At 40.2% G+C, this 268,183-nt stretch overlaps 1 protein-coding gene across 2 annotated transcripts; it reads left to right on the top strand.

Annotated features, from left to right (window-relative positions):
* Positions 1 to 44,451: 44,451 nt before the first annotated feature.
* Positions 44,452 to 248,553, top strand: dcc (DCC netrin 1 receptor). Of its 2 annotated transcripts, none has more exons than XM_046375461.1 (29): positions 44,452 to 45,322; positions 105,391 to 105,750; positions 114,268 to 114,555; positions 119,084 to 119,234; positions 119,402 to 119,538; positions 134,955 to 135,109; positions 136,289 to 136,409; positions 158,337 to 158,496; positions 164,157 to 164,311; positions 164,942 to 165,090; positions 165,795 to 165,933; positions 169,040 to 169,089; positions 182,212 to 182,353; positions 183,423 to 183,533; positions 185,681 to 185,875; positions 187,445 to 187,540; positions 194,056 to 194,294; positions 196,165 to 196,303; positions 201,543 to 201,650; positions 202,388 to 202,582; positions 202,719 to 202,751; positions 207,073 to 207,138; positions 213,840 to 214,002; positions 214,611 to 214,834; positions 215,405 to 215,521; positions 224,202 to 224,351; positions 228,204 to 228,512; positions 238,336 to 238,484; positions 246,586 to 248,553. In XM_046375461.1, exons 1-29 carry the CDS (start codon positions 45,199 to 45,201, stop codon positions 246,673 to 246,675), a joined length of 4,515 nt encoding a protein of 1,504 aa, XP_046231417.1. In that variant the 5' UTR covers positions 44,452 to 45,198; the 3' UTR covers positions 246,676 to 248,553. The 2 variants fall into 2 exon arrangements, with proteins under 2 accessions (XP_046231417.1, XP_046231416.1); XM_046375460.1 differs by having other exon boundaries at positions 44,454 to 45,322; positions 194,122 to 194,294.
* The last annotated feature ends 19,630 nt before the right edge of the window (positions 248,554 to 268,183 follow it).

Raw genomic sequence — 268,183 nt, 5'->3', positions numbered from 1 at the left:
TACTGTATATTATAGCTTTCAGACAAATCTCGCTCCAGTAACTGGCATGACCTCAGTGCTGAAGTGAATAACATTTGCAAATTGGAAATCAGTTACTGCTGGCATATGATTACCAACTATGCCTGCCTCATATTTGAACCCTGTGCCTGGTTACTAAAAGCTTGCCTTATCTTACCTTTCTTGCCTTTCTAGCATTGACGTTTGCCTGTGCAATGCAGTGATACAAGGCATCAGACAACAACCAACACAAGCCCATTTGTACCAACACGGAAACACATTCATACCAGTTAAACTAGTGTTCATCCATCCATCCATTTTCTATACTGCTTATCCATCAGGGTCGCGGGGGAGCTGGAGCCTATCCCAGCTGACTACGGGTGAGAGGCGGGGTTCACCCTGGACTGGTCGCCAGTCAATCGCAGGGCCAACACACAAAGACAAACAACCACACACTCACACCTAGGGGCAATTTAGAGTAGCCAATTAACCTAATGTGCATGTTTTTGGTATTGTGGGAGGAAGCCGGAGTACCCGGAGAAAACCCAAGCAGGCACAGGGAGAACATGCAAACTCCACATAGAAGGGCCCAGACCTTCAGCCCAGACCGGGATCCGAACCTGGAAACCTCTTGCTATGAGGCAACAGTGCTAACCACTGCACCACCGTGCCGCCTTGACAGAAACAAATAAATGAAATGTTGCAGGCATGCAGTATGTAACAATAACGGGACAGAATTAAGCTATGACAGAGTAAATTAAACAGAATGAATGAATCAAATGCCACCATTGTGTCACTTATGTCACCATATAATTAACTGACCATGTTGTATTCAGACACAATAAAACCAAATCTGCAGTACGAGTTATCAGGATAATATCCAGGTACAAACATCAAAATAAAACACCAATAGCTATTTCTATGGTATTTAGCCATTACTATAGTCAAGTATTTAAAAAAAATAATTGACACAAAAATGGGATACTGCCTCGATATTATTGCAGCTGACCTTGATAAACGATGAAGATGATGATGAGGTCGTTTTTGCTATAGTTTTCAAAGACAGGTGGCAATAAATTGAATCAAATCAAACTGCTGACATTCTTGCCATTGGACCCTGGTGGTGCGTACGATCTCGAAGTGACAGAAATCTTTGTAGCCAACCCTTGCTAGCTACAGATCTTGCCTACAACACTAAGTAAAGAGTTGATCTCCAACAATTTATTGTTTCTTATTTTCAAATGATTCTTAGTTACGTTTGTTGAACATTGAGCAAATTGAGTCCCAGTACTTGTTTGTTCTTGGGTCTGTGCGCCTCATACTTTTCTCTCCTGAATCTTCCTCAACATACTCATTCTTCAAAACTCATTTTGAAATCAAACCTCCAGCTGAGTGCCATGCTGCTCAAGTTTGCTCTCCACTGATTTTTGATAAATTCGGTCACTTGCACTGGGTGGGACCCCATTATTATTCAAATGTGGCTATTAGGATCTGTTGGCACTTGTATTGTACTTTAGAAGAGTAATACAGACTAACAAGTGTTGAAAATACCACACCATACCACCCTTGTCTCTTTTTTTTCCAGGCCTGTAATTGAAGGTCAGCCTTCATTTGCTTGTGTCAACCTCTTCCCCAGACATTAGAAGAGGCTTAATCGACTACCGTTTTTTTTGTTTGAGCAATCAGGTAATAAATCAAAGATACATCACCGTATATTCAAACCTAAAGAGATTAGATTTTTATCCCAACATAAAAGGACACCTCAGACTTCATACAGAGATCCAAAAGTTAAAATAATGACTCCAGTATTCTGCAGGGACGCACACTGACCTCCCTCTCGGTGTCACTGATTGGTTAGAGTAAAAAGGATGAAGAGGGAGAGAGAGAGCGAGACAAGACAGAAATGATGTCTGGGATGATGAGTTTTGTTCCACAAGGCTGAGCTGAAAAAAGCGAAAGACCAGTTCAACTCTAAAAGCTCAGCCTTGTGGAACAAAGTGTGTGTGTAAGAGAGAGAGAGTAGTCAATACCAGCTCTTCATTAGAAACTTTCTTGAGTCCCCTCTGTTGCTCTGTTACATTTAATACAATCTATTGTTAATACTCAGATTTGAAATATGAGGGAGCTACGGTGTGCTCGACACCCCTGAAGGAAATACAAGCTCCCCAGGAAGGCTCATCGGAGAAATACTGTTTCCACCCATTTTTTTCCTTTTGTTCTCCTTTGTTCCTGTATATTTGGGCTCTTTAAATAAATATTCGGCTGACAGTCAAGCACTTAACAGCACGCAGGTTTTTCTCGCACAGAACAATTTCAGACAATTTGTGTCTTGTAAACTGCCTATTCCTGCTTTGGTCATCCATGTGTAGGGATGCACTAAAAGCATTTTAGCACCTTAAGCTGAATGCTACAATGGGTGCCACCAAGTGACATTTTATAAACAGTGTCTTAGTTATATCTTGTATATTGATAGATTTTTGCATTGTACACATATGATGTGCACACCAGCATATCACCTCATATATCACCTCAGTTCAACCACCAAAATATTCTGGTACAATAGGTCACCAAGTATAATTTTCTAGTTATTATACTGCAGCAATTTAACAAAACAACAACAACAAAAATACTAAATCATTCAATATGCACTTTTGCCCATAAAAATAATCCTTTGCCCTCACCTCCAACCCTGGGGCCCATCTAAAAGTTTGGAAACTTTTTCTGCACTGCATGCAACTTGAAGCTCACAGTAAAACAACAAGGTTCTTTTTTTTTTTTAAAGAACAAAAGAACCCATGCTGTTTATAGCTGAAGATGAATCCTCTGAAGAGGGAGAGATGAGAGCAGGGAGGCCAAGAGGTCGCTGAAAGACAGTGATGAAGAAGAAGGAAGAGAGAAGGAATTAGAAGGACAGACAAACCTGCATTAAAAGAAGATGAAGAAGCTGAAGAGTTAGAGAAGAAGAGAAAGAACAACAAATGGAAGGAATGTCTGAGGGGGGGAAAAACACAGACAAGGGAAGACAGAGGGAAGGAATGATAAAAGATAAAAGAGGAGCAGGGTGAGAGAGAGGGGGAGGTGGGGGTCGTGAAGGAGGAGAGGAGGGCAGGTTGTTAATTTCAGGGCTGGTATCTCAGAGGCAGCAGAACCTCCAGGGTCACCAGGCTGCCTCTAGGACTTTCATACAGAAATAAACAGCCTGACCCGAGGACACACACTGATGGAGGTACGGATGGGGGTAGCAGCAGCTTAAGCTGTTGTCTTCAACCAATTAAATCCTCTTCTTTAGCCAGAGCTTAATACAACATTTTCATTTATAACCAACAACTGTTCCATGATATGACATTACAAATACAGACTAAAAATAGTTCTTTAATGTGGACCATTTTTGTGGAGAAGGGTGTTTTAGTGTTGTGGTGCTGGGCGGCTGTGGCTCAGGAGGTCGAGCGGGTCGTCCGCTTATCAGAAGGTTGGTGGTTTGATCCCTGGCTCCTCCGGTCTGCATGTCAAAGTGTCCTTGAGCGAGACGCTGAACTGTGAATTGTTGAATTGTTGTGCCATCGATGTGCGAATGGTTAGAGCAATGATTTCTGATGGCTAGCATCAGTGTGTGAATGGGGGAATGCGGCAGTAGTGTTAAAACACTTTGAGTGGTCAGTACAGCTAAAAAAGTGCGATGTAAGTACAGTCCATTTACCATTTTAGTACAGAGATGTCATGTAACTAAACCTAATGTAGCAAAGTAACTTAAAATAACATAAAAACACAACAAAAGAAAGTAATTTATTGTAATGTAACATAGGTAACATTTAACAACATACACTTTACAGACAAAACACTGGGATGAGGTGGCTTTTCGGGGGTTGGCCTGGGCCTGTTCCTTCCAATAAAATACTAATGCTTCAGCATACCAAGACATTTTGGACAATATGATGCTAGAAACCAGAAAGCCTTCCCATAGGAGTGGAAGCTGTTATAGCTGCAAAGCTGTCTATGTATTTTGAATGTGATGTCATTAATTACCCTGTTGGTGTACTGGTCAGGTGTGCCAATAATTTTTGTCTATATGGTGTAAGTAACATTCTAACATAAAGTAGCATGATGCAAAGTCATGCTATGTAACCTAAGAGGACGTAACGTGATGATAGCACATGGCATGGCATACTGTTAATGAGATAAAGATATGGGATGTTTCCTGTGTAGGAGTTTTCTTACTTGTACCACCAACAGAAGTTAAAATCTGAATCAGGTGCTCCTGCAAATGTCATGTTATTATTAACCTTTACTTGGTTCAACTTAGCAGATGTTATGAGCTTTGAGAGAATAAAGACAAACCTGCAGGCAATAGACAAAGCCTGGAGGAATTTTTCTAAAAACACCTCAGCCCTCAAACCTAAAATACCAAGAAAAACAACATCAAAACCAGAAACACATAAAACAACTACTGGAAGCAACCAAAACATGGAGGGAGGAGTATAACAGCAGGGTGAAGGGCTGCTCTTTAATGGTACAATCGAAAGTAATTACCATGTTGTTAGCATCAGTGTGAGCAAACAGATCATTTCTGACTTTTTTTTTTGTTGTTGTGTATTGCAAGGGGTGCCTTAGAGGAAATCTTTAAAAAAGCCTTTATGAATAACAATTTTTATGTATTTTAAATTATTCAGATGACATAAATTTGCAAGAAAATTAAATATTCCTGTTAAAAATCGAAGCAGTGTCTTTGCTGCTTTAGTGCAATCACCTGAGACTAGTCTGGCTCAATGTGAAAGTGCTGTTGAAGTGTGAAAACAACTCATCCACAATTGATTTGATGTTGTCTGAGAATCCTCCATCCAAAACTGTGATTGACTTTTTTCATAACGGAGTCATCAAATGCTCAATGCATTATTTTGTTTTCCCATTTTTTTGTTTGAATTTATGAATTTGTTTTGAAATTCGTCCTCAAATTGGCACTTGGAATTGAAGCAAAGTCAAACCCAGAAAAAAAATGTTGTTTTCCTTTTATTGTTATATCTATACTGTTATCTATATAGTATTACTGGTACTGTTATTATTCCTATACCCCATGCTGTTACAGTCATGTTGCAGTAATTACAGTATATATTATAATTTGTTATGGTAAGTTTACCTTGCTCCTAACGTCATGGTGATGATTGTTTGCTGTCTCTGGTGTGGACTTGTGTTCGTCTGCACTGGAGTCACAGTGCTCTTCAGACTGTTGCCATCCACCACAGTAAAGGAAAATAAACATCATACTCAAAGGCAACTTTAGATTATTGTTAGAGGTGCTCAAGCGCACCAATTTTTCCATCTCAATACAAGTAAACATAATGAGAATTATTATTCATAACTTTATTATTTATGCCACTGAAAGAAACAAGATAATTTACTTCTGTCATTTATCTTACTTTTGTGTACTTGTTTTGTTTCGTACACACACACACACACACACAATTTATATGTTCCTGTTCTCATTATATTATTGATACTTTTTTTGATTGTTATGGTTGCCTTTTGGTTGACAGCATAAAGAGGAAACAGGGGGAAAAAAGGAGAAAAGGAAAGAAGGAAAAAAAACTGAAAATAAAAAAAAAATAGTGAGAGTAGAATTTTTACATGCATGAGAGCTGAGTCCCCCTGAGGGTCTAATCTTAGAGCCGCCCCTGGTTATATGCCTTTTCCCTGAGTAGTCCGTCCTCCTCAGATAGACATGTGAATATTACTGCTGAAGCTAACAATATTTTCTTCTCTGACTTTTACTCTGATTTTTCTACTTCGGAAGTAAAACCCTTTCATCATCTTTTTGTTTTGTTTTTGATTGGTTAATAAGTTGGAGGCATACACTGCAGACTTAATAACTCCACTCCAGAAAGGTGTGCTTACAAATAGCAACTGACAATTGCTGCATATTATGTCTTTAAAATCAGATGCCTGACCTTCACTTTCTGCTCTTCATTCTGCAGCTTTACTTTATCAGTCTCTTTATTCTGTTTGAACATTATGTCAAAAGTTGTGTTTCTGTTTGATCAGAGGAAATCAAAGGTTCCAGGAGATGAAAGTCCAACACTGAGTAGAAAAGTTCAAATTCCAACATTAGGAGGACATAGGATTTAGTGATATCTGGCGGTGAGGTTCCAGATTGCAACAAACTGAATTTTCCTCATCTCACCTTTTCCTCGAGTGGCCACTAATACACCACAAGAAAAGTGAAAAGATCTCCAGAGCCTGCCGTAGAAGAAGATATAAAAGACTCCTAAGATAATAAAAACACAACAATTCTTAGTTTTAAGTGATTTGTACATCAAATGAAAAAATAATTATGAATAATATATTCCCTTTCTGCCCCTGAGTCCTACATACTGAACCTGGGAATTTTTATGCACGTCATATCATCATTTAAATGTTAAATCAATTGAGATCACCAGTGAAGCAGCACTATGTCAATATCTGAAGCTAATGTCACATGTCACATTTTCATTATCTATTAGTATCTGTGTAGGAAAAGAAATGGATACCAGTCTATTTGAATGCTTATTATAATGGAGTGTTTATTTGCACCTGGATGAGAACAGTCAATCAGAAGATATTTGACTGTTTACACCTGGCTCTCTTACACCCTCTGCTTTGCAAAATGTGTTGCTTTTTTCTTTTTCCTGAGAATGATGCATCTAGTCCCACCCTGCTGTGCTGTGACTGGCTTATAGATTGTGACTGAAAGCTACACTGTACAGACAAAAGTATCGAGACACCTCTTTATGGGGCTGTTTTTCAGAGGTTCAAAGGTTGGGCTTTTCTATTTCAGCACGACTGTGTCCCAGTGCATGATTGCGTCCCAAATTCAAAGTCCATAAAGACATGGTTGGACGGGTTTGGTGTGGAAGAACTTGACGGACCCGCCCCGAGTCCCGACCTCAACTCCATCGAATACCTTTGGGATGAACTGAAGTGGAGATAGCGAGCCAGGCCTTTTTGTCCAACATCAGTGCCTGACCTCACAAATGCTCTCCTGCAAACTGAAAATCTCAAGTCCTGTGGTTAAAAAGAATGCAGCAATCCTCTACAACAGTACTACTATGAACAATATGTTTGTGGATGTTAGCAAACAGCTGCCTATACTGCCTGACAATCTTTATAACGTACAGCACTAGTTTGTGAAATATGTCACTCTGTGTGTGTGTGTGTACAGGTGTGTATATGCGCCTCTATGTCCCTGTTGTAATCCGTGGCATCATCTGTTTAACCTGTGAGGCTTCAACTGCTGAGGGCAGTGACCCAACACGCAATCTGTAATAAGTCACTTCCTGTCTACAAAACATCTTCCACCGCTCCAGTACTTAGAAATACACACACACACACACATACACCATCACCACCACAGTTGTGACTGTGAATAGCAATTCCAAGGGCAGCTGCACAGGTGAGTCTTTGAGCTGACTGCATGTAAGATAAATTTTTATTAATGACTGTTTCATTCCTGACATTGAAATACACGTCGTCTCCTGAATGAAACACTAAGTGTCTGAACTGGTAGATACCACAGGGAAGGAAGTACTTGCTTTTCAGTGAACTGAGCCCTTGCAAAAATAATCTTTTAAGTATTATTTGAGAATTATTGTAATAATAATGTGTAGTAGAGGTTCTTTTTAAAGGGAGTCCCACTTCTGATTGCTTAGAAAGAGGGTCACCTTTCCAAATAAATGAGGAAAAACACATAATATGACTCATAAAAGGAGAAAAAAATAAACTGTGCTGTGACGGGGGAGCTTTCACCACATCCGCATTCAACACACTGTGCTTTTACCTCAGCATCACTGCCTGCCATTATGAATCCAAATAGAATGTATTCAGAGTCATATTTCCTCACCAGTCTCTTTGGAGCTTTTGCAGGCGCAGGGTTGTCTCTCACATCATTTTTTTCATTTTAATAACTGACACATTTCGTGTCACTGCATCTGAAGGAAGGCTAGCTACCTAATGGTGACAAATAACATTTGTCTCTACCTGATGATGTGTTATGATTGGTGTGGTGATATGTGATATGATATTTGTGAACTCTTGAACATTTAGAAATTAAAGTAACAAATTTTTTGCACGTTATCAAAAAAAAAAAAATGTTCATTGTAATCTAATCATTTTGCATTACCACTGCCTTTTGACCCACCTGGTGGACTCATTGCCACCTGAGATGTGTCATTTGCAAGCTTCTGAGACTTGAAGGACTGATGACTGGTACGGCTGTTTGTGTACATGGAGAAGAGAGGAAGGGAAAGGAGGCCTTGAGGGGAAATAGTACTGATCCAGTAGTGGGAGACATGTTACCCCCATGCTACCTCCTGTCAGACAGGAAGTCTGTGATCCATCTGCAGGTGGAATAGGGCACATTGAGCTGAGAGAGCTTGTTGTGCAGCAGAGTCAGGATGATGGTGTTAAAGGCGGAGCCAGTAGCATCAGATTTATCTTCATTAAACTTCAGGGTGAAGTTGAGACAGTCAGCATTTGAACACATGGAGCTTACCTTACAGGACCAGCTATACTATGTGTGTGTGTGCATGTGTGTGTGTGTGTGTGTGTGTGTACTGGTGAAAATCAATCAAGTAAACAACAGAGTGGCACCTCACTCATCCACTTCCTCTCTCTCTCTCTCTCCTCCCCTTTTTCTTTCTGTCTGTCTCATGCTCGGACACCCTGACTGCACCCTATTAGTGTGACTGACACTGACAGACAGAGAGAGAGAAACTGTGTGTGTGTGTGTGTGTGTCGTTCTTGCTGACAAGCCCACCTGCTGTGAGTCTCTGACTTTCACAGACAGAACTCATGTATAACACGAGTTACACTTCAGAAAATCCTCGATTCTGATTGGCTGCCAGGTGTTCTCATACACCACACCAAATCTCTACTTGTTAACTTCATATCTGTATGTCTGAACATCTTGAAATGCACACAGAAAACATTAAGCTCAGAATGCTATGGCATCATCCAGATTACTTCTGTTATTCTATATTTTCCTGCCATCAGGAAAAATTTCATAAAAAGTCCAAACCCTAAAATGTGTCTCTCAGTACTCTGTGACATCCCCACCCCCCTGTGGCTTTCAGCTTTAGCCCCACTGGATCCTCGTGAATATGTAAATTACTTATGGAAAAACTGTTTCATTTTTGAAATAAGCTCTATAATTTCTGAAAATGATACATCCATCCATTTTCTATACCGTTTATCCATCAGGGTCGTGGGACACACACACGCACACACACAAAGACAGACAGTCACACACACTCACACCAAGGGGCAATGTAAAGTAGCCAATTAACCTAATGTGCATGTTTTTGGGACTGTGGGAGGCAGCCTGAACACCCAGAGAAAACCCACGCAGGCACAGGGAGAACATGTGAGGCGACAGTGCTAACCACAGCACCACCGTGCTGCCCTAAAACCATACATTCACTGTCAAAATTAATTTTGACCTCCAGTGGTTTAACTGCTGCACTGATGTAGAAATGTATTCCACAGTCTGTCAGAACACTGTGTGTGGTGAACCTTTTCTTCTCAAATAAGAGAAACAATGCATAGAAACTCATCACTCGGGAAATTAAATGCTATTGATGTATAGTGGAGACCTGTCCTATCAGAGATGAGGATGTACATTACCTAATCAGTGACTCTTCTTCCTCTGTCTTCCTCTTCTTCCTCATTCCTGCCACCCACCCTCTGCGTTTTGCCTTTTTCCTCTCACTACATCACATCCCCTCCCTCCCAGTCCTCCCAGTAGGAGGTGAACCAGTGTTAACTACCTCTATCATAATTGCCATTCTTGACAATTCTAAAGATAATTAAAAGTCGCTTATAGCAGGGAAACATCATTCCTCCGGGCATACAGTCTGAGTGTATGTGTGTGTGTGTGCGTGTTAATCTGGTAAAAGTTAGAAATGCAATTACAGACAGCATGCGTGTGAGATTCAAGCTAACAGAGGTCAGAACAGCTGCTATGGAAGCATTAAAGCAATGTGCAGCGATTTAACAACACAAACACACACAAAAACCACACAACCGCAAACAGTTTGGATTTTATGTCACTTGAGGTCTTAAGATATATGGTACCAAAAGTGTTTCTGTTTCCACTGTAGTCTGTTTGAAGTTTGAGTAATGATCACATCTGAGCCGACTTTGGTTCCATTGGGTAAACAGTCTGTGTGGAGCACCAAAGAGAACGAACACATTGGCCATACTGCAATGTTGGAGCTATGGTCTGATGATATATGGATATATTCAATGAAACTTTTTTGTATTTATCTGTATACGCAGATATCTGCTTATAGAGTTTAGTCAAAATGTCTCAAATCACAGCTGTATCAGATGGTTGATGGTTTGATCCACAGCTCCTCTGGTTCGCATGTCAAAGTGCCCTCGAGCAAGACACGGAACCCTAATAGCCCCTGCTGCTGTGCCATTGGTGTGTGAATGTGCGCGCAAATGTTTTGATCATCGTCTAAATCATATCCTCTCTGATGGATAGCAACCTCTGCCATCAGTATGTGAACGTATGTGAGAATGTGACAGAAGTGTAAAAGCGCTTTGAGCGGTCAGAATGTTTAGAAAAGTGCTGTGTAACTACAGTCCATTTATCATTTATCATTACTCTAGCTTCTCAAGTTCTTAATTAGACTGTAAACTATAACCAACACACAGAAGTGGAAATCTTGGTTGAATATCTGTTATCTGGGTACCTACTGGCTACACTGTGAACACTGGCTGTTGCCACCAGAGGCTAAATCAATGTCAGACGATAGCTGATGGGTTCCACGTTCCAAGATTGCCTCCAGCCCAATACGGTGAAGATGAATTTAGTTAAATCTGCTCACAGTGTAGAAAAACAGCATCTAAGAAAAATCCCCAGCATATTTGAAATATATTCAAAACTGTTGACTTGGTACCTTCCTGACAGCACCATTAGTTGAAATTTTTGGGTGTATGTAATTGGGGTGAACTGACCATTTAATCGCTGTAAATACTGAGAAGCTGAACCAGAGGGCACTCTCCCTATAATTTTAATGTCTTAAAGTGCATAATGCATACTCATGAATATTTAAAGTCTTTCTACTTTATATCTGTGAACGTTCCGAGGAAGCATATTCACGCTCTACTCAAACTGCTATAATTGTGAGGACCCTCATTAACATAACCATGACCTAACCTGTACTTTAACGTAAACCTAAATTTAGGTATACGCAGGATTTGTCTGTTGCAGTTTGTAAACAAATTAGAAAATTAATTAGACAGTCCCAGAACTGAGCTTTGGCTCAGTGTTTTTGAATAATATTAATAATAAAAAATTCTAAACTTGAATGATTCAACTTTTATTGACATTTTGACATTGACAAAAAAAATATGTTATCTTTACATACATACTGGACCTCACACCCTGTACACTGTTTGGCTGGAGGTTACATACCACTGGCCAAAGCCCAGAACATTCCAAACAAAGATGTACAGTATGTATTGTTTTTCATCCATACATTTGTGCCTTTTTCAAGGAAGAAGAACACAATAGATTAAAAAAGAAAGAAAAAAGCATGGCAAGAATGAAGGGAAAGGGAAAAAAGGAAGATAATACACAAAGACTGATAGAAATGCTGATTTTTCTATAAATTCTATAAAATTTTACTTCTCTATTGATATAAGCAGGGATTTTTCTTTCTCTCCTCCATCTCCCCTTCCTTCTCTTATCCATCCTTGTTTCCTCCCGTCTTCCCTGTCCCCATCCCTTCTTCATTTCTCATTTCTCCCTCCCCGTATACTCTTCTCCCCTCAATCTATCTTTCTGACCACTCATCCATTCTCTCACTCCATCCCTCCCCCACTCTGTCTGAAGGGAAGAGTCTTCTCGGATCTTTCATATGAAATTCTCATTTTCATTTTCACATGTTTATTTCTTCCTGCAGAGGACTCTTACAGTAACAAACATTGTAGGAAAGAATATCAATAAATACACATATTTAATGCTTATGTTTACCCATATAATAGTGAGAATAAAGAGATAAAGAGATAAAGATAAACAGTTAATAAGTCAGTAAGTGAACTGCCTGAGAAACCAAATGGTTGCAGCACATTTTCCGTCTCTAACTTTTTAGTCTAATAATAGCTCATTAAGTCACATTAACCCATATTTTTGAAATCATGTCTTCATTCTTTTTCTCTTTACAAAACTGTTAAGATCCTTCATATGTTATGGCTGCAGGAGCACAGGAGGTCCAGCCTTGGGAAGAAGCTAAGTTAGTAACATACATTAACAGGACATGAATGTGTACAGAGGGCGTGGGAGAGGAACAGAAAGAAGTCCAGTGTATCATGGGAAGCCTATAGCAGCATAACTGGAGAACCAGCCTAAATAGAAAATATCAAAATGGAAAGTTTTAAGTTCACTCTTGAAAGTAGAGAGGGTTTCTGCTATTGGAACCAAAATCAGAAGATGGATTGAATGGAGTGAACTTGATAACTAAAGGCTTTTGCTCCTCAAGCGCTTGGAGTGTAGAGTTCTAGTTGGGTAACAGAGTACTAGGAGCTCTTTAATCTATCAGTGGTGTCTGACCATTAAGGACTGTGTATGAGAGGAGAAGAATTTTGCAGGGAGCCATGGTAGATAAGCCAGTATGGGAGAAATATGATCTCTTATTTTAGTTCTTGTCTGTACACATGCAGCAGCATTCTGAATTAGCAGGAGAGTCTTCTAGACTTATGGGGCAGCCTTGTTACTTCCAGCCCAGAAGCCTGTCTCCTGAAATGCATAAGTTAGTGATCATGAATAGTCTTGAATTCACGTGAATACAACATTTTATATCGCAATCCAGTCATACAGCCCTTCTTCTTACAGGTAAATTGTACACAGTAGTTTGGTCCCAAATATAATACTCAAATATGGGGATAAATGTCCTGATGATGGCACTGTTTTGTTTTTCCATTAGGAAACATGAAGACAACAGAAATCAAGGTATTTTCCTTGGATAATGGCAAGTTTTTAAGTGCCTGATGAGGCCTTCAGCACAAGAGGAAGAGAGCTGAAAATGCTGAAACATTGTTGCTGCTGACAGAAGAATTTTCACTGAGGGTATAAATGTTGTTTGTGCAGGCATCGTCACTTTTGATAGAAACACCGATGATAGACATGATACTCCAACCACTGCTTGTAGTCGACTTTAACATCGTTTTGACAGAAACACTGTTTTCATAGAAAAACTGTCACTATTGATAGAAACAGTGCTGTTGTTGGTAGACACATTGCTGCTGTTGCTCTTTGGCACTATAAAGTACAAATCTAAATTATTTCAGAAAGGTTTCTCCAATCTACTTTTGTTCTCATTTAAGAATTTAGTTTTTTTTAGGATTTTATCTTCAGATGTCCCAACAGCATCGTCTGCCTTTCAATGACTCCCGGCTGCTTATATTGTGGGGGAAACAATATCTGTGTCTGTGTGTGCAGACTGCAGATTGATCACCCCTGTCATAGCAGGATTGCTGCAGAGTGCTGAACACAGGCTGCTAATTGATAGAGCTCCTCTGGGCCTCGTTCACTCTGACAGCACAGAGAGGAGACAGAAAAACTCTCCAGGTTCAGAAGAACGGAGGAAAACCCAGTGAAAACTACTTTGCGTGGGCAGATTATATGTTATCACCATGGGTACCATTATCATCACAGTCATCAAATACACTTCAGGTAAATGTTGCTGATGCAGAAAGAGTCCCTTCACTGTGCGTAAAAATGCCATTAATGTTAACAGAAATGTCATTCCATGGCTACAAATGCCCCTCAGTGTGACTGAAAACATCATCAGTATTAAAACACTGCTGTTGAAAGGCATGACGGAATTGTATGACTATGCTAAGCAATACCGCTACTGTAGTACCACTTAAATCACTTGACCGAAGTACTTGAGGTTGTTCGACTTGTATCTCCATGGCAACCGACATTAACAGAAACAATATTTAATATAATCACTGCAGCTAGAATTGTAAACACTAAAACAATTTTCAAAACAAAATTGGTTGCTGATAGAGACACTGTTGCAGCAGGCTGAACCCTTTCGCAGTTAAGACAAGAGTTCTAACTATTGGTAAAAACATTATTGCTGTTGATTGAAACATTGCTGTCTTTGGTATAAATGTTATTGCTATTGACAGGCCACTATTACTGGTAGCATCATTATTACTGTTGGCAGAGATGTTGCAGTTTGCAAGATTATATTTGCTACTGGTGTAAATTCTCTTTGAAAACAATCATTCCGAGTAAATAATGTTATTGTTGCCAACAGAAACATCTTTACTTACATTAAGTACTCCGGACATGTGATGAAACCTAACAGCGACGTCATAGCATTTGACCAATCAGCAGAGTTGGGTCATTCTTCCGTTTTCCTGGAAATGAAAAAAATCGTGCCTCGATCTTTTCCACCGCTTCTGGTGATAGCTTCCAAAATAACCACGGTAAGTTGACGAAACTCACATATTTTATGGTTGAATAGTTAGGCTACGTGACGATGTAAGTGTTGTTTGCGTAGGACTTAGTAAAATGAGTGAAATTGTGCAATGAAAAATGTGGACGCCATATTACATCATACATCTTGAATCGACTGTGGTTGTGCCAGCCCACCCTGCCATCAGCGATGATGACGAGGAGGAAGATGACGATATGCTGTACCCAGACTTTGCCAAAGTTGACCTGGATAATGAAGCCCTGCCAGAGTACCAGTGCTCGTCACCCGACTACACTGAAGGCCCCTTTGACTACTTTATGAGGTACTTAAGCCCTGAACTCATTAAGCATATCACCAATCAGCCAAACTTGTATGCAGCTCAAGAAGGCACACAAAGAAGCTCACAAATGTCTGGGTGATCTACAAGCGGGACTGCAAGGCCCTTGGTGAGAATGGCCTGTCTCTCCAACACTTCAGGATCGAGGTGTTCAAGGGTGCCAGTGGCCAGAGGGGAGCCTCTTCCTCCCAAAGAAGCTCATCATCATCTGCCGAAAGCCTGAGCAACGTTGCTGACATCCCAACACCTCAGCCACAACCCAAGTGATGCTGTGCGGTTTTACCAGTCTTCCATGCCGCTGTACACACCACCCAGCAGACCTGCAAATACTGCAGCTGGAAAGGGAACATTTTGCATTCAAATGTGGCCTGCAGGGTCTGCAAGGTCCACCTCTGCATGAACGCAGAGTGCAACTGCTTTATTGCATACCATGATGCAAAGGCCTGATGTTATCGTTACTGTCGTATTTGTTACCATGAAGGAAAGGACTAATGTTGTGGTTATTGTTACTGGACACCATCAAGGAAAGGTCTAATGTTATTATTATTGTTATTGTTGTTGGGTACCATGAAAGAAAGGCCTAATGTTATTGTTAATGTTATTGTTGTTTATATTTTGATATGTATTTATTTTTTTTACGTCTAACGGGCAAGGAACCATATATGGTCAATTCATTCAAATTGATTTTCTACATGAAATTTTTTTTTTTTTTTTCAGGTCATGTTATTTGCTCCAACAACACTCTGGGGTTGAAATTTTGAATTTACAAATATTTCAATAAGTGCTCTTTAAAGGGTTATCATAGCCATTCATCTCAAATCCAACTGACTTCCAGCATCCTTGTATGCCCTCCAACTTAGGGAATATTTCATTTGGAAGAATCCATATATAGAATAAATTCAGGTCTGTGTAAGTACTGAAACAACTTGTACTGAAGTGTGTTAATTTAGTGTGGGGGGTTTTAACTCCCCTGTGCCCTCCCTCTTCCATGTCCCTCTCTCACAGTCAATACTTCACATCTCTTTTAGTCTGTTCAATATTTGATGAGCCGATGATTTGACAGATGCTGATGAAGCGAAGCGCCCGCTTTCCCTCTTCCCCTCTCCTTTGTTATCCTCCTCCCTCCACACTTCCTGACTGTGGGCCAATGCGGTCGTTCGACTTGTATCTCCATGGCAACTGTCATTAACAAGCTCTATGTCAGCCGAACTGGGATACAAGATGACACCTCAGCTGTAAACCAGACCGATCTTTAGAATTATGCTTCTGTTCTTACTGTGATCTTATATAATTGTACACAGAAACACCATTTACAGAAGGACTTAAATTACAGGAAATTCATACTCCAGGACAATTCAGTTTTATGTCATCAAATGTCTTGGGTCGAGTTCATCCCCAGTTGTTCATGGAACATGCTCATGCTTTGGAGGAACAATATTTGTTTGCAACGTATTTGTTTGCAGCTAATGAACGTGAGCATGTAGCCTAATGAAGGCTCTCAGTCAGAAACACAGCCTCGGAATGCTTAGCAAATTCAACCCGAGGCATCTGGGCACTGGCATGGGATTGCTGTTAATAATCGTGCTAACAACATGAACTCTGCTTTCAACATGGACAAAATGGATGAGTAATCACCTTAGACATTCATTATCAGATCTATTATTATAGATTTATTTTAGAAAATCTCCAAAAAGATGATCAAATTCAAGACTGGATTTCAAAGCTTCTCAAGGGGATTCAATTGCACTGAAGCTCGATTTCACTGATGGCGGATGACACGGTCGGGTGCTAGCAGGTGACTGGTGGGAATGATTCAGGGCTGGGGGATGGATGGGTGGGAGGTGGTTATACTGAAAGCTAATTTTGGATAAGCTTATCAAAAAAAATGATGCAAATTAGCACATTTTTTAATATGTGTGAACTAAACTTTGAGCTAGCTCTTGTGAAACTTGTGAAACACATGAATCTGCTCAGTTTGTTTCAAAATGAAGAATCCAAATGCAGACACAGACACAAGGTTTAAAAGGAACATGGAAATTTTAATGAAGCTACTGAAAAGGAAACAGAAGCAGGCAAACTCAAAGAGACTGGAAATCTAGGAATAAAACAGACCAATCAAACGGAAAAATCAAAATTCAAAAAGTCAGAAAAGAGTCCAAAAGACAAGACACAGGTGAGAGCAATCAGGGTAGGTCAAACAGTCACAGTTGGAGGGAAAACAGGAAATCAGACAGGAAATCTAAAGGTAAAAAGGACACCACAGGAGAAAAATACACAATAAACCCACATGAAAAGGAAATATATGAACATATATCCAAATATATGCAGAATATATGTTGCATGTATGCCATATTTAGAGTCGTATATGTGCATGTATGTGGATATATAGGAAATATATGTGTCATATAATTATATATCCACATATATGCCACAGTCAGGTCTTATATACAGCTCATATGGTAGGTTATTGGGCTTATGTGGTAGGTTATTGGGCTTATACCGGGACCAGGGAAACTAATTTCGTTCCACCTCATGTTTCTACATGTGTGAAATGACTCCTGTGTGAAAAGCTCCTTGAATCCTTGAGTCATATATGTCTGACTTTTTGCATATATGCCAAACATAATACGTATATTTCACTTTATTTGCAAATGATGTAATGTGCATATATGTTCAAACAAAATGTATTTATGATTGTACTTATTTTAATTCAATACAGATTGAGCTTTGCTGAAGAAAATTCAATGTATAAGACAATAGATTGTTTTATTGTATGTCATCTATCATCAACTCGATCCATATTGCGGCGACCGGCGAACTACAGACTCATAAATCCGAACCGGCTAGGGCTCCAAAGTGTGATGTGATGGAGTGGGAAAACCGCAATGCATTGTGGGCTTTGTGGGCAACTGAAAAGTTTGTTTATGTAATCAAACAACCTAATGTCTGTATCTTATTCAGTCCCCTGAAAATGGAAACTTAGTCTTCCAGCTTATCAGACTGGATGGATAGATGTACATGTACAGAGCAGCACTGTTGTTGCATCATGCTGTTTACAGCTTTTTCACTATACAGTTCCACATGGAAAGAAAATATATATGCACACATATATTTACATATACATGTGTAGCATATATGTAAATATATGTGTGCATATATGGATATATGTACATATAGTTGAAAGACACATATGTAGGGGGCCAATTTCGAATATGTGCATATATGTTGGAGAATATATATGGCACAGATAAAAAAACATATATGTTCATGTACTTTCTTTATGTGTGGGAAGCAGGAAACTAACCAAATTAAACTCATAATCCTCACAGAGTCTGGATTAACCCAGAGCGGTCTGGTTTACCCTCAGTGGAATCTAGTTAACCCATCTTCTTAAACCAACCAGAGACAAGTTTACTCCTACTTGAGTCTTGAGTCCTCAACTTCAATAATCTGTATGCCTACTGAACTGGCGTTAAGTCCAATAATGTCTGATTCAACACCAGATGTAACCCTGGTAAGGCTTAGAGTCTGATTTAATGTCAACGGTGTCTGCTTCATTCCCAGCAGAGTTTGCTTTAACCTGAGTGGAGTCCAGTTTAATCGTACTATTGCCTCCATCAGTCTTCTCAATTCCATCAGAATCTCAATTTAAGTCTAATTTTAACCACTGCAATCTCGCATTTTATCCCTACAAGAGCCTAACTTAACCCTATAGACTACTTAATTCCACTAAATTCTGGTTTAACCCCAGTGTAGTCTGCTTTTAATCATACATTTGGAAAGGTTTGGAGTATTATGTAGATTGAATATAGATGGAATATGTCTTTATTCAGATGGAAAAGGAGTCTTTAAGAAATCTGAAAATAGCTTCAGAACAGCAGTAAATATAGTCAGTGACCTTTGGCTTTTTGAAAGATGAAGAATTTGTGACTCATACAAGCAAAACTTTAACTTGAATATAATGAAAATACAGAGGAGGCACAAACTGGACACTGCCACATGTGCTTCCTTTAAAAATAACTGAAATTAGATATTAGGTACTATGTTTAGTCATGTATGAATAAAAATAAAAGCACAAACTGAAATTAGATGTTTTCCCCTTCCGATGAGGGAAATTGCATGTTTGGTTCGGTGTCTTATTACAGGTTGTGGAGGTAATTTTCTGCAGGATCCATACAGTAAATGTCAGAGCTGGTCTCTGTATTGAGTGAACGAGGTAATGAGCCTCTGGCCTTCTAATCGATGAGCTCCTTAACAGGTTTGATGGTCAAACAGTCCTGCGGCATCGTAGTCTGTGCCATGTTGTCCAGGTCCTGAGAGGCTCCACCTTCTGTCTGCTCCTCCTTGACAGCCCCCCCAACCCAACCCCCCACTCGACCTTTGCCAAAACCCTAATGAATCCTTTCTCTCTTCTGCTGTGTTCTGTCTACTGTAGCAGAAATGACACTAATGAACCTCTGTGGATGATGGTCATCTGTCTGTTCAATGGACAAATTGTCAGAACACACATGGTCTCCAGTGGATGAATTCTAATGATTTTAGTCAGTCCCTGAACTTTACACTAATGGTATGGTAAATTTCCACTGTAGAAAGAAGTTGCTTTTTGGCTGTATGGATTTTTTTCCCCGTACAATCCACATCATATCACAGATATCCGTATATAAATGGATAGAGGAAAGTGTCAGTCTTCCAGGGATGTAAAAACCATGTTGACTGGATGTTCTTCTGGCAACAACGTTGTAGTAAAGCTGAAGAAACCCCTCCAGTAGTTTTTCCGTTTTCTTTCGGATGAAAAGATTTTGAGATTTTAAGCAGGTTTATGGATGTTTATCTGTGACGGACATTAGAGAGAGACGACTGTGACTCTAAAGAGTCTAAATTACCTTGACACCAGCAGTGTGTATGTATGTGATGTGTGTGTGTTCGTAGCTGACTGAGTTGTGACTCTGAAAATGTGTGAAAATCTTGATGCAGCAGTTGGGTTCAGTTCAGAGCTTCCACACTCAACAGCTGCAGAGCTACTTGGTTCAAAAATATCTGTCTCTTTAGTTAACAAATGCTCCGCTGTGTTCAACAGTTATCCATTAACTTTGTTGTGCTCTTCAGGTGCTGTTCAGATGTCATACAATGGATTTATGAGGCTTGTGAGGCTTGCTCATGTTTTAGCTAATTGCTAATGTGGACATTGCTAACACAGTGATGTTCAGCAGGTATAATGTTGCCATGTTAACCATCTTTATTACTGTGTTAGCATGCTAATATTATTTAACACTATTAGCCCCAGACTTTTAAAAAGGGCTGATGGGAATGTCATTGGTTTTGCAGATATTAGGTTTTAACTATGGACCAACTGAAAGTTTGACCTTAAGATTCGTCCAATTTCATGACAGGCCATAAGCATTTGAGCCCTGAGGCTGATCCACATGATAACTATGCAGTTAAACAAAAACTAATGCTAAGGTTCAAAATATGTTTTCATGGTGTGTTTCAGTCTGTTGTTCAGTCTGTTGTGTCTGCTCTTTTAACATTTGCCACCTGAATTGTCCTGGCTGCCTTTTACAGAGCTGAACACAGTACATCATAAACAACACATGACAATAAACAACGCAATAAGCAGCGGATTTAATAAGTGACCCTAACTCCATATTTTTTTGACATTTTACGTGTACCAGCCTTTTCAAGTTCATGACATAATTGGGAGGATTATCCTGGTGACGAATTCAACACAGTAACATAAATACAGCAAACAAAGTGAAGCTTTTCTGCAGCAGCATACTTTCAGACATGTTTATTGGTTTGGTTTCACTGCAGCCTCTCTCGAGACAAATGATATTGTACATAATCATAACAACAAAGCAGAACACAGAAAAATGTGAATGAAAATGAAAATGAAATGAAAAATTCTAAATTAACCGATTAAAACTGAGACTCTCGCAAAAAAGAGAAGAAAAAAAAAGAAAGCACCTTTTTTCACCTGTGATGATGCTACCAGTGATCACAGATGTTTTGACATCTGTCCCAGTCAAAAGTGATCCATACCGATTAACGTACAGAAAGAAAATTACCAGATGATGCTATTTGCTGATCCAGTGGGTAACTGATGACGTGTTAGCTGTCAGTAATGAAGTTTCCATCACAGATGTTTGCCTAAGTTTTTAACTGGGAGGTCACAAGCTCGTTCTGTTACCTTCAGTAACTGTCATACAACATCAATAAATATATATTTTTAATTTTTACATGGAATGTATAGGTAATATTAACTTAAACACACATATTAACACAAACACTAACACAGAAGGACCCAGGAAAGAGACACAGGGCCTCTGGGTGTATTTTGTAATTGGATTGCATTGGAATGTTGGATCCTTTGGGTCCTGTGCATTGAGGGTGGGGCCTCCAAGTGGGATGTCTTTGGTCTGCAATGTTTAGGTGGGTGGTGTGTGACAGAGAAGATCCACGTGTTGCCGGGGGATTCTGCTTCCCACAGTGAACAGGAAGCAAAAATCACTCGTAGTCATTAATGAACAAGCAGGAGTTTGGTACACAGGAGAGCAGTCAGAACAGGCAAACACATTCATAGCACAAGCAAAGCCCAACAAACCAGGAAGTCAAAACAGAAGATTTCTGGAACATGTGACGCTGAAGGATATACATAGATGAATTTCCCTCGGGATCAATACAGTATCTATCTATCTGTCTGTCTATCTATCTATCTATCTATCTATCTATCTGTCTATCTATATATCTGTCTATCTATCTATCTACCTGTGAACTGGAAAACCAACACAAGGAGAGCACAGGCACTTGGAGATAAATGAATACAGGTGAATCATGGTGTAGCAAACAACCAAGGAAAGGAAACACGGAACATACTGAACAGACTCAATGTGAGATGTGTCAAACCGTTTTTTTGGTTGCTGTTGCTTGAGATGATGTTATTTACTTTAAATTGTTCAAATTGTGCTGAGTTTACCTGTTCTTGTCCGTACGACAGTTGCAAACAATTAAAAACTGCGGCTGTCAAAACTGATTGTGTCATCATATTCGTTTAATTCGCATATTCATTCACTGAAGCGGTTTGCTCTTGTCTATGTTCACCAGTTAGTCTCCAACCGAGCAGTTATTGTACAGTGGTTTTATCCGAGCTTTTTCTTTGAAAATAATTGCTTGCTGCTGCTAAAAATGATATTATGAGTGTGAACCAAAACAGCAAAGTCATGAAAGTTACCATAAAGCAAAGATCAGAGGAGGACTGACCTTTGTCATATTTACACATAATCACTGATCCACTGTGATAATAAATCCATTGATTAAAGCTATTTTAAAGAAACTGTCTGAAATGTTGACTTTTATTCAGTTTTAGATGAGCTCTCTGTATTCAGTCATTCATTTGAGTGCCTGTGCGCTGATGCTGCTAACACTCTAACCCTCAGCACGTATGCAGTAACCAAAGCAGCCTGCTTTTATTGCTGGACCAGCAGACTGAATCTGAGCGGAAATACAGTCCTGGTCCCTTTAAAGTGCCATGCTGAAACAGAGCGTTACTGATTGTCATGATTATGGCTTTCGGAGTCAAACGAAGCAGCAGACATCGCATTGAACAGGTCTCTGTAGTGAAGCAGAAGAATTCATTAGGCGAAGACACTCAGACCTGGAGGCCAAATGATTGTGACAGTCCTAAGACTGATATGCTGCCTTTTCACCTCCAGATAGACAGTCATGTACACACATCCATGATCCATCCTGTGGATATTTGGAGAATTTGTTCATTTGCAAGCATAACACCGTCTTCAAATGTCAGTACTTGAAACACAAAGATGATTTTGTGTTTATTCATATTCAGTCATAGCTTTGCTCTCTCTTTAGTCTGTGCTGCTGTATTGTTCTTATGTTATCTGGAAATGTTCACTCTGGAGCGCTTGGTAAACAGTATGAAAAACCTGGTTTAATACTATTGAGTGCATTGCATTTTATCTCATCTGATGTCATCAGTTTGGTTTCACTGAGTAATGAATCATTTTGGGCTGCAGTTAATGATCATTTACATCATTGATCCATCTGCAGGTCTTTTACTTGATTCACTGCTAGGTCTATCAGATTGTGTGTTTCGTGTGACCAGTAACATACAATAGAGAAGTTAAAAACAAAAACAAAAACAAAAACAGCAGAACTGAGGTTTTTGAGAAACTGATCTTTACAGCTGTGATATAATTTGGACAGACAGCAACAGAAATACATCAGAAATTGTCATCTCATTTCAATTGTAATTTTATATTTAATCTATTCGTATTGTATTTTATATGCTTCTAATTATATTTATTTTTTAGTTTATGTATCAGTAACTATTTTCTCCTTGTACTATAATAAAGGATCTTAACCACCCATTCTCACCTCATCTCATCTCATCTTACCGGATCTGATCTTATTCACCTTGTTTGTTTTTTTATCTCCACTTATTGACTCATTTTCTCTTCCTCTTGTTTGTTATCTCACCTTTTCTTCTGCCTTATCTTACACATTCTCACTTCGCCTCATCTCACTTCATACTACATTTCCTCATCCGTTCGATTTCATCTCATTTAAAGTCCAGTTTTGCATGGCCTTGTCTTCCACCTACGCAGTGTGTTTTGGAAGTGTGAGTGTGTGTGTATCTCTGTAAGTAACAGTAGGTCCTGTGTCATAAATAACACAAATCAAGGAGCCCTGTTGCCTGAGACAGATTTGTCTTGACAGAGAGGGATGACAGAGTAGTTGCGTAAGCTGACACACACAGATTTATCCATGATGAGAGCAGGAAATGATGTGAGACAAAAATCAACAGAAACACTATTCACAAAGAGAGAGAGAGGTGTGATCACCGGAGGCTCCACAAAGCCAGGTTTGTGTACAAATCAATGCTTTAAATCAAACAAACACACACCCACACACACATTTTCTTTTAGCACTGGTTCAGCATGATTTAAGAAAATGTAAAGACACACTATTTGGCAAATGGCAGCAGCAGTGAATGAACAGCAGAGTATTGACTGTGTTTTATTGCACAATATTGAATGTTATGGTACATTCTGCTTGAGTGAGAGAGAAAGGGAGGGAGGGAGCGAGGGACACGTTACAACAGAGCTTCTGGGCTAGAAATACACTGATTGATTCTTTAGGAATAAAAACTGCTGCAAGATTCCACATCGATGCACACGCACACACAAACACACACATTAGAGTTTTGCATGGACCTAAACTCAAACTTGGCTAAACCTGATCTGCGTAAACCCGACCGGTTCTGCTAAATCTGAGGCCTGAGACCAGAATTTATCATTACTGAGTGCTAGATCACAAAACAATTGGATAATGCTTTATAGTAAGGTCCTTGTTATAAGAGTTACTAAAGATGGGAAAAGTCCTTAAGATACTTGATAAGATACTTATCAACATTATCATGTGTTAATGAGACCCTTAATGATGGCGTCATAAACACTTTTATCGTTAAATTTTAAGCCATTTAAAAGCACTTTTAAGAAACTTCTGAACAATTTATAGACTTATTGGTTTTGCTTTATTAAGGTTGATGCATACTTTACTTTTCATTTATTAGCAGTAACTTTGTGTTATTAACACAGTTTATTATTAATGTGAGAATTTTGTTTTTATTGAAGTTAATAAATAGCATAATTTAGAATGCATCTATTAACAGTTGTCTTTTGCCTTTTTGCCCAAACCCAAATCTCAACATTAAAGTTTTACCCAGTGACATGGTCCAAAAAAGACATGAAACCTACTCTGCTGTGTAGTAGAACTCTGAGGATGATGACTGATGGCAAAGCTGATGAAAAGTTTAAAGTGGGAGTGACATGGAGTCTGCTTGATGTCAGTTGAAAACATTTGTACATTTATGTTTAGGCCAAGACTTTATGACTTACTCCATTTCATAAACATGGACATCATAGAAAGCTAAAGGACAGAAGCTATGCAAAATAAATGTGCATAGCTGGTACTGGTTTGTGGCACAGAAACTGAAGTGCAAAAAAAAAAAAATCTGGCAGTACAAAGTCTTTTCACTTGTTAGAACTCATCTAGGAGTGCGTGGGAGTAACCAGACTGGTTGCATACTTCCATCACTCAAATGAAATCATTGGAGGACCAAATGAAATCCATCCATTTTCTATACCGCTTATCTGTCAGGGTCGCGGGGGAGCTGGAGCCTATCCCAGCTGACTACGGGCGAGAGGCGGGGTTCACCCTGGACTGGTCGCCAGTCAATCACAGGGCCGACACACAAAGACAGACAACCACACACTCTCACACCTAGGAGCAATGTAGAGTAGCCAATTAACCTAATGTGCATGTTTTTGGTATTGTGGGAGGAAGCCGGAGTACCCGGAGAAAACCTACGCAGGCACAGGGAGAACATGCAAACTCCACATAGAAGGGCCCAGACCGGGAGTCGAACCTGGAACCCTCTTGCTATGAGGTGAGAGTGCTAACAACTGCACCATGCCGCCCCCAAATGAAATCATATTTGCTAAACATACCCTTCATAAAAATCAGTTACTGATGCATGAGCTCTTGAATGGACTTGTATCTGAATCGCCCCCTGATATAAAGTGCTGCAGGATTTATGTAGGTTCCCTTAAATTTCCCACAAACAAGAAGGTGTGCATATGCCAATTTACTATGAGGTATTGTTTTTTTATTGTAAACATTATTATTTTGATATTGATTAATATTACCGTCACTGATAGTACTTTACTTTACAGGCTGCAGTTGCTGTACTTTGATTTTGGCCATCAGCAGGCCTGTACATGCAAATGAATCACACTGTGTCCATCCCCAGTCTGTTTTGACAGGGAACATGATTTAATGCAGGACCAGCAGCTCAGCTGTGCCTATGTGGATGCCCTGCTGTGGCTACTGCCACCTGAGGGGATGCATAGCTGGGGGTACCACATTACAATATAGATGACTGTGTACTGGGTAGTTCATAGCTTGTAATTCATTCTTGTGTTGTGGGCCTTTTAAGTACCCAGGACCACTGCTTACAGCAGTGTGAGTTTGAATAATGTTGCTACCATATTTGTCACGCATGGTGGCTATCCCTGGCTACACCTGCATCAGCCATTCTGTTGCCATCATCACCCCGTGTCATGGAGCAGCATTAGGGGATACAGAGCAGGTTCAATTAGCATGCCAGGACCTGCTCAGTAATTCAGCAGGCATTTGGCAGAAAGATGTCTCACTGGGGGTCCCTTCTGTTCATTTTGAATGAAAACTGGCTTGGTATCACCGCATCCATGCCTCTCCTTCCATGGTGAGTCATCAAGATACCAGTGCACCCCAGGGAAAGGCCAGAAGGAGGCTGTGTTCTGCAGTGGGCACAATCACCAATGTGAGCTCCTAAATGTTGAATCTATTGTTAGCATTCAAAAACTACACGTCACATTAATCCTGACCGTTGGCACGGTTTCAAAGCCTCATGGGAGGTGCTGTGGGTTGTTTGAGACAACATCCTAACTGTCAGTCAGGGAGATTATCCTTTAGCTGTTTGTGGATTAAAAAAAATAAATAATTAGGGTGAAAAACTCCAGACACTAATACAAACACTCCAGAGGTTACATTTGTGTACAGATACATACACACTGAGTGGGTAATTGGCCACATGTTGAAGACAAACTGGTACTGAACGCAGCCTGGGCTGCAGAGCTAAATATGGATCTGATGACAAGAAACAATATGAAAACTTCATCTGAGTGTTTAATATGAACTCCTTCCCACAAGGTCAAAATAAGACCTGACTCTTATCAGACGTACAACACGTAAGCTGGACCCACAAAGCAAAGATATACATTAATTTGACAGCTGAACATGAAATATTGAATTTACCCTGGAAAACTGAAAAAATGTTTCACAAACTGATCAAAGGCTTGGAGGATTCTGTTGCAGTGGATATGTGGGCTGCTTCTAGCTCAGGTTGGATGGCAACAGATAATTAAAATGCAGCAACATAGATGGGTATTACAGGAGATAGCACATCTGGGCTGCTGTACACTGACTACTTCTTCTGTCACTGTCATGTGTCCGACATGTGCCGCCTCCCATCCTCAAGAGTAGCGGAGAGAAGAAGAAGACAGTGTTAGGGAATGTGGCTGTAAGCAACAAGCATTTGAAATCTCAGAACAGGCCAAAATGCGATGGACAGTTTATAGTTTGTTTTAGTTGATTCAGTGATCTAAAGAATCAAGATGAGATTTGACAAAATCTGAGTGAGACAAGACAAGTTAAATTCAGAAGATACTGGATATTTTAAGGCTACGTCCAAATTCATTCTGATATGCAGCATTGGTGGTTTTGTGACAACATGAGAAGAGATGAGTAAGGCATGATGAGTAAGCCATGATGAGCCGTATGGCCTGAGGGACAAGTGTCCTCCTCAACCTGTCGTTGAGCATGACAGAGACAGCAGCCTGTTGCTCAATGTACTCCTGTGCCTATTTATTGTGCTGAGATGAGGATGATGGACATTGTTCATCATAGATATCACTTTGTTCAAGAGTCCTCTGCCACAGATGTTAGGGACTCCAGCTTTGCCCCCACTACAGAGCCAGCCTTCCTTACTATCTTGTCCAGCCGCAAGGCGTCCTTCCTTCTTCTTAATGCTGCTTCCCCAGCACACCACAGCATAGAAGAGGACGCTGGCTATGACAGTCTGGTAGAACATCTGCTTCCGGTAGATGCTACAGGACCTCAGCCTCCTCAGGAAATACAGTCAGGTTAGCTGACCAATTCACTTTGTGATCTAGTTGCAATCTCAAGCACTTGTAGGTCTGGGCCTCAGGAAGTCCACCACCATCTACTTGGTGTTGGGGGTGTTGATGTGTAGGTGGTTAGACCTACACCATGCCACAAAGTCCTTCACCAGGTTCCTGTACTCCTCCACCAGGTTCCTGTACTCCTCATCCTGTCCATCCCTGACACATGCCACAGCTGAAGCGTCCCCTGAAAATGTCTGCATCTGATATGACTCTGAGTTGTATTTGAAGTCCGGGGTGTACAGGGTGAACTGGACAGGGGAGAGCATGGTCCCCTGTGGTGCTGTCATGCTGCTGACTATAGTTCCAGAGGTGCAGTCCTTCAGCCTGATGTACTGAAGTCTCCTGGTGAGACAGTCCGTAATCCATGACATGAGGTGGTCAGCTTGTCTCTTAGCAGCAGGGGCTGGATGATGTTGAGGGCACTGGAGAAATCAAAAAAATATGATGATCCTCACAGCAGTCTTTCCCCTGTCCAGATGGTAGATCATGGTGTCCTCCAACCCCAACCTTCTCCTGGTATGCAAACTACAGCGGGTTGAATGCATGGTGGACCTGGTATCAGAGGATATTTTGTACTTAATGAGTTCTTATAAACACAGTTGATCGTTTTGATTTGCCATAATTTCAGCTTTAGGCCTCCTCCAGGTTTGGTCATGACAAGCTGATCACATTCTGATTGCCATCTGTTCTGTGTGCATTTGCTCCTGCATTAACATGGTCGTATCTGGTGGCATGTTAATACCAGATATGTGGTCAAAGTCAGAACGGGTATTCTCTGCTAAATATCTTTCCTATTTGATCCAGAGAAAAACTAAAAGTGTAATTGCATTTGTTGTTGGAGAGATGCCCTACAGTAGATTAATGTTTCTTTTTAACAAGGCCGTGAACATCACAGGACAGATCGTATGTGATTGGTAGGAAAGTGAAAGTGTGCCATAAAATGGATTTCAGCTGTCAGTGAGGCTGAGTTATTCAGGATATTTCTCCTTAGAGGGACTCATTGAAATTCAATGGGTACATTAGTTATCTGACTGTGAGCCCGGTGGCGAAGCAGTGTGACGCTGCTGCTGTTTTCCATTTATTTTTATCTGACTAGAAACAAGTTTTGTTTTTATAAAATTTATTTCTTTATCGACAGTTTGCAGCACTGAACATAACAACTGCAGCACAAGAACAGCACAAAGACAATGAGTGTCTAGCAATAAGAGACAGAGCAAGCACCTCATAACCCAGCTGATTTTACATGAAAACACCCGTGTCTCAGTCCAGACTGGCCGTCAGTGGGATGTGACCTCTGAAGTCCCCAGCCACAAAACAAATCCACACTGACAATGAACCGCAGCTCTTAGCACTTTGTGACAATCCGCCACATTAATGAGGGCATTCATGTTTCCTGCGAAATGCTCAGTGCACAGCACACACCCACTCACACCCTCATCGACTGCCTTAAAGATAACTCAGTTTGTCACAACTTGAGTCTTATTTCTATAGTTTTGTCCATTCACTGGGATCTGAGATCTGGATGACATCAGTGAAACAAAGTCAAACAATCACACAACTTGGAAACAAACTCCCAGGTTAGCCAAACTTGATATAGTGTGAGTACAATGTTACTATTACTGATAACAATAAGTTGCAGGTTATAGAGCAGAATTCTTCTTTTAGACTGAATTAAGGTTCTCTTTACTTGTGTGGGCGAACCACCAAGCCTCAGAGGTTTTAAAACATGACATTAGTTTTTATCCTGCACACACAAGACTCCACAGCGAACTGATCAGAGAGCTCAACACTGCGTGATGTGGGTAACACGCAAAAATCAATAATCCTGTTTGCCAGATACTTCGGGTCTTGTTTGCATATTGATTTTATTCAACTTTTATTCAAGCACTTCTGTTAGCTAAAAAAGCAAATTTCAGATTTATGATCTAAAGTGTTTATTATAGGGACAAACATTATAGACTATAACCAAATTCTTCACTCCAGCTCTCTTTACTTAACATTTGTATTTTGTGTTTTTGTTCTTTATATTTTTACTTCATTTAACTTATAGAGTTTTTGCATATTTTTTATATTTTTCATTATTATTGCTTTTTTTTGTTCTTCTTATAAGTTGAGGGTTTATTTGATGGGGTATTCGGTGTTACACAGGCAACTTGACAGTGGACAGTATTAATAATATTGACCTAACTTGACTGATTTGACAAAATGTGACTCTCACTTCAATTGTGCTTGTTTTCACTTGTTGAATGTAACCAGTATTCCAATATTCGCTCCTGTTAGCCCCTTTTTAAGCCTCCACCGTTGGTGGCTGTTTTGCTGCTAACTCTCCCCTACGTTCACCAGCTAGTTCCTGTATCAGTCTGCTGTCTTTTTGCTGACAGCAGCTGCCTTCTGCTGCCGGGCATGAATTCAGCCACTGTTGACATAAAAATACTAATTCAGAGCTTTCAGTCCTGGCTGATTTGGTGCCACCTGCTCATTGATTATGAATTCCTGGAACTCCATCAGTGACAATTAAAACTATTACACAGAGAAGTTATAAAACTCAATAGCTCAATCTCAAAATGTTCAAAAATGAGATTTGATATAATGAAAACCTTGTCTCTTTTAGATATCGTTTCTTTCCCATCTCTCTCTCTCACTCCATCACTCCACGTCATTCTCCTCTATGTTCTCTCTGCCTCATGACCACATGCAGCCCGGGGCTCTCCATTAAATCTTCATATTAGTGAGACGTCGTGCTGTCGTCGCTGTAATGACTGCAGGAACGAGGCGTATCTCTTCATTTGCTTTCAGGTCGATTTTCCACGCTTTACATCCCTCATTTTCCCATCTATATGTTCCTCTTAGGATTTATTACCTCCTATCTGCAGCTCTACTGTATCCGTGACGCAGCCAGAGGCTCATCTGAACTGTAAAAGCTGTCGCTATGAGAGCTAATCTGCCCGCATGTAAAGGCTTAATCCACATTGATCTGCAGATGAACCAAGATCAGAGGAGATTAGATAAGGCCTGTTCACCAAACGCACCCCTCCACCCGACTTTCTTCTCAACATCCTGCTCTGACACTGAGGATGAAGGCGAACACGAGTGTGGTCCTGCTGACTGAGTTTTGTCTCCAGCAACATGAGGAACTGCTGGAGAAAATAATAAACTGCCGCTGTTTCATTTCAAGTACTGTAGAGTCATTTGACATGGGAGTGAATGCCAGCTGTAGCCTTTTGGACAAAAGCCAAATGTTAGTCTATCAGTAGTACAGGAATTGCGGTAATTATGTGCTATATTTTATATTAAAGCTTTGGTGGTTTTATAATGTTAACAGTTTAGTTTGGAAACACGAGAAATGTCTCAAAGAAAAGTTTCTCCTTTCAAACCGATGCTTCAGCTATTAGATAAACCGTCCTGATCAATAATAAACCATTTCCTCTTTGTGAATGTAACTACAGAAATCCTGCTGCTCTTCACTTAAATAATACAACAAATGTCAGATGTTCGCCTTTTGAACACATCGGGCCTGCTGAGTACTGCTCTGTGTGTACCAGCACTACATCAGCAGCAGGAAACGCTGCAGGTGGAGCCCGACTGAGCAGATCTGTCCGTCATTCGAATATATCCTCTTAACAGTAACGTGTTATTAACCTGTGCAATGGGCGGTCATTCTTCTTCTTGAGAACAATATGTGCAACAAAATTGTCTCAACTGATAGGCTCAATTAAAGGTCTTTTAACTTCTTCTTCTGAAAGTGTGTCATTATGTGACAGAAGTGTTGAATTTCAGCCTCATCATACCACATGGATGTATAGAGAATGTGGGGTAGATTGCGATTCCATTATATTATTATTATTATTGTTGCAACCGTATTTTTCTAAACAATAGTCACTTATGTGAAGGAGTGAAATTAAAGGTGGAGGCCATCATAAAGAAATGTAATAACTGTATTTTCAGAGAGAATCTGGAACTTTTTGAATGAGTTGTTATGGAGCCCAGCAGCTGTCATGGAGAAACAAAAACTAATTTATGTGGAATGAATTGCAAAGTTTTGCTCCGTAATTATATAAAACGTAATACCAAAACACAGCTGCTGGCCTGCGGCACTCGCAGTGTTCCTTCCTGACTGACCAGAGAAGCAACACCAACGTGTAAATGCAGATCACTGACGCTTTTAGAGTTTTGATCTTTTGTGCAGATATGCGTACATACTATAGATCAGGGGTGCCGCTTTTTTGGCTTGTGAGCTATTTTCAAAATGGTCAAGTCAAAATGATCTACCTACAATAAAAATGCTAAACATATATTTGGTGCACCTTGCATAAATGCATGGTAGATTGGCAAATCAGACAAACGCATTTCGAATATGACATTGTGAAAAAAAAAGTCCTCGTCCTGTGTGTTAGAAAAGATGGGATTTCAGACTGGCTGCACTGTATGTCAATCAAATGGCAAATGCCTTAGTGAGGATGGATGATTGGCTAACAGCTATTTTTTATTTTGTTTTAATGCTATGCGATCTACTCACATAACCTATGCGGTCGACTTATTGGGCACCACTGCTATAGATTTTGCAGTGTGAGCAACATTCTATTTTTTGCCTAACGTGTTAAAATAAGCTTTGTGAATCCATGAGGACAAATTATTCACTTGAAAGCACAAATTAAGTAATTCATGCACATTCTTTTGTTTTCATCCGTGACACCTACCGAGCCTCAGTGTCCTCCTGACACTCCTGTAAAAGAGATTTTTGTGTGTTTTACTGTGATCTACTGTAATTGCAGTCTGTGTAAGTGCACACATTCAGGTTTTGTGTGTGTGTGTCTGTGTGTTTGTGTGTGTGCATCAGTGGCAGTGTAAAGGGCAGAGCACTGAGATGAAGGAGAGGATCTTCCATTATAGATCTGACCTGAGGGGTCAAACACAGACACACTCACACACACAGACACACACACACACACACACACACACACACACACACTGAGCAGAAGGAAAGCTGACCATTAGTTTCCTCTTCATCATTCCACTTGCTGACTACAACTGTCTCCTTCTGATTTATCTCCTCCTACTGTGTGTCTGTCTCTGTCTATTTGTCTGCCAGCTTATGCCAAAATTGCTTAACTGGTGACAAATAGCAACACCAGTACAAGTGCTCCTAAGTGACTACATCTGAGATATAACTTACTGTCATGAATAAACGAACACATCTAATGATTAATGTATATTTACAATATCAGATATTCTCTTGGAAAGGAGAGACTACTGACGTGACACCGGCTCCAACAGACAATATGGCAGCACATTAAACTACACCACTAATGGCTAATGACCCACTGTAAGCTTTGTCTGCACTAGCTTCTATTTGCATTCAGCTCATATATGAGCATGTTTTCTTTTTTGCTTCACGGCCTGCACTTTGGTAACTTCAGAGCATCACATCAAAATGTGTTAATAGCCCAACCTAAGGTGGCTAAGAGAGCTCAACGCACTCCAGCTTAAGAAAACAATTTAAGGAAACATCTTCATCAATCTGACAGCACGTGCACAGCATTGAGGAAAAGCTGCGAATACACACAGCGCATGACAGAAACATGCTGCGAATACATAAAATGACAACAGTGTTTCCAGAAGACATTGTGCTGAACACAGCTTGGATACTTGTTGCTATAGTTTGTGACTCAAGTCAATATCAATTTTCTTTTCCTAAGATGGTGAAGGACTGACCTTCCCTACTGTGCCTCTGATTGGCTAATACTTGATGCCTTTGTTGGTTGGGTTACTTAGGTTTAGGCAGTGATTAATTAGGGCTATGGCAACAATATCAGTGTAAGCCATATCATCTATGTCAGGGTGGGCCATTCCTTAGCCATCCTGAGAAATAAAGAGTTGCATTGCGTGCAGGAGTCACTTTTTGCTGAGTACAGGGGAGTGGTGAACAGATTTGAGGAGTGGTGTGTACAAAACCAACTGAAACTCAACTTCACAAAGTCAAAGGGGCTGGTGGTGGACACACACACACACACACACACAATCCAATCAGCATTATGGGCACTCAATTAGACATTGTGGACAGCTACAAGTACCTGGGCATCGACATAGACAGTAAGCTAGACTGGTCCAAAAACACTGACGCTCGGTGTAAGAAAGGCCAGAGCTGCCTGTACTTTGTCAGGAGAGTTTAAATGTCTGCAGAACAATGCTGCTGATGTTTTATGGTGGTAGCCAGTGTAATCTTCTACACCATAGTGTGCCGGGGTAGCAGGATGAAGAAAGTCGGCGCCAACAACAAGCTCATCAGGAAAGCCAGCTCTGTCCTGGAAGTGGAAGTGGAGTCTTTTCAGGAGGTGTCGCAGACGAGAACACGGAGAAAACTTCTCAGTATTATGAACAAGTTGCAGTTCATCCCTTGCACACCACACGGACGTCATACAGAATTTTCTTTAGCTGTAGTGTGGCGAGCTCTCTGAGTGTAGATTTTGGGTGTTGTGGAGTGAATAATGAGAAAATGCCCCCCCCCCAGCCGGCTGATGTGTCCTTGAGCAAGGCAGTGGCAGCCCACTGCTCCTGTGTGTTTAATTTGCTGGGTGTTGCATGTGTGTTCAACTAAGGATGGGTTAAATGCAGAGGAAAAATTCAGTGTGTGTATGTATATATATACAATATATACAGCCAATAAAGCTGATTCTTAATTCTCTTAATTCTTAATTCTCTTGGCCACCATAGTTAGTTCATCATCTTACTTTCATTATTTGGAAATTATTTGTAGTTTTTATAGTGTGACCATGTTGTTTACATATCAACTTGTTATCATTTCAATACTTTATTCATGGTTTTGATTATGTATCTTGTCACATACCAATTAACAGCCCACCTGTTGAGACAGGTGAAAACCAGTTTCAATGATACTGGTTATCACCAGTGTTAGGTTTAGTAAAGTAAGAGTGGCTTTAGGACAACAAGTAGCAGCGTGGAGTTTGCTGCCTCAGACAAATAATGAAATCACAAACACATCATTTTTACCCAATGCTGTGCTAACATCTGCCTTTTTTCTTTTTTTTCCTGTGGTAAGCCACTGCAGTGAATGTTGCTTCCTCCCAAATAAGTTTCATTAAACACAAAAGCATGAGGATGTGTGTATGTAGCTTTAATGTTGCTAAGCTAGCATTCAATTAGTTTAAAATGTGCACATCAAGCAAATCTTTCTCAAGGAAACTCTCTGTCATTTTACATAGTAAAATGTAGTTAGTTCTCATCAACATTTAGTTATTTGATGCTATTAAAGGCGAGTGAGAGGTCATGGATGGAGCTCAATATAACTGCACTGTTGCCTGATCACTGCTGCACAAACTTTGGCTCCAAATGACATCATCAGTGCAAGACAGCAGCACTTGTATCTCTGATATTTGTGCTTCATTTTTGTACAGTGGCAGGAAGTGGACAAATGTCGGCTGTCTTCACATATGTCAGTGACTTTAACGAACAGGACCTTATGACAACTGGTGTAACGTGCTTTGAATGATATAATCATAATTCCAACGTCTCCAATGTCATACATACGCGCTTCTACTTTATTTAAAACAAACACTTGGCTCTTTCCCGTTCCAACATGACAGCACCCCTGAGTGCAAAGAGTGGATGCTGCGTTCAACTATCACAATTGACTATAAAATTTGAGTGTTCACATATTTTTGGTCATGGGGCAAATAAGCGAATTGCTTTTTAATTAACACATAATTATTAGCTAGTTAATAGGTATATCAGTACCCTCTTGCTGCCTTCTTAGGGGTCTAATTTATGTTCTCTTTCCACTTCTTCTTTTTCTTCTGTGTGTGTGTGTGTGTGTGTGTGTGTGTGTGTGTGTGTGTGTGTGTGTGTGTGTGTGTGTGTGTGAGGCTGTTTCCCAGTCTTTCCACGTGCGTCTCGTCCGAAGCAGCCGGCTGTTCGATGAGAACATTCAGCTAAATGTCTGATCGATAGGTGCTGGCAGCGTTCTCTGCCGCTGCCGCCAGAATACTGAGGAGGAGAGGGTGGGGGTGGTGGGGGTGAACAGACACAGTCACTGCGTGTTAGGAGCTATGTACTACTCCTACTCTGTTTAGGTGTGTCCTCTAGATGGTGTATGTTCCATATACTAACTCAGCCTACATGTATATAAGCCTATGCAAGATCTCTATCATGGTTACTTGAGGAAACCTCACCTTCACCATGTTTATTGTCTTTATAATGTTTTATTTTGTGTCCCAGACAGCAGTGATATAAGAGACATCTTTTTTATATATTAACAGTCATCATTCCTGGTTTGTGCTTTATTCATATTCAGTTCTCTGTGAGCATGTTTTACGAACATGGATGTAGATATAAAACAAGAAGTCCTCATCTCGTCTGCGTCTGCACAAACTGTTCTGCTCTTAATGACAGCTAGGAACCACCTGCAAAGTTTCCACTGATGGAACTTTGTTCCTCTTCTCTCCCCCGTCGAATCAGATGTTTCAGTGTCTTCCCTGTTGTTTTTTCACAGCCGATAAGAAAAAAAAAAAAGGTTTCATCATCTTAACCAACAGACAAAACCTGGCAACCTGCTGTTGCAATACCACAAAAACAAATATATTTTTTGAAGACATTTTCACCTTAAACATGCTGTATATGGATTTTCCTCAGCAAAAGTATTTTTTGTGTGGGCCAGACTGGAAAAAAATTAAAACATTTCATTTCTTTTCTTTTCTTTGCCACACTTAATCAAATCTACATAAAACCAATAAATGCTCTTTTATAAAAGCTGTCCCTTCACTTGACATAACATAAAGACAAGTCAGAGGTCCATCCTGTTAAGTGGGTAATCAAATCTTGGGTGTTTGTCCTCTGTCTCATGGCCTCACCATCTCCTCCTGCTCCAGATGAGTAACTCAGCTCACATACATGTAGTACAAAGTACACCATTTTTTTTTTTTAAATGTTCATATGATACAAATAATCCAAATTCATGCTGTATGTTAAACAAGATGTCCATGATGCACTCAAACAACAAAGTTTGACTTGGGAGGTTCTTTGTTCAGTGGCCAGCAGTCCAAAACGCTCTGTTCCTCCTTTGCCCCATCATTCCTGTACCTCTCACATTCCTGCTCTGTGTACCGCTCTATCCCCTTCCTCCATCCCTGGCTGAGCAGCATTGATTAAAGCCTCCATGGTCTCCTCTCTCTGTGTTTGCCGTCTCTCTGCTGCTCTTTGTTTTGCAGATACAATCCGACTTCCAGCCGACAGACACAAACAGCAGCTTGTTCAGTCCATTTAGCTGCTGTTTGGACTGCGGCTACATTACAATCTTATCAGGGGAGTCGCTGGCACACCACCGCTGCTAATAAACTGATAACACCTCAGAGTTATTGATTCTGGCCTCAAATCGACCAACTTTATCCCACAGTATGGCAAACACTGATAATTGGTACCCCAAACTGGTTTCAGCTTAATAATGTTTTATATGTTTAAACACATAAATTATAAACCCTGTAAACTTCACATTCCTGCCTATCATTACCTAAACCATCTGTCACTCTTTTTCATTAGACTTCTTTCTTCCCTGTAGCCTTTGTTTCAGTTCATTTCTATGAAAAATTAGCTTGAAGAAAGATTATAATTACAGTCAGTGTTTCAACAATTTATTTATTTATTTTTAAAGTTTCATTTTCATCATGTGATTAAGGGCAAAATTTGTTTTTGAAGAATTTGTTTGATATTTGCATGAATCTGGATGTCCCAATCAATTCACAGTAATATGAAGGAGGACTTAATAACGCTAGTTACCATGAACAACATGCTGACAAAATTACTATACAAAGTGTTCTCATAAGGGTATTTATCCCTTCTCTAATAAGATCTTGTTTTTATGATAAAAAGTAAACGTCACATCAGTCATCTCCATTTAAGAATAGAAAACCGTAATGATTCTACCTGATATAATGTACATACACATTTCCTCCACTATTAGATGCTTTGAAAGATACTGATGTCATCAATTAATATATTGATGACTGATACAGAGTTCTTTACTTATAATTACAAGATACAGATGACTTAATTATTAGATGCTAAAATCCAGAGTACAAATGTACTTTTGGTGAATTCTGTGGGCTGAAACTCCATATTTGGCAGCTAGGTTTTATTTTCTATTATCTTGTCAGTGCAATAGTTTTCAGCAAATAAATTTCTGTTCTCCTATGAAATGTCATTAAATGCATAGGTGTTGATCAGAATGTCGAGAACCCACAGATGAAGCCAATCAAAAGTGGTGTAGCCTGTTATGATTTGTACCCTAATGGTGTCGCATTCTGTTCAAGTACAACAAAGTGATTTTGTGACAGTCATCACTGATGGAACAAATATAAACTGGCACCTATGATCTGCATCTTTAGGGTGACTTTTCTGAACCATTTTTTACATCTGATGATTTGCGAAGTCATTAAATTGAGTCATTAAATTGTCCCAAACACTAAACTGACTAAAATAATTTGTTCATTATCTGAAATGTAAGCAAACTAAATGAACACCTTATTCTTTAAAATTAAAATGTAATAAATTCCTCAATTACATCATGATTTAAAAAGTTCACAGCATGAAGCACTTTTCTTCTTACATTTCTCCAGTGTCTATATAGATGAAATAATAAGTTAATTAAAATAACTCCTTGTGTGCTAACACTGTGATTTTGTGCTGTGTGTGCTGAGTGAGGATAAACCAGATTCAATTAATTATCCTCCATTAAGGAACTCATAATATATTTGCAGCTCATTTTAGACTGTGATGATGAGTTTGTGTAAAAAGTGTAAAATGAACTGAATTAACAGCATGGACTATTTTATAGTGTGGATAAAGACATAATTACTTACAGACAGTGAACACATCCTGAGCTGTGATCAGGGTACAGTCCTTAAATGGGAACTGATTTGCAATCATTCAGTGTAAGATTGATCACCCAGACCATACCTGCAGTCGAACAGAGTCACACTTGGTAAGACTGAGATAATAAGCATATTTTACAAAATGTCAAACAGTTCATTTAAATCTCCTTATATGACACAGAGATTTGATGGTAACTGACTGCATTTTCATACACTGGTGTACTGTTCTAAAACATTCCAACTTTCACTGTGCCGAAACTTCCAAAAACCTGCGGTAAAGATGCTCTATGTATATGTGAACCAAAACTATGGAATTCTCTACTTCGATATCTGAGAACTGAGAACAAATATGCATCTATACTGACAGAGACATTGTTTCAGCCTGGCTTTAAACCAGAACAGTGGGCCATGTTCAGTGTCTCCATCGCTGGAGTGACTGCTCGGACTTACTGGGGTATCACACTGTTCTTGCCTCCCTGGGAAAGCTCATGCCAGGGTGCTGGAAAGGAAGCTCAGACTGATAGCCTCAGATAAGTATGTCTGAACTCAGGTGCAGGAGAAGCAATGTGGATTTAGTCATGGGACAGTGGACCAGTTCCCCACTCTCAGTTGGCAGTTTGCCCATCACATGTTTTTTTTGAAGGTTTGAGAGAAGTTTATGATTGTGTCCTCAGAGAAGCCTTGTGGGGCTTTCTGAGGGGTATAGGGTTCCAGGGCCATTCCTATGGGTCCTTATGTAACCAAAGTGAGAGCTGTGTTCTTATTCCCAGCAGGAAGTCAAACACACTTTCAGTGACAACCTCAGTGGTACCTCAGAATTGATTCTCTGCTCTCTGCTCTGTTGGCTTCAACTGTTGTGGTGAGCAAGGGGCTGAGCTGGGACGCAAATCTTTCTTTTTTCCAGGCCGTGTATGTACCGCATACCTAACCTGTGGTCATGAGCTCTGGGTACTGACTGAAATGAGATCATGAATATAAGTGGCAGAAATAAATTTTTTTCTTGGGTGGCTGGTCTGACCCTTGGTGCTAAGGTACGGAACTCAGACCTCTGAATGGGACTCATAGTACAGCTGCTGTTGTCACTGCTAACTAAACAGTTCATTTTCATTTGTGTATGCATGTGACACTGAGATACACATACACAGAGACAAATTGTTTGTCAAAATGTTTGTCTTTATTTGCTGTTTACTGAGGTTGACATGTCTTCACAGTGTCACAAAAATCCAAAATGTGACCTTTGGTGTTTTGGGTCATTAGTTTCACTTGCTGTGGTACAACAAGTGACACTTTTGTCTTTAATTAGCTAAAGCCACATTCACTTAGCTCAGTCTTAGTATGCTCTTTTTCTTGTGATGAAGTCAATTTCATGTTTATTTGGCATTAATATTCACCGAATTTAATTCACAATAAAAATGTGCCTTAAAATTGACCAGAATGATTGTTTCATACATTCTGCTTCATATCTTTCCAGCTTTCAAGCACGTCCCAGCCTGTCACAACAAGCGTTAACAGGTGGTCGTACACTATGGAGGATGACATTACTGGTGTTTGTTCAAAGATCGTCTCTGGATTAAGATGCAATTGTCTTTGATTTCTCTGGTTGTGCGCTGATTCTTTGGTGATGACCTCTGACCTCTTTCCAGTGGATGATGTGAGTGCCTGATTTTATCTGTTTGTCAGTCCTCTTGTTTTCCTTGATATTTCACCAAAATAATGTTCTTCACAGCTGTCACATATAATGCCGTTATGATTATGATACCAATCAGTCTTTCTCTGAAGGTGTGCCTGTATTTAGCGTACGGAGATCTTAAGATGTGATTTATGGGTGCTGACCTTAGAGCTTCAACAATTTGGACAGACATTCCTGTGAACTCATTATCTTAATAATTACTCAAACACAAAAAGTAATTAAGACCTGCTGGTCAACAGCACTGATACGAAACCTATTTAACATATTTATGGTTTCAGAATTTTATTGACAGGTCAAGAATTCTACAAACAGTAATAGTTCCAGTATATAAGCACTCACTTAGGATTGAGGAGAAGAAACAGATTGACCAAAAATCCTGATATAATGGATGATTTTTCCACGAAACATATCCAGAATTCTTTCACCTAACAAATGAGGAATTTTAGATTTAAAGAAATAGTTGCCATCACCAGTAGTTGCACATGGAACTATTTTTATGTTTTGTTATAAGCAATGATTGAGCTCCTGGTTGACACAGCACCTGAAGTACCTTTGCTAAGCTAGCACACACCACGCAAGTCTGTCCCAGTAACACAGCGGAAAAGGGACCTCCAAAAAGTCACTAAGGTTAGTCACTGTAGTGTTATTACTGAACTTACTACTCATTACTGAAAAAGGTAATCACAAAAGTAATTACATTACTATGATGTTCTACTAAGGAACGTGTTACTGCCCAACACTGGTTACTAGTGTCCGTTCTTGCATTGGCGCAGGAATCTCATCATCATTTCTTGTATCCAGCTGGTCCCACTGCACCACCCCCCTCCTGCCTCTCTGTCCTCTTTCAGCAGAGAAGTAAACTGAGCAAACTCAGTCCACCGAAGAGGACAGTGAGATGTTTTGGAAGACGCTTAATCCCAGCCTTTACTCTTTTTTCTCTTTTTAAAACCTGATATCACAAGAAAGATTGGAAAGTGAAAGTGGAGTTAGAAGCTGATGGGGCCAAATGGAAGCAAACTGTTGACTGCTGTGTGTTTTTTCATGGGCGGGTGCTTTCTGAACAAGTCTGTTGACCTCTCATCTCTAGTGTTTATCTTTTCTTGTCCAGTCCAGCAGCACTGAGCTGTATCACTGACCACAAATCTAAATCTAAACTGAAGACAGTGTCTGTGTATCTCAGTGTGTTATCAGTCCGCCTACCACCACAGATCCTTACACTAAACACACACACACACACACAGACCAGCACCAACCTGGCTTTTAATTTCCCGTCTGACATTAATATCCGCTTGTAGACACACACACACACACACACACACACAGTCTTGTTTCCATCACTTTTGGGGACATTAGACTCACATTCTTAACCACCACCTAACCATAACAATAACCATTACTTACCTAATCCTAACCTTAACCAAACCCTAATCTCAACCTAAAGCAAGTCTTCACCCTAATATTAAATGATTTACATTGTTGGCACTTGCATTTGGTCCCCATAAGTACTCACAATGTGACTGTGTAAACTGATTTCTGGCCCCACAACTACACATACACACACACACACAGACACATTCTGGTATTTCATCGTCTTCTCCTGCTGTGTTGTGGGACCTGAGCTGCTGATCCTTGTGACAAAAGAAGAAAAGGCACAACTGTGGAAGAAAAAGGAAGGATAACTGATAAAACACAGGAAAAATTCCATGCATTCCATTAAATAAAAATATACCCAGTGCTTTGTGCTCCTACAAAAATTTGGAGACTGTGTTTACATCCACAGTTATGAGTGTGTAGACCTTCTCTGCTGGTAGGTGTGATCAGTTCACAGGGAGTTTTCATACACCTTCAGCTAACTCCTTCGGATATTCTGCATCCAGGGTGAAGGACTTCTTTCTTAAATATTTCAAGTCAGACATGATCAGCTTTTCTCTGAAGATGCAGACCTCCACCTCGGCCACCAGAAGAGGAGTGGGAGTGGAGTGGCAGCCTGATAAATACATGCTATCAGCTGTATTGTGTTCTAATTGGCTCCTATTGGAGGGTTTTCAATGTGAGAAAAAAGGGCTTTGGTTGACAGGGTCTCTCTTTTTCATTCACACATACACAAGCACATATATGCACACACACACACACACACACACACACACACACACACACACACACGCATCCATGCAGACACAGAAAGACAGAGCTGCAGTGTTTAGTCTACTGTGAGTTCACAGTCTGATAATCAGTAATTAGGTAAATGTATGTGTGTGTGTGTGTGTGTGTGTGTGCATGTGTATGAGGTTTTCTTATCAGCCAATCAGACTCACACTGAGAGCAAAAACACACACTGGTGATCCGTTGTGTTTCCACCTAAGGTTTGTTTCCCTTTGCGTAACGTGTCTGTCTGCGGCTGTGTGTGTGTGTGTGTGTGTGTGCAACAGTGTTTGCAGTCACAAATAAAGGGTGCTGAGGCTTCTTCTGCAACTTCTCGGAAAGTTTCTGAACTCAAGTGCATCTGTAGTCACTCTAACTCATGGTTGGGTTAGTCTCAGAAGTCATATTGGTGATATTGGCTGCTATGCTTCTTGGCTTTAATGCACTACAGTGGTTAAACTGTTGTCATGAACAATAATAGAGATGTCTACATATGATCTTCATAAACACCAGGAAACAAATCATAGACCAGAATTCTGGAAGTCCTTGAGGAGGCTTAAAGGGTCCTTGAGAAAACCTCAGATGTGAGCATATGCTGACGTTAGCATTTAAAGCACGAGTGCATGCAGTCTAAATACAGCACTGCAGAGCCACTAACATGACTGTGGGACTTGCTCCTGTTACTGCATCTTATTTTTTAATTTTATCCACATTTTTGTTAGTTAGTTAGTGTATTTTATCTTATTCCCCAGATAGGTCCACTGCAGAACCCCATGGCTTCCTGACCTCTCCTGTCGCATCTCTTTCACTACTGTTATCTATTTTTATGCTGTTTATGTAAACGTGTAATAAACCAGACTAAATGTTGACAGTTGAATGGCCTTAGTTTGCTCAGTTGTCAGTGAAATACGTTTAATCCTGCTCCTGTTCCCTGATTTCCTAGTGTTCTCCTATGTTCTCTGCTGCCTTGTGTTTGTTTCTCCCTGTTTGTGTGTGTTACCTGGGAGCTGGGCGTGGCCACCTGGTCCTTCCAGCCAACTTTCCTGTACACCTAAATCTCATGTGCTCAATCATCCTCCCTGCAGCATTTAAAGACTGGCTCATTCATCCATTCATCAAGCTGTTTGCTTGTTAGAAACTTTTTTTGATTTCTGTTCTGCTTCAGGTTCAGTTTTGTGTTGTCCTCTGTCCTCCGCGCTCAGCTCCAAGTTACCAGCACTCAGACCTCCATTCAGCCAAGGAGCCTTAAACCACCCATCAGTTTCCCTGCCTCGCCACGCGGGAAGATTCAGGAAGATGCTTTTTAAAGACTGTATTGTCCTGCAGTCTGGGTCAATATGGCCACAGCTACCTGCACACCTGTTCCCACTCATGAGCCCCACAGCATACAGGTCCACTTCCACCTGCTCTCTGCCTCATCATGGTGCTTTTGCCTGCCTACATACTTACATTCCCTTCTTTCAACCCCCTAAATATTTCTTGAACTTCTTTGCCTAACTCTTTCAATAAGTTTTCCTGTTTTTGTCTGCTTTCACATATTTTGTTTTTTTAATTTTTTTTTATCACAGAACACAGTCTGAAACTTTGGTCAGATGGGCAATCATGCTAAATCATAAAGCTGCTGATTTCTGCCAGGAAAAGGAATAAACACTAAGGCTTAGTAGACAGCTGCACAGGTAAATCGGTCCAATCAAGAAAAAACAAATTGAATTCCCAGTCATACAAACTCTGTGTGCAGGAATTCAACTTATTTTCTTCTGCCAGGAAATGACATGACAGAGATGATCCAGGTAACTCTACTCAGTGACTCAAAATTATGAGGTATGCTGTGCAACTCAAAATCTTTCTTTCTTTCTTTCTAAGACAAAATTCGGAAATAAGTAGAAGCGTTTGACATGCTGAGCCAAATGTTTCTAAATCTCTTTCTGGCAGAAATGGACTTCCATACAGATCAAAGTATATGCTATAATAATAATAATAAAAATGCATCACATTTTTGAAATGACCTCAGACATCTGCATATCCTTGTATAGAGCATTCCAATGAAATGTTCAATGTCCTTCGCTGTTAACTGAACTGCTAAAAGTTCCCGGTGTGACCAGAGAGGGCAGGAGAGTTCAGCTAATCTCTCCCCGTTGCTCCGTCTCCTCTGCTGGGACTTCAGTTTCTACTAGACCCCGTTCCCTTCAGCTCCGGCTCCGGGCTTTATCTCCATCCTCTTTAGATCAATGGCTTCGTACTCTGCCTTGGTCTCTCTACCTCCTCTCTCTCCCCAGCTGTCCAGACCTACAGAGAAAGAGAGAGAGAGAGAGAGAGAGAGAGTGGATTCGACCCTCTCCCTCCACACTCCTCCTCCTCCCCCTCCTCCTCCTCTTCCGACCCTCTCCACCCGTCCTCCCCGGCAGACGGAGCAGACCTCCGTGAAGGCAGCGTGGACCTTAACCCTCCTTCCATCTGTGTGAATGGGAATCAGCCGCACCGGGCCGGAGTGATGGAGACTCTGCCTTCATAGTTACTGGAACTTATTTCTCATTTCGAAAAGAAGGAAACTAATCGCGCGTGTGTCTGTTTTGGATTTTTCTTTTCTACTTTTCTTGTTGGGATCCAAGCCCGATCGCGAAGGGTTATTTTTCAGGAGAGGAGAGCTTGTTTTAGCCCCCCTTTTTTTTCCTCCTCCTCATCGTCATCCTCCTGACTCGTCACCCTTTGGGTGTTTTTTCTTCTCTTATTTTGATTCTTAATTGACAGTTGGATTCTGTTGAGGATTTTCAAAAAAAAAAAAGAAAAGAAAAGAAAAGAAAAGAAAAAAAATCATACAACTGCAGGATTTGTGGGTGTTTGCTCCTGTGGCTCCTCGGTCTCATTGGAACTGGAGCAGGGCAGCATGGAGCTGGTTTTGGTTGGATGTATTGGTGATGTTTGGGAGGTGCTGGTGCTGAGGAGGAGGACAGGAGGACTCTACCTGCTGCTGCTCTGCTGGCTTCTGGCTGCTCACCCCACAGCTCACGGTGAGTGAGAAAAAAAAAGAAAAATTAAAAAAAAAATGTGTGGATTTCTGCCTCCATCCCGCAGTGTGTGTGTGGGATCTGCCCCTGTGTGTGTGTGTGTGTGTGTGTGTGCGCGCGCGCGCGTGGTTGCCGCAGACCAAAGGAAAATTGACACATTTGTTGCGCGTCCTTGTTGGCTGCTGTTTGAACCCTGATCGTTACCGGGAGGACGGGGGTCTGGCTGGTTGAACCGGGTTTTTACTGGGCTTTACTGTGTGTGATCAGGCTGTGGGCTGCAGGGTTTGGCCAGCATCTGTTGGGTTTAAATGGATTTCACCGGGCTTCAGCAGGTTTCAGTGGCTCTGGTCATGTGTTAGACTGCTGCCTTGAGCAGGTTGTAGTCAATTTTTACTGGATTCTGCTTCCTTTTTTACTTAAATATCTCATATAGTAATGAATTCACTGTGGCCAATCAGGTTTAGGCTGTTGGTTTGACTGGATTTTACCAGGTTTTTACAGGATTCGATTTGGTTTTTGTAACTTTCATGGGGCTTTACTGGGTTTCACCTGATTTCTGCTTGCGTGGTTGTATTGGTTTTAAATGGATTTGACTGAGCTTTCAGCACTCTGATCATGGTGGTTTGAGCAGGTCTGAGTGATTGCAGGGGGCCGAATCATCTGCTCTTTCAGAATCTTTTGCTGCCTTAGGTTTGAGTTTTGGTGGATTTGACTGGTTTTTAACCAGATTTTGTCTTTACCAGGGTTTGATCACTTTTTACTGTGTTACACCTGTTTTGATCATATGGTAGGCTGCTGGTGTGAGTAGACTGTAGTGAATCTTACTAAGGGTTGCTTCCTTTTTACCTTCATCTTGTCTTAAAGCCACTGGTTTAGCAGGACCGATCAGGTTTAGGCTGCTGATTTCGGACAGATGGAGGGCTTTATTAACCTCAATGAAAAACTGCAGTGTTACCTTTCAGTCAAAGTGCATACAACAGAAAAAGAAAGAGAACAAAAAAATTACAAAATAACAACTACATAGAAAAAAGAGAAAACATTAAAGCTGTATCATAATCTTTATATGTACAGAATATGCACCATACAGTGATTCCCGGTATTACGTTATTGCAAATTGCAAATTTAGTGGTTTTATTGATATTGTGCTCAGATGTGATACAGCTACTCTTTTGTAAAATCCTCCCATTTCTGAATATTTGGACTGTCTGTGGTCTCTCTGTGTTAGAACACACAGTATTTAGTAATGAATGGCATCAGAAATCCTAACATGTGCCACCCGAATAGCTTACTGTGAACAGACATGGACATCTATCAGATACTGTGGTGATGTAATATCTTTCCACTGAGGGACCAGCTGACTGAGGAGATTTTTAACGATTCATTGGTTCAGTCCATTTTAAAGATCCCAAATCTTCATTTAAAAACCCCTTAATGTTTGTTGCTTGGCTTTATGATTTTGGTTACTGAACAAACAGATCTGAGAGCTGACTGGGCTGACTCTCTCTCTCTCTCTCTCTCTCTGTGAGTCTCTTGCTGTCAATAAATTATGTCCAAACACTTTAATTAAGCTAATTGGTGGTGGGAGAGCACATGCACACATGTGCACGCGTGTGTGCAGACTGTAGCTGCTGGATCAGCTGAGCAGTTCTCACTAAGTGTGTATGTGTGTGGTTCATATTTCTCCAGCAGCTCAATTGTAAAATACTCTGCTGAATATTTTACTCATACCAAGCATTTATCGGTCTGGATGCAACAGTACACACACGCACACGCACACACACTCCTCTTCCCCCCTCATTCAGAAAACCTTGATACACACTGATTCACAGAATATCTTTTACAGAAGCAGATGCTGCTTATTTTACAGGTGTGCTCAGGTTATCCTGTCTCCTTAAACTTGAGAGACAGAACTTTGCAGGGTAATTCACTGATGAGATCCTCAACTTTACCTGAATGAGTGAAATTTTGTCACAGAATCAGTTGATTCAAACTACTGAAATGAAATTAAACCAGTTTATTGTTGTAAGGGCGTAGTTAAATAAGAAAACTGCATATAATAATTGCATATTATCCTTATGATTCATACCATCAGCTGATATTAAGCTTTCTTGACAGTGCTGACTGATGAGGGAATGAGAGCTGGACAGTCTAAAGTGGAGGAAGCTATTATGGCTTGTGATCTACTGCCCACCTCCTTTTAACCCTGCTCTGTCAAAGTTTAAACTGCCCCACAAAATGACATGATGTAGATATGAGGCAGGAGCCCATGGTACAAATACATCGTGTAAATAAACCATAAGAACTTTTTGTCCTGTTTGTGACTGATAGTGTGCTAAGTAACTGTTACCATGGTGAAAAGCAGATATGACAGGAAACAGAATGGACAGAGTGATAAACATGAACTGAAGGCGCAAACATGATTATTATTAACCTCATGTTAGGATGATTTTCAAGATTAAACTGATTAGTGAAGCAAATGACGAAGGATCACTTCAAATCAGGAAGTGAATAAGTCTCATGCCCCTTGTTACTGAAATGAATGAAGGCTAAATTTCAGTGTAACCCCTTGAGAATAAGGGGCATCGAGAGGACAGCGTCTGACAGATGTGCAGAAAGATCTGGCTCCCTGTAGTTCCTCTTCCTGCCACCAGGATGTTTCAGCATCCGTCCAAATGAAGACAGATGGAGTGTGTGAGGAAGTGTAACACAGGTGAATATCTTTGTTTTTGTTTTAGACGTGTTATTATATTAATCCCGATTTCAATTTAACCTCCACGATTCATCATGAAACTGGACATGAGGCCAGTAAACCTGACAGAGCAGAGCTTCTTCTTCTGCATTGCCTTCACATTTAAACACATTTAAACACACTGTAGGAAACCAGCAACTTCTCTGTTCCTTCCTTTGACTTTATGTCTCGTGTAGTCCAGAGCATGATCAGTAAAATGTTAAGGGGTTTAATTAAGTCTAAATTAAATATTAACCTGAGCATGATTATTAATATCCACTTCAAATTTCACGATGCTCTGAGCAATAGAAGTTGAAATGCTTCACTCGCTAGGCACAGTGGTGCTTGGGGCTAAATGCTAACATCAGCATGCTAACATGCTCACAATGGCAACATTAGCACAAAGTATGCCTGAGACTGATGGGAATGTTAATTCATTTGCAGGTATTTGGTCTTTAACCAAATTAGCTACAGGACAAAATGAAATATGGACAATTTTTGAAGGAATAATCAAAGTTATGGAAGTCCTGAGGAAGACTTTTAGTTGTCAGAAAATCACAATGCCAACATTATTGCAGCATTAGAGGATAGTCAGGGGATCTCCAGAGTTCATCTCGTGGGGACCACGAATTCTTGTACAAAATTCCAGGGAAATCCAGCAAACAGTCAGTCCACCGGACTGGTGGACTGACTGGCCAAGATCCTGATATCTCTCATGGTGTGGTGAAAAACCAGTTTTAAAGCCACGAAAACACAGCGCTCCCCTGCTGCCGCTCATAGTTATGACACATTCTTGTTAGTGTTGTTGATGGCAGGGTTCATGGGGGCTCCTGTGTACAGAGGTCTCACACTACCTTTAAAGAACCAGAAGCTCTAATAAAAAATGTTTTTATAAGGTTTGTTTTTTCTGCAATGTGACGTTCGCAGTCTTCTTGATGTTTATCTGTTGTTTTTGTCCCTTAGTGCTTCTGTACTCATCACACGTATTCCCATCCATCCTCTCTCTCTCTCTCTCTCTCCCTCTCTTTCTCTGTGTGGTCAATTGAACAAGGCTGCAGAACTCTACGCTGTTAGTATTAAGACTAAGCAGATTTAACTTTTAGCTCTGTCGCTGTCCAGAGGAGGATTTGTTTTCACTGTTCACCATTCAGAGGTGAACACTTTTCCTGCCTGTATACTCTGCACTTGGTACACAGATGCCCCCCCCCACACACACACACTTTGTCTAGTCCATCTAATATGTTTTTTTTTTTAAATCTCATGTCATGTTGTTATATTTTCCTGACTAACATTTTTTTGTCACATGCATGCACGCGCACACACATGCATGCGCGCGCACACACAGTCTTGTTTCCATCAATTTTGGGGACATTGGACTTACATTCATTTCCTGGAGACTTACCATAACAATAAACATTACTTGCCTAATCCTAACCCTTAACTTAACCAAACCCTAACCTGCAGGTCCACAACAGCAGAGATGTTCTCTCTTTATTCATGATAATTTATTGATCAGCTGAGAAAGAGTCTGATGATCACCCACAGCTGATTGCTGCTGAAAATAATTCCTAATCTTTCTGCTGATATCAGGGTATTGATTATGAGATTGAAGATTTATGGAGTCCTGTAGTACAGAAGCGTTTTTCTTCTATCAGTCCCACAACAGGATCGATCAGTGTGACCACATATGTTCCAGTGCAGCAAGTGAAGGGTGACTGTCTCAGCTCTGTCGCATGATATTCTTAGGAATAAAATGAGGCACAAAAGAGAGTGCAAACAGAAATATTTAGTTTAAAAAATTAATATTTGAAAATATGAACAGCTCTTGATATAGCTTACAGAACAGAACCGAGTTTTGTTTTCCTTGTGATAATGAAATTACAAATATTCATGAACTTGAAATAGTAATACATTTTTGCATTCTTAAGATGAAGACATAAAAAGACAAGATTTTATGTCAGAACCATGACACACATTTCTTGAGATGAAGATCCATATTAATAAATTATCATCAGCTCACCTTCTCTGAACATCTGTTAGAATCCCAACTGCTTCACGTCTTGTTTTTTTCAGGGAGTTTCTGTCTCCTGAAGCAGAGCACAAAAGACAAACAGAATAGGAGGGATGATTGGTAGCAGATGATTCAAACCTCCTACAGTGACACAAGGTCGCTTGGATGATTCTTGTATATGTCTGGTTAATGTATCTCTGCTCTGCTTTTGGATAGTTAAGAGAAAGAGATGGATTAATTGAAAAAAAAAGGTCACTTCAATCTCTGCTTGATTAAGAGTCTTCAACCTTCAAGGTTTTCAGCCAGAGGCAGCAACAGAACGCTGCCAAACAACAACAAACAATGGATGCAAGAGGAGCTAAATTTAATCAAGAATCACATTAAAGCTAAAAGCTCAAAGCAGTAAAACACTTTCATTAATAAGCAAAGCTGAATAATAAAGTCAGAGCATCCATTAGAGACACAGTAGGCTTTTAACACCAAGGAGATGTTTATTTAAACTTCCATCCACCCACTCACCCATCTATGCATTAATTGTGTATGAAGAGAAAATACCTGCATATTTACTGTTAATGAGTTATCAAGTCATGATGAGACTCCTGCATGTTTCTCACTCATCAGCTTCCTCTCTCAAATATAATGGAACGAGATGGCACTTTGCATCAAAAAATACATTTGAAAAACTCAGCAGCAATGTCTTTTTCCAGAAACCATGACCTGGTTACTTAATAATAATCCATAGGAAAGGAAACATGTACCTCATGCCTGTGCTGTAACATCAGCTGGCTTAGTTTAGTTGTCTTCCATGACCAGATGCATGCTTTCGTTTGTGTAGAGATGTGAAGGTAGAGTCTATCTTCTTCTCTCTGATTCTCTTCTGTGTTGTTTACACACCTGTAAAGTGTCTTGAGATAACTGTGTTATGAATTGGCACTTTAAATAAAATTGAATTGAAATTGAATTGAATTATGGAACTGCTCTGGATCTGTGTTGGGACTTGTTGGTTTTGACTTCAGGCTTGACTTGAGATTTGTTGGTATTGGACTGGGACTTGTTTATCTTGATTTTTGATTTGACTTGGGACTTGCTGGTCTTGATTTCTGACTTGTTTCTCTTCACTTCAGGCTTGACTTGATTTGTTGGTCTTCCTTTCCAAATTATTGATTTTGATTTTGAACTTTTTGGTTTTGACTTGAAACTTGTTCATCTGACTTGGACTTGGAATAGATTTTTATTTTGGACTTGGACTTGTTGGCCTTGACTTGGCCATACAGTACCCACTGTGGAGCCCCGGACTCCACTGTGTGTTGAGCTGCATCTTTGGACTCTCAGTGTGTTCCTGTAACAGATGAAGTGTGTGTGACAGAGGTCTGGGAGGTTGATTGCTTGGCCAAATGAAAAAGACTCTTTGTGTGTAATCACAGTCAGCAGTGGTGGATGAGTGAAACAGGAGGGTTAGCTGCTGCTCGGCTCAGTTTAATTTAGTTTTTCATTCCTGCGGTTGACAGAAAGTCGTTTACAACTCTGAGATAATAATTCAAACAGGAACATGCTGAGGTTTCCTGTGTGTTAGTTCAGCAGAGCTTCATTGATCAGTCAGTGGTTGACCTGAAGCAAAACACAGTGCGAACGAAAAAGGACAGATATGATATATTTTGAAAATACTCAAATATATTTATCAAAAAAACAAAATCCCTCTTTCTTCCTTCGAAGTGCTGAAACATTTTTGTTGCCTGAAGGAAGAGTTATTATCCACACATATATTCATATTTCAGGTTTGAGTCTCTGACTACATATTCCATTTGTGGGTTTTTGAAAGGGAGCGTAGATGCTGTCTTTCCAACAGATGTACTTTGGTTTTGTACTTTGAAATTTTTCAGGTTAAGTGCTCCTTTGTGTTCACCTGTTGTGAGTTACAAAATGGAGGACTCCATATGCAGACTTCAGCACAGGGGAACAAGTGAAGAAATACACAGGACACAGGAGGGAGCGAACCAAACACAGACAAACTGACAAGATGCACAAGCAGGGCACAGGTAGTTCTAGACAAAAGGGAGCTGGACATGTGAAAACAATCTGGGTGGAGCAAGCAATCAGAAATGGAGGGAAAACAGACAAAGACAGGAAATGAAAACCTAAAACTGACACAAGGAGAGAAAAACTACAAAAACAGGAAACTAACCAACAGACAACTCAAACCATGACATCATCTGCTAATTGCTAACTTTCTCCACATGTCTTTGTGCTGAACAGGTAGTGTACCATGAGTTTAGCTTCTTCTTTGAAAACAGCTGCTTGCTATTGGTGAAAGCAAGCGATGAGACTGGAGCAATGAGGTACAGCACACGAAAAAGCTACACAAAGCTGGAGGGAACAGCAGAGTTAGGGTTCATCACTGCAAGTGATGTCTTTCATTCACATCCAAGTAGTTATTTATTCCCATGGAAATATCAAAATATTGAGTATTGCAACGAGAGGACTAAGAAGCCATGGAAAAAAAAACAAGAAAAAGGAGAATAAATCAAAATCAAACACTTTAACTCAGGCATCAAATATCAAACACTTAAACTGCAACTCAGAGCAACTGAAGAAAGAAACTGTAATTTTATGTGAACAGTTGGTATTGAGAATAAAAAAGTTCCCTTTCTCAGCATTGACAAATTGTGTTTTGAAATCAAGGAAGTAAGAAACGTTTTCCAAACTGAATTTGTTGCGTTTTTATCCTGAAAGCCTCGGTGTGTTTAATGAAGTCTCTGGATGTGTTTCTGTTGCTGCATTATTAACACGGCTAAAGTAAAAAAAACAGGCTTGTGAGTAATTTACAGAAAGATAATTTGACTCGACTCTGAACATTAGCGTTTCATTTACATCTTGTGCTCTCAGCTGTCTATATTTAACATCAGCTGCTCTGCTCTGACATTCATACATTATTCATGTTGGCAACCTGCATTACCTGCCTGAGGAGCACTACATCTCCCTCACCTTTAAATCCTCCTCATTAATACTCCTGCAGGCTTTTACATTAATTGGTTTTTACTTATTCAACTCCTGCTTGATGTTTTTTTTAAAAAAAAAATGTTGTGCTTTGTTGCTTTTTGTTGCAGTGCTTGATTTTTGCTTTAAATTTATTTATTTATTTATTTTTTCGTTTGAAATTGAAAGCTGATTAAAAAGTGAAGAACAAATGAAAAGGTTTTAATGCAGAGACCTGCAGTTTTCTGGCCTCGGGATGCAAACTGTGTGTGTACTTAACCACATGATAGACTCACACTGAACATCTACAGGACTTTGATGCTGCAGCTTTGGGCCACAGACTTGGCCACTCAGTTTCTAAATGCATCTTCTCTATTTCAGCCCTGCGTCCACATTAAGCTGGCATTTTTGTGATACATAAACTTAACACCTTTAAGTGCACCCAGTGGTGAGATTCGAGAACAATGACCTCACATGTTGGGTGTGTTGAACAGTTGTTTTCTGACCAGAATTAAGCAAGATAATTCTGGTTTTCTGTCATTTAGACATGTCTTTGGAGGGAGCTCTCTGTGAAAAGGCTGTGAAAACACAAGTGTGGAAGCCAGTGCTTGGTTTGAACTGTTACTTCCTGTTACTGTTATGGAGTAGTGCTTAAATCATTACTCAATTAGTAGATTAACTGATTGACCGTTTGGCTTGGGTGTAAGTTTCTGAACCCATAGTGCAGGGCACGACTTCACAGAGTCAAATAGAGTGATTTGAACAGTCTTTATTACAAAAGTGTTCAAAGAATGAATCTTTAACTTGATCTTTCCCATGATCTTTATGGCATCTCCATAAAGAGGTGATCCGAGTGCAAGAAGTCCAGGGAGGTTTCTTGGAACTGAGTGTGGAGGTCAGAGGGCAACGAGGTACTGAACCTGAAGCACACGGACAGGAAAAGGAAAATTACTTTCAGGCAAGAAGCAACAAGGAGAATCACAAAGCAGCGGCTGATCTTAAACGCAATACCACTGGATGGAACTGTACAATCGGACAACAAGTGAATGAATAGGCCAGGTTTAAATGCAGCAGGAAGAAGGTACAGTTGATTAGTAGTTCCAAAGTAACACACACACACACACACACACACACAAAGACAGGAAGAGAGATAAACAGGAACAAACACCAGTTTGTTCCACTGGGGGGAGAACATGGTAGAATACAAGAAAAACAGGGGACTGAGGCAGGATTCTGACATTGGCAGCTTTTTAAACACATAGCATATAGCTTTTGCCACTAGGGATGCCACTATGTTTTGTCCAATTGTATTACTTTTTTGTGTTTTTGCACTTTTTAAAATGAAATTTACACAAGCTGAATGATTAATGGTCAGGTGTCGTATTGTTGGTCCTGCAAAGGGAAACAGAACAGAAGTACTGTAGTCTGAACCAGTATCCACAGGCGGGAGGGCAGGGATCGTGGCCACGCAGATGTAGGATCCCAGCGCAGGGCTCCTGCAACTGGTTTTTAAACTATATCATTTCATTCTCCCGGAGTCTTGTTCGGCTGTAAACAGACAATCAAATTGCTGAGGTTGGGAGATGACAAACACAGTCGGCCATGTTTGGCTGGAATCCAGAAACATCCAGGACAGCGCGAGACACGATCACTTCCTGTGCTGTGCCACAACTCTTGCCGGATGAAATGAATTGCCTCGACTGCAGCAGCTTCCTCTCATAAATATTCATACAGTGAGGTATGGCGTCATGTGAGCCAGTGAGGCGGACTCCAGAAACTAGTGAACCCTGATCGCTCACCGAACACCCCTTTATCCCCCCCCACCAGCAGCAGCAGCAGCACGCCGCTCAGCACCGCAGCACAGCCGGCTGGATTTATGGCCACTTATAAAGATTAGTGATGCGTCCTGCATGCGGCACACACGCACACACACACACACACACTGAAAATGCAGTCTTACACACAGAACTGTTGTCAGATGAAAACCTTCTATCTCCATGATGTAAAGTCTTTGTTTTGATGATTTATTTTCTGAAGATGGAGATTTTTACCACTAAGCAGGAAGATAAAAGGTTTTCACCTGACAGCAGCGATTTATGTAAACACACACACACACATGGACTGAGAAAGAGAGAGAGAGAGAGAGAGATCCTTTCTCCCCTGTTGCAGGCCTCACTGAGTTGGATCTAGTTATTCATCTGTGGTTCTAATGGAGAACATGTGTCAGTGCTAAATGGTTAAACATGAGCAATACTGTGTGCTGATTGGACACTGAGAAACATGAGTGTGTTTCCAGGTCACAGGCAAAGTGTGACTATCACATCAATATGCTGAGGATGAAGGGTGGACATTCACTGTTTAAAATAAGTCACATGCAGAATTAGTTGGATGCTAGTTGAAAGCAAGAGAAAGAGAGGCGTGACTGAGAGAAACTAAGCTATAACTAGTTAAGAACATAAAAATGACATTCTGACTCTTGATGAGTCACCTGTTTGCTTAGCTGCTGCTCACTTTTGAGCCAAATTCAGCATCTGTACCCAACAGAACTTTTTTCTCACTTTGCAGTCTTTGTACTAGCAAAAATGTAATTTCACTTGCAAAGTGAAATTACAGTAATAGTCTGTCAGAAGAAGAAGAAGAAGAAGAAGAAACACCATCACAGGCCTGTATTTTGGTGTTGTCACTACCACAGTGCTTACATGTTTCATTATTAGCTTGCGGTTCACTTGCTGTCGGTTTCATGCTAACATGCTAACATTTCTGACAGAGTTTAAAATTTCACATGCTGTTTTAGCGTACTAAATAGCATGTTGGATTTCTTTCGGATGCAGTCAGTTAAAAAAAATGCCGAGCTGGTCCTTTCAGACAGTGAAAAAAAGGCTATTTACTTAAAGCTTCGTCACTCATCCGCAGGCTTCAGCCTTTTATGAAAGAGTGCCTTGCTAACAACAGGCACACTAGCATTATGTTGTGGGATATGTCTAGCTCTAGTGTGTGGTCCAGGCAGCTCAGTGTGTGAACGTGAGTGAGTGAGTGTGCGCGTGGCCGAAGCGCGCGGCGGAGAATGACCCGCGGAGAAATAGAGTAAGGTGCGTGTGTTGCGGTGGAGTGAAGAGACGGCGACCGGGGCAGGTAGAGAGCAAAAGTGCTACATGTAATCGTGCAGTCCGAAAATAAAGCCCATCTCTTCGGCAAAAACGGCCTGTTGATTGTGTGCCATCACCTTTAACGAGTGAGGAGTTAAGTTGAGGGGGTTCACCCCGAAGGAAAAGCCGCCTTCGGCCCAGGAGAAGACGAATCTCCCCTGCGTCCCCCGACCGCGGTCAGGAGACCGAAGCAGGAATGGTTAACAATTAGCTGCTTTGGCTCTCAGGCTATCTAACACACTGTTCAGCTTGGATATATTTTGTGTTTGACCAAGTGTGTGTTTCCTTATTGTCTGCGCTGAGTTTTGAAAAGTATTTGCGGGGTTAGTATGGTTTACCCCACACGGAAAGAAAACATATGAACGTATATCCAAATATATGCAGAATATATGTCGCATGTATGCCATATTTAGGGTCATAAATGTGCATGTATGTGGATATATATGAAATATATGCGGCATATATGACTTAAATATACCCACATATATGCCGCAGTCAGGTGCATATATGTCATAAATAATTCCTTGTATACAGCTCATATATGTCTGACTTTTTGCATATATGCCAAACATAATACGTATATCTCACTTTATTTGCAAATGATGTTATGTGCATATATGTTCGAACAAAATGTATTTATGATTGTACTTATTTTAATTCAATGCAGATTGAGCTTTGCTGAAGAAAATGTATAAGACAATAGCTTTTGATTGTTTTATTGCATGCAGCAGTTTTTAAAGTGGCCTCACACTCTGTCATCTATCATCATCATCATCATATTGCGGCGACGGGCGAACTGCCGACTCATAAAGCCGAACCGAGACACCCGGCTTAGAAAGCTATAGGGATGGAAAGTGTGACGTAGCAGAGTGGGGATACCGCAATGCATTGTGGGCTTTGTGGGCAACTGAAAAGTTTGTTTATGCCGGCTGCACGCGTGACGCTGCTCTTGTGTTCTGTTGTTTTGTTTAAACAAGTTAAAACATGGCGCAAACGTGCTGTGTCGTTAACCGCCACAGTCGTTCACATGATCGCTTCGCTAAAAACAAACGATGGGCGGAGATTTTTCTCATTTCCGACGTGGAAGCAAAGCCAAGGACCTCGGCTGATCCTGGTATCTCCAAGGACCTCGGTCTGATGTGGTCGCCTGCAGCGCCGTTTGTTACTGGAACTGAATGGTGGTGGAGGTAAATATAAGCACGTATGGGCTGGAGAAGCCTTTCTGATGTTTTAATTTAAGGCTCATATAAGATCAGGGCAGTGGCAAAGCAACTGGTTTTAGCTGTGGAGTCCCACATGGGAAGAAAATATATGAACATATATTTTTTCATGTATGTCACATATATTTTCCATCATATGTGCCCATATTTGAAATTTGCCCCTTATATATATGTCTTTCAACTGTACACATATATCCATATATGTAAATATATGTGTGCATATATAGATAAAAAATATATATGTGAATATATTTTCTTTCCGTGTGGGACCTCTTTCTCTCTATACTCTTAACTCACTCTTTTCACCCACTTGGTGATGCTGCTTCCATACATTAGTCACCTTTGTGCTTTGACAACTACTTAACCAAGAGGATAAATTGTGTTTTACTTGTGTACTAGCAGTCACTTTTTCAATTAAGACATCAGTGTACTTGAGAAACTAGATCTGTGGGTTAACGTTATAAAGCAGAGTTATGGCCCTTAGCTGAGGCTCTGAGCCCAGCAGTTTGTCTCTACTGTCGCCCTTCCCCAGAGAAATAAAGGTTAGGTGACGTCACTGTGTCATTCAGCTCGACCCTGTCAGTCTTCATCAGCCAGGGAGTGTCACAGAGGTCGCGACCTTTCAAGAACCGGTCCCTGTGCTTAAAACTAGAACAACGCCACTGACCTGGAAAAAACACTCCAATCTCACTTTGTTCCAACAGAACCAAACTTCAGAGAAATGTCACATTGGCTTAACCAGCTGCAGTCACACACACAGAGTAACAGAGGTGCAACTCCTGCGGACACATCAGTAGGTTTTCTGCATGTAATGTTCGGTCGTGATGTTAATTCGCCGCCTGCAGCGGCGACGTCAAACTGCATCAGCAGCAGGAGGCGACAGCGTGGCTGCGGGACAGCATGCTGCTGACATCACAGGATGATGTCAACAGCACAGCTGCAGTACGACACGCTGCTGACATCACAGAATGGCTAATTATTTTAACTGATTATATTATTATTCTGTCCGCTGTAGTTTCATATCAGATTTTTAATCAACCAATCAACTTTCTGTTTCCTGCAACAGGAGGTATAAAGTCTGTTACTGTGGAAATGCAGGAACCATAGTTTATTCTTGGCATTTGAAACAGCAGTTTGAGAATATCAAAATAATAATAATAAAAAATACAACACAAAACCATGTCTTATCCTCATGGTGCTTTCATCTACGTGTCATCAGCAGAATTTAAAAAGAAAGTGAATGTGGAAAGAAAAATAAAAGAAAATGTTATAAAACTGAAATTAAATTGCATTAAACAATGAAAATTATTATCGCAGTTATAGCATAAAAAGAATAACATAAACAATAACCAATAAAATAAGCAATACACGTGCAATGGAAATGTAAATTATACATACAGTATAATATATATGACAGTATACATCACATAAAAAAATTAATTCAGATGGCATTCATGCACTTCTGGGGGCACTGTTGCTGCTTCTGAAATGTTCTTTAGAGCGTCTTCATACCACACTTTGAAGCTTGTCAGTCAGTGTTTTAAAGACTTCAGTACAGACTGAAATGTCTCAACAATTGCTGGACAAATTACCATGAAATTCGGTAGACACATTCATGTCTGTGGCTCAGGAGGCAGAATGGATCGTCCACAAATCAGAAAGTCAATAGTTTGATCCCCAAGCAGTCTGCATGTTGAAGTGTCCTCAGGCAAGACACTGAACCCCAAATGGCACCATTAGTGTGTGGGGTGTGTGTGTGTGTGAATGGCTTATAGCACAGAAATATCATGGGGTGCCTTTAATACAAAGGGTTGGCTTTATCGACACATTGTATGACAGCCTCTGCCATCAGTGTCGGGGTCAGTGGGGGTTTAGACTAGAAACGCACTATATAAATGCAGTCCATTTACTCTATCAGGATGTCTTGTAATAATTTAACATTTTGTTGTCAGTAATGTCCTCCATGTCGCTCTGCTAGTAGCAGCTTGGCTTCTGCTCAGCCGCTCTTAGGCACTTCTGTCGCTCTGGATTTGATGCTGTTGTTGTGTGTTGCATTGCAAGCAATGTAAAATCCAGTTTGAGTGGCCAGAGTGTCCTGACTGAGACACATCTGTAGAAATCTGATTTGAATCACATTTCAAACTAACTCCAAATGTCATTTGGATGTGATTTGCAGAAATCACACTGAATGTGGTCTTTCTGTTTGTTCAGACTCTCTAAAATCAATCTGGACACAATCTTGATAAGCGAACAAACAGATTTGAGCCGACAGCCTGAACAAGGCCAAAGTCTAATCCCTTTGATTCAGATTTAGTTGTGTGATTTAAACACAGCTGTATTGCTGTTGTGCTCTGACAGCAGCTGGCAGCTTCTCTCCTCCTCCACCTCCTTAAGTTTTGGCTCTGAATCAGACATTTTAATCATCCGCACTGGTTTTGATTGCAGCTCCTATAGCTAGCTCAGAGCCTCCCTCTGCAACCCTCATTTATTTTCACCAAACTACCTTCAACTTTACAAGTCATTTAATTTTCCGCCCAGACTCCAAATCACATTTTATTCGGTTTGTCTGTCCCTTCAGGTAAGATAAAATAACCTGCCACCGAAGTTGAGAAACCTCCCTTGTTTTCTGTGAAAATCTATTCATCAAGCAGTCAAATTCCATTAAAGTAAGTAACACTAATATCAGTGCACAGTCTTATTTAAATATGTGCAACTGGCTGCCGGGAAATTCAAAGCAATCAAACCTCTGATAGTTTCACTATTTACATTTGTATTATATGGATTTTTGAACTCTTGTGTTTACATGAGTTTGCATTAAAATTAAAATTCTTTCAGTATTTAAATTAACAGGGCGCTAGGAGCATCCCTCTCTGCTCTGACTCACACACACACACACACACACACTGTCATCTCCGTCTGTAGTTTCCCTCTGACAGATTGGACAGATGATGGACTAGCGAGGTTTTCTCTGCGCAGACTCGGTGCCTGATGCATCGTCCTCCCAGCCTGACAGCTGACTGGCTGCAGTCCAGGCTTTGTTTTACCCAGCGACTTCTTTCATGTTTCTGTTTGTGAGACCTTCACAGCATGTGTGAAAGATGCTGCCAGGGCTGATATCTGCTTTCAAGTATTAATTACACATGACAAAATTAAGCGTCAGTTTATGTTGCTGCATTGGCTTTACTTTTTTTCTGTGATGTTTGGCGGTATGAATATTTCAGGATTCACCAAAATCCTCTGAGCTGCACAAACTTGTTGCAAATTGTTGTTTTCAACTTGATGAATAGCGTCTGCGCGAGCGTGTGTGTGTTTGGGAGATCATTTGATCATTAGCAGAGTGCACACGGTCAAATTGCTGTATCAGCCAAGTTTTTGGGCTCTTTAGGGACCCGAGTGGATATGACATAAAGTTAGAAAATGTTTGAACATCACAAAAATGTTTTTTACGCTTGACTGAGGTTGAAAAGCTGCTTGCAATGACAGAAACAAAATGTGACAAAGGTTAATGGAAACAACCTCAGCGAATCAGCGACGTACATGAACGTCACTGAACAAAATGACCGAGGACGCTGAAAGCATCAGATCTGTGTGCAGCCACGATGAGACTGTGACCTTCCTCACGTTACTACATGAAACAAACAGACATGTCATATGTCCACCGTGTTTTCTACATTATTTTTCACTGTTTGATGTTTTACATTTGATGATTTAATCACATCATCTTGATATGCACTCTGAATATTCCCAAAGCTATTTTCTTTTGCTGATTTTGTGGTAATTCTGTGACATTTTGCACATTTGGATGGCAACGGCATCCCTGATCTCTTATCAAAAACTCTGTGTCCTTGTAGTTTTAGTGCAACGAATTCAATAAATTTGTGCAAGGATACACACTTTAGGACAATCTCTTTTTCACGGTGCTGAACTCGTTTGTACCCCCTCAAAAAAAGTGACTGAAGCAGTTGCATGAAAAATAAATACAGGGAACTTAAAAGAGATGTTCAGATGTTACATCACTGAAGGTTAATCCACATCAGCTGGCTCCACACATCCATCATATGAGCAGATGCTCCACGGTGTGGGTGAAGGTTGCTGCATATTTAACCAGAAGAAATAATTGGTAGTGTTTCTCTTGAAATACTCCCACACGCTGATATGAAGATTAACCTCTGAACTGTGCTTCAGATCTACAGCCAGCAGAACGTAGGTCAACATTCTTTAATGATAGAAGAGGAAGAGCCTGTGTTTCAGCTTTTACATTTCTTGTCCTCATTCCTACAGTACGTATCCCCCACATGTACATTATATGTCCATTATTGTAAATGGAGTGCTTTAACTGTGATAATTTATTTAACAGTGCAGATCGCACACACAGACTGCTTCACTATGTTTAACTCCAGCAGACATTAATGACTCTGTAACATATATAGTACATTATAGTCAGATGAAAGAAGAGGTTTTATGCTAATTGTCTAGCGGAAAGTTACATGCACAGATGTCTTTTCAAATACAGTCAGACTCCTTGGCTGAAAAGCAGCATCAGCACTGGATTTCTGAAGAGTATTTTCAGATAAAACACAAAGTTGTTGTTGTGGGGGAGCTGTCTCCACCAAGCCTTACCGGTGTTTCCATGTCCGTGACCCTTGGACATGAGGGCGTGATTGGCCCCGTAGGCGCAGTGTCCACGGAGGTCCGAGAGAGGACAGGAGATGTCAGGGATATGGAACAAAAAGCTTAAGTTAGATAAAATCAGTTCTCCGCAGTTTGAGCGATGATGGATCCATTTATTTCAAACTCAACTCACTTTAATAAAAAACATTTTAGTATTAGCTAACTTAACAGCTGTCATTACATTAGCAGTGACTACGTGGTTACATTTGAGGAGGGACTTGACTCACCTTTTAAACTCTGAGAGGGCTGAAGAGGCTAGTTTTGAGAAGAAACTGTTTTTTTGCACCCAATTTGAGAGAAAAGAGATCAGAGGGGAATACATATAGGCTCAAATAAAGACCTGTGTGTGTGTGTGTGTGTGTGTGTGTGTGTGTGTGTGTGTGTGTGTGTGTGTGTGTGTGTGTGTGTGTGTGTGTGCGCGCGCGTGCGTGCTGAAAGGGCGTGCCCTCATCTCCATGACAATCAACACTCATCGCCCCATCTGTCCGGCACACACACACACACACACACACACACACTAAGTGACTTCATACCGTGCTGTTAGTCACACACAGTCAGGGGTTGTGGCAGATGTAGTGGCATAGAAGATGAGGATGGGGAGGTCATTGTTGGCGCACACACACACTCACACACACACACAGCAGATGGGCTCTTCTTAAAACAAAGAGTGCTGCTGCATTGTCTAATAAACTGGCTGTTCCTTTCAGAGAAGGTAGTCGAGTTTATTTCCACACATCTGAATGCAGATGTCTGAATGAAAATGAAATGTTGCTCAACATGGCAGCTCGACTTTTAATTTCGGTGGATCGTTTGAATGCAGAAGTAGAGGCAGACTCGTGCTGTCAGTCGGAAGAAACCCGCTCACATTTATCGAGGTAAAGTCTTTTGAGGAAAAACAGAACATCTTACATCAAAGTGCTCTAAAGGATGTCAGGATTTTTCTCTTTCTGGAAGCTTCCAGATTGACAGCAGGACTTGGGAAGCCTTTAAATGTTTCCTTCCAATCTGATGAAATAAATTACAGCAGGATTTAAAATCGGCCCACCTGATTTATAATCGACTGACTAGAGCGCACCTGTTCCCGCAATAGTCAGATACTGTGTGATTGATCTTTGTATTTAAATGTGTTTACTGTTGTCTTCCCTGGTTTAATCCTTTTATCATTTTGATTGTTGCAACTAATGATGATTGATATACTGAATAAGTCTGAATCGAAGCTGATGTTTTCCAGAATTAAAGCTGTGCAGCTGTCACAGAAAAGCAGTAGCCTCTAACGTTTTTCTCTCAGTAAAAACAATAGATTTCATTGGTGCAGGATCAGGGGAGTTGTTGTCTTGTTGTCATTGCTAAACAAGCTTCATTGCTGATGAAAATCTATTTTCTCATGTGACTCAGCCTGAAATGTCCTCACTTTTAGTCAAGCTACGTTTAGTCGCAGTCGCCAGTTTTCTTCTTGACTCCTTTCTCCTGGAAGCGACAGGCGACCAAATGAAAAAACATTGTTACCTCGAATGGGGATTTCTCTGGGTTTGAACATTGTTGGATACACTTGGGATAATGTAAATACACAACCCAACAAAATATATAACAAGGGCTTAGTCGTTTTTAGACACTTTATGTCTTTTAGTAAGTATTCAGAAGCTGAAGACTGAAACGTTGCGTGAGCTGCAAACAGAGAGCATGTCCTCCAAAAGCATACTCCACACACACGTGATGTGGATGTGAGTTTTCAGGTTGTTGTGTCTAAGGCTGTCAGGATACCAGGTACAGGCTGTACAGGAAACTTGCTGAACATAAAACAACACACTTAATGTTCATATCTGTGCCGCCTTGAGTTTAAAGTCAGATCAAATGCAGACATTGTGTCATTTTAAACATGTGGTTTTGAAAAAGCAGTGATACTTTGTGACTTCTGACAACCCAAGCTGAGACTGTCGCTCTGTGTTCCAACAGCAGCAAAGCATTAACTCTCTATGAATAATCCTGTATGAACAAAAGGTGAAATGAATTCTGCTGTCCTCAGAACGTCAGAGGGTTAACTTCTTTAATTCTGTGGCTAGTTTCTGTTATTTGGAGCTCATGATGAAGATTTTTTTTTCTACCACACAATAAAAGGGTGAAACACTGACCATGAAGTACTAGTGAAGAATTAAGGCTGTTAAGGCAGAATCACAAAATGCTCTCCTTGTATGAATACAATGAGATTAAAAGCACCGCAGCTCAGCAGTTAGATTCATTAACTAAGAAAACCGAAAAGTATTTGATTCTTCCTCTCCTGTCCACACTCTCAGCTTCATATCTCAGACAGGAATCACCTCAGGGGGAACTAAAAGACAGATTACACACAATGATCAGTCAGTTCTACACGTTTAACTTACTAATCTCCTTCATGTTATTGTTCTTGTCAGACGTAGACCTTTGTTCAAATGTTAATCCAGCAGTCATAACAACAAAATAACTTAGACAATCCTGTGTTTGACCGGACTCAGCTGACTGTGTGTGTTTAATTCCATGTGAGTCTGAAAGCTTCGTTGCTTTTGTTCAGCTCTCTCAGCTGTCGTCCTTTGGTTTAATCTTTCTCTCCTTTTATCTGTGTGTGTGTGTGTGTGTGTTTGTGTGTGTGTGTGTGAGTGTGTGTGGAGCCACACAAATACACTAGACATGAAAGTCAGAATGTTTTTTTTTTTTTTTTTTTTAAAAAGTGCAAATCATAAATCAAAAAAATACAGTTAATTAATAATGAAGCTAGTTGTTAATGAATACATCATTAATGGTGCAAAATAAGTAGGACAGTGGGGGAAGATAATCCCAAATGCACATCTTAACACTGATGGCGTGTGGGTTTACGAAGAAAACAAGAACACGTCTCAGACTTATGTTGCTTTTAGGGTCCAGCCTGTTCTCCTCAAAAAGCTTGAAAAAAATGTCTGTTGATGGAGTATCAAGTGTGGGAAAGTCCTCATATGGAAGAGGCTGGAGTTCTGAAGCCTAACCAAACTGTGTGTTTATTATTATTCTAATCATGACAATGAAGGTCATATGACAAAAGTCATAAAATGCAAATGACATTAATGATTTACGAAAAGCTTCCAATAATATAAACATCACTTTGTAGAGTCAGTAAGTGGTTGTCGCAGAGGCATAAAGTAAAACATTAACATTAAAGTGTCCACAGTGTTGATTGATTACCAATAGAGATTCAATGTTATACCTGCTCCCAGCACTCCATTTAAATGGATTTGCCCACACTTTCTTCTGTGTAACTGGTGCCACACCAGTGAGTGACCTTATGTCATTTATAATAATGTATATCTGTGGCAGTCTTCATCCTGAGCAGAGGCTCAGGGTGACTGAAACACACATGCAGCAGAGCTTTTAGACCCAAACTAAAGAACATTTAAATCACTGAACGACACTAAATCACAGCGAACCAGACCCCGGCTCTGATTTAGTAACTTTTATTGTATTCACAAGTAGACGTAATTTGTACATTTATGTAATATCGAAATGCATTAAAAAGTTCCTTTCACTGCAATGATAAATCTCATTAGTGTGTCAGTCAAATGAAGTCTTTCCTTTTTTCTCTCCGCTGTGAAGAAAAGTCCACACGGAGCGTCAGCCTGCAGCAGCTCTCTGTTCCCATGGCTTAACTGAACTTTTAATAAGTTTCAGTTCTGCTTCATTATATCTGAAAAGAACAGAGCAAACAGGCTGTTAACCAGCCTCTGTTTTACTTCACACACACCAGCTTCATCTCACACACACTCAAACACGTTCCTGTCTGAATTGTTCCCACAGAACAGAACACAGACTCATTAATGTAATAAATGTTGCTGTATCTCTTTTCATCCGCAGTGTCTAACGGGACCATATGCATATGAAAATGATTTAGCCTGGGTTCTACACACACACACACACACACACATCTGTACTCCTGAACACGTGATCCCCAGAACCTGGATCAAGGTGAAGAACAAAATGTCACTGGACTCAAACCTATCCTCAGATAGATAGCAGTACGGCAACACACAAACACAAAAACACACATACTCAGCAGAAGGAGGCAGTTGGACAATCTGTTCAGTCTATTCATAAAAGCTGTCACTCCCTCCAACACCACTGCTGTGTGTGTGTGTGTGTGTGTGTGTGTGTGTGTGTGTGTGTGTGTGTGTGTGTTTGAAGGATTAACTGTTGACTTGACTTTGTTTGAGAGTATATGTGTGTGTGTGTGTGTGTGTGTGAGGATGGAGGGATTAGTTTTACTAGACTCATGTGTATGCATGTGTGTGTGTGTGTGTTACAACAATAGGGGTGGGGTGGCAGCTCTCTAAAAATGTCCTTAAACCGTGTTGAACCTCCATAAGACTTTAATCTCATGTAAATTATAATTTAATTAGTGAATTTAAATCAGAAACCTTCTTGAATACTGTGTGTGTGTGTGGGTGTGTGTGTAGCTATAAATTGCTGACTTTACTGTGTGTGTGGGATTAATTTCTTATTCTGTGCATGAGCAGCATTATTATGAGTCACAGTCTGTGTGTGTGTGTGTGTGTGTGTTTGAGGAGCACCAGGGAAGGGGGGTTGGTGGGTTGGGGGTCTGGACTTATGAAACCCAGCAGGGCAGCAGGTTTCCTGGGCACTCTGAAGAGGCCAACCCCAAGAAGCCTCTGGAGGCTCTCTGACCATCTGCGCACCTTGTAAGAATATAATACATACAGTTTAGTTCTCTGCCGTATTATACAGTCTGTTCTTCTGTTCAGTCAATTAAAATTGGTTTGGCTTAATCGATTGCATCAGGATCTCTAGTACAGAGGAGGATGTAAACCAGAGGCTGTAGGAGAAGGGCTAGTTAGCGTGTGTGTGTGTGTGTGTGTGTGTGTGTGTGTGTGGGTGGTGGTGGTGGTGGTGGGGGGACAAAGCCCAGTCGGGCAGCATGCTCTGGTGAAGCTGAGGAGGCAGGTCTCTAAATTCTGCAAATTTCACTATCCTATACTATCAAAGAATGCAAATTGTACAGTTTTGTTCTGTTCAGTAAATCCAAATCAACTGCCCCATTTAAACAGTCTGTAGCACATGGTCTGAAGTGCATGACACAGCTGCATTTAGGTTGTGTCCAGTTCCACTTACACTGGCTGAAAGAAATGTAACTAAGCAGAGGGTCCTTTGTGTGTTTTGGTTTGTGTTGCTGGAGCTCAAGGGACAGCAGGAGCCCTCTGGATTCACAAAGCCCGGCAGGGAAGCAGGTTCCTGGTCACACTGACTGTGCTGACTCCCTGAACCCCGTGGATGTTCTCAGACCACCTGCACCAGGTGTCCACTGGCTGCACGTTAGTGAGAACACAAACCAAAACATAGCTCTGAGCTATAAACAGTTGTACTTGTATTTTATTGTCAGTATTGCTGCAAATGTATTGTACTATCTTTATCAAAACACATTTTACAAATTACTTAATTGATTTACTTAAGTGAAATATTAAACAGATGATTTGCACTTGTAATATTGTGTTTATTTTGCTCATGAGTAAAGTTTTTAATTGATATAAATATCCTTTTTTAGCGCTGATTGTGAACCACGCTGCGTTGGTTTAAATCCACTTTGTTGTGAAACTCTTTGAAGAAAATGACAGTTAGTGGTTTCCGTTTCTTTCGGGATAAGAATTTTTAAAGTATAATCACAGGCAATATTGCTTCACTAAGTACTTTTTCTTTAGGACAAAAACTCTCTGGAGGACAGAAAAGCGGTGAAATGGTGAATAAAAAAAGACTAGACCGCGTGTGTGTGCGTGTGTGTGTATGACCGAAGCCTCAGGCTACAACAGCTTGTTTGTTTCATACATTCTGTTGATTTAATAGTTGGTCCTGTAGAGAGACGGAGCGAGACGGGGGAAGGCAGAACAGGCATGTTTATTTATTTATATCTGTTCTATTTTACTGCCCTTTTCTATAGTGTGCTGTTGGTTTCACTTGTATTTTCACTCTGTGGGAGAACAAAAAACCTAAATGAAACTCAGAATCTCGAACCATCACAAAAGAGGTCGTAGTTTCTGCTTCTGTGCTTTTTCCATAGCTAAAATAGCTGCATTTCCTATTGAATTCTATTATAACTAACTGTATATGGATTAAAGCAGCCAATTACAGAAAAACTTTAAAGAATTTCAAATGATTTTCATTTCTGTTTGATTCAGTGCGAAGTTCAGATCAAAAATGTCACATAATGCAGGTTTAAGAGCAACACGCGCCCACATGCATGAGAATAGTCCATTTGAAGAAGCACTGATTGAATGTTGTGTGTGTGTGTGGGGGTGTGTGTGTGTGTGTGTATGTCAGGTGTTCAGCCTCTCCTTTGTTCTCTTAATCCTTTCACTCTCTCTCTCCAACAAAGGATTTTAATGAACTATGGTCTGAGCCATAGAAAAAGTGTGATGAAAACAGAAATTCTGGTCCAAACCAGTCGAACACTTGGAGTGTTCACTCAGCAGTTCAGACTGCAGGGCTCGTTACAGCCACAATGTGAAAGTGTTGGACAGAACACAGATATGACATACTGATGATTGTAGTCGAGCCGAAAAGGTCCTGCAGTTGGTCCCAAGAAATGTCAGAATCTCAAAGGTTCCCCCTCTGGGGCACAGCGATGGAATAAGGACATTTTATGACTGTTCATGAGTTGTTGAGGGTTGGATGGACTGGCATACGTTTGACAGTGGACAAAACTAAACTAAACTGTATATGTGGCTGTTGGAAATAACAGTAACTGGGAATATTTGTTACATAATTCTGATTTTTTTTTGCCCTGCTTGAGACAGTCATAATCATGATTCGGATTCAGATTCAGAAGGTTTTATTCATGTTCTAAGAAAGAAAAATAAGTTCCACATGAACAGTTTACAACCCCAAACCTTTGGGGTTTCCCAAAGAAGCAAGAGTGCTTATAGATAGGAGTCCCAGAGTCCTCATGTCCTCATAGCATATTGTAGTATTGTAGTTAGATGTAAAAAGCTCGGATGTCTGCAGTTATTGAAGGAAGGAGGCTGCCTCATTGTTAGTTTAGCTTAAATACAGCCTTTTCACTTTGGATTATAATTGTTGTTTTTGTTACTGACAGCTTTTACTTTTGCAAAATCCACTGCAGCTGTGTGAAAGGAAGGATTATTACTTGGAGAACTGGAGCGATAAGTAAAGCTTCCAATGAGTTGTCTGACTAGGTGGATTTGTGGGTAAGCTTCCGTCTTTGAGATGGATGCATGTTGGAATGGTAAGAAGTAGAAATTTGTGACAGTCAAGTGAGAACAGAAAAAGACTTTGATATTTGACTCAACATAATGTAGAGTGAAGAATCATTCTGCTACTGTTGCCAACAAATCTGAGGGTAATCTGAGTTCACTACGGTGCTTCACAGTAAGAAATAGCCTTCAGATTTCACATTTGACGTAAATACTTCATCATCAGAGGTTGTATGCTTTCATCCTCTACATTATAACAAGCTATGGAAAAGGTGTATCTGGAATGTGTCCTCCACACAGACTTCAGAAAGAAGCGTAAAGACAGCTGCTACTCATCTGTGGTGTCCGCAGCTGATTGAATTCATGCCTGTTTGGGAGTATGTTCAGGCCTGAATTCTTCTGTAAAGTTACCTTTCAGCATTACAAACGAGTAAAGATAATGCAAACCTCAAAGAGGATTTTTCTTTGACCTTCAGTTGCATTGAGTGAAATGCCGTTGTGGTTGTATTGTCTTGCGTATGTCTTGATGACAGAGAGGACGGACACAGTCAAAGTGGGTCAACGCAGCACCCAGCAAAGTGTTTTATGAGGCAGACGATGTGCGTCTCGTGACGTGTGTTTTATGGCCTATGTTTGAAACCCCAGCAAGGGGCTACATGTTGTACAAGGCGACGGTTAATGAAGCAGCTCAGCTTCGGAGGAAGAGGGTGTGTTTAGCTGAGCCTAGCACAAAGATTTGTCTAACTCGGTCTCATGTTAGCTTTAGCTGAACATTTTTTATACAGGATTAGTTGATCTTTCATCTTTTACTGTGTAGTTATATTATATTGAGACCAAAGAGAAGTGAGAATTCTTCTCAGAAATTAGCCTCATTTTGTTCTTCCTCACTTTACTGAAAAGTTGTTTCATCCTTCTTCTCATTCAGCTGCTTGCAGTCTGAGCTGAAATAGTCCGAATTTTCTAATCACATCCGACGATGAATAGACTTCATTTAACCTCTGAGACTCTGTGTCCAAGCGCTCTGATTAGAATTCAGACACAGTGGTGCGCTTAATTTATCACCTGGGACGGGCCGCAGATTTAAAGGTACGCAGGCTGGCACTCATTTATCCTGATTTAAGTTGAACAGACCTGCGGAGAGACAGAGAATCAGTATAGTTAACTTGGTAAAGCTCCTGGTAGAAAAAAGTCCCTGAAGTGTAAAGGTAAAAAGCAGCAGGACAGAATACATAAAGCTTCTCCTCAGCCTGCTGAAAGCTTTTATTTCTGTCCAAAGGAACAGTAGCAACAATGTTTCCACTGTTTCTGCTCAATAAAACGATAAAAAGCTTCAGCAAGGACAAAGCAGCAATGTTTAATCAGTCTAGTCCATACACACATTTCTAATTCTAACATCTGTGAGAATCAAAAAGAAAAAGGTGGAGAGAGTTTTGAACACAGAAAAGGACATAAAGAGGCTCTTTGTCTGCTTTTACTCTAATTTACTCTCTGCCTTTTAGCCTAGCTTTACTTCAAAACAACGTCACAATAAGCTAAAACATCAGTGTGTTAACATGCAATGACAATGCTAACATTCCGGCAAGCCATGAAGCAGTTATTGAGATATTTCAGTCTGGACCAAAGTGCTGGATCACCATTATTATTTACATTATTTTACAGACATCTCTTCTATAATGGAGCAGAATGGGCAAAATAGAATTTTGGACGATTGTGCTTCTTGTGTTAATTTCTATCCCTAAAGAGATGCAGATTTGAAGAAAATAAGCCTGTCAGCTCCTCTGAAGGACACTGAGCTGAAGTCACAGAGGAGATGCTAATATTTGTGCAGATGCTAATGGTGATTCTGCTGTCGACGCTAATGCTAATGTATGACATGAAAGTCAGAACGTCTCCTGGTGACACACACACACACACACACACACACACAGGTGTGCAACACAGACACAATGTGATTTAACTTATCTCTCAGACTCAAAGTGACAAGGAGGAACGTCCTAGAATGTAAATCTGTTCAGCAGTGGAAAACAAAAGAAGGAGGGGGAGGGGAGTTTTTTTTATGTAGTATGACTTTTTGTCCATTTCAAGGACAAGCAGAAAAATCTATCTATCTATCTATCTATCTATCTATCTATCTATCTATCTATCTATCTATCTATCTATCTATCTATCTATCTATCTATCTATCTATCTATCTATCTATCTATCTATCTATCTATCTATCTATCTATCATCTGATGTAGACTTTCATAGTTGTTTCTCTCCACATAGCAAAATCAGTCAATACATCCTTGCAAAGCCATTCATCCAAGTTTGCGTTTTGCACTGAAAATCAGAATATAGCATATTCTGAATAGAATATAGTACAGAAATATAAAATAGCACTTAGTCCATCACAATCCACACTATATGGACAAAAGTCTTAGGGCACCTGAGCATTACAACAAGGATTTTAATGACATTGCATTCTAAGTTCATAGACAGCTTTGCAGCTAAAACAGCTTCCACTATTCTGGGAAGGCTTTCCACAAGATTTTGAAGGGTTTCTGAGAGAACCTTTGCCCATTCATGCAGTAGAGCATTTGTGAGGTCAGACACTGATGTTGGACCAAAAGGCCTGGCTCACAGTCTCCGTTCCAGTTTATCCCAAAGGTGTTGCATTGCGTTGAGGTCAGGACTCTGTGTGGGCCAGTCAAGTTCTTCCACACCAAACTCATCCAACCATGTCTTTATGGACTTGGGCACAGTCATGCTGGAATAGAAAAGGACTTTCTTCAAACTGTTGCCACAAAGTTAGGAGCATAACATTGTCCAAAATGTCTTGGTATGCTGAAGCATTAAGATTTCCCTTCATTGGAACTAATAGGCTTAGCCAAACCCTGAAAAACAGACCCATCCCAATACTTTTGTCTATACAGTGTATGTCCTCTTACTTGTTTACTTGCACAAACCCTGCATCAATATGGTTGCAGGCCTTCTCCATGGCTTGAATGAGGAGTACCTTGACATAGGCCTTGAGACTTAAAAACAAAACAACAACCAAAATAAAAACCACATAGCAATGTGTCTCATCTGCATATTTCGATTTTCTGCTACACTGTTGTGTAGTATGTGGGCTTTGTTGTAAGGACCTAGGCTGGCATGGTGATGGAAGACCCCAGCGATGGTTCTCACTTTTTCTTTTGTCAGATCAAGCATAGTCTCATCTAAGAAGGTAAATTCATGTGGGATTGCACCAGCATCCATACACCTTCCTCTTCTTCCTCTTTCTGCAATGTTGCCTTTCATGTTTGTTAAAGACACATACTCATCTGTTGCTTTTTACGGTGTTTACGCCTGATTAGTGAATTTACAGCTCAGTGTCTGTACAGCTGACGGTTTGAGCAGTTGGTTCATAGAAGTGGAATTTTGAAAGGGGTGCAAAGTTGTGAAAGTCACAGATTTTAGAATTTTTCTTTTGGAGGCTTTATATGACAGTTTATTTCTGAGCTCTGGGGACAGCTTGCTTCAAAATGTCCATATTTAGTAGACATGTTTGTCCAATATGCAAGTGGTATCTTGGATTCTGTTTTTTCTTAACCTGATTTCCAACCTCCAATACCAAACTTTCTAGCTGGAGGTATTAGCAGGTGAAAATTGAGCTGACATTAGCGGTGTGTCACTCACAAGTGGCTCAGGTCAGATTTAGTTCCGTATTTTTTTTTCCAGATAAAAATATATTTCAGCCTGCACTCCTTCTGTTGGGAAACAGAAGATTCAAGCCGTTAAATGGAAAAGACCAGTCAACCAGGAGCAACCAGAGCATTGATATTCAGAACACACACACACACACGTCAACACACACGCGAATACGCACACTCACACACACACACACACTGGGTCTGTAGCTCATTCTTTCTCTCCACACATCAGTGGCAGCAACGAATGAAGATTGAATACCCAGAGAGAGAGAGAGAGAGAGAGAGAGAGTAAGTGGTGGAGAGGGAAGGTGATGAAATGGAGATAGGTAGTATATGTGTGTGTGTGTGTGTGTGTGCGTAGTTTTGTGAAATGTATTTCAGTCGTCAACTCAAAGCTCTGACTATAAAGCGCCCTCTGATTGGATAAAGTTCTAAATAAATAAATAAGCAAAAAGTGTGTCTGTAATCAGAGCTTCTCTTTCTTCCCTGTTGCTCTGCTTAATTATGCGTGTTTATGTAAATGCAGAGTGTTGATGAGATGGTAATGGATATCACAGATTGACTTTAATGGATTCTAGAGAGACGGAGAATTAAACCAGCCTGTCTATTAAAGGGCTCTGAGGTGAACAAACCCAACCCACCCACCCCCTTCTGCTCCTTCCTCTGGCGGCCATGTTGGAGGTGCAACTCTGGAAAAAGCTGATGGCTTTTGGATGTTTGTAATGTAGATTTCAATGAGATTGAAAGCTATTTCAGGGACTTGAGGCTCTAGTGGGATTTCAGGAGCTTTTGCAATGCTTTACAGAGACCTGAGAGATACTTTAGAGACATTTCATAGAGATTTAATAGCTATTTCCAGGTTTTTTAATAAACAATTCCATGCAACCGGGGCTCATTTAAATGAGAATTCAAGATGTTTCAGCGAGATTTCAGAATGTTTAAAGGAGATTTTTGGATGACTGTAGGATGCTTGAGGGAAATTTCATGATGTTTCGGGATTATTTCAGGATGACTGAGGGTGATTTCAGGATTCTTCACAATTTGTGAATATTTAGTTACAAGATATTTCAGGAATGTTTGAGAATTTTTGATTTGAGGGTGCTCATGAGAAATTTCAGTATATATTCAGTTTTAAGGAAAATGCAGCAGTTTTAAAGGATGGGAGATTTAGTGCATGGAGATATTGTTTGGTGGGATGGAAGATTTTGAGATTGATGATTGAGAATTCATGACACCCTAGAGAGTTTTAAGGAAGATATCCTGGAGTTTTTTGTTAGGGGGATTTCAAGTATATTTTCAGGTGTCAAGCTAAGTGAGTGACCTTCTGTGCAAACCCTGCCTGCAGTGGAAAATAATTAGGGACTTTGCACAGCCTATTTAAAGGACATAGTTACCATATCTGACAGACCTGGTATTGACCCTAGTGTTCAGGTTTCTTAATATTTGTTTGAAATTATAATTCCTTTTTTTCATATAAACATAGAACACCCTTGGGAGTATATATTGTGTGTAGGTGTATGTGTGGTGAGGTGTGAGTGGTCAGGCAGATTGACAGAGGAATTAGAGACTGTCTGCACACACAGAGGACAGGCTGATTACAATCAATAATCTATCAACCACTGCCTGACAAGATGTATTGATCAGAGAGAGAGAGAGAGAGAGAGAAAAGCATAAACACACACACACACACACACACACACACACACACACACATCTGAGTGGTGAGTTGTGAGTTGCCAGGCAGCAGCTGCTGTCTCAAAGTTAGGTAATAAGTTGACTTGTCAGTTTAAACAGTCTGCAGCTCAGGGCAAGTATCATTGATCTATCTTCTTTTAAAAATCTTTTTGGGCCTTCAAGAATTGTTCCATAAAAATGATTCTGAGTGAGTTAACAGCAACACAAGTGTAGTTCAGCTGCCGATAAAAACTTTACATTCTGCTCTGGAGCCTTAAAAGTGTGTGAGACTACTTATCTGTCTCTAATGTAACTGTTCTATCAAAAAAAGCTTCTCACGTCGTTACGATTTGGATACTGCGGCCAAATATAGCTAACATTTGAAAAGTTAATGGTGTTCTGGGTAGATGTTTTGACCTTTACTAAATGCATGGTACAGAGCTGTGTAAATTAATGAGTCTGAAGTAGTCTGTGGGGCTGATAGCGGGCTCCATGTATAAACATGACCTTCTAGTCAGCGGTGTTGTTGTATTGACGCATTTGGAAGTTGGTATTTTTGGAATACTTGGATGCTCAGTGTTTTGTTGTTAAAGGACCATTTCATAGTTTGCGTGAAATTTTGTTCTGTTTGTCCACCAGTGTTTTTCCTGCGTCTTGTCGAACAAAAACCAACAGAAAGAGCAGGCTGTGAAGAGGCGCATTCATCTTGGTATCTAGTAGGCTATCAAAACATTATCATGTTGACATATTAGGGAGAAACACAAAAAAACAAAGTAAATGTACGACCACCAGACACACACTCCCTGATCACACACACACAGAAGCATATGGTTGGTGTGTAATGTGTGTGTGTGAAGGTCATTAGTTCCTGTCTGCTCGCGGCAGGCTCTGAGCCTCATTGGCATGACTTCTGCCAGACTTGACCAAATTACACACAGCACCATAGCTACTGCCAACACACATAGCCCTGAGTGTGTGTGTGTGTGTGTGTGTGTGTGTCCTCGCTCACCATACGGTGTGTGATTCCACAATGGTGGAAAAACAATACTTATAATGAAAACAAAAAAACTGACAGTTTGTCTGTTTCCGCTAAAGAAATTCCTTGGTGCCTGAGTTCATTAAAGCTCAGAGGTGGATAGCCACAGTGACATGTCAATGTGTTTCTGTCTGCATGGGAAATCACAAACACTGAGAAAAACAAAAAGTAAAAATAATATAGTAACAGGTAATAAGAAAGCCTTTATTCAGCATAAAAGAGTTGCGCGTGCTATTTTTAATGAGATAAAAAAAAAAAAGATAACCCACAAGGACACAAATGTGAACTCCAAGACAACCAGTCCGACAAATGTTTCATGTTCTTTATTTTGGCGGGATGTCTCCTTCTGGAGCGGATCCAGCTCTTCCTGTGGAGTCTCAGTCCTCTTCCAAGACGCCCAGCCGGCCTCTCCATATGCTGACAGGACGCTCTGAGCCCGCTCGTTCTGCTGCAGTGCCAAAACCCCAAAACTCCAAGGTCAGGAGATGTCTCGTTAGGAAGGAGAGGCTTAACGAGAGGAGAGAGCCTTAACGAGTCCATGGAGCAGCAGCTTTCAACTCTGCCGAGCTCGTGTTGGAAAGACAATAATGACTGATCGCTCAGTTTCTGCCTTTATAAACGTAGCTGAACGTTCATGTCTACAACTTATAATAAATAATCTTACAAAACTTTTTTTAATTAGCACAAATCACAGATTAAGCATAACTACTACATCAAAGAATGAAAGAAATAATTAAGATGTATGATTCAGAGCATGAAATAAATAAATTAAGAAAAAACATTAAAAATAAGTCACCAACAAAGAAAAATAAATTAGCTTAATTAGCTGGAGTACAAAATATTCATTTCTAATTAATAAAATATATTAAAATAACAGTATCATGATAATGTGTAATGTGTATATAAATTTAGTACTTTATGTAAATAGTATGTAATATATTACATTCTCAGTGTTGTTAAAACCAGGCCCACAGAAATGGCAGGGCCACTAAAAAGGTGTGTTGACCTCCTGGCTGTCATTCATTACAGCCTGCCTGAGAGCAGCCTGAGAGCAGCTGACCTCACCAGGCCTACAGGGCAGCCCTGGTTAAATCTGTTCTCAGATCAGCTTGTTCAGTATTTAAGCACCAGCAGCTTTTATTATTATTCAGACATTTCACATTCAGACTCACTGAGCTTAGACTCTGCTGTTTGCTGCAGTTTCTGCACCACCTTCAGTTCCTACTTCTTCCCCCCTTTCTTCCTCTTCTTCATCCTCCCACTCCTCCTCCACATGGATGACAGTTTATCTTCCACCACATCACCCACATACAGTAGAAGACCTTCTCTCTCCTCTACCTCCTTATTTTTGAATCCTCCCCATCCTTCTCCCTTCTTCCTCTCCGCTTTTCTTTCTCTTCGCTCTTCTCCCCCATTCCTCTTCCTCCTCCTCATCATCGTCCAGAGACAGTGAAAGACATTATCTTCCTCCTTCTCCACTTACACATTTCTTCCTCCTTCCTCTCATTTTTTTTCCCTCTCTGCTCCTCTTCCTCTTCCTCCTCTCTCCTCCTCCTCCTCGGCCTTGCAGTGAAATAAAAGATTACAGGCAGACGAGTCATTATTTTCAGTGATGGCAGCCATACATCACTGAGAGTGCTCTGGAGAGAGAGAGAGGGAGAGAGAGAGAAGAGGAACGAGAGACATAGACAGTAAGAAAGAGCAGGAGAGAGAGAGAGAGGTGGGAGGATTGAGAATGAAACAGAGGATGAGCAGAGAGCCCCTCTCTGTTTTTTCCTCTTTCTCTTCATTCTCTGCTTTGTTCTTTCTCTGAACCAGTCTGTGAAATTAATGGCTGCTACACCGGCCATGGATGAGACTCGCAGTGTGAGCTGAAAATGTAAAAATAAAACAGAACTGAAAGAAGTCAGCAACAACGTGATTTATGAATTGATTATTGTGGTTAATTGATACAAAGAGGAACAGAGTGGAGATTTCAGTTTTGTACTGCAAAGCATTACTTATGGTTAGAGTTCAGCTTTAACTCTGGGTTCTCATCGCCATGGTAACTCATGCTGCACACCTAACCTGCCCCGGAGCAGCTTATGCTTGAGATGACAGATCAACGTGTATGAAAGCATCGCCTACTGACCAATTAATTCTCTGGAAAATGTTGGTATTGTTCGTGAAAGATTACAGAGCTCAGTGTGTGGATCATAAGAGGTGTACTCCTGTGTAGGAGGGCCCCCTCTTCACTGTCAAAGCCATTTGCCTTTGCGCTTTTGTATACCAATATCATCCCACGGCAGAGACTGAATGAACCACTAAACCCTTAAACTGGTTGGACTGATAAGATCTGAAAGTAAAAAAAAAAAGGCTCAACAGTTTCCTAAAAATGTAGTTTTTAGCCAACATTACTCAAACAGGAAGAACTACTGTATATGGGGACTATTTTCAGCAGTGGATTAATCCACATTAGGAGCTCTAGGCAGTATTTGTGGCAGCAGGATGGTGTGGACTGAGTCTAAATAAACTACATTGTGTGTACTCATGGTAATGAAGGACCATACCACGTAATGCAACAGTGTGGCTTCAATGTGGTTTTTAATAGTTTGGATCTGCATGAGGGATTTGTTAATTGTCAGAGAAACATGGAATATTAATGTTTCCCAAACTGCTGATATCTACAAAAGTCACATTTAGGATGCTGGTCTTTTACTTGTATATTTATATTGTTGTATTGCTACTTTTAGTTCAGTATAGGAACTTAACACATCTCTCAACGCTGAGACCATCATGTTGCTGCACCTTCTCTCTGCCTCTCAGTTTTCTTTTATAGCATTATTGTGATTATATTTGACATTTTCATGAGAGTCTGGGGAAAGAAGGAGGCGGTGGTGTCTTTATCTAAGAAGTAAGTCGAAGCAGCATGCAGGGAAACTAGTTTCACGGGGAGCAACAAATAAAAGAGGTTATCTTTAGGAGTTTTGCAATGAATCTTTTATTTTCCATCACATTTTTTTTCTTCTGGCACACCCACTAGACTACTCTGTTCAGTGCAGATTCATGGTTCTTATATCCAGATGTGTTCACGGGGGCTGTTTATGAAGAATTTGCTTTTCTTTCTTTGGTCTAATATAACATTCTCTTTGTCGTCCTAGTGTACTGCACTGAGGTTTTGTGCATTTATAATGGAAGATAAACAGCCGGGTTGGACTCTTGCAGTATCTGTTAAAGCGTTCCAGTTTAAGGACAAAGATATGGGAGGAGGGAATGGAAAGGAATACATAAAACCTGTGCACCTAATGCATCACTGCAGTGTGGCCACTGATGTCACAGATGAAACTGCGGCTGAAAACATCTAGGAAAATTTAAAATGTAAAACCTCTGACACTGTTATCGGACACGCACGCAAAAGGAAAGAGACTGGAATCACATTAGCAAACAGTGAGCGTGAGGGAGAGAAAACTGTGATAATGTCTTAATAATTCTGAGAGTGGTTTTCATTCTGGGAGTTTTGATCTAACTCATAGTCAGAGTTCAGATGTGTGAATTCACGTGTTGCACAAAGCTGTGCAGTCTTGAAATTTCTAAAGTCGAACTAATTTGACACGAGTTCTGGCTAAATTAAGACTTTTCTCAAATTAAAAAGTTTGGCACATACCTGCAGAAAATGTTTTTTTCTTCAAGGAGAACTCGCTGGCAGCGGTTCATTTGAGTACATTTTACTGGTGTAATTCAGTAATTCAAGTGTAACAAAGGAATAAGCTTCCAATAGGATAAGCCCTGAGACTTTTACCCAATGGATTTGCACTTGCTCCACAAATCAGTTACTAAGTCATAAATTGGGAGCCAGTTTTTGCTCTTTTGTTTGTTTTGGCGCCAGTCTTCAGAAGTGCCACTGGTTGCTGCTACTGCAACAGCCTGGAGGTAGAGTGGCTGAGAGCAAACTTAAGACCACAGACATATCTAAAATATCTTTGTAAAACAATGCAAAGACTTTAGTGACAAAAGTTAAAAGATACATTATAAAATTATTTTATATTTTTTCTTTTTTTTTTTTGCAACATTGCTGGATGAGTCAGATGTTAGCTGACACTGACTGACAGACAGATGTTATTAATCATAACTGAAGAGCGACAGGACACATCCTGGCTGTGTTTATAATGGTTACTCCCTAAAGCAGGAAGTTCTCTCCTGATTTAACATCTCACTGCTCTGGACATCCTGTCAATCCACATCTTCTTCTTCTTCCTAGCTTTTTAAAACCGAAATTAGCCAAAGATCTAACCGATTTTGGTCCAGTTTGAATGGTTACGGGCCTTACTCTTTGAGTTTCTGTGAGGTCGACGGTGTAATTTTGAGGAGTAAGAGGAGGGAAGAGGAAGAAGAGGAAGATGAAAAAAGGAAGAGAAGTAAGACAAATGGGAAATACAAAAGGATCCATCAGCAGAACTCCCCAGACTATAATTATAAGTTATTAAATTTAAAAAATTCTTTGAAAAGTCCTGGTCCTGGGACACTCTGCCTTGGATGTTTTTGATTTAGTTTTCCTGCTCTAACATGCCTTATTCAGTGAATGGTTCATTATCAGACTTCTGCAGAACTTGATGACGAGCTGATCATTTGAATCAGGGTTGTTGAAGAGGGAGACATCTAAAACATGCAGAGCACGAGATCCAAGGACGACTGTGATGACTGAGGCTTGTGTGTCAGTCTGAAGGCCGACTGCACCTCAAACAATGGATATTAATTCTCTGTCAGTCAGAGCTCATTCCTTTAGTCATTACAACCTGACAGTGCTGTTCTGAAGTGTTATTGGACACAAAGACAGGTAGAGTCAAACTGAGAGCTGATAAACCTCCTGCTGCTGTAAGCTTTTCTCTTGAGTTCATCAGAAACTCCCACAAGGGCTACTAAAAACATATTTAAGAAAATCAAAGTTGACAAGTAGACCAGGAGGAAGTGGCTCACATATTTAGACCTCAGCTGTTTTTGAAGAAGGCTCATGTCCGATCAGCGACGTGACAGTGATTTCTGTTGGCGTTATTATTCTGAGACGACCTCACAAGGGAACAGTGGATCCAGGCTCTACAAAGAGAAATAATAAATACCCCTCTGGACCTGCTGAGGGACCTTTGAGAACAATCGCACAGGTCTGGTTTTCATTTTGCACTTTGACTGCAGCGCTGCAGCTGCACCACACAGAGGGAATGTTCAGAGTCAGGTACGGGTGCATGACAGATGCACTGGGACAGGTTTAAGCGCAGAGTCAGGTCAGAAAGTTTCAAAGTTAAGGGAAGGAAGAGTGTCGGGCTTTGAAACCAATTTAAAATAATGGTCAAAACGTAATGACAACATCACACGATGCACAGGGGCACAAAAAGACAAGTTGATGTTGTTTAAGGAGTTGCTGTAAAACCATCGATACAATTTGTTGAGTGTCACAACAGCCACAGCGCAGAATTTGATCCTTTTATTTCAATAAACTGAACTGAAGTGAAGGCAGAAGAGCCATACGATTAAATCATTTTAACCTCATTCAAGTTAGAGAGCGAAATCAGAAATTAGCTTCTTGGTTGGCAAAGTCATACAACCAGTAATGCAACCACGAGTTAAAGCTACCGTTGAAGACACCAAGGTCTACTTTTTCATTAGTTTTATATTATCATTGGATCAAACTAGACATAGACAGATATGCCATTTTGGCTAATCTCTGCACACAAATAAGTTAGCTTTCTGAGCAGCCTCAATTGTTTTGTGGGCTCTTTCTGCTCAGATTTGGGCTTTTCAGGTTTCGTAGACGTAAACTTTGACTGGTGGCACTGGTTTTGGCATTGCAGCTACACACACACTTCAAAATCCAAAAACAACTATATTCTTCAGGTTGATTGTATGCTATTGTATGCTTTGTGGGTAATAATTTGTACCACCTGGTAAATAACTTCTAGGCACGACCGTGAAATAGCAGTATATCTACAGAAATGAGATAGCCTATTTTATTGCTAAGAAACTGACTTTCACACGAGGATGGTAATTACCCAGAATTCAGTATGGTATGTGCTGCATGCCTCCTCTCAGTAACAGAGAACAAACAACATCATAGAGTTGTTTACATGTTTGTCTGCTCCTCTGAATCACTGTGTCCTTGTCATGTTGTTCCAATAGCTATGGTTAGAAGTGAACGCTGTGTATGTGCGTGCGCGTGTGGCTATGTGTGTTTTCCCAGGGCTCAAAAACAGGAATGCATACACTAGTCGTGTTTTGGCAGTTCAATCTGTTTCTCTCTCTGAATCTCTGATGCCGCTGCTCTAAATGCATGTATGCTGGAAACATGTTTACAGTTTACATTTACCTTCCAGTGTGACCCAGTTTACATACAACTCAGTGTTAAGTGGATATATATCAACTGTCTGGACCGTGTCATCCATTAATTCCTGATTATGGGCAAGGTGTTCCACTCTGCTGTACAATCAGACATTCTGTTTCTCTTCATTATTTAGACCGTGTTTTCAGCTTAGTCATTTTCTTGATTGCAGGGTGTTTCTCTCTTGATATGATTATCACTGTGTTGTTGTTGTTGTGTGATATCACAGTTGTGCTCTTCCCCTTAGCTCCAAGTCTACATGTTGAGGCTGAGACCTCCATGTCAGTGTTGCTGTTGTGTTGTGTTCAGTGCTGAACTGTTGACTCAGTGACTGTGAGCTCAGCACTGACAGGTTGGTGGTGTTACCGTCCCATCTGTTTGGCCCTGAGGCCCCTCCGCTGTGCAGGTCACTTCTGCATTAATCTGACTAATTAGCCTAATGAGCCTGTTTCTTGGTGGGCCGACAAACGAGTGCGACCTGAACACGCAGGAACCAGACGGCTTCGCTTCGCAGGAACAGAAAACACAGATTTCCTGGCAGCTCCTGACCTACATTCAGCTCTATGACACACACACACATACTTTCACACACTCACACTGCTTTATTTACTGTGTAAGACAGCATGAACACACGCAGACAAACAGAACAAATGTGATGACAGGCAGACTTTTATGTCCAAATGAACACTGCAGTTAATATGATCCATCACACACACTGCAACAAAATAACAAGGCCTTAGAGCAGGAAATCAGGCCTGACTGTTCTCTCTGAGTAACGTACATTAAGATTTACTGTTAGAAATGTGAAGTAAAGCATTTTATCTGCTTACTTCACCCGGAAAAAAAAAAACACCCTGCCAGGAGTTCACAGCTGGAGGCCATGTAGGATTTAAAATATCACCCAGCTTATTCAGTAGGGGGCCTCTAAAATGACATGCTGAAAAATATTCTTTTTTTTACCTGGAGTACACCAGAAAGGATTCCAACTTTAACATAAATAAATAAGTGAATAAATAAAACAAACTAAAAATATAATAATATGTGTCTCTACAACACCACTGAGCTTTCATAATGACAATAAATCTAGATATTCAATTCAATTCAGTTTATTTATATAGTGCCAATTCACAACAAAAGTTATCTCATGACACTTTCCAATTAGATCAGGTCTAGACCAAACCCTTTAATTAAACTGTAATACAGAGAGCCCAACATTCCCCTTCAAGCACTTGGCGACAGTGGCGAGGAAAGACTGCCTTTTAGAAGGCAGAAACCTCGGCTCAATGTGGACGGCCAGCTGCCTTGACGGGTTATCCACATTTTCTTTGGAAAGTAAGAAAATATCTTCAGTAAGGCTGATGGTGCTGCCGATGTGGGACTTGATGTTGTGTTTTCCTTCTTTGAACAACCACCACTGCTGATGATCTGACATTACTCTGGCAGAAATGTTCACAGATGAGGTTTTATACACGTTACCTTTAGTTCCATTGGCCAACTTCCTTCTTCAACCTCTAGGTGTTTTATGAACCAGAGGAAGTTGTAGTTGTAGTTGTAAAAATAACCTCACTTTTTATTGTATCCCACCACAACCACCAGGAGTGATTGCAGTCCTGAGTACTCAGTTTTGAGAAGTTTTTTTTTGGCTCCTACTTCTAAATACTCACTATCCTAGCACAAGGGGAACTTGGTTTAGGTGTGTGTGTGACTGGATTTTTTTTTCTCCTCCTGCTCTGAACAGATGCCCTCACTAATTCACTGTCATTTAAGTCACATTATTTCAATTTGAACAGAACAGAAGTCCTTGTTCCAGAGGTCACATTCCTTCACCATTATTATCATCAGGAGTGTTATCATCAGTAGTTACACTGAGACGCCATTAGTACATTATTAACACAGCACTCTCAGGAGGTCTTTAACATCCTGTTCACTCACTGTAGACATTTAAATCAGCTGATTTCACATCCTGCCTGACCTCATTCCAATGGAAACAGCTCAATCACAGCCACCTGGTTAGCAGCTAGCGGCTAACAGCAGCAAACAACATGCAGTCCTATCAAATCTGACATTTCTCTATGGTTTTATTCTTATTCGTATTTTGTTCTGTGCTCAACAGTATGAATAGGGATCTTACAGATCTTGTGGTTTTCAGCAGTACAATTACATGCCCAAGCAGCTATATGGACCACAGTGTGTTAAATGCCTCCTTCAGGGCTGCTGAGCTCTTTTGTTACCAAACAGAGAATTTACTGTTTCCTCTTCCTGGTCTTCATTTGTAACCATGTTAATGCGCCACATGCTACTGCTTCATCCTGATTGGTTGTAAATGTCTGGCTGCTCTCAAATATTTCTTTATATATTGTATTGGCCCTTGAAATATTTCCTTTAAAGTAAATCCCATACTTGGAGCACATCCAGGTATCTTTTCCTGATGGTTAGTCATGGACTTTTAAAGCTTCTAATTATGATATTCTGTGATTGTGGTCATTCTTGGCAGCAAAACACATGGTTTGGTCCCTGGTCCAGTTCTGACACTGGGAGACACTTGATTAGTTTTGACTCATCATGAATTTCTTTCCTCTCTGGCAGCAAAACAAACCATCAGAAACTACTGTGGGTTGAACTTGACTAACAGAAGAAGAAAGAAAGAAAGTGACATATTTTGTCATTGGAGGGAACTCACTCCAACGAAATTTGTGCTCTGCATATAACCCACCCAAGTGACGTGCACACACACAACAAACCCGGGGCAGTGGGCGACCGCGTGCAGCGCCCGGGGAGCAGGGGGGGTTAGGTACCTTGCTCAAGGGTACCTCAGCCATGGACATGGGGAATCGAACCAGCGACCCACCGGAACATATGTATGACTGACTTATTCAAAAAGTTGTTTTATAAACAGATATGACATTCTTAAATTAATGCTAACAACCAGCAAGGCCAGTGTCTAGCAACCGACCTTGGGTAGCTAAGCTAGCACTACTGCTAGCAAGCTAAAGTGTGAGAGCCATTGTTGTAGATATATCTGATAGACTATTCTATATTCTAACTATGCATTGGATGATGCTTAATTTCACTGCAGATGCCCTAAAGTGACATCTGTTTGTGTTTTACACTTTCTAGTAGCGACAGAAACCATGACAGGAGGAATGAGTGGCTACATAGTGGCAAAGTAGGGAGGAAGTCAGGTTGGGTGTTGGGTGAACAAATCAACACAGCTGCTGTTTTCCTGTTTCCAATCAACAACCATCACTGGGGTCAATTGGTCCATATCCTCAACACTGTGGTTATTATTGTAACCATGACAACAAAGCTCTCCCAACCTTAGCAAAGTGATCACTTTAACCCAACCATGATGTTACCAAAACATAAATAAGTTGTTTATGTGCCGGAGCCTAAAGAAAATTTACAGCCTTGTCCCATCATAAATCCCATATCAGTAATCTGACACGGCTTGGGAAGGCACAGATAAGTGATGTCTGATGTTATCAGATCATGAACTTCTATGTATCGTTCCAGAGGACACGGACGGACAGCATGATTTGTCATTTAATTTGTAAACCTTGTTTGGTATATTTCATCCCGATTCATATTTGAAAATGGAGTTTGATTGTTTTTATTTTTATGAAAATGGATTATGTTTATTAGCATTGGCATTTGTACATAATACTTCCCAGTAGACATATGGAGCAGTATAAGTACGTGATGGTATAAGACAGTGGTTTTTGTAAAATACTAAAATCATAAACACATCTAATACTTCAAGTCAGTGTTGACTTTAATATTTAACTAAGCCCTAACCTTAACCAAGAAATGTGAGTGCCTAGCTGTAACCATAAAAAAAGTTTTCTCTTGCTTTACACAGCAGTAGAAGTTGTAAGGATGAGTATGAAATTTCTTTTGCTGCAACATATTTGATACAAATATGTAGAATGCAACTCATATTAGCAGACAGAGCTGGCTGAGAGCATTTGTCTGTTGTGTGTGTGTGTGTGTGTGTGTTCGCTCCCTGCTGCTTCACACAAATGAGTACACACACACACACACACACTTACTCCAGGGATGGAATAAAGCTTGAAGGACAATTTCTGTGTGTTTGTGTGTGCATGTGTGTGTAGAGATTGTGAGATAGTGAGGTCCTCACATTGCTGACAGCTACTACTCAGCCTACCCATAATCCCCTGCAGGACTGTGGCCGGCGTTGGCGTGTTGACCCCTGAACATATGCTGCAGGGTGCAAGTGCGAGTGTGTGTGTGTGTGTGTGCATTATTATATTAATATTCAGTTGGCTGAGGAAGAAACACACCAACGGAAACTGGCCTGAGTTAAACTGGACTAAATTTTCTGAAAGTGGTCCAAAGTAAACACGTGAAAAGTTTCACTGGTGCATTCAGCTGCACGACAGAAAAGGACAAAAAATAAAAAAAATAAAAAAAATAAATAAAAAGGACAAAAAAGAAGAGGACAAAAATTAAAACTGTAGAAATGATTATTTAGTCAAAATAAAGTGTGCAAAAATTGTTAATTTATGAAGATTATAAGAACATCACTCAAAAAATGAACAGAAGTAAGACGGGCAGAAAATAAAAAAGGAAAGTAACTGCAGAGGGGTGAGAGGGTGTAAGATAAAGAGACGAAAAGAGGGAAGGAAAGGCAGAAAGAAGGATAGGACAGAGCAAACGAAGGAAACAAGGAGAGGGGAGAAGGATGGGGGGAATATCTGCATCATTCCCCACGGCAACGCCCATCCTCCATCCTCATGCTCCACTGACTGTGATTGACAGGCACCGACACACACACACACACACACACACACACACACACACACACACACACTGGTGAGTAACATGTACAACTAAATATAAACCATACAAGCCTCTGGGTGTTTGTTGAGGGGGTCTGTTGATTATTTCTGTGCATGTGTGTTTGTTTATTTGTGTGTGTGTGTGTTGTACTGAGAAAGAATAATTTCAAATCTTCCTGCAGGTTTCCTTTTGTGAAGCATCCAGTCTTTACAGACACATACAGACAGATTTTAATGAGAGCAGATTCAAACATGAGTCTGGTAATACAGTTTTATTTTTTAAAAAGTCTGCATGTTTTCAGAAATGATTCAGATACAACCAGCAGTGGCAAAATTAATGAGATGTTCCTGCTCACAGCCAAGGACAGACTGTTACTCGTTTGCCACGTCGGCCAAGACTCATGGCAGAGCTGTAATGTGTGAAACATGGATTTGCTCTCTATATCCCATATAAAATAAATTAGCATCTACTGCACTTGCTTTTTTAGCTCCAAGTCAAATCTGTGGACCTTGAATCAGAGTCAAGTTAGCTGTGAGTCATTTAGCTCTCTTAATGCTGACCTTAAAAAAATGACTCATTATTGAAAAGTTATTCGCGTTATTTATTTTACTTTATCTTTCGAAGATGTTACCAGTGTTAGTTATTAAAACTAACACTGCAGCACAGCAGTTTTGAATTACATCCCACATCCCAACAGACTTAAGAAGGAAGGGTTAGCTACTTTATCATCAGCTGTGGAAAAATTCAGAATGTTGTTGAATGAGAGAAATAAAACGAGTTTGAACAACATCTGAAAGATGTCAGATGAAGTACGTCATCATGACTTATATGTAAATCACGTGTGAGATACAGACAATGACATATGCGCTATATTAAAGTGTATATATAGTTTACATATTTTATCATATATGAGGATCATGTATTTTGAGCCACTTGGCGGTTGCTTCTGGGCCAACTGTGGCCCATGGACCACCTGTTCAGTAGGCTGGATGGAAAGCCTATGAGGACAGCAGACTGTCCAGTAATCTATAGAAGGATGCAGATATCTTCACTGACATTCCTGTTACAATCCCATGGAACATTTATTTGTTTTAATACTGATTTTAATCAAGAATCACTGGACTGTTATGTCTTCTTTATTTATTTGCATTTTAAGCATTTTACTGTAGTTTCTGCATTTCCCTTAGTTTGCTAATATTAACTAAAAATATTTGTGCTGGCAGCAGAGAGACAAGAAAAAAAAAGAAAGAAGAAAAAGAGCCACAGTGGATTCATTACTCAGGACAAGGCTACTGAGCACTGACGCACTGACAGCCAGAGGATTCTGAGGTCAGGAAACTTTTGGAGTGCAGCTCATGCTGGTTATTGTGCACATCAAAATAAAACCAAGACTCTGCTGCTAATGCCATCGTTCCAACTGTTTAGCTGTAGTCTCTGCTGCCTAAAAAAACATCTACCATGACCCTGGCCATCATCACAGCGACCCTTTACCAGCAGCAGTCTGTGTGCTTTTGGGAAATAGTGGCTCATGACATCCTCAATGCAAAACAGCAGTGAAATAGTTGCCAAAGTGTAGTAATATGAAAGACACATTCACTGTGTCACCAACCATTTTTATTAACATGTCCAAAAAGGATTAAGCATTACTCTTATATAAAAAAGTAGTTCCTCCCTGCACACAGAGGAAGGTGGTTGCTTTGAAACATGCCGGCTTAGCCTGCTGCTGCCCTGTTAACTTAACTAGTCGAGGAGTTCAGCCTTATCACTGCAGTCAACCTGACCTCATGAGAAATTATCACTCAGTTCAATCAAAACACAGCGGGGCTGTGGCTCAGCACTGTCTGTGGTGCCTAACCAGGTGAGCGGCAGCTAAAAAAAGTCTCGTTTTTCACTCTCTTAATAAAATTCACTCGCACAATAAGACTAAGGCGGGTATATTACTTCAGGGAGTCTCACCATTTATTTAACAGGATTCAACAGAGGACAGCGTTGTGGAAAAATAAACACATTTAGTGTCCGGCACTGTGTAGAGCACACAGCATACTGCTGAGTGGGGCTATTGTCCATGGCTGGATTGGTTTTAGCGGGCAGGCTGTGAACATATTAGAGGACATGGTGGATCAGACCGGTTGATGTGTTTTGTGTCATTAATGTGTTTGGCTCCTCATTAGCAATGTTTGCTGCAGACACTACATTACCGCTCGTCTGTTTTTTGGGATGTGACCTCCTTGTTCCCCCCAGGTCAATACGCCGTTGACCTTTGACTTTAAATTGCACCCCTTTAATTTCCTTTTTACACACACACACATGCACACTCAGGCTTTGTTTCAGGGGTCACACTGTTGACCTGCAGCCGCCAGTCGCTCCTTGTTTTTTCCTTCCTTAATAAACAAGAACCGCACACACGCACACACGGAACACACAAAACCCAAACATTTAAGGCTATTGTGTGCGTGAGGAGGAGGAGGGTCTGAAGTCGATGACTGATGATGGTAAAGAAAGAGGCTCCCTCTGTCTGTTAACACCCATAAACTACCAATCTGTCAGACCTACACAGTGTGTGTGTGTGTGTGTGTGTGTGTGTGTGAGTGAGACATATTGGCTGGCCGCGGCTCCGTCTCGAGGGACAGCAGTTGGAAAGCCTGTGGCTTCTGTCTTGATTGGTCACGGATCTCTCTCGCTCTCTCACACACACACACACACACACACACACACTGAGGCGTGCTGGGTGTTGTGAAGGCGTTGCAGTGTCCTCGCAGCAGCAGATGTGTCTGAGCATTAATAAGTCTTTGGCATCTGTGAGAAACAACAAAAGCTCTCATTTACAGTCAAATAAACAATCTGATAAATAAAGAATAAACATGAAAAGCACATCATTGGACTGTGCTGAATCGCACAGACACTCACTGTGGCGGCTGTTTTGTCAAAACACACATGGATACAGCACACCAAAATGTGATGAAACGCTTATGGAGATTTGAAGAAATGACACATTCACAAAATGTTGATTCATTAAAATGCTAACAGTCGACTGAGCCATGTAAATTGCCCAGTGCACAATACTACAGACAGCAGTACCACTACTGAACTTCAGAGGTGCTCAGCAGCAGCACTGGAGGCCAGGATTTTCCATAATGCAGGCCACTCAATCTTTATTTGATCCTCCCTTCTTATGTTTCATTTGTTTAAGGTGGTAATTCAAGTTTTGGTTTCTCCTTCTGGATGAGAGATGAAGCGGTCACATTAAACTTCACAAATAAGTATTAAGTTTCATAAAGTGAACTGTTGCTCCAGGTCAGTCTTTCGTTTAAGTTTTTTAGTGTTACATTTTCTGTGGTGAATCAGTTAGTGGTTGGTTGGAGCCTATGTGTTCATCTTGACAGCTTGTGCATGAAATAAAATGAAAAATTCAATAAAAGACAATATATATATATGAGATCTGAATTTGCAGCCGAGGTCGGCTCTGGCCAGTAGTTTAAGTTACAAGCATTAAATATTGCACACACATACACACCCAGACTGTCAAGATCTGACAGAAAATGTGATAAGGTGTCAGTCAATAGAAATTCTCATCTGTCTGCACAACCCCCATCCTGTCTCTCTCTCTCTCTCTCTCTCTCACACACACACACACACACACACACAGACAGTATCAGCACAGTGTTTATACTTTCAGATCAGGAGGATGACAACGGAGGTTTCCCCTGAGAGATAGTTTGAAAGATGGTGGAAAGCAGCATTGATTCAGGCGAAAAAGCAAAGAAAAGAGAAAAGAGGAAAGAGGAGAGGAGGAGTCGAGGAGGAGATGAAGGAAATGTCGGGTCTTTGAGTATAGTGAATTTCACATGGTTGGATGTCTGTGCCATGCAATTTGAAATTGTCTGTACTATATATTCTCAAATGGTCTGGTCAGTACAGCTCAGCACCAGTTCCATCCGCCCAGAGACAGTGTCAAGTCACGCTCACCACCCTGCTGCTCTTAGGTTCCCTTTGAACAAAAACACTGTTTTTATTCGCTAATCTTCGCTTCTGTGCGACCTTATGAGTGAACAGAAGTTTTTTTTTTCAGAAGGTTAAAAGACTTTTACACCTATTTTATTTCTGTTTTCATTGCAATACATATAACTGTTTCATCGAAGATTTTTTTAAAATCTTTTACCACATTGTCATTTGAATATTTTTTGTGTGTATGGTACTACTGTAATCATTTGGATCATTTTTACTTTTTTATTTATTCTTTTTGGCTTCATTGCTGAAACTCGTCTCACCTATAAGAGAGATACACTCCTTGGCCCTGGAGAAGGAGGAACAGGGTCGAGATTAAAAACAGCTGTTTCTTTTCTTGGAAGATCACTGCCCACGGCACCTCCAGACAGTTCAGACACACCAGCCAGCCTCCTGGGAGGGAGGGGAAAGAGGTTGTGCATGGGAGCCATGTAAGCCCAGCTTGTTCTTCAGGCTGCTCCTGGCTAATGTCTGGTCCCAGGAAAATTAAATGAGCGAAATAAGACTCAGGTTGGCCAAGCAGCAGAAAATCAAACTGCTGTGCCCACATCTCCACAGAGACCCGTTTCCAGCACAACATGAGGATCAAGCTGCTGCACTTGTCAGCTTGAACTGTGTTCTGAACTAACAGTATTTGTGTTCACACACGTGAGAGGGATTGTGACCATTTATTCAGTAAGACATAAGTGAGTTTGTTTTTATTCCTGCCCATCTGACGAAGAGCCAATTGGGCTTAGAACGTCCAGTTTTGATCCTCTAAAACAGAAATTTTAAAGGGAGAAAACAGCATTTTTGCAAGTCACTGGGAAGCAGAAATTAAAATTAATTTATTTGTACTCAGTACCTGGAGATGAGCATGAGGTTTGGCCAGGTAGAAAGAGAGGGATTATGCCCTTGGAGCAGTCATAACGCATGTAATACAGAACAGGAGGACATTTCGTTGACTGTAGTTTAATGATGATCAAAATACGACGAACTGGAGGTGACTGGAATCTATGAAAAATTTCTTTTAAAGAAAAGAAACTGAGAGCATAATAGTGGTTTGTGTGGCAAGACTGTTGTCCAGATGGAATCAGTGCTGAAATGCACAAGATATTGAATTTATCAAAACAACAGGCAAACATGGAGGAACGGTTAGTTACAGCAAATTAATACAAGAGTAGGTCATAAACCAGGGAGAATTCTTGCTATAATATTTTTAGAGCAGGCCTTCAGGAATAAAGAAATGGTTCTCTTTACAGGCAAAGAAAGGCTGACAATTTCCACTTGCATATCTGACGTGTAGTTAAATACAGTCCATCAACCCTCCAAGGATTTATTTTCCCTCATGAATTCAATTGTGAAGTTCACCAAAACCTGGAGGCAGCTTTTTCACTTTCATCTGATGCCTGTAAACAAAAACAGAAAAAACTCACACTTCATCATTCACACAGAGTGGAGCTTTCACCTCTTTCTTTATTTGAACACAAAGAGCAGAAAACATGTTTAGTACAGACAGGTCAGGTACTCCCCAGCAGCTGTCTCCCACGCAAAAAGCAGTGATATGATTTACTGGTTGTTTCTGAGCAGCCAGTCAGACGAAAGGCCCACTGACAATTTGTAGAGTTTTAATCCAACACAGCTGTTAGTGAAGGGAACAAACCTGCACAGTTTATTTCTACAGCTGAGCTTTCTGCTGACCTCAGGCCTCACATGATTAAGACACACACGCACATGCACGCACACACATTTGTATGAACACAAATACATGTACACACAGGCTTAAAACTAAAACGCATTTTGGATGCATGAACACACACACTCTGTAGTCACTCTAGTTTTCTGTCTATGCTGCACAAGGCCCTGACCTCTTTAGCATCTAATCTACTTCCCATGAATAAACTGAACTGTGTGTTGGATGTTAATTGTGTCCATGTGTTGTTGTCGCGACGGTGATGGAACCATATTGTTAGATTAGGCTAGAAAATAGTATTGTAGTACTCAGAATCGGCCTTGGTCTCAAGACCAATCTGAAAACCACTTTTGAAGGTCTCATTGCAGAAACAACTGCATTTTCTTTCAGGACCGGTCAAGGCCATTGTCTCTTTGATTTGTTGGCATAATTATTGTTATTGAATGTGAAACTTCCACCTTCAAATGGTTGGAACCACACAAAGTTTTGTTCTCACTTTGAGAGGAAGCATAAAGAAATGTAAGCCCAAGCTAATGTTAGCAATCTTCTTCTGTACCAAACCTCTTGAAAAAACGTGACACCTCAGCCAAATTTAGCAAATACTGTTGCACAAACTACTTCACTGAGTTAACTGACTGATGGATGTACCTATTGCAGAGTTACCTTTGTGAGACATGGAGACAAAACTGATGCACCTGCTGTGTATGTACACAGATTTCACATACGTTTTGACATTGTAACTTGACTTGCACAGGTCTTAATCTTAACTCAGTTTCTCCCTGTTTTGTTCTTGGACTTGGACTTGACTTGGTCGCAATCCCTCAATGTCTTAGTCTTTATACACTGTGGCCTTGGTAGTGATGTGGTCTAACTGAAGGCAGCCATAACTACAGCACTGCTGTACAAAATACTAGCTTGGTTCCAGTCTCCCATTTGCTTAGAAATGAAAAAAAGGATGTCAGACTTCCTGGAACAGAAGAAACATTGACATATAAAATAATGCCGCAGCAATTATGTTTGTCCCAAAATGTATTTAGCGAAACAAATTGGAGGGACGTAAATTTATTTTGTAGGTGACACAATTAAGGTGTTTCAAATCCGCATAAGAGGTGAAATGCTTGTCAAATGATCAAATTATCTGTGCTGCAGGGACCCTGGAAGCCACAGTGGTGCTGGATAACATACATTCAAACCACACTGCTCGGTTTAAACAAGTAGCTGACTGACAGTTTTTGTTAATAGGTGGAGTGTAAAGTGCTTTATGGGCTTTTATTAAAGAGTGTAAAAACACTCAGCAGCAACGAGTTGTAAGCTATACTCTGCAAGTAGAGTTGCATATGTGTGTGTGTGTGTGTGTGTGTGTGTGTGTGTGAGAGAGAGAGAGACATAAATCATTTACATAAATCATTCATGAAAGAGAGCCAAACGACAAACACTCATTTCCATTTCACTGTGTGTGTGTGTGTGTGTGTGTGTGTGCGAGTGTGTCGTTGTGTAAATAAGGTCAAATCTCAACATTTTACATTTATTCTCATTAAAGCCAAACATTTCAGCGCATGCCAACAGTGCATTAGATGAAATCAATATGCAAACAAACACTTACAGCACTTACACATATGTAAATTCAGGCACACACACTCAGCCACACACATATTGCTGGTTAGAGGGAGATTTGGATTCCTGATCAATTTTATTGATGTCAGTTTGCCTTGTGATGCTGAAGGCTGACACTGTGAGGTAATCAGGGTTATAGCTCCAAATTGGGTGAGAGGGAACTTGAGAAAAAGAGGAGAGAGAGGCAGAAAGATAGATGTGAGGGAGAGCTGATCATAGCAAGGAATGAATGAGTGGAGGATGGGAGTCAGAGAGGTGAAAAAAGAAGCAAACAATGATAAGAGGGTATAAATAAAGCAGGGAGGGAAGGCAAAAAGACAGGAAGGACTCAAAGAAAGTATTGACAACAGAAGAGAATATTGGTGAAAAAATGAGGGAGAGAGGGAAGCGTAATGGACGAGAGAAAATCAAAAAATTTCTATGATAAATCTTTTTAAATATTACACTTCGGCGGCTGAATCATTTTTTGTCCTAAATGTTGGACCAGTCAGCTGATGGGTTGGTCATCATCAGGTCCTGCTGCTAACCATAGTACAAAAAAAAAAATAATAATGATGAATTAGATTAAAATGTTTAATAAATCCTAGAAACGCTTACAGCAGCAAAACACTGAGTGTGGAAATGATGCAACAATTACATGTCCTAATAAATGGTTTGTTGCAGATTTCAAATATGGACTGTAAGCTACTTACTTATACATAATTACACATCCAAACAACAAACAGTGTAAACAAAATGGTATTCAGCCTTACAAATGTGCACTACACTGTCACAAAATTGCACCATACTCTGTTTCAGTGGTGTCGCATGGGGCCATAGTGTTTGCTGATGTTTTTATTTTCTCTGGTTTTCTTAAGCCATTCAGGCAATTAGACTTTTCCTTCATATGAAGAAGTTGATATGAAGAAATGAGGTACAAATTCTAATTCTAATCTTGATTAACTCTTCCACCTCCATAGTCCTTGTCAATCTTCTAGCCTCAGACTTTCTAGTTCTACTAAAAATGTATGGTTACTAAAGACTTGTGGCCAAGGGCGGCATGGGTGCAGTGGTTAGCACTGTCTCCTCATAGCAAGAGGGTTCCAGGTTTGAATCTCGGTCTGGGCCCTTCTGTGTGGAGTTTGCACGTTCTCCCTGTGTACCGAGGCGTACTCCGACTTGTAGGTGTAGGTTACTCTACATTGCGTAGTCTACTACGTTGTCTGTCTTTGTGTCAGACCTGTGATTGACTGGCGACCAGTCGAGGGTGTACCCCGCCTCTCGCCTGTAGTCAGCTCGGATAGGCTCCAGTCCCCCCTCGACCCTGACGGACCCTGAATGAATAGTTGTAGGACATGTTACTAACTTTGGGCCTTCTAGACATTCTAGCACTAGCTTTTGTAGTATAGGTATAGTCCTTTTAGCTTGTCTAGCCCTCGTCATTGTTATAGCTGTAGGCCTTGTAGAAGAAGTCCTTTTAGGTGGTCTAACCCTAGACTTTGTCATATTCTAGATCTAAATCTTTCAGTTTGAACTCTAGATCTTGTAATTGTCATCACTTTAAGTTTTGTAGTTCTGGCTGTGGGCCTTCTAGGGGTTCTAGCTGGTAGTTGTTCTAGTTCTAAACCTGTTGATATTTAATTTGTTCTAATTATTCTGGAACAAGGCCTTGTTTTAGCGCTAGATCTTTCAATTTTGACTATAGGCCTTGTTGTTGATCTTTTAGTTGTTCTCACTCTAAGCCTTCTAGCTCAAGTTCTTTGTCCTTTAGTCAGCCCGGCTCTTCATCCTGTAGGCGATGATCTAGGCTTTTGCTCTAGCCCTCACCTATGTCAGTGTTCTAGCTTGAAGATTTTGTAGTCGTTGGAGCTCTTGGCCTTAGTCATTCAACTTCTAGGCCTTGTAGTCAGGCTACACTGACCTTGTCCAATTCTGGAAATTCTGGAGATTTGTGGCTGTGTTCAGTTGTGGCTGTGTTCAGTTGGAAGCAAATTGGTGAATCATCAGAATGAGCTGCACATTGCTGACCTTTCACCTCTGGAAATAGTTTCCAGCTGAGCTGCGTTCCAGTTGCATTTCTTCCTGCTCAGTTTTCTAAGCCAAACATCTCCTACAGAAACTCAACCTCAACACAAAATCTTTTAAAAGTGCCATACCTTTAGTAAATTGTGATACAAATAACTTACAATATACTTGAGATTACTGCTTTTGCTTAAGTTTGCAATTTCTTGCATTTAAAACATTAGTATATATATGATTTTTATTTCATCTTAAAACAAAAACATTTAAGTAAGAACAGTAAAATGAAGTAAGTGAGTAAATTAAAGGAAAACTGAAGATTGAAGGAGAAAGAAGGAATTAGTGACTTTAAAATAAAAATCCAGAACATCATTACTCCTCCTCCTCCATCACTGATATTTCTTTTCATCCTGATCTTTCCTTTTATCCGGCAGCTTTTAGCTGCTGTGTTTTATTTCTTGACTCTCAGGGTTTTCAGGAAGTGAATCTGTGATCAAAGACCAATGGAATTGCTCTGACACCATTTTCACATCACACTGCAGATTTTATCTGTGATATTATCCCTCTGTCAGCACACCAAATCTGTCTGTGAATACTAACATCTACTAATGTCTGTCTATGATCGCAATTGGTGCTTAATTTGTACATCACAAATTGTTGGAATGTGAAGTGTATATGAGAGCAGAGAGGTGACAAAGGGTCCCAGAGCAATTGATTTCTCAGCAGGTCTAACATATACAGTAAGACAAAAAACCTTGTCCTAATGCTTTTCCTCTCTGTTTAATGCATATGTCTGCGGCAGTTCGGGTCAGGGACTCAATTAAATCTGGCAAAGGCAGTCCAAAAAAAATTCTGAAGAGTATGGGAATGTATGAGGCACAGTTTCAGGTGTAAATCAGGTTATTTGGGAAAATTTGTGTTCACACTCTCTAATTGATATAGGAATGCTATTGACAGTAGTAATGACTGGATCGGGATCAGGAGTTCATCCAAATCTGCATGTATGCGTAATGATCCACCCACCACCCACTGCACCTCCACCAGTCCCTTCAGACTATATTGGCTTTTAAATTATGTCGAGCAGCACAAACTTTACATGTGATTTCTTTATTGTGTGTCTTATTGATGTATGCGGGCTGTATTTGATGATTAGAGAGGCAAGTTTCAATGACTTTAAATGTTTCCAAGTCCACAGTAATGTCACTGCATCAAAGATCTAATAGTAATAATAGTAATTGTAAACTTCACAGGATAGAGGAATCTTTCCAGAAGAAACAGAATTACTCTTTAAGCTTCTGACATAAATGATTTTTAGGTAGCTCTGACCAAGATCAAGATTTATCATGAGGATGGCCGCTTTAAATCAAACAATTTCCTTACATGCACATAGTGTCTCTAGGAGAACAAATCTGATAAGGGATGTGAAATTGCTTCAGAATTGTTCTGTAAATTCAAATATATAATTTAAATCCCACTCTTCAATGCAGAACCTCTCAAACTACGTCAGGTTGGATGGGGAGTGTTGGTGCATAGCCATTTTCAGATCTCTCCAGACATGCTCAATAGGGTTCAAGTGTGGGCTCTGGCTGGGCCACTCAACATTCACAGAGTTGTCCTGAAGCCACTCCTTTGTGATGTTGGCTGTATGCTTAAGGTCATTGTCCCTTTGGAAGATAAACCTTCACCCCAGTCTGAGGTCCAGTGCTCTCTGGAGCAGGTGGTCAGCAAAGGATGTCTCTGTACATTGCTGCAGTCATCTTTCCCTCAACCCTTACTGGTCTCCCAGTTCCTGCTGCCACAAAACATCCCCACAGCATGATGCTACCTCCACCATGCTTCACAGTAGGAATGGTATTAGCCAGGTGATGAGCAGTGCCTGGTTTCCTGCAGACATGACCTTCTACCCCGATCACTCAGTTTAGTTGATTTAGCCAGCTCTGGGAAGAGTCCTGGTGGTTCCAAACTTCTTCCACTTACGGATCATGGAGGCCACTGTGCTCTTTGGGACCTTTAATGTGGCAGAAATCTTTCTGTACCCTTCCCCAGATCTGTGCCTCCACACAATCCTGTCTCAATTGTCGTGTCTCAGAGTGTCATGGCAAAGGGTGTGAATACTTATGTAGGGAGAAATTTAATATGAGACTGTAACATAACAAAATGTGGAACTCTGTACTCTGTTTGCTACTGTGCCTTAAATCTAATCTATGTATGTAATGGCCATTACATTAATGTGGAACAGAACTAAGAAATCAGCCTTTTATTTTATATCTTACAAAAATAGGTGACCTAATTTTTGCAAACATTGTTACAAATCAGAGAATCATGAATTTATAACCTTGTTAATAATTGATCTGACAATTAATATTTAAAGTGATGGATGCAGTGGCAGTGGACACAATGTGGACTTTAGGTATCACTGCGCAGTGTGTGCGTGTTTGTGTGTTTATGTGTGTTTCAGTGACACGTGTGACAGCTATTCCCTTTTCGCTTTGGTTCAAAGCTACTTTAAAATTGTCATTCAGAAATTTCTGTGTGTGTGGGTGTGTGTGTATGACAGCTTCTCCCTCCTCGCCTCTTTGACAGTAAGCTACCTTGTTATTGTCATTCACTGATTATGTGTGTGTGTGTGTGTGTGTATGTCTATATAATTGGCCTGCTGTTGACTGGTAGGTAATTGTGTCTGACAGCAGTAAAGGTCTCTGTTAAAAACGTGCAGACAGAACGCTTATTGGGGTTCTAACCTGCAAACACATGCACACACAAGCGCACACTCAAACAGACCAACACACACACCCAGCGCGTATGATCATATCAGTCTCAGGGGATGGAGTGTCACTGTTCTCTCTTTGAGCGTTTTGACAAGTACCAAATAGAGAACACACATACACCTCACTGGGTGTGTGTGTGTGTGTGTTTGAAACTAATCTCTCTTATCCAGACTTTATCCATAACTGTTTTTCATTCTTTGTTCACTTTGCTCTCTTACGTATCATTTTTTTTCTGTTACATTTTGCTTTATTTTTCTTACTTTTTCTTCTCACTATATCTTTTGGCACCAATGAGCTGTGGAGTACCAAGCATGTGATTTAGACACAGAGATTAAGAACTGAGCAAGATAAGAACGATTAAAGAAATTACAACCTGACAAATCATCACAAATACAAGGCTACTGATAAAAATATTAAAACAATATAGAAACACATTTAGAAATCTAAATAAATGTAAATATAAAGTTCATTTCATTTTTTTCCCCTTTATTTTATTGCTAAACTTTCTCTTCATGAGTTTTACTAACAAGTGCTGTCAACTATGTGGTGCTGAATAGATAAGAAATGAGAGAGACCTTTATTGTTGTTCTGAAGCATTTCAACATCTGTTGTCATTCATTTAATTTACACAGTTAAAACAAACAGGCTGCGATTGATGGCGGTTTGACACACACATACACACATATACGCACACAATGTAATTAGAAGGAAATAAAGCAGACTGAATGAGACTTGGCTAATCAAGACCAACGGGTGTTAATATGAGAGTCTTTAAAGTGTGTTTGACAGGAGTGACAGGTTGAGTCAAGTAGGTGTGACACATCAAAATAGAAACTTGTTGAAAATAAGCTGTTGTGTTTTTGTTTTCTTATTTATTTATTTGTATTTGATTTGTTCAGAGGTTTTAACCAGTATGTTGTTGTGCTCATTTATGGCTTGTATAAGAGCTACGGGTCAAATTAAGAGTGCAGACATCGTGTTGCTGTTCTAGAGAAAAACTGCAACACAAAAATGTGTTCGATTACGTGACACCTTAACTGCTCCTAACAGTCGCTACCAACAGTTTCTGTGTCGATGTTGGGTGGACAGATATGTGATGTCACTGCTGATTGCTTAATGAGTGTGTGTGTGTGTTGAGCTCAGCTGTGAGATTGTGAAAGAGATTATGGGAGTTATAGCTCAATGAGACACAGAGGGTGGATGACAGGTGAGACTTGTTAAAGGAGGCTTAATGCTAAACACACACACACACACACACACACACACACATTGGCGTTGTCCAGCTGGTGTCAGACCTCATTGCAGATGGAACCTTAGAAACTCTGCATGTGTCTGGGTGTGTTGCATAATTGGCCTGCTGCTGTCTGGTTGGTAAATGTGTCTGACAGCAGGGATGTAGTTTGGGTTTTCACGCTGAACTCGGGAACACTTCTACGGGTGTGTTCTGTTGAGACACAGAGTCACATCTGAGAAAGTAGACAGTGTTATTGTTGTTGTTGTTTTTGGTCAATGCAACTGTGGAGTCTTCCGTGTAGAAACCAGAAATGTGCAATTGCTTTAGAATTTTGGACTCACAAACCCTATAAATCAAGTGAACAATACCCACAGTGAAACCCAGCCAACCAAGAAGGAGCTGAAGCGGATGCCAAGTAGTGGTGATATGGATGAAATCCTCTGTTTTACCTTTATTTTTTACATTGTTTTTAAACGTCATTTTACATTAGCGTCTATCAGAATAGAATCAAAAGAGACACTGTTATGGACATGGATATCCAGAGAGGAATGTCTCTTTTTGGTTGTTGCAGTGAATTACATGCCTGACAAATCGATGCTCTTCATCATGTTGATGCTAAAATCCCATTTAAAAAACAAAACAGTAGCATTTCTATGAAGCAGTCCTGCTCTCTGACTTCCAACAGTGGCAGAGGTCTAATTTACCTAAAATTATTGATGTAGAGGTCGCTCGGTATAGACTGTAGAGGAAACATTTGACAGATACATGTTGCCTCACGGTGTGTGTCATCTTATTGCCCATCTTTACTGGATTATTACATTTGCCCCCTCTGACAGATGAAGGCAGTCTGGGTTAAATGGGTTTAAAGGGTTCTGGGTTTTCAGTCTCTGCTGTCAGAGCTTGGTAACAGCATAGGTGGTTTTTGGTGATTTGAAGGTGAAAGCCATCACTTAAAACTGGTCTCAGTTTTGTTAAAAAGCATTTATTTCACTTACAAAGAATATGTAATAAGGTCCACAGATTTTCCAAACAAAACAAGCAAATTTTTAAAAATCAAAAACATTATCACCAACCCTTAAGTAGAATTCTGAATTCTATGTTTTACTTGTAGGAGCCATGTATATGCCTCTGACTGTCATCTGCTCGTGACCATAACCAGTGGTAATGACCTTTGGGTAGAAAGAATGAAACTAAGGATAAAACTGCTGAAATGAGTTTCCAGGGTTCAGAGATAGGACGAGGAGCTCGGAGTAGAGCCGCTACTCCTTCCAGCTGAGGTGGTTCGTTCATTTGATAAGGATATCTCCTGGGTGAGACCCTTTAGAGGTCTTCCAGGAACGTACAGTTGGTAGGAGACTCCGGGATAGACCCAGAGCTGTCTGGAGGGATTACATGTCCCATCTGGCCTGGGGATCACCATGGGATCCCTCAGGAAGAGCTGGAAAGCTGGGGCGAGAGACTTCTGGAATACCCTGCTGAGCCTGCTGCCACTGCTACACAAAGCCAGACAAACGGATGAAATTGGATGGATGGACTTGTTTTTTCATCTTTATTTTTTCTTCTTCTTCTCATCCTCATGCTCCTCTTCATCTTTGTGTTCTTCTTTTTCTTCTTCTTATGCCACTTTCTTTTTCTTTTTTACATCGTCATCATCATTTTCATCGTCTTTCATCTCCTCCTTCTTCTCTTATGTAAGAGCAAACATTGACACACATACTAGTGTTTGACCTTGCAGATACACACTGAAATATTTTGTGCTGGTTCTCAAAGCCAAAACCCAACCAGTCAGTCTGATAATCCCACGATTCATGAATGATTTAGTATGATGTTTGATCCTCTGAATATTTCTTAGATTTTTTTTTAGTAACATGTTTGTTGCTGTGTGTAGTTTTCACGGTGTCACTGTGATAGATTGGCTTTGAATTCTTGGACGTCATTTCACTCCTTTCCCCCCTCTTTTTTCATCATACTTTCTGTTCCTTCCTGTTTCCTTCATTCAGTCAAGATGATTCTCTGCTGGCAGGCAGCAGCCGGCACAGTTTAAACACACACACACAGAGTTTTTGGACGCTGCCCAAAGTCTTAATGCAGTCTGCTTTTCAGACACTAACCCGTGGTGTCAGCCACTGTGAGGGTGTGTGTGTGTGTGTTCAGATGGTCTTGGCTGTTGTCCACCTCGCTGTCACTGACTCTCATCTTATCAGTTAAACTCTTGAATGGCTCTATAGCCTTATGCCACTGTGCTTCTGTTATTAAACTGGGTCTGAGAATTTTTCAACTTGTGGCGTTTACCTGTGTGGGCTCAGCTCGCTTGAGGTGCAGGAGTGTGTGCTGTCAGAAATAGCAGAAGGATCTGAACTGATTCTTTTTGCTTATTTTTATTTGTTAAAGCATTAAACTGATTTCCTTGGACCTTTTACTGGAGCTATTTGGTTAGATGTTTTTACATTTGACATAAGTAAGAGGGAAAAGAGGGCTTTCTTAGAAAGGATCATTTCAGTTCAAGTGAATATTATTTTGGCCCTGCGATTGACTGGCGACCAGTCCAGGGTGAACCCCGCCTCTCGCCCGTAGTCAGCTGGGATAGGCTCCAGCTCCCCCGCGACCCTGACGGATAAGCGGTATAGAAAATGGATGGATGGATGGATGGATGAATATTATTTTCTTATTGATTTAGTTTTAAAAATGTTCTGTATATGCTGAATTGTATGTTCAGCTTACCTGCTAAAATACTTTCTGGGTAGAACTTAAGTGTAGTATTTGAATGCTGTTTGCAGTTTTCCGAGAATCTTGCTCAAAGGAAACTTCGATCTTACTATGAAAATAGTGACATAATGGGTAAATGAAAAATAAAAAATAAAAATAGTGAAGACCAGCCTCATATAATGGACTAAGTATGAAGAAAAAATGGTTAACGGGGAGTGAAAAGAGAAAAGAAGAGAATAGAGATGGAGGGAGAACAGACAGGGAGTGATAGCATCGAACTGCAGGACAGCGAGGACAAGGACACAATGATGAACTCACTCTGTGTGTGTGTGTGTGTGTGTGAGTGTGTGAGTGTGACTGGTGGGAGTGAGTACAGATAGAGCTGTCAAGATAGTGATTTACTGATGGAGAGAGAGGGTGGGGGTCTGCTGAAGGGGAATCAATACGAAGGAAACCGTGAAGGAAAAGAGAAGAAATGAGGGGAAGGAGAGAAGGAAGGAAATGCAAGTGGACAGAGGGAAACAAGGAGGGAAACCTAGGGGAACAAGGGAAGGAAGTCAATAGTACTGTGACGATTTCACAGATTCTGATTCAAGCTGTCACTCTGCTTAACTGCCTTAGCTACAGTTAAGGACAGTGTGGTCATGGCCTTGTCCTGCATCTTCTCTTGAAACTTGGGGGGCTTTTAGCATCCAGAGATAATTTAGATATTTTAGACTGATCACAAGGTTTTTTCTGATATACTGTATGTGTTTACACATGCTTTTAGGTCAAAATAAAATTAAAGATTCTCCTCAAGAGCAACATGTAGATCTTTGTGTTGGGAATTTTAAATGCAAAAATGGTCACTTTTTAACGTAGAAATACAGGCAGAAAGTCCTAGAAGGTGGAATGTACCACTTTGAACACAATTCTGACGTTCTGAATTCTGAACACGGTTCACATTGACAGCTGTAGCACAACGTCAGGATGGAAAAGTCTAAACCCTCTAAAAGATCTTAACCATAATTTCTTATGTACAAAATGAATCAGTGAAACACACACAGGGGCTCCTGTGTTTCACCCTTCTAATTATCTCAGCCACTTCCCAACTTGGATTTTTCTTGGACTTCATACTAGAGGAGCATTTCCAGAAAAGACTTTGTAGGGGTAATTACACAGGGTTGGAGCAAAGGACCGCTGACCAGGCTGATACGAGTCTTTACTGAGAAAATGTTTTTGAGGTGTAGTTGATGTGAAAAAAATTACTTCACAATTGAGTTATAAGTTGTGAATAATGTATTTTAGTTGCACAGAGTTTAATAATACCTGTTGATTTCCAGTGCAGTGACTGAACACTTAAGTAAATTGTATTTCTAAATTGGCTGCAAGCCTGTGCTTTGTGATATCGGCTCTTATTCAGCCCCGGTGCCGTGCTTTGTCCTATTATTTGAGTACGAAAAGAAACCGAGCTATGGTGAAAGGAAAAACCCAGTCATTAGCGACTTTCATGGTAGGTGTTTGTTTTCCTGTTTGGGAAGAGTGCCAGAGAGAATACTACGTTTTCATACCTGATGTTTGTCTGATCAGAGTTTTCCCGCAGGAGAAAGTGAAACTGTAAGAGTTTAAATGGAACGTCAGTGAAATCAAAAACAAAAAAAAAGAACATCTGTTGCTCTTCAAAGTCGACTCTGTGCTGTAACGACGTGACTTCAGGTTGTTCTGAGCCTCTTCCCAGAAAAACACACACACACACACACACACACACGCCAAAAGGCTGCTTTGACCGAACAAACTGCCTCTCTGATCAGGATGAAAGACTTTTTAGCAGCATCGGCATCAAAGACGAGAGAAGAGACGCCACCACCGCTCGCCGCTGTCAGAGCCGTTCGCGAGATTAAACAAAATACAAAAACATAAAAACAAACAAAAAAAAAAAATACAACAGGTTGATGCGGCTTTGAGAGCGATGATGAGTCATCCTTCGGAGCAAAGCGCTACAGGTTGGAAGTTAAACTCAGTCATGTTCTCTGCTGCGAAGAGACACATCAGACAAAACTAACGACAAACATGAATAAACACGTCAGCCTGAATAGATGAATAAATAGATAAAAGCGTGGGAAAAGAAAAGAAAAGCTTCGGTTCTGAAACCATGCAGAAAAAGGTGTTGGAGCTTATGGGTTTGATTCCACACCTCAAGTCAGATCTCAGCTCAGTGACCTTCCTGTTTGTGGTCATTTAGGAGTGCAGGACAGAACATCCTTAGCATCTCAGTTTGTGTATATTCACAAACGAATGAGATCGCTGACTCAGTATGTGGGGCCCCCAGGGGTCCTGAGCCCTGCAGCACTTGACGATGACTTATTGATGACACATTTGTTTATTCATTCTGTTTTGATTTTTTTGTATCCTGTACTGAATATGGCACATCCTACTACTGGTCTTGCTGTAGTTTTTCATTCTGGTTATGAACCACACCTGTGCTCCTTTGGCAGTTTATGTGCTGGAGATCATTTTCAGCAATAAATAACAGCCCTGACCTCATGTATCTGTGCTTCTGGCTGATTCTTTCTCTTCTCTTCTCCTCCCACAGCCTCAGACACACCTTCCTCTTCCTCCTCTTCCCCATCCGGTCTTGGAGGGTTTGTGGACTTCACTTTCACCCAGGAGCCTCAGGACACTGTGACGGTGCGAGGGGGCGTGCTGCAGCTCGACTGCCAGGCGCAGTCCGATGCAGTGGCGGGACCTCCCACCATCACATGGCGTAAGGACGGCGTGCTGCTGAGCACGGTGGTGGACGAACGGCGGCAGCAGCTGGCTAACGGCTCGCTGCTGGTGCAGAACGTTGTGCACTCGCGCCATCACCGGCCTGACGAGGGCGAATATCAGTGCCTCGCCACGCTGGATGGACTGGGGAGCATCGTTAGCCGGACCGCCAGGGTCACCGTGGCTGGTAAGAGACTCCTTTACTCTATTCTGTTGTATTATATTCTAACAGACATGTTTTGCAGCCATTCACTGATTTAACAGGTCTTAGCACAACTTTCAGACTACTTGATGATATGAAACGGTCATGACTTAGCCGGTGTCTAAGGCTCAGCCACTGATTGGTTTAGATCCTCCATTTAAATCTGCACGGTGTTCCACAAGGCTCACATTTTATTCCTCCTCTGGGTGTAAACGGTTTGCATTCACTTGGCTGTATAATGCAAAAATAGGACATGTTCTACAAACTCACCTGAGCTCACTTTTCACTTACTAGCTTTTCCCTCAACATGGGACAGAGGAGGCAGGAGAAGGAAACAAGGAAAGTAGGGAAGAGGAGGAGAAGATAGGAGAGGAGATTCCCTCATTCAGATTAATGTTTCCCTGATACCTTGACCTGTCCTTGACAGTTATCGTAGCCACACTCACACACACACACACACACTCACACACACTCACACACACCCACACACATACAGATTTAATATGCTCCATTTATTTTACTGTTCTTATTTATTTAATATAACCAAAGTAATTCACCTGTAATGTCATTTAGTAAGTGCAGTGTAGCTTAAGATCAATACTGTTTATGGAAGACATTAATAGACAGAGAGGCAGAAGAGGCTTAAGGTCATCACCAACAGCATATGCACTTTGTATGCTGTTAGACAACATGCTGTATGACAGCTCCTCACAAGCTGGACGGAGTTCACATTCACATTGTAGCAAAATGAATTAGCATCAAATGAAAGAAAAAAGTGATAAACATTACATCATTCACAATTACTTCATCAGGACGTCCAATTATTTGGTCTTTGTTACCTGTAATACGGTTATTTTTACACTCAGCTCGTAATACATGGTGGCTGATAAAAGCAAAGGCAAAACAACAGCCCAGAACATTTCCCTAAGGAGTAAATGTGGTGCAGCTTCAGAGATGGCACCACTTCAAAAAGTAATCAGCGTGAAACTGGAGCAGCTTCTTCGTTTGCGGGTCTTCATTAGAGCTTCCTGTCATTCTTTGAAGCAACAGGAACATATAACCTGTAGTGCAGTGGTGTAGGAAGTGACGGACAGCAGGTTGGAATACCACAGGAGGGTGACCTTACTAGTGTGACATTCCGGGCTTTTCTTTAGCTCCTCACATCTATCAGCTGATTAAACAAATGTGAAGCCTTCAGCAGATCTGTGGAGCAGCCATCAGCTGAATGAATCTCTCTGTCATTACCGCTTTTCTGACAATCAAGCTTATATGAGGACATTTACTGCTGTTGATTCAAATCCCTGGTAGTGCCTTCTGTCAGAGTCAGGTCATATGTTTGTTTTAAATTCATTTTTAACATTTTTACATAAATCATTCCTTATGATACTTCAGTCATCCCTGTAGGTGCCTTATAGCACTGCAGCTCATGGCTGTTCTCAGCACAGATTGTTTGGCTGAATATATTTCATTCTTTTCTTAAATGACCTTTTTACTTTAAAGTTAGCTAATTTGAGGCTAAATGTCTATCAGAATCCAAAGTGAATCTGACCAATGAGAGGAAGCAGCAAACTCCCACAGTGGAGAAGCTGACACCAGATAATGTTTGGTCTGTGTACTGCAGATATGACTAATGCATTAGTGGAATAGTTCTCTCTTTTATTTTTTAACAAGTAATTGATGAAACGTTTCACAGATAATTTCTCCCTATTAGTTAAATAATCCTTTATTGATCTTCCAAAGAGGAAATTTGTATTAAGTCAGATGGTATTCAGACATTTTTATACATCTTAAATGCAGGTAAACATAGACAAGTAAGGGTGTTTTATTTTCATGTGGTTAAAATGTCGAGCATGAATATTTATTTTGACTAGACTTTAGACTTTAAATGTGAGGTCAGAGCTTTTTGTTCTGACTCACTTTAGTGACCTCTGTTCACTTGGCTGATGGAACGAAAAATTACACCCTGAACGATGCTGATCATTTATGACTCTTTGTTAATGAAGTTCTGGATAATATCTCTCCCTATCTCACGCGCACACACACACACACACACGGTATGTGTATCAACTGACCATCTCTTTAGCTCGGTCAGCTCTTTTCGTTTAAGTGTTTTGGTCTCTGGAGTGACTCTCATCCTCCTCAGTTTGAGGATCACAGAAACAGGAGACCAGCTGCATTTCACAGGGAGGTGAAAACAGGTGAAAGTGTGTGTAAGTGTTTGTGTGTGTGTGTGTGTGTGAGAGAGAGAGAGAGAGAGGAAGAGGAAGAGAACAAGACCCAGACTAAAAGCAAAAAGGAAAGTGCACACCTTTAATAGCTAGATGATTTAACTGAGACATAAACAGTTTCATGTCCCTTTAGAAATACAAACTGAGAAGTTTTTATGTCAGTTTGCTGCATGTTACATCACTATTCAAAAATGTGATCATCAAATTTCTTTTGCTCAGTATTACAACTTAACATTTGTTCTCTTGTGTTAAATGAGGATGCTTGGTTGTTAGATGGCAAGGACAAACTGTTGAGAAAAAGCATGAGGGAACTGAAACTGAGCTTTAGTGTCCAGTGATTCTTGACAGAAAGGGCACAAACAAAAACTGGACTGAGCCTGAGTCAGAATACCACCCACAAGAGCAAGATGTGTCTGAGTCCAGAGACCCACAAGGCTGAGGCGAGTCTGACTAAAACACCCATGAGATCTAGCGCAGTTCAAATCAAACATGCAGGAGATTGAACAGAGTCTAAAGAAAATATCCACAAAAACTATAGCAAGATCAAACTGAAACTCCTGCAAGTCTGAGTCAAGTCTGAGTCAAAACACTCCAAAGATTGAGATGAATCAAAGTGAGAACTCTCATGAGGCTGAGATGAGCCAGAACACACACAAGATGGAGACAAGCCTAAGTCAAAGCATACTGTACATAAGATGGGAAAATGCACCTCCAGCAAACCTTGAAAGTACCTGCAACTTGTACTTCAGCCTTAAAATACCATCAACCTTCACGTAAAGCTCAGGTCAATCACTGAGCTTGTTACTGTCTCTCTCCATTGGTGCAAATGTGGAGTTCATATCCACACCTGAGCTAAACTGTGTGTGCATGGACACTCACACACACACACACACACACACACACACACACAGCTGGCACACAGCAGATTACGAGGCAAAATGCTAATGAACAGCAGAGGCTTAAAAATTCAATTAGTAGTCTGACTGGGTGTGTGTGTGTGTGTGTGTGTGTGCGTGTGTTCAAAGATGACTGTAAACTGGGAATTAATTAGAAACTCTGAATGCTTAGATAGATACAGAGATAGAGACAGGATATTAAGATGGTGGAGGAAGAATAAAGAGAGACAGAAGCAGCAGAGAGAGAGTGAGAATAAAGAGGAAGGAAGAGACACAACTGAAAGAAAGAAAGAAAGAAAGAAACAAACAAATAATGCACAGAATAATCAGGGAGCACAAAGAAATAAGATAAAATGATAAAAGATAAAACTGTCGTGAAAAAAAGAAGAAGAAATAGAGAGAATAAAAAATAAAGAGAGAGCAGAGTAGAATGAAGAAAAGGAGAGAGAGAGCAGAAGAGTATATAGAGACAAACATTTGATTTTAAACATCATTTTGTTTATCTCCACTTCATTACTTCTTTTGTTCCATTCATTGTCAGTAAAACCTAAAATAATTAAAAGCAGCTGTTGAAACATTTATTATGTTGATGTTCTTTCCAGGAGAAAATTTAGACAAGACTAAATAGAAAGTAATCTTTGAAATTGCAAACTGTGACCACATGCATTACAGTTGCACTATGCACATATAGATAATGTTAAGATACGTTAATACTTTTTGTATTTCCATGGATTTGAAAGGTCTGTTCAAGGTAAATTCTGTGGTCCCTCTTCAACCATGATGAAACAGCCACGCCCTCAGAGACAACAGAACATTGTGCTCGTCAACCCCCTATTTGACCCATCTCTCCCAGTGTCAACTCATTTAAATATCTTCCCATAACGCATAGTGATGAGGAGTCATTCAGTCAAAACACCCAACAAGAAAACCAGGAGAATGGCAGTGATTGTTTGCCCTGATATTTTTAAGGCAAGTTGTTGATGAGTGATGATTTTAGGATTCACCATGAAGCCTTGTCTAGATGTAAGTGTATATGGACAGTGGTAGAGGTGGTGAAATGGCCCAAAGTGGAGGACTTGACCTACTTTGTAGGAGTGTTATTTGGATTGCACTTATATCGCCCTGTGCAGTTCACCCATTCAGCAGTAACAGCTGTGAGCTACCATGTGAAGTTCTGGCCTAACCATTGGGAGCATTTTGGGATTGTCCTGCTCAAGGATGCGTCCAGATATGAACAAGAGGGTATGAGGATCAAATTACCAACCCAGGGATTAATAGTCTACCCATATCCATTGAATAGGGGTAGTTGAATTGAAAATGGCCACAAGTCACAATGTACTAAGAAAAACAAAAATCCCCTTTTTTAAGGACAGTCAATGCTAGCTTCCTTGGATTATTCCTTGACATGTTACCATGTTACAGCCTCAGGTTAGCATCTGATTTTAGATATGCGAACCCTGTTCCTTGAACAACCTGGTAAGTCTTTGGACATCCATGATATTCCAAAACACACATGGTTTTGAACAGAACAATACTGCAGGTAGTTCCTCTACCTTGTATTAGCCTTCAGTTGCCAAAGAGCCCTGAGAGCCTGTGATGTACAATGACCTCTCACTGTTGCTTCACAGTAACTCCTTCTGTAGGCTCCTGAGTTCTTAGTGTGGAAACAGAACTGTTTTGAGTCCATCTCCAATTAGCCACTGACTCTCACTGGATTTGGACAAATTCCAATTAACTGCAGCAAGGAAGAGCAAGGTTCGAGCCACAGAAACAGTTAATAATCGTTCCCAAGGCGAAGATTCAGAGCAGGAACGTCCCCAGATCCCTCAGCTGCCCGTGCCTCTTTGCTGTGATTTGCATGTAATTATCCATCTCAGTTATTTTGGTGTGTTTGTTTATTAAGGATGAAAACAGCAGGGATACAACAGCCATCATTACCACAGAAATCGAGGACATAGTTTTAGGGGCGGGTGGTTGGAGGTGAATGTGGATTTCCCTGATTTAAATCATAAGACAGGAAGTGAGGGCATACTAAGTTCAGGATTAAAACTACTTATTCACTCTCCTTCCGTGTGTATCTTTATTTCCTCCTCTCCTCCTGCTCAGCCTCCCATCCTGATGGTTTGACCCATTTCTCTTCCTCCCTTTCCTTCATCTTCATTCTGTGTGATCAGAGTCTCTGAGTGAAGATCACTGTGATTCTCTGCTGCACACTTTGGATTCATGAGGTTCTTCACTCTGTTTTATCAGATTTAGGCAACAGATTCTCAGTTTAGTTCCAATGATAAACAAACACGATGACACTCGTCATCAGTTTCTCATTCATGTTTACAGAGAAGCCAACAAGCAGGCAGATTTTGCAAAATATTCCATAAACAACATTTATCTTAAGTAGCTCTTAAGGCTTATCTTCAGCCTTCAGGTTGTAGAAAAATATCAGCCATTGAGGTGAGATAATTCCACCTGCTCCCAGGTCAGTTTCTGAAGATGTTAATATTTGTAACAGAGAGTGGTTTTTATTAGGTGAGGACTTTATGGGGGTTTTTTTTTTTTGTGTGTGTGTGTGTGTGTGTGTGTATTTAACACATCGGGACAAAAAATGTGTTCACATGGCAATTATATGAGGACTCAAAACAAAATGAAGATCAACATTCAAGTCAACACATCCCAGTTAACTCTTCCCCTTAACCCGAGCCCTGATTGAACTTAGGGTTGATAATGAGTGTGAAATATTTATGATTTATATTATGTTTAATATACTTATGAATTACACATGTAGCAGTTATAATGAAGCACTAGGTTAAGCCTCCAGGAAAAGTAAACTAAACCAAATACAATGTCCTCACCAGTGACAATAACAACAGTGTATGTGTTATGTCTGTGTGTGTGTGTGTGTGTGTGTGTGTGTGTGCAGCTGCAGGCAGCAGTGTGATCATCATAGGAACAGACAGCAGCAGAACTTATATAAGACACGCGATCCAAATTCACATCAGCGTTCCCGTCACCTCTGATCTGTGTGATGTCACAGAGGCTCAAGTCCTTGCCGCCGCGACGACGACGCGGAGTCAGACTGAACTTTTCTAATGTTACAGAGCAGAAGGAGAAAGTTAGTGTTTGTGTCGGAATTAAAGTTTTCCAGCTGTTTGTGTGTCGTGGTAAAACAGAGGAGGCAGAAAGTAATTTGAACCAGCATGAAAACAACATAACAAACACAAACTGTGTGGAAAATCAGACCCCAAACTGCCTTTCTTTTTTGTTTGTTTGTTTGTTTGTTTGTTTGTTTGTTTGTTTGTTTGTTTGTGAAAGGTCTTCAAGGGTTCATATGCTGACAGCAATCTGGGACTCTTGGGATTTGGAATCTTGTCAAAACGACGTTTGAAAATGTAAAATAAAAACAATGAGCAACAATGTGAAAATAAACATGGATTGACCGTCAAAACTTTGTTTTGAAATCTAAAATAGAATTTTAAATGTGATATAAGAAAAAAAAAACAGAACTTGCATATGAAACATTCTTGCATATGCTTTCCCAGAAATTAAAGACTGGCTGTGGAACTTAATTGCATCTCTCTCTCTGTAATTTGGCTGTTACAAACTTTTCAGCATCATTGAGAAGAAATCGGAATCTCTGATTTATGGTTTATGGGAAATACACTCATTCTTGTTCTGAGTGGGGATTGGATTGGATTAGCCCAGTTTAGCTGGAAGCAGGGATTGAAAAGCTAGAAAATACACAAACATTGTACAAATTAACACACTATATGTTGATGTAATATTGGTCCAAATTCTACAAAAAATATTATTTTATTCTTTTTGTAAGTGCTGGGTTGAGATGAGGGTTGCAAGAATAACAGAATATTTTAAACATTCTGGCATACAAATATTCACATTTAATCTCTGCAACCTGTAAAAACTCAATTGAAAGTCTCACAACAACATCAGCACAGAGAACAAAATAAACTTCTCTTTCTTGAAATCTTGACATTCATGCGGATTCTAGTTAATCTGCCCAGAAATGCCAGAATCCATGTCGAAATTTAAACAACCATGCATGAGCTTCGGATGATAACATAAGCAGGCCTTTCAGTGTGAGAGCAGATTGAGGCTGGCAGTCAGCAGGGTCATGTAGTTATGTGGCCACAGGCTGTTTGCTGTTGATGTGAATCTTGTTAGACAGGAAACGGCGTGGATCCTAAACACAGCAGGCTGGACACTTCCTGTCCACACCCTCCCTGTCTCTCTGTACTTGTGTCTTTGTGTCTGACTTTCATCTGTCCTGCTGTTTGGAGTCTAACTCTTTCTTCTCTCCCGTCCACACCTGCTGTGCTTTGCTTCTCTTGCTGCTCCATTTTTATCGTTCTCTCCTCCTTGTCAGCTTGAAAAACCTCCACTGTCTGCTCACATCTTCTTCCTCACCCCTCATGCTTCTGCGTGTCTTTCATGTCTTACACAGAGGCACTATTAGAACTGACAGCAGTAATAGGTATTAGTAGATGAAGGTGTACAAGTAGCTTGTTTAGTTTCAGTACTCTGCAGAGTTCAGAACTGTATGGTAGAATTCAGTACAACACAGTGGATGAGGCTTCAGGTGTGTACAGTTTACTACAGTAGTTTTAATAGATACGTGTACAAGTAGCTCATTCAGCAAAGATTGTGGTGGCAGTAGTACTGTCAACTTAGGAGACAGTATTAGTGGTCAAAGCAGTGGTAATAACTAATAATAATAATAACTGGAATAATAGTAAGAATGATTATAATAGTATAGATCATATTATAGCAGTAATATCACTTTTCATCATCACTTTACTACCTTTTGTGTGGTGCCAAGTAAGTCCAGTGGTTTTATTGATTTAACAGCACAACACAGTACAATTTAGTACAGCACACTTCAGTGCATTGAAATACAGTACATTTCAGGTGACTTATGCTGAATGCAGTTGAAAACAGTGCAGTAAAACTCTGTTCTGCACAGTAAAGTAACATTGAGTATTGTACAGTAAAAGACAGTAACATACAAGTGGCTGCAGTTGAGTACAGTTCAATACAGTACCAAGCAGCAAGGTAACACTACCAGAGTTAATTTCAATGCTTCGAAACATTTCAGATCACTTGAGCCCATTTCAGTAGATTTTAGTACTGTTGAAAACAGTACAGTTCAGTACTGTAAAGTTGATGTTTTGTTCGGGCTGAGGGGAAGCAGTGCGAGAGAGTTTAGTTGTGTTGATCTTGCTGCTGCTGAACCGCTGTATCCTGCCTGTGGTGTGGACTTTTTAGCTTGTCAGATAAACAATTAAATTAGAAGTATGTATCTTTACGCTGAACGGAATCTGTCAGTACTCGGTTTGTCTTATCACAAACTGCTTCTTGTTTTCCTCCAGGCCCACTGAAGGTGGTTGTCCCCACCGAGTCTGTCTCCTCGTATCTTGGCGACACCGCCCTGCTGCGTTGTGAGGTCTCAGGTGACCCGACACCCGTCATCCGCTGGCAGAAGAACCGGGAGGACCTGCCACTGACCTTTGAGCCTGACTCTCGCCTGGCGGCGCTGCCATCTGGCTCGCTGCAGGTCAGCCGCGTCCAGCCGCCCGATTCGGCCACGTACCGCTGTCTGGCTGACAACCCGGGCAGCACCAGGACAGGGACGGACGCAGAGCTCCGAGTGCTCCCAGGTAACTGACTGAATAGTGATGTACAGTGATTAATCCATTAGGTATTTCACATGTTCATTTGAGGTCCAATCAAATGAGTCTACCTGCATGAAATATTTTAACATATCTGTAATATTATAGAAGCAGACTTAGATTTCCAGTCTTGTTCCTGCGCGTCAGCACTTTTACTTACATGTAATGGTGAGTTCTGCTTTTCCCGCAGTCATCGCTTTGTCAGGTAGTAATTTTTGTTCATTTCCTCCCAGTGCTGGATGTCTCATTTTAAAATGAAATGTGATATAATGAATATACAGAGTGTAAAATGGGATTTTAATAATGTGTCTGGGCTGAGAGGAAGCAGCTTCTCATCAGTCTGCGGGGAGTCTGCTTATGTTCCCTACACACCACACTATCCAATTATATGAGTCCATACATCGTCCACTTCATCACTCAGATAACAGCTCATGTTAGCTCACTCTCTTCCTGGTTAAGCACCACTTTGACTCCCGCTTTTGAAATGTGTCTTTGCTTGATCCCAGCAGGGGCTCCCTGGAGCAGCAGTGTCGATCTTCAGCGGGATAATCACATGTACCTTACATTTCAAACTCCCCACCCACCCTTTGACACAGCTCAAAATACTTTAATTCCTTGATCACACTACATGACTCTCACAGTAGTCTGATCGCTGCACTGTTCACACCACACAACTTTCTGGCTTGTAATCTAAAACCTTGAAGTTATTGTACTTTGCGCACTCCCTGCATGGGTCCCAGACCCGTCCCCGGTATGACCAGATATTTAACTTGCCTGATATCCCCCTGGCATGTGCCAGGCATCGGCAAGCACTTGGACTGTCTTTGAACAGTTCACGCTAAGTGAACGGGCATAACTCGTCTTTGATCTGGATGCTTTTGTCAGTGATCTCCAGAAACAGAAAATCAGGGCAAAAAACTTGTAGTGTGAACTCGGCTTCACAAGTTTTTAACATTTTTGTCTGGCCGATCTTTCCAGAGACAGAGCAGGAGTAAATCTCCTCGAGGGAATAGACCTCAAATGTTACATGACTATTACACATTGCAGCATATAGAAGAAATGAATTTATAATTAAAACAACAGAAACAACAGAGTACATTCATAAATAAGTGAATTGATTATTTAAAAACAATAAATTAATAAATAAATATTTTAAAAATAGAATTCAGAAGAGTAAAATGATAAATAAAAAATACATCTTTAAAGAAATTAACATTTACATTTTGAATTAAATCATAAAATTTAATTAAATATTTTAAAATAGTAACAAACACAGTAGCTAACCAAATAAGATATAGATATAAGAATATAAAGGTACAGAAATACATTCTTTCTTTACTTGAATGGCAACAGAAACCTTTTATTTGCTCTCTTTAAGTTTTGGAGAGTGTAAATCCTAAAACCTTTTATTTTCATGATTGTATTTTATGAATTTTACAAGTTTTATTGTGCACTTGTGAAGTGGCTGGTGTAGACCTGTTGGTGGAATAAACATCCCACTCCTGTGATTAGTCAGCACATCTGCAGTGTTTAAATTAGAAAGTTTGGCGTTGTCGGGAAGCTTGCTCTTCCTCTTGAAGGAGGACGGCTAGCAGTGTCACCCCTGCTTGCACTCTTTGTGCTAAGCTAGGCTGAACGTGTCCTAGACTCTAAAACCGATAGCTGTCAGACTCAGGGGAAGGGGATTTTACTAAACATTGTAGTATTGCTTCTTTTGTATGCTTCAAGGGATCAGTTTTAGCTCTTTCACTTTGATCTGTATGAAGTTTTAATGGATCAGATTGATAAAGGTTTAATAATTTTCACTCCATAAAAATGTCAAAATCCCAGTGCATTTTCCCAAGCTGTTGTCATGCAGATGGATTCACATGACATGGTTTCCAGTTTAATCCCTTTTATCCCCTTTTCTTTTTGATCGGTATGAAAGTTTAATGGAACAAATGAATTAAGCATTAATGATTCCAGCTCCATTAAGATTTTATGAACTTTGACTTTCAAAGTTTTTAACCAGTGGAGCCGTGAGAGACCCAGAGGTCAAAGGTCAGAGATGATCAGATGGCACCATCTGATTCCCATGTGCCATCCCCAGATAATTCATCACTGTCTGTCTGACTTTTGAATTCTGTCCTACTTTCTGTTCTCTTCAGCATTTGTGTCTGGATATACCAGACAGATAGTTAACAAAAGAGTTGAGATGTAGATGTAAGAGCTGTGATTGGTTCTTTTCTGCCATTTGAACTTGTTCAAGTTTTAGATGGACATGAAACTCTAGTGGGTAAATCTTCAGTAAGAAACATGAGCTGTTGTTTGACATCCAACTAATGTGGACAACACATCTGTACTCTAAATATGAAGCTAGAGCCTGCGGTTAGTTAGCTTAGCTTAACATAAGGAATTAATAAGTTGGATGCTGCTACCTTGGCTCTGTCCAATGGTAACAAAACCTCTAAATCTCGCTAATTAAAATGTTAGAACTCTTTACACAGAGAAAGTTGTAATGTTATTGGAGTTTAATTACTGGATTTAATTGTTTCTCCTGTCCATGGTCTAAGAAACATGCATGAACCTACTAAAACCTCATATTAATTTCAGACAGAGTACAGTTTTACAACAAAATGAGGCGGATGAATTATTGCATAATTGTGTTTGGCCACACTTTAAAGGAGCACTTCACCTTTATTTCAACATTTTAGAGGTTTACAGTGCAGAAAAAGAAAGGAAAAGAAGCAATAACAAGAAACAACACAGTTTATGGCAGTTATGGCTTTCCAAACGGGTGCTGGCTTTGCCTCCATCGGCGTGTATGTGTGTGTGTGTGTATGGCTCCTCCTTCTCATTGTGATGCAAGTGGCGTTGGCGTGTCATCTGATTTGCTGACAGGCTCCTTTGGCGGCGTGTCTGTGAAAACATTAAAGGAGTCACGCTTTCGCTCAGTGATTATCTCTGTGATCCCTCGCTCTTTACTCTTCTCTGTGACCAACCAAAAAAAAATCTGCTGTGTGGACAGTTCTCTCCTTCTTCTTTTGTTTCTGCTGATTATCTTGTTTCCTCTTTCTGTTTCTTTTCTTTTTCCTTTGGAATCCTGAGGTCATACAGCTTTACATTTTATTTATTCTGCACACGTTGGTGGGTGTGTGTGTGTGTGTGTGTGTGTGTGTGCATGATGCCGTGTATGAATCAAACAGATATGTCTCTGTCTCACGAAACACTCACTGAATAAATTAGTTTTAATTTTCATTGTTTGTTGTTAGATTTGATACAAAGTTAGGGTACACAAAAAAGCAATTAATTAAAAAACATGTAAAATCACTTCTTATAATATCATTTTAAGCTGAAGTAATTAGATGAAGTGACTCATGACTGTGTGTGTTTGTGTGTGCATGCGTTAGCGCCATGGGGTGTGTTGATGTAACTTCCTGTCTCATGAAAAAAATCTTGACAACCTTCCAGCCCTCGGGCCAACCCGAGGGTGAACACAACCTGACCCACTACGGGTGTGAATGCATGTGTGTGTGTGTGTGTGTGTGTGTGTGTGTGTGTTCTCAGTTGTCAGTTTTTCTTAGATCACGTCTGATAGAATGAAACATATGATAACATGAAAGCTTCACCTTGTGACATCTTTAGAAAGAGGCACTGCTGGGGTAGTTTGGGGATTTAAATATGTGATGTCATCCCATTTATGTCCCAGGGGAGTATTGCCACATCTGACATCAAACTTTTAGATGATTTACTTCTACATACTTTTATGAGCCGTGTGAGGCTTTGGTAGTAGGTTCTTTTTTTCCTTCCTTTTTGTGTTTCCACCGTATTTCACAAACTTTTTTTCTGTTTACTCCAGGGTACCTTTTAGCATCTGTGTGATGCACGTAGCCTTCCTGCCTTCTTGTGCTTGTGATTTGTGTGTGTTTGTGTGTGCGTGTGAAGCCATTAGCTTTAATCCATGACATGAACCTTTCAGCACCAAGGACAGCGCCCACAGCAGCTCTCCTCTCTTGTGTCTATTTCATATCATTGTATCAGCCGTTTTCAGTCGACTTTATGCTATTTACCAAAGAGGAAAATCAGATGTTATTTTAATTAATTTATTAATTGTTTCATTCCCAGCCCTTTGATATTTTAGACGTATTTTGCCCTGGTCCATAAAGAAGTGGTTTTCCCAGTATTATGTAGAATAACATGGCTGGCATCCACAGAGCCCCAACCTCAACCCTGTCCAGCACTTATGGGTGGAGTTCCACCTGTGCACTAGGCCTTTTCACCAAACATCAGTGTTGGCCCTCACTAATGCTCTTAAGTCTAAATGGAAGACAATCTTTGCAGCCTTTGCACTTCATTGGAAGCCCGAAGCTGGAGGAGTGGAAGCTGTTATAGCAGCAGATTAGCCAGTCATTGTTGATAATGAACACATGATCACATATGGCTGCCATGTTTTAGTGTCCATTTGTAACCAAGTAGTCCATTTCAGAATACGTTTTAGGTTTTCACACCTTCCTCTCTTTCTGTCTCTGTTTCTCAGAACCTGGAGTGAGCAGGAACCTCCAGTTCCTTCAGCGCCCATCCAAAGTCACAGCTCTGCTGGGAACCGATGCCGTGCTGGAATGTTCCGCCTCTGGATACCCGACTCCGATCATCCAGTGGAGTAGAGGAGAGGAACTGATCCAGAGCTGGTCTGTCTGATTGACTGTCTGTTTGAATGTGTTTATAGCACAGATCACCCTAAAATAATCCATGTTTAACCCGTGTCATCAGCAGACTTATTTTTTTGGAAAAGTTATGAAATGATAAAGCAAACCTTTAAAAAGAAAACTACCTAGCGCTCTTCCTGTCTCTGTAGGAATAAGAAGTACTCTCTGCTGGCGGGCAGTAATCTGATCATCAGGAGCGTCACTGACGACGACTCTGGCAGTTACAGCTGTACAGCTACCAACAAGAACCACAACATCAGCGCACACGCAGAGCTCAGCGTATTGGGTGAGTGCACGCACACACAAGTACTGTTTGGGAATGTTTGCCTTTATTTTGATAATTACATTTGAGAGGTGACAGGAAATGAAAGGCAGATATGCAACAAATGTCGCAAGCTAGACAGGAATCAGGGATGTTGAGATTAAATGGATGATGTCCTCACCTAAACATAATTCTAACATCAACCCTAAAATAATAAGGACTATATGTCTCTATTCCCCAGACTCACATAGGTCCTCATGTAGAAGGACAGAAGTACAAGAACTTGCACACACACACACACACACACACACACACCTTCAGTGCTCAGTGTTCAGCAAAAAAATGAAGCCCTGTCACTCCTAAAAGAAAAGGAAAAAAAAAAGAATAACAAAAAAAAAAAAATAAATCTTCACTGGAAAATGTTAACGGCCTGACATCCCAGAAACAATAAAAATAAATAAAAATAGGATATAAATAAAAAAAAAAAAACATCCACGTTCCCCCGCCGAGAGAGACCCTCCTGTCTGCACACTCTCTCTGGGACAAAGAATCACATCCAGAATCAAATGCAGTCATGAAATATAAAATGGTAGCCGTCTGTTTGCTTCGGGAGCTTTTCATAAATAAAATATGTTTGTATTTATTGTCTGACTGCTCCTCAGCTGCTGCTTCTGCTGCATTCACATTGAAGCTACTCAGGTGTCAAGGTGCGTTCAGACACCTGAAATACAGATGATTGTTGGTTTGGTTCAAAGCAAACCCCCTAAAATATATGTCTGCTGTAACATCAATTCATTTCCATAAAAAAGAAAAAAATAACAACATACTGTAAAATGTTTACCATGAAACAGATGATAAGTACTGACATTCTGTCCTTTAATCCTTTCATCCTGTCCTACAGCAATGTTTCTTTTAACCCCATAACAAAGAACCCCTTTTTCATGAAACAGATTTTCGTTTTGGTTTTATCCCGTCTGGTCTAGACGCTGTGGGGAAACTCAGTGCACGGTGAGCCACTCATCACCACCTCACTGCCCCAGGAGCACTGCTGGCTTATGAGGCAATTTTGTCCTGTTTGCCACAGGTCGTATTACTGGTCATACTAACCCATATTGGCCCAATAATCCTTTTTTCCCCCATACACAATAATTACAAAAACAAGTCACGTCAGGTCATGTGACTATAACAGTGATTGTCACATGATGAAAGACAGCCGACTTTCTCCGTTCCTGCCCATCCAAAACTCTAAAGTACAGATGATGTTAATGTAAACAGCTTAAAATGTCAAGTATGATGGATGAAATGTTGTTAAAACTTTGCGTAGACTTGATCCTGCTGTCCTTATTTCATGTATTCTTGTAAAAAGGGAAGGACTGTGAAATCCTATGAAGAGCAGGACATTATTATTGTGTGTGCACAAGGTAAAAAAAATAAAAAATAAAAATCTTCTTTTAAGGCATTTGGGGACTCAGCAGTCACTCTTGAATTGATAAACAGGGCTATGAATACAGGACTTATCATACAACAACTGCATCTGATTTTTTATTTATTTATATTTTTTTACCTTTCTTGAAACACAAGACCTTATTTTTTTCTGCAAACAGAGTTGAAATCAAACAGAAGCAGCTGGTGTTTGTTCGACTCTCAGGAGAAAATCTGCAAATTAACCTTCCAGTGTTTTCGTTCTCCTTCCAGCTGGGCCTCTCTTCTCGTCTCCGTCCTTTCATGTCTTTGTCTCGGTGTCCCCTCTGAGTCTGTCTCCGTGTTTACATCACACTCAGATTCTGTTTACACTCTGCTCTCGACAGTCGCTGCCTGCAAACATCACATGATGTTTACAATAAACAGGAGGAGTCTGTGTCTTCAGTCTGTCACGTCTGGGCTCTGATCATAAATTTCTGTATTCTGACGTGTTAAACTAGTGCCAACGTGTTACTGCTCACATCATCATGAGATCTTTTAGAACCTCTCAATGTCACAGGAGGTTTCTGATAAGCACTGCAACCTAAAACACTCAGAGGGAGGAAATGGGAAAAAAGTTTAATACAACACGCACAAGCATAGAGAATTTAAAATAAAGCCTTAATAAGTTAATACAACAACAGGAGTAAGGCAACACTCATGTAACAACTGGAAGTGGAATTGTGAATGTGTGGTAAATGGAAGGGGACTAAATAAGTGGACTAAATGTGAGCTCTAATGAACAAAAAAAATAATAATTTTAAAAACTGTAAACATCCAGTCAACAAGTTTTATTTCACTGTGATTAGATGATACATCTGGAACATTTAACTCTTTTGTTTTTTAGGGATATTTTACAATAAAACTCCAAAGATGAGACTGAAGCTCAATCAGGAGAGACAAGTGAATTAAGTAAGGATAACTGTTCAAAGATTCAAAGATTCAAGGATTCAAGGAGCTTTATTGTCCCGGTATAAACCCAATTACCTAACAAAATACCTAATGCTATAAATATAAAACAACACTATATAAATATAAAAAACAGTCAGAATAAAAGATATAAACAATCAGAATAAAAGATATATAAACAATGAACAGGGAGCACAGCAGATAATTAAATTTTGTCAAAAAGTCTCTGGTGCTCAGGATCAACGGGGAGAGTTTGTGATCGAGGGGCATCTGCTCGGAGCAGCAGCAAGATAAATCCCTCCGTGGAGTCCAGACACTGGTGGTGTTGGCTGGTGAAATGATGACGCTGGTGAATTTGTGAAGACTGGGCAGCGATGGGAGGTGGAGGAGCACATGTAAGAGCAGCATAAATGTACTAAGGAAGAGAGCAAATCATATTAAAAAGATGGCAGCTATTGGAATGATCAGTGACCAGCTGATCTTATGTGAGTGTCCCAGACAGTGAGAGCAGGAAATTATGAGTGGACATGCAATACAGGAGCGAATGACAGGATGGTATGTGATATAAACTGCTCACTTAAGCGTAAGAAATACTCTTTCTGATTGAACTTTTGCTAGAGCTTCATCAAAATACAAGTCTGGAGTGGGGAAAACAAGTGTGGAAACAGGACAGTAAATTGTTCCTTTCAGTACCTGATGTGTACCTTCTGCCCATCCATTCTACACATGCATGAAAGTACTCCTTCAATTGTATTCAGTCAGTACACTTCATTTAGTATATTAAAAATACATGTTCCACACAATTTTTATATGAACGTTCCTGGAGCGCTTGAGCCTATCCCAGCTGACTACGGGCGAGAGGCGGGGTTCACCCTGGACTGATCGCCAGTTAATCGCAGGGCCAACACACAAAGACAGACAACCACACACTCGCTCACTGCTAGGGGCAATTTAGGGTAGCCAATTAACCTAATGTGCATGTTTTTGGGACAGTCTTGAACCCGCTTGCTGTGAGACAACAGTGCTAACCACTGCACCACCGTGCCGCCTAAGTTTTATTATAACTTCAGTAAGGTTACATAATAATGACCTATTAAATTTTCAATGAAACTATTTTATTATCTTGGCTTAAAAGATTTAGCATGTGTCGGATTGTTTCTCATTCACGTCGTGAGTGATTTTAAACAAGCATATTTGCAGTAACCTTCTTTTGACTGGCAGGACCACTTTGTTCAAGTGCAGGTCAGCTGATACACATCAGACACTGCTGCTCCTGATGAACTGCCAGTGTGCAGGGTACTGGAGGATCTCCTCATTAAATTCTAAAACTCATACAACTCTCAGTACGTCAGACACTAAATATGTTAGCACACACTGAACTCCAACTTGCTCCAAACCCACCTCCCGTCAGTGAGCCAGTGGTGCACATCTGGTCGCAATGTGCCAGTGGTTACAGGAAAAAGAAAACAAAGCAAAATGAAAAAAAACTGAGTGAAAGAAAGAAAGGAAGGACGAGAAAAGGAAGGAGATCAATTGAAAGTAATCCTAAATTTAAAGCTGACGTGAAGCTGATGTGATCAGTCTGAGCCTTCTGAGTAATTTCAGCATTATGACAAACACATGGAGGCTGTTTTTTCACTGTCATGTCTTCACATGAAAGGGTCTTTGATGGTACTTTTCAGAGCCGAAACAGACAAGGATTTAAACCGGAGGATCACGACGAGACTGCAGCTATCTGAGAATGCACTCTGGATTTATTTATTCATCCCTCCATCTGTCTGCGTGTTATCGCTCTCTCTCTCTGCCTCATCTGCAAATTAAATATGTTTGATAAGGTGAACGGTTTACTCGCACACTACAAGGACACACTCTGCATATTTATGAGCTTTTTGTGTGTGGTTAAACATGTAGAAAAACACACGCACAGGAAATGCTAACGACAACTCATGTCGCCACTCCGGTGCTCTCAGTTTTTCTTTCATTTATTCATTATTTCTATTCATTTCTACTTTCTACTTGGTGATAACTAAAAAAAAACGGCTGAAAAAATGAAATACAAACAGAATGATAAAACTGAGATAGCTATTATTTGCTTCCATTACTTGAATTGAGGCTTTTATGTTAAGTTCAGGCTGACAAGACTTCTACACGTTTCAAAAGATAGAAAGTTTAGTGTTTTATGATCATCGTTATTTTTTATTTATTTATTTTTTTTTTTTTATACAAACCTCTTTTACCCTGCAGCTCAGCCCGTTTATTGTGGTTGCCATATGCTGTAAAAAATTTTTATCCGAGCATAAAATCCTGAACTATTTTTCCGCTCATTACTTTTAAGGATTTGGAAATAAAATCCCACTGTTTTTTTTTTTTTTTCCCAGAAAGTCTCATTCTATTCCTCCTGAGGTCAAATGCCCACTGAGGACATGCAATATTAAATACAAAAACCCATAAAAACCCTCAAGATAAAATCAAAAATAAATATTCTGATGGAAGACAGGCTCACTTCTCCGGTCTCAGTCTTGCATTTACATTAAACTAATAAAGAAGAAATATGCTGTGCTAATATGCCCCATTACATTTTGTTTATCCAAATGGAGGCAGTTAGATGCTGATGAATATCCACAGCGTGGTGATGTATGGAGCTGAGTGTGTTCTGACTCCACAGGGCAGTGACCATGATTAGATGATTAGGATAACGAATGTGCGTGTTGTTTCCCATAATAATGAGTGCAGCCCGGCTCATTAGCTGGTTCCTGTTAGCCGTTAAATGAAAACACTGAGAAAGGGAGCCAACGCTGCAGCTATCAGTCATATTCACTGTGCTGCTGTCAGCGCCGGTTGCTGGTGTTAGCACTGAATGCTAACAGGAAAAAAAAAAACATGGAGGGTTTTGTTTTGTTATGTTTGGCCCTATTCCCAATATATCAAGTCCAAGTCCAAGCCAGCATTTATATTAGCCTGAATGTTGGTTAAATGATAGTTGTAGACTGCGACATTTTGCTCACCTTATTTTGCACATCTTTACAGCAACATGTTCAGAACACTAAGGATATGAGTTTTGCTGGGTGTTGACTGTCACAAACTACTGTGACGTGATCAGCTAGAGAGAAGATGGCTCTGTTGGAGTCGTGCGAACTTGTGATAGTGCTACAGAGTGAAGCACCAAAAACTCAACGGCAGCCAGGTTTATTACTGGCCTGTTCTCAAGCTGCTCAAGGCATGAACCTTAATAGTCCACTTTAACACAGATGTGCAGTAATGGACGCTGAATTCCATTTTAGATTCCCAGTAAGCCATGACCTGTGGGCCAGCATTTGCAATACTGGACTCTGACAAAGCTAAGTTCATTAATTTGATTAATGCGATTTTCTTTTAGCACCAGCTAAAACTTGTAAGCTGCTGCGTTGCACCAATATGCACAATTACATTCACGTTTCTGCATTTTAATGTACAATGACTGCCAGCACTGTAGTAAAGGAGAGGTTCACTGCGACATTAGCAGACAGAGGTGGATGAAACAAGCTCGGCAAATAAAAGGACTGAAAACGGGTTGTGGGGGGCTGGAGCCTATCCCAGCTGGTCACCGGTCAATCGCGGGGCTTAGACACCAAACCTTTACTATTATGTCCAATCAAGTGGGAATTCAACCTTCCAGTGGTCTCCTTCCATTTAATGGTGTTTGCATCCTCCAGAGAATTTTAAAGACTTTCCAAGACTTGTCATCTGTTGCTTATTTGGTTCAAAAAAAGTCATTATAAATTCTAACCAGACTGCTGCATGCATTTATGACATCAGAGTATTTACCTTGCAGGTGCAGTTACTCCGAACTGCACTATCGAACACATAGACGACGTTTGACACTGTTGCAAAAGCGGTTCGAGTGAGTCCTTGTATTTTAAAATGAGGCTTGTTAGTTCATAATTGAAACATTGCGAATGCAGCTCAAAATTCACCGCGGTTAATCACACACACAAACACACACACACACGCACACTCACAAGAACAGTAAAACAGACTGGTTCAGTCTGCTGTGATTGTCTCACTTGTCTGTGGAATTGTGTGGTCCCTCTTCAGGAAAGACGACACAGACAGACACACACACACACACACACACATGCACACACTTTCCTGGTCGTGGCCTGCAGGGTTCCTCTCCTGATTAATTACAGGCTCTGTGAATTACTGTGGGTGTTTTAGAAAACATTTAACAAGCTGCCAAACACCCTGCTGAGCCACCGGCCGGCCCGCTGCCACTCGCCCAATAAGATGGAAAGACATGAAAGAGAACGAGGGGGCGGGGTCACAGAGCTCCTGTAGAGAGAGGGAAGTTTCCATTAATACAGATGGAGGATTTAAGTCTGTCAATATGTTCACCAGTCCAGCCAAGACTGGAACTTTTTCAGCCAATAAAACAAATAAACTGCCAGAAGTGGTCATCACTCTCAGATATTTTGTTTTTTTTTCTCTGTGGCTGCATGTTGGATAAATATAAATTGTTTTTAATACAAAAATAACTTCAGTTTAATTTGAAGTACCATGGGGTGTTTAGAAGGAACAGAGGGATAAATATCTCGAAGCAAACTCAGTAAGTAAAGTGTAAAGGTTTGCTATACAAATAGACAAAAGTGTTGGGACACCTGTCAATTTGGTGACATCAGCATGGCATTGGTTGCGTTCTAAATGCATGGACAGTGGTGTGGAGTTGGTCTTCATTACTGTCTCCACTCATACTTCCTTCTCTCCACATCTTCTCCGTTAAGTAGGTCAAAGTTATAAAAACTGATTTTTAAAAAGACATTTAATTTGATTAGATTCAGTGAAACTTTGGTGCCTGTAGGGGACAACTGAGTCACAGCTGGATCTGTTTGATGTCACTTTGGCCTTGATTTAACTTTGACATCCATTTTATATATTACTAAATCTCTGAGTTATTTCAGATTTGAACAGCATCTGGATTTGTGCAGTAATAGCTTTTTCTGGAAAAATTTAAATCATTATTAATGCGAAACGTAAACAGATCGCTCCTTATATAACAATATTTCCAGGTTTCTGCTGTCAGTAATAATCCGGTGATTGTTGTTTGTACATCCAGTGCAAACATAAACTATTAGCAGCTAATATAGCATGGCTGATTCGCCAGAAAGACATTAAATGTAGACTTTAGTTGAGGTTCATCTTCCTTAACTTCTGAACAAGAGCATCACCAAATTTGTTGTGAGATTAAGCTTGACTGATGTTGGACTCGTGTTCATTTTTACCCATTAGCAAACAAACAACAACTAACACCATTTACAAGCAAACCAGTCGCTTTCAGTTATGCTACTAAGACCTTTAGTTAACAACAATACGACTTAGTGACAAATCAACAGCACGCTACAGAAAGCTAAAATATCAATGTGTAGGGTTGATTTAGGTTAATATGAATTTAGTTTCACGTACCATTTGGATGGCTCTGATGATGCCTCATCACAAAGTAAAGTCTAAATTGGCCGACTGCTTTCCTGGATACAGATAGTAGCTTGTGTGATTCCCCAAATGTATTCTGCAGCAAATCCCATGACACCCAAGTTAATGATGTAAGCCTGCTGAAGATCTTATGTGGCAGTTAAAAAAATACAGTGGTCTTAATGTCTTCATCCTCTTTTGTCTCTTAATCTGTCTTTCCTTCTTTTTTTCTCATTGCTCTATCCCCACCTTCCTCACTTATCTACTATATGCTACTGAAGTACTGTCCGGTCTTACATATTAAAGCATTGTCAGCTGTTTGGTCACGTAGGTTCAGACTGTTTAATCCGTCTCAATCTGTCCAGCGTGTTGCTGCTGCTCATTTCTTTCTGCCTGATCGCAGGTTTTTAATATGCCCGCTAAGTCACTGCCGACAAATCAAATCACTTTGACCTGCCTTTGTCTCTTAAGCTTTGTAATCCAGGATTTGAACTCAATCAAGTCACAGAGGAGAAAAGAAAATGGACGTGATGTGACTTTTCAGTATGACCTGAGCCTGACGGGACTAACCTGCTAGGTGTGAACTACCCATCAAACAGAGCTTCTGTTTGAACTTCAAGCCCACAGCTGATCACCAAATACCCCCCCATATGTGTGACCTTGTGCAGAAACCTCAGCTTATTTTGGAGAGAATAAGAAGGAACACACATTTCGTGAAAGTGGAGAGAGTGAGTCGATCAGTCACAGACATCTGTTCATTTTCACCATCTGTTGTCATCTCTGTCCCGGCACTGCAGATTACTTGGATGTTTGTGATGAATCTTGGGAGATTTACGTTCTTTCTCGCCGGTCAAATCGCCCTTCGTTTCGCTCTCATTGCCATCCTTAATCTTACCATCTGTGTGTTCCTTTGTTTGGGAATTCATATTCTGTAAAATAGTACTAACTGCTGGTTGGAGGTGATTTTCGAACGGGATGGTCTTCTGCAAGGTTCTGCTGCTCTACAGCTGTTCTGTCAGTGCAGTCGTTTCTCTTTCCTGCTGTCTTTCCATCTATCTTCACCTCCTTCTACACTTTAGCCATCGTGCTTCAGGCTTCGGCTTATGTGAACTTTGACCTTACGCTGCTCTCTCTCAGCCTGTGTTGGTTTCTTCTTCACTGTGATGTCACGGTTTGTCAGCGTCTTCCTTCCTCTTCCCTGCCCGTTTGTCTGCAGCGATTATCTTCACGCTGATTTCACCTGTTCATTTGGACAGGCAGCTTCAGCTGGGATGGACAGGTGAGGCCATCATCTTGTGTCTCAACCTGGCTGCATCCCTTCGCAGAAAACACAAATGTGCTGATCAGACAGGATTTGGGTCAGAGCTGTCGGTAAGCGAGGGCCGCACCAAGCTAATTAGACATCATACATGTCTCCTGTGTCATCCCGCTACGATGACCACTGCTTCCTATTAAACTGCTGCTATGACAACCAGCTGGAAGTCTGTCTCACTGCTGTGAGCATCAGTCATGGAAGGAAGCACAGCTGTCTGAATATTTCTGTATTCAGAGCACAGAGAAAAATCAGACAGAGAAGTTTTTATCGGCATTAAAAACTGTACAAGACGCACAACAGTGTGTTTGTTGTAAGTAATGTAATGTAGTGCTTTATTCACTCTTACAGCCGGGATAGCACCCTGACTCTACTCACCACCCTGCTCTTCTCATTTTATCTTTTTAACAAATACACTGCTTTCACTCATTGGTTCTTTCTAAACATGTTTTAAATCGTTGCTTAGTCTTTGTCAATTCAGCATTCTGTTGATGTTTCACGTAAAGGGCGGGTCCATTATGTTCTGTGTTTTAAAGGATTTTATATCATTATATACAAGCAGTGATCCCTCTTAAATTTTGGTCAAAGAACTTGTATTTTGACCAAAATTTCAAACTTATATGCTAATATTTTTTGTGTCAAAATGTGATTTTCCCAGTCCCTTCTAAAACATTTTTTACATGACCTGAAAGTTTCTGTATGATGATGTTGCTACTTTATATATATTCAGATGCCTAATAAGCTTGTGACTGAGAGTCGCAGGTCTGTGTTCGTGTTTGCAGCCCTCTCTGTTACAAATGATTTTTAATTAATTATGTTTATATCAACTAACTTTTAACATCAAATGCACATATTCGGGAAACATAATGTTGTCCAGTTACGTGGGGGTGGGGTGGGGTAAAATGAACAAAAGAAACAGGTGGAGCCTGCCTTTAAAGGTGGTTGAGTCAGAAGAGTACAGTCTTGAAGCTGATCAAAAACAGCAAAGTAGAGGCTGTTGGATCTAACTGGTGAATGAAACCTGTATTTGTGTTAAGAAAGAAAAACTTGCAGCAGCACAGTGGTGAATATGGTGCAGTATTACTGAAAAGAGTGTAGTAGAAATGTGCTTTATATTTACTTTACTAAGACAACGGGTAAACATAGATGAGCAGATCAGAAAACAGTTGTTTTTGTGTTTTTCCCCAGTGTTTTGACCTTCATTTCTGCTGTAATCGCTCTGCTCCCTGCTCTCTCTCTCCGTGATGATGAAAAATCAGTTTACCTTAATTTTGTTCCTAAATTGGATTTGACTTGCTTGTCAGTGTTGGGTCAGAAGAGGTTCAGAGAAACAGGACTGGAAGGAGCTGGCTCCTACAGGCTCAAAAATATCTTTGCTAGATGTTTTTAGTGCTGAAGTGAATCTTTTGAGTCTGCCTCTGCTGAAACATGAAGGCAGCAAAGTGCTTCAGTTTGGTTGAAAATGATTTGTTTTCACCATCAATTTTATTGAGACTTTTTGGACTTGTAACACAGAGAAATAGAATTTTCTAGGTTTCTCAGCTGCAAAAAAAACTGAATAAATGGGTTTTCAGAAGACATACAGCACACACATAAAAAGCTTAATTGTAGGACTGTTCATAGTGTATGTTCACCTGAAACCAAAATTGCTCCAAGATGCTAAATCTTACACACTGAACCTTTAAGTTAGTAAGTAAGTGTAAGACTATGTTAAATTGCTGGAGTAAGCCGTTGACAAGGAAATAGATGATTTTTCTGAAGAAATATATTATGCAAGGCACAGTGTTCACATGTCACATGAATTTAATATCAGCAGTGATGCACACAAGACAAAAATATTTCCCTCTCAGGCAAACTAACAGCAATGTTAGCCCTTCACTCTTGAATGTCTGGCTTTACATCCTGTTTACTATTCCATGTCTACAAAGTGAATGATAAGGTGTGTTTCTGTGTGTGTGTGTGTGTGTATGTTTGTGTAATGACTGTCCATGGATGCACTTAATGACAGATAATTGGTGGTTAAGTGCAGGTATAAAGAGGCTGCTAACGAGTTTCTGTTCACACAAAGAGAGTTTAACTCTGTTTGTGCGTAGCTGTAGCTATGTGTGAGTGTAAATGTCCTTCACTGGTTCCTATCATCTCATTTACACACACACATACACACACACACACACACACACGTAGCAGATGTTCATTGAAATGAATGATGGAGCTGATTTCCATTTGAATGTGGAGTGGAAGTTATTATGGTGCAGCTCTCACTAATAGTGTGTGTGTGTGTGTGCTGGGGGGAATCACAACAGCATGCTCTTTTCTTAGTGTTTTAAAATTGTGTTTGTTTTATCAGATTCACTTTTATTATTTGAGTGAACATTTCAGTTCTATGTGTAAATCCAGGTAAGAGTGTGTGCATCCAGATGACTTAGAGTCAGACTTGTTGTGTCTGGTAGAGGTCAGGTGAGTGTTGATGAGTCTCATTACCATATGAATAGTTCCTGTTTTCAGCAGGAAGTAGACTTGTGTCAGCATGGCATCCTGGCTGTCGCCGTTCATATCACAAAGAACAGCCTGGAAACACATGCTTTTGTTAACACATCTCCTCAGATGACCAGGTAATCAGTGAGAAACTCACAGCTCTGCAGAATAAAAATCCAAACAATCAGTGGATTGGACAACTCTGACAAACTGTTGTATCCGTGGCGACAGAGGAGACTGTTTAATATCTGAAATACATTACACATGTACATAATCAGTATTATGAAAATAGATTATTACCTCTTGTGTGATAAGTGAACCCATAGCAACTAGAAAACAAATGATCGCCCATTGCTATTATAATTTTCTGGCCTGTCTACTTTATCCTCATACATACTGAAAAGAAACATTTTATCAAACAGGAATCTCATAGTGTTTATTTAATACACTGCTCTGAGTGACTGATGACCATACTGTTATATGCAACATATGGATAAAGTGGTATAGCATTAAATTTTCTGACATTCATTATTACTCTGTGCTTGCTTTCAGTCTGTATAAATAACAAATTGCATGGCTTGAACACTGTCTCACCCCTCACAACTTTTATTCTGAAGGCATAATCCAGAACCAGGCTAAATCTGGGCATGTATTGCATCATTTCCTGTTTATACAAAATGATAAACAACACTGGTTTGTAAAAACAGTACACTATCACAAACCAGCAAAATATAATATACTGTATACTGTTAGTATGCAGTATGGAATTAGGACACTGAACTTGTATTTTTAAAGTGAAGATGAGGGTTTTCCCATTTACTTCAATGCAGACAGAGTTTTCCCGGTGCCACATCTAATGGATATTAGATGAACTGCACACTTCAGCTCTATGAAGAATAATGATTACATGAGGTGTTAGGGTTAAGGTTAGTTAGGGTTCTGATCTCACGTGTCTGTTGTTTACTGTCTCAGACTAATTCCTGGACACTTGTAGTTGTCTGTGTTGTTTGTGTATCACTGTGTAGTTGTTGGTGTGGTGAAGCTGCGACAGAGTTTAAAGGAAATCATTAGCTCTTAATTAGAGCATTACAGCGGTGATAAAGTTACACCTCCAGATAATGATGTATTGATGGAGACACATGCACACCACACACACCTTCTCTACTAACTTTCTACCTTTCCTCTTTTTCTCCATTTCCATGTCTTTTTCTTCTTTCATACACCACTTACACTGTTTTCTCTTTTCCCAACACCCTGTCTTTTCTCTTTTTTTCTTTTTTTTTACTGCTTACTGGTTTCATCATTCTTTCTGTATCTCTTTCTTTCTTTATGTTCCTACTACAGGACATTTCCGGGTGTGTGTGTGTGTTTGTGTTTGCGGACAGGGAGAATGCTTGTGATCTGCGAGCGCTGACAGCATTGCCGTGGCACTTGGAGCTACACGAGGACCTTCAGGCATTGCCCTCGTCTCTGTTGAGGCTCAGAATGGCTCCTGTCTCACATCTCTGCTCTCACAAGCAGCCTTCACATTTTCTAAGGCAACGTTCAGTGACAACAGAGCTGAAACATGGCAGCCACATCCCCCACCTCCTTCCCTCCTGTTGATGTGGCGAGCCAGGAGACAGTTTACGAGCAGTCACATGAGCTTGCACCTGAACATGTTTGAGTCTGCTGCTCACTTCACATCTCAACAACAGAAACTGCTGTCACTGACTAGACTGAAAGCAGACTAATGATTCAATTAAAACCTTCTGCATTTTTTTAGGTTTATGCTATAAATGTTTTTAAGTTTAAATGAGGTTTAGAGTTTATAGGAACCTTGTTAGGAAATAGTTGTACTAACCTGGATCAACCAGCAACTCAAAACCTCACTTATTAACATGCCATGTCTCATTTGTTTAATCCTTGCAATAACCACAGTGTTAAAATGACCATTCGTGGCTTTATGGGGGTTTGTCTGCCAGACTGTTTCTTGGCTGAGAGCAGTGATTTCCTGGTGTCTCACCACTAGTAAAAAATGTTGTAAAACCTGCCCACAATAAGCTAAATGTGTGAAGACAACAAATGAAAAAAAGACATATTTACAAAAAAAAAAATGCCTCAAATCTGCTGATATTTCATTTAAAAAAACTCAGACATAAATACAAACAACATTACAAACATGCTGAACATGCAAAAGGTTTGCTGAAATATTAACATGCTGAGAATGTTGGGCTACAAATGAAAACATGATTTATGACATCATCCAGTTTCCTCCAATTTCCCTTTTTTATATAGCTTTAAAGCTGCATTAGTTGGTGGCCACATCATTGGCCATTTCCATCCATCCATCCATTTTCTATACCGCTTATCCGTCAGGGTCGCGGGGGAGCTGGAGCCTATCCCAGCTGACTACGGGCGAGAGGCGGGGTTCACCCTGGACTGGTCGCCAGTCAATCGCAGGGCCAACACACAAAGACAGACAACCACACACTCTCACACTCACACCTAGGGGCAATGTAGAGTAGCCAATTAACCTAATGTGCATGTTTTTTGGTATTGTGGGAGGAAGCCGGAGTACCCGGAGAAAACCCACGCAGGCACAGGGAGAACATGCAAACTCCACATAGAAGGGCCCAGACCGGGATTCAAACCTGGAACCCTCTTGCTATGAGGCGACAGTGCTACGTTATTAAGTTGATATGTCAAATGTGTTATACCACCACTTATTCCCGCATCCTGCACACAAGGAGCAACAATAATACTCGTTTGAGTCATCGGCTTGGTTTGGTCCTTAACTCCTGAGAGAAAAAAAAAACAACACTTGGCTTTGTAGCTAATATTTCACTTTATCCATCAGCTAGTCCCTAACTTTGTGCTGTTGGGTACTGGGGGCATAGTGTACAGTAGGTTTATGAGAGCTTTATTTAAAAAAAGAAAAACTGAAGATTGCTGTTTGTTGCAGCTAGAAATAACAGTGATGGGAGCAGTGAAACTGAAGCGATGGGCCATGAGCTCAGAATAATAAACAAAATGCTGCTGAAGCTTTGTGAAGCTGAGGGCAACTACAGAGTCACGTGATAAACCTTACATAACACATTTATACCATACATTTTTAATATATATATGAACTTATTAGGGCAGTCTTAAAGTGTGGAAATGATCTTATTCCACATTAAGCCATTTGTATATATGTTTAGTGAAATTTTGGAAATAGTGATATTTTGATAGACATAACGATATAATAACATGCTTGAATTCTGTTTGAAACCTACTAAAGTTTAAATAATTCTTCACTCTTGAGAAATCAGTGTTTGTTGCACTTTAGTCAGATCAGCAACAGTTGTGCTGAACTTCCATGCTCTGACCTAAATTCCTATAAACTCGTAACAATGAACCAAAAAGCAAACTGCATGGTTATTTTCCTGTAATCTGTCATTTCTGTGTTTCAATAGTTAATTTGCTAGCTAAGGTTCAGATGCAGACTGTGATAGCAACAAATTAGCAACAACCTGCAAATAAATAGAAATTGTCAAATGAGGAGATGAATGTATAATGATCCATGGAGGCTAATGAGATCAGGCACATTCAACTCTTCAGTAATAAGCTGAGGTCTCAGTTTGCAGATGTGTTAATTAGTTAATAATTAACTGAGGTCGCTACAGAAACTTGCTAATGTGAAACACAATCCCGAAGGAAACTAAATGAAGGTGCTGAACACTGACACCAAAAAAAAAAATACTTACAGTAACAACACTGGAACTGATTCAGTGTTTCACTCAGATGCTCCAGCGGGGTGGAAGGTGATCGGGAGCTTCTCCGTTGTTTAAGCATCGTTATGTTCTTTGTATTTCTGCAGTGCCTCCTCAGTTCCTGAACTACCCCACCAACACATACGCCTACGAGTCCACTGACATCGAGTTAGAGTGTGCTGTGACAGGAAACCCGCTGCCGACTGTCCGCTGGATGAAGAATGGAGAGGAAGTCATCCCTAGTGACTACTTCCAGATAGTGGTGAGTCAAAAGAACCCAGAAACTACACAAAAAAGATGTTCTCTACATTTACATCCGAATGGTAAAAAATAACTTTTATCCTTCTGTGGAAAATACCCCTGTGGACAATCTGTGACTAATAATTCCTGCAATACAACAGGAATCCCCCTGAAATCAGTATGTTGAAAATAAGTATACTACAAATACTCAGCAATAAGAGGAGGTGCAGAACTGTTAATAGACACTGTCCACTTAAAAAACCAGCATACCCAATAATGAAAATTCAGTCATGGAATGTTTTGTGATCTAAAAAAACATTTCCATCAGCAACATGAGGTGATAAATAATGACTGCATTTCTATTTTGGGTGAACTGTATCTTTGTAATTGAAAATATGTTTAAAAAACAAACTGTATTAATGAAGAGACTGAACTTCCAGATCTGCAAAGTGAAGTTCATAAAGTGCTTTAAACCTGCATTCTTATGTGTGGCCAGAAGGGGGGCGACTACATTGGTTTCAAAGCTGTAACTGCATGTAAGCTTATGAGGAAATGGGCCTACTTCTCACGTGATTTATAACCTCAGTAAACAGTTTCCTGATATGATCACTTCTGGCTCAGAAAAAAAAGAAAAATTGATAAACCTGTGGCTTGAAAACCATGGTTCACAGACCAACGGATAATGTCAAGTCCACTGTGTATTGTGTTTTTGGATTTTTAAATTCAAATTTCATACAGTGTTGTTCCTATTATGGATGAGATTATGGTCATGATAAGTATTTTTTTAGACACAATAAAATAAAAGAGAGTAAAAGAGTGTTCATAAAACCAAAATACAAAGTCATTCAGATAACCAGTAACAAAAACTATAAACTCATATTCTGCTCTCATTAGTAAAATTATATTAACAGCCTTTTTTAAAACAGGAATTAGAATTAAATACAAAACAAAAACAGCATTTGTTCTTACAAGACAAAGTGAGAGCAGCAGAGTGGTGGGTATAACATAACTCTTTTTGTGCTTTTATTATCTGATAATCTGGATATCACTCATAATTATTCCATAATTCACAATGAAGAGAATGTCCACACATACATTATGTTACTCTCTTAGGCTATTTTGTTTATTTCTTCTTACATATATACAACAGAAGTTGTATATATGTATATTTTATGCCATGTTGTGTGTGTTGGTTTTCCAGGATGGCAGTAACCTGCAGATTTTGGGTTTGGTGAAGTCAGATGAAGGCTTTTATCAATGTGTTGCTGAAAACTCAGCTGGCAGCTCACAGGCCATGGCCCAGCTGCTGCTTCGAGAACCAGGTAGGAACACGTACACAGACACACACACACACACACACACACACACACACACACACGCACACACTTTGCTGTCCCTGTCTTTGCTCATGAATAAACACAGCCTGCTATCATCACATGTTGTCTTCATCTCTGCCATGACCTCATTTCCTCTTTGACTTTGCTGTATTTCCTGTGACATCACTTGATTTCCAACTTCCTGGCATCTGTTTTATTATTTAATTGCTTTAGCTTTTTCTCGCATTGTGAGTTGTGCATATCAATACTTCCCATTTTCATACAGTATGAAACTGAGTTTAGAAACTGGTCTGGGCAAGTCTGTTTGACTCTGGGTGGGCAGGTGTGACTCAGCGGGTCGTCCACTTATGGGAAGGTTGGCAGTTTGGTCCCTGGCTCATCCAGTCTGCATGTTGAAGTATCCTTGAGCAAGACACTGAAAATTGCTCCCGATTCTGCGGCATCATTGTGTGAATGTGTAAATGTGTGTGTGTGCGAATGTTGAAAAAACTTTCTGATGGATAGCTGTTTCTGCCGTGTGTGTGAATGGGTGAATGTGACAGTACTGTAAAAGCTTTGAGTGGTCAGCGCTATATAATTACAGTCCATTTACAATCAGTTTAGTGTGTGACAGACTGAAATCAGCTTCAGTGTTAGGTGATCTTTGATTGTCCATCATATACTGTAGATAAAAACATCTGGTCGCTGTGGCTGCTGCTATGTGAATATGTATCCATAATTCTGTGCAAGTGATGAATTACCGGTTATGTGGTGTAAGTTTAGATAATACTTTGTCCTGACAGGAAAGAGATTTTCTAATATTAATGCTGCTGGTTTTAATACAGACACCAGGCTCAAGTTAAGCAGTTTAATCATAGCAGAGATCAAAGGGATTTAATTAACTATTGATTGTAATGAATATGTTGCAATGAACATGAGCAGTCAGCTCGTTATGAGACCAGTGATCTTGAGAAGGAAATTGCATTCACCAAGAGACGAAAAATTGCCACGTTGCCTCTAATGATTCACAGCCCAGCAATAAACATTTTCTTTGCACAAATCTATTAATTAAAAAGCAAACTTTAAAAAATGTTTGCCAAAATGAGTATTGTGTGCGTTTAATTTTTAGATTTTTAATTCAATTACATGAAAAAGTAGTTATTTACTAACTTTCATTTAGTTAGTTATTTACTAACTAAATGAAAGACATCTGTATATCATACTCATGATTCGTCACCTTCGAAGACAATTGTTGAAAAAGTTTTGGAAGTCACGACACAAGTTAAATTTCCAGCGTGTTTGATTGATAACAACACCCACTCACCTCAACAGTGACCATGAAAAATAAACTAAAAATACAAAAGGCCCTCTCTAGAGCTAGTGTTGAGATTGTCCATTCTGGGCTACTGTAGAAACATGGTGGTTATTATATAGTAATGAAAACATTAATGTTATGAATTATTTATATTGTATTCCAGTTATGCCAATGGATCCCCTAAATTCTACACAGTGGGACTTTAAGTTACATAAGCCAGAATTACATTATGAATTGTGGAGGTTATTATAATGAGTTACCACAGAAATATGCTAGTGTTAGAAAAGGATTGTTTTGTGTTTTGGTTTTATGATTACAGATGACGAGAAATGTAACTTAAAAGTTAAAAGGAAGTCATAAATACATGCTGTGGCGTTCATAATCACTGAAGTCGGAAGAAAAAGAAAAAAAAGGTCTTTTATGTGAATTCATTCATAAATATCTAACTCAGGTGATACTCAGGTTGCTCTTGTGTGTACCACTCCCAGCACAGCCACATGCCTCCATATTTTAATGACATCACAAAATATCTGATGAATCCACCGGAGTTAATACTTGACCGCAGAGACAGAGGAATGATTTCTCAGAGACTTTCCCATGAGGACGTGTCCTCTTCTGATGCACAGTTTCTGTTTCGGTCAGACTGAGTCACAACCGAGAGAAGAGCAGGAATTGACTGATTTTGACAAAATTGTTGTTTACTGTTGTCGTTTGTGTCTGGGTTAAGATGAAGTTAGGCATGTGGTCTGACAGCAGTTCCTACCATCTGATATGCACACAAACACACAGATTTGAAGACATAACAGCTCAACCAGTTTGCAGAACATCTGAGTCAATCATTCTGTGTGTGTGTGTGCGTGTGTGTTTGTGCTAGAGACACAGAGTGAGAGTGGATAAAATTGAGTACAGTTGATTGTTTCCCAAAGGATGGTGTTGTAGCACCGGAGGTGAAGCATGCGCGTGAAGGCGAGTTGAGTGTGATTTTTCTTCCCCTTGTTTTTATCACTTCTCTTTCCTTTGTAAAGTCAGTCTTTTAAACCCATCTCAGAATTCAAACATGAAACAAACAAAACAAACAAAGGTGCATATGGGGGAAACAGTGCGGTTATACTCACAATGCATAATATTGGAGTGGTCCTGTGAATCATTAAGCACAGCACAGTGAATACCTGATACATAAGTTATTTACTGAGCCAGCACGCATACTTCTTTACCAAATGACTAGCTTTTTTGATGACTGTGACACTGCCTGACTAAAAAAAATAACTGACCAACTACCAAACACACTGGACAACCAACAAACCAATTAGCTATAACCAACTAAATGACTAACTGATATACTAATTAGCCAACAGTCTCTTGCTAACTGACTAGCTAGTTGCTAACTTAGATAGCTAGCCAATCATAGGCTGTTACCCACGTAAATAATAATCACTAGCTCACTGACTGGCTGAAAAAAAGTAGCTTATTGACTGAAAAGCTGGTTAAAAAACAAACAACAGAAGAAAAACAACTATACTACCTAACTGACTCACTCACCAATTTATTAACAAAGCAACTGAAGAGATCATAGGCTATTAAGAAACAAACTATATCACTAACTGATGGATTAACTATTTTTAAAGCTGCACAACTAGTCTTTTTCTGCTATCTGAGGGAAGCAATAAGACTGGAACAGATGTGAAGGAACTATGTTGTCAGATGGGAGAGTTATCAGAGTTGTCACCTGTAGGCCACATGCACGATCATGAGAGAGCTTTTGATGTGACTTGGCACTATATAAATAAAAACTGACTTGACTTGATGAGGCTACATCTTTATTCAACCTGGCCTTTCTTTCTTTCTTTCTTTCTTTGTCTCTGCTTTAATCACTGTTCAGTATGTTCCATCTCCCCTGAGCCAGCAGCACAGATGGCAACACACACACACACACACACACACACACACACACACACACACACACACACCTCCCCTGCTCACACTCAGACACCCACACACGCAGACACACAAACAGGCACACAGACTTTAAGAGGGTCAGATGGTTGGTGTTATCACTTGGTTACTATCGCCACGGGAACTGAGTACCCCAGCAGGCTGACAGCGGCCAATCAGACATTCCCATGAGAAATCACGGCAGGTGTGTGAGTGTGTGGGTGCGTGTGGGATTGCCAGCATACCACCTTATTACCCCTGACGATGCCAAGCCTCTTGATCCTTGAAGTGACTCTTCACACAGACACAGACACACAGACACACACACACAACATACAATGGTTTTGTTCTCTCACTTATGTACTTAAAACCTCTACAACATCATTTACACAAATACATCTTTCACTCAGATATACCAGATCACACACACACACAGCTGAGTAGTTTCATTAATGTAGAACATATGCAGGTGATGATGTTATTTGACACCACACACATATCTTACATTTCTTTCTTTCTTTTTTCTTCCTTGGTGCTAGTCACATAATCCCTCAGCGGCTTCCCACTCACACAGTGAGCATCCATTCATTCATTCATTTGATTTAGTTATGTACAAAACATCCATCTGGTCGCCAGCCAATCGCAGGGCCCACACACAATCACACACTCACTCACAGCTAGGGGCAATGTAGAGTATCCAATTAACCTAATGTGCATGTTTTTGGTATTGTGGGAGGAAGCCGGAGTACCCGGAGAAAACCCACGCAGGCACAGGTAGAACATGCAAATTCCACATAGAAGGGCCCAGACCGGGATTCGAACCTGGAACCCTCTTGCTATGAGGCGACAGTGCTAACCACTGCACTAAATGGCTTGGGTGGAAAACAATGATGCATCCTATTGCCTAGTTAGCTAACAGTTAGTTGTGAGGTGGTTCTTGACAGACTGGAGCTAAGAGTGTCGTCAAACATAGATGAGCACTAAAGACCAGCTAGATATCTGTGTCACAGTAACTTAAAGCTGCGTTCATAAAATTTTTGGTCACACGGGGGCAGCAGAGGAAGCTGAAAACCCAACACTATCACACACACTATCACACCACTGGTGTAGTGTTGTGTCAGTGCTACCATGTATTTCTTCAACATGATAAATTTTAAGCTAACTGTTCCTGGCAAAGGCTCTAACAGCATCTATGATGACAGTAGAGTACAGACCGTCCAGATACATCAGTCACTGCCAACTGGAGGGGGAACCAAATCCTCCAAACAGAAATATCCCTGTGGGGAAACTGACAGGCATTTCTATTCATGTTATTTTGCTTTTCTTGTGCGGAATCTCTGTTTTTCTCTTTGGCTAACGAAACTATTTCCCAAACTGTTTTTTTTTATGCAGTTGTTTTATGATTTAACTTTCAACAAAAATTGTGTTGCTGGAGAGCTAGAGAGGTTGATGCTGTGTGTATTTGGTTTGTGTGTGTTCTTGTATTCGTACATGAGTGAGAGACACTACTCCCCATTTCTCGCTTTCTGTTTTACAGTCTCCTCAGTCCTCTCTTGCCCACTCTGCAGTGCGGTCTCGGTTAAATCCTGGTCTGGATCCAGTGCGAGAGCTGGATCAGGATTTAAGCCTCAGACCACCGATCTGATGTTTGTTTTTAGACTCATCCATTGTTCCTCTCCTGAACCCTGTCTCTTTCATCTGTTCATCTTTCTCTCTTCCTCCCATTAGTTCCCATTTTATGCTTTCATCTTCCTTCTTGTTTCTCTCAGAATCACAGCTGATTGACTATCATTTCACCCCTCCATCCCATCCTTCCCCTCCTTTTATCTCTTTTTTCTTTCATCTCTCAGAAAATAACCTAGGCTGACCAAAATGTGGGGAAATGATATGACCTTGAATATTTATTCACACACAAACCTCTTCAGTGTGATTGCTCTTAAATTATTGCATGTTCTCACAAATTCTTAATGAGTTCAGTTTCAAACATAGTATGTCTCTCTCTTTCTCTCTCTCGCTCTCTCTGTGCACATGTGCAGGTGTGTGTGTGTGTGTGTGTGTAAAGCACTGAATTGCAAATGTATGTATAAGGTGTTATTACTGCTTGAAGGTCAGGACACACATCACACACTGTTTGAAGGCATCTATCTATCTATCTATCTATCTATCTGTCTATCTATCTATCTATCTATCTATCTATCTATCTATCTATCTATCTGTCTATCTATCTATCTATCTATCTATCTATCTATCTATCTGTCTGTCTGTCTGTCTGTCTGTCTGTCTGTCTGTTCTTGACCTGTACTCTCTGACACCTTTTCCATCATTCCCTCCTTCTATCCATGTCCCCCTTCGTTCATTCTTCCTTCATTGTTCAGGACTTTGGTTGTTTGATTGTCTCTTCTTTTCTTGTTCTAATTGCTTCCATTGCTTTTTAATTGTGTCCATCTTTCCTGCCGTCTGTCCTTATTTGGATTTTCTTTCTTCCTCCGTCTTTGAGCGTCTCAACATTTTGGTGTAATTTGCAGCAGCTTGTCAGCGGCTGTCTTTTCACTGAATATGATGAGGTCTTCATTGGACCTCACAGAGAGTTCTGTCCTTTGCTGTCAGTCCTGGAAGAGAAACGCTCTCCTGTGTTCTTACTCTTTGGAATGCTGTCCTCACTTGTCCTGTTTTAATTTGATTCATCTCTGGCGTCGACCTGTCGTGTTGTTTTACCATTTTGTTGTGTGATTGAACAGTGTTGTGATGATTTGACAGAGTTATGATGAAACTGAAATTGAAATTGGTTTGTTGCATGTGTAGTTGGTAATACTTTTTAGACCTGATATGTTTTGGTTAATAACGTTTCCATCTTAACTAACAGAAGAACTTTGCCTTGCACTTGATTGATGGCCATTTCTGTCATCTTTTTAAGAGAATATTAACTACACATGAAAGCAGTCAAATGATTTTGACACAAATAACTCTAGATCTTTGCTACATTATTGGTGGGGCAAAGGAAATTTAAGGTTAAGTTGTCACAGGTAGTCTCCCCTGGCCTTTCTCTCTGCTCACCCGCCTCCATGTTCTCATTTTCAGCAGCAGCTGGACAACCTTGTTGAGGCAGTTTGACAATAAATTGATTTAAATCTGTTAAAAAGAAGTGTGTTGCGAGCTAAGTGAACCTCGCCAGGTGATTTCAGTCCACTGAAAGCTGCATGTGCCCCAAATTCACTGAAAAATACAATAATAAATGCGTGGTTAAGGTTATGGAATAAATGTGGTCATGGTTAGATACCAAGACACCACCAACGGTTGGTTCTGGCCGGTCTGTAACTCTTAACCAGTGTCATCCCATTTCCTCTTTTCCTCTCATCATTATCATCATTATCCCTACAGGCTTTGTCCCTTGAATATAAACAGATGCTGCTTTAGGGCATTTGCTGAAAAGACTGATGCTGTCATTTTTCTTAGGAGGACAGTCCCAAGGTTGCCATAGCAATTGAATGCTATTGGATCCAATCAGCCACAAAATGGGAGAAATAGCAGTCGAATAAAGGAAATTAGAGAATGTTTTGTTTGCCAAAGGTCCCATAATGTCTTGGTGGAGTTGTTCCCTTTCATCCTCTCTGGAAATTACACCCTTGTGACAGTGCAGACACACAAGTAAGCGTGTGTGGAACTACGTGTGTGTCCTCGGTTTGTTTTTGACATATATCTCACAGGTGTCACTGGCAGACAGTGATCTCTAAACAACTGGCATTTTCCTCTCAAAATGAGAGGTTGATGTTTCTTACATTTTCCCATCATGTAGAGCTTCTCACAGTTGTAACAACGCCTCTTGTTGTTGTTATTGGTGTTGTTGTTGTGACGGTATGTGTTGTGTTCGTTTTCTTTCAGTGTTTCATCTCAGTCCTGAGAGAGACCAAACTGGGTCACCGTGTGTGTCAGTCAGACTCAGTCCAGTCTGTGTACTTTGTTCTGCAGTACTTGCTTCTATTCTTTCTTCTTTATCTCTCTTTTTTTTCCTGTTCTTTACACTACCTCACTCTCTCTGGAACGCTGCATGCGAACCATCAGCTGTCCCAACGACGGCTGCAGTGTGGTGTCTTTTTGGAGACTTTAAAAAATAAATTTGCAATGATAAATCTAAATGTGAGCACTGTCGCCTCATAGCAAGAGGGCTCCAGGTTCGAATCTCGGTCTGGGCCCTTCTATGTGGAGTTTGCATGTTCTCCCTGTGCCTGCGTGGGTTTTCTCCGGGTACAATCCCAAAAACATGCACATTAGGTTAATTGGCTACTCTAAATTGCCCCTAGGTGTGAGTGTGAGAGTGTGTGGTTGTCTGTCTTTGTGTGGCCCTGCAATTGACTGGCGACCAGTCCAGGGTGAACCCCGCCTCTCGCCCGTAGTCAGCTGGGATAGGCTCCAGCTCTAAGCGGTATAGAAATCTAAATGTCTTCTGTTATGTCCATGATCTCTTTCCCCTTTTGAAAACGTTATTAACATTACAGTAAGAATGCGACAAGCGACAACCCTACAGCGCACCACACAGGTCAGAGAACACTGTCATATAGGATTCATTTCTATTCAAACCCTGGATCACTCCTCACATGAAACAGTGTGAAAGAGAAGCATAAAGCTTTCTGTATGACAACGAACTTTTCACCACAGAATTTAAGCTCATTGTAACATTACACATGAGACGCCACAAACAAACAAAAACACACATATATTCACAAAATAATATTGATGATAACAAGAGAGGAAAAAAACAAAGAGCTTGAACAACATTATACAGTGACTAAATATTTTCATGGGATTTTGTAAATCAAAAGTAAGTCAATATAATATATACATATATGCTTTTAATAGGCACATACATAAAGGCAATACATTAGTACTGTAGCATCAATATTGCAATCAAAAGTCTATAATTACCTAGTTTAAAAATACATTATAAAGTCCTCTTATACCTCTTACACTTCTCATAATAATCTCACCATTCTTCAAGCATGTATAAACCCTGTATTATTCAGAACGACCTTTAATCGAGTAAATGATGGTAAATTATTCCACTGAAATGCCACCTTTTACAGGGCAGTTTTCCACTCCACTTGTCCAGCTCTGTAAACACACTTCATCTCACTAAAGCTTGTTCCTGAGCAAAGACAGTTTAGCTGCTTGAGAACACATATTGCCCAGAACAACAACAAAAGACTGAATACCAGCACATATTCTCTCAATCTCCTGTCTGAATGAACGGTTCAGAGCCTTGCTCTTTGATAACGATCAGTCTTGGAAGTTAAGCATGTTTCCTGAATGTTTCTATAAACACTCTTAAATGGTATTTGGTAGAGCACCTACCACGTACCAAGGCCTTACTGCAGCAGATCACATTTAACCTAAAATGAAGCTATGGTGGGTTCTGGTTTCTACAATAATATCATTTCAGTCTAAAGTTACTTTAGCTTTTTCTTTTTTGGAGAAACCCAATATTAATTTAAGACAGTTTGTATCATATCAGCCTCAAGTTGCTTTTGGGGAACGAGGCCCCAGACTAGATGTGCAGGTCGATTCTGAACCAGCTGAGGTTTCTGATTGTTTTCAGCTGAAATGGACCACATCACACGGCAGTAGCCAGATGTTTCAGATCCAAATAGTTTACAGCCTGCTGCACCTTTTAATAGCAGCAGTGACCATTTTAGTTGGAATTTTGTCTATATTACTACATCAAGGAATTTTCTGACATGATACACATATTAAAGACTCATTATGACTTTCACTTATTGAGAATGTCATTATCTACCACTCCTTACCTGAGAATGACCTTTTTTGTTCTTAAACTTTGATATCAAACTGTACATTCATGGGCACACTGCAAACTTAAACCTCTGATAGCTAATTCAGCATAATTGTAATGGCTACAATATGCCAAAATATGAACAATTCATCAACCTGGATCTATATTTGTGGAACACTCTCCTCTTATCAATATAAAGAATAGATCAAAGTAGAGTAGATTTGGATCAGCTGAGAGGAGAACATAGAAGAGTAGATATGGAGTGTTTGGGAGGCACAGATGTCTCAGTTTTGTCTAAATGGGACCAGCAGTATCAGACCCTGAACCCCCTTGTATGCTGTAAAAAAGAAAGGATGATGAAAGACAAATGAATTGTGCATCTTCATGAGCTCCTCCTCTCCTGATATATGTAGCATTTCCTTTTTACCTCGTCATCCCTTTATTCTTTTCCTACTCTCTTCTTTTGTTCCAATGGAAGTCAGGTAACATCTGCAGAAAGAAAGAAAGAAAAAAAAAAACAGAGTGATAGTCATCCAGATAATTTTCAAGCTGCTGGACTAGAAGAGGTAGAAGGGGAATCGGGATCAGGATGGATGGAGAGACGGAGAGAGAGAGAGAGAGAGAGAGAGAGAGAGAGGTGGGAGGAAGAGGAGGAGGAAGAGAGAACAATAAAAGAGGATAAGAGATAAAAATGAAATCAACCAACACAATTCCTGTGCAGGCAGAAAGAGAAATGATAGAGGGACGATATGGATGGATGGAGTGAGAGGAAGAGAAAAGAGAAAGTAAGAGACGGGAGGGTCAAGCGAAGGGCAGGGCGAGTAAGAGAAAGAGGAGGAAGTGTGTCAGCCATGACAGATTTGTATTCCACAGTGAGCGTCTGACCTTAGCAAACCCATCACACACACGCACACACACACACACACACACACACACACACACACACACCTTATCTCTCACACACAGAGAAATGCTTTTACTCCATCACCTCCACTCTCTCTCTCTCTCTCTCTCTCTCTCTCTCTCTGTGCACGCACACACACACACACACACACATACACACACTTTACTATATCCCCACTCTCCAACAGGAGTGGAGTGTGTGTAGGGGGGTGGGGGTGTGGGAGTCTCCGTCTGTTGCCATGGTGACCATAGCCTCCTCTCCCATCTTCTATCTTGGACCACATGAGTGTGTGCATGTGTGTGTGTGTGTGTGTGTGTGTGCGTACGTGTGTGTTTGTGTGACAGGTAAAGATACATATTAAGTGTTTGCTTGAGAGCAAAAAAAATGAAGACCGGTGTGTGTTTGTGTGTCTGTTTTGACCATTTGACCACTGCTAAAACACACACACACACACACACACACGCCCTATTTATGCAGTGGATTTTGTATATGATAACATCACTCATCTCACTTTTATAGAATCTCTAATATAAGGCCACAAATAGTCGTTTCTCTGGTTTGTACACTCTGATAGATTTGTGTCCAACCTAAGTATTTGTTTGTATTTGTCTTCTTTTGTGTGTGAATTCAGTTAAATGTCCAGACTGATCGATAAGTCTGCTATGATACTGCATTCATGTTCAGTGCTTTAGTGGAAAAATGACTTCTATTCAGGGAGTTTTTCTATCTTAGGCAGTGTGACCATATTTATAAGGAGCGTATAAACAAGTAAAATATACTTTATAACCCATTGAAATCCACTATAATGAAGTTGTTTATTGATTTATTTGGCAACAACTGTTTTCTCCTGCAATATGAATCATTTCTAACCAGTTTATAAATAATTAATCATACAATATAACATAGTACCTACGCTGATTTGTCATCAGCTGCATGATGATTGTAGCTTTTAGCTCTGTTTTTGGTCTTCACCAGTCCCTGACAAAAAAATTCTGGCTCTTTAGCTGCTAAATGCTCAACTCTGTTCACCAGCCAGTCACTAGCTTTGTAGAAGGAAATGTACCATGGGGCTGGTTAAAGAGTTTTTGATAAATTCAGCTGGCTGGAAGTGTCACTGATAAACGTAGTGTGACTGAACTAACAGTAAATTTGTGCAGTAATAGTAAGCTGAAGGAAACACTTCTTGGTGCTGAAAGTAATAAGGTGATAATTCTCTTTACTACAAATGACCTCTTTGATATTACCAGATATTATTGAGCAGCTCAAAGTATATAAATGCATATAAATGTTAATTACCTTTCAAAATACACAGTAAGTGAGTCTTCTGCAATATTAGGTCAAAATAATCCGGCAAAAGATGTTGTTACAGGTCAGTCCATCAGTGCCTGGATGAAATTTATTGTTAGACAATATTATTAGACAAAATGTTCCTCTGCAAAAGTTTGCTTTCCATTTTGTTCTCTTCCTTTTTATTTTCCACCTCCCTATAGTGTCAGGTTTCTCTTTATTTTTTTCCACCTTCATCTACTTCCTTCCTTAATCTTCTGTGTTTCCTTTTCCTCTCTGGCCATCTCTCCTCACCTCCCTCTGCTCTCTTTTTCACCTCCCAGTTCTCCTACCTCTTGCCCTTCACATATCTTTCCTGCTTTTCCCTCTCTTCATATCCCTCTCCCTCCTGTTGTTAGTGACAGACAAGTGTTGGTCTTACTTTCTCCCTCGCCTCCAAGACAACAAAACAAATCAAGACACAGCAGCCATCTGTCTGCTGTGTGTCATTTCAATCCACAGTGAGCGGCGACCTAGCGACGCCCAGAAATGTCTTCAAAGCACCTGGAGAGTACGGATTTAATGAAATTCAGCTCAATAACACCTGTTTGATATGGAGAGAGTGAGAGTGGCAGACACAGAGTTGTAGCAGCCTTTGAGATTCAGATTAAGTGTATATATAGAATAGAATAGATTATATCCAATATGAAACACTGTGTTTCAAACCCAATAGGATTTCATTCAGCTGTGATTAGAATTGAATTATTTTCCTGTTATTGTTGTTAAGAAAAGTGTCACTGAACTAAATCAGAATCAGAAAAAAAAAATCAGCAAATGTCAGACAAGGATATACTGGATAATGTTTTCATCACTTCCTAAAGAGGACAAAATACCACTTGCTGGGTATTGTTGACCTGACCTATTGTTAACGTGCAGTTACAGTTACAGACTCTCTCCACCATTTGTGTATCAGTAACATGATATCAGTATTTACTGTAATTATCAGGACATTGATTGCATGGAGGTGCAGTGGTTAGCCTGCATGCTCTCCCCCTCCTGTCTGCATGGGTTCCCCCTGTGTGCTCCAGATTCCTGCCACATTCCAAAGATGTGCGGGTTTATCGGCAGCTCTAAATAGCAAATAGATAAACGGTGATAGATAATGAATGGTTTGATTGTATATTGCAGCACTCCATACCTATATGAACAAAAGTGTTTCAGCATCATTATATGTGGGGCACATAGTAATTTGCAACATGTCTTGGACTTTGGTGGACAAGAGACACCCCCCATCCTGTTGTTTATTTTGTCTGCGTTGTTATTGTTATCACTGTTAAGTTGATGTGTCTATTTGAACTTACAACTACAGTAAAGTTGAGTTATGGGGCAGCTTGCTCACATCCCCTCAGTGTACCTGAGTGTACCTACGACATGCAGACACATTCGGAGTGTTTCTGTGGGAATTTTTGCCCATTCATGCAGTAGAGCATTTGTGAGGTCAGACACTGATGATGGCTCACAGTCTCCAGTTCATCCCAAAGGTGTTGGATGGGGTTGAGGTCAGGGCTCTCGGGCAGAATAGAACAAGAAACTTCACTACAATGTGATAAAACTATGATAAATATGATAAAAAGGTGTGCTTTTCTCTACGGTTAAGGGAACCTGCCCACTATGAATTAGATTTAATAGATTTTTGGTTTTTTCAACTCCCAACTTTTCCTATTAATCAGTTTTCCACATCACTCACAATCAATCTGCATAAAAACACACAAAGAAGAGGGGAAGAGATGGAAAATAAGAGGAAAATATTTATCTTCTCTCCTCTCATAGTCCTGATGTTTCTGCAGTGTCGGCCTCTATTGATCGGAGAAAGTGGAGGGTCATTCATATAGCCTGTGTGTATGCGTGTGTGTATGTGTGTGTGTGTGTCCTTGCCTATCGATTGGCTAGAGGTTGGAGGTTTGTACCTCACCACCTACGCCTACATGTGTCACCTTGCTGTGTGTGTGTGTGTGTGTGTGTGTGTGTGTGTGCACGTGTCAGTGTGTGTTTATATGGGTATGTGTTGTCACTTCCAACATTGATCCCCTTTGTGATGAAACACCTTCCCATCAGCCCCTTCATCATCACCCAGCAGGAGGAGGAAGAAAGAGGAAGTGTGTGCGCGTAGGGCTGACACCACATTTGTATGTCTGTACATCCTCTTCACTTATTGAATGACTCCTACTGTTCAAAGAAAGCAGAGCTCCATGAAATGTGTGGGGTTTAAAGAAACACTATACAATCTGCAAATTTAGTTTAGGGTGTTAATGCTCCACGGAAATCCCACTAAACACTTTTAATGCTGATGTACATAGGGTCATGGTCATGGAACAATAGTCATTATATGTATATGTATGTATATTTATATGAGTAGCTTTCTGTCACTCTGGAAGTCCATTCACAGCCAATATTCATTTATACAGGACAGTGCATAATACAGGGTGAGTAATCCTTGGACGGCTGCAGCTCAGTAGATAATTCCTGGATGGCTGCACTTTGTATTCATTCAGACAGGGAAGGGGATCATTCCAGGATAACTACTATGTAGCTAGTTCTCTTTTGTACAGGGCAGTGGATAATTTCCGCTGAGCTCCAGCTTGTGATCTTTTATACATAATTTCTGGATAACTACAGCTGACTGCTTATTTATTCATGCTTTCATACACACAATAGATAATTCCTTGATGACTGCAGCTCATTCTCATTTATAGAGGGCAATGGATAATTCCTGGATATCAGCAGCTCCTGCTCTTTTACAAGCTAATTCATAGTGGCCCACAGGGACAGAAATGGAAGCATTACAGTTGGTGGCATTGCAAATGTTTGTTTATTTGTGTGCCCAAAGACCTAATTAGTGTTGCTATAACATACCAGGAAATCACAGTGCTCCCAAAGTAGGTACTCACTGTATGTTAATATATACAATAGAATATATATAAGTGTAGTTTTATGATTCAAAATCCAACACAGAATATGGAGCAGTCTCTGAGTCACGAGGAAAATGTTTCTGCAAAAGTTGAACAAATCAACCGAAGACTCTCTACTTATGTTTCATTTTCATCCTGTGGTGTCAGCCTGTGATTTTACGGTACAAATTATTCAAAACATGAGGTATTAAAGTGAAGAGTGAGATAAGACTGAAGGCTTCACATCTAAAGCAGTCTGATGCAAAAAACATGAGAGGAAGTGAGATAAAGGTCGGGAAAACAGGTGTCATATAGTGGTTACACTCTGGGATGTCAGGCAGCAAAAATCTTTCGCATGAATTTTTTTTTAATTAGCACCCCCCAGCCCCCTCCCCCTCAGTGCTCCCCTGATTAGGGAACCCTAATGACCTTGAGCCCAACCTTTACATTTTTACCTTCACTTTGGGTGAGGCTTCATGAACAGCACACAGTGACCAGAAATATAGCAGCATTGATCCTGGCATTAGTGTTGCTGTGATCAGGCTCACTTAGGCCTTAGTTGACCTGTAGGGAGAGTGACCATGTTGAATCATGTCGCGGGGCTGCCTGGGGTAATGCACGTCCCTCTCGTTTCCCCCTTGCCATTTCATTCAAATTCATAAAATTTCACCTCTGACCTTCATTGCGGGTGACCTTTCAGTGAGATGGTAGCAGTATGTGATGTGACCGGAAAGTGACCCATGATAGGTGCTGCCTGCCTGCCCTGATCCGGGATCATTATATGATGGCACCTCGCCATCTCCGTGTAAAGAAACATTTTCCTTGTCATGGCCTCAGCAAAATAAATACGTGAAATGTATGAATATTTTTGAAAAATGGTATCTGGTAAGAAAGATCTTTAACCCTGTAAAAATAATGATGCTGGGCTTTTTAAATACAATGTGTCTGTGTTGTGATATGTCTAATGTTAATGGAAGTTCTGATGCCACGTACATTTTGGAATAAACAAAAGTTCTGCCTTCACTTCTTCCAGTCATGTGGCATTCGTGTCCCTCACATCTTGCATCCCACCTAAAACACTTTGTTCTGATTAGGTTAAATATGGTAAATAAGTCGAAACCTGTCTAGTACTTCAATTTACTGTTTTTAGTATTAAATCAAGACCACCACCTTTCAGCTGCATTGTGAATATTCAGCAGATTTGTTCAGTCGAAATATTTTCTGACTGTGCATTTGCATTCATTAAGAATATTTCCTCAATATGTTGACCCAAACCTTACCCAGGGTGCATTATGGTTATCTTGAAATATATTTGAATTGCAAATTAGCTGTATATAGTTATCATTTAGAGGAGGAATTTGTCTCACTTATCTAATCTTTGGTGGTCAGGATTTTTTAATGGTTCCTCACTGGCCGTAGCCAGAGTAATTATGTTCACATGTTGTTTGTCCAAACATCAAATTGTATATATACATAGAGGATTTACCAACAGTGTTCAAACATCACTGTGGCTTCACAAAATACTCAAGAAATCATACGTTAAATTACAATAAATTTCATCAAATATGTAATAGGATAAAATAATGAAATTATGACATTTTATATCCAAAAGGTCAAAGGTCAACTTCATTGTGACATCATAATGCTTTCCATCCATCATTCAACAGCATAACTCAGGAACAGAAGGGCAGATTGGGACCATATTTCACATGTGGTCAGATATTGAACTGGTTATACTAATCTCAGGTGTCCACCTTGAAACTGTCCTGACTGTACAGATCTTCTGTGCTGCTGGGTTGAGCATGTGTGTGAAGCGTCCACATTTTAGAATTTCTAGCTTCTTTGCAGCAACATCTGTATTTGAAGCACTGAAGTCCACCACACGCTCACTGGTTATAATAACACTGAGCTTCAGGTGATTGTCGTCGCGCCATGTGATGAAGCTCCCTGTTAGTCTCCTGTACTCCTTTGTAAAGATAGTCTCTAAGCGAAGATTTCATTTCACCTACACCGATTAGCTTTTATTAAATTCCTTTCAAATCCGCACCACATATATTATAAGAGTCGGGATAGACATGGATATAAAGAGTTGTGTAACAGTGAGGCAACAGTTCTGTTTTTGTCGTTGTTGTGGTTGTTACTTTCCATCAACCTGACTTCACTGAAGTCTGTTATTTTTGACCTTAGGAGCGTATGTTGTGACGAACATCAGCACAGGTGTGATTTAAGTTAACTATCGTGGTGGTGAGCTGCTCTCATAGCTGGGCTTATTACTGAGAATTACTGATTATTACAGGCTCATCAGGCTGTTAGGTCAGCTCTCTCAGGTCGCTTCAGTGTGTTTTGGGGTTTTTTGGTACCAGTGACAGTTTTAAAGTTCAGTGTGTGACCTGCGTCTCCTGCTTTCTCAGTAATAACGTTGGGGCAACAGCACTACAGAAAGACACCTAGAATTACCGCACTGTAACACAGAGCTTTTACTGAAAATTACATACACACATACACACACTCACACACAGCCTTCGCAGTGTGTAACCATCAGTGCACCAACACCCGAAGCGCACACGCGGCTTTCAGGGTAAATTAATGTATACACACACACACTCAGCTTTCACAGTAAATTACTGCAAACACAGACACACATGTCATGAGCAGCTTTAAAACTAAAGACACAAACAGAGCTTTCACAACAAATGAGAAAACTGTGCCTCACAGAGCCTGTGGGAGAGACTGTTTTCTTTCTTTTTCTTCTGAATCAGAGAGGATGGATATCAGGTTCATCGTTGTTTCTGTGCATCCAGTCCAAAGGTGGAAGCCTAGCTCCATCAGGTCCAGTCAGTTTTATTTATATAACCTAGAATCACAATTTGCCTCAAGGGGATTTTCAATCTGTACAACATCCTCTGTCCTTAGACCTTTGATACAGATAAGGAAAAACTCACCACAGAACAAGAACTTTTAACTGGGAAAAAAGGGGGAAGAAACATCAGGATGTAAACCAATAGAGGAACTCTAAAGCTGTCTGTTTTATATGTTGGTTTTTGGTGATGTGCTGACATAATATGAAAATGACAGTTTGCAAACTAGCAAAATTATCACTGAGCTTCAAAATGCAGTATAAAGCCTGGAAATGTGTTCAGCTTAGCTTAGCATAAAGTTAGGAGGAAATAGTGCATGGAATAATACACCTTTGGCGCTTTGTGTCTGTTTTTGTGGGCAAAAATGGAGCTTTATGACAAATAAGACAACTAAGATCAGGCTTTGATACGCACACAATACAGTACTTGTTAAGGGATGCGTTCATTGTTGGTTTGGATTTAATGTTTGTAAAAAGCTGAAGGAAGAAAGTGAAAATATACAAAATATAAGTGGCAGAAGAAGATGCTAACTAATGGTGTTCCATTTGACCTTTATGCTTTTTCCCTGTGTGCCTATGTGCTTTTACACAACATTCATCCATTAAAGTTAGTTTCCACCTTCAGGTCAGTTAGGCACACACACACACACACACACACACACACTCAAGATATAAGAGATTTTACTCAGTCACCTACAATGGTGGAGATTTTTAGAAATAAATATCCATTTTAGAGCAACTTAAAACTGCAGGGCTCAGAGGTGTGTGTGTGTCTGTGTGTGTGTGTGTAGTACAGACGTTTTTAACGGCAGCTGGCTGAAATGAGCCCTGAAATTGAGTGCAGAGAGAGAGTGAGAGAGAGGCAGAGTGAATGTGAAGCACAGTGAAGCTAAAGCAGCGAGCTACCTCGGCAGTCTTCTTCTGCATAAGCAGAGGTTAAAAAGAGAAACAGGGTGATGCAGAGAGAGATATGGAGAATTTTTATAACAAAATGATAAGAAGAGGGGATCTCTGTTCCACATATCAGGCATAGTAGAAGTTCTCCATTATATATTTACACTACTAATAGTAATAAATAATATGTATACCAATGGACCCAGCTGTTTATCATATTTCCAAAACTATTAGGATCACACTGACTTGGAGAAAGTAGTGAAGTTTTAACATTGCATGTTTTTTGTTTTTTGTTTTTTTTTACATACCTGCTCTGTTTGTGATGGTTGGTGGTTGATGTGGACCGGATGTTTAATCACACCATTCATCATAGATATTATATAAATATAACTGTAAAATGACTAACCAATGTCTGACAGATAAAGACATACAGACAGGGTTTAATGTGTATGTTTAAATGTATTTTCAGTTGTCTTTGTGTAGTTTCTGTTGTTGTGTATATTTTTTTGAATGTCAGTAAAAATTTACCTGTCATTTCAGGTATAAGGTATGATTTGACAATTTAAAAAAAAAATAAAAATAAAAATATCACACCCAAACAAAACAAAACAAAAAAAAAAAATCACATTTCTTTGCTGAAAACAACAGCTCAGAAAGCAAACTGCTCTAAAGATCATTCAGGCAGCAGAAACAATATAAATGCAGAGCAGCTTGTAGAAAATGGACAGAGTGATAGAAAACACACGAAGGCAGTATTTATATGTGTGTGTGTGCTCACGCGCAGGTATCATCTGTCGCTGTACAGACTGCAGTGTAATTTTCAGCACTTATTCGGATTGTTTTCTAGCTCTTCTTCTGTGGTGTCTGACTCTATTATTTACCCTACCCATCCATTTTCAGCACGAGTGACGCTTTGCTGCTCAGCGCTGGCTCGACTTTTCGGCCGGGTCACCGAGCAGGAACGAATCTGCCCTTCACTCCCCAAATCTCATCTCACAGAGACGAGAGGAGGAGTGTTAACACCTCTCTGTTTTCATCTACTCCTTTTTTTCTCTCTCTCTTCTCACCTTCCTCAACCGTTTCCATCTCCACATCTGATCCTCCTCTTTTTCCTCTTTTCTTCCATCAGATCATTTTTATCCTAATTCCTTTTTTCTCATTTGATCCTCTTTCTCTTCATTTGCTTTCTCCTTTTTCTTTCCCTCGTCGTCCACCTGTTTCTTATTTTTCCTACTCTATTTCTGCTTCCTTTTTCTTTCTTTCTTTCCTTGTCCTCCTCTTTTTCTGCCTCAATCTCTTTCATTCCTCTTCATCCTCCTTTATCTCTGCTTCCTTTATTTTTCTTCCCCCATCTTCTCCTGTTTATCTACCCCTCTACGCACCCCTGTGTATCTTTTTTTTTACATCACACCATAAAGTGTGAAATGTGTGTGCGTGTGTTCAGTGAAGATTTACTGACATGGACAGACAGACAAAGCATTTAAAGGGACTTTGCAGAGAGTCATACCCTTTGACCACCGGGATAAATTGGATTTCTCTCAGCTTATGATGGAGGAGAAGAGAGCAGAGGAGGAGTTGTGGCTCTGTATGTTTTGTTAAAAGATGAGATCTTCCCATAATTATCTCTCTACCACACACACACACACACACACACACACACACACACGCACACAACACACACACACACACTGTTGGAACAAATTCCTGGAGTGAAAGACATAGTAGGAACATTTTCTAAAAAAAAAAAACAAGCCTGAAATCAGAATCAGAATTCCTTGATTTATCCCCGAGGGGAATAAACCTTTTTTGTGCAGACATTGCACTTGCACACTGCAGTTTTCCCGACCAAGAAAGAAAATGAAAGATAAAAAAATAGTATAAATGACAGGATAAGTATAAATCTAAAAAACTACTACTACTATTACTACTATTACTTTTGAAATTATTTTATATAAATGTGTTGAGTGACAGTAGCTAACCTTGCTTTTCACCTTAAGGCTTATGTTCATAGCATACAAGCTATTAACTTGTCATTATGAAACACTGTGACCATATTGTACAATTCTAGTCAATGTAAGAGTTTTCCCTCAATAACCTCTTGACAGTGAGTATTTTTACTCACCGTTAATAAGCAGTAATGGATACATGAATTATGATCTTGTTTTTCTTTACCAAGTATGGACTTTCTAGGTTGACAGTACTGTAAGAATAGTCAACATGCTTTGTTGTTATGTACAAAAACATAAGCTTGTGCTAAGTAACTTAACTAAAATTAAGTCTTTCTAACTTAACATGTTCGCCATTCTAAAGTGAGGTCTTGAACATAACTAATTCAGTTGTACTTTGAAGCTTATTAACCCAACTGAACTTAGTACTGAAATAGTTATCAACAAGACCTCACTGTGAAAAGGGGAACATGTGGAACTGTATAAGGCCTATACTGAGCAAAGCATATCAGAGATCGTAAGTCATCTACAACAGCTTCCTTACTTGTAAGCAGTAATTAGGAGGTTATTGAGGCACGGTAATGAGAAGGGTTTTATAATGACTTATGAAGAGCTAATATGCATGCTATGATAAGCAGCTAATTAATAGTTAATATCTTTTCCCTAATCTAAAGTGTTACTAAAATTCAAATATAATTTGAATATCAAAAACATAAGATGATGAATTTGTAATGGGTTTATAGAGAAGGCTTGACTGCAGTAACACACACAACAATACCACGGAGGCAACGCGTAAAAGTGAGAAACAGTATGTATCTGGATGTGTGTGTGTGTGTGTGTGTGTGTGTGTTGTACATCAGTTATCACTGTGTTCTGTCGAGGGGATTGTTCTCTACAGCAGTATATATATATATTTCAGTAGACTGCTGATCACACACCTCATACACACTGTCTCAATCTGCCTCCTTGTCAGTACTTGTTTTCTTGTGTTCTGGTGAAATTGCATCATTACAGATGAAGTTCTGTTGAACATTCAAAGTCCTGGAAGTGTTTTTGCTCTGCATGCTTTTATCCAGCACATTGTAGGAGCTGACTTGTGTAAATCTGGGGGTAGAAAAGGTCCCATCATGCATTGCCTATCAACCACTCTCGACTTTAACATTCTGAGGTGAAACTCCTAAGAGTTCAAACATGGCCTACTCAGTTTAGAGAAAGGGCCTACACTTTTCAAAATGTTTAACTTGTCTCATTAGGCTCCTCAAAGCTCCACTCTTATTGGCTGTAGGCAGGGGCTGTTATGTCACCATTGCCTTGCACATTATTTCATTCCCTTACAAGTCTCCTACAATGCCGCTATATGTGCTTGGTGAGAACTCAGTCAACTAAACTTTCAACCTAATTTGCATATCACAATATGATCTCAGAATAACAAGAACGAGTGTGTCATCTGCAGAAATTCAGGATCTGTTGCCTATGCGCCTCTCATTTTAGAATTGATCAAATTCTACCTAACTCTACCATTAAACCCTGTGTAGCAACTTCTGAAAGGAACAAAATCCTATTTTAAGTCCATCTATTTGAAAAGTCTGAGTGAGTCCAACAAGGCCTGAGCTGTCAGTCATTAATAAGATCACATTATGCTGAGCTTTGATGTGATGTGAGACCGGGCAGCAGGCTTTCAGATTATTGATACCTGTGAGTGATGACTAAACTCTTCAGATACTATGCCGCTTTTTCTTCTTGCCTGTGATCTTCTTTACCACTCTTCTTCTTCCTTTTCTTCCTTCTTGTCTCTTCCACGTCTTTTCCGTTCCTTATCTGCTCATCTCATCTGTCATTTGCTTCTTTCGTTTTTTCTTTGCTCTGCCTCCTTTGTTCACCTCCTGCACCTCCCCTCCGCGCCCCCCCCCCCCCTCGTCCCTACCTCTCCTCCCCTCCTCCCTCCTTCCCCCTCGTCTGGATGAACTGTTAACAGAGGCCACTCCCACTCAGTATAGATCTGCCCACACACCTTCTCCTCCTCCTCGCCCTCCTCCTGCTCCTTCTGGCACTCCCCTGACTTACTCCTCCTCCTCTGATCCCCCACCAGTGTCCCCCAGCCCAGGCGTTGCCCTCCCCTCTGCTCCCCGTGACCTGGTCCCTGTCCTAGTGTCCAGCCGATTTGTCCGACTCAGCTGGCGCCCCCCGGAGGAGACGGGAGGAGCTGTGCAGACCTATGGAATTTATTACTCCCAGGACAGCGTGGAGAGGTAAGACATGACTTTTTGCTTCACTGTTTTCGTAACACAGAGGTTCCCAAACTGAAGGTTCTTTAGATGTACATTGAATCTTTGCTTTTTCCACTGAGCTGCTGGATAATTTTTGTAAAAGGTACTTATATAGACCTTATTCACATAGCATGATCAGAAAATGAGGAATGAAGCATCACCACCCACAGACATGGTTATGTACCATTATACCCATGTATAATCCTACCTGAGACAATGTGTGTTGACCTCCAGAGCCACCTGCAAACTGCTGTGTTCTTACATCAGCGTGGGGTGCCGACCTCTGAAGGGACATGACCTCATCATGAGAACCTCTGAAAGTATATATGCCTTTAGATACTTAGATAGGACTGTAACGTGGGATCCAAAGCGCTGACATCTAATGGGACATCAGAATAATGACGCTAAGTTAGTGATGTTAAAAAGAGCAGAGAATTATTTTCACTTAATGATCTCAGATGAATCAAATCACAGAATGAGATTTACTGATTGTGTTTTATGTTAAGCGGATGACATCGTCATTGTGGATTTCTCATTTTTATTTTCAAATTTAAACTATCATGCAATGAAATTGGCGCTAATAACTAATTAAAAAGATCAGTTAAAAACTATATCAATTTTCCTTGTTTTCTTAGCATTTCTGAATGCATGTTCTATAGCTCTGAATATTTTTATTTTTTTCCAAGATAAACATTTTTTTTTTTTCATTCACTTGAATCTCAGTTCATTCTTGATCTCAGTTTGGCAATACAAGCCAACACATGAAACACTTTTTCATGTTAACATTTGCCAATTAAAACTCCAGCTGAAAAGTTTAAAAAGTTCAATTGAGAATGGTGGCAATGTCATTAATTTTGGTGATAATCCAAAGTACTGGACAACATGAAATTTACGATGCATCCTAAAGAGTTGTGAATGTGTGTACCAAAATCCAAGCCATCCAGTTGTTGTGATTTCACTGAAATCTGATGAGTGCTTTTGGTTGAGCTAGAAGAAAATATTTAAATGAATTCTCTTGGGACAGCCTATGTCTATAAAAAATGTCATGACAACACATTCAGTAGTTATTCAATACAGTTTTCCATTCAATTTATTTATGTAGGGCCAATTCACCACAAAAGTTACCTCATGATACTTTCTAAATCAAACAGGTCTAGACCAAACTCTTGAAATTAGATTTAAAAACAGAGAGAGCCAACATTCCCCCATGAGCAAGCACTTGGGCACAGTGGCGAGGAAAAACGTCCTTTACTGAGATCTAGTTATTGAGATATTTCAGCCCGCATTAAAGTGGAGGACTGACAGACCAACCAACTGACAGAGTGACATCCCTAGAGCCAAAAAGGTTTTTGACTTGAAAGTGTGTGATAATACTACACAACAGGGAGCTTCATGTTTTTGACTTTGAGTATAAATTTTCAAAGGACCAATTGTGTAGACTTGTAGACTAACAGTATGTCAAAGACGGCACTTCGTTCCTTTGATCACAGCTCTGCTGCACACAGCAGCTCTGAACATTTAATAGAAAAAGCTCTGGGTGACATATTGGCGAGTCCCCCGCTGATGTTAAATGGTAACCTCTGACAGTTGGGGCTCCAGCTGAAGGCTTTCACATCCAGGCTTTTAAGCTTTGTTACCTCGGGGATGAACCGGCCTGGAGTGTTTTAGGGCTCTGAATGGTGCTCTGGACAAAAGAGATGCTGAAGTTTCATCATGAAATGATATGACAGAGAGATTCTGTCAGTCCTAATGACTTACAGAAGAAACTGAGGCAGAGGTTTTGTCAGTTCTAATGACTTGGAGAGAAATACAGAGATGGGTTTTTCAGCACTAATAACTTGCTGAAAACAGAGGAGGGCAGAAGGGAGGGAGGGAAGGAGACAGACAAAGACAGAAAACAATGAAAGATTACAGGAGGAGAGGGATGGATAGTGAGGATGCAGTTTTGTCCATTGAAATAACTCCCAGGAAGGATATTGACTATAAAATAGAGAAACAGGAAGAGAGATCAGGAGAAGAAAAATGTAGAAAGAAGGAAAATACTAAGAATTAGATGGATGAAAAGATGAGCTTTCAGGCTTTTGGCAGTCACCATATCTTGAAAAGACAAATCATTCACTGCATTACTGTACTGAAAATATGTTAGTGTACTCATAAATATCATCATTTTGTAAGTCAGTCCTTATTGGGCTACTTGTTTTCACAGAATTGTTTTCTGAAATATTTGAAATTATTTGATTTTTTCAAATTTTTTCTAAATGAAACACACGCACAACTTCGGTTTGTATTTTATTTGCTTAATTCTTTAAAGTTTTCTTCTGAGATAAATCAGGTTCAGCAAGTCACAAGCAACATCACACATGGCAACAGCGATGCTGACAAAAATAACAGATCAGCGTCAGACAGAGCAATCGCCGCATGTGAAACATTATGTTCTCTAGCTACATTAACAAATTGCTAAGTGCATGGATTCATAAATCAAAATCAACAATGGCAATGCAGGAAGTACTAAATGGGCTGTAATTATATAGTACTCTTATACTGACTGACCACTTGAAGCACTTTACAACATGAACCAGCCTTCCTCCATTCATACAAACGTTCATACACTGGTGGCAGAGGATACCATGCAAGGTGCCACCTGCTCATCAGGAGCAATGACCATTCAAACCAACACTCACACACTGATGGAGGAGCCGTTGGGGTTCAGTGTCTTGCACAAAGACACTTTGACATGTAGACCACAATGGCCAGGGATTGAACCACCGACCTGCCAATTGGTGGACAGCCTCTCTACCTAACCTGAGTCACAGTAGGTTGTCCTGTATATCAGAAAGTAAAGGTTTGGAGGCGGGGATGTTTAATGGAGTTTGTGTCCTGTTTCAGACTTGCAGCCCCTAACCTTGACTATACTTTCCATGTACAGATTAAAAAGCAATTCAGCCCGAGGGGAACACAAATATTTGCATCAGTTTTCTTCAGTCCAATAGTTGTTAAAAATTTCACACAATGCCACAAATGGTGACCTCATGGACGTTCTAGAGGAAAAGTCAGAGGATCACCGACGTCATTACATCATGTGGGCTGCATGAATGTCTGCACAAAATGTCACGGCAATTCATCTAACAGTGGTCGCTGCACCAAGCTGGTGGACCAGCCGACAGAGACGTGCCAAAAACACTCTCACCGCACAGCTTCCTGCAATAACAGACGCAGCTTCTCACAAAATGGCTGATGAAAAATTTGTCAGTTAAAAAAAAAAAAAAGAAGATATTTGTCGTTGCCATGCTGCCATGAAGAGCACGGATGTGAGCTTCAGGATGAATTTAACACCGCAGCTGACAACGGCATCACAAGTACAAGGCGGAGACAAACAGACAGACAGGAGAGTAAAGAGATTCATTGAAAATGAATGAGGTGCTTTCAAACAGAGAGAAAATAAGAAGCACCAGACAGATGAGAGGGAATGAGTAAAAATGTAAGCAGAGAAGAAACGTATCTGTCTCAGTTGGTGGATTGTTTGTTTTGAATGGATTAAATGACCTCTGGCTGTGGCCTTTGAAGGGCAAACTGAATTCACACTGTGTGACAGAAACGAACCTGCTGGTTAACTCAACATCTAGCTCGGCGTTTTTAGCTTTTTACTGAGCAGCTCAGAGGAAAATATGGATTCATAAACCCTGAGAACTCACTTCTGTGGTATTTGCTTTAAACTTGGTGTCTCTCTGCTGATGCTGCTGCTGCTCATGATGATGATGATGATATTGGCGTGTTAATGTGTTTTTGTTCTTAGGCTGATATTTTAATATCTAACTAAATTGACGCGAAGTTTGTGGTGGTTTTCACAACTTTTCCGATGATTCCGATAACATCCTGAGATAGTGTCCCAAAAACCCACATTTTTGAGGTTCCAAAGTTTTTAAGATGTCAGATTTAGTGAACAATTTGATTTTAATGGGATTTTCACAGGAGCATAAATGGATTGACTCATTTCATGTTAAGCAGTGAGGTTTTAAAAAATAAAATTTTACAGGGTAAAGAAAAACCACCAAATAAGGAAAGCCATACTTTAACTGAAGAGAAATTATGTGAGAGCTCAAGCCTGGCAGAGCAATAACTTTTTGACAAGTACATTATGTGTAAGAAGGGGCAGTCGTGGATCAGCGGTTAGGGTGTCGGACCCGTAACCGGTGGATCGCTGGTTCGATTCCCCGTCCCGGTGTCCATGGCTGAGGTACCCTTGAGCAAGGTACCTAACCCCCACTGCTCCCCGGGCGCTGCACGCGGTCGCCCACTGCCCCGGGTTTGCTGTGTGTGTGTGCACGTCACTTGGGTGGGTTAAATGCAGAGCACAAATTTCGTTGGAGTGAGTTCCCTCCAATGACAAAATATGTCACTTTCATCATCTTTCTTTCACTTTCAAGATGATTATGAATCTAGTGTTTGTTTGTTTTTTGGAACCCTGACATGCAGAATATCCACTGAAACTAACCAACATGGTAACTTATTATTGTCACTGCTGTATTCATTATAATCAGTGCAGTATGACAGTATGATAAACATGTTGATTAAAATGTAAAAAATTCTCCTGAGAAGCAACCCCAGACATAAAACTTAAACTTGTATGTGAAAACACACTATTAACTTGCAAATGAAACACCATGAGGTTGGTATTTAAAAATACAAAATAAATACATGATATGCAGAAGAAAAGATATTAGGAAGATATCATCACTAAAAACAAATAATCCAAAAAAATGTAAAAACAATAAAATGCTAATAGATAGGGGCTGTTACTCCGAGAAAACAGTCTCCTTTTTCTCAAAGAAAGACAGAAAATGGGTCCACACATTAAAAAATAAAAAACATTAAAAACATTCATCAAAATTTGAATGAAGAAATGAATTTCCTCAAGCCTCAAACATCATGTCCTTAAGCCAGTGGTAATGAGAGGGAGAGCGCCGGATAAAAAAACAAGACAAGAATCTGCAATGAGTCAAACCAGAAAGTTTCCTTACATTTCAGCATTAATTTTTTTTTTAAGTCTTGATTATTGATCATAGAAACTATTCCAAAGTATTTTCGCTGTCAACTTTTTTTTTTACAGCGTGCTGTACAGTTAAAACAACAGCGTGTGTTTGATGCAGAAGAGACATTAACAGCTGTCTCTTCAGTGATCTGGCGATGAGTTCAGGAGTGAGAGGCTGCAGAGGTGCTGTAATCCGAGGATTAGCTGCAGTCACTGTGGGATTACACAGATTACAGCACTGATTATCTGTACTGTTACAAAATAAAACTGGCTTCCTGTTTAAATGCAGTGATGTTTGAAAGGTATGACTCTCACTATAAGTTAAATAACAATAAAATAAAGGAAAGGAAAATCAAATCCATCCATCCATCCATTTTCTATACCGCTTATCCGTCAGGATCGCGGGGGAGCTGGAGCCTATCCCAGCTGACTACAGGCGAGAGGCGGGGTTCACCCTGGACTGGTCGCCAGTCGGAATATCAAATCAATAATAAAAATCAGAGATATGACAGTTTGTTATGGGTTGTAACTATATAAAAATATTATTATTATTAAAACTGGAGAATTTGAAATGAAAGTTGAATGTATGATATTGTATTTTTTCCTGTGTCAGGGAGCGGTCAGTGAATGTGTCAGAGCCAGAGTCTTTGGAGCTCACGGTCTCCAACCTGAAACCAGAGGAGAGCTACAGCTTCAGAGTCATTGCTTACAACGACATCGGGCCAGGAGAGAGCTCCGCCCCCCTGAGGATCACCACCAAACCCGACCGTAAGACCCACACACGAACACACACACGCACACACACACACACACACACAGAGTCATGTTTCCGTCTCTTCTGGGGTCATTACATAGACTTCCAATCATTTCCTGGAGACTTAACCACCACCTAACCATAACAATAAATATTACTTGCCTAATCCTAACCCTGACCTTAACCAAACCCTAACCTCAACCTGACCTTAAAGCAAGCCCTCACTCTAATATTTAATGATTTACCTTTTGTGGACTTGCAATACTAGCAATTGAAAATAAGGGAAACATTGGCCTTACATTTAGACAAGGGTACATACAATGAATCCTTAAACCACCACTAAACAACCACCTGCTTTGAAATACCAGTGAAACAAGGACTAATTTTAATTAATTTAACTTACATGTAATATTCATAAACAAATATTGTCATACAGTATCTTAAAGTTGTATTGACCTTAATATGTTATATTGTTTGTTGTAAATAGGTTCAAAAATGTCATAATTTCTTTATAGCTCTTCAACAACAACATAAAGGTGTAGTAATAGCAGTAGTGATGATATTAGTATTACTTGTAGTTGTAGTAGCATCAGTACTATTGGTATTTGTTTTATTTATTATTAATTTTCTGCATGCCCCTACAGTCCAGGTTCCCAGCAGGGTGGAGTCTCTCCAGGCTGAGGCTCTGTCTCCTACATCTGTCCAGGTGAGCTGGGAACCTCCCAGCCAACCAAACGGCCCCATCCTGGGCTACAGGCTGCTGTGGACGGAGAGCCCATCTGGCAAGGAACAGGTCAGCACCACAGCTGTCAGAACACCAGTCCTTTTGCTGAGTTTGAACCAGCAGAGGAGGCTTGGTTTGTTGTCTATTTTCAGCAGCACCTCACTACTCCACAGACGCACTTTGCCACTTGTCATCTTGAAGGTGACTCTACTCCATCGAATCTACAGATGCAATATTTTATAGAATATTTATGGTATGTAGTTTCCAGAATATTCTAGAGACAAAATGACCAAGACAAAACTGGCAGAAAGGTGAGACTGATGGGAAAAAGCCCAATTACAGCGTCAGCATTATGAACGGTGCCATGAGTTCATCAGTAAAAAGCACAGGGCCGTGATCGAGACCATGATTGTAACTCTCACAAACCTCAGTCAGATAAAGGGTTAATGAGTCAGACAGACTAGACCAGCATTTCCAGCTAAACAACCCCTCTGCCTCTGTGCACCCTCTGCTACAAGGGCATGTTTATTAGGATTTCAGTCATTTTGTTAACAAAGAGGATGCGTGCCCCCTCATACTCCTCAAATCACTTGCTGCTTTGACCTTTTTGTCACAAATCACAACCTTTCCTTTAGAGTAATAACAATGAAATATATAAACATCACACGGATACTGCTGGAGTTAGCAAAACCATACTCTTTCAGTGGCCATAGGATCATAAATGAACAGACTCTGTTGGAGTGAGGTGTGATCGCTCCCTTGTTTGTGTTCAGAGCGTGGAGGTGAACGGACTCAACTACAAGATGGACGGACTCAACAAGTTCACAGAGTACACAGTTCGAGTTTTGGCAATCAACCGCTACGGACCAGGCACCGCCTCAGAGACCGCCAGCGTCACCACCCACTCAGACGGTGAGCTCTAGCTTAACAACTCCTCCGTTATCCAATGTGGTAACTTTCATACATCAGTAAGTGTATGCGCCATTCTCAATCACTGGCTCATTCGCAGCTCTGTGACCAGAAACATCCTTTAATCTTCACGGAAGTGCAGACATTAGCTGCCACTTTATCAATAGTATTCTGCCATAGCTTCCTCCAACACCCAGCCTCCTCCTTATATGTTGTTTGGTATTATTTACTTAATGAGTTTTAATGTTTGTGCAAATTTATTATGGAATATCTAACTCTCTTAATGTCTCTTGACACACTATATAGACAAAAGTATCCAGACATACCACTTTATGGGGCTGGTTATCAGGGGTTGGGCTCGGCCCCTGACTTCCAGTGACTGGAAAGCTTAATGCTTCAGCATAGCAAGATATTTTGGACAATGCCATGCTTCCAGTGTTTTAGTTTAGGGAAGGCCCTTGGTTGGATGAGTTTGGTGTGGAAGAACTATATAGGGCATTTAAGCCCTTAAGCCCTAAGATATGTAATACTGGAGCAAAGGTGTACATTTAAAAACACAATTATACATAATAACAGTTTGCAAAACTCACATCTAAAATACTGAAGATATGACTTAGTTCCAAGAAACCGTGGACCTTTAAAGTGGAAGAGACTTGATCAAGGAGAAGAAAATCTAAAGAGGAGTTTATCCCGAAAGTCGTTGCTTGTTAAATTGAGAACATTCTCACTAAATATAATCCATGTTTATACAAGCTGAGCCCTGCTAAAGAGATCAATACATGGTTAAAGCACTTTATTTCAGAGCAGTATTATTCGAAATGGCATTAGCATCTCCAGTTATTGTGTGTTGTTGAAGTTCAGGTTGTAATCATTTCCAAAATATTGACCACACAGCAGTTCAAAGCAAAACTTTTTTAATTAAGGGTGTAAAAATAATCAATCAAGCTAACAAACAGACTGCTAATGTTTAAGAAAACAGTGTCTACTAAACTAAAGTGCACTGAGTGTGTCTGCCGTCTGCTGGCAGTGTGACTGGTTTAAACTGGTCCCACTTTGAAGCTCTGCATCCAGTCAGCTGAAACCAGAGAACTGCTGGACCAGGTGCAACCTATTACCTGTGTGTGTGTGTGTGTGTGTGTGTGTGCGTGTGTGTGTTCTCCCTCTCTCTCTCTCACTCTCTCTCTCTTTCTCTTTCCTGCTGTCAGTTGTTTCATTAGGGGACTCGGGGGTCTTTAATTAAGCAGGGGGCTGAGGAGGGACCTGCTTCATTTTAGCCTCTTTGCCTCACACACTAATGGAGCCCCCACGCCCCCCTCCCATCCCCTCTCACCCACCCACACACACACAGCAGGAGAAGCAAGAGAGTTCAGTATTTAATTTTGTCATGTGTGGGAAGAACACTGTAGTGAATTTGATGGGAATTGGGTTATAATTTAAATAAGATTTGGAGGGAAGCCTGGCTGCTGTTAACTCCTGTCAACATGTGAAAGAGGTGGGATTGCAATGCATTTATGTTGAAACATTTGCAGTCCCCAGTTAAAATTAAAAGTGTTCTATTATCTGACCCCAGTGTTCTAACTACACCTTTATGATGAAAACACACAAGGAGCTATTACGGGCAGTCTGCAGGGCACTGCATCACATTTCTCCAAAGGAAGGACACCCCGAGGACATTTGCATCACGTTTTCCTTATTTTAAGTGCACCCATTAGTGCGCTGCCTCACCCTAGGGGCGACTTTAATATGTTTGATCTCCCACAGAGGCATCCCAGAGGGCACCTGTGTCGTTCTTTTAGTATAACTTCAACTCAAGGCAGCATCCATTTGTTTCTCTCCATTGTTATTATGAATTGTGTTCACACCTGATGACACTTTGTATAAAGTTTGCATGCGCTCGGAAGCTGCACAATATTTGAATATAGATTACTTTCTTTGAAAATCGTTGATTGTTATCTATTGTTATTCCCTCTATTACTGTATCAGATCCGGGTTTATGTGTTGAAGCGGGTCATGTTGGTTTACGTTTAGACTTGTATGTCTGCTCTGGATGAAACTTGAGCTCAGACTGACATTGAGCTGCTGACTGGAGCTCAGTATGTTGTTGTTGTTAAAGCACCACTCACAGACAGTGAGAGAGAATGGAGGCATCTGTCCAGCTGCAATCACACCATAAATAAATAAAAACAATCTGAAATAACACACTCACACACACACTCGCAGATGCAGAGTGGCTGTATTGTGAATCTTCCGGCTGTGTCTCGATGATAACAATGACTTGTGGACTAATTGAATCCACAATAAAACTGAGACACACACACACACACACACACACACACTGCGAGCAGCTGAATCAATAGATAAGCTGCTGACAGTTAATCAGGCGTCTGCTTGGACAGATGCAGAGTTCATTCAAACCAAAACACTTTGATTCTCAATTTGAACGCCACACTTAGTCTCTGATTTAACGGACTGAATCACACATCTGCTGCCTCTTCGTCATCGTCCTGTTCATCCTCATCCTCCTGCTGTTCATTCACTTTCGTGTTTGTCTTCATCATCATTTTATTTTTCAAATGCCCTAGTTTTCCATCTTTTTTCTTCTCTTTTATTGTTTGTTTTATTTGTTTTTATCACTTTCTTTTTGTTTTCAACTTTCTTTATTTCTCTGTCTGAGGTGCTGATGGTTCAGGGGGGTGAATTGTGTGTGTGCGTGTGCATGTATGCGTGTGGTGACACCTGTCATGTTTTTGGTGGTAATCTTGTTTTGCTGTACAAACACAGTCGGATCGCGGCGGCTGCTTCCTATCTGTGCTGATGTCATCAGGATGATTGATTGACAGCTGTGGTCTGACACCAAACAGTCAGCCAACACGTTCAAGCAGCCAACACACTCACACTGTGAAAAGCTAATGACACAAATCACCTGTAACAAGGTTCAGGATCAGGTCTAGAGTCTATAGTGTAGGACACAAAGACTAGAAGCAGCAACACCAGACCTGATATTCATCTTCAGGTGTGTGATTTGTTAGACAAGAGTATTACAGATGGCCATTTTAAATAATAATGTGACAATTAAATATTCACACGGTTTTTGTGCTTGTCTCTGCAGTACCCAGCGCTCCTCCTCAGAACATCACCTTAGAGGTTGTCCTGTCCAGGGTAAGTTTATATGATTCTACTTTTCTTCCCTCCTCTCTCTGTTCACGTCTACACTGCACCAGCACCGACAGCGACCTCGACAAACTGCCATTTTTGACGACATAACCAACATTATGCGCCGGAAACCGTCACGTCTGGACAGTTTTATCTAAAGCAGAGACTTTTTAACATTTTGCATAGTCGCAATCTGGGACAGTCTGAGGTTGTTATTCCAACCATCACCTTTATAAACCATTTATTGATTCATTTATATGATTCTCTGGGGTTGTTCTGACACACATTTAAACTGTGACACTGCCATCAGTCAGCATTTTGCTCTCTGGTGATCTGCCCTCCTTTTACTGATTAATGTGGTCTACAAATGTGCATGTGTGGTTGTTCATATAACACACACAAACACACTGCTCTTTAAATTCTGATATTCTGTAGAGGACCATACAACATATTTTCATGATCAGTATCTCTCAGCAGGAACCAGGAGTCTAGGGACAAGTAATAAATAAGTACAAGTAAACTGTCTGCAACTTTTAAAAGGGTCAGACTGTTTAATAAGAACACACAGAGACTGATGTTCTCTGAACACAACAATATGCAATAAATAATTATGTACAGCAGTATAATAATATTTAATTTGTCAGTGTTCTGATCTTCCAATATCTATATGTACGAGAATTGCACAGCTGAGTGTAGGTACACTGAAAACAACAGGAAGTTAGTGAATACTGCTGATTTGACCACTTATCAACACAGTCACTAGTGGGAGCTGATATTATCGGCTTTGAAAACTCTTAATGCCCAATTTGAGCCTCATTTTGTATCAAAAAGTCATACTCCTTTCCAGGATCAGTCATGATAAACATTATTTCTCTGTCCATTGTAGATATACTGTATTTTATGGACTATAGAACGCACCTGAGTATAAGCCTGCTTTTATTACCACTGAAAGCTTTTGTCGTCTTTTTGCATTGCGTCAGTTCTTCACGCTGCCGTCTCCAACGTCTCACCATTGATTCATTTACACCAAGCTTACGTGTAACAGCTCTATTTCCTTCTTGGACAGCCAGTTCGATTGCTTTTAACTTAAAAGCTGCATCACATGCATTTTTTGGAGTGTTTTCCATGATGACAGTATGTGCATGACATGCAAAATGACTGTTAAAAGTTACGCTTAAAACTAGCGTGTTCCTCTTCGCAACACCGGTTGTTTAGGCCTGCAGAGTTGAAGGCGTGGGGAAAAAGTAGGGGCTACGGTATTGTACGGTATACGGTAATACGGTATTCATACTGTCAGTCAACAGTCAAGAAAAAAATGCATTTTATAACTCCTGAACATGCCTGAAAATTATCACAAGCTTTCTTCAGTATCAGAGTAATTCAGTGATAGTTGTCTGTGGATCCATGGGTGGGTTTCAGACAGGAGCTGCCAAAAGCTAATTTGGTATAGCTCAAAAAAAAAAAAAAAATCAAATATGTCCACATGAGCTTATTGGTATCGCAACAGTCATTAAAAATGCAACAGAAGTCATGGAGTACATACTGTAAATACATTAAACAGGTCAACGTTGAGTTCAGCACGCTGACTATTGAACTGAGAACATAAACAACTGTGTTCATGAAGGATAACTCGCTGAACGGAGAATTTAGGCTGATAAAGATACCATACCGTAGCACCTAGTCACCAAACTAAATATTTAGCACTTCTTTCTACTTGAGTCTTCAGGCCATGAGAATGGTGGGAGAGGAAACAATACAAGCTGTTTCGCTTAGATCTCATGTTCACTGTGTCATATGTTCAGTGGATGAGCCACCGAACATTCACTGTACCTTGGGCTTGAATGTGAGTTTGGATTAATCCACATTTGGTGCCCTACACACACAGTATATAAAAGTATATAATACCACAAGCTACCACAAGAGTGCCTGTGTTAGGCGGCACTGCAGAATTTTACCAGCATTTGGACAGATGCCAGTGTCAAGCCCTGACACTCCCAGGTGCAGTAGCCCATTGCACCAAATTACAGTGGAATAGGAGTGGAGTTTGTGTGGCAACCAATAATAACCCCACATCAGATCAGCTCTTTTCACTCCAGGTGTTAAAGAGCATTGTACAGTAGCCAGCGCGACAGTATAAGATGGAAGAAATTGGTCTCTGGAATTCACAAATGTACACTACCTCAAAGGTTAATTTACACTAGTATGAAAAGGTATAAACCGTTAACTGAATTCAGAATATTAATACACAGCAAATGATGCAACAGCTGATTGTTGCTGTGAGACAAGAAACAGCTGTGAGTAACTATTGGTAAGAATTATTATTATGATGTGCATCTATAACCTGGCTGAGTTGGAAGCGACTGGTTTGCAGAGCTTTTGACCCATTAGTCAGGAAAAATACCTGCCCTAATGTGCACATGTATCACCATGGTTACCAAATGATTTGCATAAATATTTTACTTAAAGCTTGTACAGATTGATTATAACATCTCCTGCACAGATTTTAGGATCAGGAACTGAGACCCACTTTTTCAAGCGAAGGCTCTGTGGTTTGGTCAGCATTTGGGTTTGTTCTAACCAAACCAAACACGCTAGGTATGAACACTGCCCAAATGTGTATTCTCATCAGCAGTAACCTGAGCTGCAATATGTCTGAATGTAATCACTCAAATACTGTATAGCACACATCCAAAAGTATGAACCTAAAGAGTAAAATTAAACTTGAAACCACAGAGATGCAGAATTTCTCTATGGACTCTGGCTCGGTCATTAATTAGAGTTTTGACAGGTCCCAGCGCTTTGAGAAACAATGGAAATTGCTTTAGAGACCAGCACCTCCACAGTCTTTACACTGCCACTGAGTCACTCGTTGTGGCAGCCAAAGCGTTTCTTCGTAGTGCCTTTGCCTGTAGCTGGCTCAAAGCACTAAAGACAGGAGACAAGATTTTTAAACTAATGATGTCGAAAGAAACATTTGATGTTCTTGCTTTTTTCTGTCACAATCGTCCTCACAAGAATCCTCATTTGATGACAGAATTTTGTGACCAAAATGTTTGAGTAGCATCTCTGACTCAAAGATCAAATTTAGACGACACTGCAGTTGTCATACTGTCCTGTTTCTTCTGTCTCTTCTGTGCATATGTGATTGACTTTTTGGTCAGGTGTTTGAAGCCAGGGAAGTGGTGGAGGTACCACTTTAAACAGTTATTGGTTTGTTTTCTCATCAAAGTTATTAGTTTTTTTTATCCTCCTCCAAAATCAGCAGCAAAGAAAATGATAAATGTTTTCAGACTTGGTAGAATGGCCCATAATTTCCTTTTCGTGAAGAGGAGGTTCAGTCTGTCTCTGGAGAGCTGACCTCATTTAGTTTCCGTCTGCTTATTTTCCTGCATGTGATTGATATTTCTCTGCTGATTGTCTCTTAGCTCGGGGCTGTTGGATCGGGGATGTCAGAGTTGACAAAAGCTTTCAAAGGATGAATATTTTTTTTTAACCCAAGCATTTTTTATGTATTTATGAAAGTGATTGGAGGCCGAATACCAAACACAATACAACCACCAGATGGTTTTAATGACTGAAACCCTGCTGAATTATTTTTCATCAAGCCCTGTCAGGTCCTGATCCCTGACCTCTGACCTTCTCGAGGAAACAACTGCTTCATGAGAGACAAAGAAAGAAATTGTAATATTTACGAGTTTTACTTAGAGCATCAATTGATGGGAGAAAAGATTTTAGGAATGTCTCCAACTGCACAGACTTTGTGCTTTGAGTAGGGTCAGGGCTAAACCATCCCTGGCTAACACTGGAGTATCTTGCTCACCTGGGTTACATAACAGCAAAAATCAATAAACTGAAGGTGCTGTGTGTGTTTTCTTCATTTGATTCCCAAAGAAGCACGAAACAGATGTAGTGTAATATAAAAAACAGTTGAATACAATATTTTTGTACTTTCATGGTCATTAACTCCAGCTTACTTCACTCTGATCTCAAATACACACCTCTAAAGTTTCATGACTGCATCAAAACAAATGGTGTAAAATGTGCAAGCTAATGGCCCCTTCTTTACTTCCTGACCTCCTACTTCCACTGCCCTTGCTTACTGTGTCGAGCAGTCTCAGTCCAGTTCTTTGGTTCTCACCAGGGTCACATCAGCCCAAGTGTGCTGACAGGGCAAATGGACTCGAGTTTGCTATAAGTGAACCAAGCAGGTTAAGCTTAAAAGCTACAGTACAACTGAATGTGAGGAGTAAACATGAAACTATTTCTGATACAAATTTAGACCTCACTGTTTTTGTTTGTTTTTTGTTTTGTATTATGTATGCCTGTTTGGCATACAGACTCCTCAAGAAAACACCGACCTCAGCACAGCAGAGAGTCAAGAGAGACGATAATAATTCGCATGCTTGTTGCGGTGAGAATATGCCTTGTGAATGTATCGGCAGACTCTGGATGGCTGCCTGAAGTAGCTGGTAGGCTTCACTTAGTCGGATAGTCTGACTGCAATTACTAATGTCAAACTATGGTAGGTTGATAAATATGTCTAATAATACATATACAGTATATGTTGCAATATTGTTAACCCTAAGGTGTTCGAGGTAGTTAGAAACAAGCTGATATGTACGCCTAGCAGCAGCCACAGTAGGTGAGGTTTTGTGGTAATTGTATTGTAAATAAAACTGAAAGTGTCACACAGTGTGTGTGTGTGTGTGTGTGGGTGAGTCCAGCTGCAGCTGAAGGAGAAAATGTGCAGCTTTCTGCCCTCATCTTTCTGCTGTCAAACCAACTTCTCAGACAAATCTGACATTTCCTCAACTTTCCTCCATTCAGTGAAGCGTTGCTGTCAGTGAGCATGTTGTTGAATGCTTGGTTGAGCCAGAGTTTACAGTATGTCAGTCTGTGGGCTTTTAGCCAGAATTCTCCAGAGAGTCCAGCCAGGGTCACTGTCTCTGTGGCTGTCAGAGCCAGGATCAGGAGTGGATTCTGGCAACAGTCAGCATACAGCAAACTTTTAGCCGCACTGCTGGTCTAAGAATAGCTTTTGGAAGGTATCCTGTTGGAGCGATTAAACCTCCCAGTGAGTCTCTGCAGGAGTCAGATGTGTTACTCTGGAGAACCCGGAGACTCATTTAAACGTTAATTAAAAGAACCAGCAGTGAGAGGTCCAGCTGAGCTCAGTGTGAAGTGTTCATTTTACTTCTGGGGATATGAAATGAGGTTTTACAGAGTCCATTATGAAAACTCTCGGTTAATGTCCGTCTGTGAGAGACTGTGCAAGTCCTAATTTATTCTGGTCTTTTCACATGCATTCATTCTCCTTTCACATGGAGACATATTCACTCTCACATACATTCATTTTACTCTCAAGTACACATGTTTTCCCTCTCATATCCATGCACTTCCTGCCCATGTACACGTATTTTTCACTGTCAACAAGAAATACATGCATTAGAGTGATTTTGAAAGGATTTTGAAGTATTGTGGAACAGCGTATTGAGGAAATGGAGCAGTCCGAACAAATGGAGTATGAACATGAAGCCAGTTCATTGAGTCATTTCATGTATTATCACATCACATGTTTTGCTTTTGCGTATGTCATTTAACAGCACCTGCATTAAGCTTTTCTCATGCAATTTCCAGTTTGAATGTGGTAGATGAGTGATATGGCATGAAACAGACCATAACTGTTATGTTTGAAAAGCTTAAACCAGTGTAACATGACACCCAAAGTGTACCATAAAAGTGGCATTTTATTTATAGACCATCCAATGAGATGCTATCCACCATGATGTTGGACAGAGGATGGAGGACCGTAACTGACCGTAACTGTTCTCTGATCTGGTTCCCACAAAACTGCATCTGACCCCTAAATCTGGAGTAACAGTGCAGCCTGTGTCTCTAATGTAGAAATCTCAGCAATTCAGCCGTCCTTCAGCAATGAAAGATGTAAACTTTCACTGAGAGAAACATCATTTTTTTCAGTTTATTAAAAGAATTTTCTATCCAGTCTCAAAGCACATTCCAGGCCATTCCTGCAAAATGTAATGACAGTAGAGAGCATCCTCTGGGGTTTCATCACTTACTAACAGAGTTAGAGCTGTAGCTCTGACAGTGGGCCGGAACATATTCATTTCACTGGCTGCAGTTTGGCTGCACAGTTATTCCAAAAAGTTTCTGATCCATAAAAAAAGCCAGACCTGGTTGTGACATTTAGAAGAAAGAAGAAAAGTTTGGATTTTAAAAATTTCAGATAGTTTGATCTTTGACAAACACACACACACACACACACACACAGTACTTGAACTCAGTAACATTTTAAACAAAAATAGCGCATACAGTGTAACTATCCTCTCATTAATACTCACTCACTCATATAACTCATATACCTCCACCAAGGGTCATGATTTTGGCCCAGTTTGTTTGTTTGTCTGTGTGTGTGTGTAAACAAAATGCTGTTCTAAAGCACAAATAAACATCACCTTGGCACAAACCTACAGGAAGGTGCCACATTGATGGATATTTTGTCATACACATGAGTGCACATCAGACGACAGACCTGCAGCTGTCTACATGCCTGTGACACCGGCACAGGCAGTAATGTAACCTGGTCACTTTAGCCTCTGGTCTGACCTCACATCCTGTGCCAAAAGCTGACGCCCAGAAACGTGATCTGTCAGTTTCACTGTTCACTCATCAGATTCAGATCTGTTATTCTCACAGCTTGAAACAGCAGCTGTTCTCACTCTCTGCCTCCATCTCACTCTCTCTGTCACACACCTGTGATGACGGTCACTGAACAGCAGATAATTAGCGTTAATCGTCTCAGATTCCTTCGGTCTGATGTTTTGCACGGAGTCGCCGTGGTAACAGGATGATTACACCCTCAGACACAAAAACAGAAACATAATCATTAGTTTGTTGTTGTTCATCAGCTCTGTTTCACCCTCAAAGCATCTTCTCTTCTGAATCAAGCATCACTCCGGCTTCACCTGGAGCTCCGCCCATCTCATCAGGAGCACATCTCCTCATTAGACAGCGTGCTAAACAGCTGAGCTCTGATTGGACCAGGGAGGGTACTGTGATCTGAGTACTGTGGTACTTGATCCCAGGAGACACTGTTTTCTCCCCTGGAACATACTGTGTCCGATGGTTTCGGTCTGTATTCTCAGATAACTATCTTCTGCTGGACACCTCCTCCTCGTAACAAGATTAAACTCAATAGATAAAATTCAACAGCAGCTTCCATAATGCTCTCGGGCCTTAAACCAAAGGGGGAGAAAAGCCATTTTCTGCATGTATATAAATTGCAAATAACACATTATGAGGGTTAACATGCTTTTCATAAAAAATGGTAGTCCAACAAAAAAGAAAAAAGAAGAAATCTCTATGAAAATTGCAGTACGATGAATGCATTAACCCCACTAAATATGACATTTATAGTATTCTGAAATGTGAGGGGAATACATCCCCCATCCACAGCACAAATAGCACACTTGAGTGATTTATTTATGCAAGACCATTTGGTAACCATGGTAACATTTAAGCACATCAGCATATGAGATTTTCCCTGATACATCTGGCTGAAAGGAATTTCAAACAGAAGTGTGATGTTTATGGAGCTTAAATGATGAGTTGATTAACTGCTTGGTCCATCAACAGAGGATAAAGTCATCAGAACAAATATTCAAAAATGTCAGCTGTGAGGATTAGCAACTTTTCTTCATGAAATGCAATTGTAAAGCAGATATCTTTTGGTTTTGTACTGCTGGACAGACAAAACAAGACATTTAAAGATATCTGGCCCTGCACACAGAGTAATCAAGTCATCAACAAAATGACACATTAAATTAGTCTGTGATGAAAATAATCGTTACAGCAATTGATTGCAATTGATGCAACCTTATTCATGATTTTTTTACCCCCTTAAGAAAGAAAGAAAGTGACATATTTTGTCATTGGAGGGAACTCACTCCAACGAAATGCGTGCTCTGCATTTAACCCACCCAAGTGACGTGCACACACACACAGCAAACCCGGGGCAGTGGGCGACCGCATGCGGCACCCGGGGAGCAGTGGGGGTTAGGTACCTTGCTCAAGGGTACCTCAGCCATGGACACCAGTGACCCACCGGTTACGGGTCCGATACCCTAACCGCTGACCCACGACTGTAGCTGTGAATAAGTCTGAGCTATAATATAAATACAAATCTCTCTGGATCATTATCTGACTTCAGTTAAAATATCATCCTCCTCAAATAATATATCAATAAACAGTTTGTCTTCCACAATCCCTAAATTTAAGACCTGCTGATCAATGTGAGAGTGACAGCACCTTCCATTATGTGTTGGGCACTTTAAGATAGAACCGGATCACAGACTGTGGCGTCAATACCCAGCAACCATATCTGATTTTATTTGCATATATTCTATGCATACAGAAAACCACCTGCTCAAACACACCTAAATGAGTATTTTTAATATATTGTTTATAACCCCCCCCCCCCACCCCCCCCCCCCACCCCACCCCCACCCCCAACACACACACACACACACACACACACACACACATACACACACACTGGTTGCATGGTTGTATTGCAGAGCAAATAGAGACAATCTGCCCTCCATGTGATTGCTTCTTTTACCCAAAGGACATTAACACACACACCCACACATGTGCGCACACATACACCCACCCACACACACACACACACACACACACACAGTCAATGTGGTTGCAGCTCTCACCAGAGGGCATGAACAAACAATCACAGATTGAATTCAGAGAGTGTTTACTCACCTGGCCCTGTGCGTGTGCGTGCGTGTGTGTGTGTGTCTGTCTGTCTGTCTGTCTGTGTGGAGGTCACAGGGTGGATGGGCTGTTCTGTATGCAGCTCTCATACTGCAGCTCAGCATACAGAAACAAAAGAGAAACCCACTGCATTAATTCCATATTCAGTTTAAAGTTTTCTTTTTCTTTTCTTCTCCCCTTTATTCATCCTTCGATTGGACAAACTGCTCAGCAGTGCAAAGATTCAAAGTACAGGTGAAATTACAATAATAATGACCGTACTTCTAAATGAAACACACCCGTGCAGTTGTCTGTCTGTGTCTGTACACAGAGCAGGACAAAAGCAGTAGGGATTACAAGTACGCATGAGAAAATATGTTATATGTAGAATGAATATGATCCAGGTTTTCCAGTTTGACATTCACGAGTTTGAGTGTTAAAGTGAGTTTTATGTGAAACTTAGCTGAAGATCTTACTACTACTGCTGCTGCTTTTTTGCAAGCACCACAAACTAAAGAATTGTAAAGAAAAATAAGTAACTTCTTGCTGAGAACTTCCTTTGAAGTTCACCTCAAGAACACTTCATCATCCCTCCAGGAGGGGACTGAAAACTTGCTGTTTATGTCCCCAGATCAGAAAATGGATATAGACATGGTTTTAGAATCACGCAAATCAGTTTTATATCAGTGTCAAGTCCAAGCTTAAAATTTCAAGTGAGCAATCTCATTGTCTTCCTTTTGTCTTTGAATTTGTCCAACTTTGAATTTTCACTTCTGTTACTCTAAGCTTAAGTAACTCATTGTTGGAATTTACAATCATTGTTAAAATAGTACACACAAGCAGTTAAGCTAACACACAGTTTTTGCATAAAATATGCTAAGCAGGAACTAAAGGCTTTCAGCTAAGAAACGCAAGTTCACTGTTTCACACTGGAAATGAATTGCAGTTACATATTCCAAGTTATCAGGTCTCACTCACTCAGGCCGGAGAAAAGCTTGGTGTGCGGGCCAACAAAGATATCACATTATCATTGTTTCCTTATTACTCAATTGGTATATCAAAGAACATAAGCTTGTTTTTGTACAGTGCATCTTAAGCTAGAGAACTTTCTTCAGCAGTAACATCACGAGCAGCAGCCTACAGAGCTAGTGTTGTTGGAGCAGTGGTATCAGAGGTTGTATGATCTATTATCTGTCAAGTTTCCCTCAGACGTCTCAGTTTCTTGTGATTATTACGTTCGTTTTGGTTATTATCATTACTTATTATCAGTGTTATCTTCATCAGTTTTCTGCAGACCTTCATACGTTTTCCCCCATGTTCTCTGAAGGAAAATTAAAAAAAAAGACGGAGGCTCTCTGCCTGTTTGAAGCTGTAAACGAGGCCATGGCTTCACTTGCCCTGCTTCTTTACAATGTCAACTACATCTGAATACAAAGCAGCTGCAGCAGGGATTTCTGCTTCCAACATTTTCTGCTCCACTCATACAGAAAGAAACAGAGAAATGAGTCAATGTTACAGTACAGCGTGAGGCCACTTCATCACTAATTTACACAAGGAAAGAATGCACATTTGAAACTGGCTTAATTGATCCACGGGGCCCGTTTAGTTCAGTGAGCACTGTGAAGGAGACAGAACTCAACAACTCGACAAACACAGCAGACTGTGGTTCATCTTTGTTTTGTCTACAGTAGGTGGAGAGTGGACCGATGATATAAGTTTGATGTCAACCTGTGACAGAGGTAGAAATCTAGGATGGAGTGAATGGATTTCAGTTTAAACTAACACTTAGGACTGATAAATTTATTTCAGGCAAAAGAGAGGTTGAATTTTTTTTGTATTCTATAAATATAAGCAACAGTACTACAACTAGTTTTTGCAACAGTTATAAAATTAGCTTGTAACAGCATCAGTAGTAACAGTGACAGCAATAGCAAAAGTAGAAGCCTTGAGAGCAGCAGAAAGTATAATAATTCTAGCAGTAGATGATGCAGTGAAACACATTATACAGACAGTTGTATTTGGAGACCTGACCTTTACACCAACAGGGACTTTAATGACATGCCATTCTAAATACATATACAGTTTTGCAGTTATAACAGCTTCCACTCTTCTCAGAAGGCTTTGCACAAGAAAGGGAATTTTTGTCCATCTATGCAGTAGCGCATTTGTGAGGTCAGGCACTGATTCCAGTAACATTCCAGTTCATCCCATAGGTGCTGGATGGAGGTTGAGGTCAGGGCTCTGTGTGGGCCGGTCAGGTTCTTCCTCATCAAACTCATCCAACCATGTCTTTATGGCTGTTGCTTTATGCACTGGGGCACAGTCATGCTGGGATAGAAAAGGACCTTCCCAAAACTGTTCCCACAAAGTCAGAAGCATAGCATTGTCCAAAATGTCTTGGTATGCTGAAGCGTTAAGATTTCCTGTCACTGGAAGCAAGAGGCCGAGCCCAACCCCTGATAACCAGTCCCATCCCAATACTTTTGTCTATATAGTGTAGGTGTGGCAGAGTGGTTCAATCCCATTAGAGACTCAGGGTGGTGGTGGAGCTGATGGTGCTGTTTTTTTCTCCTTCATGGATGGTTTGCCTCTTTGTGTCTCTGTGGGAGTTGTTCCAACATGAATTTAACTTATACACTGTTTCCATGGAGACCTTACAGCCAACCATGTCCTGTCAAAGTGGCTAATTAGTTAATGAAGCGCATGGTGATGCCCAACCAGAAAGAGAGTGACAGAGAGAGAGAGAGAGAGAGGGAGAGAGAGAGAGTGACAGAGAGAGAGAGAGAGAGAATCTGGAGGAATTTGGCCGACACACAATTATTCAATTTGTCCCTTTCTTTTTCTCTCCCTACACCCTTCTGTGTGTCATCTTCTCCCCCCCTCCTCCCTCAGTAATCAGTTCTGCTGTAATCAATTAGCAGGATGAGGAGCAGCAGAGGGAACAGGTGCAGCTAAATGTTAATGAATTCCTCTGTGGCTGTCGTCACAGTAACGCTGACTGAATATTTAAACTGCTTGTTGGCCCGATGACTTACAGCACAGCTGATGGAGGGATACACACGACATCACTCTAAGTGTGTATGTGTGTGTGTATGACACCAGCAACAGATGTGTGAATGCGTGTGATACAATCTGTACATGTGTAAGTGGCCTTCTGGTTCTGTGCTGTGTGTGTTTTGTATCAAATGACAATCCACTTCAGTTTTTACTGGACAGTTAAACCATCTGAGCATCAGCACCTTTTTATTGGAATGTAGATTATCACAGCTGTTTTGATAGGAGATAGAACATGTTTACATTCACTGTTTCTCACCAACAGTGTGAGACTTAATAAATGTGTTCAGTGTATTTTTGTCCTTCAGACAACAGGGAACCGTTCTCAATAACATTCCTCCGTATTACTACTGCTTGTGCTCATGTTTGGGCCCAGAGAGAATGAGTACGAGTCCCGCTTTGTCTAAGATACTGACTTCCCACACACATGAATGAAATTGCAATTATTTACTGATATATTCTTCACAGATCAGATTCTGATAATCAGTCATTTCAGGATGTTTGTGACATGTTAAAAACAGGTTCTGAAAGATGGCATATTGAAATATGTTTACTGTCTAGTCAAAAAATATGACTACATACTGCAATAGATTTTAATCAGATATACTACCTGAGTTTGTTACAGCCTCCCTCCTCAGAGACAGAGGGCGAGAGAGAGATAAATTAATTTATTTTTTCTAATTCGTTAATCTTCATTCATTAATGTTGAGCCCACCAACACACGCTTACACACTCAGGGTTACACTGGGTATATCAGCAGAATGGTTGATGGCAGGTGTCTCACAGAGCAAAGCACACTAGGGGCAGAGTAAACATCTGTCTGTGTGTGTGTGTGTGTGTGCATGTGTGCGTGTTTCAGAGGTGGGTTGTTAACATGCAAATAAAGCAATTAAAATTCATGCAACAAACACGCAGATACACACTCCTACACATGCCGATACAAAATATAGGTGATGTATTCACACACAAACCATGTCAGCATCAGACTCATTGAAACACAGCAGAAACATGATGGGCCTATCTGCTGATTGCTGGTCAGATTTATTAGCTTTTCACACCTTACTGTGAGAAATAACAGAGACATGCTCAATTTAATGCTGCATTCATATCATATATTGTTGCTACGTCGTGATAACACGAGGTCAAAGTGATTTTCTGTATTTCCATTTTCATATCTTTTTCAAGAAATGTTATGCTGTTGTCTCACATGCCCTTAGGATGTTTTACACATGTTTTGCAGCTCTGTTAATTTACATATTTTTTTTATCTGTTGTTATTGTCTTTCAGAGCATCAAGGTGTCATGGCAGCCGCCTCCACGCAGTGCCCAGAATGGCATCATCACCGCCTACAAGATTAAATACAGGAAAACAGGTCGCCGTGGTGACCAAGAGGCCATTGAACCCAACAACTTCTGGTACCTTTTCACAGGTGGGGCTCTGCAGGTTGATTTATTCTTAAAATATTTTGTTTGAATGTGGAAGTTCAGGTAATATACTTTAAATATTTAAGGTTCCCTTTATAAGAAAGGCTTAGTAATTGCCTAGAAAATCTGGGCACCGTAGTTTATATCAAATGTTATTCAAACGAGTAAATAGTGTGTTTATTAAGGACTATTTTCAGCAGAATATAGAATATGTCAAGACTTACCCTTTAATATTTGTGCTCATGTTCTCTTTCAAATAAATCTGGTGAACTGTATTTCACTGTATTTTGACTGTATATTTGCCTCAATCCACAAAGCAAGGAAACAGATTCAGAAAATCTGGTCAAATTTAAGCAAATTGTAGCTCCCATTTATTTTAAGACCACATTTTAATGTCTGTTTGTGTGTGTGGGTGGCTTACACAGTTGACAGTGTCTGCTTTTGTCTGTTTTGCATGTATCTATATGCACGTATGTGTGTTTTGTATGAGTTCAGTTTGTGTGTGTGTGTGCATTAAAACTGCCACAAGCTATTATTTCAATTCTTGGTGTGCAGGGTTTGAATGAAATTGATCTTCCTTTTCATTATTTTCCACTGATGGTTATCTTCATCTGTTTGTCAGCACAGGATTTCATCCCCCAGTGGCAGGTGTTTATGTTTGTGTTGAAACTGATCTTCCCAGCGCAAGCCGGGCTGTCAGCCATAATCACTCCTTTTTACTCTCAGAGAATAAGAAACCGAATTTCTTTCAATTAAATGAAACACTGCAGCTTCGCTGAGAAGATTAAAGTATGACACATTAAAAAATCCAGTCAGCCAGTTTCATGAGAGTGTGTTTCGTGAAGCTGATCAAACTAAAGAAGCATTTGGAATACAGGAATGAAACAGGAAACATTTGCAAGTTTTAACCCACTGTCAATTTCCCAGTAGTCACGGTTGGGACATTGTTTCACAAGTTAAAACCATATGAACAGGTGTAAAAGGACACACAGCTATGTAGATGCTCATATAGAGCATAATGACTTGGATACTGCTAGCTTTAATGATATGCTCTCTCTCTTCCTCTCCCTCCAGGTCTAGAGAAGGGCAGTCAGTACAGTTTCCAGGTAGCAGCCATGACAGCCAATGGAACAGGTCCAGCCAGTGACTGGTACACCGCTGAGACGCCAGAAAATGACCTGGATGGTAAGATCAGAGAGAGCAAGTGTGTGTTTGTGTGCGTGTGTGTGTGCAAGCAGAGATCTGTACAACAGCATGTAAATACCTCCTGTCCCAATGCACACATAAATATTTAACCAGTCAAGGACTGAGATGTTTAAATGGAGGGTTGATTTGCCTCAGGGGAGAAGGGATGGCAAGGTTGGAAGGAGGCAGGAGAAGTAGAAGGGAGGAAGGGAAAAGAAACTGAAGGGAAGGTATTTGACAAGATACTGTCAGAGTATAAAACAGGGAGAAACAAGTAATAAGAGATTTAAAAGAAAATATTAAATGCTCTAGTTCTGTATTTATAAGAAGTATACAAACATTTAATAAATAAGATCATAGGGTATAGCAGATAGATAAACTTTCTGTTACAGTTGTGGTTGCAGTCACAAAAAGCAAAGGCACAAGAAGTCATTTCAGGGTGTTTTTTCATACCCTCAAGAAAATAAGAAGTGCTGAAGCAAGGAAGTTCAGGGGTTTCCTACCTGTGCTCCTGCCTTCAAGTGGAGAAGGCACTCTCTGTTTAGTGGTGTGCAGGCTTTTGAACATACAATGAATCCCTGGAAAATTTTCCTGTTGTCACAAAGCACCACAGAGAAGACTGAATAAAAGACTAGATATTTAACTACTAGAACTTCCTCTGTCTAAACCCATGAGCAGATAATGAATAACAATCTCTTAAAACACATTTATGATAATATTAAATATATTCTCATAGGTGAAGTTTTAACTTCTGACAAATACTGTACCTTATTAAACAGGTTATACATCATGTATTAAAAGTTTGCTAGATGAGAAACACTGAGCGATGACATTGTTCCCCCAAGATGACAAACCATTAGATGTAAGGCACCACCCTTGAGACAAACCTATTTTACTCGTTATTTCTTTAACCATCGAACAGTAATTTTCTGGCAATAAATAGCTGCTGACCACCAGCACTGTCGCCTCAGAGCAAGAGGGTTCCAGGTTCGAATCCCGGTCTGGGCCCTTCCTGCCTGCGTGGGTTTTCTCCAGGTACTCTGGCTTCCTCCCACAATCCCAAAAAACATGCACATTAGGTTAACTGGCTACTCTACATTGTGCCTTCGTGTGAGTGTGTGTGTGTGTGTGGTTGTTTGTCTTTGTGTGTCAAGACTGGCGGCCAGTCCAGGGTGTACCCCGCCTCTCGCCTGCAGTCAGCTGGGATAGGACGGATTGATATCACCATGATTTGGCTCCCAAACTGAAGGTTACATGACTTGACTGCTGCATATCTAATGATATTCCATTAGTGGGAAGATAGATTTGTAAAAGTTATGATGAAACAAACATCAACAAAACCAAAAGGTCAGGTCAGCAAATGATTGCCTGGAGAAGGGAAATGCTGTTTTTTCAAGATTCAAGATTAATTCTATTGTCATTATGCAGCACAAGATTGTGTACCAAAACTGAAGTCATAGTCCCATATGCTATACATAAGAAAGAAAAACAATATAAACTAATAAATAAATAACAAGGTCGCCAAAATAAATTCTTCAAAGGTGAAGAAAGTGAACATTATTCTCTGAAGAAAGTGAAAAAGAAAGCAAAGGAAAGAAATGAATAGAAAGAGAAAAAAACAACAACAGATGGACTGGCAGCTCTTTTGGTTTGGTCACCTAATAATTTCCAACAGGATGATTAGAAAAGCTGACCTCAGGCTGAGCTGAGGAGGACAATGTCCTGGTCAGCAGGAAGCTGCTGAGATTTGAAGAAAAAAAAAAACAACATACAAACATCCATGCTAACTTTGTTTCCAGGCCGGGACAGAGGGAGACGCAAATCTCATTTCAATGGATTATCACTCAATAAAGTGATATGAGGCGTCTCCCCCCCGAGGACCGAGACCACGCTAATCTGATCTAATCTGATGCTAAGGAATAACACAAAGTGTCAGGGCTGATTAGAATTTAATACACAGCTAACAGGGTTAGCATCTGTTAGCCCAATTGCCCTAAGTACCCACAACTGCTGCTGCTAACAGGGTTAGCTTTCGAACTGGAGGTGGGGGATCGTAGCTAAGGCCGCAGAAATACTGAAGTCCGCAATCGCTCTGCTGCTGTTGTCTTCTTCTGTGGGCTGACCTTTCATTGTTTGTGATTTTGCAGAGAGTCAGGTGCCTGACCAGCCAAGCTCTCTGCATGTCAGGCCACTGCCTAACAGCATCATCATGTCCTGGACTCCACCCCTCAGCCCAAACATCTTAGTTCGCGGATACATCATTGGCTACGGAGTGGGAAGCCCCTATGCCGAGACGGTCCGAGTGGATAGCAAGCAGCGATACTACTCCATCGAAAACCTAGGTGAAACTGTGCTTCCAGTCTTTCAGTGGTGTGTTCTGTTGGCCTTAAGAGCTCAGTAATAGTTAAATTCAAGCAAAAATAGACGTACTATTCTATGGTTAGTACTAAATTACACAGCTGTTCCCATGGATGTTTCCAAGAAAATGTTAATAGAAATTATAGACCTGTAAATATACTGTTTGATACTGTAATGGCTATGTAGTTATTACATTTTGTTGGAGAAGTAAATGCATGAGATCTTTCTGTATATGAGGAAAATAAACTTCCCCTTTACAAGGGTCTCAGGGCACAGGAGTAGACCAGGTTCCGGTCTCAGTTTTAGGAACTCTGCAATTGAGTTGAAATTATGTGCAATGTCTTTGACTTATTTTAGTGGATTGTTTGTGCCCCATTAGGTCAGCACTGTGATATGAAAATTTAAAATGATCTGTATATGTGCAGTGTCTTGCTAAAGAGCAATGTGGTAGTGGTGTCAGGCACCTCCAAAGTAATGATGTCAGAGCCAGAAACAGCTGCAGAGGGAGGAATGAGCAGAAGATTAATCAGATATACTGTATATTTCCATCACATTTTTCTTAGGTCCTCTTTCATGCCAGTCTCGCCAATGTACTTATCAACACTTAATATTTTCATCTGACATAAATCCAGCTGCTCCTCTGACAAAGTGCCGATATTGGCACAAGGCTCCCTTGTTGCATTATTCCATTATGATGAAGAATTCCCCATTTAATTACGATCAATAATTTGAACGAATTTAATAAGAAAGCTGCTTGAGGTGGAAATCTAATTGTGAAAGGTTGAAAAAGAGAAAACATCCTCCCCAGTGACTGCAACAAGCAATTTGCATGCCAAAGAAGACAATAACAAATTGGGCGAATTTTTATATGCGGATGAAAATTCCCATCTCAGGTCTCATAATGGAAGAGTAATGAAAAAATAAAATCCTGCCTTGGTGTTGCATGCACACATGGGAGCGAGTGCACATATGTACGCGGCATTTATAATTCATAGTGATCATTAATTCATATGGTGAGGCATCTGGGGAGCAGAGCAGACGTGTTTGTTTAACTGATGTGAAGGTTTGACACAACATGAAAAGAACATGCAGCATCATCACATCAAGAGCCACAAGTTGCGGACAGACAAGACGCTGCATCACAATCAGTTCATGTGTCTACAGTCATCGTGTCTTCACGTGATGAAGACAGGCCAGGACTGACTAAACAGCATCACATCCTGTAAACAACTCTCATTTACCAGAATATATTGCCTGACTGGTGGTCATTTTTTGGAGGGACATTATTATTTCAGTGTATGTAACCAGTCAACACGAGACACTCCAGACAGCTAATGAAGAGATTATGTTGGTATTCAAAGTAAAGTCAAAGCAAAACTGGAGTAAACTTTCTTAACAAACATAAATGTATGTCTTTGAAGCAAATTACCTCAACAGTTCCATCTTAAATGGTAAAGTACTATTTGCCGGATGTCCTTTAAACTGACTCTTTATGCATCGCTCTCTGTCTGTCTCGCCTTCTCTCTCTCTCTCTGTCTCTTTCTCTCACTCAGAGCCGAGCTCGCACTATGTGATTTCCCTGAAGGCTTTCAATAATGCTGGCGAGGGAGTCCCTCTGTATGAGAGTGCGGTCACACGGTCTCTGACAGGTATAATCACGCACAAGTAACTGACACCTACTGATATAATAACGTCTTTCATATCAGTTCAGAACATGATGCTTGTGTCAGTTCTGAAAACCTGAAAAAATGTGAGTGCAATGTACTGTGACTCCTGTGGGTGTGATGGTGATGTGACCATAATACTTTTATTAGTAGTGACATCTGTAAAATAAGCACCAAGAGCAATAACAATATGAATAGTGATTCTAATAGCGTTATCATCAGATGTACGTTGTGGAGCAATAGCATTAACAATAGGAGGAGAAGAACTAGGTGGGAAACCAGTAGCAGTTGTAGCAGTAGTAGTTGTATTAGCAGTAGCTGTATTAGTGCTATAAGCAGTAGTGAGAGGTGTACCTGATCACTTGCAGCGATAGCAGTAGCATTAAGGTACCAACACATTAGCTTTAGCTACTAATGCTAACAGTGTTTTTTGTCAGTTAGTGGAATGGTTGAGTTTTATTGTTGTTGAAATTGTTTGGTAGTATTACCAGTAGTACTAGAAATAACAGTGGCAATAGCAGCAGTAATCACAATAGCTGTAGAGGTGGTGGTAATGGTATTAGCAGCCTGTAGGTTAGTAGCATTAGCAGTATTAAGTAACAGTAGTATCAGCAGAAAATTTCTGATAGGAGGAGAACTCCAGCTCTCAGAACTTCCGGCTATGTCAGGGACGCTGGTGAGGTAGTCCAGAATGAATGGGGGCTATGGAGTTGTAGCCCTAACATGTAATTTTTGTGGGCTAAAAAAAATTACGGCCAGTTTTCATTATGTTGTTTGATATAAGCGGCAGAGACAATAGATGTAGTTCCATTAGATTTGATTTTAACAGCTTTGTTGTGGTGAAATACCTTTATGTAAGTATTTGCGGTGTCAAACATCAGTTTACGGCATTTGCCATTTTGGTTTTACAGATCAATCAAACACGTAATAAGTTTTTGTTTTGTTTTAACCACGCTTCTAATCTCTGCTGTACATATCGTTAGAAAAATACATCAGGACTACAAAAACTGAAACTGTATTACTGTGCTTATGTTCACGTCAAAACTTCTAAAGACCATCAGTGAAGCGTGTCCTGTCACAAACAGTTGTAAATCCTTAACCAACCAAAACCAGCATAGAATTAGCAGAATGCTAGCTCCTTATGGGCAAAGCTGTTTCCCCTGTAAGAAAAATGAACAGATACTTTTTTTTTCCATTTCAATTCTGATATATAATTCAGATTATATTTTCAAAAACTAAAATTTAATTTGAACTTTTTTGTCTTGGAGCAGGTGTAAATAATTATTTTAGCCGTTTAGCTCCATTCACTCCCCTTCATTGGGGACTGCCTCACGAGTGCCCTCTAGGTGAACTGCAGCCAGTTTTGGTACAGTGGCATTAATAGGAAGTGGACAGGCTCTCCATGAGTCTGTTCACAGTATTAACAGTATTAACAAACGTAGCAGCAGAAGTAGCTAGTTTTCTAAATATGGATGCCTTGTTTTTGGGAACGTGATGTGGGTTTTTTGACTTGATATTTGTGAGCACTTTAAAAAGTAGTTCTTGTAGTTTGGTTTCAGGATAAAAGATTTTCTGTGGGTGTATTTATTTTTGGTGTGTGGTTTACACCCATTGCCATGAGGCTACTGTTTCTGATTGTGCAAGTGTGTGTGTGTGTGTGAAGGAGAAAAAGACTCATTAGCTTTTCATGCAGACTGTGGGCTGTAGAAGTGAGATAAATGAAACACATCCAACACATCCAGCCAAGTTTCATCTTATGAATTAAACAGCCGGCCCTCCTCTGCTCAGCCTGCAGCTGACATAAATCCTTTATTACTCATATGAAATGCAACATTTCTCTGTTTTTTTGACAGTCGTGATGTGATGATAGTCACAGCTCAAGATGCTACAAGATGCTTATATGTAAGATTTTTTGAACTCCTGTTGTCTTTGATTGAGATTTCTTTAAAAGAAGAAGGAAAGCATGATGAGAAAGAACAGGAAAAGAGAGAAGATGAAGGTCATGTATGGAGCCTAGAGAGAGAAACAGCAGGAGAAGGGGGGAAAGATTGAGACAGATATGTGATGGACTTTAATGAAAGCTCGTGGAAAAAAGTGGGACGCAGAAAAAGAGAAATAAATGATGGCATTGAGAGAAAAGAAATGAGCAAGGAGAGAATAGAGAGGAGGAGACAGAGGGAGAGGCGTGGGATGTAGAAGAAAGTGAAAAGTAAAATACTTTGGGTCACTGGATTCAGTAGCCACAGAGATTTATTCAGAGATGGAAATATAGACAGAGATAGAAACGCATACACATATTGGCATGTCTGAGGTCATGTCTTAAGAGACTTAAAAAGAAAATATTGGTCTTTACTTGACACTTCATGTAACTTTCAGTCTTCACACTGAGGGATGTATGATATCAACTCCACAAAAGTTTATTTTTTAAACGACCGATGGGCGCCTCACATCAGAAAAGCACTCATGATTTCCTTCAGAATAAAAGCCACTTATTTTGTGGTGCCTTGTTGGTAAAGAGACACACAGATTTCTTTAATGATCTGGAGAGATTCATGGCCCACTGAGCAAAATATCATTGAAAAGACAGATAACTGGCAATCCAAGAAAAATGGAAAGGAAGTGCTTTTGAGATGATTAAAGTGTATCATAAGTAAACCACTGGTTGTGTAACGTAAAATAAATGTACATCTCTAAAAATCTAAAACAGAACAAATAAACAATATTCAGCAATATAATCAGTTATTTAATTCTACTTAGGTAGTTTCTAATTAGCTAAGTGTTTTAGATTTGATATGTGTGTACTGTCTATGGTAAGAACCAGCAACAACACTGAAAGAGAGACAGACTGACATACAGACAGAGAGAAAGAAAAATGTGCTTTATGATTGCATATATGGACAGGAGAGAAGTGTGAAACTCAAACATGTTTATTTTGATATCACGTTCAGTTAAACTCACTATTCAGTGATTAGTTTGGGTATATTCACAACTAATCTGTCTTGGTATAATTGATGACGGTGAGTTTTTTTCTTTTTCATTTTTTTGTGGCTGACAGCAGCGAAATCCTCCAAGGAATTCTGTGCTTGGAAGGGACAAAAAGGTTTTCAGTGCTGATAGACTTTGAGGTTCAAATGTGAGAAACTCAGTTCCTCATCCTTTGGCCTTCTTCGCTTGCATTGGCAGGAGTGGGCGGAAGGGGTGGAGGCAAGTGGGTGGGTGATCAGATAAGATGACATCTCTGCATCTCGGGTCAGTTAGCCATGGTCGAGTAGTTGAGAGTCATCACTAGAGCAACACAGACACATAAAGAGTTTTAGGGAGATATGTAGACTAGTGCGAACACATCTCGAGCCTACTGGACGTACATGAACACATGTGGATTTCCATAGAGATGAGTAAACATATCTGGAGAACTGCACGAATGAGAGCTACATAAACACATCTGGAGTTATGTAGGGATATGTTAAAACCTCTGTCGCTCTATAGACTTACATACATGTAGACAAGGCTGAGGTTTGGAGAGATTTGCAAAGACATCTACAGATCGGTAAAGATATGTAAACACATCTGCGCTCCTGTAAAGATTGGTAGATTGGTACAACTCGAGTTCTGTAGAGACTTGTAAACACATTGTTGACTAGACACACACAGTCTAACAAGGACTTGTAGTGTGATAGTCAGGAGTTGATAAGCTGAGACCCTGAGGGCTGAGACAGAAACTAAAACCATTATTGTTTTGACAAGGTCATCGACAGTGACTGACAAGCACACACACACACAAACAGATCTTGTACATCCACACACACACACACGCACGCACATCACACAGGGACAAGCTGAATTCTCTGTCGCTTTATGGTGACAGACTGCTGGAGAGTTTTTTTACGAGAGCTTTAAAAGACGGCTCGTTAACGGCGGGATCCCCGTTAATATACTGCCTCGTCCTCGCCTCGCCACCCACACACTGCAGACACAGAACTGATCCTCAACCAACCGCCATGCCGCAATTTAATCAACGACTGAAGGGCCGCAGAGAGACAGAGAGGATGGAGCAAGAGAGATTGGGGGACGGATAAGAGCGGTATAATAGCATGGGGGGGTTGAGGCAGAGAGGAAGTGTGAGGGATAAGGAAAAGGATGGGAAAGGCACTTGAAAGTAGAATGAAAGAAAGAGAGAAGAAAGGGAGGAGATGGAAGGTCAGAGGAAGAAAGGAGGAAGGGATCAAGGAAGTTAAGTGGGAGGAGTAAGAAAAGAAGGAGGGAAAGAGGGATATGTACAGGACAGGATGGAGACGAGACGAAAGAATGAGTGCAGAAAAATGTGCAAAAAGAAGACAGAGAAGTGAGCAGGCAGAAATGGAATGCAGATAGTAAAGAAAGGAGGGATGGAGGGACAACAGAGTAGAGGGACGAGTGCAGTGAAGGAGGAGGCGTGTCCTCTGTCCTCATCAGTATGCTGTCCTTACTGGAGCTTTATTGTGATGCTGGACGACCAGTTTAACCACAACACCGCCTGCTGCAGCTCGCCTCACAGTTCCAAACAGCCCTTTCATCAGTCTCTCTCTCTCTCCCTCTCTCTCTCTCTCTCTCTCTCTCTCTTCCTCTCTCTCTCTCTCTCACACATCAGTCTCTCTGTCTGTGTTGTCCCCTGCAGCTGTACATCTCTCTTCAACAGCAGCACATTAGATGTCAGAGCTGATTCTCAGTGGTCTCGTTTACACTGCAGACTCGACTGGTTGAGTCTGCTTCATGTCGCAGAACTGATGCTGCCTTCACATGCGATCACGCTGAGAGTCAAGAACGCAGTATGTTTAATGTTCGAGTGCTTTTAATTATCAGAATCAGAAACAAAAACCGCAGCTCATTTTCCAACAGCAAATCACACCAAAGGGAGTTAAAAGTCAGATCAAAGTCATCATCAGCAACAAAAGGTCTGGTGGGTGTGGAAACAACATTTGATTCAGATTTTCTGAACCATGTTATTTAGAGGTCACTGTGTGTGTGTGTGTGTGTGTGTGATAATATAAGATAGAATCAGAAAACAGCTGTAGAGGGTACTTCAGGAAACCATAAGAAGGCTCTGAACTTTGAATTTTGCAGTTCTCCATCTGTACACAAGAAACTGGAGCAACATCTAATTTAAAGTTTTTGCCTTTATATAATTTATTTACATCTTTTTTTATTTAGTATTTAAACATTTTGTTATTCGCTGTAAGATTCTATTCTACTGTTGTGATTTCGGGATTTCGCTGCCTTAGACATCCTCATCACTAGCTGCCCTGCAGGCTGTTGTTTAATAAATGCGGCTAACTAAAAATTCAGTTGAAGTTCGTGACAGTGGCTTCGCAGTAAACCAGAAAACAGCACTGTTAAGTTCAAAACTGTTGTGTACTTATTTTAAACTATCTGTGTCACTTACTGTATTTCTGCTTCCTGTAGGTTTGACTATCAGTAGATCAGAGGCCACAGAGCTGGAATCAGCAGAGTGACTTTTATATTTTATTCGTCCCTGACTCTCTGCTCATTCTAGCTTTCTGTTAGCATCTGTTAGTTTCATGTTCTGCTGCCTTCACGTGTTCCCCCAGCCTTAACTTCCTGTTTCAGAAGTGACATTTCTGCGTTCTCTGAGGCATGCAGATGCTGCATGTCAGAAACCATAGCAGCTTTTAGAAGTTAAGAAAATGTGTTTTATTTATTTATTTCTATTCACAGTAAAGTAGTTTAACAAAATGTTCAAATCTATCCTAATAAGGTCAAAAAAAGTTATGTTTTATTTTTCTTTTTTGTGTTCTTTAAATCCACTGACGTCTCATGTCTTTCTGAAAGCACATGAAGGCAGCATATGTTCTCTGATTGGCTGGAGGCACAGATCCACAGATACAGGCTTGTTCAGATAGAAGTCAACAGTGTGTGAACACTGTCACTGTCTATCCTGCAGTTGCTTTCACAGCATCTAACAGCTGTCATACTGTTAACGTTAACTGAAAACTTCTAAAACTCAAAAATGTGTAGGTTTTTTGAGATGTTGTGTTTGAGCTTGTGCCAGTCTGCTGTGTTTTGTCCTTAAAGCCTTACTCATCTGTGGATCTGAAGCTCCACTTCTGTTTAGAGTGACACCTTTTGTCTCTCACTGTCTTCTTACTCTTTGTCTTTTTTCTCTCCTCGTTTCTCTCCTGTTTTTCACTTCCTCATTCATCCAATCCTCCTTTCCTTCTTACCTCTGTAACAAATATGGCTGCCTCCTGCATGTCACTTCCATGTCACTTCTGTGTATTTATTGTTTCTTCCTCTTATTATCATTATGATCATTCTCATCATCATCATCATCATGTTTTTACCCCTGTGCATATATAAACATGTAACAAACCTAAATTAATTGGAATACATGCTTGTGTCACTCCTGTTCCATATATAAATCCTCATTGTCATACATTCATTACTCTGTATGATTTAATTAATTATTCCCAAACACCTCGGGTTACCGGTAACGGCCCCCTCAGACCCCATAGACCCATCTGAGGATGACCTCTTCCACCTCTTTGATAAATACCCCACTCCCATGCCAGACACCAGTACTCCCATGATTCCCCCAGTGGGGGTCCAGGCTGTGGCCCTGTCCTCAGACTCGGTCCGAGTCTCCTGGGCTGACAACTCCATGACCAAGAACCAGAAGGCGTCAGAAGTCCGGTACTACTCTGTGAAGTGGAAGACCAGCTACTCTACCAGTGGAAAGTACAAGGTAATCACAGGGGTTCCATGATGTTAATGTGCATCTGGTCTGCGCCACTTCTTTGTTTAGACATGTAGATATGATTTGGATATGAGTCAGACTCAAAATCATGAATCTCTATATCAGAAAAGACTTTGACTGTAAAGCCAGTGACTCATGACTTCATCCAGACCTCTCTTTATCCTCCAGTTGATATGAAATTCAACCGGTCAAGGCAGATGGCCGCCCATCTTGAGCCGGGGTCTGCTCCGAGGTTTCTGCCTTCTAAAAGGCAGTTTTTCCTTGCCACTGTCGCCAAGTGCTTGCTCAAGGGGGAATGTTGGGCTCTCTGTATTACAGTTTAATTAAAGAGTTTGGTCTAGACCTGCTCAAATTGGAAAGTGTCATGAGACAAATTTTCTTGTGAACTGGCACTATATAAATAAACTGAATTGAATTGAATTAAATTGAATAGATGTACTTGTGTTGTCTTGGTACTTGACTTTGGCATTACCTGTCTTGACTCTGTACTTAACTCAGGAGTTGCCTGTTGTCGCTTGAGACTAGACTTGGAACTTACAAATAACTTTCATATAATGTCTTGATTTTCACTACATAGTTTAAGATTTGGACATGACTTGAGAATTACCTGCATTGAAATTTTACTTGACTTGGCTATTACCTGTTTTATATTTGTATATAGCATAGGACTTATCTACTTACCAATTTTACTTAGATTTTACTTTGGTCTTAAGTGGAATGACTTGACTTGAGATTTTGTAAAACTTGAGACTCATTTATGACTCAAATAACAATTACTTTGCCCTTCCTCTGTCTCTATTTTAAGCTGAGCATTTACAAGCTGTTAATGAAGGTGAAATTATAGTTTGTCTACAGTCATATGCATAAATTGTTGCATAAACAGCATTTTAAGTTCACTTCATTAATACTTTTTCAGAACAAGAATTGTTACCAGAGCAACTCCACAGCCTACTGCTGTTTGGTAATCAGCTGAAAGGGATCAAACATCATACCTGCCACCTCAAGCAGTTATTAAATAGAGCACAGAGCTGAGAGGAGAGAGAACGGAGTTTTGCAAACCATAATTATAGCGATCTCAACATAAAACATATTGGAGAAATGTGTTTTGTTTTTTTTTTTCTTTTTGAAAAGCTCTCTTTAATCAAGAACTCCTTTTATTATTCTAAACTGAGAGAAACAGGTTAGATTGTTTGGCAGTGCAGCAGGAAAAGCATAACATGGAATCATTTTGTTTGCTCATAATAAGATAAAAACTTTCACTGATCTTGTCATTTTCTCCTGTTCATCGGGTGAGACTTATTCTCTTCCAATGAAACTCTGAACTTCAGAAAAAATGAAGATAAAACTTTGACAATACTCTGAAGTCTGCTTCAAAAACACTGGAAATAGTAAATCTATACAAGGGCAGACAGTCAGCTCACCTTAATAACACACAGTCTGGGGATGACAGCGAGAGAGAGAGATCTTTTCTTCCTCTTCAGACTCTGAAAATAAGGCATTTTCTTGCTGCCACAAGGACAAACAAAAAAGTCTGGTCTTAAAGTAAAAACAGAAAAAAAACAGAATTTGTGCAGCTGCTGTAGTTTAATATTCACTGATGCTGAAGTCCGAGAGAAAAAAGAAGCACAAACACGTGGACAGAATGATTGTGTCCACAGGAAATGAATGCTAGGAGGACAGACACTTTCTCACTTAAACTGAGGCATTATTTATTTCATTGTGTCTTAAGTTTTATGTTCTTGCCTAAGATGGCAAAAACATCCATACTCTATTTGTTTTATACTGTAACAGCAGCTCTTTTGTCTTGACAAACATCTTTTACTTCAGTTTTAAAATCTGTACGTCTTTGTGTGTCCAGTCTGCAGACACCACGGCACTCAGCCACACTGTCACCGGCCTCAAACCAAACACTATGTACGAGTTTGCTGTCATGGTAACCAAAGGTCGCAAGTCCAGCACCTGGAGCATGACAGCACATGCTACAACGTATGAAGCAGGTAGGTCTGTGAGAGACACACTCTTGTTTGTATTTCTGTCCTTGTGACACAGGCCCCAGCCTTGACCCTACTGTAAAAGTTTCCCACAGCTGTCACATACAACATTCTACACCACTACAGTCTTCCTCTCAGGGTTTTAGGGTCTACCAAGTCCTGAGTACCACTGGGATTCTTGTCATAATTTCTGTTAATTTAGAGAAATTTCCATGACAATCGAGCAAATTGCATCTGCTGAGGAAGAAAGTAAGATGCAATTGAAAGGTCTGGAAAAACAGCAGTCAGTTCTGCTGTAGAAGACATCCCCCTCTAACATATGACTTTATATGTACTTATGTTAACATTAACATGTAAGAACATTTTATTAAGTCAACAGTACCAAAGTTAAGGAAAGATAAGGAAGAGATTGGGGTGAAGGAGAACTGACAAAAGGTACTGATATTGAGCATATCATATCAGCACGAGGCCAGCCGTGGCCTAGAGGTTGGAGATGCGACTTGTGATCGGAGGGTCACCGGTTCGATTCCAATACTGGATGGGCAGGAACCATTTGGGTGTGGTGGAGTGATTCATTCGAGAAATGCTCTCCCCCATTAGCCATTCACCGGCTGATGTGCCCTTGAGCAAGGCACTTAAACCCCAATTTTCGCCGCTCGATGCAGCCCACTGCTCCTGTGTGTGTGTTTCACTGCATGTAATTTGCCGGGTGTTGCATGTGTGTTCAACTAAGGATGTGTTAAATGCAAAGCACAAATTCAGTGTATGTAAATATATATATACTGCCAATAAAATGTTTTTTCTTCTTCCATTCTTCTAATAATAGGAAGATATTTCAGGTTGCAAAGGCCAAGGTTTACACCCACGTGAATATGATGAGAATCCAAAGAGCTGATGAATGACCCCATCAGAGCATGAATAAAGCAGCTCATGTCAGTCAGGTCAAGAAAGAATTCTCAAAGATTCAAAAAAGTCAAAGAGATTTATTACAGTGTCAGCACAGGGTCATCTGAGCAATTAAATACTTGTGACAAGACAGGCGAGCAACTCCAAGTAGCCTAAATAAATAAGTAGAATGAAATTTCAAAAAAAGGAAACATTGTATACATCATGGGCGGCACGGTGGTGCAGTGGTTAGCACTGTTGCCTCATAGCAAGAGGGTTCCAGGTTCGAATCCCGGCCTTCTGTGTGGAGTTTGCATGTTCTCCCTGTGCCTGCGTGGGTTTTCTCCGGCTTCCTCCGGCTTCCTCCCACAATACCAAAAACATGCACATTAGGTTAATTGGCTACTCTAAATTGCCCCTAGGTGTGAGTGTGAGAGTGTGTGGTTGTCTGTCTTTGTGTGTTGGCCCTGCGATTGACTGGCGACCAGTCCAGGGTGAACCCCGCCTCTCGCCTGTAGTCAGCTGGGATAGGCTCCAGCTCCCCCGCGACCCTGACGGATAAGCGGTATAGAAGATGGATGGATGGATGTATACATCATGGAAACAGTATATACATGTACAATAACAGACCAGACCAGCAATATCAAAGTATGTGTGCAAAGTAGGTGAGAGAGATGATATGATTACAGCCACTGGTTTAAAAGTCTAATGGCTGAGGGGAAGAAACTGTTTGTAAGTCTGGTAGTCCGTGCTCACTGGTACTCCGGTAACGTCTACCAGCCAGCAGCAGTGAGAAGAGTCTGTGACTGGCGTGTGTGGGATCTTTGACGATCTTCTGTGCTTTTCTGAGGCAGCATGTGCTGAAGGATGCTTTGCAGAGAGGGGAGGTTACAACCACTGATGTGCTCTGCCATCTTCACCACCCACTCGAGAGACTTGAGGTCCTTAGCTGTGCAGCTGCTGTACCAGGTGGTGATGGAAGCAGTCAGAATAAATGCTCTCAGTTCTGTACCTGTAGAAGGTGCAGAGGGAAATAGTGCTCGGTCACAAATCTCCTGGGTCTCCTCAAGAAAGTTCTGACAACTGCAGTGGTGTGATTGGTCCGACAGAAGTCCTCGCTGATGTGTACACCAGGGAGTTTAAAACGGGGCAGGTCTCTCCACTTCTGGAGATGTGACTTCCACCCTTCTGTTTCCTGAAGTCAATAACCATCTCTTTGGTCTTGCAGACTTTGAGAGAGAGGTTATTTTTAAAACTGTGCTTGGCCTCACAGTTGTATGTAATCAGGACATAGAGGAGAGGGCTGAAAACACAGCACTGAGGTCAGCATCTTAACCACATGGGTTCTGTCTGTCAGAAAGCTCAGAATCTAGTTACAGATAGATGGGTTTAGTCCCAGGATCCTGAGCTTTTGGACAAACTTCATAGGCACAGTGGTATTGAATGCTGAGCTTCAATCAAGAAACATCATTCTCACATATGTATCTCACACTCATGACTGTTTAAGACTTTTTATTTTTCAATTGCAATACAATTTTTCTCACTAACTTTATTTTCACTGACAGGTCAAACATTCAGTTGAAGAGAGGAAGTTCAGTTTTTTTTGTTCTGAAGGTGTTGTTGGAAGTCATACTGGGAAAAACAGATTAACTGTATGAAGGCAGGTTTGGCAAATGTGGTTCCACCAAAACAAAATGGACGACCAGCTTTTTATTTACTCTCCCTCCCTGGACAGTGATTACTTTTAATAAGGGGTTTTAACAATGCACAGAAATCATATTTTTGCTCAGAGGAGTCATGCAAAAACTCCACTCTCCCACACAACCACACAACAAATGTCTGCCACAATCACACCCAACCGCAGACCGAAATCAAAATGTCAAGGTATTCCTTTCAGGATGTTTACAATCATGTTTGTCGGATTTGTCACCCAATTAAGCGTGAACAGCATTACCCCCACCGGCTCCCCGGGGCCTACTGGAATACATTGACATTCAGTGCAAGCAGACGGACTGAGCCCACTCAGTCCCCACAGTGATCAACTGGCTCTGGACACAGAAACACTGACCACATTTTGACAGCAAAACAGGAAAAAAAAAAAACTTCACTCCAGCTCATAACATTTCCACCTTACTGTTACAAATTTTTACCTCCCGGCTGAGGCATAGTCGTAAAAATGGTGATGCTGGTCCTTAAAACACTTAAGTCTGAGCAAAATCTCTCAACATCTGCTAGAATGATTTGCTGTAGTATTTCCTGCTCCCCAGAATGAGCATAAAATGGGCAGAGGCTGAAACCTAGACGCTAATCCTCAGCTAAAAGATTGTAAATATGTGAATATTAATTTAATTCCTTTAAATCTAGTTGATTATATTTCTCTTATTTAAATTAGAAAGCATGAAATAGCCTCCCTGTGATGCCTTGTAAGTTAGCGTCATGTAATGGAACACTACAGGAGCCACATTTGTGAGATTTTGTAGAAAAGTATTGGTTTGGATTAAGAGAGTAACCTCATCCTGAACCTAACAAGCTTGTCTTGAGTCATTTGAAGCTTGTTTTTGAGGAACTGTGAGTCCAGTTTGTTTGAACTGACGCCCTAGCAAGAGTTTATATTACTGCAAACCTAGCTGGGCTCCTTTCAAGGACAATAATTTAGTCTTTTGATAAATTTCGCTTTCAGTGCCATGGCCTCTTCTGGGAGCTAATCTAATCTAATTAAACTGCATAACAGGCCATTGGTAACTGATCTTCAAAATAACTCAAGTAGTCTTGCGCCCGTATCATCGGGACATCGTGACACATACAGTAACTGTTGGAAAAAGTGATCTCATAATGTTAGTTTCAGGCAAAAACATGAGGGTTACGAAGAAACATTAGCTCACTACTTCATTAAGGTTTGGGCACCTTCAAAAGTTTGATCTAACCACAATATTCTGCAATTCGGCACTCAACATTCATTCACTCATTCATTTTCTATACCGCTTATCTGTCAGGGTCGTGGCGAGCTGGAGCCTATCCCAGCTAACTATGGGCGAGAGGCTCGGCACTCAACATATTTTGCTTTTTCAGTGATCTAAGTACTTATCCATTTATATTAAAAAGAATGATGGTTCCAGGACGCTGGCCTTGGGAACCCCACAGATTATGGGCTTAGATCTGGAACGTATCCCATTAATATCTATCTTTCAACGGACTTGTGAAATAATATTAAATCGGTTTTGATGGCTGCTTCAGTGTAACCAATGACCAATTATTTGTAGAGTTTGGCTGCGTCCAAACCTGTTTTATCTTCAGCTATCTTTAACTTCAACAACCCTGAGTGGGTGTTCAGGCCCTTGAATTTGGACTAATAATAATACTGTGAGATTTACTGTGTTTTAGTTGTTGGCATCTTATTTGAATCTGAGCTATTTATTTTATTTATTTTTTTTTAAGCATTATTTTAATGATGTAGTAGACACCCACTCAGTAGAGTTATAAACTGAAGATAGTTGTAGTTATTTCTTTATTTCTGTAATTATGCTTGGGCCACTACATTCCCCAACAGTTAAATGCACAGTGTATTTCCCTGAGATCTCCCTCTGTGTTCATGAGAAGTACAGGTTGTCACCGTCACTAACAGGCTCAGTTGGAACTTGTAATTTCTGCCAGCGTGTCATGTCAGATTTAACAAGCAGTTTCATTAGCCAGTGCTGGGATGCAAGCTTTGAGGCCGATCCTGGTGTGAAAATTAAGAAGTTGTCCTAAATCAAATCTCTGGGATCACATGCAGTCGTCAAAAATTAAAGCTCCGATAGGTTGCTACTTAGTTTCCATGGTGACAGTTGAGGAGAAAAAAAGCTTGAATCCTGGTTGTGAGGCAGAGTGTTTGACATTTTCACAGGAGCAGGACAGGAGCAGGAGCAATAGAACAGGACGGATCAGGAAAGTGAAAGTGAAATAAGCTCCTGCACTATTTTCTCAAGTTTAAAAAGAGCAATTTATTGACGTGTACAAGATTCACACCAATACCACAGACCAACTGAAGTGTAGCTTATTCACAGCTACCATACACAAGTAAAAACAAATTCAAACATTTTAAACATTAGTAGGAGCTCATTCAAAAAAAAAAAAAATCAGAATAACATGCGGTAGGGACATACAGTATAATACAAGCTTAAATCTGAGTGTGTCCTTTATATCCAGCTGAACTGAAACTAAAAAGTTGTAACATTAAAGATATTATTATTACTTTTTCCACCTTATATAAATATCTATGACTAGACATTTTTTCAGAATGTCTAGTCATAGATTTTACAGAAACTGAAGCTAACCACACCATTATCTCATTCTTCTCTTCCCGTCCATCCATCATTGGCAGCTCCTAGCTCCGCCCCCAAAGATTTAACAGTGATTAGTCGTGAGGGACGACCCCGTGCCATTTTAATCAGCTGGCAACCACCGATGGAAGCTAATGGACGAATCACAGGTCAGAGTTTGCTGAAACACACCAATCACCACAGGTATGCCAAGCTACTTTTCCAAGGTGTGCATTCACCTTTCAGTTACAGTACACACAAGCTATTCATCACAGGTAAGATTTTCCACTAACCTGCTGATTGTTTTTTTAAATAACAGATCTGTAAGATCATATAATATAAACACATTGTTTAAGAGTAGAAGAGTTCAGTTGTCACTTTGCGTATCCAAACACACACACACACACCCATTTTTTCAGTTGTTCTCTCTTCCTCTGGGTGATGTGAACCCAGTCTGTTTTAACGAGCTCTGCTGCTCCTGCTGCACCCTGTAGGATGGATGAAACACCCCCTGCAGGGATAATAGCACAACACATAGACAGATAAAAACTAAAATAAGATCTAAACATATTTAATTCTTTCAAATTGATTTCTTAAATTTTATGCCTCACATTTTACATCATCTGACTTAATGAAACTTTCTACTGAAAAAACATATTCAAATATTAGTCATCATTTTCTGGGGTCTTATATTACAGTTGAAACATGAATTGCTTAAGTTTAACACGTGAAATCAATATGTATACCGTGAGTTGTATGAATATTTTCCCGTTCTGTTACAATCTGCATATTGACAAGCTAATGTATACATTTAGTATTTTTCTGTCAGAAGATACGTACTGCACTCTGGATATTAATATACCTTCCATTTTACTTTATGTTAATCTTATAACTTCTTGTCTGACAGGTTATATCCTGTACTATACGATGGATAAGAACATGCCGATAGATGACTGGGTGATGGAGGCGATTAGCGGTGACCGGCTGACCCATCAGGTCGTGGATCTGAACCTCGACACTGTTTATTACTTCAGGATTCAGGCCAAGAATTCCAAAGGAGTTGGCCCTCTGTCTGAGCCCATCCAATTCAGGACTGCTAAAGGTCTGTCAGCCTGTGTGTGTGTGTGTCAGTGTGTATGTGCATGTGCATTTGCATGTGAAGCTCAAGACCTCTGTTAATGTATTTCTTTGTTTTATATTTTATACGTTTACCGACTCAACCTCTGTTTCTCTTTCAGTGGAACATCCAGACAAGATGGCCAATGATCAAGGTAGACATTTCTTCCCTGTGTGTGTGTGTCTAATCTCAAATGATGTGTGGTAGAAGTCTGTCATTATGTGTCATCTTCCAGTCATCTTTTTCAGTCATTAAAAATTATCTGTACTCATAAAATTATCTTCTTCAATTGTTTTTCTCATCAGTTTGTCTGTAATTATATTTTTTAAAAAAACATCAGCATAAAATTCATCATTCCTGAAATCATTTTTACATTTCATCTTCACGTTATTGCTGTATCCTATCACTGTGTTCTCACGCCTGCAACTCTCCAGTACGTTTTGACGTAAATTACAGCAAAACATTGCATTGATTCCTAACCTGAATGCCTGAAGTGTAACCATAGTAGTCCCTGGCCGATTGCTTTCAAAGAGTTGCAAAGAGCTATGGTTCAGCATTAATTTCTCGAAAACACAGCTAGTCAATCAGACATATTCCATGTGTCTGATTAACTAGTTAACTAGCCAAACTATTCCACAAATCAAATTATGCTATACCATTGGAACAGGACAAATTGTTAAATTTAATGAAACTCATGTATAGGTATTTTAAATTTGTATTTATATTGTGTGGCCATACCAATATGAAATGTTAACAAATTCTCAGTTAATTTGGAAAAATGTATTTAATTAGCCAGTGATCAGAGAAGTTGAAATTGCTGAAAGTAATCAACAGTCAGCTAACAATAATGGATAAAATACTGTGAAAATACTGGCTGGCAAACTTGACCAAACTTGAATGCTTGGGATGCTTTCCAGATCTATATCATTTTATATAATTAAAACCGTTAAACAGCTTGAAATTAAAATTGATTCAAATGAGCACATGGAACATCACTGTTGTTGTCCATGCAGGAATGCAGGGTGGGGACAGAATGTCTGGAAACTGCTGAAATATGTTATGTACCAAGTCTGGTGGAGATTGGATTAAACAGGAGAACATACAAAGAATGGAGAGGCAGTGCAATGCATGAGAAAGTATGGGAAAAGACTGTATTTACAGTTCAAAAGATATCAGCAAACACAAAGTAGGTCATCACTAGCATTACGGTTGGTAGTAATCTTACATTTGAATTTGAGATTCTCATTTAGTTTTCTTTTTCATTTTATGCGAATCATACATTTTAAGCAAATCATAACTGTCAAAGTATTTTTTGTTCAGCTAAAAGCTGAATTTCACAGCAGTTGCACTTATCTGAGTTGAGTGAATGAAAGCCGACTTCCTCAGTATTTGTCCCATTTTAATCTGTTTTCGCAACTACTATCCACTGAAGAATGGTTTAGATTATAGGATGAAGAGGAGGAAGATGGGAGGAAAAGAGCAGAGAAAAATGAGAACAAAAGGAAGAAAACAGGAAAATAAGCTGAAAAGGGTTGGAAAGGAGGGATGAAAGAAGGAAAGATGAAAAGGGGGACAAGCCTGGTATGGCTGGCTGAAATGTCAGTGTTGAGAGATCATTAACATGAAAAATATGGAAGCAGAGGAATTTATTCCATTTTCTTCTTAATTGAACGTATTTTTCACTTTGCAAACAACCTGGACTCATCAAGCTGAAGGAAAGTCGTTTGTTAATTTCAAAAGTAATTTTTATACTTCTGAGAAAAGGAAAGTGAGTACGAGAGGAAGAGGAGGTTTATGTAATTATTAATGCAAACAAATGAGATGTGATGGAGAAGAAATGTTTGCCATATTTAAGTTCATCAAATTAATTCAGACATAATTAAGGATTCTGTTCATCTGCCACAGCAAGCAGAAGGGGACATGACGCTAAAACCTTTTTTAATTTGCTTCACTAAACTCTGAAACCTTACAGCAGCTCAGAGAACTTAATTTTGAAGTATTAATTTTTAATTTCAATATTTTGACAAGTTTTAGTATTATTCTGAAACTGTTTTCCGCTAACAGACTGTTGCACCGTTATGATGGCTTGCAAAGAAGTAATCTTCATATCGTGTTACATCATTTAATGCCCATAGCACACACCAGCAGCAATACATCATCAGCAAACAAGACAAATGCAGCCATGCTTTTTGAGGTTCCACGGTAGCCCTTGGAGCAAAATGCTAATTTCAGCATGCTAACTGCATTCATGATGTGAACATGGTCACACTGACTGACATTGACATTGTCTGCTGTTTGAGCCTTTTCACTCAGTTGTAACCTGACTGGGTATTCACTGTTTCCCAGCAGATTTCCACAAAACTTAAACTTAATAATTCTTACTTTCATCCCATCTGTTTCATACATAATAAACTGAATTCCTCAAGTGCAACTATTAGCTTTGATTAATTAATGAACTAATTAAATTAATTAATTGCTTAATGAAAAGCAGTCTATAATTACTTGTGCCCTGGTCCCTTGGCCTGTGATCAGGATCTCACGTTACTGAATCTGAGGTGAGACAGATTCCCAGTATATAGTTCAGTATAATATACAGAGTGGACTGTCTTTGTCCATTGTGCTCAGGGCTTTCTGCAAATGCATTCTGGGAATTCTCAGTGCAACTGGACTTAAGTGCAGTCAAGCGAGGTGTTGGGACACTGAACCAGTGAGAATCAGTTCCAGTGTCAGGGTGTTAAACGCTGCTGTTTGTCACTGAAAGATGTGTAAATGTGTGTGTGTGTGTGTGTGTGTTGGGAGGGAGTGCACACACATACACATGTTGCTGTCCCTCTCCATATAAATCACAAGTGTTGTCAGGGGAGGAGGGAAGATTGATGTTCAGTCCTGGTACTGTCAACCTTACATGTACGCGCACACACACACACACACACACACACACACACACACACACACACACAGATATATACTAACTGTTTGATGCACATACAAAAACAGACTGACAAGAAATAATTTATGTGTATTTTGAGAGCAATTCTTAGGTTCTTAGGTTCAACTTTGATTAAACTAATTTCTGCTGGAGAATGGAAGATCAAGAATTAATCTGAGATGGGGTGTTCACATTCAGTTTCCTGATGAGGGCAACAATATAGAGGTTTTGACAGTCACTCTCTCTCTCACACTCTTTTCTCCTTCAGTGTTGCAAATTTAGTTCTAAATGTCCGATATTATGTATTTTTGCAGATGTATTTCATTGTGTGCGTTATATATACGAACCAGTGTGTGTCACGGGATGCAATTTTCAGAAAAAAAAGTGAAAAATAAAATCAAGTCCTTCAGTTTCAAGCTTGTAGCACTCGCCTAATCTATCTAAGTGCGTCCAAGAAACAAAGAATGTTCAGTAAGGTGACGTCAGGAAACTCAAACTTTTTTCTTTTCTTTTCTTTTTCCTGCTGATGATGAACTCCTGATAGTTAAAGTCTGTGTTCGCCAACTGGTTATGTAAGATGAAACCCATTCTTTATCCCACCTATGATGATTTATTTGGTTGACTGTTTCTCTAACGAGGAAAAACAGCCATCAGTGGACAGAACATCAGAATCATTGGATCAAAAATACGAATGGGGAAAGCGATTCAGTGTGGTCTGAAAACAGAATAAATCTAAGGAAGTATTTCCTTCATTATTTGACCCTGATGGTGAAACCAAGCTAATGAAGTGGCCATGGCTGGTAGCTCAGTTCGACCCCCTAACCTCCTGTTCTGTAGGAGGTAGTGATCTAATAATTTAACTTTGACTCATACTTCGGTAATTCTAGAATTGTGGCCATTGTTCTGGTTTGTCCAGGATGAAGCCACAAGCCATGACACTAGGTTATGATTCAGCATAATTGCATTAGAAACAAGAGCAAGCCTGTATCCAGTCCTGCCCCTTCAAAATTCAACATCTGACTAATAATCATAATCATTTCCAAGATCTTTACTGATTTTATTGACAGGGCCTCTCTTTTAGAGGCAGGAACTTAAAAGTACATGGCAATACGGTGCCCTCTTTAACTGATATTGTGAATTTGCTAACAAACTTTGATTAATAAAATTACTGAAAAGAATTGTGAAATTCGGGGCCCCTGTGGATCTGAGGCCCCTGGTAAGTTGTTAGAAATCCTTTTTTTTCATCTTATGTTGTCTTTAGTTGTTTCAGATGAGAAAATCCTTACTATAGAAATCCATTCCAAATATACACTGGCAGGTGGATAAAACCGGAAGACTAAACGTACTACACACATACACACACGGCAGGCATATCACATGTAGGTGTGTGTGCACCATCTTAAAAAAGTAATTTATTTCCTAACAAGGAACCAATCTTTCTGTCCAATCTCTCTACTCCACCTGCAAAATGACTCTGCTTTTCCTTCTTCACCTCAGCCATTTTCGCTTTCATTTATTTGTTCCTGTTTATTTCTTTGCCCTCCAGGTCGAGGGGGTGACCACGCCTATTGGCCATCTGACACCAACCTGATTGACAGGAGCAGCATCAATGGTAATACACACAGACACACACACACTCACACACACTCACATTTCCTCTGCTTGACTGAATCTGACTGTCAAAAAGCAAAATCACGTTTGGATTCGTTATTGAACTTGATTCTGTAATGAGACCAAATCTCCTGGGCACTGAGCTGATTGTGTGTGTTTGTGCGTGCGTGTGATATTTTGCAGCATCATCAGTTTATCACAGCTCCTCAGTTGCTGTCTTTGATCACTCAGCTCCCTCATGTCTAAGCTTGGTTTAATGACTCACTGCGTCCTGACGAGGAGCTGCAGCTTACTGATTTACAGTCCGTTAGCATCGCTTCTTGTTTGTTGTTGTATCGCCGCTGGCAGGCAAAATTAATTGGATCCACTATCTCACCATCAATCAGTGTTGTTACTGGAGAAAATGATGATCTTCATTGAGAAACAGGATTAAAAGAGTGTAGTGGCATATAAATCTTTGGCTTGTAGTTTTTAATATAGCCTAATGACAAAACCGACAACAGTATTATTGATAATGTTAAGCAGGAGAGTGACAGAGGAAGCATGCAGTTTTTAATAAAACAAAACAACTAAGAATATCAAATTTAACTATGGTGATTCTGATGATGATAATGAAATATTATTATAGCATTACTCTTTTAACATTTTAAGAAAACATGTCTAATATCATCTGCAATTATTTCTTTTTTAATATTTTTCTTTTAGCTCACTTTTATGCTCACATATTGGGATCCTTTCATGCCATTAATCTGTAAAAATACAAGGCCAGAATTCACATTTTTTGGTTACATCAGAGTAACGGTTTGCTTTTCTACCTGACCCAAGTTCAGCCATAAGAGAATGGATATGAGTGAACAGTTTGTTATAATAAAAGGTGGCGCTGGCCGAGGACAGGCAATCTGAGGTGGGCAGCAGATGAATGGCGTGAAATGAAGTATGGCTTAGTCTGTCTGACAAGCAGAAATAACTTAAGTACTGTGTACAGAGAGCAGCGACTGAAAGCACACACTGGCAGGCAAACTGGTAAGAATGAGACCCAAAGGAAACAAGGAAACCAAGGAAATACTGTGCTGGTAGTGCCAGGAAGCCTTCCTGGTACCAGTGAGCTCTAATTCATTATCCTGTGACAGTAGTCATACTAATGCTACTTTTAATGCAGTGCTAGTTAGCATGCATGGTAAGCCAATGACCAAACTAACATTAATTCCAATATTAACTAAGCTTATTCTAATTCTAACTCATATGCTAATATCAGTGCTACTATCTAGTGATACTGTCCATGCCAATGTGACAATAGCTGAACTAGTATTTAATACTTACTTAGAAACAGTTGTGCTAATCCCAATATTTGAGTCAAGTTATTTTTATAGATACAGCAGATTATCACAAATCACGAATTTGTGATTTGTTTTAACTGAGGAAAATTTTTTTTTAAAACTTTTAACAGGGAAAAAATGGAAGAAACCTCAAGAAGAACCAACAGTGGAGGGAACCCTCCCCTAGACTGGACCACCATGCAGTAGAATTGAAATGAATCTCATGCAATCCAATAGAACAACTCTGCCATAACATCTGTCTTTACAAAGCACACAATGTTCATTTGTGCAAATTATATGTTTATTGATGGGTACATAGAGTTTTTTCTTTCTCTATTTTTTTGTCCTTTCCATTTATCCATATTAGGGTGGTCGAATATTAGAGACACCTAATGCAGTTCAGTACATCACAAATAACTGTGACCTCAGTGCTAAAAGATTCAGTTGAATTAACACCTCTGTGACAGTGTAAAAATCATCATAAGAGGTTTCATGCAGAAGAGCTGCATTGAATTGCATTAGATTATGCGGGTGTACTTAACAAAGTGGGAACTGGGCGTTCGTGAAGGATGGATTCAGGAGGATGTCGGGCAACTTCGCAAAACAAACCTCCTCTTCACCTCGGACACTTGCGAGAGGACAGACTACACAGACTCATGTGAGCTTGTAAACGCAACGTTCACACAAAGACAGCAGAGAGGGAGAGAGAGAGTGTGTGTGTGTGTATGTGTGTGTGGGGGGACAGACACTGCTACTATGAACAACAAAAATCTGCCTGCTCTACTATACACTATGCTAATACTAGTATTGTTAAAACTGATGCCGTTAATAACACTGAAACTACTTCTAAAGCTAAAGTTATTGCTAATAATACAAATCATGGTCATAACCATAACTGTCTTCTCCCACTTCTGCTTGAAGAAAAACTCCTCCCCCCCCCCAGAAAAGTCAGAGGTCACGGTCTGTAGCTGGTAGTGATTCAGTGTCTCACTGCAGGATAGTTGAGCACCCTATGTGTGTGTGTGTGTGTGTGAGAAGATGGACATTTTTTCGACGTCGTTGCTGCCGCTGCCGCTGCCGGGGGTGATCATAAATCCGTCCTCTCTGACCTCCGCCCTCCTTTGGCTTTATGGCGGGTCGGCAAGGGCAAAGCCTCATCCATCAGCTCCGCCGTATTTCATCTTTAACGCGGTGTCGTCCTTTATGCCACAGAGCTTCCTTTTAGCTGAACAATAACCCACAGAGAAGATACACCTCTGACTCTTTCCATCAGGTCGCAGCTGTGTACGTCTCCACGTTTACTGTCTATACAGAACTCAGGTGATGTCTGGTCTGTAGTCCGAATCTGATGAAAAGATCTTGGCTGAGCACCTAAAAGCCTGGGATATAACACAGTTGCTGATACACACTTGAAGATAGTTTCCTCTCCTCATTTTCTGGGTGACGTTGGCTGTTGTTAAAGGTGAGAGCCTCTACACCACTATAGCAATTAAAGTTAAAAATATCTCAGCCTTAAGCGAAAGAAAGAATTCTTAATAGAAAACATTAACATCCTGAACCCTCATATTCCCCTGAAAGCTGAAAAAGTATAACAGACATTTTCCTGTCTGTGTGATGTCCGTCTTCACATTTGTACCAAAAAGAATGTCATTCTTGATCAATTTTATGTAGGACAGATGATAAACAAATGAATGTTTATTGTTGAGATAGAGGCATTGTTGTTGTTGTTGTCTTTTAAGAAGCACAGCTCCGATTATCTTGGAGAATTTTTTTTTTTCATTTTCAGGGTTTTAACATCAAGAAAAGGTTTATCCATTAATCCTGGCTGATTTGTTTATATTCCTCCACCCTGACAGTGGTGAGTGGAGGCATCATGTTGGGTTGTCAGTACATATGTCCATCTGCATGTGAGAAGCATCCACATCTTATAGCTTCTTTGCAGCAACATCCCTACTTTAAGCACAAGCTCACTGGTCTTGATGACACCGAGTTGTCAGGTGACTTTTATTGCACCAGGTGACTGATCTCTCGTTTAGTCTCTAAGCGAGGACAACATGTTTCCCGTTGGAAATTTTTTACTGGCATCATACATCATCAATATTGTTCTTGTAACTATTACCAAAAAGTCTTCACTATATGTAGGAATCTGGACAGACACAGATGTAAACTGCAACTTGAGTAGCTGGCAGAGGCATACAACCATGAGCAATTTAATTTTAATTCCCTCAGAAAATGAAAGTACAAAGTAAAAATCGTAGTTGTCACCCAGGATTGGAGCTTTGTTTGCGCTGAGTTTGTAGATTCTCAGCTTTGTTCCCCTGCTGGATTTCTAGATGTCACCCGTGTGTTTATATGTTGATATTGTTGTGATTTTAAACTGCCTGAACAGATGAGAGTTTTTGATTTTTTCCACATTGTGTTACTGAGCTGCTGGCAGTTCACTGCCATGCTCAAGGGCATCTCTGCAGAGGTTGTTATCATCACTATCATACATGTAGCTTGAGGCACAGCTTTGACTTGTCACAGCTCCTGTCAGTCACTGTATTGATCAGCAATATTTCTACTTTTTGTTTGTTACAGACTACAAAATTCACAATTAATGTCTGGAACAAGTTAAACCACTGACAAACTGACAGTTGTAGTGACCTTCCGCCTGTGTCAGATGTTTCGTTAATTATCCCTGTAATTGGTGAATTTCCTCAGAGATTATTAGGAAATTACCAGTATGTAAATTAAAGGGCTACAATTTTATTTTAAGAAATTGTCTTCACAATACAGTAAGAAAACATACATTTTTTTTATGGATCATAAGTGGACAGATTTAGTTGTTTTAACAGCAGGTGTACAGATAGAGAAAGTAAAAGAAATAAATAGTAAGACACACTGGCGTGACTGATAGCAACAGGACAGCAGACTAATATGATATGATCATATAATCACCATGGTAACAGTGGTACATGCAGATACAGCTGCCAGTAGATCCGTCAAACATGCTACATTTCTGTTTAACATACTACAGTTTAATTTGGTAAATTCTGATAGCGTCAGACAGGCGACAGATGTGATAGTATAACGTTGTAGTTTAGTACACTTGAAGGTGTGTCTTCAATGATGGGCTTTTCTTGAGTTGATAACATTTATAAGCAGTGGGCTGATGCTCTTATGGATCTTGCTGCTTTTTTTTTTTTCCCCCCCAAGGCCCACCCTGCTCTCTCTGATTGGTGGACTTCATTGGTTACTTTGGCTAGGCATGAGTATTAGTTAAAAGCTCAAGTCGAGCATAGAGGTTGTGTTAGTGGTCCTGCCTGTGTTTTTCTTGCAAGTAGTGCTAGTGGTGTGTTTCGTACAACAACCACATGAAACACACAGACATATCCAAAGAATACAGCCTTCGTGGTCCTTCACAATTAACATTTTCCATTACTCAACACTTAACAGCGTAAACAGTAAGAACAGTGTAAGTGTAATAAGAAAGAGCATAAGAATATCAGGGTATCCTAATTGGAGGCAGTGTGGGATGCAGTGGGATCCAAAATAACCCTCTGCTCTAGGCTGTTTTATTTTATTTTCCTCTGGTATTTTTGCTGCAATGTTATTCCATCACGCAGCAAGACACGGAACACAAGTTGTTTACCTGTTGGAGGTGAGCTGTTTGTAGAGATGCAGTATGAGCCTGTTGTCTGCAGCTCTTCATCTAACACTTAACATCTCACTGTGCTCCCCCCCCACCCCCGCAGTAGATCCCCTGCTAACAAAGCTCTGCAAATTTAGAGTTAAATACATTTATTTTACCCCCCGTTATTTTGTTGGATTTTCATGGGAGGTAATTAATACAACTCTTATGCAGCTGAAAGTGAACATGATGAAACGGTACAATGAAGCAGACATCTGAAAGTACAAACAGGAACCCAGGAGAGAATCTAAACTCCAAACCACAGAGACTCAGGCAGAAGAAACAAAAGTACTGACAGGTGAACACACAGAGACTTGAGAAAACATCTTTCTCTCTGGTCTTTGTGCTTGTTTGAGCGGGAGAAGGTTGGTCATCGTGGGTCAGCCACTGTCAGCAAGATGTCACAGCAACCCGCTTTCAGGTGGGTCAGGTGCGCTTGGTCCCCGCCCTCGAGGTAGCCCATCTCGACACTGCACAATCAGGATAACAGGCTGGCTGCATCCTGTCATTCCTTTTCTTCCCATTCCACATCCATCTTTTATATTCACAGACTGGTTGTCAGATTGCCATCATATTTCCTGATCACGTTGCTGCTACCCACATGAAGAACCCTTTTGATTTTAACGACCTCCATGACCTTTACTTAGCAACGCCTTGAAGCCAGGAACAAACCTGAGCAAAAGGTCAAATTTCTGTTTGAAAACAAATGAAAGAGCGGAGAAATGATAAAAATCTAGCATGAAAAGGGAAAGGAAAAGAAAGTGATGTTGTGGTCCCTGTGCTGCAGCTGTGATGGATTGTGGTTTTCATTGAGGGAGACGAGAGAGAGAGAGAGAGAGAGAGAGAGAGAGGTAAAAAGCCTCTCTCACACAGACATTTTAAATCTTTCTTTTCTCCATCTCCTCTCTTCCATCCACCATTCTGCCCCTTTTTCTTCCTCTTACCCTCTCTCTCATGTTTTTTCTCTCCCCCCCTTTTTCTCTCCCTCCAGACTTCATGCTCCTGCTGTGGTTCCTATTTTCTCTCTTTCTCTGCACCAAGGTCGAGTTAATGAATGACAGAGCGTGTCATCAATTCCCCTGTCTCCCTTTACACCTGTCATACACACACACACACACACACACACACACACAGTGTAATGATTGGTATAGCAGCTTTGTGTTGTCAGTCCAGTGAAGCCACTTTGGGTTCCTTTCTGCAGCCTTTTACTTTGTTGCTGTGTGGCTTTATATCTATAATTCTATTTTCCTTTTTCCTAAATATTTTGCAAACAGACTGTTAATATCAATTAAAAGACTTAAACAAAGGGACATGATCATGAAAATTTATATTTATATTGATATATTTGTGTTTTGTTGCATTTTCGTTGCTGCCTCAACATTTCAAAATGAAAATCATCATTACAGTGTTGATAAATAAAATAAACAAAATGAACTAATAAAATTAACTTAAGTCTTAAGTCAAAATGCCATAATTAGAATTTTTTTATTTAAAATGTTTTAAATAATGTGAATTTGAATTTTGTCCTGATGGGTTGTAACTGCAAATTTCAAACATGAAAACTGAATATTAAAGAAAAAATAAAACTTTTTTTTTCTAATCATGGACACAGAAATCTTACATTCAATGTCAAATTGGCAAAATGAATAACTTGGAGTAGGGACACACACACACATTCTGAAGTCCACTTTTCTTTTTCATGATGTATTTCAGAGTCTCCCATTGGTCAGATGCGTCCACCTCATGGCAGTGCCACGCCTCAAAAGAACAGTAACCTCCTGGTCATCATCGTGGTTTCTGTAGGAGCCGTCACCGTGGTCGTGGTCGTCATCGTGGCGCTAATCTGCACCCGGCGCTCCTCTGCCCAGCAGAGGAAGTAAGGCTGAACATTTATCTGTGTGACGGTAGTAAACAGCTGTCAGGATAACAAGAGAGATAGTTAATGACCTGTTGTTGTTTTGTTTTTTTCATAGTCTCAAATGTGTTCAGACCAAGTGAAAAATTTTACCGAATCAAATAATCAAATAATCATCCTCACACTTAACACCTAATAGTTGGTATAAACCCCACTTTTATGGCCTTTATCACCCTATGTTGTTTTTTTTTTTCTTTTTTAGAGTTTTTGTATTACTTCATAGTAATTTGTCAAGTTCATTTACATTTTATAATGTCAGTGTATGATGTTTTTGGCTATTTTCTAATTCAGATCAGTTTTCAAGTTATAACACTTTTTCAGTCCAGATACAATTAGCAACACACCCCGTTACACTGGTAACATATTTGTTAGTTTAGTTCTGTCTATACTGTTTCAGATGGTAAAATTTCATAGTTTAGTTCTTTTTCAGTATTATTTTATGATCCAGGGTTTGTGTTATGGTACTGATGAATGAGCTAATACCTCACTTTGTTTGTTCTTCTTTCCATATACATTGACCTACCTGCCTGCTGACTTCCTCACCTGCGTCTGTCTGGTCCTCTGTGCAGGAAGAGAGCGAGCCACAGTGCTAGCAAGAGGAAGGGCAGCCAGAAGGACCTACGCCCTCCTGACCTCTGGATTCATCACGAGGAGATGGAGATGAAGAACATGGAGAAAGCTCCCAGCGTTGCCCCGTCTGGACATGATTCACCCATCCAGTCCTGCCAAGATCTACCCCAGGTTGCACATAGCCAATCAGAGAGCCAGATGGGCAGCAAGAGCAGCCACTCAGGTACGGGATAGATGCTGACTCCGTCATTTATTTGTCCACTTACTGTAGTTGGTGTTTGGTATATTTACATTTATGATGAATAATCATTTAAATACCTGTTACGTATGTAATTGTATTTATTTTTTTAATTTTCAAGACTATGCCTCCTAACATTACATAAGAACAAATGGTTTTGCTGTATTTAGTGTCTTTGTCTTATACCTCAGTGTCTTCAGAATCAGAATCAGAATTCTTTTCTTTATCCCCGAAGGGAAATTCTTGTTAAAGATGGAAATTTTCTGTTAGAGTATAGAGTGCAAAACTAAAATAGAAAATTAATTTAGAATTTGAATATGTCACATGCCCATGCCAAATGTCACTTCTGTATGAATTGACATCTATTTTGTGTTTCAGTTAACTGTCAAGAGCAACTTGATTCATCATGAATAAAAACATTTATGTGCTATCTAACATTATGTGTATACTTTCTCCCAGTGGAAGCTCTCTTTTAAAATTCTCTTATGAGATCTTACAATAGCAGAGAAAATGCCTGATTCTGTATTTGGATGTTTGAATGTATTGATGTTGCAGGAGCTGACGGTGATGAGGCTTCCAGCAGTATCTCCACTCTGGAGCGCTCCCTAGCTGCCAGGAGGGGAACACGAGGCAAAATGATGATTCCAATGGACTCACAGCCAAGCAACACACGTAAGTAACACAACTGTGTGTGTGTGTGTGTTTGCATTGGGTCTAAGGAATTCCTTTAGGGGAACTTTTCTTTGCACAAAGGGTTTGATCTGCAAAAAAAGACTTTGTCTTTGTTTGAAATTGCAAATTCAGTTTGTATGCACTGTGCACACTGAAGTATACTCAAGCATGTCTTCTCTGTATCTGCATGACTGTACTGATAATGACATTATTTATCCAAGCTATAGTTGAATGAAAATTGGCACATCATTAATAATAATGATAAAATATGATAATATAATTAATAATTATATAATTAGTACATGTAACACTGAATTTGATCAATTTACAGTTTATAAGCGTACAAATAAAAGACAATGATCATTTTAGAGGCAGGTTCCCAGGGACTGACCTCACTACTTTATAACTTTATTCACTGATTTTTGTGAAACTGGATCATATTTTGTGAAGCATTAAAGTATTTTCTGGTTTTGCTTCTGATGTCCTTGGGCTACTCTACCTGAACAATTTACAGAGTTGCCTGATGGACAGATAACTTAACTTACTGTTAAAGTAATGACTGACTGCTGCTATCATACAGTTAGCCTTTTAGCCAAGTTAGCTGTGCAGCATGCAGGCCTATTAGCTGACTCTGCCCAGACCAGGAGCTCGAATGGAATACTGCTTTCAAGTCCGATGGAGGCCAGTCTGATGACACTAGCGAGGTGGTTTTCTTGTCAGGTCTGACGCTGCTACAAGCCCCACTAAGGCCTCCAGAGGTGTGCACTTACTGATGCCCGATCTCACCCTCGCTCCTCTCTCGCTTCACGCCTCTCCTGCCCTCCTCTGACACACAGTGTCTCTCTTGTCTCTGGAGTCATAGTTGTGGTCGCATCCTTTGTAAATCCTCTCAGTACTGCAGTCCCTGTCATCAAACTGGCCTCTATCTCCATCATAGTGTGAGGTTACAACCTTCTGCTTCTCAGTCTACCTCTGAACAGCCTGAAAAGACATCAAGATATTGTTTCATATTGTGGGTTTGATATCTCACAAAGTTGAATTGTCAACAAATTCATAGCTGGCAGTGAGAGGGAATTCACCTCTTTCATATGTGAAAACAACTGAAAATCACTTGTGTGAATTAATATGTTGTATGAACATGTGGTAAAAATTTGTTAGACTGTCTCGTGGCCTAAATAGATCCAAAGATCTCCTGGGGTGTCTTTAGATGGCAACGGTTCATCTCCCCCTTCCTCTCGATCTTTGAGTGATTAAAATGTTAAAAGTATTTCAAGGAAAGTCTGAAATGAACTGCGGGGAAAGTACAACACGCACATGGAAAAATATGAAAATGTGTTTTGCATCAAGTTTCTTTGACTGAATGACGGATTGAAGCCCATCTGCAGCGAGGTTTATGGAACCAGATATCTTCAGTTTGTGAAACAGTGACCATATTTTATCTAATCTCTTTTTTGATTTTTGATTTCCTTTATATGTTCATATATATATATGAATATATATATGAACATATATATGACCATATATATGTTCATATATATATGTTCATAGTATGTGTCCATATATATGTTCATAGTATGTGTTCATAAAAATCACTTCATAGAATACTGATAACATCAATCAAAAACATTTTTCATTTCAACTAAGATGAACATGTGTCCAGTAAAAGTACAGTAATCCTATTCGTGAAATTTTGTTACTATTTCACAGAATACTGTGATACTGCGATAGATCCATCCATCCATCCATCCATCCATTTTCTATACTGCTTATCCGTCAGGGTCGCGGGGGAGCTGGAGCCTATCCCAGCTGACTACGGGCAAGAGGCGGGGTTCACCCTGGACTGGTCGCCAGTCAATCGCAGGGCCAACACACAAAGACAAACAACCACACACTCTCACACTCACACCTAGGGGCAATTTAGAGTAGCCAATTAACCTAATGTGCATGTTTTTGGTATTGTGGGAGGAAGCCGGAGTACCCGGAGAAAACCCACGCAGGCACAGGGAGAACATGCAAACTCCACATAGAAGGGCCCAGACCGGGATTCAAACCTGGAACCCTCTTGCTATGAGGTGTTAACCACTGCACCACCGTGCCACCCACTGCATTAGATAAAATGTGAAAAAGTTTAAGATGGTGTCACAGTTTCACAGTTTAGATTAGTGACAGCTTGGCATGTTTTCTGCTCTGATGCCTCTCCCTCTGCCTTCAAAAAAAATTATTAAGTCGCTATTGAAAAATAAATGTATTTCGTGGTGTGACAAAGCTATGGTTAAAATTTGGTTAGGTTTAGGCTCAGTCATCTTATCACTGTGACTATAACATTCAATTGAAATGTCAAATTGGTGATTATGATAAAAACATCTAAAATAATGACTTGGAGGCAGTCGAATCCCTTTGAAATGTGACATGGCATGACATAATTTCTCATGCAGATAAAACTTCCTGTTAATCAAATTGTGCAAACACATGTAACTTTTCCAAGTTTGATTTACAGTTCTGTTATCACAAAAGTTTTCCTCACATTATTTAATGGTTGGGTCTGTGCTCAGCAAATGATTTCCACCTGCTCTGCTCAGAGTCTCTGCCTGGAAATAATGAAGAGGGCACAGATGACTTGAGACAGTGAACATCATTTTCAGTAAACAATTCCTACTGAAATGTACACATTACAACGTGACTGTCGAAGCCACAGCCAGTGGAACTCAGCTAGCCCAATCAAACCCATGACCTTTGCCTTACAGGTCATCGCAGTCTCTTCAGAGTGCCCCTGTAATATCTCTGGTTGTATTAGACCATTTCAGCCAATGATGATGACTGTATAATAGTCTAGTATAGTGGACATCAGCAATGGATTTCTGAAGAGCTATTATAAATCTCAATGTTGGTGGTTTCGGGCATTGCCATCTTGGCAGTACCTGACTCCACCTAACTTATGGCTAATCCCAAAATAAGCAAAGAGGTGGAGCATGGGTGGAGCTAAGGCAAGGTGAATGGAACCCGGATGCCAAAACAAGCCCCTCTAACTCAAAGCTAACTATGGCTAACAAGCTATGCTATATAATAAATGCATTCGAAAGTGAAACAAATGCCTTGGGTTATTCACATTCACATTTGCTCACCAAATCATTTATATTTATTTGCTTTCCTCTTGCAAGTGTGACTGCAGGCTCATTCACCCCAAACAGTTCCTAAACCTATTTGTACATGAGCTACAAAACAACATCAGGCGTTCAGGTGTCTGCATTCAGTTGCATTCATGAAATAAAGTACATTTCCCCTCCATTCAGCAGTCCCATGAGATGAGAAATTCAGAAACATTACATTAAAGTGGATTTTGCATTTCGGAGCTCACCGCTGCATGAATTAAGAAGCCAAAGTGATGATACATTTTTGATTACACTTTTTGATCCCAAACATTTCTTTGTCACTCTCTAAACCAGTTCACTTCTGATGTAAAGTTGGGCATTTTAACATGCATCTCTGAAGGAACTGACTTGGTTTTGGGGCCATTCGTTGGCTTCATGTTTAAGCTCCGGAGGTTTCTACTTAGTACAGACTAAGTACAGACATCATTATTCATAACAGTATTCACTCGTAATACCTAATTATATAACAGCTGAACTGTGGAAAGTCCAATCTCATGATGAGCGCTCAGTCACTCATTTAGCCTTTTATTTCAAAGTAACTTCATCCAGGATTAACCAATCAATTGTCAAACAGCATTCAGACAAGGAAATTAAGATTATTTTAGTTTGATAACAACATGATAGCCTCAGTTAGTAAAGCCATTAAGAGTCATCTCCATAACTCCACCCGTCGGCTCTGTCTCCTGAGGGCGGAGCCGACAGTGGTTGTAACTGTCTGTAATCAGATCCACTTGTCAGTGTCAAACTGCTTTAAACCATTGACAGATCTCTGAGAACAGCAGACACCACAACATACCAATGAACCAGTTTCTAGTCTTCTAGTCTTCTATGTTGAAGCACATTAATTAATTAGTGCTTTTTCTCTCTGCGGAGTGTGTGTGTGTGTGTTCAGTCATATTCTAGTTACCCTGCTCTCAGTCATCCAGGATTTCTCCTTTCTCTTCTTATTTTTATTCTTCTTCTCTTTTGTTGCTGTTGGAGTCATCAACTGAAGCTGCACCAAGCTGCCACAGTCAGGTTAAAATGCTGGAGAGTGTGAGTCAGCAGACTGATAATTTTCCCTAGCATGTGACAAGGACTCCTGTGTGTGTGTGTGTGTGTGTGTGTGTGTGTGAGTGTGAGTAAGTGTGTATGAGAAATGTGGGTCACAGTAAAACAGGAAAGCCCTTCAGGCTTCGTCTGCCAACACCAACACAGACCTGTCCTCTGCTCTGATCTCTTTCCATCCGTTTCATTTTCTGTCACGTTTTACACTTCATAACTTTTATTTATCTTTTTGTCAAAGTTCAGTCCGTCAGTTACTGTTTCGCTAAATCGAAATTTCAATGCTCAGACTTGATTCTTCAGCTGCTAAAGCCATTATAACAAAATGGCCGATAAATCCGCAAAAAGAATATTTATTTGTGTAGTAGATTGCACAAATGATGATCAAATAATGTAATTACTGATTTCTAATATACATTCCTTTACATTAAAAAAAGAGAACAGCTGGAAAGTACTACAACTCAGTTGTATATTCATAAATGTAGATTTGTAAAAATTACTTTAAACTTCAGACACTAATTTATAATTTTATATAAAGGCATAATACCCAACCAATTCCAACAAAGTATAGACTCATACAGCAGTAAGCCTTGTTACCCGTAAGAAGTGTTTGGTGGCATCTTTATCTGTATTTTCTCAGTACTTACATGTCAGCATTTGCTGTATTCAGAATCAGAATCAGAATCAGAATCAGAATCAGAATTCTTTATTTGTCACATGTGGATGTGCATCCACAGTGAAATGAAAAAAACAACACTCCTTTTAACAACTGTGCAAAAATACAAGAGAATAGAATAAAATAAAAAATAAAGATAGAGATCTAACCTCAGTGGCAGAGGGAATGTGTTCTTGCTGTCTCGAGACATAAGTACTGAGAAAGTAAGATTTTTGGCCATCAAGCTGTGTGTGTAGCATTGTACAGGTCCCAGCCGCACAGAGACAGACCTCAAACCAATTCAAACCAATTCAAGGATTCAAGGATTCAAGGAGCTTTATTGTCATTTCACACATGTAGAAACATGAGGTGGAACAAAATTAGTTTCCCTGGTCCCAGTATAAGCCCAGTTACCTAAAAAAATACCTAATGCAAATAAATATAAACAACAGAGAATAACATTTTATGCCCTGTCTCTAAGGCACCCTAAATGACACTTCATCCTGTTTTATCTACCATAAAGGAACCCCAAAACAAAAAAAAACAAACTCATGTTTTATCTAAATGGAATTCCTGCACGTTATTCTTAAATTTGCTGCTTCACTCCATTCAATCAGTGAAGCAGTGAAGCTTCCATTTACATACCACAACAGACATTCACAATCACCTTCCCATTTGTCGGCTGTAGCGTGCTGCTGTTTTTGTACCTGAATGTGATCAATTTCTCATCAGCCATGCTTGAAGGTGGGGTGAAAAGCCATCAAACACGGAATTACAGGGACAGCTTCATACATTTTCACACAGTCTCGACCGGGAGACGTTTATGGCGTTGTAGTGTTGCATTGTTCACATGAAAAGTGACAGGACACAAACAGGTGATATACTGAAGAGAGGGAAGTTCACATCCTGACTACTTTCTCACCTCCACACAGCTGACCAATAGCACTGCAATGAAGCTGTGAATGTCGCATTGTCAGTTTTGGAAAGTTACAAATGTACATTCCAAAATTGGAATGTGTTTCCTAAGCACTTTTGATGCAATATAAGTTAAATTTAGTGTGCATTAAAATTTCACCTTATGCCTAAATTATGCCTGTGTGTGTGCTACTTTATTTCATCATTTTCCCGGGTTCACTTTTAATTATTTTTAACATTCACAATCTTTATCATTTCATGATAAAGAAATATGATGAAAGAGTCATACACCCGTTCTGTAAAGCTGATGTGCCTCATTTATGCCACTGTTTTTGTGAAAAGATACAAGTCAGGTTGAGTAAAATGAATGAGTGTTCTTCTGACCTCCATTTTCTTGTTGGTGTTGTATTTTAAGAGCTGAAACAAAGCGTAGCCTCTTGCAGATAATGTGAGATTAGCTGATGAGTTAAATGTAAAATCGCTGCAGGGTGTGCAGTGTTTCTGTCTCTTTCTCTGTATTTGTGCTCAGGGCTTCTTCTCTTTTTTCCTGTGGTGCCCTGTCTCTGCCCTGCAGACCTACTGATCTCCTTACTTTCTGCTTTTGTGTCTTTGTGTCTGCTGTCTGGTTTTCTTTTCTCATGGTTTCTATCAGTTTGTTATAGTTTTTCATGTCTTCTCATTATTTCAGTTTAACTGCTTTTTCTCACTGTCACCATCTCCTTCTTGCTCTTTTTTAAACATTTTTTCTGTCTTTTTTTATTCAGATGATTTTTGGAGGATTTCCCTTCTGCTTCTTGTTCCCATTTCTTTATTCATTTATTCTTTTGTCTCTCTCATCTGATTTCTCATTTTTCTGTCTATTGTGTCTTAACTTCTTTGTTTGCCTTTATTTTCCCTTTCTTCCTTCTTTTGTCTAATGAGATTTATCTCTGTATCTACCAGATTTCAAACCCAAACATCCTCCTTTCTGTTTCTATCTCCACATACACACACACACACACACACACACACACACACTCACATTAACCTGTAGCTGACTGCCTCGCTGCACCAAAATCATCAATATCTTCAGTCAATAACAGTATCGATCAGACTTGCTCATCTCTGGTCATCTCACTGCTGTAATCAAACCTTGCTTCTCTTTAAATGATCACAGCACAAATACAGCAAACCACACACACACACACACACACACACACACACACATATACAACACAGACACCACTCTTAAAGCTGCTGATCACAGTCTTGCTGCTTCCAAATTATCCATACTTTCAAATCAATGCTGGTATTGATCAGGGTTAAGGAGCATCAAGCAGAAGGAAATTCTTGCTCCCATTTCTGTCTGCTCTGGCAGAAGGGGGTGGAGTTCAGTGCATTACAGGGAGAACATTACTAACATTCTGACATTCTTGTCTCGGGATGTTTTTTTTTGGGGGGGATATTTTTGTTGATATAGTACCCTGTGCAGTGGGGGGTGCCATTTAACAGGTTTCATGCTTTATGTACATAACTGCAGCCTGTAGAGTATTTTTACACATCAGTGATATTTTGGCTGAACACGTTCAGTTTGACACTGACAGAGGGCTGATTCCTACTGCCTCTGCTGGTTACCTGGCAACCTCTTAGTGATGACAAGGCTCAAGGCAGTTGTTATCCAAATAGTGCCAGCTCGTAACCCACTAATTATTTTCACTTTTACACAGAGCCAGACTTGTTACTGTTGTTTTTATGCCAAGCTATGCTAACCAGCTGATGACTTTAGCTTGATATTTGGAGTAAAGATTGAAGATATTCATGGGTGGAAAACTTTGTGCTCAAGCCCAAAAAGAGAGAGAAACCTACTATGTGAACCCAAACAGGACCTGTCTATCATTTGAAAGCTGGGACCTGGGCCCATGCCAAACTGAGAAACACTGGACCCAAACATGGCCGGGAGACACGGTCCCAGTCTAAATCGATTTCACAGCTGATTGACATTAACAAGTTAATATTAATTTACAAGTTGTTAAAATACTTACTTTACAGTTTCTTTTAGCTTTGCAGTTTCGTTGCATCTAGAATAATGAAGGTAACGGGTTGCCTTTTTGAACTATGATGATGACTGCTCATTCATTGGCTCAGCTGCTAGCATTAGCATTGCTAATTCGCTATCATCTGTGCACTCTGAGAGCCTGACCTCTGCCCTGTGAGTCTTAACCTGCAGGGCAAAGGCATTGGCTTGCACAGGTCATTTAGTACCACCTTGTGGCCACAGATGCAGTCTGTGGGTTGCTTGCTGTTGCTTTTGTACAACATGATGAGCGCCGTCTGTTTTCTCAGTATAATGTAAATATTGAATGCTCCTCTGGCATGACTGGGTGTGCATTAAAAAATATACACAGTGGGAGACTGACACATACATTGGATGTATGAGAGATGCACGCACACACACACACACACACGCACACACACACACACACACACACACACACACACACACACACACACTCACACGGCTCTTCTGTTAAAAAGATAAGAGGCACCCCTGTGTGTGTGTGTGTGTGTGTGTGTGGACCTGAGGCAATGTTATCAGTCTCTGTGAGTTTGAGTCCCTGCAGTTTCCTTTCAAAGGTCTCAAGGTCATGATATGAGCTCTCTCTCTGCTCTGACTACTTTTTTACAGCAGCCCCCTGCTCCGGCTGATTGATTTAATGACTGTTTCAAACTCTGCTGTATGCACTGGTTTAGTGTCTGTGTTAATGTTGGGGGATATGATGATGCTTACAAATGCAGATTTTGCTGCTCTGTCACCGTAGATTATGAACTAACAAATCTGATTTATGTCTGTATTGAAATGTTTATAGTAATATAACAATCAGCATCATGTGTCTTGTCTGCTGCCTGGTGTCCTGACTCTTTTGTCCATTTGTTTCAGCGGTGGTCAGTGCCATCCCGGTGCCAGCTCTGGACTCCTCTCAGTATCCTGGTATCCTGCCTTCACCTTCTTGTGGCTTCACTCACAACAAGTTCAGCCTGAGACCTATGCCTTTCTCCAGTCTGACTGTGGACAGAGGATACACACCAGGTACTGCACTAAGATAAGATAAGATAACATAAGATGAACTTTATTGATCCTGCAGTGGGAAAATTCACTTGTTGTGGCAGCTCACAAGGACAGAAGAGGAGTGCAAAAAGCAAAGAGTGTGCAAAAACAGTTACAAAAGAATGTAGAGGTAAAATACATTAACAATTTACAAGGTAAGTAAAAACAGTACACTATACAGCTATATACAAGTCCTCATAAGGGAAGAAAGACTAGACCATAGAATTACACAGTCTAACAGCAGCGGGAATGAAAGACCTGCGGTAGCGCTCCTTCCTACACTGAGGACTAGTAGTAATACTTCTGAGAATACTACTGTTGAATCACATACACACAAGCAGCACTTCTATGCTTCTACTTATAATTCTGAGAATGCTACTGACACTGGAGACACAGGCACACAGCAGGCACTGCATTACTACTAATGATGATAATGGCAATGTAAAGCTGAACTAGTTTTTGTATTCACAACTTTCCAAACAGGGCCTCCGTGTTACAGTTGTACGTTTAACAAAACTGGCTAAGATGATTTAATGCATTAAACCAAAAGCACAAAGCTAATGTTAAAAGTGAAAGATGAACAAGTATGTAAGCCAAAGAAACCTCACGGGGTTATATCAGAATAAAGTGACAGTCTGAGCCTTCATTTTACTAATACAACTACACTGCAATACAAGAACAAAGCAGCTATTTCTTTATTTCCACCTCCGTCTTCTACAGGAATCATCATCTGATCACAATAATGACTTTTGGTGTTTAACATCAGTCTTTAAACAAGATATCATGTGATGTCATGCAGCCATCAAGCATATATTTAAGGCCCAGTTTACAGAGTTCTCATTTCGAGTCAGCTGGACACGTTAAAAAATCATCTAGAGTTGGCGCCTTGAACCAGCTCATGTAACTAACGTTTAATTATCTCGCCAACAACAGATGAGAAGTCATTTTGGCCAGCAAAGTTCTTAATATTTTCTTTAATTTTATAACGGGAAATTGCTGTTTCAAAAATTACTAAGATTAAAATGCGTAATTTTGTTGGTGAAGCTGCCACCGTTATCACTGCAAACTGCATGTGTGCTGTACAATGACGTAAGGCTTGACAAGGACAGCAACAGATGGTCAGTTTTAAAACCAATTGCACTTAATCTAACACTAACTAAGACTGTGGGAACACATGACACAGGAACTGCTATTACTGATATACTGTGATTACCATAGTTTATTAATGAATCACTAAACTATGACCAGTGCATCTGCTGATAATAAGAAATAATTGAACACATAATAGTACAACCACAACCTTTAGTAAATACAACAGGGCTTATAGTGCAGCATCCTAATTGTTCAAGCTCTCTCTCTCTACACTGTTCCCCTCCTCCTTCTCCTCTCTGTCGTATCTAAGCCCCATTTTGCTGCGGCGCTAAATGCTAAATGACGTGGTGGGGAGCAGTAATTCGGTAATTGGCTAATTCCTGGTCGGCTTGTATCAGTGATTTAACAACGGCAGAGAGGCGAGAAGAAGCTCCAGACTCATTGAATTAACAGACACACTGGGGGGCTGATCACATAACACACTTGCAATGAGCTGACAGGAGGGTGGGGCAGCTGATGAAAGAGAGGCAGATATAGTGAGCAAGAGTTAATGAGGGAGATAATACAAACTTTCCCGGATAGCATTTCTGAAACAAACACCAAATCAGGGAGCTCCGTAATGAGATGGAATTTGAGACTGTTCTCTGTATAACCTGTTGGATGAATTCAGAAATTTTGTTCTCTCTGTCTGCTTGGGTCCCCCCACCCAGGTACTCTGGCTTCCTCCCACAGTCCATAGACATGTCTAAAGACTCTAAGCTGCCCATAGGTGGGAATGTGTGTATGTCGGCCTCGTGATAGATCTAGCTCTCCTGCGATCCTGCGTGGGATAGATAATGGATGGATAATAAATATTGTTTCTGAAGATGCCAAATATGTCAGACTGTTTCAAAAGTGATCGTAAATGGAATCCACAAAGCTCCTTACACCTTTTGCCACATTCACTCATTCACACACAGAGCTTAGCTATGGCTAATTTCACTGTAGCTTCATCACCATACTTTCCCATTTCAAAAGGTTCTTAGGTGCACTTTGTACTTACTAAATGATGAAGTGAAAACTCTGCAATGACAGCATTCACCTAAACTAGGTTTTGTGTAAATGGGAACTTTGAGTTCCAAGTAGTTATTTCAAAGTTTTAAGTTTCAGTAACTTAGCATTTTGAAGGGGGAATACATAATACGCAATACATAAAGTATTTCACAAATATTAAATTATTTTCAACCCCAAAAATGATCTTTAGTCCATTTATATTTCTTTATCCTTTGGTGTCCTGATGCAAATGTCAGTGGAACAGAATACACAAATCAGAAAAGATTAACTGTTGGCAGAAACTCTGAAAGTTGACTTACAACAACATTTACCGTTCTATGCACCTCATCCACAGAACGTGTCACAGTTTCTGTGGACATTGTTTCATTGTTTCATTTTCCAGCTAGTATGATGGTCATTTTCAGTGATGCTCACAAAGCTGTAATTGTGATGTGTGGATTAGGGTTACCCACACTTACCCAACTCATTATGAGAGCCAGTTCACACCACCCAACCTGCACATATATGCCCCAATCAACCACCCAAAGCCGCAAAAAACATATATACATATGTAATTTCATGAGAACTTGTCGTTCTGCTGTCAAACAGTCTAGAGGTGAGTTACCATTCCTCTTTCCTTCTTTCTTTCACCTCTTTCTCTGCAGCGTCTCCCCCTCCCACCATCTGCTTTCTTTCCCCCTCTTCCCCCAGTGCTCAAGTGGCCCTCACTTTCTCTCTCTCTCTCTGCTTTTTCTCTCGCTTCTTCCTCTTGTCTCAGCTAGTTAATGAACACACAGTGACTCTACATCTAATTACTGGCTGTCTTCCCTCTCTCATGATCAGACTGACTGTAGCTACATGAGGAGTTTCATCTCTCATGTCACATCAGAAGCGTGTTTCTGCATAGAGTCAGGACATTTTTTTTTTCCTCTGTTCTTCAGCAGGAAGCTCCTCTTTCTCTTCTTCCTCCTTTCTTTCGCATGTATCTTTGGGATTTCTCTTAGTGTGAAGACAGCTAACACAAAAAAATGTCAGTAAGAAACTTAAAACTCAACAAAGAAAGACAACAGAACTGCAAACATCATAGAACTCATTTGTTTTTTGCCTCCATGTGAGAAAAACAGCCAAAATCAAAGACTGAGGACGAAGATGGCAGTTTGCATGCATCTGTATGTCTCTATCATGTACTATATGCATCTCTACTATTCTATCAATGTATAGTGAGGTAGTCTGACTCACTGACTCAATGTTAATGTTGTTATAAGCCTGCCATTAGCCACCAATTTCAGACGGCATCGTCCTCGTTTCCGTTATCTGCATGTTACTATTTCCAAAATAATCATTGCTACGGGACATAACAGTTTTGGAGCTCATAATGGCAAGTCACCTTTTAACAATTTGAATATAAACAAGTAAGCAGTTGTTACCTGCTTACCAAAGTAGAAACAGCTTTATGTTGTTTTGTTTTTTTTTGTTTTGTTTTTGGTTTTTGGTTTTCTGCATGTATTCAGTGTTTTTCTGTCTTTTCCCACTGTGATTCAGAATAATTGGATGTTTTGTCTTTTTGCCCCTCTCTCTCCATCCCCATTCTCCCATCCCAAATCCATCCAAAACATCTCAAATCTCTTTTCATCCTCCCAACAATTGTTCGCTCTGTCCCCTCCATCTCAACTCCCTTCATCCCTTTGTCTCATCCTTCCTCTTCATTAGCGATGCCTTCAGACACCTCCACCAGTCCTCTCCTCCAACAACAGCCTCCACCCCAGCAGGCACCTCCCCTCCTCCCCGTCTCCTCTGCCCCACCGGGAGAACTTGTTCCTGGAGTTGGCCCAGTCCCAGGAGCTCCAGCTGCTGTTGCCACAGCTGCCGCTGAGGAGGCCCAGGCTGGGAGCGGTCGGACCATCCCAACAGCCTGTGTGCGGCCCAGCCACCCGCTACGAAGCTTCACCAACCCGCTGCTACCACCACCAATGGGGACCATTGATCCCAAGGTGTACACCTCCATGATGCCACAGTCCAGTAAGTATACCTGATTGCATGACTGGTCCTCTGTAGTGGGCAGATCAAATGGTAATGTAGAAATTGCAACTTGATGTTAAGTAACGTGATGTATGTGGAAGAAAACTTTGAACTCAGATGAGAGAGGGAGACTCTGGAGATGTTGATGTCTTGTGATGAAATATTTACTGAGACTCGGAACGAGGAGAAACCGTATTAACAGTGAGCTGATGTTACATTGCCATGACAATTCTGAAGTCTGCTCTCGTCGTCGACATATATGAATCTTAGATAAAGGCCACAGATCACTGCATACCTCTGTCTCTCCACTGCAATACCTACTAAGGTCATAGCTTTTACTTAGACTACACACTGGGACTGGTGGCGCCTTAGTGAGATATAGCCAACAAATGGTCAAATGTACCTCTCAGTATCACTAAGGTAGAGCTGCAGACGGTAAATTGATAATGGTAGAATGTTGACTCCTCAAGGAGTTGGCCTTGAGATGACCTGCCCCAGAGATGTAGAGAGACAGGCAGAGAGATACATGAGATGACATGACATAACACAAGAGACAGTATAAGGTAACGAGATGCAACATGAACTCACGTCTTCGTTTATTAATGTTAATACATTGTGTAACATCACATCACATGATGTGACCTGACCAAAGCAGTTCCTCCAGTATACACTAGTTGCTGCTCCAAGAAAAGCTCTTGACCAGTGGAGTGAATGGGGAAACTCCAACTTCTCTCCACAAATAGAAAATCAAATACAAGTTCACCTCCATCCCTGCACTTTGCATTTTCTGACTTTATGATCCTGCCGACTAAAGTTGTGTATAGTTTTTCATTCGGACCGATGTATGATATGTTACTGTAAGTAACATACATTATGTTTGTTCAGACACTGTTAACTCAAGTCTACAATGATTTGATAGAATGCTTGTGCGTTTTTGTGCATTAATATATCTGTGCAATACACTTGATTTATTAAGTATTATGGCTCCTGCCAGTTCACGAGTATATAAAAAAAACTTCCACTGAAACCTTCCTCCAAGTCGAAAATAATAATAATCCGTACATGAAATACTAACCGTTTGATCTCAATCCTGTAATTAAAAGAAAATAAGTGAGGTTTGTCAAAAATGATGACAAAAAGAACAGTGACTCTTTGTTCAGTCTGGATTCTCTCTGTTAACTGGCTGTACTTGGTTTAATATTTCATTCAGGGAAGGTAAATGTGTTAGCCTCAGGCTGCTACATGGTGTGTATGCGTTTGTATGTATGCATGTGTGTGTGATTGTGGAAAGATATCCTGTAACTGGCCTTGACATTAGCCAGAGGGTCGGATCTGATCTCAACTAACCTCCCTCTGTTCTCTCTTTCTGTTTTGTCTGTCTCACCATATGTTCACCTCTTTCCAAGAGCCATTATATTTGACAAAACATCCCTCTCCCACATGAAAATCAGACTCTCCACAGTTGTCTTCTGTCTTTTTTTCAGCCATGGTAATGGGCTTTCGCCAGGGCAATCTCTGCTGGCCGCTTACTGTGAACTGAAATACCTTGACATATATCTGGTGGATTGTCCTAAAAATTCATAAAGATATCCAAGGTGTCTAGGAGATGAAAATTTGACAAGCACCAGCATCAAATCAAAATGTCAAATTTTGCAATAATTTAGTTTAAAGCCTTGATTGCAAACCCCTGAATTGCCGCCCACATCTGCAAACTAGTTGACCAGTCAGGGGTTTGCACACAGTGTTAAAAATGGTAATATATTCCTAGCTAGCTACCGAGCTACATTCAACAAAAATAGCAACAGAAAAATTTTGACATCAAGAGAAGTTATCAGCCTCACTTCCCTCTTCCTGCCTTGATGTGCCCTTGGAGTGACGAGGTCAGAGCCTAATCACCAAATCAGCGCTGTACACTCACAGTCAAATCATTTGAACGTAAGTACTTTAGTTCTCAGTAGTTAGGACCACTCCTAACAAGATTTTCGAAGCTTGCTGATTTGCTCTGGACCAGCTTTCCCACGCGTTTCCACAGTACGTCCTTCATGCGCTTTTAATTTTGAAAGCTCATGACATTCAAATATTGGTGTGTCCTGCTGAAGCTTGCTGGGTTGGTGAGTGTCCTCTCGTGGGTCCTCTCGCAAGGACCAGTCAAAACAACTGGAGAAAATGATTGAGATGCACAGACAAGCGCTAAAAGCAGATTCTGGTTTTTATACATTTCTACTGAATATTTTATTTCCAAAAGATATTCCCTAATTGTCTCTTTCTTTTTTCATTTTCCCTTCTTTTCCTTTTATATTCCGTTCTTACCTTCTTCGTTCTTTTTTTTTTCTCTTTCCAGAAAAACAGAAAATAAAACACTCGCCTACAGTACATATGATCCCTGGACAGTATATGTGATGTGTATGTGTATTCGTGGTGTTCCTGCTGTCTGTAGGTGTGTATCACCTCTGTATATGTGTGTGTGTGTGAGTGTGTGGGTGTATATAGTTCCATTATGGTTCTGTTTACATGCCCAGGTGGCCTCAGATTAACATTGATTTTCGGCTCCTGGAAACCTTTCGCTTAGAAATAGCAAGCCTGCGGCGACGCTCAGCTCGACTCCCAGAGACCCCCCCTCCCACCCCTACCCTGTAACCTCCCACCCCCTTCCGCATCACAGAGCTTCAGAGCCGAGCAGTGCTACCTCCATTAAATCCCCTCCTCTTTCCATCTCTCTATCAAGAAATAAAAAAACAGACTTGTGAGCACTGGTGTTTGATATCCACGGTTGGTCTTATTTGTGCATTTATCCAGGCATGAATGACTCCCTCGGTAAAAAGAACGAGATGTTTTCATGGTTTAATTGGATTGTTGTGGAGAAAGGTTGGGGGCAGGGGAACCTGAAGCGACTAAGGATTGATACTCAGGCTTGTTAGATGGATAGAAAGCTGCAGGAAACAGGTATACCCGACACTAGTTGTTCTGTTAATATACCTGACGTTTCATCAGGTGTTGAAAGACTGCAATAAAGAAAGCCTAAGAAAAGCAAAACTTCCGGGCTCTGTTCCAGAAGTATCTGTTTTTTATTATGCCTCCACTGTGGCAATAGTTTCAGTGCAAATCAGCAGTATACTGTCCTATACTGTTCACAACCAATACCCTTTTGTTTACAGTGTGACTGGAAAGCATATGTATGTGTATGTTTATTTTATTTCACCAATTTTTCACATAAAGTTCAGTTTGCATTTGAAAGCCTGTGAAAGCAGTTGTAAAAGTTCTACTGTGGCTGCAGTGGGAACTTTCTAAACTACAGCAGTGTAGTAGTGTTTGTGAGACTTGAGCATTTGGAGGTGGGGAGGGTCCAATAAAGATGCTACTGAGTCACAACATGGGAAACGTAAGATGCAGTGTTTCTGAAGCTGGACCCACAGCACTTTCTCTACTGTTTCGGTTTTGATAATTCTTTTTGAACCCTATGTATTTCCTGCCAACTATGAGTCAATGAAATATTAAATTACTGGATGGTTTGAAGCAAACATGCTATGTCTAAGCCCTAACAGTAGTACATCAGACAATCTTTTAATAATACAGTTTAGAGTTAATATTTGGGCAACAGTTCACCATGTGTGAAAATCTGATATGGGCACATCTTTAGCTTAAACCAAAACAGGCAGGTAACACATAGGACCTAGACTGTCCCAGACTGTCTCCAGAGTCAGGTTTAAATCCAACCACGTTATGTAAGGACATCACAGTTATGAATCTAATCTAGACTATTTCTTCCAAATAATATAAACATGTTGTAGGAGACAAGTTATTACCTTGTAATTCAAACACGAGTCTTATGAATGAAAACAAATCTGAAATGGAACAAAACTACATTCATGTTATTGAAAATAGATGAGTTTAAATTTGAATTCATATTATCAACAGCTTTTCTTTCTGAGCTGGAGCTGGGACAAAGACGTCTCTCTTCTTTCTTTCAACTTCCAGCCCTCCCTCCTCATTTTATACACATTTTTATTCTGAGACCTTCTTCCTCCGTAGCCCATCTGCAGAGTATGACGGTGAGCAGTTACTCAGCTAAATTGGCCCTAATGTGTGGTTTAATGCGGGAAGCTGTAATGGGATTGTCTGACTCAATGTCTGATACCAGGAAAAGACATTTCAGCCACAACTGGAGGTAGATGAAGAACCAGCCGTGATGGATGCGTTTAAAGTGCTTCTTTCATCTCGCCTTGTAGGTCACAGGTTATTACCAATGAAAAGCTTTCAGCTAGTTGAGTGATCGTCGTAATCTGTAGCATCTGAAGCAAATAGGCAGAGCATTTTTTAAAGGTGTACAATTGAGCTTTTTATTATTTTCGGAAGGCTGCGATGTTCATACCTCGCACTATACAAAAGCCCAACCCGTGATACATCTCCTGTGTCTTTTGTTTCGGTGTTTGCTGTTTTATTTTTGTCAATTCCCCGTTGTGTTGTTTTCTCTGTGTCTCACTTCCTGCTTTTGTTCTCTACCCTCCAATTTTGATTGCTTGTTCTGCCCTCATTGGCATCGCCTGCGTCTTGTTACCTCCCTTATATAAGCCCTGCTCTGTCTCTCCATTGTGTTACTTTGTTTTCCACTCTTAGCAGGAATTCCTTGTGTCTTGGTTTTTTGATGTACTCCTTGCCCTTTTTGAGTCTGCCTCAGTTTTGCCCTTTGGATTTGTTTGCTTTTGCTTCCTGTCCATCTGTGTACCAAACCTCTTGCAAAGAATTAAAGTCTGTGAGTTTTATTGAAGTCTCTCTCCATAGTCGTGCATTTGGGCCCTGTAGCTTTGTCAGATAACTCAATTGTGTAATTATAAAATTATTATTCTGAAGATGTTGAGGAGAGCAGCAGGTAAATCCAGGTGAAAGCTTTCATCTAAAAATATTATGACCACCTCACATCAAAAAGCTAAAATCGGAGATAAAGGAAAAGATCGATTTTTCAAAACATTTAGAAGCTGCAGGCTCGATGGAGCTGTGGAGGAGCATGGATAATGGAGGAGTTGCTCCACTTGGAACAGACACAATCTGAAAAATGTTATAAAAAAAGTGGTCAAAATGTGCACTGGAACCCAAAGATATTTATGGTTTATAGACTTTGTACTGTTGATTGAACCATTCAGTTCACAATGTGAGTAAATGTGGCTCTTGTCCTAATCTCTGGAGACCCATTTCTGTCAGGAAGACAGCAGGAAACATAGTGAATGAAACATTTGACATTTGAAGGTCTGATAGAGTTAAAATTAACACTCTAAACAAATATTTTTCTATCCCAAATGTTGCGCAATAGAACATCAAAGTGATATATAAGTATGATACTGCCTCAGTTTTTGCCTCAATTTTCAGCTAGTTAATATTATGACTTTGAAAATCCAAAGTGTATATGAAAGATTTTGAGATACTGTATCAGATTTAATAACTATTAGTAAGTATTAAATCAGTAGTAACTTAAGAGATCAAAATCCTGTTGTCAAATCTTTAAATATCAAACAGTTTTGACTTGCAGTGAGCATATTTATTTTATCTCCTCCATACATTTTCAATAAATAAGGAAAGAAAGAAATTAGATGGAAAATACGTTTGTATTTTTCACAGTTTTTGCGCAGATAAGGAGGTGAAGACAATTTCGAAAAGCACTGAGACCTACTTTCCAAAGTTCATTAACCCTGACCACTCAGCTTGCAACTTCTTCCTGACCAATGACTGAGCACCTTGTTGAGGTAGACAAGTCCTCAGATAGGTAGACATCAAACAGACAGACAAAGAAACACCAAACTCCTGTGTGAAGCAGAGGAGATGTTGGCTGTCTCCCTCCAGACACACAATGTCTCCACAAAGACACTTTTCATCTTTAACTGTACTTTACTTCAAACCGTGCTCAGGATCAATAACCCCACCCCCTCCGTCTTCACCTCCTATAGTTTTAAATCTCTCCATCTTTTCCTTCGACCCAGAAACAGAGACAGACACCACTGATGTGACCCCGGCGGGCATTTCACACCTCCACTCCAGCTTGTCTGGTAAATATATCCACCTTTCAGAGCAGACGAGTCACCTCTCCCCCCACACCCCCATCCCATCCTGACAAACCCCCGAGGGTGAGCCAGGCACCGTGAAACTGTCTTTTATGGCTCTCTCCACTGTGGATGTGTAACCTTTGCTTCAGCTTTCTAGTGCTACAAGTCATTGTGTTTTTGCACAGAATGTTTTTTTCTGGAGCTCAGAGCTTGGACTCAGTCTGACAGCAGCATGCTGAGAAGTCATACAAACGCATTTGGTTCTGCTTCATTTTGAAATGAAGCTGGCAGGGATTTCTACACCACATTTACAGACTCGCAGACATTCAGAGCCACACAAAATAAAGATTAGCCTAGCGTGAAAATAAAGAACTGGGACTGAAAGACACAGACTCAAAGTCCTGAGCCACTCTGACTCCTTTGTAAGGTCATGATACTCCACACAACAGAAACTTTGGATAACAAAGTGAAAACCATATATCAGCAACAACTTCTCTGGGACTGAGCTGGAGGAGATGAACTGATAAAAAGTGGAAAAGCCTTTTGTGATTTGACAAGTCCACATTTCAAATTCTTTTAGGAAATAATGGATGTGAAAAAGGACCATCCAGCCTATTATCAGCACAAAGTTCCAAGGCAGCGTCTGTGACAGTATTGGTGTGTTAGTGCCCATGGAATGGGTCACTTGCACAGGATTTGGAGCAACATATGCTGCCATTGTGTTTTCCAGTGACCTCCCCAAATCCCACTATGAAGCACAAAGCATGATAATAGAGACTTCAGACTGTTGAACAACTGAAGTCTCATATTAAGCTAGAATGGGAAATAATTTCACCTTCAAAACTTCAACATTTAGTGTCCTCAGTTCCTCAATGCAATGAGTGTTGTAAAAGATGATGGAACACAGTGATAAACATGCTGCTCTTATTCTTTTCAAGCTGCCGTCATCCCATTGATATGCATCTAAATCTACGGCCAAATTTCCATTACCTTTCATAGGTTGTAGTTTTCAATTGCTGTGAATAGAGTGGATCCAGGCGCTGGGTGATGATAGGTCGGCTTTGCTGAGAAGAGGGAGTTAAAGACTGCCCAAAAAGTCATTAGATTTGTCAAAGGCGCTTTTTATGCAGTGATCAAATAATATCAGGATGAAAATATAAGATTTATATTACAACTAGAACCGATGAAGCAATAGGATGTTGGCAAAAGTTTAGTGTGAGTTCATTTAAGAAAATTTCAAGTTTCTGATTTTTTTACAGACATGAACTAAAGCCAGATTTATAGGGTTTGTTTGTTCAGTCTTCAACTAAAACAGTTTCTATGATTAATTTACATAAATTGTAGTAATTGCTCTATATTGCATATATGTGTATATACACTACATAATATCAATGGCCAGGTTAACCACAGCGGATGAGGACTTTATGTCTGTAGGGATGGAATCACTGTAATGAAAGTATTTGGAGTAGTTTTTCTACATTTTTCTCAGCTGGAATCCCAGCTGGTGGACTTTTTTCATGCTGTTTACAGCAAGGCAGAGGGTATGATTCAACAGTTTGAAAGAAATGTTTCTTCTCAGCAGGAGACCATGAAGCAGACAATTTCTACCTAGTGTCTGTGAGTGAAAAAGAGAAATTTAATTTCACGACAGCTTGTTTTTTCATTGGATTTTATAAGGGAAGATTCCTGATTTAGATTGAGTAGGAACTCATTTCATTTTTGCTGAGTGAGAAGGTGTCTGGGGCAGTCTAAACACTCTATTTAAACCCCCCACAACTCAAAGTTTGAACATTTTTTAAATCAGTTGGTCTTTTCAACAGCAGGAACCCTTCCTGGAAATATTTTAATGACTGACAAACAGCTTTTCTTTCTCTAATCTTAACCATGTAGATTTTTGTCCCCAAGCTTAATTTAAACCTTAATTTAAAAAAAAGGTGGCAGATCAGAAAACCTTGGATATTTTGAAGGCAATGATAAACAACATATTTTGTAGTTAAAATTCAGATATTGTTTCTTGTGTGTTGGGTTTATGGACAATTCAATTTTGTACTTTACTTTTCTCATTTTCTAAACTGCAAGAAATAACTAGGATGTATTTTCTTATTTTATATTATTTTGTATATAAAAAAAAAGCCATTTTTTGTTGATGTTTCATGTTCTCAGGTGTAATCGGCTACTGTTCCAGATGTTTTGTTTAACAGGGAGGAGAATGGATGTTTATTGATCAGGAAGTGAAAGAACGCAGTGCAGGGAAAGAAAGAGGGGATTGTGGGTAGAACAAGCCTCAGGATGTGTTAAAGACATCACAGGGCTGTTCAGGGAATCAGAGAGGAGACAACAAAGCCCTAGACATCTCTGTTTTGTCTCACATTTTTCCTTTTCCATGTTGGTTTTCTTTTTAACTTTATAACACAGGAATCCTTAAATGTGAATTCCTGAATGGTACATGTATTGTCTTGTCAAAATAGTTGAATGCACTTATTGATTTATTTAGTTGTTTTTGGTCTGGTCATGTTTTTTGTTTCATTGACAGTTTGCTTTTGTATTTAGTTTTTTTACTTGTTGTTAGAATGGTGGATAGTTTTATGTATGGAATGCTAAAACAGATGACTGGATGCTAAAAAGAACAATTTGAATTGGGAACTGGATGGATGGCTCGATGTAGATCAGTCTGTTCCTGTCAGCGTTCCTATGGATGTCAATATTAAATTGTAATTCTTATTAAACAAGCTTTTCTATAGATATTGTTAATGGACATTGACTGAAGAATGATCTGATGATCCAAGAACAGTTTCAGTTAATGAACAGGAGATGGCTCAACAGTAACAGTTTTGATTTGAAATCAAGAGTTTCAAATTGAAAAAAAAGAAGATGATGACCAAAAGAAACATGATTTTACATTCACATGCTCTGTCTCTAAAATTATAGATTATTAGCAAAGTTAGGTCTAAATTATTTCTCTAAAATCATCAGTTACGATGATGATCTGTTCTGTCGCTAAAATCTAGCCCTGATTAGACTCACCGTTCTGTCTCTAAAACTATCATTAACATCAATCGGTTACACTCACTGTTCTGTCTTGGCTGACTGAGTCATTCTGAGCTCGCTGTTCACTGAAATGTCCACTTGCATCTTAACTACAATCCAAGTCTTTTTTTTATGTGTCTGCACCCTTTCTAGGTTTGCACCCTACTGGCTGATTTAAAAGCACCAATAAAAGGGCTTTTTGGTCTTTAGGGCTTACTCATTGCCTTATATATGTGTTTTTTTGTGTGTGTTTGTTTTTTTCCCCTGACCACTTTTAATCTGTAAGTGCACTTAATACTTTATGTCTGCGCAGCACCTTGGAAACTTAGTTTAGAAAAGTGCCATATAAATAAAGTTTATTATTATTATTTTGTTCCATGAGATCTGTTGGGATCCCTGACGAATGTTTGATGCCAAAATGTAGCATATTTTATTAAGGTCTGGCATGACCTTGCTGAGGCATTTTAATAGTTTGAAAGAAAGTGCTCTCAGATTTTCTTGTGAGTTTTATGTTTACTTGTATCCCTACCCAAAAAGCAAACACCTTTTACAACCTCAGTGTGTAAGGAAACAGTTCTGATTTACACCATCTTAGTTTGCTTTGTTTGCTTGTTGTTAAAGAACATCCATGAAACCAGAATGATTCATGACAGCACCAAATGTCAGAAACAAAGCTAGGTGTCAAATGATGAGCATCAAAACATGTTCTACTCTGAACTGTTGATATCATTTGTTGAAACCAGAACTCTTTCTGTTCTGCCCAGGTGCAAGCCTTCCAAAGCCCCAGGTGAAGACTGCCTCTCTGGGTCAGGCCGGCAAGGCTCGCTCCCCTCTGCTGCCCGTCTCAGTCCCAACAGCACCAGACTTACCAGAGGAGGGAGGAACAAAACCCGCTGAGGATTCAGCTGCCAATGTAAGTGTGCGTGGAAAGAATGTTGTAGGAAGTGTTGCTGATCCCCTTTCACAGCGCAGGTACATCACAGGGAAAAAGACTGTCATTGCTGGATTCAGTCTTATATGCCTTAACATAAATTTCAGTCTGTACAGATTTAAAAGAATCAGCACACAAAATATAACTTGCCAAACCTTGGGTTTAAAGCATAGATTTATATTCTTATGTATATTGTTCAATGCATTTTTAGTATCAGTGAATCAAAATGGTTTAGAACACATCATCTTTTTTAAGATTGTTTGCCTGTTTGCTGATAGCAAACATGATAACTGGTTGTATTAGTCATCCTTGAGCTTGTGTTAACAGCAAACCAGATGTGTTTGGGGTTCTTTACAACTCATTAATGTAAAAATATTCAACAGAAACCATCTTGCAATCAGTCAAGAGTTTTCTCAGCATAATGCAGACAGTGTCCCAGTGCTTTCATTATCCCCTAATTAATGGGGAATGTCTGACAAACAGTGTCTGGAAGGTGAAGTCCTACAAAAACTGATCATTTCACATTCTAATGAATTCACCAACTGCGGTAAACAAATTAACATTTGTGATTGTGATAGCAGTTCTGCGGAATAGTACTAGCAGCCTTAGGAGCATTAATAGTCATAGCTCAGGCAGCTAACTCACACCAAATGGACGTAGATGTACAGAGTTGATATTTGGCCTCTAGGCTCTGACCTTGTCACTCCCCACAACCAAACACCAAGCTCAGCACAGAAGAGAGTGTGGGGTAGGTGATGATAATAATGTTGACTCAGAGCCTACAGGTGGATACTGGTGGAGGTGGGCTTTTGACATTCTGTATAAAAATAAAAAAATAGAGCAACAAGTGACCACATAGCTCCCAGTTAAGTAGTGTGTGTGTGTGTGTGTGTGTGTGTGTGTGTGCGAACAAGGGGATTGAGCAGAGCACTGACTTAAACACATGTGAAATATAAAGCGTTGCTGTGAGGAGGGTATTCTTCCACCTGAGTCCTTTGTCGCAACAGCTATGGATGATGTAGTCATCATCGTCATCATCATCAAGGTCGCTGCTGAAGTAATTCCACAAAAACAGGGCAATTAAGTAAATTCTCGAAAATCCTTGACAGGAAGAGAGTTTTTGTGTCTTTCTGTTAGAGGTTGGTTTCAGAATTCCTTAAAAGCCAATAAATACAGCCATCAGATACAAAGATTCTCAAATAAAAGCCAGTATGAGGATGTCCCTAATAAGATGAAAACACTGAGTGGATGGAAATACCTCTGTGGTAATAATACATCCAGTTCAATGTAGATTTTCACAGACAGTGTCAAACATTTTTGGCATTTTTTTGTACAGATTTCTGCTGTATTGGCCTGACAGATTCATTGGTCTCAACTCCAAAGTGAAATGAAGGGCACAGCTGGAGGAGCAGGACTCTGTAGTGTAGCTGGTGTTAGATGTAGTCAAAGACAAAGTGTCCTGAGATATGCAGCAAAGAGTAAAGACACTAAATGAATTCAGAAAATACAAAAAGAAGAGCAAAAACAGAGAGAGAGTAAAGCAGGTGAAGGGTGAAACTAAGGAGGAGAGATATAGGGAGGCAGGAAGAAGGTGCACACACACACACACACACACCTGCTCAGCTTTGCCACCACAACTTGTTTCCTTCCCTTCACTGTGCTGGTGGCCTTTCAGCTGTAGAATTAAACAGAGTTCATTAGTGACTGAGACTGAAGAGAGGATGGAAGGAGGAGGAAGAAGAAAAGGAGGAGGAGGCAGGAGGATAAGAAATAAAATAGGAGGCGGAAATGACGATGAGGGGGGGTAGAAAGAAGAGGAGGAGGTGGGAGATGCGTGGTATCACAGAAAGGAGAGAAGGTGAGGAACAACAAAATGTATGATTAGTATGAGTGGAAAAGAGGTAGACGAGGAGGAGGAAGAGACGAGAGGAAAGATAAAGGGCGCAAGATGAAAGGTAAAACACAAAAAGCACAAGGAGGAGGAGATGACAATAGAGAATTGGTTGATGGGGGAATGGGGAGTGAGCGGGGGAGGATAGACAGAGAAGCTGATTGAGAGGAAAGGAGGAAGGGAGAGACACAGGATGACAAGCAGAGAGATAAACGACAGAAGATGATGTGGGGGGGGTGCTGGACGGTTGGACTTAAATATTCATGTGGCTCAATGACAATTGGACAGGAGGAGATGTCGCCACGGCAACGAAGAGAAGAGAAGAGAGGACGAAGGAGGAGGAGAAGGGAGGAGACTTAACAAAGACGGGAGAGGTGTAAGGGAGGAAAGGGTAGAAGAAGAAGGATGGAGGGCAAGAGCAGGAGGAAAGAAAACAAAAGAGAAGAGGAGAGGATGTGAAAGAGGGGAAACACTAGAGGCACTAGACAAAGAGGAGGAGGAAGAAGAGGAGGCAACAGGAGGAGATGACAGGGGAGAAGTAGATGGAGGGGTAGGGAAGGAGAGAGCTACAGAAGATGAGAGGAGGTGAGACAAAGACAATCAGGAGAGGAGCTATAAAACCGATAAGGAGGAGTGGACTAAATGAGATGAAGGGATGGTGAGAGGAGAGAGAGGGGGGTGTTAAAGGTCAGCAGGTCTTTCTCTTCATCCGCTGTTCTATCTCTGTAATTGATCTAGTCTTTTCCCATCAGCCCCCCGGCCTATCACACACACGCACGCACGCACACACACACACACACACACACACACACACACACACACACACACACACACGGTGCTAGTTAATCGACTGCAACATAGCATGAGTGAATAGTGTAAGTACAACACAATGGTGCTTTTATTATGTTGTTACTCCAGTGACATATATTAAAGTATCACAGTAGGAGAGGGACGCGGGTAAAATTTCAGTCTACCCTTTTTTGGGGACTATTTTAATTCAGTTCAATTCAATTCAGTTTATTTATATAGCGCCAATTCACAACAAAAGTTATCTCATGACATATTTTACGCATTAAAGGAATCCAGATTTGGTGCTTTAGAGAGTTTTAGTAATTAATGAATTACAGTTTGTATGTGTGTTTATGGTAATTAGTGGAAACAGTGTGGCTCATTGTGCTTTTAGTTTACTTTTTAGTAGATCTAGTCATTGTTGACTTTGGGTCTTTTTGTGAGATTTGATGACATGAAGATAAATATAGATTTTTAAACACCCCTGCTTTTAACTGGAGTCTGAAAACTTCTGAACCAAACTTTAGGTTCAAAACACCCATTTTTATGCTCTGTATTTGTTTCAACACATGAGAAAACTGTAAACTCCCACATTTCTATATCTCATTTGTGTGTGTGTGTGTGTGTGTGTGTGTGTTTGTTTGCTCCTGGTCTCAGTCTGATGTGAGCAGCAGGTCAGAGGGTCACACATATACAAAATGTATCAGCTGACTTTTGACCCCAAACAGCACGACATCCTCAGACTTTTTATTCTTTTCCTCTGTATGAGAGATGTGTTGTAAAGTTTAGACAGTGGGGAAGGCCACTGAACACATCAGTCATTATGATCGTATTGAACTGCCACTTTGAAAAGGTTCCAATGTTCACTATTATTATTATTACTATTATTGTCGCTGTTGTCGTCATTGCTGTTGTTGTTGTTGTTACAGTTGGTGGGTGTAGTACCAATTAGGTCCTCAGTCTCATGCATTAGACTTATGACGAATCAGCATTTCCTGCCACAGATTGAAATCCAGATGAGATTTTCTGTCATTTGATTCTGTCACAGCAGATTAGTTATTCATGTCATGACTTCTCCTCCTCTGTCCAGCCCTTCAGCCTCTGCTCGCTTCCACTTGGCCCCAATGTCTTTTAAAAGAACTTTCTGTTCTGCCATTTGCAGCCTGTCATTCGGACTTTTTCAAATTTCCGTCGCCTGGTCTTCACCTGCAAAAACACATGGCTCTCATTTTCTCCAGATCAGTCGGTCTCCGCCTCATAAACCACTTGAATTCGACAAATCTGTGTCCAATCCACAGAGCTTGTTGTTTCGTGTAGAAACTATTTTAGCTTCTCGTCCATGAGTAGACGCACACTTCAGTCTGTGAAGTGACATTGTAGGGCGAAAGCAGTAGTGAATTATAAGCTGTAATAGAATTGCTAAAAATGAGTTTCAGGAGGCCTAGTGATACTTAAAAGATATCACGCTTATCTGTTATAAATTTAGACCTCATTCATAATGAAGGAATATGCGTTCCAGATTCAGTAGCATTATGCAGTTTACAGTGACTGAAGTGACTAATTGAATGGAAAAGTCATTGAGAATCAGGTTTCCCTACTGACGAATGATTGTGTATTTTGAGCCTCCACTCAGTGCAGCACAAAGCTTGTTCACCAGCCTGCGTTTTTAAACACCGTAAGAACACGTCTGCGTCCAACCTTCTGTTTCTGATTGTACGGCAAGTTCCACACTGAACACAGATAGCTATAGATAACTTCACAAAGCTTTAGGAATATATGGACAGAAACCTTAAGACATGTAAACGCAGTTTTCCTGTTTCTCTTTGAAACAGGGTTTGCATGTGCTCTTCTCACTTTACCGTGTTGGGATGAATCTGCGAAGGATTACAGAGGAGTGTGAATCCAGGTCAGCAGGCCGCCAGAGATAACAGGGTATCAGAGAGAAACACAGAGCATCGACAGGCGTTTTATCCCATTGATGAAGCGTTTACAGACTCAGTCACCTCTGCTGTTATGGGTCAACAAATAAGATAAGAAGGTCACTGGGTTTTTGTGGGTGGTTTTATACACTGTTATGATTTCTACAGAAGCCTTTTTGTCCGTGGAAAGTGGAAAATACCTGGCAGCATCGGGCTTCAAGACGAGCTTTTACAGTCTTATTCAGAGTGAAAGTGAGAGGTCAAATGGTCACACTCTGCGTATTAGACAGATAAAGGACAACTGTACAGGTGTTGTCCTTTTTCTCCATATGGAGCCCCACAGTCATCTGTGTCTCAAGAGAGATTTATGTCATCATGAAAAGCTACACTGGAGATTTAAAGAAATGTGAATACATTGAAACCAGCAAGAAAAATGTTTTAAAAGACTTTAAAGAATACATTACTTAAATGTTAATTTCAAATTTACATTTCAATGATGGAGTTTAAACAAAGATCAAAGTCAAGACATTGCAATATTAAAAAAATGATTATAAATATAAATAAATATAATCAAAAAGAAAAAATGGTATTTATCAGGGAAACAATGACTCAGAAAATATCCACAGAAGATCACGTCCCACACATCAAATATTTGAAAGGTATTGTAGAAATGTATTTAAAACCGCTTCAAAGCTTTCAGTTGAATAGTAATTTGATACATATTGACTGTGAAAATCATCTCACTGTTGGATGTGAGCTGGTGAACTGGCTGCTGCTGGTTGATTCAGGACATTTGTTGTCGTGTTGTGGTGCCTTTGACGTTTCCAATATAGGCTATATAAAAATCTATATATGACCAGAGGGGGGGATTATAGTAAGTGGTCAAAAGCTGTCTATCTGTCTGGTCCGGTTAAAAGCTTTAACCGGACCAGACTGATATCTGCTTTTCAGATCTGGAGCAGTTGGTTTGTGCCCCTCCTGAGAGACACACAGTACGAATGCCTCATTTGTTAAACTGTTTTCATCATTTGACCTTCGACACAGATACCCTTTATAAGCCACGCAGACTGTTTTACATGTTATGACACATGATTTTACATTTTATAATCTTGAGAAATCAAGCACAGTGAAGCATAAACCAAATTCTGGAAAATTACGGCTTCGACAACATTTTTAGTTGTCTGAGCTTTGTGTGGGTGAAATGTGAGGTTGTTGTTTTGTTTGTGACTTTTTCACAGGAGTTCTCTATTTAAGTCGGTTCAGTGAATTATATTGAAGGAATGTATACAATGCAGATCCAGAAGAGGTGTAAAGTTTTGTACATTAACTCAAATCTTTCAGTTTAATTGTGAGAAATACGATTTACCCTGAGCCTCTATCAGTTTTCCACCGCATGCTGAGGAGAATATTGAATATGTTTTTCCAACTGCAAAGGCAAACGCTGCATGAAGGCCACGTTCAATATAACACACCGAGAGAGTGTGTTATTTTGAGAGTGTGCTCAGAGATGCGCACTTGACGGTCACACACCCGTGCACAGAGGCATGTCGGTCAGCCCACACAAACACTCCATTACACAGCGATCACAGAGTCTCTGCAGGATTACAGTGCAGCCGTTCACACTGTGAGTGCATCCTGTCGTTTGAAACACACGCTGACAAGTGACAGCAGCAACTTCAATATGTTTGATGTGGTCGAGGCAAACCTGATGAGACAGACTACCGAACATGGATATTATCACTGGTTTTACACTCGACTTAGCCCATTAATTATAAATCCTGTAAGCTTTGCATTTCTGCTTATCGTTTATATTTTGTTTTTCGGCCTTCAGATGGCCATTGGTTTCAGTTCAATCAATTTCCAGAAACTTGAAACATGCTACTGATAAATAATCCATCAAAGTCAGCATAAAGTCATCTTTTATTTTATTCACTTAAAAGTACAGAGTGAAAGGTATGTACTGCATTGCCAGACTGCACTCTTGACAGAAATAAAATCAGACATGATGTTCATTGTGATGGATAAGGTACCTGCAAGTATCTGAAAAGAGTAAGAACAAAAACTGAATATGATTTATGACTTTAATTGGGGATTCATAAATAAAGTTATTCTTTGGTCTTAAGTTGGTCTTAATTTTTGGGTCAAACACTGATCAAAGATCAGCAATATTAGCTGATGCAATCTATCACAGATCACCAGTCACCAATCAAAATGTTGTTTTCTTACTTTATTATCATCTATAGTTGTTAGTTAATAGTGACTAAAAAATAGTTAATGGTAATACAACACCACTAAAATGCTGAAGAACTAAATAATTATATTTCTTTTGCAGGACTCAAAGAAATAGGTTTAAACCAAAATGAAAAATTCTGTTCTGCGGGGCCCCACTGCGCTGACCGTCAAAGCATTGCAGTGACTTTGCCACCTCAGTAAACTGTGGGTATCTGTAAGCACTGGTGTGGTGACAGGTCAAAAGAAATCTATGCCTTGGTTAAATGTGTGTGAGAGACACCCAGCTAACATATAACTTGGGCTGTGTCTCAATCAGAATTGTCCAGGCGGACTGGGGTGAACATGTGAAGCCTCAACTTTTACCCCTGTAAGACCTCAGTTTTGTCGCCTTTGTCGCCCTGTCGTCCTCTTTATTGTTAGTTCAGATTCACACTCAGATTGGAACGGATTACAGCATGCTGATATGCACATCGTACTGCTCTGTGCTTCTTTTGTGTCAGTATTCTCCATTTTCCTTACAGTTGTTTTACAGTTGTCCGTGAGCTTATAGGTAGCAGCTGCTGATGTTTAAACTGAGGTTTCATTTGGAAGCTCCTGCAATGATGATTAAATCACCAGTGTTTAAAGACACAAAACACAGATGTTTCAACATCACTTAAATTAATACATTGCAGCTTGGTAGTATCTGCTTCACGCTGATATTATATTGTCACTGAATTGCAGCTGAACCATTGGTTATATAATAATAATAATGGTAACAACTTTATTTATATAGCATCTTTAGAAAAGCAGGTTTCCAAAGTGCTGAACCTGCAAATCAAACACAAGAGAAGAGCAACACAGAAAGTAAATAGAGAAAATTAATCGACAGTCAATAAACGTAAACGTAAAGACTTAGACCTAGATCTAAGTACAAAGTTAGATTTCAAACAAAGTTTTCAAACAAATTTAGATGTCTTTTCACCTGCAAATCAAAAAATTGAATGAAGAGAGATGGAGCCTTTTTTCAAAGGCTGACTTTGCTAATCAATTTGCAAAGTTGACATGCTTCAGGAAATATAGTCAGCGATGTTGGGCTTGATCTGCGAGATTGGTCTGGGTCTAAATTTGGATTTTGAATATTTCTGTCAGTGGATCAGGAAGATCCACATTACGCACACATTACCACACAAATATTCGGGCAGGTTTTTAGAGAGCTTGGGATTGAGTACTGAATTTTATTTATTTATTTATTTATTTATTTGTCTTTCAGGTTTACGAACAGGACGATCTTTCGGAGCAGATGGCCAGTCTAGAAGGGTTGATGAAGCAGCTCAACGCCATTACTGGCTCCGCCTTCTAACCTCTGACCCCAGCCCAGCCCTTAGCCATGGTCCAGTCTGGAACCCTTCTTCAAGCCTTGGAGTCACCTGCAGTCCATTCACTAAGGGAGACAAAAGACCAGTCAGGGTTTGAAGACACCTCTGTGAAATCAGACCTCCATCTGTGCTGTGTTGAGTTTGTTTGGTTTTTACTGGTCTCGGCCAGTGTCTTCTCGGCCAGTGTCTACTGTGGTGGGACCAGGATTGGATAGAGGGGAATTAAACAAAGGATAAACACAACAGCAGCACAGCATCAACTCCATGAACAGGATAAGGGTGGAGGGGCTTCTTTAGGAGTTCAAACTGAAACTCCTTTAGACTCTTCAACCTCAAACACAAAACTCGAAAAACCCAATGCCTAGCGCCTTGACTTAATGACACAGGATGATGGGATTATGACAAAAAAAGAAGACAGTTGGAAGTTATAAGATCCCTCCTGTTTCTCTTCTTTGTGGTATTTATTAGCGTCCTCCTCCGCTGAGTTATCCACGACTCAGTTACTGTGACTGTACCTCACTTACTTTTCATGACCACTGTTGGAAGTATTCATTTTTTATTTTGTTTAAGTATTCCAACTTATATGTTTGAAAATATTACCAGAACCTACAGTTAAAAAAAGAAAAAAAAAGAAAAAAAAGAAAATACATCCTCAGCCACCAAAGTTTCAGTAAAACTTTCTCTTTCTCATTTGGATGTGAAGTTGCCACAAGCAAGGTGATCCTCTTCGGCATTTCTTCTAATCTCTTTCTATTTTCCATTTCACTGAACCACACATTGCCCCAACCCATGCAGCTCTTTCACTTCTGGATTAAAAAAAAAAAAAATTAAAGAAACACACATAAGAACCTACTTAATCAGTCTAACTCACCTGGATCCTGGACCTTTGTAGACTCAGTCTGTTGCTGCTCTTGACCAAGCCTTTACACTCCCTAATCCAGACAAACTCTTATCTTTACCTACAAGGACTTGCGTCGTTGCCAAATTCTCATCTTGGAAAGCTTGCTGTAACCTTTTTTTTTGTTTGTTTTTGCTCCTTCTTCACATCTAAGTCAGTCCCAAACATGGACTGGAAGTCAGTGAAAAGCTGTAAGATGGAACAAATGTTACAAGAGATCTGGATTTGGATTGGTAGAACCCTTTGCATCCTGGACATATGAAGGTAGGCTTTGAATGGTCCATGGTTGTTGTCCCTTCTGAGAAATGTGTTCAAATTTGTCCTGAACTACTTGTTCACAATTTGTCATGTTGCACTCTATGTGCATCACACTCAGTGCACTGCATCACACCCTGCTGACTGGAGTGCAACAGAATGGTGGCAGTGTGCAAAATGGAGAGGAGTGAAGTTTAGGCTGTGTTGTTATGTTTTGTTAGTGTGTTAACAAAAATTCATAAGGGAACACAATATCTCATCTTTTAATCTCAATTTGGATTTTGTTTACGTAAAACATAACAGCCTCAAGAGCTACCGTCAAAAAAGGACTGAATGGTGAGAGGGTGAACTGTGAAGGCAGTGTTACATCAAGGATCAGGTTATTATTACTGTTATTATTGTTGTTATTATTACTATGATTAGAGATCTCAGATGGGGCAATGATCTCTGCTTTTTCTTGTCACATCGCTGTTTCAGTGTGTATTTAACTGAAGGTGAGTGTGATGTTTTTGATGAATTCATATTTACTTTTTCATGAGATGAACACATATGTACCTCTGTTGACCTCTATTGCCCCAAATGGGACAACTGCAAAATCGCCAGCTTCACTTTGAGTTTAGTTCAGGGCGTTTCATTTTTATACGAAAATAAGAAAAAAAAAAAAAAGTAACAAAAACATCACCACAAATAATGCATACTCCACAAAGTATATTTTTACATTGGCTGTCCTGTAAGAAATGCTTTTTTTTTTTTTTATCAGTTTTTTTTTTCATTTCCAGAGAGCTTCCTTAAAGGTCATGAGCCACCGTGAAAATTGATCCACAGCCTTTGAATGCATAAAAAAAAGAAGTGCATTTGAAATTCAAGTATTCACTGGTACAGAGAATTTAGTTTGGCTTACCTGCAAAGACAAGGGAGTGAAACCTGCAGCCTTTCGGTTTCAGGATCTCTGCAGCAGTCCAGTCACAATGACAGCACAGAGAGCGTTCACCTTTCAGCTTTCTACAACCTTTTTTACTGAGAGAAAAATCTCAGTTGGAGAATTAGTGTGAAAATTGTTGTGTCAGGTTGTGTTTTTTTTTTTTTGAAAGTGACTTAGACAAAAGTTTTCAGACAACTGTAACGACTAGCGAAATGTTACTCCTACCGCCTGTCTATTCTTGAGTCATAAAATTGTGTTTTTAGTCGATTTAAGTGGCTTGTTAATTGGTGATGATCTGTTTCTTAGCTACTGCTAAAAAGTTTTTCATATCAGCCATCATTTCAACAAATTTCCTGAATGAAGACAGACACGGTTCTGATTACATTGAATTACCCTCATTTTAAGAAATAAATCCGGGGCGGGACCCATGAAGATGGATATTTTCAGGAGTGTTCAGAAAGACAGGAAGCAAAAATTGACAAAACGATTCATTAATCAGCTGGGGGGAGGGGCTGGCCATCAGTTTGCTCCATATTTGACTGTGTCACTCCAGTCACCATATTGTAACTTTCAGACCTTTATCTTTCTGTGATGAAAGGAAAAAGCCTGAGGGGGAGAGAGAGAGAGAGAAGGAGTGAGTGGAGGCAGAGGAGGTGAATTGATATTCTGAGGTGGTTTGTATGTGCGAGCTGGGGCACGCAGGAATGAGGCTGGGAATTCATTATAATGGCGTTTCAGATATTACGATTCAAGCTCACGCTCGCTGGGTCGTTACAGCTGTGGGGGAAAAAGTCCCGGGGACGGAGGGGATGGAAAGGTAACGTCTCCGCAGAACGAGTGTGGGGATGAGAGGTGAATGAATGCAGGCAGGCAGGCAACGCAGGGATCAAACTCATCAGCGTATTCTTGGAGATACATCCAGTCTGAGCAGAGCGCTTTCAGTCTACGCCGACTGCTTCTTTTCCTCCTTCAGAAGGCAGAACAGAGCTGCAGAGTGATGGAATGATCCAGTGCTGCCGGGCAAAACTGAAATTTGATTTAAAGAAAGAAAATCTGATTTTAACAGTACGTGCTAAATTAAATGGCCTGTTGACACAAAAGATTTCTTCTTCTCACTGTAACTATGAAAATTTAACAGTTAAACGATCACACTGGTGGGTCTGTACATTTTAGCCCATTAAACATAAATTATATATATTTCTTAGTTAATACAGATTTTTTCCTAAATAATCCATCAGTTCTTAGACTGATTCCTTCTTCCTGGCAGCCATTCATTTGGTTCATCTATATAAAAGACTTCAAAGTCTGGTTCCAGACTTTCAGATAGTCTTTGAAAGCCATCATCAAAGATCAGAAAATAGCAAAATAAAAGATTGCGACTTCTTCGTCAGTGTTAAAAGATCTTGTTGTTCAGCTGACAGCAGGGAGAGATGCTTTTTTAAAAACTCTCTGTTAAAGATTGTGCTTTTCTATCCATTCGCTTTAATTGTAATTTTCTCATTTTAATTCGTGCGTACATAAACCTGATTGCCTGAGGTGGAAAAGTCGGCGGTGCGGGTGTATTGATAAAATCAAAATGTGACAAAAGGCAATAGAGATAAACCTGAACCTCAGCTGCTAACAGCCGCTAACATTTTGTCTTCAGTGGGGAGGAGTACAGTTGGCATTCAGTCGTAGGTCAGGTGACCCTGCAGTGGTCATGAGCAGTTATCACCCTCAGCTCCATTTGGCTGTAATGAAAACATGACACAATGGTTGTCATATTCATTTTTGCTCCTTTACCAGTGCAAAGCTACGACGTGTGTTGAAGTGAGTTATTTTGTGTCTCCATTCAAACAGCATTCACTTGGCAATGAGTTTGAAAGAGAGAAGTTAAGTAAGCACGTGGTAGAGATAAAGAAGTGACAACTGTAACACTGTCACTGGCTTTCATGCTGCTTTCAGCCTGTTTTCTGTGTGTTTCTGTTCCATATGAAACATGTGGCTTAACTTCAAGAAACAAAAACATCATGTAAGGATAATGTGCAGATGTTCTGCACATTTTTGTGCCACATTTAGGTCCAAATTATATTTATTTTCTATTTGTGACGGGTTCTCGGAGATCACAGTGGGCCTCAGGGCTGTCTCTATCAGCACTAATATGAATGAATGCACAGTGTATCCATATCGCTGCGAGTTTGTTTTCTTTGAAATGAACTGAAACTAATAACTGTCTGGAAAGAAGGAAATAAATCTACAAACTAATAGGGGGGTTTAGAAAATGATCAAAATTCAAGCGGGCTAAAACATGAAATGGCAGCTTGTTCCAGTTTATACGTTCACAGAGTGTCACACTGAGAAATGAGTCAGGCTGAGTAGTTATTAAGATGTCTAAAAGCCATTTAAAGCAGTGCTTTAAAATTCACTGATTAAAGCAGTTAGTGGATCCCATTTCCCTGTCAAAAATTACCTCTAAGGATTCTGGTCATCTGAATGGAGATTTTAATTGTCTGTTCATCTCGATTCCGTGTCATTTGTTAACAGAAAGTCTTTCCATTCTCTGGATTGGCTATCACGGTGTGCCAAGCATTTTATTTTATTACAAATTTACATTGCCATCGAGATCAATGATACATCTTACGTGCCTTTACTTTTGCGTTACTTTTTTCTTTGTATTTAGTCACTTTATTTTAAGTCTTTGTGCAATGCTGTAATGTTCTCTGTGTTGTGTTTATTTGTTCCTCCTGCATGGCCTACTAACATGGAACAGATGAGATAATCTGCTCTGCCGAGAATTTTTCCCAAAAGCACCGTGTCCCTTTTAAACAGAGACCTAAAAGAAATCTTTACTTCAGTGGCACAGATGCAACATTTCAGCAGCTGTCTGGAAACGAGACACATCAGGCGTCTTAACTCTAGTGACGAGTTAACTATCACAGATCAAACTGCCGGTGTGTCCATCAAAATGCCTACAAGCAAGATGCAAAATTCCCAGCCAGCTCTCTCAGTGACACACAAGGTGAAGAATTTATCTTCAGATGGCAATAATCTTACTTCTCAGTTCGTTTTGCCTTGTTTCAGGATTTCCGGATGTAAACGGCTTGAAATAAGCAAGAATAAGGCAGATCAGCACACTGCACCGAAGCTGATTTGGATGTGAAGTACTGTGAAAATAAGATTTTCAGTAAGCAAGTCTTAAATCTGACACTTTAGCCAGTGGCAGGAAGAGATTTTGTAAAGTGCTACCCAAAATAATAGCATTAAATAGAGAAAAAGTCATAACTGGGAACTACAGCATATTCTGCTTGTTTAGGAAGAGCAGAAACAAAATAGCAGGAATTTTTGTTCTTGCTTGTGTGTAGATGTGTAGGAGGTTGTATGTGTGCCACTGATGAGATTTCCCAGCGAATCCTAAAGGGAACACTTACATAATTTTTGATGATTTGCTTGCCAGACAGTTGCAGGGAAGTAACATGAATCTACATCATCCATGTTCGTATTTAACCCACTGAACACAAGACCAGCTCATATGGACACTTCTGTAACTTTTCTTTTCATCACTGCATGTCACATTCATTTATCCTTTTGTGGAAGTTTTTTTTTTTTGTTTTGTTTTTTTTTTTGCCTATTTTAGACTAATGATTAAATATTACATATAAGTTGCATTACTACAAACTGTTTTCTAAGTCATGCTAAACTGTTTCAGGTTTTTTCCTTTCATGCAGCCACTCAAACTAGTGTGAAAATCAAGTCGATTATAATCGATTACTCAATCAACAGAGAATTAAACTGCAACTATTCTGATTATCAGTTAATCAAGCAAAAAGGCACAAACATTTTCTGCTTATCTGCATGTAATTCAGTTTTAAACTCTTGGTTGGAAGACGCAGGCAATTTAATTTCTGCATTTTTTTGAGATTTTCTAGACCAAACAGTAATTGATACAATAATTTGCAAACAAATCAATCAAGGAAGATAATCTATAGTTGCAGTCTTATTGGGCTCTGTTACTGTCAGGGAATAAATGTCAACTGGAAATTCTTACTGCAACGCCACCTTGTAACATCACATTACCAAGCGTAAGTGCAGACGTTGACTAATGGATGAGCTCTGAAACGTATAATTTTGACAGAAATGACTTGACTCAATGTCAGCTTGAAGGGAAAGGGAAGCGAATTTATGTGAAAACTGATGGGATGATTTTGTATGATGAAGTACAAGTATGGAATTTGAAGTTAATGGACCAAAACTGCTGTAATGCTTCTTTAACTGATCTCAGAACAGACAGAATGACCATCCTCTGAAAATGAAATGACCCCCCCCCCCTCCACCCAAAACATCGACGTTGCTACTCCATCATTCAGCGCAAGTAAAGTACAAAATATTTCTTTTCATTTTGTAAGCTTTGAAGAAAAAGCTTGGCCCTGAATACAGAAAATTAAGGGGGGTGTTTGTTTCATTTTAAGTGTGCATATACCTTTTTTTTTTCCAAGTTAAACTTTACACACTGAGTCTCCAATCAAACTCCTCATCTCTGTCTGGATATAAAGGTCTGACTCCAGCCTCCAACAGCGACATGTGAGGATATTTTTTGTTTGTTTGTTGTTTTGTTTTTTCTACATGTGTATTTTACTGTGGAGAAAAGCATTGCTGCAGCAGAACTACATTACAGAAAGCTGCTTTTTTACAGTGTACAGTTCCATTAGAGTAGTAGTAACTTTTTATAATCAAATTTAATATATTATTATTATTATTATTATTATTATTATCTTATTTTGAGTGTCCTTTAGAACTATTATTTATAACCATGTGATATTTCTGCCAATGTAAATTTAGTTTAGCAAAGAACAAAAAGGAAAAAGGACTGAAGCACCATCCAGAGTTTTTTTTTTCTTTTCATTTATTGCCTTAAAAGGTTTCAGTATTTTTTTAAACAATATTGCAGAACGATTGTTGACATTTCTTATACTGAAATATTTTACTAGTTTGTCACCAAACTGGATCACTCTGAGGGCACACAGTCACCACTTGTTTTCTGTTTAGTCTCAAATCTGTAGACTGATCACATCTATGCAGTTCTCCTTTATAACTATAGCCTGTATATAATGACAGGGTCTGTGCGTTTTTGGAGTTTAGGTTTAATCTTTCACCTGCCATCTGATGCCAGGACATCCTAAAATGGGCGAAGAGAGCGATCCTTTGGTGTAGTTGCTTTTTGCAGCAACTTTTTTTTTTTAAAACAAATATTCCATCACAGTCAACTTAACATCAGTTTATTTGTCAAATCCAATCTATTTGAGAGCGGTCTTTCATGCTTGATCATCAGATGACACTTTGTCAGACAAATTATGTTTGGCCGGTTTAAAATAAATTAATTTGTCAAATGTAGAAGACAATTTCATATGTGATGAATTCAAATGAAGGCAGGAGAGCAAGACCATTAATATATTTTTGAAGCCAGTACGAATATTCAAGAGTTCTAATCTAGTGTAAAACAAAAAACAGCGTTGGCATATATGTTGCCAAGGATCTGATTAACGCATTTCACAATCGCAAAACAAACTTGTCAAGCAATATAATCTAGACAATTTTTTTTACATGATCTTAAACATAATGTCTACACTCCTTGCCACTTATCTCTAGACCAATGTAATAACCTCTCAATCTCCGTTTGGTGCATGCACATTTTTTTAGCTAACGATCAGTTCTCAGCTGTGTGAGCGTCCTTGAATGCACCACCATGGTGCCTTTTTTCAAACAGTCCCTGCTCACACTCACATTGGACTCATATTGACCAATAACGAAATTTAAATAGCTTCCTAAAAAGTAGGAAATCAGTGTAAAAACTGATGTAGCACAGTGGAAAATGCAGGAAAGGAAAGGAAGTCATGATGATCGTGGTAAATGGGCTAAAAGATGCAGAAAGACAGCACGAAAGTCCTTCAAAAACACCTTGTCCTTTATCTGTAAAAACTCGTCCTGTGGTGACTGTGTGAAGCTCAGAAACACCAGCCAGACCTGATAAGGTGGAAACTGCAGAGACTCGGCTCCAGCCTTTCAAAGGGAAACTCGATTTCATTAACTTCTTTCTTTGGGCGCTTCATTCCTGTGTGGGAACCATTGAGGATCAAAAAAGGGACAAATTACACGGTCAAAAAGACGAAGGTCTTGGTCAGGGATGTGCTGACTTTGAAAGTGGCCTGATGTTGGGGTGAAATCGAGTCTGTCAGCTCCAGCACAGACAGTTACAGGCTGACAGCTTACAATATGAAAATAATGGGGTAGAAAAAAGCTAAAAATTTATTTGGACCTCATCTCATTGGGGTGAAAGGGGACAAATTAAAACTGCCCTTATCTCCTCTCACACAGACAATTGCTTCATTTCCAGAACATCATAGTTTGACAGAGGAGCCGACAGATGGACAGCTCTGAGTAAATATCCAAACCTAGAGTCATTATAACCAAATTAGCTTAGTGACTGCAATATTTAAGTGTGCATTTTGTTCATTTGAGTAAAGGAGAGAAATGATGATGATGATGATGATGAAGATGTATCTCAGATGAAGTAAAGTGAAGTTTCTATCCACAATGTTGTATACAATTGCTGGTTTTGTAATGCACTGTAGAACAGTCCCATGGTCCTTTTTTATAGAAATGTTATTTTAATGGTGCATTCTTTTTGTTTGATAAATAAAGTTTTGATACAAAAGCAAACCACTGTGGTTTTAGTATTTATGCATCACATTATTCCTTCTATAAACTTGTCACTGGCATCAACGTTTGTATGTGAAATATTGAGGTTGGGTGACCTGAATAAACTGGAAATTACTGACTTCCTATGTTCCCTAGATGCTGCACTGATCATTACAGCACATTACAACAAACAGCATACTGATGAGTAATACCAGCTAAAAGTATTAAGTTTGTTCTAAGGCTGGCACAAGAGGAAAGGTCATGGGGTCACTGGAATGTAAGACAGAGAGAAGAAATGTGATGAAAGTAAGATAAGATTAGTTTGATGACACTAAACATCAGAAGATTTTGATGTTTTGTGAAGAAACAGACATTTTGTACATATCTAGATCGCTGACACAGACACTAAGACGGTACCTGACCATCTCATCAGATTTGATTATATGATGAATATGCCAAAACTTTGAGGGGTGTGGAATCATTGAGGAGGACCTGACCTGGAGTGCCAACACCACAGCACTAATAAAGAAAGCACAGCAGAGACTTTACTTCCTGTGGATCCTCAGGAAGAACCATCTTACTGCAGAACTGCTTGTATTCTCCATAGAGAGCATACTAACACACTGTATATGTGTATGGTTTAGTAGCTGTGCTGCAGCTCCAGAGGCTCATCAGCACTGCCTAGAAGATCATCAGCTGCTCTCTCCCCTCCCTGGAACATCTTCACAGATCTCCACTGCCTCAAAAAAAAAAGCCCATAACATCCTTAGGGACCCCTTCCACCCTGGTCACCATCTCTTTGAACTGCTGCCCTCAGGCAGACACTACAGAACAATAAAATCACTAACAAACAGGCTCAGAGACAGTTTTTTTTTTTTTTAATCTTTGAGCCATAGCTGCACTAAATACTGTTAAACCTTGAATTTACATGTGTGTGATATTTTTTATGTGCAATATGACAGGAATTCAGGAACTTGTGGAACTTATTGTTTCTCGTCAGTGTGAATTATGTGTTTTTTTTACTTCTTTAATTATACATTTAATTCAATCAGTACCACAACAGTCATGTCATACTCACCGCTGCGCTGCCCTGAGGTTTTCTTTGTTAATGCAAATGTTGTTTTTATACCCTAATTATTTCCAACCACATAAAATATACCATTTTTCAGTCACTGTTAAATTACTGCCACTAAAAGTCAACACGTCCTGCAGATATTTGACATTTAAAGCCTACAAGCAGCTCAAAGGGCAAATTGGTCCTATTCCTAAGTGATGGAAGCAACACAAATGAATTAGCGTAGGAGGTATTTGTATGAAAAAGAAAGTGAGAACAGCAGAGATGTGAACATGGCATGCTTGCACTAACACATTATGTTGAACATGAAATATGAAAAAGTGTTGAATTTGTACCGACGGCCGTTTTCTAACATAAGCTTTGCAGGAAACATGTTGAAAAGCAAGGAAATACACTCATTCCCTTTCTTACCAGAAGCTAGATAAATGCTTGATATAACTCAATTTTTAGGGTCCACAAAGTCTTTCTGATCATATAATTGCCCCCACAGAATAGGATTACAACCCTTTTTGCAGCTTCTGGCTGCAGTGCTCTTTTGTTAGACAAAGGTCTGGGAAGAACCTGGAAACTAAATTAGATTGTTGCTGTCTAATTTAGTCACTTAAACACAAAAAGAAAGAGAAAATTGGGTTCAGGTTAAAAATACCTAAATTACCTTTAAAGTCAGTCAGTCTTATTCACCCACAATAAGTGGAATTTAACAGTTTTAATTATTCCTTTACTTATTACTCTCTCAAGTCCTTTTTTCAGTAGAATAATGTTTTAGTCTAAGTAGTTAGTTTAATGGGCGGCACGGTGGTGCAGTGGTTAGCACTGCTGCCTCATAGCAAGAGGGTTCCAGGTTCGAATCCTGGTCTAGGCCCGTCTATGTGCAGTTCGCAGGTTGTCCCTGTTTCTCCAGGTACTCCAGCTTCCTCCCACAATCCCAAAAACATGCACATTGTGAGTGAGTGTGTGGTTGTATGTCTTTGTGTGTTGGCCCTGTGATTGACTGGCAACCAGTCCCCGCCTCTCGCCTGTAGTCAGCTGGGATAGGCTCCAGCTCCCCTGTGACCCTGATGGATAAGCAGTATAGAAGATGGATGGATAGTTAGATTGATGACTACTTTTACTTCTACTTAAGTACTTCTTTGTACAAGGTGACAAGGTGACTTTTATTTAAGCACAGTTTCTGGCTACTCTACCCACCTCCAACACCTGGAAACCTGGTAACGTGGTAACATATCAGGTACCTGGTGACAGATACCAGACAACAGGTGGGGCTTTCAAACAGTGGAGCTGTTGAAAATATTTTCTCCCTCTCTGGACATACTAGACCTTAGGACAGCACAGAGTGGGGAACCTTTGAGGCATTCTATTGCACTCTGTTGGGTTCTACTGTCACTTCTGTAGGGAGACTGACGAGGTGCCAGCTGCTGTCTGCAGGCTGACTAGGCAGATGAATGAGGCCTGTGGTGAGCTGGTTGTTCGCGGACGAAGAGGCTGCAGGATAAACTATCTGACAGCTCATCTCTTTTCTCCATGCTGAGACGTCAGCCTCCATCTGCTGCCTGCTATCCTGACAGGCGGTGCCAACCAGACAGAGTGATTAGACAAAAGAAAGTGAAGAAAAAAAAACCCCACAAATTTTCCAAGGCTGGTTGAGGAAAGGATGAAACAGAGTACAATAATTTTTGAAGAGACATGACATTAATTGTTAAGTGAATGGACCGGAGGCTGGAAAGTTTGGATTCAAGAAAGTTTCAGTTAGCAAAGTTTGGGTCAGTTTAAATTTTGAAAAGTTGAAGATTATAGGTTTACATTTAATAATACACAGCACTGAGTAATAACAGATTACATGTATTCAAACTTCAAAAATATTTAGCAATAATCTGACCAGATTATACTTGAAAAAGTATATGATTAGATTACATGGTGTCATTGAAAAGGTAGCCTGCTTGGGCTGGTCCCATTAGTCAGTGCAGGTATGTATTCCTAGGTTCCCTAGGATATATGAGCCCTTTAAACACTGTGTATGTGTGCATAAGTGTGTGTGTGTGTCTGTGTTTGCTCTGAACCATGATAACACCACCAATATCCAACTGTGGCAGCTTATCACCCGCATCTCCCGTCATCGGTTATGATCATGTTTCGGGGCGGCCAAGGCCTCGTTACTGATGGAAAATCAGGAGAGTGGAATGTCTTGAGTATCTAAGGAGGAAGGATGAATGTATTTAATGTTCTTTAACTTTCAGATGACATAAGAACAAAGAAGAAGTAGCCAATGAAGAATGTCTGAATCATTTCTTCTATTGGATGAAGAAGACCTGTTGTGCCATTAAACCCATCACAGATCTTCTGAGGGCAGGACAGTCACTAGGCATTATGGCTTCACTGCAGAAGGTCCTTGAATCTGGGCCCTCTTCCTGTCGATGTGGAGTATTTGCATATTATCCCTGAGTCTGTATGGGTTTCCTCCCACGCTCTAAAGATTCGCAGCTCATGTGAATTAGACATTCGAAACTGTCAACAAACCTGTTAAAGAAAAATAAATAAACAATGAAATTGAAAACTTTTTTGAATGTTTGAAAACTGCGTCATAACTTTTATTAAGTAATACCACATATGTCAAGATTTTGCTCAGTGTTGATCTCATATGAAGCATGCAAAGCTGAACTAAACAATGAGGGCAATGACCATGGCCAGAAGCGTTGTCTGGGGTTGTCTGTCCATCCCATTCTCGTGAATGCAACATCTTGGGAATGCCTTGAGAAACACCTTGAAATGTGGCTTAAATGTTGACTTGTACTCAAGGATTAACTAATGATTTTGGCAATCAAAAGTCACTGTGAGCTAACAAAACAGGTTTTTAGCCATAACTCAAGAAGTCATATGCTAATTATGACAAAATTTCATTAATATGTTTAATAAGATAAAATGAAGTGATGACATTTTGTATCCAAAAGGTTGAAGATCAACTTCACTGTGACATCATAATGTTTTTTTGTCCATTATTTGACACCATAACCCAGGAACAAAAGGGCAGATACTGAACTGGTGATACTAACCTTGGGTATCTTCAAAACTGTGCTAACTGCAGCATCATCCATATTTGCAGCACTGTAGTCCAACACAAGTTCTTTGGTTTTACTGATAATGAGCTTCAGCTGTCATTGCTTCATGTGATGAAGCTATCAGTCACTACAGATATTGTATGACTCTGGACAGACATGGATATACACCTTAATTTGACTGGTGTACTGAGGCATGCAAGCTTGAGGCAGTAATCTTAGTTCATTAATGCTGGATCAAATGACTGTAATGTGAAATTAATCACTTGTAGAAACAAACCCACAGAGAAGAAAACCCTCCACTTACTGTTCAGCACAAAACAGACAGACACAGTGAGAGACTAGCTGGTGGAGCATTTAACAACTAAAGACACTAAAAGGAGAGTTAATACTGGGCTTAAATTCATAGGTGGATATGAACAAATAACTGTGTGAAAGCCCTGAAGACTAACTTCTCCCATGCGCCCTGTCTACAACATGTAGTTCCTGGTGTGCCAGTCACTGCCTGCCAGTAATGCAATGCATTTACTCAACAAATTTACTAAAGTAAAGAGATATGACGTATTACTGCTCAGCGAGTTATCCCAGCTGTCATGTAGTGAAGTTTGCAGACGACACAGCAGTGGTGGGATGCATCAACAACAATGGGTGGAGTCCTTCATGACGCGGAGGGCCCTCCCCCTGCATCGCTGCTGAGAGGAAGGCTCTGCAGAGGGTGGTAAAGGTTGCACAGAGGACCATGGGGGGCAGCCTCCCCACCACCTCAGACCTCTACACAGCACGATGCAGGGGGGGGCACCCATCCTGCACAAGGACTCTTCCAACCCCTCCCCTCAGGCAGGTGGCTGAGGAGTATCCGGAGCAAGACCACCAGGCTCAGAAACAGGTTCTTCCCCGAAGCTGTCAGACTAATGAACTCCAGCCATGTACTGTAGTAGGCCCCTCCTAAGGACTTTTTATGACTCTGTGGTAGCCTCTGCTATTCAGTATGCTGTGGTCTGTTGGGGACCGGGCAGCACGGACCGGGACAGGAAGAGACTAAATAAGCTGGTCAGGAGGGCCAGCTCTGTCCTGGGCTGCCCACTGGACTCCGTGGAGCAGGTGGGTGAGAGGAGGATGTTAGCCAAGCTGACATCCATCATGGACAACACCTCTCATCCTCTGCATCAGACAGTGGAGGCTCTGAACAGCTCCTTCAGTGACAGACTGCTACACCCTCAGTGTAGGAAGGAGCGCTACCGCAGGTCTTTCATTCCCGCTGCTGTTAGACTGTATAATTCTATGGTCTAGTCCTCTTTCTTCCCTTATGAGGACTTGTATATAGCTTTATAGTGTACTATTTTTACTTACCTTGTAAATTGTTAATTTATTTCACCTCTATATTTTTTGTAACTGTTTATGCACACTTTTTGCACTCTTCTTGTGTTCTTGTGAGCTGCCACAACAGGTGAATTTCCCCACTGCGGGATCAATAAAGTTCATCTCATAAAGTTAATCTCATCAATAATTATAATCCAATAATATAATGTATATTATTCTCAAATGCACCATTTTAGGGCACATTATGGCATAATTAGTACTTTTGGTTGAAGTCTATTTATTACAGGCCTATGTACCAAGGCTGAACCCTGGACAGCCCCAGCCCAAATTTAACAAAAGAGACCAATAGATGTCAAAACATAAAGCCTGATGGGAACTGCATTGTTCCTCTGAGTCTGGTGGACCCAGAGAAGAGCCCTTGGAAGCCTAAAGCAGCACATGAGCCAACTATCATCTTGAGCCAGAAAACCAGAATAATCTTTAAATCCTCCTTCTCGTCTTACGGTCGCATCAGCGAGGTACTCCAACAAGCCATCCTGCAGGAGTTTATAGAATCCAGATTTACAGAAACACATGTGTTGACACCTAATTATATTTACTGTAATAAATGAGTTCTCAGATGTCTATAACGGCAGCGAGGAAGTGTATACATGATTGTATAAACACAGCAGGCACAGGGCAGCCATGGCCTAGAGGATGGAGAAACGGCTTGTGATCAGAAGGTCGCTGGTTCGATTCCCCCCACCAGACGGGTTAGTAGTGCCCCACTGGGTGATGTGCCCTTAACCCCCAATTTGCTCCCTGGGTGCCTGACATGGTTGCCCACGGCTCCTGTGTGTTTCATTGCAGAGTCAAATGCTGGAACCAGAACTGGTCAAATGCAGAGGATGAATTGATGAATGGATCTATGTGTGTGTATGTAAAAATATATATTCTGCCAATAAAGCTGATTATTCTTCTTCTTGTGTAGAGGATAGCCTAAATAAATAAGTCAAAGACTCGAATAAATATCCAGTATGGTTGTTTGTCAGATGTCTGGAGCCTCCATGGATTAGTATATCAACACACCCACCCTGATGGTCATCACTGGAAAAAGTGGATGTTCTACTGTAGACTTCCTGAAAAAAAGAACGTGATAAAGGAGGAGCTGAGAGTTTGCTTTTGCTTGTTTGTAGTTGCAGTATCAGTTCACTTGAAGAGAGTGTTTGTCGTGTCATGTGTTTATCGTGCTGCTTGCTTCCTTTCATTAACAATAACTGATGTCAAAGAAAGCAAGAGGAATGCAGGGAGGCAAATAGGCAGCAATAAAGAGTAAATGATGGGAGAAGATAAAGAAGATGACAAGAAGAACCTGTCGAAAAATCTCATTTCAAAATAATCAACATTTGTATGTCAAAACAGTAATCAATTAACTCCTCACACTGAGTGAGTTACATGATTCACCTTCTCCAGGCAACAAATAATACAAGATGCCATTAATAAGCTGCAGTGATTCAGCAAAGAACCTCTTCAGAGCGATGCAGTGTGTTTGTCAGTGTAGGTGTTTGTTTGGGTGTGTGAATTTAGAATTGAAAACATGTATGAGAATGTATTTAAACCTCTGTGAAGACTTTGGGTTTTTTTTAACCTTGTTTATGGATGCTTTTGGAAAGGGAAATTGATTTGAAATGTCCTAGAATATTATACATTTTTATAATTGCATTTTGCCCTGTATTTCACTGTTGCAGCACAACTGTGACAACAGTTCTCTACAACAACGGCTGTGGGTAGAGACAGGAAGTCACCCATCAAGAACTAGTCCCCGCACACAAACCTTGAAACCAGAAACTGTACCAATTTTTTTCTGTTTGTGTATGGATTAAACAAAAAAAAAAAAGAAAAGACACTGCATTTAGAACTGTTGATATGTTTATTTTTGAACTTTGAGTCTTAATGGTTTCCCACTCCTTCCTGTCCTTATGTCAGCCCAGGCTAACCACATGCTGACTTTACTTTTGAGACAGATCTGAGATTAGTATTTAGTATTTGTATTTAGTATTAGTATTTAGTAATAAAAGGCTTTTAGGATGAGGATAAGCGGATGTGTTTGGCAAATGCTATGCTATCTTGGGGAACGATAGCTGGTGGTTGCTCTAAACATCCGAAAAGTCCAGTAGAGAACAAGACAGAGCTGCTAACGTTACCCTAAACTCTAGTGATGTACAGGCCAACTCATAACAGATCAGATTTTAAGGGTGATGGAGGGTGGGTCAATAAGTGTCAAAGCAGTGATGATAACCTCTGGTCAGTTACCTCTACGACTGTGTTATTTTTAAAACCCTAAAAACAATTTCTCATGTTAATACTTCAGTACTTCATTAACACACATGGATATTGAATGTCTAGTTACACCTCACAGTGGGACTGTGAATTTGTATACATGCTGACTGCTAGAGACCACGGGACATCCAGCCTCACACACATAAACGTTTTGCTTGTGTTTGTCTCTTTGTGCTTCTCCTCTGCGTTACCTCAAAAGCCTGAGTCTGAAAGAGAAGAGAAGAGAAGAGATTTGTTGTGTGTGTGTGTGCATATGTGTGGGTATGTGTGCGTGTGTGTGTGTGTGTGTGTGTCTGGGTCTCATGCTGTGATATGAACTGGTGCAAATCGCCTCAGTCTAGCCCTGAAGTTAGTCTGATAGTCTGAGTTATTGGACAACACACACACATACACACACACACATGCACACACGCACACAGCCCTTTCCCATGATGCCCCGCAGGGTGCCATCTCTGAACGGAAAATGAGTAGGCAGCTAAAGTGGTGGAGAGCAGAGAGGAAGCACTCTGAATGAAGAGTCGATAATGTCACTTTTCTGCATCAGATCTGACTTTGAACATGCAAGAGGAATGTCAGAGTTTAACCCTTGGATGAGATGAAAGCTTGAGGACTATACTCATTAAATACATCTTTTGAAAAAGAACCCACCCCCTGGTAACTACTGCCAATTTATTTTGCCATGAAGTGTTACATTCTTGCACGCACAAAAATTGTTTGGCTATTACTCTTTGATTGTCTTGTTTAAAATTTAACAGAATAACAGGTCATTTTGTATTCCTGTATCGTATCGTATTCCTGTATTCCTGTAAATTAGTACTACCCTAGTTAGTACAATATCATGATACTCTTGTACCTTTGAAGTACAGTGGAAGGGTAATCTTGCAGTGGTAGGCTGGATAAGGCAAAGGTTCCTCCATCTTGGTACAAACCATGATGGTACACTCCACCATTATCGCCAGCCAAAAACATCGATATTGGAGGAGTCTGCATTTTTTTTATTAAATATGATTTAAATCATCTACAGTCACTGTTTTTGTAATAACAATATATCAAATGACAGCGATGATAGTGATGAGTCTACAGAGATTTATCACCTGATTCTGCAGCTCAACTTTCTCAAGCTTTATAGTGACTTTCCATGCATTGTGAGGGAAGATGGGAGCGTGAGATTGACAGGCGGATTGGTGCAGCGACTGCAGTAATGGGGTCGATGTACCGGCCCGTGGTGGTGAAGAGAGAGCTGAGCTGCAAGGTGAAGCTCTCAATTTACCAGTCAATCTACGTTCCTACCCTCACCTATGGTCATGAACTTTGGGTCATGACCGAAAGAACGAGATCTCGGATACAAGCGGCTGAAATGAGCTTTCTTCGCAGGGTGGCGGGGCGCTCCCTTAGGGATAGGGTGAGGAGCTCTGTCACCCAGGAGGAGCTCGGAGTAGAGCCGCTGCTCCTCCACATCGAAAGGAGCCAGTTGAGGTGGCTCGGGCATTTGTTCCGAATGCCCCCTGGACGCCTTCCTGGGGAGGTGTTCCGGGCATGCCCCACCGGGAGGAGGCCCCGAGGAAGACCCAGGACACGTTGGAGGGACTATGTCACTCAGCTGACCTGGGAACGCCTTGGGGTCCACCCGGAAGAGCTGGAGGAAGTGTCTGGGGAGAGGGAAGTCTGGGCATCCTTGCTCAAGCTGCTGCCCCCGCGACCCGGTCCCGGATAAAGATGGATGGATGGATGGATGGATGTTTAACTGCCTGTTCCGCACAGCCAAGGTGCTCTTTTACTTTAATTTAATTCAATTTCATCAGTAGAAGCTATTGTGTTTTTCTTCAAGGGGAGAAGATCAAGCAACAGCAAACATGTTTTTATGTAGGGCGCGTTCTCCCTCTTTTCTACACAAGACAGGACTACCACAATTAAAAACACTGAAAAGACCAGCACCACACTATCTCACTTGAGTAGCTGCCATCTAAGGTGCTTTCACACCTAACCTGATTAGTTAAAACTGACCCTGCTGCAGTTGCCCTGTTAGTGTGGTTTAGTCAAACTCAAGTGTGGACCAAAAACTGGGCCGAGATTGCTTGAAAAGGTGGGTCTCAGTCTGCAACCACTCACACATTGGAGCAGTTTGTTTGTGGTATGAAAGCAACCAATCACCTCATTTGTGATAATGGAGTTCAGAATTTATCAGGAGGATAGCTGCTCCAAACAATTTCACTGTATAAACCAGGCACTGTATATGTGTGTATGACTTTTTGGATGTGTAGAAGATCAGACATTATATCCTTACCAATCTTGTTGCTGTGTTGGGACATTTTAATAATTAATGACTTTGAGATGCTGTTTCTCATGTCTCTCTTAATGGGGAGATGTTTCGCACATAAATGTTCATTTTTATGTCAATGGTGGCCTGATCCTACGCTCATGCTGGAAAAGTGAAACATAATTTGTGTATAAACTCCATGATTTGGATTTGCTTCAAAATAAAAAAGCATTTTCCTGTCACGGCCTTCCACCAAGTTAAAATAAAAACTTGGCAAATGAACTGAATTATAAAGCACCCTGAAGTTCACCATGGCCCAGTGTGTGGAATTTCTTGCCAGGTTGCTGCTGAGATACAATGCTGCTATGTTCTCCCAAGTGTAAACCTACCATGACATCGGTTTGTGAATTACAGTTTTGGAGCAGGGCATGATATACTGGTATTAGCATTAGCCATTATTTTAAAAAATGAAATATTGATGTTGTGATAATATCGTATAAAAAAACAGCACTTTTGTGTATCAGCTCATTTGTTTACACTATTCATTAAGAACAATTGTTCTTTTTTTTTTTTTTTTTTTTTTGCTTTTTTAAATTTTTGTTTGTTAAGTTATTGCAATAATATTGTTATTGTGAATTCTCCTGGCCACCATTATCATGTCGCTGAAATCTGATGTGACAGCTGTATTTCAAAGTCTGGCATTATTGCTGTCACCATCTTGGATTTTTTTGGAAGCCAGAAGTGTCCACATTCTGACAAGAGGATACATATTGCTACACCATACTGAAATTCATTTTGAACCATGACAGAAAAACATAAAAGCCTCAAATAAGCACAGCACTCACTCACAAGCATGTATAATAATCTCAAGTTGAAGTTGAAAAGCTTTTCATATACATTTTCCCTTTCAAATGTGTATGTAAAGTGTCTGCTGTGAGCTGATGAGAAGTGAGAAGCTCCCTCATGGCATGCTTTCATTTTTTCATTTCCACAGTTAAACTGGATGGAGCTGTGAGCGCCATGCATGTTTCATGTGTAACTGTGGCTCTTTGATGCTGTGAGCAAAGCCTGTGATGTAAAATTCTGGTTACTGCTCTGTGTGTTTTATGAATGAGTAGCTCGCAAGTCGAAACTACACAGGAAACGAGCTGACAGATTTGTCCTGTTTTGGGAAACATGAAGTTAATAATATTGATCTGCTGCAACATCAGAACAATGAGACTCTTCAGAATAATAATTTGCTCATATATTCAGCATCAGTGATAGAAGCTCAGCATTCAGATTCTTTCATAAATGTAATATTTATTTAACCATGTAATTCTAATCCTTTTTTTGAAGGGGACTTTACCTAGACAGCAGCCTGTCTAAAAAATTACGATGTGCCTCGCAAAACAAGGTAGGTTTGACCTTGATATATCGACTTTTTGCTTGTGATAGAAAAAGTGCTATTGAAGGTAAATGAAGATTTAGTACAGGTGAATTAGTGGGAAACGGCTGTTGGAGTTATGTTCATATCTACCTGTATAATTTTATCAGTTCTAACAGTCACAGTGTGTTGTTGACAAGATGATTTGCACTTTTGTTGCATGTGGTTTCTGGCTACTGCTCTGGTCCTACATTTTAAGCTACTTGTCCTTTACTTGAGTATTTTCATTTTCTGCTATTGAACTTCAAACCTTCAAACCAAATGCACAACAAAGTTTCAAAATAAAATTTATTCTCAAAAGGTACAAACAGAAAATCGCTCTTCACAGAGGAGAAAAAAAACCTACCTTAATCTAAGAAACAAAAACTCTCTAGACTCAAGCTAGGCTAAGAAAACAAACAGCCGTGGCCTAGAGGTTAGAGAAGCGGCTTGTGATCAGAAGGTCGCCGGTTCGATTCCCCCGTCAGACGGGCAGGAAAGATTTGTATACTATATAAACACATAAGGTGAGGGCACAGGTGGAAACAATCAGGGCAGAGACAGGTAATCCCAAAGGAGGGAAAACAGACAAAGGAAGAAAGCAAAGCTGGCGACCACAGACCCAGACAGGAAGTAGTGACAAAATAAAACAGGAAATCACAAGACAACCTCTACCATCTCTGCCCCCATACGTCTGCTCTCATTGGCTGGAGCTCATTGCATGGCTCCCAACTTATCCATTCACACGACCATACATTTGGCTTGCATGATATCTCCTGACCGTTTGCGAGGCATCAGTGAGCTGAGAGTTTGTGGACGTCATCATGAACAGTTGATACATAGCGATAGAGTGATAAATTGGGTGTGCCAAGCAAACACTGATTTAATGGGGCTTTTGTCACTGGTCTCGAAAACTTGTCAGCAAGTGAAAAATTAGGGCTATAATCCTGTAGTGTTAACTCAGCATTACCTAATACATATTTCAAAGCTTCTGTCAAAGCATTTTTTTGTCAACCAGTAACATTAAAAAGTCAGCAGCATACTGAGTTTAGTCACAGAAAGATTTGCTAAATGGCATTGAGAATTGTAGGGTAAAGGGGTTAGGGACTAAAACTGGGGACATCTATGCCTCTGCTTGAATTTGAACCATTCTTTCCATTTACGCTCTTTAACCATTCTCTGCTGTGATCCAGGCTCGTGGAAGTGTTACACTTCATTAATGGGATACCTTTTACTCTTTAATTGTCAGATTAATTGATTAAGTGATCACTTTCAGCAAGGATTAGCTAGGCTAATCTAAAAACCATTGTGATGTACTT

Source organism: Scatophagus argus, chromosome 20, assembly GCF_020382885.2.
Source record: "Scatophagus argus isolate fScaArg1 chromosome 20, fScaArg1.pri, whole genome shotgun sequence".
Classification (NCBI taxonomy): Eukaryota; Metazoa; Chordata; class Actinopteri; family Scatophagidae; genus Scatophagus; species Scatophagus argus.
The sequence above is the reverse complement of the archived record's forward strand: the minus strand, read 5'-3'. Positions and strand labels throughout refer to the sequence as shown.

Coding starts and splice junctions, on each gene's coding strand:
- dcc (XM_046375461.1), top strand. CDS start 45,199: ATGGAGCTGGTTTTGGTTGGATGTATTGGTGATGTTTGGGAGGTGCTG. Junction 135,110..136,288: donor GTGACTACTTCCAGATAGTG/GTGAGTCAAAAG, acceptor TTGGTTTTCCAG/GATGGCAGTAACCTGCAGAT. Junction 136,410..158,336: donor GCTGCTGCTTCGAGAACCAG/GTAGGAACACGT, acceptor ATCCCCCACCAG/TGTCCCCCAGCCCAGGCGTT.